General features: G+C 32.7%; 33 protein-coding genes, 1 non-coding gene and 2 pseudogenes across 44 annotated transcripts; 13 read left to right on the top strand and 23 right to left on the bottom strand.

Moving 5' to 3' along the window:
• The first annotated feature begins 2,836 nt into the window (after positions 1–2,836).
• Positions 2,837–4,469, top strand: LOC25501894 (zeatin O-glucosyltransferase). Its single transcript, XM_013591329.3, has one exon. It carries the CDS (start codon positions 2,905–2,907, stop codon positions 4,375–4,377), a length of 1,473 nt encoding a protein of 490 aa, XP_013446783.2. The 5' UTR covers positions 2,837–2,904; the 3' UTR covers positions 4,378–4,469.
• Positions 4,470–17,482: 13,013 nt separating this feature from the next.
• LOC25501895 (probable xyloglucan endotransglucosylase/hydrolase protein 30) lies at positions 17,483–20,100 on the top strand. The gene is made up of 4 exons (XM_024772526.2): positions 17,483–17,740; positions 17,838–17,944; positions 18,838–19,043; positions 19,524–20,100. Exons 1-4 carry the CDS (start codon positions 17,548–17,550, stop codon positions 20,023–20,025), a joined length of 1,008 nt encoding a protein of 335 aa, XP_024628294.1. The 5' UTR covers positions 17,483–17,547; the 3' UTR covers positions 20,026–20,100.
• Positions 20,101–20,739: 639 nt separating this feature from the next.
• Positions 20,740–23,672, bottom strand: LOC25501896 (uncharacterized). Of its 5 annotated transcripts, none has more exons than XM_039829362.1 (5): positions 23,484–23,672; positions 23,257–23,403; positions 22,432–22,503; positions 21,703–22,104; positions 20,740–21,055 (listed from the first exon to the last, which is right to left on the bottom strand). In XM_039829362.1, the coding sequence occupies exons 2-5, from the start codon at positions 23,391–23,393 to the stop codon at positions 20,917–20,919; spliced, it is 750 nt and encodes a 249-aa protein (XP_039685296.1). In that variant the 5' UTR covers positions 23,394–23,403; positions 23,484–23,672; the 3' UTR covers positions 20,740–20,916. The 5 variants fall into 5 exon arrangements, with proteins under 5 accessions (XP_039685296.1, XP_024627653.1, XP_013446785.1 ...); XM_024771885.2 differs by having other exon boundaries at positions 21,734–22,104; positions 22,372–22,503; XM_013591331.3 differs by having other exon boundaries at positions 22,372–22,503.
• A 9,548-nt stretch (positions 23,673–33,220) lies between these two features.
• LOC25501899 (putative calcium-transporting ATPase 11, plasma membrane-type) lies at positions 33,221–42,699 on the top strand. The gene is made up of 7 exons (XM_024771797.2): positions 33,221–33,635; positions 38,317–38,371; positions 38,475–40,420; positions 40,507–40,665; positions 40,979–41,150; positions 41,241–41,539; positions 42,122–42,699. The coding sequence occupies exons 1-7, from the start codon at positions 33,462–33,464 to the stop codon at positions 42,428–42,430; spliced, it is 3,114 nt and encodes a 1,037-aa protein (XP_024627565.1). The 5' UTR covers positions 33,221–33,461; the 3' UTR covers positions 42,431–42,699.
• Positions 42,700–42,835: 136 nt separating this feature from the next.
• Positions 42,836–46,097, bottom strand: LOC25501900 (UDP-URONIC ACID TRANSPORTER 1). The gene is made up of 5 exons (XM_013591335.3): positions 45,967–46,097; positions 45,067–45,543; positions 44,417–44,520; positions 43,481–43,709; positions 42,836–43,164 (listed from the first exon to the last, which is right to left on the bottom strand). Exons 1-5 carry the CDS (start codon positions 46,045–46,047, stop codon positions 43,018–43,020), a joined length of 1,038 nt encoding a protein of 345 aa, XP_013446789.2. The 5' UTR covers positions 46,048–46,097; the 3' UTR covers positions 42,836–43,017.
• A 5,941-nt stretch (positions 46,098–52,038) lies between these two features.
• Positions 52,039–60,064, top strand: LOC25501902 (probable LRR receptor-like serine/threonine-protein kinase At5g10290). 2 transcript variants are annotated; one of them, XM_013591337.3, is made up of 12 exons: positions 52,039–52,253; positions 52,913–53,050; positions 53,259–53,391; positions 53,559–53,630; positions 55,529–55,672; positions 55,781–55,852; positions 55,944–56,009; positions 56,284–56,357; positions 56,468–56,608; positions 57,552–57,893; positions 58,483–58,877; positions 59,375–60,064. In XM_013591337.3, exons 2-12 carry the CDS (start codon positions 52,984–52,986, stop codon positions 59,687–59,689), a joined length of 1,821 nt encoding a protein of 606 aa, XP_013446791.1. In that variant the 5' UTR covers positions 52,039–52,253; positions 52,913–52,983; the 3' UTR covers positions 59,690–60,064. The 2 variants fall into 2 exon arrangements, with proteins under 2 accessions (XP_013446791.1, XP_024627566.1); XM_024771798.2 differs by lacking the exon at positions 52,039–52,253 and adding an exon at positions 52,301–52,410.
• Positions 60,065–60,193: 129 nt separating this feature from the next.
• LOC25501903 (uncharacterized) lies at positions 60,194–62,013 on the bottom strand. Of its 2 annotated transcripts, XM_039828572.1 has the most exons (4): positions 61,588–62,013; positions 61,370–61,486; positions 61,089–61,175; positions 60,194–60,898 (listed from the first exon to the last, which is right to left on the bottom strand). In XM_039828572.1, exons 2-4 carry the CDS (start codon positions 61,469–61,471, stop codon positions 60,710–60,712), a joined length of 378 nt encoding a protein of 125 aa, XP_039684506.1. In that variant the 5' UTR covers positions 61,472–61,486; positions 61,588–62,013; the 3' UTR covers positions 60,194–60,709. The 2 variants fall into 2 exon arrangements, with proteins under 2 accessions (XP_039684506.1, XP_039684507.1); XM_039828573.1 differs by lacking the exon at positions 61,588–62,013 and having other exon boundaries at positions 61,370–61,579.
• A 3,173-nt stretch (positions 62,014–65,186) lies between these two features.
• Positions 65,187–74,447, top strand: LOC112417142 (protein SENSITIVE TO PROTON RHIZOTOXICITY 1). The gene is made up of 2 exons (XM_024772202.2): positions 65,187–66,171; positions 74,140–74,447. The coding sequence occupies exons 1-2, from the start codon at positions 65,265–65,267 to the stop codon at positions 74,181–74,183; spliced, it is 951 nt and encodes a 316-aa protein (XP_024627970.2). The 5' UTR covers positions 65,187–65,264; the 3' UTR covers positions 74,184–74,447.
• Positions 74,448–76,293: 1,846 nt separating this feature from the next.
• On the bottom strand, positions 76,294–82,749 carry LOC25501905 (uncharacterized). Its single transcript, XM_013591340.3, has 4 exons — positions 82,509–82,749; positions 81,582–81,792; positions 77,707–81,334; positions 76,294–77,598 (listed from the first exon to the last, which is right to left on the bottom strand). Exons 1-4 carry the CDS (start codon positions 82,665–82,667, stop codon positions 76,488–76,490), a joined length of 5,109 nt encoding a protein of 1,702 aa, XP_013446794.1. The 5' UTR covers positions 82,668–82,749; the 3' UTR covers positions 76,294–76,487.
• Positions 82,750–91,245: 8,496 nt separating this feature from the next.
• LOC25501906 (tubulin-folding cofactor C) lies at positions 91,246–92,629 on the bottom strand. Its single transcript, XM_013591341.3, has one exon. It carries the CDS (start codon positions 92,517–92,519, stop codon positions 91,467–91,469), a length of 1,053 nt encoding a protein of 350 aa, XP_013446795.1. The 5' UTR covers positions 92,520–92,629; the 3' UTR covers positions 91,246–91,466.
• A 2,829-nt stretch (positions 92,630–95,458) lies between these two features.
• On the bottom strand, positions 95,459–98,845 carry LOC25501907 (50S ribosomal protein L29, chloroplastic). The gene is made up of 2 exons (XM_013591342.3): positions 98,425–98,845; positions 95,459–95,875 (listed from the first exon to the last, which is right to left on the bottom strand). The coding sequence occupies exons 1-2, from the start codon at positions 98,746–98,748 to the stop codon at positions 95,693–95,695; spliced, it is 507 nt and encodes a 168-aa protein (XP_013446796.1). The 5' UTR covers positions 98,749–98,845; the 3' UTR covers positions 95,459–95,692.
• A 5,972-nt stretch (positions 98,846–104,817) lies between these two features.
• On the top strand, positions 104,818–110,987 carry LOC25501908 (ubiquitin carboxyl-terminal hydrolase 4). The gene is made up of 6 exons (XM_013591343.2): positions 104,818–105,186; positions 105,967–106,083; positions 106,776–106,874; positions 108,638–108,826; positions 109,506–109,687; positions 110,195–110,987. The coding sequence occupies exons 1-6, from the start codon at positions 105,070–105,072 to the stop codon at positions 110,598–110,600; spliced, it is 1,110 nt and encodes a 369-aa protein (XP_013446797.1). The 5' UTR covers positions 104,818–105,069; the 3' UTR covers positions 110,601–110,987.
• A 4,115-nt stretch (positions 110,988–115,102) lies between these two features.
• LOC120577584 (calmodulin-binding transcription activator 3-like) lies at positions 115,103–117,081 on the bottom strand. The gene is made up of 4 exons (XM_039829187.1): positions 117,063–117,081; positions 116,903–116,961; positions 116,531–116,815; positions 115,103–116,190 (listed from the first exon to the last, which is right to left on the bottom strand). Exons 1-4 carry the CDS (start codon positions 117,079–117,081, stop codon positions 115,942–115,944), a joined length of 612 nt encoding a protein of 203 aa, XP_039685121.1. The 3' UTR covers positions 115,103–115,941.
• On the bottom strand, positions 117,008–119,276 carry LOC25501910 (calmodulin-binding transcription activator 3). Of its 2 annotated transcripts, XM_024772534.2 has the most exons (7): positions 118,943–119,276; positions 118,708–118,823; positions 118,494–118,582; positions 118,321–118,363; positions 117,996–118,185; positions 117,724–117,837; positions 117,008–117,436 (listed from the first exon to the last, which is right to left on the bottom strand). In XM_024772534.2, exons 1-7 carry the CDS (start codon positions 118,950–118,952, stop codon positions 117,099–117,101), a joined length of 900 nt encoding a protein of 299 aa, XP_024628302.2. In that variant the 5' UTR covers positions 118,953–119,276; the 3' UTR covers positions 117,008–117,098. The 2 variants fall into 2 exon arrangements, with proteins under 2 accessions (XP_024628302.2, XP_039685581.1); XM_039829647.1 differs by lacking the exon at positions 118,943–119,276 and having other exon boundaries at positions 118,708–118,851.
• A 2,452-nt stretch (positions 119,277–121,728) lies between these two features.
• On the bottom strand, positions 121,729–128,849 carry LOC25501911 (calmodulin-binding transcription activator 1). 2 transcript variants are annotated; one of them, XM_013591347.3, is made up of 13 exons: positions 128,691–128,849; positions 128,411–128,530; positions 128,209–128,324; positions 127,931–128,019; positions 127,232–127,274; positions 126,898–127,054; positions 126,629–126,742; positions 125,971–126,296; positions 124,960–125,526; positions 124,009–124,709; positions 122,910–123,465; positions 122,469–122,795; positions 121,729–122,167 (listed from the first exon to the last, which is right to left on the bottom strand). In XM_013591347.3, exons 1-13 carry the CDS (start codon positions 128,716–128,718, stop codon positions 122,057–122,059), a joined length of 3,255 nt encoding a protein of 1,084 aa, XP_013446801.1. In that variant the 5' UTR covers positions 128,719–128,849; the 3' UTR covers positions 121,729–122,056. The 2 variants fall into 2 exon arrangements, with proteins under 2 accessions (XP_013446801.1, XP_013446800.1); XM_013591346.3 differs by lacking the exon at positions 128,691–128,849 and having other exon boundaries at positions 128,411–128,683.
• A 1,013-nt stretch (positions 128,850–129,862) lies between these two features.
• Positions 129,863–133,701, bottom strand: LOC25501912 (probable mitochondrial adenine nucleotide transporter BTL3). The gene is made up of 4 exons (XM_013591353.3): positions 133,082–133,701; positions 132,152–132,455; positions 131,071–131,538; positions 129,863–130,402 (listed from the first exon to the last, which is right to left on the bottom strand). The coding sequence occupies exons 1-4, from the start codon at positions 133,696–133,698 to the stop codon at positions 130,328–130,330; spliced, it is 1,464 nt and encodes a 487-aa protein (XP_013446807.2). The 5' UTR covers positions 133,699–133,701; the 3' UTR covers positions 129,863–130,327.
• Positions 133,702–134,587: 886 nt separating this feature from the next.
• On the bottom strand, positions 134,588–137,275 carry LOC25501913 (ras-related protein RABH1e). The gene is made up of 6 exons (XM_013591354.3): positions 136,977–137,275; positions 136,229–136,299; positions 136,007–136,095; positions 135,702–135,813; positions 135,290–135,380; positions 134,588–135,020 (listed from the first exon to the last, which is right to left on the bottom strand). The coding sequence occupies exons 1-6, from the start codon at positions 137,091–137,093 to the stop codon at positions 134,877–134,879; spliced, it is 624 nt and encodes a 207-aa protein (XP_013446808.1). The 5' UTR covers positions 137,094–137,275; the 3' UTR covers positions 134,588–134,876.
• A 3,747-nt stretch (positions 137,276–141,022) lies between these two features.
• LOC25501914 (BTB/POZ domain-containing protein DOT3) lies at positions 141,023–145,490 on the top strand. Of its 2 annotated transcripts, none has more exons than XM_039829671.1 (6): positions 141,023–141,390; positions 141,548–141,617; positions 142,215–143,113; positions 143,293–143,566; positions 143,671–143,799; positions 144,051–144,687. In XM_039829671.1, exons 1-6 carry the CDS (start codon positions 141,254–141,256, stop codon positions 144,081–144,083), a joined length of 1,542 nt encoding a protein of 513 aa, XP_039685605.1. In that variant the 5' UTR covers positions 141,023–141,253; the 3' UTR covers positions 144,084–144,687. The 2 variants fall into 2 exon arrangements, with proteins under 2 accessions (XP_039685605.1, XP_013446810.2); XM_013591356.3 differs by lacking the exon at positions 144,051–144,687 and adding an exon at positions 145,014–145,490 and having other exon boundaries at positions 141,036–141,390.
• A 2,760-nt stretch (positions 145,491–148,250) lies between these two features.
• Positions 148,251–153,905, bottom strand: LOC25501916 (UDP-N-acetylglucosamine transporter ROCK1). The gene is made up of 7 exons (XM_013591358.3): positions 153,640–153,905; positions 152,552–152,600; positions 152,214–152,440; positions 149,980–150,178; positions 149,745–149,888; positions 149,140–149,214; positions 148,251–148,742 (listed from the first exon to the last, which is right to left on the bottom strand). The coding sequence occupies exons 1-7, from the start codon at positions 153,765–153,767 to the stop codon at positions 148,581–148,583; spliced, it is 984 nt and encodes a 327-aa protein (XP_013446812.1). The 5' UTR covers positions 153,768–153,905; the 3' UTR covers positions 148,251–148,580.
• Positions 153,906–156,779: 2,874 nt separating this feature from the next.
• On the bottom strand, positions 156,780–160,631 carry LOC25501917 (uncharacterized). Its single transcript, XM_013591360.3, has 8 exons — positions 160,155–160,631; positions 159,569–160,050; positions 159,388–159,460; positions 158,488–158,568; positions 158,328–158,391; positions 157,580–157,667; positions 157,359–157,443; positions 156,780–157,205 (listed from the first exon to the last, which is right to left on the bottom strand). Exons 1-8 carry the CDS (start codon positions 160,266–160,268, stop codon positions 157,122–157,124), a joined length of 1,071 nt encoding a protein of 356 aa, XP_013446814.1. The 5' UTR covers positions 160,269–160,631; the 3' UTR covers positions 156,780–157,121.
• Positions 160,632–160,708: 77 nt separating this feature from the next.
• TRNAR-ACG (transfer RNA arginine (anticodon ACG)) lies at positions 160,709–160,781 on the top strand. The gene has a single exon. It is a non-coding gene; the product is annotated as a tRNA-Arg (tRNA).
• A 10,558-nt stretch (positions 160,782–171,339) lies between these two features.
• Positions 171,340–173,895, top strand: LOC25480792 (annexin D2). The gene is made up of 5 exons (XM_013586735.2): positions 171,340–171,526; positions 171,957–172,102; positions 172,303–172,521; positions 172,850–173,062; positions 173,351–173,895. The coding sequence occupies exons 1-5, from the start codon at positions 171,451–171,453 to the stop codon at positions 173,642–173,644; spliced, it is 948 nt and encodes a 315-aa protein (XP_013442189.1). The 5' UTR covers positions 171,340–171,450; the 3' UTR covers positions 173,645–173,895.
• A 506-nt stretch (positions 173,896–174,401) lies between these two features.
• LOC25480791 (uncharacterized) lies at positions 174,402–177,274 on the bottom strand. The gene is made up of 5 exons (XM_013586734.3): positions 176,922–177,274; positions 176,764–176,837; positions 175,811–175,988; positions 175,416–175,679; positions 174,402–175,088 (listed from the first exon to the last, which is right to left on the bottom strand). The coding sequence occupies exons 1-5, from the start codon at positions 177,024–177,026 to the stop codon at positions 174,663–174,665; spliced, it is 1,047 nt and encodes a 348-aa protein (XP_013442188.1). The 5' UTR covers positions 177,027–177,274; the 3' UTR covers positions 174,402–174,662.
• Positions 177,275–182,049: 4,775 nt separating this feature from the next.
• Positions 182,050–186,684, bottom strand: LOC25480789 (uncharacterized). Its single transcript, XM_013586732.3, has 4 exons — positions 186,363–186,684; positions 184,549–185,586; positions 183,023–183,881; positions 182,050–182,480 (listed from the first exon to the last, which is right to left on the bottom strand). The coding sequence occupies exons 2-3, from the start codon at positions 185,515–185,517 to the stop codon at positions 183,042–183,044; spliced, it is 1,809 nt and encodes a 602-aa protein (XP_013442186.1). The 5' UTR covers positions 185,518–185,586; positions 186,363–186,684; the 3' UTR covers positions 182,050–182,480; positions 183,023–183,041.
• A 14,522-nt stretch (positions 186,685–201,206) lies between these two features.
• LOC25501919 (uncharacterized) lies at positions 201,207–203,039 on the bottom strand. The gene has a single exon (XM_013591362.3). It carries the CDS (start codon positions 202,762–202,764, stop codon positions 201,334–201,336), a length of 1,431 nt encoding a protein of 476 aa, XP_013446816.1. The 5' UTR covers positions 202,765–203,039; the 3' UTR covers positions 201,207–201,333.
• A 1,232-nt stretch (positions 203,040–204,271) lies between these two features.
• On the bottom strand, positions 204,272–206,839 carry LOC25501920 (high affinity nitrate transporter 2.5). The gene is made up of 2 exons (XM_013591363.3): positions 206,347–206,839; positions 204,272–205,588 (listed from the first exon to the last, which is right to left on the bottom strand). Exons 1-2 carry the CDS (start codon positions 206,635–206,637, stop codon positions 204,425–204,427), a joined length of 1,455 nt encoding a protein of 484 aa, XP_013446817.1. The 5' UTR covers positions 206,638–206,839; the 3' UTR covers positions 204,272–204,424.
• Positions 206,840–207,683: 844 nt separating this feature from the next.
• LOC25501921 (uncharacterized) lies at positions 207,684–210,548 on the bottom strand. Of its 2 annotated transcripts, none has more exons than XM_013591364.3 (3): positions 209,930–210,521; positions 208,677–209,422; positions 207,684–208,444 (listed from the first exon to the last, which is right to left on the bottom strand). In XM_013591364.3, exons 1-3 carry the CDS (start codon positions 210,215–210,217, stop codon positions 207,934–207,936), a joined length of 1,545 nt encoding a protein of 514 aa, XP_013446818.1. In that variant the 5' UTR covers positions 210,218–210,521; the 3' UTR covers positions 207,684–207,933. The 2 variants fall into 2 exon arrangements, with proteins under 2 accessions (XP_013446818.1, XP_024628508.1); XM_024772740.2 differs by having other exon boundaries at positions 208,270–208,430; positions 209,930–210,548.
• Positions 210,549–211,543: 995 nt separating this feature from the next.
• On the top strand, positions 211,544–215,459 carry LOC112416092 (disease resistance protein RPV1-like; annotated as a pseudogene).
• Positions 215,347–217,464, top strand: LOC25501922 (disease resistance protein RPV1). The gene has a single exon (XM_024773220.2). It carries the CDS (start codon positions 215,536–215,538, stop codon positions 216,589–216,591), a length of 1,056 nt encoding a protein of 351 aa, XP_024628988.1. The 5' UTR covers positions 215,347–215,535; the 3' UTR covers positions 216,592–217,464.
• A 528-nt stretch (positions 217,465–217,992) lies between these two features.
• On the bottom strand, positions 217,993–222,078 carry LOC25501923 (protein spinster). Its single transcript, XM_013591366.3, has 3 exons — positions 221,621–222,078; positions 219,838–220,589; positions 217,993–218,544 (listed from the first exon to the last, which is right to left on the bottom strand). The coding sequence occupies exons 1-3, from the start codon at positions 221,909–221,911 to the stop codon at positions 218,043–218,045; spliced, it is 1,545 nt and encodes a 514-aa protein (XP_013446820.1). The 5' UTR covers positions 221,912–222,078; the 3' UTR covers positions 217,993–218,042.
• A 3,199-nt stretch (positions 222,079–225,277) lies between these two features.
• Positions 225,278–226,803, bottom strand: LOC25501924 (uncharacterized). Its single transcript, XM_013591367.3, has one exon. The coding sequence runs from the start codon at positions 226,445–226,447 to the stop codon at positions 225,422–225,424; it is 1,026 nt and encodes a 341-aa protein (XP_013446821.1). The 5' UTR covers positions 226,448–226,803; the 3' UTR covers positions 225,278–225,421.
• Positions 226,804–228,818: 2,015 nt separating this feature from the next.
• Positions 228,819–232,041, top strand: LOC25501925 (protein SCO1 homolog 2, mitochondrial). The gene is made up of 7 exons (XM_013591368.3): positions 228,819–229,101; positions 229,225–229,345; positions 229,429–229,504; positions 230,894–231,097; positions 231,181–231,270; positions 231,438–231,570; positions 231,660–232,041. Exons 1-7 carry the CDS (start codon positions 229,019–229,021, stop codon positions 231,766–231,768), a joined length of 816 nt encoding a protein of 271 aa, XP_013446822.1. The 5' UTR covers positions 228,819–229,018; the 3' UTR covers positions 231,769–232,041.
• Positions 232,042–233,500: 1,459 nt separating this feature from the next.
• LOC25501927 (disease resistance protein RUN1-like) lies at positions 233,501–243,820 on the bottom strand (annotated as a pseudogene).
• Positions 243,821–246,211: 2,391 nt separating this feature from the next.
• LOC25501928 (PLAT domain-containing protein 3) lies at positions 246,212–247,168 on the bottom strand. Its single transcript, XM_013591372.2, has 2 exons — positions 247,008–247,168; positions 246,212–246,904 (listed from the first exon to the last, which is right to left on the bottom strand). The coding sequence occupies exons 1-2, from the start codon at positions 247,080–247,082 to the stop codon at positions 246,392–246,394; spliced, it is 588 nt and encodes a 195-aa protein (XP_013446826.1). The 5' UTR covers positions 247,083–247,168; the 3' UTR covers positions 246,212–246,391.
• A 5,890-nt stretch (positions 247,169–253,058) lies between these two features.
• Positions 253,059–253,838, top strand: LOC25501929 (NDR1/HIN1-like protein 13). The gene has a single exon (XM_013591373.1). The coding sequence runs from the start codon at positions 253,059–253,061 to the stop codon at positions 253,836–253,838; it is 780 nt and encodes a 259-aa protein (XP_013446827.1).
• Positions 253,839–261,818: 7,980 nt separating this feature from the next.
• Positions 261,819–264,928, bottom strand: LOC25501931 (probable trehalose-phosphate phosphatase J). Its single transcript, XM_013591375.3, has 12 exons — positions 264,755–264,928; positions 264,404–264,657; positions 264,115–264,255; positions 263,961–264,032; positions 263,769–263,861; positions 263,593–263,655; positions 263,399–263,500; positions 263,229–263,306; positions 262,995–263,064; positions 262,604–262,674; positions 262,344–262,436; positions 261,819–262,226 (listed from the first exon to the last, which is right to left on the bottom strand). Exons 2-12 carry the CDS (start codon positions 264,650–264,652, stop codon positions 262,158–262,160), a joined length of 1,101 nt encoding a protein of 366 aa, XP_013446829.1. The 5' UTR covers positions 264,653–264,657; positions 264,755–264,928; the 3' UTR covers positions 261,819–262,157.
• Positions 264,929–287,011: the final 22,083 nt, after the last annotated feature.

Genomic DNA, 287,011 nt, shown 5'->3' on the forward strand with positions numbered 1-287,011 from the left:
AATACCTGATGAAATATTTAAAAAGTTCACGACAGTGCTAAATAAAAAGTTCAATAATATAACTAACTAAATAAAGATAGGATGTGTAAATTACAAAACTGCATGAACCGTCATAATATTTCTAAAGATCTAGAAGTCCTTAGACGCCCTCCAGAAGGGCTATTGAGGTCCAGGCGCGTCCTCCTTAGGACACTGCCTTCCTTAGCTTCCAGAAGCTTCCAGTAACCGCCTAAAATACATAAATACCCCTGTTGCTTGGGAGCCAAGCAACCGAAACCCAAGCTCATAACAGGCTATAAATAGTACTCTTGAGATCATTCTCAAGGCATCTAATAATCAGTCTAAAACCTTAGTATACGATTCTTAACCCTAGAATCCCCTATTGTACTTTTTGCAAGTACATTGCACTTGCAAGATTTTTTTTTTTTACGAAGCAAAAATGGATTATATTAACATTTCAATAGTAGTCTCCACAACACAAGGTGTGCCGAAAAGACCGCTAGAAAAGAAGCAGTTTACAAGTCATACAAAAAGAATCTATCTAATACCTAAACACGACAGAGGACTAGACCACCATATGTGTTCACCAAAAATAAAAATAGTCTTTTTGACTTTCAACCACCATAATGAGTGATATTTTACTTTGTCTAAAAGCTGCACTAAAGAGCATTATTTCTATTTAAATAATCCAGCGTTTCTTTCATTCCATAAAACCCAAACAGTAAGAAGGCAAATAAGTTGCAAAAAGGACCTCCTCGATTTCAAACCACTTGTATAATTAGTAAACTGAATAAAATAGACAAAAATGTCATCATGGTCTACACCATCGAAACCAATCCAGGACCGCACTAAAGGCCACAATGACCCGAAGCACGAGCATAACAAAAACAAATGACGAGCATCCTCCACCTGGCCGTGTCCAGAAACACACTAACACGCCTCTGCATCAATAACTCCCCGCGCCCTCGAATTTGATTTGGTAGGTAAGCGATCACGGAGCAGCCGCCAAGCAAAAATTGACACCTTTAAGGGAACCTGTTTATGCCTAATTAAATCGGCATTCTGCAAAACCTGAAAAGTCTCCTGAGTTGTGAGCATATCATACACTCCATGAACAGAGTAGCCTTCGGAAGGGCCCGGTAACCAGTGCCAAACACCATACGAAAGAGGCTGCAAAGAAACATCATAAAATAATAACCGACACTCCGCTAAAAGATCCTCCTCCCACGTCCACAACCTCCTACGCTATTGCCAACCACCACCCCCTTCCCCCCAACCATGTAGGAAATGTCTTTAACCGTCGTTATTGATTTATTACAATAATTTACTATGAATTTGTATCTAAAAAGTATAAAAAATTTAATAAAATAAAAATAAAGTGTTTTACTAAAATAATATTATAAACTTAAAAAGATCCCATCTTAAAATTTTTCTCGGCATCTACACGTGGAGTTAGGATCCTCTTCATTTATTAGTCTCTCTTTTTCTTTCTAATATTTATTTGTTTTAAACAAATGAAGAGGATCTTAAATCTTACACTTGTTTGGCTGATTCTGCTTTATTTACAATCTAAATTCAACTAACTCGTTCATACAATGTTGACATCATGAGCTGAACTCGTTATTTGTAACATTCACATACCTTACACATCAAACATTAAAGCTTGATAGGAACCAGTGTTCGTCTATGCAAAGAAAATTCACACGTTTTATTTATTTTAAACTTGAGACTGAAATTTTTAAGCTTATATAGTAATCGGTTCATACACTATCTAAATTCAACTAACTCGTTCGTACACTATTGCTAACATAGTATTTGTCAACAAAAAAAACTCTTAATCGGTTTATAATATAAGAAATGTGTCAAACTTAACAAAAAATTATCTCTTCCCCTTTTCTCTTGTGAGCCGTCTCTAAAACCCTAGTTTCTTCTCCTTCATCCACCAAGGACGGGTGATTTAGGGTCAATTTTTGAACTAAAATCACTTTTTTAACTCGTTTTTTATCTTTTCATTTTATTGAAATAAATGATTTTCACATCTATTTCATTTTTCTTTCGTGATTTCGTCGTCTTAGTGCGACGTTGTTTTGTGCGGTGCTCTGTTTGTCTTTCTTGTTTCGTTCGGGTATTTGTTCGGTTTAGAATATCAGACCAACTTCGATCCAGTGCAGATCTAATCAAAGACTTTGGCTTCATCAACGTTGCAGATCCAGAGACATAGGTATTCCGTAGACTTGAATATAGTCATATGTGTAGGCTTTTGTACTTTGTCGTTTTATGCTATTAATATGGATGCTGCGAGTTTGTTCGGAGATTCATCCTTTTTATTTTTAGCGAATTTACATTGATCGATGTACTCTATCAATTTGAATGAATATCATTTATTTATTTTTTAAAATGTGTCAAATTTATAAACATTTTTTTTTTAATTATTCTAAAAAAGTGGATAAAAGTATATCTTTTAGTTTTTAGTTTTTTGAAGAATAAAGTATATCTCTTGGTTGTGTGCACAACTCTTAAACTTGAGATTTTGATTGCAAATTGTCAAAATTATATGAAATCTTGTAGTTTGTATATTTTTTATTATTTTATTAAAATTAGAAGATATAAATTTAAAGTAGATTTTATTTTCTTACTAATCTACAAATAGGAGTTTTAAATTTGAACCGATCGATCTTAATCAAGTAAGTATAAGATTGTACACAATTCAGAACCCAAATATTCATTTTCTAAAAACCTTTTTTTATAGAGAATCATGTCAAAGGTGTAAAACACTCAATTGCTTTCTATATAAATAGCAAACATGGCAACATGCCTAACTACCTAGACACACATAGTCATATAGACACATAGTTTTCTACTTGCCTTGCTTTTGCTTCACAAAATTATATATAAGCAATATCAATGGCTTCTAGCTACCAAAGTACAACAATGGCTTCAAACTACAATACCCACAAAAAAGTCCTTAGCAAGGGCACCAAAGTCATCCACCAAAGCCAAGTGGTGGTGGTGGTTGTGCCTTTCCCAGCACAAGGTCATCTCAACCAACTTCTCCACCTCTCTCGTCTTATTTCATTATACAACATACCAATCCATTTTGTCGGCACAACACAACACAATCGTCAAGCTATAGTTCGTGTCCAAGGTTGGGACCCAAAATCATTTTCAAAAAACTTTAACATTCACAACTTCAAAGTTCCAACTTTTGTTTCACCTCCTCCAAACCCAAATGCAAAATCAAAATTTCCATCTCATCTTTTTCCTTCCTTTCAAGCTTCTTCCAATCTTCGTGAACATGTAGCTACACTTTTGCAATCACTTTCATCCGTAGCTAAAAGGGTTGTTGTCATTTATGACTCCCTTATGGCTTCTTGTATACAAGATGCTATTCATATAAAAAATTGTGAAAGTTACACTTTTCACAGTGTATCTGCTTTTACCATGTTTTTGTTCTTTTGGGGTGTAATGGGAAAACCACTAGTGAAAAATTCCACCAATATTATCCCAGAAGTTCCTTCTCTAGAAGGATGTTTCACTACACAATTCATAAATTTCATAACTTCACAATATGAGTTTCATAAATTCAGCAATGGAACAATCTATAATACATCAAGGGTAATTGAAAAGCCTTATATAGAGCTAATAGAAGGCATGATTAGTCACAAGACTCATTGGGCTTTAGGCCCATTTAACCCTTTATGTGTTGAGAAAAGAAACAATAATAAAGCTAGGCATTTTAGCTTGGAGTGGCTTGATAAGCAAAAGGATAATTCAGTAATTTATATATCTTTTGGGACCACAACAGCCTTAAAAGAGGAACAAATTATAGAGCTTGCAAATGGGTTGGAACAAAGTAAGCAAAAATTTATTTGGGTATTAAGAGATGCTGATAGGAGCGATGTTTTCAATGAGGATGGTGTTAGAAGAATGATTGAGTTACCAAAGGGGTTTGAAGAGAGGGTTGAAATTGAAGGTGTTGGGTTAATTGTGAGAGATTGGGCCCCACAATTGGAAATTTTAAGTCATTCTTCTATAGGTGGTTTTATGAGTCATTGTGGATGGAATTCTTGTATGGAGAGTATTACTATGGGGGTGCCAATAGCAGCATGGCCTATGCACTCTGACCAACCTAGGAACAGAGTTTTAGTTACGGAAGTGCTTAAGATTGGTTTGGTTGTGAAGGATTGGAGTCAAAGGGATGAGTTGGTGATGGCTTCTATTGTGGAGAATGTTGTGAGGAGGTTGATGGCTACAAAAGAAGGTGATGAAATGAGGCAAAATGCAATGAACTTGAAAAATGAAATTCTCAAGTCAATGGATGAAGGTGGTGTTTCACGTATGGAACTGGATTCTTTCATTGCCCATGTGACTAGATAGAAAATTTGACCAAACAGTTTCGCCCAAAAGCTCAATTATGCATGTTGATATAGTGATAAATATAATAAACATGGTTTTAATGAACTGCTTAAGATTGTCTTACATTTGCTTTTTTCTTCCTTTCTCACGTCAAATTTACACATTTTCTCCCTTTTCATATATGTTTTCCCTTTCGAAATTCTTTGCCGCGACAGTGACATCCAAACTGTTTCATCCGAATTCAACCACCTTTGCATAAGCAACGTTGTATTCTTTTGATTAGAGATGACAATTGAATTCATTTATCTATCGTTGATCTCACTACAAATTCATCAAAATTTATCATTTACAAAATAATATTGTTAATAGATCGTATTCTATCCATCCATTTAATAATTTGGATAGTTCAATTCCACCCAACAACTTTTTTAAATCCAAACCATCTCTCTCTCTCAATATAATGGATGTCTTTTATTTATTAATTACTACTTTAAAATAAAAAAATTCACGAAATTGTCGTCCGGCCACCATTGCTTGTCGTCGACCATTGTGCTCCGGTGTTAGAGACAGAGCTAAAAGGGGAACTATGGGAAGCCATGGTTCCACAACACTTTGATTTTTTTTTTCTTTGACAAATCCCCTTGATATTATTCTTGTAGAATAAATATATTATACTCTCTTAAAGATGTAATAAAATAAATGTTCAATTACACTTTTATCCTTCACATATCATCAAACTCGCTAAAATAGTCACCCTTTTTTTCAAATTAAATTTTTCAATTTCATAATTATTATAATTTTTGTCTCAACCTATGTTTTTTGGCCTCGATGTTGAATCACAAGACAAAGTATCATTTTTCAGACCAAAATTCATTTTCTTTGACATCATAAATCATATCATTTTTAGGGGCAAAATGACATGTTAATATCAAAAGCTCAATTTAAAAAAATAGAGAGAGAGAATATTTTCATTAGTTTAATCAAATACGAGGACAAAGAATGTAAAAAATAAAGGATAAAAAGTGTAATTAAATCTAAAATAAAAACTCTATTGAAGACCAAAAGGAAAAAAGAAAGAGAACAAGTGGTATGAAAAAACTTAACTATCTTATTACATTTCTTAAGATCATAATTAAATAAACTTTTCTTGATGTTACATAATTGATTTTATTTGTAGATATAATTGCCCTTGATTTGGTCATAGAACTATGTCTATTTTTAGTAATATCTTCATCTTGTCCTTCCCTCAAAAAATAAAAATAAATCTTCATCTTGTCTTGACTCTTGAGATCCCCCTCCCCCCGCTACCGCTGGTGGTCATCGTGGTCCTCAATGTTGCATGCTTTGTTAAAAACATGTGGTCCTACGTGTTAGTATTAAATTAGAAGTTTAATACTAAACCATATGAACATCACGTGACCCATGACATGTTTCACGAGGCACATTCTTTCTTTGTTTGACAATTCTGGAAGAAGGAATACTAAGGCCACGGTCTACGACAACTCTCTAGTCCAAGTTTTGAAATGAAAGATTTGAAAGCCAAATGAAATGAAAAAAACCAATTTATTGTTACAAATAATATGTATTGTTGTGTTGTATATAAGCCAAATGATTTGGATTTATGTTTGTCGCTATGTAAGAATTATGACTGACACTACCCCGCTGAAACTATATATTGTTTTTTTTTGTTGAAGAATTGCACTTTATAATTATTATTATTACTTGCATCATTTTCAATTTAATATTTTTTCGTCATGTATTTATATTCGGGTGAATACATTAATATTTGATGACGATGTTTTAGTAAAAACAAAATTCCTACTCATATATATATATATATATATATATATAGCAACGATGTTTTTTTTCGCAATTTTTTTATCAAGAACTCCTCGTGAACTGTTGTGGAACCAATCACATCTCATGCTGGCCGGATAAAACGAGATAGTGGTGTAATGGAATTTCAATTGTATAGCGGTAAAATCCTTTCGGGATGTTCTCGCTATATTGTTTCTGCTTAAACATTTTCCATATATAGAATTGTGATTTGTGGGCGTATCGTAATTACAGTAATATGAGAAAATTAATTGAAAATTCAATATAAATACCTTTTTAACTATCTTTCAAAACAAAACAAAAAGGTACCTTTTTAAAACCCTTAACGGATTAGCTAGAGGAGTTTTTTTATGGGACAGAGAAAACAATAGAAGTGATATATATATATATATATATATATATATATATATATATATATATATATATAAAAGTAATTATAGAATTGTGATATTATGGGCGTGTGGTAATTATAATAATTTGAGAGAATTAATTGAAAATTCAATATAAGTTCCTTTTTTAACTTTCTTTAAAAAAAAAAAGTACCTTTTTAATTTATTTGCTAGAGGAGTTTTTTCTTTCAGAATTAAAAAAACTTAAGGAGTTTTTTCTTTCGGAATTAAAAAAACTTAAGGAGTTTTTAATGATTTTATATCATTTAAAATTTATCATAATTGAAAATTATACTATTTATTAAAATTGTCATCTTAATAAAATTTAACATTTTCAAAAAAAAATTACTTATAATAAGGAAAATGATAGTATGTTAACAAATATAAAACTATGTATTGAAAACTGTGTCAATTTTTTTTTAATTTTTTTTTTTTAATAAATATTTATTATTTGTGGATTCATATACCCTAATATGACCCTACTTATAATAGTGATTATTGAATTTTTTTTCCCATAAAATACAAAAATAATAGTAACTGGTATAGTGAAGTTTTTACGATTGTGCTTAATTGTGTCGTTCAATTTTTGATTTGATCTCATAAAATATGGGATATTATCATTTAAATCCACAATTTCTAGGATTGTATGTTATGTGTTGGTCATGAGTTGTTTTTTTCCCCTACTTTCTAGTTAAGATTAACAATTTTTATGGTTTAATGTCGTAAAGGAAAGGACATGACTTGCAATCTTTGGAGTTAATTGAAGGAATTGCATTTGTAACTTCACTCCTCTTTAGAGAATATGTATCATTTAAGTGTAATGATAACGAACTAACCCAATTACAACTGTTCCAAAACTGACGTGGTAGGAGCATGAATTAAAAGACCAGTATTTAATCACTTGATTTCCTTTTATATATCTTAATTTTGTATATAAATATAATAGGCCAAAGTGAGTAGTAGAAGAAAACAAAGAAGAGAGAGTTCTGTGTAGAAGAAACAAGTTACTAAATTATTATCATGGATCGTTTCACACAACCTTATTTTTTATTCTCATTTTTTTCTTCATTTCTTCTCTTTAGTTTTAGCTTTGCTGCTTTCGATTTAGCCACTATACCATTTCATGATGGGTTTACTTATCTATGGGGAAAGGAAAACGTTATTCCATCGCTTGATGGAAACACCGTAAAACTGATTATTCATGAACACTCTGGTAAGTTAAATTAAATTAATTATAAACATGCAAAAACATTATTTCTCTCTTTTTTATGAGGGTTATACTGATGTTTTCTTTTTCTTTCTATGAATAGGTTCTGGATTCAAATCCATTGATATGTACACCAGTGCATTTTTTAGTGCGAAAATAAAACTACCATCTAATTATTTTGCTACTGCTGGTGTTTGTGTCACCTTTTATGTAAGTTGTACACAAATGAATGTTTGTGTCGCCATTTTTTTTACCAACATATAACATACAATCCTAGAAATTGTGGATTTAAATGATAATATCCCATTTTTTAATGAGATCAAATAAAAAATTGAACGACACAATTAAGCACAATCGTAAAAACTTCACTACACCAGTTACTATTATTTTTGTATTTTATGGTAAAAAAATTCAATAATCACTATCATAAGTCGGGTCATATTAGGGTATATGAATCCACAAATAATAAATATTTATTAAAAAAATAATAATTTAAATTTAAAAAATAAATTGACACAGTTTTCAATACATAGTTTTATATTTGTTAACATACTGTCATTTCCCTTATTATAAGTAATTTTTTTTTGAAAATTTTAAATTTTATTAAGATGACACTTTTAATAAATAGTATAATTTTCAATTATGATAAATTTTAAATGATAGAAAATCATTAAAAACTCCAAGTTTTTTTAATTCTGAAAGAAAAAACTCCTCTAGCTAATAAGTTAAAAAGGTACTTTTTTTTAAAGAAAGTTAAAAATGTACTTATATTAAATTTTAAATTAATTCTCTCAAATTACTATAATTACCACACACCCATAATATCACAATTCTATAATTACTTTTATATATATATATATATATATATATATATATATATATATATATATATATGTTGTTTCCTCTGTCCCATAAAAAAACTCCTCTAGCTAATCCGTCAAGGGGTTTAAAAAGGTACCTTTTTGTTTTGTTTTGAAAGATAGTTAAAAAGGTATTTATATTGAATTTTCAATTAATTTTCTCAAATTACTATAATTACCACACGCCTACAAATCACAATTCTATATATGGAAAATGTTTAAGCAGAAACAATATAGTGAGAACATCCTAAAAGCATTTTACCACTATACAATTGAAATTCCATTACACCACTATCTCGTTTTATCCAGCCAGCATGAGATGTGATTGGTTTCACAACAGTTCACGAGGAGTTCTTGATAAAAAATTTGCGAGAAAAAGCATAGTTGCTATATATATATATATATATATATATATATATATATATATATATATATACACACACACGTGTATGAGGATGAATTTTGTTTTTACTCAAACGTCGTCATCAAATATTAATGTATTCACCCGAATATAAATACATGACGAAAAAATATTAAATTGGAAATGATGCAAGTAATAATAATAAGGCTTAAATATGATTTTCGTCCATGTAATTTAGACCAGTTTTGATTTTCGTCCCTGTAAAAAAAAAAAAATTGAAAAACATCCGTGTAAAATTTTTTTGACAAAATTACACTTTTAGTCCCTTAACTTTATTTCAGGTAACAGTTTAGTCCTTTATCTTTATTTAATTTCAATTTTGTCCTTTTGATCCATTTACATACGAATTTTTAAGCTTAAAATTAATGATTTTATTTTCTTATGGTCTTTCAGTCTTCAAATTTATGTTCCTTGTCTATGTTTGCATAAGAATATTTAATTTGAAGCTTGAAAATGGACAAAAAGGACCAAATTGAAATGAAAAAAAAGACAAAGGACCAAATTGTTACCTGAAATTAAATTAAGGGACTAAAATTGTAATTTTGCCAAAAAAATTTGTTTGAAAAAGGTCCCTGGCCCCACTTCCGATCTGATTTGGCATTTTTTTGCCACGTGGCAGTTGCTGACTATGCAACTTTTGCCACATGGCAATGACGTGGAATGCCACATAATTTAAAAAAAAAAATCAAAATTCTGAAAATTCTTTTTTTAAATTAAAAAAATTTAAAAATCATAAAAAAATTCCAAAAAATAAATTTCAGAATTTAAAAAATCTGAAAAAATAAATATATTGGAATTTTTTTTCAGTTTTTTTAATTTTAAAAAATAATTTTTAAATTTTTAATGACATGGACTGCCACGTGGCAAAGGTTGCACAGTCAGCAACTGCCGCGTGGCCAAAACCATACCATGTCAGTTTTAATTTTTTTTACATGAACGAAAATCAAAACTGACCCAAATTACAGGGACGAAAATTATATTTAAACCTAATAATAATTATAAAGTGCAATTCTTCAACAAAAAAAAAACAATATATAGTTTCAGTGGGGTAGTGTCAGTGGTAATTCTTACATAGTGACAAACATAAATCCAAATCATTTGGCATATATACAACACAACAATACATATTATTTGTAATAATAAATAATACCAATAAATTGGTTTTTTCATTTCATTTGAATGTGTGTCTAAACCAATTATAATTGTTGTTGTGACTTACCAAAAAAAATTGTTGTTGTGACCATACAAGCATTGCTTGTTTTAGGGATGGATGTATGTTGATGCGTGTGGGGTGTGCCTATACAAAAAGTTTAGAACTTCTTTTAGTAATATAATATATCAATAGTTGACATTTGGATTAGATGGTTCACACTTACCACAAATCATTTCTCTCTTTTTCCACACCTATCATCATATATTTTAAATCATTTTTTGATGATATGAATATGATCAAGAATTAGATGCAAAATCGAGTGTGAGATGGCTGGTTAAATGATCGTTTAGTTATTTATATAGAGAATGATATTTTTATTGATATTGAAAATTAGAAAATTATTCAAATTTTCCATGGTACGGAAAATCATAGAGAACAATTATTAATGCTACAAATTTTTATATATTGTACCCCACCATAGATCCGTCACTGGATAGTTTATATCTACAAACATTGGTATCTCATAGTCATAACCACCCTCGTTGTGGAGATATCCATAATGATACATTGATACCTATTGATAAGAGAGTCTCATCTCTCATCGTGGGTTTCACATGATTTAATATTAAAATATTAAAAGTGTGATGATATGAAGTTATTGATAGATGATATGAAGTTATCACTGAGTCTCGTTTATAAGAGAATCTCATCTCTCTTTGCTAGGTTGAAATGATTGAATGCCTATTATATACTATTATTATAATAAAAATAAAAATAAAAATGAGTGATGTGTCAGCGTGAGATTCATTTAAAAACCAAAAATTGAAATTCTCCTATTTAGATGCTCGTTGTGTTGGTTCCACAGTGATATTGATCTAAATGCACGATTAGCAAACTCCACAAAGCATAGCTTCTCTTCCACGGTGACTTTTTTACCTTGATTTTCCAGTTTACCAAACAAATGTGCGGGCGTGGGTTGTCAATAGTCTATAACGATAGCCAACAATTAATCTTAAATTACATGAGTTGCATCACTTGCAATGTCGTGGCTTTAACTTCCGATGCTCATGTGAAAGCTTCTTTGATGACAATTATCCTTGTAAACACTTTAGATCCTTGAGAGCTACGTACGTTGACCCTTGAGAACCTTCAGAGCTTAACTCGCCTAAACTTTTTATTAACAAAAAAAAAACCTATAATTTTTTTATAACGAATTTTACCTTATTTTGTTGTGATTACGGTATCAATTAGTGAAGTAAATGCTAAATATTTCCATACAATTGGGAAAATAATATTCTTAGGTAATGCTGACAAATGTTCTTAAATAATTTTTTTTTAGCAAAGACAAAACTAATTCATTTAATTAATAATTAACACGTACAAATAAGAGGGAACATCGTAAAAATATAGGGGTTAGGGTATGACAAGGAAGCTTTAGCTATGCTATGAACTATCTTATTTGTTTGTCGCCTGACTTAACTCATAGTATAGTCATTGTGAGATGACAATAGATCCTTACATCTAGAAATTGTATCTCTAAACACATTTTGAAGGGTAGACCCGGAGAGTTAATGGTTTCATCAACGAGCTCACAATCTAACTAAAAAATAACACATTTCATGCCTTGATTAATAGCAAAATTTATAGCCTTAAGCAAACTTAGGGTTTCGTCTTATGAAGAAGTAGATTTGTAGAAAGAATGCTTCGATAAACAATTCAACATCGTCCTTCAAGAGTCTTTGAAACAGATGCCAAAACTCGTAATGGAATTGTTAGTAAAGAGCGCACAATCCACATTACATTTCACCTTGGAAGGAGGGGGTTTAACCCACGAGTCTTCCAAATGAGTTCCATGACCCGGATGTCCTGCTCTTTGCATATAGTGACATTCATGGAGAGAATTATGAGCGCGTTGGACAATAGATGAGGGAGGAGTGTCGGTGTCATCTTATAACTTTGTATTTTCAACGTTTCCACAAGTCCCTTAAAGTATCTTTAAGGAACTTAAAGAGAAACTTTATATTAGAAATATTATTCTTTTTTTTAGATTTTAAAGAGTTAGTTACACATATTCCAAGACATTCATATTATACTCAATTCTTTACCAAATGTCTTTAAGACACTTGTAAACTATTACCAATTATAAAAAAAATACATTTTTTTTATACAATTGTAAAATAATATTATAAATATTGTTATATAATGAATGAAAGATCTTTTCAATTTTCAGTACAATATTAATTATCTTCTACCAATTGCACTATATATTGTTTTTATTTGTTGAAGAATTGCACTTTATAATTATTATTATTACTTGCATCATTTCCAATTTAATATTTTTTCGTCATGTATTTATATTCGGGTGAATACATTAATATTTGATGACGACGTTTTAGTAAAAACAAAATTCATCCTCATATTCATATATATATATATATATATAGCAACGATGCTTTTTATCGCAAATTTTTTATCAAGAACTCCTCACGAACTGTTGTGGAACCAATCACATCTCATGCTGGCCGGATAAAACGAGATAATGGTGTGATGTGATTTGTGGGCGTGTGGTAATTATAGTAATTTGAGAAAATTAATTGAAAATTCAATATGAATACCTTTTTAACTATCTTTGAAAACAAAACAAAAAGGTACCTTTTTAAACCTTTAACGGATTAGTTAGAGGAGTTTTTTTTATGGGACACAGGAAACAATAGAAGTGATATATATATATATATATATATATATATATATATATATATATATATATATATATATATAATAGACCCATTATATTTTGTGAAGGTCTATTTTAGCAAGATGCACCTTTTCCTTTGGACACAAAATATCCATATTTTTGCTTTTTGTAAAAGAAAAAACTAAGGGACAAAATTGTAATACATTTAAATTATTTTTTTATTTATTTTAAATTTTATACTTTTTGAGGTTTCCCTAGGCTAGCTGTCTTTATCATTTATTTTTGAATTGTTCTCCCCTCTCTCCCTTCAAGTTTCTCACGCCATATTTTTGTTATTTTTCTGGGTTCTTCAATTCATATGTAGTAGTTGTATCATAAAATAAATCTTAATTCTCCATTAGAATGACAATAGCAGGTGGGTTTCAAGTAGGTTGATTGATTCAAAAAGAATGAGTTTGAACGAGGAAAAAGAATTGGAAACTTTTACAACATACTACTAGTATGATACTAGCAATTATTGTTATCGGATGTCTCTCTCTTTTTTCTTTCAGGTCACTTGAGTTTTCTTTTTATTTTCCTCCATTTTTGTCAATTAAATTGCAGAATTTGCGTTAAAACTTCCAAATTTTTAAAATCAAAACTGGTTTAAAAGCTCAGTCAAAAATTCATTGATTTGTTACTGAAATTAGCACACTGGATTGGGAATTTAATTTTTCATTTTTATAGACCAGTTTATACAATTTAAAAAATTTGTTCACTTCATTGGCGGTTTGTGAGAAGCTTGAATACACCAATACTATTAGCAATCGAAAACATGAAAAAGTGAACACAATAGTACAATTAGAGAAGAGAATGTTTGGAACAATTAGGATGAAGGGAACTGGGTTAAGCTTTTTTAAGATAATAAACAACAAAAACATAGCAAAAATAATGGAGAGAAAGATGAAGACGGCAACAATCAACGGAGAGAGAAAATGATACACAATTAATAAGAGTTTGATATTACCTTTCCACCCTCATATTTAAGTTTCACTTTGTTTAAAGCAATGGGTATTTTGTGTCCAAAGGAAAAGGTGTATCTTGCTAAAATACACCTTCACAAAATAGAGGGTCTATTGTAGCAAACCCCATATATATATATATATATATATATATAGGGGATATTTTGACTCCAAGAGTAAGTATAATAACGTACTTTAAATCTTGACCTTTAATTACAATTTTGATTAATGGTTTAGATTAATTGCTATGGTAGGCTTTAATTCCATTTTCTATTATAGTCAACACTTATCACTACAAAATAACAAAACAATAAATGTCATTTAATTCATTGATTTTTTTTCTTGTTCTTCTCCCATTGTTTGTTTTTTGTTTTCACGTTAAAAGAGTTTTTGAGGATCAATTTGTAAAATAAGCATTTTAATTTGTCGTTACAATCCTTCTTTTTCTACATGTATGTTTTTCCTATGTGTACAATTTTTTTACAATCATGAGCTCTTTATCAAATAACATCATCATCTATGTATGTCCTTGACAACAAAAACTAATTAAAATGGAGATGATTATTTTAATTTGTCGTTATTTATATAAGAAAATACACCAATTTATTTATTTTTTATGCAATTATTGTAAATGAATTGGATATAAAAAAAAAATCAGGGTTACTTCCTCTATCATTTTTTTTCGTGACAGATTAATACAAAAACTTGTGTTTACAAAAAATATAAGAAAAGATCAGGATTATATTGAAGAAAGCAAATAAAATATGTCGTATAAAAAATAGTAAAGGGAGAAGAATAAATAAACAATTCTTTAAATTTTACTATTGTTTCCTTAAAAAAAAAAAAAAACGGGAGAAGAAAAAAAAATTTTGGTCAAATAAAAAACTTTGATGTTTATTTTACCATTAACTCTCACAAATTCTTTTAACGTGAAAACAAAAAAAAAATCAATGGGAGAGAGAAAAAAAATCAATCAATTGAATAACATTTATTGTTTTGTTATTTTGTGGTGATAAGTGTCGATTACAATAGAAAATGAAATTAAAACCTACCATATAAATTAATCTAAGCCATTAATCAATATTATAATTAAAGGTCAATATTTGAAGTAAGTTATTACACTTACTCTTTGAGTCAAAATATTCCCCTTCATATATATATATATATATATATATATATATATATATATATATATAGAGTCAGGATCCGTTGACACCTGGTGTCAACGGATTCGTTGACACCAAAACTTAAGCGTTCATTAATCTTAATCCAAAGGCCAAAATGTATTCAATAAAATCATAATATGGACATTCAAATATTTTTCTTTCCTAAAAATCCTCTTGTTTTCTAAAAGAGTAACATGTTCTTCTCAATGGGATGTCCTCAATTACAGGAATATCAATTACTTTAACGCAACAATACTCACTAAGGATAAATCTTGATTTGTCACAGCAACATTCAATTTAGTTTAAAGGGTTTTCCGTTTTCCTAATTCATAAATTAAATTTATATATCCTTTGATTTTGCAATCATATGCAATTATTTTAATGATTTACTAAGCAATTTTGCCAATTAAAAAGTATTTCTCCGTTTGCAATTTGGCTAGGGAGGTGGTGAATTCTTATGATTCTATAATCTTAATAAAATCAATAATCATGACCATAAATTAGAATAAGATGAATCAAGAGACTTTCTGAAAGAAAGAAAAGAATTAAGGGATTTTAAACTAAAACTCGTGATTTTTCATCACTGAAAAGGGAAAGAAAACATGAAAAGATATTAGGTTAATTAAGAAAGAGGTGAATGAATTGTAGAAAGAGATGAAGGAAAAGATGCAGACATTAATAGGAATAATAATGTACAGGTTTCAAATCTCATATAGAGCAAAAACAGTGTGCGGTTGAGAGTAAGGATATACAGGAAATAGAAACATTAAAATTAATATCAGCCTTTGATTAAATATAATGTACCGTTGAGATTTGGTGTCAACGAACCCGTTGACACCAAATCTCATCCATTAAATTGATTTAATCTAAAGGCTATTAATTATTCACTTAAAATGTACGGTGATGTCAAATTTATTTTCCACAGCTTAGTACCTCTTTTTTTTTCCTCATTCTTTCTCTCTTGCCATACACAATTAAAATGGTTTCTTCTCCTGCATCTCAAGTTCTACACGGCCATCTCCTTAATTGGTTACTTCCTCAATTTAAATCAAAGGGGTTTCTATATCCATCATAAATCATGGATTCACTGTATTCTATAATAATCTCATTTTTATCTGCGATCAATTTCTTAAGTTTTAGAAAATGGGTTTTAACAAAAGGGGATATGTTTATATAAAGTTTGTGATTCATATGGTAGAATTAACCAATGAGGAATCAAGGTGAAGAAAGCATACCGATGATTGGATTTGGAGGAGAAAACCAAATTTTGATTTTCTTTCAAACTTTTTTAAATTGGGATTGGATTGAAAAAAAAAAGTATGGAATGGAACCGGATTTCCTGAGAAAGTATGGAATGGAACAGAATTTGCTAAGTAATACTCACATGAGTTAATTTTAAAAACTATTATTAGCAATTGATTAGAAAAGATGGACGGTTGAGATTTGGTGTCAACGGTTTCATTGACACCTGGTGTGAACGAATCCTATCTCATATATATATATATATATAAGTAATTATAGAATTGTGATATTATGGGCGTGTGGTAATTATAGTAATTTGAGAGAATTAATTGAAAATTCAATATAAGTACCTTTTTTAACTTTCTTTAAAAAAAAGTACCTTTTTAACTTATTAGCTAGAGGAGTTTTTTCTTTCAGAATTAAAAAAACTTGAGGAGTTTTTAATGATTTTCTATCATTTAAAATTTATCATAATTGAAAATTATACTATTTACTAAAATTGTCATCTTAATAAAATTTAACATTTAAAAAAAATAAATACTTATAATAAGGGAAATGATAGTATGTTAACAAATATAAAACTATGTATTGAAAACTGTGTCAATTTATTTTTTAAATTTAAATTATTTTTTTTTTAATAAATAATTATTATTTGTGGATTCATATACCCTAATATGACCCTACTTATGATAGTGATTATTGAATTTTTTTACCATAAAATACAAAAATAATAGTAACTAGTATAGTGAAGTTTTTACGATTGAGCTTTATTGTGTCATTCAACTTTTGATTTGATCTCATTAAAATATGGGATATTATCATTTAAATCCACAATTTCTAGGATTGTATGTTATGTGTTGGTCATGAGTTGTTTTTTTCCCCTACTTTCTAGTTAAGATTAACAATTTTTATGGTTTAATGTCGTAAAGGAAAGGACATGACTTGCAATCTTTGGAGTTAATTGAAGGAATTGCATTTGTAACTTCACTCCTCTTTAGAGAATATGTATCATTTAAGTGTAATGATAACGAACTAACCCAATTACAACTGTTCCAAAACTGACGTGGTAGGAGCATGAATTAAAAGACCAGTATTTAATCACTTGATTTCCTTTTATATATCTTAATTTTGTATATAAATATAATAGGCCAAAGTGAGTAGTAGAAGAAAACAAAGAAGAGAGAGTTCTGTGTAGAAGAAACAAGTTACTAAATTATTATCATGGATCGTTTCACACAACCTTATTTTTTATTCTCATTTTTTTCTTCATTTCTTCTCTTTAGTTTTAGCTTTGCTGCTTTCGATTTAGCCACTATACCATTTCATGATGGGTTTACTTATCTATGGGGAAAGGAAAACGTTATTCCATCGCTTGATGGAAACACCGTAAAACTGATTATTCATGAACACTCTGGTAAGTTAAATTAAATTAATTATAAACATGCAAAAACATTATTTCTCTCTTTTTTATGAGGGTTATACTGATGTTTTCTTTTTCTTTCTATGAATAGGTTCTGGATTCAAATCCATTGATATGTACACCAGTGGATTTTTTAGTGCGGAAATAAAACTACCATCCAATTATTTTGCTACTGCTGGTGTTTGTGTCACCTTTTATGTAAGTTGTCACCTTTTGATTTGATCTCATTCAATTTTTGATTTGATCTCATTAAAAAATGGAATATTATCATTTAAATCCACAATTCCTGCCGGTGTTTAAATGGAATATTATCAATCAAATATTTAATTAAAGATTTTTTTTAATCACACCCCAAATATTTTCAATCATTACCTTTTGTCTTTCTCTCATCTCCTATTCCTCTTCCTCTCGTTTTGAATACAAAATACAAATTTTTCTATCCAATTTTTCACATTTCACTTTCTTTCAGTCATCTACTACATAAAGATTTCGATGCATAGAGATAAACGTAAATTCAATTTACCTTGATTTTTATTTATTTTAAAAAGTAAACAATTTAGTTTGCAGATTTATTCATCCAATAATTGAACAACACCGTATTTTTTTTTTCTTTGATAAACCAACACCACAAATTGAAATGATAAGAAATGGAATAATTTAACAACACCGTTTGGGATTGTAAAGGGCATCACCTGGCTGAATTGATTCCAGTCAAATTTTCCCAATTTTTTTTTTTTTAGCGTTGCTCGAAAATGGAATGTAATACACGTACAATTTTGCCAAAATAGATTAACCTACCTTAGTTCATTTCACATGTACATAGGCACGAATTGATCTCACGTGTTTATAAGTGAATTAAGTTCACCTACAACCTTCAAAAATATGAATACACGCATCGATATTTTAGGTGTAACATGATAATTTAAAGGTGTAACTTGAAAAACTCTTAATTAAAATATATTGAAATATTAATTGGCGTGAACTCCAATTTATATATATTAAAATTTTCAAAAAGAAATTGATAGTTCCATTAATACTCTAAACATTAACTTTTTTTGGGGGAGTTTTTGTTTTTGTCATTGTTGTTACAGACCACAAGCATTGATGTCTTCGATAGAAGAAGGCATGACGAACTTGATTTTGAATTCCTGGGTAATAAAGCTGGAAAACCATGGCAGTTCCAAACAAACTTGTTTGGAAATGGAACTAGTGGTCGTGAGGAGCGTTACGATCTCTGGTTCGACCCAACCAAAGAATATCATAGATATAGCATTCTCTGGACAGAAATAAATATTATGTAAGTGTTGTCTCTCTTTATTTTTGTATACACAAGTGTGTCTCTATTACTACATTCATTCATACATTACAATTAAATATATATTTCATTTGTCGACCATAATTAAGTCCAACTGAAAATTATAATCCACACAATTCATGTTAGTTAGGATCATATGTTTGTCCAAGTGAAATTAAAATTGGAGTACTTTTTTACAAAAGGAAAAGATACCTTCTTTTTTTCGAAACAAAAGAAGAGAAATATGAATAGTGGTGACTAGATAATGAAAATAAATCAGTTCATACACCATAAAGAAAATTGTGAAGTGTATATTTGAATATATAAACATATATATAGCTGACAAAAAAATTATATTATTTCTTGTCAAAAAAAAATATATTATTTCATTGGTCAAAAAAAAAAAAGAATTATATTATTTCACAGACTTACCATATATAAATTTGTTTAGTAATAGTGTATTTGTTTGATGAATTATTGTAGATTTTTTGTTGATGAAATTCCAATTAGAGAAGTGTTACGGAATAAGCAAATGGAAAATAATTACCCATCCAAGCCGATGTACTTGTATGCTACTATATGGGATGCATCAAAATGGGCCATACACGAAGGAAATCGCAAAGTGGACTATAGTTACGGTCCTTTTATAGCTACATACAAGAATTTAATTCTCAAGGGTTGCATTTTTGATCCTATTGAAGTTCCGGATGACGAATTTTGCTCAGAAAATCTTAAAGCTCAAGATTACGCCATCATGAACCCCTTGCGCCGCCTCAAAATGCAAAACTTCCGCCAACGTTTCATGTCCTACTCATATTGTTATCATACATATAGGTACCCTGTCCCACCACCAGAGTGTGTTATTGTTTCAAAAGAGAAACAAATGTTTAATGAGAATGGAATGTTAAAAGTGGGTCGGAGTCGTCGCCGACATTCTAAGCGGAGAGGTCGAGCTTCAACTACAATGGGTCACATGATGTTTTGATTAGATAAGTAGATTAATGTCAATTTTTTTTAGCTTTTTGTAAATATAAATTATTTGCTATGAGTTAATAAAAGAAGTGGTTAATGGTTATTAGTTCTTACACAAAATGTGTTTTTGGTGTTATGCTTATGTTTCGTGGTGTGTTGTTTAAATTATGTGGAATTTAAAAGAAAAAACACAATAATGTCTTAGGTTTTAGGTTAATGTGTCTCATTACTTTTAAGCAAAAGTCAATGGTTAAATAATATGTATCCCCCTATATTATAAGTTCACTTGCCCGAAAGAAAAGTCACACGTTTTCAGAAAGAAAAGAAAAAATTAGTGAAAAACGAGAAAGAAAGGAAATGCGCTAATATCATACAAATTGCAAATTAAGATCGCACCTAGGCTCACCTCATTAATCTAAAACTACCAATTTCATAATAAAACGAACAACACCATTAACGTTTAAAGAACTTGAGTGTTTCAAAACAAACAACTACACAAAAAACAAATTCAAGCTGTCATTGAAATGAAAAGAAAAAACTATAATAATGGAATTAACAGCCCAAGCATTACCCTATTAATTGCTCTAAACACAAATCCTCTAGTGATCAGATCATCACCCATCCAACTAAATAATTTTCTTATTTTCTGTCATCTATAACATCATAAACTGAGGCATGTATGTATTGCTAAGCCATTGCCTTCAGTTTCTTGCTATGTTCACTTTGACCAAAATCAAACTCCAGTTTGTGATCACTGATCCCATTTGCAGTGCAATTTATCATGACCACAACTTCTACAGCTTCCTTTCACATTATTGGATCCTACAGACTATTCTATCATTACAATTCTAAGCTTCTTTTCCCTCTCAGCCCGGAGTGGAAATATAGAATTGATATCAACCGTTCAGGGTAGAGCAGGAAGTTCAACCTTGTCAAAGGAAAAGAAACTGACCCTTCCTTCTGTGACCAGGCAGATTTTCAGCGGAATTCCCTCACATTGTTTCTCAAGGGTTTCAATTTCTGCTCTAGAAGGCAGATGACCCCTAAAAGATTATACATGCATAAACCAAATTAATAGATTTTCCAAAACCAGTTAGAGTAGGAAAAAAAATGAAGGAAACTTGGAGTTAAGGACAAATTTGCATGGCTGTTCATTTATAAGAACCAAAGATAATAGTTTGGGGTTTTCAGTACAATCTTTTAAATGAGTAACCATAATGTATGCTTAAATAGTCGTAATAGAAAAATTATACTCCCCACCTTAAATTCTGTCTAAGAAAAGTTATCTTTAGAGATCGAATTGCAATTTCTTAATCTAGAAAGATATTTCGGGCCATAACCTTAAATTCCTATCAGAGAAAATACAACTACAAAAGTCTTCTAAAATATTAATTTACAATGCAAAATAACATAGCCGCATTCCCTCCCAAACGACACAGCTGCAAATTCACAAAGATTTAACCACCTACGCCTTGCAACATCCACACAACACAATAAACAACATGTCCCTACCAGCGTGTATAGGTTACTGTTTGTGGGTGGAGGGCAAGAATGTAAGTCATGGTATCATTGAATTCCTATGAGACATGTTCTCAGTTACTACATAGATTTTTTGTGAATGGTATAAAGATCGCTTTACAGTTGATTTCTGAAGTATTCATACTGATATGATTAGAGGTGTAGTAATTACCTAGACAAGTACAGCAGAAAATTTGGATCACCTGGAGAAGATTTTCTGAACCTGCTGTCTGGAAGATAAATATCAAAATCTGGCTTCAATTCGTTAATCTTCAACTCACCAAATAACTTACTTATGGAATGCTCGACTTTGGAACCCATGTCTACTATTTGTTTGCTTTCTTCTGTGCCTTCAAGAGCCACTTGTTTTTGAGAACTTCTAATACTCTTCAAACTCCAAGCAAAATTATGCCGCCCAATTATGTAGCCGAGAGACTTGAGGTGCCTGTAGGCCTCAAACAGCTCCCAACAACATCCGGTCATCCTGCTAGAAACCTTTTCGTACATTTCTATTATAGATATACTTCTATTTTCACTGTCTACGAGATGTAAGGCTCCTAGTTCCATAAAATACCTGCAAAGTTAAAAATTTCACAAACACAAGCTGTCAAAATCCTACCCAAAAAAATACATCACTGAATCCTATTTGGCTGATTTATCGTCTAACATGTAATTAAATCTCATTACATACTTTTTCTTCTCACAATATTTGTTTTTATCTAACTAAATAATATATTATTTATAGAAAACTATGGCCTTAAGGATTGTGAGACTCTTCCCTCCTTCTAAAATCTAAATGTCAGAAAATAAGATAAATAAAAAACGATGGCATATCACCTACAAAGTCTCCTCGAATGAAGTATAAATCTTGCCACTACGAACTATTCCAGTAGATACCCACATTTTTCCATTCTTCTCAATAACCTCTGCCATTCCCATCTCTTCATTCCATCTGGCTTTGGATTTGATGTTCCTGGAGAATGAAATGTAAAAAACTTCATTTTCAAATCAACACTAAAGCAGGGGAAGCGGGGATATTTTCAGTAGTAAGTAACTATTTACGGTTCATTCATTCACTTCAAAATATTTTCTCACTAGTAAGCCATCATATAGGCTGACTTATTTGAATTTATCTATTGACGTACGTAGTTGTGAGATGGTTAGGGAGAGTTTATGGAAACAACTTATGACATGTCCATAACTATTTTCAGCTTATTTCCATACACATTTCGGAATAGCTTATGAAAATTGCCTGACATTATTTTATCATTTGTTGTGGAAATAGATTATACATATATGAGTCTGTTTGGCAAAACACATTTTTGAGCTTATAGCTTATACGCTCGTATGACCAAAAAAGACCCGTCTGGTAACAATCATTTACTCATGAGCTTATAGCGGTTTTTGATATGCTAATCCAAGTAGCTTATAGCTTATCATTTCCGTCTCAATTTTACTCTTGTAGTCTTAATTGAAAACAATTAAATATTCAATAATTATGTTTTTTGTATGGCATTTTCATATTTAAAAGCTAGTTCAACAGCTAATTGTATCAAACACTACAAATTCAATCAGCTAGCTTATTCGCTATCAAGTATAAGCTAGCTTAGTACTCATCCACCCGAAGTTAGTTTATCAGCTATTTTTTACCAAACAAATATGATACAGTGTAATGTTATAAGCGCTTAATTAATTAAGTTGTTTATCGAGAAAAAAAATGGTTGACCTGAATTGCGATTTGGGCAAAGAATGAGATGTGAAGTGAAGGTCCTCTTCTTCATCACTTGCATTTGGAAGATTGACGTCGTCATCATCATTACTGGTATCTTCATTTGAAGAATATCCCCACTTGTTTCCTTCCATTAATCAAAAGCTGCAACCAAAATTGATAGAGATGTTACCAAATAAGCGGATGGTTTGTTGTTTAATTTTGAAAAGGTGAGAAATGTGAACCTGATATTCAAGAACAGGGTAACTTTGAAAGGGTTCTATCGCCTCGCCGCCGTAGTTTGGACAATTTTTTGTTTACATTTAGGTTAATTAATCCTTTACCCCTGTAATATCACTTTTGGTTTTTTCCCTCTGATTTTTTTTTTTTCTTTCAGATTTCGTGTAATTTTTTTTTTTGTTTTAGAATACCTCTTTGGGTTAGTTAATTGTACATTTCCGCTGATGTCGTATGCTAATGATGTGGCGGGCTGCATGTGTAATTTTTTTATTCAGTACACGTGGCATTTGTGATTTTTTTTTAAAAAATCTTAAAAAAATTTAGAAATATTAATAAAAATGAAAAATAATGAAAATAATTATGAAAAAACAAAATAAAAATACCGCAAAAGTTAAAAAAAAACTGAAAAAAATTAAAAAACGTGAAAAAAATCTGGAAAAGTGAATAAAAATTAAAAAAAGTTTAGAAAAATTCTGAAAAAGATTAATATGTATCGAAAATTTAGAAAAAATTAAAAAAAAATCTGAAAAAGATTTTTTTTATAATTTTTTTCGAGAATTTCGATATATATTCATCTTTTTCAGATTTTTTTTCATTATTTCTAGATTTTTTTTATTTTTGTATTTTTAAGCATTTTTTTATTTAAAAGAAAAACAAATGCCACGTGTACTAAATAAAAATATTTACACAATTAGCACGCACGTCATCAGAAAAAGATGACTCGGCGTGCACATCAGCAAAAATGCATAGTGAGCTCGCCCAGGGGTATCTCTCTTAATAATATAAGAAGAGAAGATGTTGTGGAAATCCTATTAATGCCCCAGCCTGGTTAATTGACAAATCACCAAAGTAAAGGTAAAATCTGTCTTTAACTTACTTTATTCAACTAAATTACCACAATTAACTAAGATGATGTCATGTAACTACAAATAACTAATAGTTTAGTTCATTTGCTCTTCATAAAATCATTTTCATTTGATGCCACCTAAATAAATCCGATTTTGGTTGACACGGAAAACGAAAAAGTTTTGTACAAAAAAGATATAATCTAATGTCAGATCTACAATCAATTGGAGGCAAATTTTCAATTTCAAATTTCAAATACTCTTATATTATCATTCACTACTCTTTCATAATTTAATACTCTCTCATTTTCTCTCTTTCAAAAAAAAAAATCTCTCTCTCATTCTCTCAACTGTCTCTCCTCTCTCATTTTCCTTTTCCTTTTCCTCTTCTCTCTTTGACAACAAGAAGAACACGGCAGGTATAAGAATTCATTTTCCTAATATCATTAATTATTTCATTTGTTGTTGACCTTCATATCATGTATATTTAACAAAAACAGTCCTAACACAATTTTACAATTATATCAACAACAAAAAAGCAAATATACAAAATATATTCATTAGTTATACAAAAAAAGCAAATAAGAGATAGAGGGATGAGCAGCTGATTCTGAGAGTGAGAGAATTGAGAATATGGTTTAGTATCAGTTTGGTTTTATTTTTTATGCATAACAATTTGGGCTTTGTAAATAAAAATAAAAAACTATGTTTTTAGTTAAACCACAACAAGTAAAGTAATAGCATAAAGTGAAATTATTTTTAGAAAGAAATGAATATTATTTGAGTCATATTACAAGAAAATCTAAGTGAAATTTTTGTTAAATCATAACAAGTAATAACAGAAAGTGAATATTGAAAGTGAAAAAAAAAAAAAATCTTTTGATTTGCAAATAAAATTTTTATTCATCTGTAAAAAAAAAAAAAAAAAACTGTTCTATCAAAGATTCATTGATAAAACAGACTTTTTTTTATCAGTAGCATCGGAACTAAAAAAAATTACATCTCTAGAAATTAGAATGAAATCAACACAATTCAAAAGTATATCATCACTTTTATTATTACAATGTGAAAGGGATTCTAAATAGTTGGCCGACAATAAAGTACATATTTTCATTGTCAAACACATTTACAAGATACTAGAACAATTTCATAAAAAATAAATAAATTAAAAGGTTGAGTGAATTTGAGAGGTGCATCATTTGAAGTCTCACGCTTCTCTAGAACTTCATTCTCTTCAATTTCAGATTCAAATTTGGGGTGAAAGTGCTCTATAAAAAGTTGAGTGAATGTGTCCATAGCTAACAATCATTTTTCTTTGCCCTGTCTCCGCATGTGTTCTCTTCTTTAGCAAACTTCCATGAAGGTAATTTCCACTGACTGATTGCATATATTTTTTCTTTTTTTGGTATGCCAAACTTGTCCACAAGTCCCTGAATAATGGTGCAAGAAGATTTGAAACAACATTGCAATATAATTAAGCATTCCCAATCAAAGTTAGAGAAGTCCCTTTGAACCATGGAAAGAGGAATAAGACAGGTTATGTATTTGACTATTCAAGTAGGACAAGAAGTGGAATTCAACAAAAACTAGCAAAAGCATGCATTGACAGCATACTAACCATAAGTATGAGAGAGTTATTGGTTTATTGCAGTTGAATTATATACTTCCAAATAGAATTATAACCAAATGATTGAACATCATCAAATTTAATGAAATCACATGCTAGCATATACTATATGGAACTGTGACTCTGAATGAAAATAAAAAGGGAAAGCAAACTCATAAATATGGACCGCGTAAATAATCTTAAAATGACAAGAAAAAGGAATGGACGAAGTATTTTTAATTTAACTGTTGACCATGATGACCTTCATATTTCATTCAGAGTTGTAAGAAAAAAATCATTTGATTTTCTGCTTTATGCTCTTTAGGAGAACTACACTGAGGTACCTCCTAGTACTGCATCTGTATGCAGCAATGTTCATGAAGACTTTTAGAGGCCAACTGAATATTTAATTCAAATATCAACTCCTGATTTGTCCCGAGATGATACTGTTGTGCCACAAGTTTCCGAGAAATCAACTCTGGTTTAAATGGTAGGATAGAATTTTTAAGTTTCAAGCATTGAGCAATGATACTTTAGTTTTGATTTAAGAAAAGCCTGTTAATGTTGTTAAACATCCTTTGCCCATATATACTACCATATACTATAAGGATGTTTAAGCACTCACAATCCTGTTATGCCGAATAAAAAATTCAATGAATTGACCATATTTAGAAAAGCAAGTTAATCGAATGATAAGGATATGCAAATATAATTTATTTTTTGAACTTGATAAATCCACAAACATGTTTAAATATGAACAACATTGCCAAACAAAAATCTTTGTAGACTGCAAAATGCGTAATTGAGTTTTTCAAAAAATAAAAAACTGCAGAACTAAAGAAACCAAGTAATTGAAGATGTGGTTAATTCACCTGTTTATAATGTCTCAGACCAAAACTTCCATAATCTTCTTCAAAGACGGTTCTCAGGTCGTAACGGCGGTTATTTATTGAGAGTCGCGTTCGCTTCGTTCACACGAACAAAAGAACGTAGGATATTAGAGATATTTGATACCTTCAATTGAAAAAAGAGAAAGAACTGATTGAGTTTTGTTGTATTGAGGGAGAGAAGCAATCTTGTTACAGAGTTGGAAGTTGATGCAACGTGATGAAAATGCTGCACGAATTGTAACAACCGAATTAATTTTGTTCTTTTTTTTTTTAATAATTTAAATAACACATTTTAAAAGGAATTGATGTGGCACAATACCACTGGATGACTGTGTAAAACAGTGCACCACAATTAAACTCTTATAACAAAAGAGACAAGTTTTCGTTAATATAAATTTCAAGATAATTATTAACCATGTGACATGTCATCACTAATATATATTATAAAAGATTTATTATACATGAAACAAGTTGTCACTGTTAACTTTAAAAATTATTATTATACACGGGCGAAGTCGTCACTAATACAAATCTACTAACATCTACTTCTACTAATAATTACTCTTATACACGGGCGAAGTCATCACTAATACAAATCTACTAACATCTACTTCTACTAACAATATATAAAAATCAAAGTCCACCAAAATTTCATAGTCGTCCTTATTAAAACTCATTATCTTCTTAATTTCATGTGTTAACTTTAAAAGATTTATTATACACGAAACAAGTTGTCATTATTAAACTATTATTATACAAAGGCGAAGTCGTCACTGATACAAATCTACCAACATCTAATTCTGCTAACAATATATAAAAATCAAAGTCTAGCAAATTTTCATAATCATCCTTATTAAAACTAATGAATAATAATTTGACATTTTAATTGACGACTTTTCTAAAAAAAATTCATAATCATCTAATTCTGTACCAATACATTAACATTGCATCTCAATTGTCTTTTCTATATTTTTAATTGATTTTAAGTGTCTTCTACTAATTCAAAAAAGTTTAAATTACCTAATCAATGCAATTTTACTTTATTCTACCATCAAACATATAATACACAAATAATTCGACATTTACTTTACATTTACATAAAATTCAATTATATCAAAATTCTTATTAAAATTTAATGATCTTTCACAAATAACAAACATTTATTGTACCCGTGCGTCAGGGGTTTGTTACTAGTTATAAAACAAAAAATATTTACAAGAATGAAATCCGACAAAAAAAATTACAGTGGAAAAACCAAAAATGACATATATTACAGGGTAAAGATCAATTAACCCTTACATTTATTTTGGATTTTGCCCTTGTTTGGTTTCAGCAATTTGTAAAAAATCGATTCTCCTACCCATATCATGGTTGTTGACTGTTTTGCCCTTTGGTAAACTTAAATTTCACGGGAGAAGATTACCCAGCTAAGGGATGAAACTGAACAAGCAACTTCTCCTTCTATCTGGAATCCTCTCTTTTATTTCGAATTTCAATTCCTGTAAATTCCATTTGTACTCATGCAAGTCTACAAGAGTTGAATATTATTCTTTGAATTCAAAAATGCAGTGCTCATCAATTTTTTTCATACAAACTGTTTGATCAATTGCTTGTTACAATTCACTCATTACAAGGTGATGGAGGATAACACTAGATGGAATTGAAGAGTGCGATCTTTAGTTAATATTGTGGTGGCAGCAAGAGTAAGACACGAGGTGATGGGGGCAGCCACTGCCAGTATGGACTGTTCAATAACAAATTTGTAACAGAGTAAAGAGTAATTACTCCCCTGAAATTGTAAGTTTCATCAATTACTCTCTGAAATTAAGAAAACTTCAATTACCCCTCTGAAATTGCACGACGTTAATCAATTTGCCCCCTCCGTCAAAATTTTCTGTTAATCAACATGACGTTTTGCAAATATCTCCATGAAGTTTTGCACTTATGTGCAAAATGTCCCTTGAACTTGAATTTTTTTCTTCTTCTTGTATTTGACTCAAAAGATATTAAAGCCAAACAATTAACATTTAGCTTTATGTTGGGTCAATTCCCATCACATTATTTTGCACCACAATCGAAATTTATTTGTTTAATCTATTTATTTGTTGTTTTCTTTCTTTTTTGATAGCAATTCTTGTTAATTTTTTAACTACTCATTAACCATTTTTGTTGTATGGTAAGATGGGTAGCTGTTTACTATTGATCTCAAATGCTCCAAAAACATAATCTATATCTATTTGCATAAAAGGAACACAAAAACCCTATCAAATCCAAACAATGTTCATGAGCTTCATGAATGGAAATTGTAAACAAACACAAATGGAAATAAACAAATGGACAGAGGAGAATGGCACCATAATCAACTTGTAAAGGAAGGTCAATAAGTCAAAGGTGAAATCACAATGATGATACACATGACATTAATAAAATTCAATAATTCTATTCCAATAACTTAAGAAGAGACATAAAGCTAATCGTTAATTGTTTGTCTTTAATATCATTTGAGTCAAGGATAAGAAAAAAAAAATATAAATTTTAAAGTTCGGGGGGCATTTTGCACATAAGTGCAAAACTTCAGGGGGTATTTGCAAAACGTTATGTTGACTAACAGAAAAACTTGACGGAGGGGGTAAATTTGGTTAACGTTATACAATTTCAAGGGGGTAATTGAAGTTTTGTTAATTTCAAGGGGGTAATTTACGAAACTTACAATTTCAGAGGGGAAATTGACTATTTACTCATTTGTAACACGTTTTATTTTTTTGGTCCAGCATAGTAGTTCTTTTGAAAGCTATATTTTTCTTCGTAATGAAAAATAATAAAATTCTTTGGTCTAAATTTTAAACTACATACATTAGATTTTAACATAGTTTTAAAACTCGGACCGGTTATCGACTCGGCAATGTTACTGGGTCACTGATTTGTTGGTTGAACCACTTGATTATTGGTCGAACCGCATAACTAAATTGGAATCGAAAAACTCGGTTGTATAACTCGGTCATTATAAATTTTTTGTATATGTATTGAAAAAAAAAATTGAAAAGGCAAATTTTATTCACATCGAGATTATGCAAGAAGCACAAAACCCGCGGAAGGAGAAAAAAATACAAATTGGCGCCGCATATATACGGAACACCACACCACCAAAAACACCAAAAGAGACACCCAATTATATGGCCTCGAACAATGAGGCTGGGGTATACTCGCCAAACCGAGCATACCACCGCCTCAAACCCAAAAGAACAGCAGCTGCACAGCCATGACAGCAGCCGCTGCACAGCTAGCAGTCCCACAACAGCAAGCTCAGCCTTCCTAAAAAGGACCCCCGAAGCTACCAAAATGAACACCAACGTGCACAACACCAAACCACAACCCCATAAGCTAATACACCTACCTCATACCTTCCCTATTGAGAGACGAAATTGGATCCCAACTCCACTCATAAAAGAGACAAATCATAAGTTTTGTCCGACTCAAAATCCACCTTCACGACAATACTTTAATCTCCTCCGCCACGTCGTGTGCCAAATAATTTCAGAGACGAAATTGGATCCCAACTCCACTCATAAAAGAGACAAATCGGAAGTTTTGTCCGACTCAAAATCCACCTTCACGACAATACTTTAATCTCCTCCGCCACGTCGTGTGCCAAATAATTTCTCCCGTTAAAAATCTTGTCATTCCGGACTTTCCACAAGACCCATAACGTTGCAAGCCAAACAAACCACCGGGCCTTTTTAACCCTCTTATTTCTTTCCTAACCCCCCAACATTCCCAATGGACGAAAGAGTTAGGAGGGATTAGAAAAATACATTCCAACCACGACATAAGTTTTAACCACACCATGGAAGCTAAATCACAATGAAGAAGGAGATGAAGGGAGGTTTCTTCCATCGTTGTACATAAAACGCACAAGATGGAACCCTCCGTAGGTAGCACATTCTGCAAAGCAAGATTCACCATCGATGGGATCTGATCAAGTAACACCTTCCATGCGAACATGATGAATTATTACATGTATATTATATATCTAAATAAATTATATATCTAGATAAGTATTAAAAATGCTGTAAAATATTTAATTTTTTAAGGGAGTAAAAAACGTCCTAAGATATATAAATGAAATTTTTTTTTAAGGATATTTAAATGACATATTTGTTTAAATGAGATTTTATTTTCTCTAAATATTTTGCCATTTAATGCGATGGTTTAATTTGATGATCTGATTATCATATATAATGTTTAGAAGAAAACATGTATAATAAGTGACGCCTGCTACAGTGGTAAAGGTTGTTAGATTCCAGTGGAAGGTTGCGTGTTCAATCCTTACTGAAGCTGCTGAATCACACCGGGTTAACCGCATAATTGATCCAACACTTAGACCAAACCGGTTAGGGGTCCGGTTCCCGGCCGGTCTGATCCGAATTTTAAAACTATGGATTTTAAATTCATTTTGCTTATACTTCGTTAAATAATTTTTTAGGAATATTTTGTTAAAAGATGGACAAGTATGTGTGAATGAGCAAATGTGTCGTGTTGCACATAAAGGAGTAATAAAAACCGTAGACTTCCAAAGTCTTTATAAAATAAAATGTGCGGAGAGACTACAGTACTCAAAGAAACAATTTTAATTTGGTGGCTTTTAAAATAATGTTAGCAAGTTTGTTGATAAAAAAAACTTCTTTCGTAGTTAAAAAAATAGAATGGTTGATATAAAAAAAAACAATTATTTTATATATTTGACTATATCTTGATGATCTCACAAACGAAGTTTGAGAGAACAATTTAGGCACCTATATACGTAGGGGTGTGCAAAAAAACTGGTTTACATTAACCATGACTTAAAATTCAAATAACCAATTCAAAAAATCTAAATCAATATTTACAAAAGCTGATCAAACCCAATTTCAAAAAAAATAAAAATTTGGTTTATTGTTTCTCAAAAAACCAGTGCTATAACTGTACCTGTTTGTTTCACAACTCCTTTCCACTATTCACGTTATTTCACAGACCCTCATCCTTACGTTTCTTGAAATCTGCAATTTCTTCACAAATCTCAGCTTCTTCCTCGATGAATCACCATCACAGCCACATCCTCCGCCGTCATTATCGTCACTTCCACCGCAACAACATGAAACCCTCTCAATAGTGTTGTTTTCGTCCACATGGCCTTCTATTGCGCTTCTCTTTGCACTGCACTGGTCTAAGTCGCAATCTCTTATCAGAAACGAAGGTGAAGCGATTTGAGCAACCATGAGACGCATATGTTGAGTCTCAACTATGTATTTGCAGATCAGCGTGTTGTAAAATTTGGAATCAAATACACAAAGAACCTGCACTCTGTTTTCGAAGCGTATTCCACTCCTAAACCGTACTCCACTCTATTTTCTACGTTTCCTCGTTGTCTTCCATACAAAAATACGCTTTCTAAAAAATCGGATTTAAACAAGAAAATACGGTTCAAGACAGAAAACTAAGTTCAAATAGAAAACCATTTCAGATCGAAAGAACCAGTTATGAACCAATTATAAACCAGATTGAACCGGATTTAAAAATAAACTGGTTTCAGTAATAATTTTTTTGATGGTGGCCGGGGTTCAAACCCCGGACTTTGCATATATTATGCATTGTTCATATCAACTGAGCTAAACTCACGAGAACTTTTAGTAATAATTTGAAGTAAAATATCAAAATTAAATAATAAATAGAATCCTAAATGATTTGTAATTAGGTCCCTCAATTTAGAAAGCTAGTTAGAATATAAAAATTTAGCTTTCAAAAAAAAGGAATTTAAAAATTTAGAGACATAACTATTAATCTTTTAAAAAATTAGACATCTAGTTAAATGAATTTTTTTTATTTTTGCGAATAAAGGAAATTAATTTATGAATAAAATTTTAAAACATTGATATATTTTGTACCAAAAAAATATTGAATAATTTAATAGCTTAATTAAAATTTCTTAAATTAAAAAATCTCTAAATAATTCAAAGATGTCTGGGATAATTAAACCTAAATTTATATTCATGCCAATAATATTACTTTGATTTCTTAAAAAAAATATTAATTTGATAATTTATTTTTTATGTGAAAAATTTAAGGTGAAGGTATGATTTTCCATTTTAAGGTAGGGAAGACTTTAGAATCTATCAATTCAAGATCAGATTTTTTATCACCAGATAAAACCTTAGAGTTTTTTTTTACATGATAACTTTTTATTAACAAAAATAAAAGACATTTATTTAAATTGAAAAAATTGATAGAATATATCCACGCAATAAAAATTGAAAATCAAAAAACCAAAAAGTTTGATAAATTAACAATACTTTTTGAATGTAAATCAATATAAACAAAAAGTACATAATGGTTCCTTTGACAAAAGAGGATGAGGACGTGACTTCCATTAATTTTTAAAGACTTTGTGTGTATTGGGCAGAATTGTACTCCACGGCCAAATATTTCTCCCTTTGCGTCCTTCTAAGCCCTTGAGCGGGCACAAACATACTTTCTCCCTTTTAGTCCCCACTCCACGAATATACGAAAATCGATGTTCAAAATTTGCGCGGTTTCAGTCTTCGTTTCTCGCATTGACACTCTCTAAATCTAAATCTCTCTCCCATTCGATAGGAAGAGGAATAAGCAATGGAGTGGAATCTGCTCAAGGATTTCGAGCTTGAACCAAAGAATCGTTCTGTTGAAGCTCTCAGGAGGTGGAGATCCGCCGTCACTCTCGTCAAAAACCGCCGCAGACGGTTTCGTATGGTTGCCGATCTTGAAAAACGCTCTGAAGCTGAACAGATTAAGCAGGGAATCAAGGTTTCTTTCTCTTCTCCTTATCTTTTTCATTTCATTTCTTCTATCATTTTATCGCTAGTCTTAAACGCTACAGGAATTAGGAAAACAAGCTCAGATTGAAACTTCTAAACAAACACATACAAAATTAGCTAGAAAAAGGTACTCATAATTTGTCATAATATTATTGGGCGAAAAGTAGAATCATGCTACTGGTACTAACTAATTAATTAGTAACATGAAAGAGACAAATAGAAAGGGGATACAATTCAAAAGAGGGGGGGGGGGGGGTGGGTGGGTGGGTGGATTAGTACTCCATGTTCATTTTTTTTTTTAAGGAAATTAGTAGCATGTTCATTGTTCTTGTTGCTATTAAATATTTATTTATTTAATATATACGAGTATTATTAATTTATTATTATCTGTTAGTTTTCTTCCATGGACAAGTTAGAAATTCACATGCTTCCTGAATTGTCACTGCTACAATATCAGAGTAAAGATTCTTTCAGTTTCTTCTTCAAATTCTTAAATGATGGACATATTATTTATTTTTTTAACGGTAAAATTTATCAATCACCATTTCTCTATTTTTTTTTTCTTCATTTTAACTTGTATAATAATAGTATTATTTTAAAATATACATATGTGAGTCCCTTCAAAAAAAAAAAATCCGAGTGTTGATGCCAATCGAATTTACATCCATACCCCAAAATTGGGGGGAAACCGTGATGGCCTACAAAGATTATGAAGTTTATTTACTTTTGGCTCAATTTTTGCAATATTTTTTCGAATAAACATTTGAAACTTGCACCTTAATAAATTACCTTTAAATACCTACGAAAAAATGTAAATAGTAAAATCTGATTAAACAACTGGATAAAATTATTGGCTTAATTGCACTTTTCCCCCCTATGTTTTGCTAATTGTGCGATTTTGCACCCCATCTTTTTTTTTTGAGCGATTTTGCACCCCATCTTTTTTTTTGAGCGATTTTGCACCCCATCTTTTTGCCCCCTTTCTGATTTTGCACCCCATCTTTGTGTTCAATTGCACTTTTGCCCCTTATCTTTTTGCTAATTGTGCGATTTTGCACCTTCTCTTCTTTTTTTTTGAGCGATTTTGCACCCTATCTTTAGCCCCTTTTCCTCTCTTTTAATGATGATTTTGAACAAAACACAATTGACAAAATATGGGGTGCAAAATCGCTCAAAAAAAAGAGGGGGTGCAAAATCGCACAATTAACAAAAGATAGGGGGGAAAAGTGCAATTAAGCCAAAATTATTTTACACTATATGCAAATAATTTCTTTTCTAATTATTCATCCTTTGAAAAGAATGAGAAATGTTTTAAAGAAAATTAAAATTAGAAATTATTTGAAGAAAAAAATTGAAGCTCTTAATTTTTTTTGTACGGCCAATTATTAGAATCTACTACATACTATATTTTTCAGAGATTAAATTATATGCATATATAATTAATTATATATGCGTTCAATTACATTTCATTAAGTAGATAATTGTATTGTAAAAAAAAAAAAACTAAGGAGATAATTATAGAGGTATTTTAAAAGTTAATATACCAAACAAAAATACTCACCTTCAAGAAGTTGACTCGCCCGCAGGGTTGGGGTTCAACTCCGCTGCCAATGTGATAAACTCTTTAGAGTGTTGGTTGAGAGAGCTTTTCCCCAATCTTGAAGAGCCAACTCTTTTAAACCTTTAATACAGAAAAGAAGAATACTCACATACAACGTGCGAGACACTTTTCAGCCAATTCTTTGGCATGCAATTTTTAGGGAAGCAGATTTCCTGCTGTAATAGCAGGATGTTGTAAGACGTGTGAGCCGTTTGGTCAATGACTAGTGATCGAGATTATGAAAACTAGCTGAACAAATTTGAACCGTTGGATCATTGTTCTATGGCTGAGATCGACCACTACGTGAAACTGTGTGAAGCAGTTACAACAGTGATCCAGGTTCAATTTTTAGTAGTTTCTTAGGCAATGTAGGTAAGTATTTTGCTGCCTCCCACTCTTGGTTGCTTTAACATTTTCAATGATATGGGGACACTGGTTTCGGGGTCCGAATTTGGATGTTGCCATTTAAGTGTGTGCATGTGTTGTTTATTTTTCTTTTCGACTAAGCTGACAAAAAAGGTAAGTATTTTTTAAGTGGTTTTTGAGCTTTGAGGTCTTCTTGACCTTAGTGAATGAGCCTCAAAATCGAACTCATCTAAACTTTTTCTCACAAAAAAATAATATTAAAAGACTATTATTTTTTGTTATATTATTTTTCACGGTCATTTAAAACTGTTACAACTATTTTCAAACAAATTTTCTTTTGTTTTTTTCCCTCAAATTTTCTTTTAATCGTATTTTTTTAAATTACTTGTTAGAAAAAAAATAAAAATTGCCGTCATCACAAACAAAAGGAGGTATGAAAACTTTCGGTTTTTTTTTTTGATGATATAGATGAAATATAAAAGCTATTTTGCAGTATTTATTTGTGTTTAACCTAGTAATAATAGGAGAAAGGCATGGAAATTTCCTCGAAATTTCCCTAGCAAAATATGTGAACATTGTTTGACAAGGACATGATGAATTTGATAGACAATGTGACAACTAGTGGGATGTAAACAAGAGAAAGTGGATAGTATTTAGCATCTATTTTTTTAACAAAAAAAAATATTAGCAAATTTTGAAATTGAGATACGTGTCACTTTTGATTTAAATCATTTATTAGTTTTTCTATTTAAAATTTATTTTAGTTTTTTTTTCCTTTGGTGTATCTTCTTTAATTGAAAAGTAATTCACTTGGAACATTTCCTTCTTTTATGTTATTTATTTATTTTGAATAACTATTTATATATTAAGTGTTGTCAAAAAAGTTAAAAAGCATTTATCATTGAAGTTTCTTTTTTGAATTTAATAAAAAGGAATATTAGAACTTGACCAAAAAAAAAAAGGAATACTAGAAAGGTGGACATGATTTGATTCCATGTTAACTTTCTTGACACGGAAGGTACTCTCTGTCACCTATTATTGAAGTCTCTTACGAAACAATCACGACAAAACATAACAACCATTGACTTCTTTTTGGTCTTGAATTGACCATTAATTCTTTAAACACGGCTTAGACGCGTCTGTTTGAATGGTTGATTTGATCTCAACAATTGAAAATTGCATGTAAAGTGGTTGCCGCCAATAGTTTTAACAATGGTGGATGTTAGTTGGAGCACAGTTAATACTTCCTTGTGGTTGATTTTACTTGGTTTATGCTCACATTTTTCTCCTGAAAATTGACTAGGAACCTGGTTCAACAGCAACACTAGCTCTAGTTAAGATAACTTACAAAAATAAAATAAAAATGCTTAAAATACATAAAAAGAACAAATGATATTTGTACAACTTTCTCTTTCATACCCACCCACATTATGTTTTTACTTTCTCTCTCTATTGTTTTGGTTTCCGTGCCAATACCTATTTTTCTTTGTAAATTTAAAGTTGTTCCAAAAGTTGTCATACAAATGGTTGTTTAAATAACACACCTCTTTTTGAAAGTATGATATAATCAATAAACTTAGGCGAATTTTACAGTGGACCGCCTTAATAGGTAGTCTACGATGGACTTGTACTTAAAAGCTATTTGAAACTTCAACAACTATAAGTTCAAGGTGCTCCTCATCCTTACAACTGGGAAGGTGACCTGATCAGTGCCAATTCGACAAAAACAAGAACAAATATGAGCTGAATTTTGAGGCGCACATTTTTTTTCCATTGTTTTTGTTCAACAGACACAGTCAGGTCATGTCTAGCCATGAGGACAAAGAGGAACTTGAAATTATACTTTTGGAAGACAATGTCAATCATCGTTGATGTTTTGGGAAATTTTCAAATATCGGTCCACGGTGGACCTCATATCAAAGTAGTCTACTATAGAACTTGCCATAAACTTCTACTGAAGTCTATTTTATAACAAGAAAAATGTCTTCTAAAATGATCATGTCCGCCCAAGAAAAAATGGTGTGTTGACCTTTAGACGTTTGGAAGACAATGTCAATCATCGTTGATGTTTTGGGAAATTTTCAAATAACGGTCCACGGTGGACCTCATATCAAAGTAGTCTACTATAGAACTTGCCATAAACTTCTACTGAAGTCTAATTTATAACAGGAAAAATGTCTTCTAAAATGATCATGTCCGCCCAGGAAAAAATGGCGTGTTGACCTTTAGACGTTTGTGGGTTATAATTAGTATTATGAACTTTGAATTGATTCAAAGGTCGTGTCGTGGATTTAGCCTTACTTGCTCAGTTTGCTTAGAAACTTACTTTAGAGGAGCTTTAGTTATTGGAGTAATGTAGTATGGCTCTTTAAATAAGCGGATTTTCACTATAGTAAAATAAGATATATTAATCATTGATTAGAAAATTAACTATTTATATTTTAAGGCACCTATGATTTGATATGCATGTGTGTGTATAGTACATTGTAAGAATTTTGAGCGTGCATATTATTTGCTTGAAAGAATTCTGCTTAACGCTCTCAAAGTTCAATTTTAGCATCGATTTTAGGAAAAAATTTACCGTGACAGTATAAGGGGTAATGTATCGTGACTTACATATAAAATAAGGTTATACTATCATTATGCATATAGTGTCAATTCCTGAGTACCACTTTGGCTATATTAACTTTATTTACTCCATCAGGAAAAGATTCGAATAGCTCTCTATGTTCAGAAGGCAGCATTGCAATTTATTGATGGTATGGTACTCAAATTTCAGTAGTTGAAGTTCATGCCATCGCTTTAGAACTAATCACTTTCTTGTCAACTGTTTTTCTTAGTTCATCTGGTTTTCATATGCAGCTGGTAATCGAGTTGAATACAAGTTATCACGAGAGGCGATAGAGGCTGGTTTTGACATTCATCCAAATGAGATTGCTTCTATTGTTCGTAGTCAGGATTATAAGAACTTGAGTAATAATGGTGGAGTTGAAGCTGTTGCAAGGAAACTGTCGGTTTCTATAGATGAAGGTGTCAATGATACAAGTGTAGATTGCAGACAACAAATCTTTGGGGCCAATCGTTATACAGAGAAACCTTCGAGAACATTCCTGATGTTTGTATGGGATGCATTGCAGGACTTGACTCTAACCATTCTCATGGTTTGTGCTGTAGTTTCCATAGGTATTGGGCTTGCCACTGAAGGGTGGCCAAAGGGAACATATGATGGTGTGGGAATCATACTCAGTATATTCTTGGTAGTCATTGTTACCGCTGTTAGTGACTACAGGCAATCCCTACAGTTCATGGATTTGGACAGAGAGAAAAAAAAGATTTTTGTTCAGGTCAACAGGGATGGGAAAAGAAAGAAGATCTCAATCTATGATGTAGTAGTTGGTGATATTATTCACTTGTCTACTGGAGATCAAGTTCCAGCTGATGGAATTTATATATCTGGATACTCTTTGCTTATCGATGAATCAAGTTTGTCAGGTGAGAGCGAACCTGTATTTATAACCGAAAAACACCCTTTCCTTCTCTCAGGAACTAAAGTGCAGGATGGTCAGGGGAAAATGTTAGTAACAACTGTTGGTATGAGGACTGAATGGGGAAAATTGATGGAAACTCTAAACGAGGGGGGAGAGGATGAGACTCCATTGCAGGTTAAATTGAATGGAGTTGCTACTATAATTGGTAAAATCGGTTTATTTTTTGCCATTGTGACATTTTTGGTATTGACAGTGAGATTTCTTGTTGAAAAAGCACTTCATGGTGAGTTTGGTAATTGGTCTTCAAATGATGCAACGAAGCTACTGGACTTCTTTGCTATTGCTGTAACCATAATAGTTGTTGCGGTTCCTGAAGGGTTACCACTGGCTGTGACACTCAGTCTTGCTTTTGCAATGAAAAAATTAATGAATGACATGGCACTTGTGAGACATCTTTCTGCTTGTGAGACTATGGGTTCAGCTAGTTGCATTTGCACAGATAAGACAGGGACATTAACAACTAACCATATGGTGGTTAACAAAATATGGATATGTGAAAATACCACACAACTGAAAGGCGACGAGAGTGCTGATGAACTGAAAACAAACATATCTGAAGGAGTTTTAAGCATCCTTTTGCAGGCTATATTTCAAAATACTTCTGCTGAAGTAGTTAAGGATAAAAACGGAAAGAACACAATATTGGGAAGCCCAACAGAATCAGCATTATTAGAATTTGGCTTGCTTTTGGGTTCTGAGTTTGATGCTCGCAACCACAGTAAAGCTTATAAGATACTTAAGCTTGAGCCATTTAATTCCGTCCGGAAGAAGATGTCTGTACTTGTCGGCCTCCCTAATGGAAGGGTCCAGGCTTTCTGCAAAGGTGCATCTGAAATAATATTAGAAATGTGTGACAAAATGATTGATTGCAATGGAGAAGTAGTTGATCTTCCTGCAGACCGCGCAAATATCGTCTCAGACGTGATAAATAGCTTTGCCTCTGAAGCTTTAAGAACTCTGTGTTTGGCTGTCAGAGATATAAATGAAACTCAGGGAGAAACTAACATTCCTGATAGTGGTTATACTCTAATAGCTTTAGTTGGAATCAAGGATCCTGTACGCCCTGGGGTAAAGGAAGCTGTTCAAACTTGTATTGCAGCTGGAATAACCGTTCGCATGGTCACTGGTGATAACATAAATACAGCTAAAGCTATAGCTAAAGAATGTGGTATACTTACTGATGATGGTGTAGCCATAGAAGGACCAAGTTTTCGTGAATTATCCGATGAGCAAATGAAGGATATCATACCAAGAATCCAGGTTACAATCTCATTGTATATTCTCTGACTTTCAATTCTCTTAAATTGCTTAACTTTCATGTAATTTGTGCTTAAATTTGGTATCAGGTAATGGCACGATCCTTACCACTTGACAAACATAAGTTAGTGACCAATTTGAGAAATATGTTTGGTGAGGTTGTTGCTGTTACTGGTGATGGAACAAATGACGCCCCCGCATTGCATGAGGCAGACATTGGACTTGCCATGGGCATAGCTGGAACCGAGGTTCATCTCTCTTGTTTACGATATTGATTCTGATTTCTGTCAAATAAGAGTAGTTCTAGTCTTGTATAATTGTCCTGCATTATGTTTATACTTTACAGACATCAGATGGTATATTTTGTTATTATAATTACACTATATATTTAAAAGTTCTTTCCATTTTTCTTGACACAAGAGATTGTACAGTTTGTAGTACTTGTGATATTTGTTTAGATATTTATACTACTTGCTGTGGTATTATTTTTATGCAATCCTTAGATGCTATTGATAAGTGATAACTAATCATTTATTTTTGGGACATTAAAACTGTTTACAGGTTGCCAAAGAAAAGGCTGATGTGATTATAATGGACGATAACTTCGCGACTATTGTCAATGTGGTGAAATGGGGACGCGCAGTATATATAAACATTCAAAAATTTGTGCAGTTTCAGTTAACAGTGAATGTTGTTGCGCTTATTATCAACTTCGTCTCTGCATGCATCACTGGTTTGCTGTTTTTAGAATTTATTATTTTAAGTTCATTTGAAATGTTTCAAAGGAACATAGGTGATATGATATAGTCTTCCTTACTTTCAGGGTCTGCACCACTCACAGCTGTTCAGTTACTTTGGGTAAACTTGATTATGGACACTCTAGGGGCTTTAGCCCTTGCTACTGAACCTCCCAATGATGGACTTTTGAAAAGACCCCCTGTCGGAAGGGGAGCAAGCTTTATCACTAAAACTATGTGGAGGAATATAATTGGTCAAAGTATTTATCAATTAATCGTACTTGCGATTCTAAATTTTGACGGGAAGAGGCTACTCGGAATTAATGGTTCAGATGCAACTGAAGTGCTCAACACTTTGATATTCAACTCCTTTGTATTTTGCCAGGTAATATTGTCTTAGTATGCTCGTTGCTAGCGTAGCTAAATCTCTTTTTCAGGGTATGTTTAGATTTGTAGTACAAGAATAAAATGGAATTGAAATAAAGTAGTCTAATAAAATTTAAAAAATGGATGGCATCCCATTTCGTTTATTTCACCTTATACCGTCAATTTGAACATAACCGAAGTATTTGCAGTTCATTAAATATCAATAACTTAAACACCATTTTTCAAAAAAATAACTTAAACACCATTGTAATTTATTTTAGAATTAATTTGTTAAATATGTCACTCATCCTTGCAAATATAGAATTTTTGGATTTTGGTCTCTATAAAAAATTTATTCGCTGTTTAGCCCTATAAAATTACCAATACAAAAATTGTGCTTTTAGGTCCAACCAAAACAGTGTGACTAAAAGCACATGATTTGTAGCACCTGGATGTTCTCATCATGCAGTACCTATGTTCATCAATTTTGAACAGAAATACCATATCATGACTCATGACATTGATCATGTATATGTATGATATGGTACACAGAGCATTGTTTCCAATTAATTTTTACTGTTTCCCTGTCTATTTTTTGCAGGTGTTTAATGAGATAAACAGCAGAGATATAGAAAAGATAAACATATTCAGAGGCATGTTTGACAGCTGGATATTTTTGTTGATAATTTTCTCCACTGTGGCATTTCAAGTGGTGATAGTTGAATTCCTTGGAGCATTTGCCAGCACTGTGCCTCTAAGCTGGCAATTATGGTTACTCAGTGTTTTAATTGGAGCAATTAGCATGCCTTTAGCTGTTATCGTGAAATGCATCCCAGTTGAAAGAAAAAATAGTATTAAACAAAACCATGATGGTTATGAGGCACTTCCATCTGGTCCCGAGCTAGCATAGAATAAAGTATGGTTCTGAATATTTTTGTTCTTATCTAATTCAATGCTTTTAGATTTGAATTAAATTTGAGCATTCACCAGAATGTCTATCCATGCTACTTTGATTTTTTGGCTTGTAATACAAAGATCTCAACACGTGCTAATTTGATAGCGACGTTTATAATTGCCGAGCAGAAAGTAGGGATCTCTTGAACATTATTACTGATAAGTGCATTTTTGTAATGTACAATAAAATTGTATACATCTTTAATGTTGAAAACTGTATTTATATGGTAGAGCTTGTAATATAAATGTCATTGAACATCAAATTCATCATGATCTCAAATCCGAGTTTTAATTGTGAAACATTTGCCTATAAGGCCTCTTCCTATCCTAATGAGTTCAATTTCCTCTACTTCACAAGTCATCATCCCATCAAATCATGATAAATAAGTAATTATGTGCTAGATTCAACAAAATTAATTTATAAAATCACTTCACTCGCGTATTCTCCACTACTCCTAGTCACGGTACAAATAATGTTAACGGTGTAAATAAACTACAATAAAATTACACGAGTATAACTATCGGTGAATGCGAGATATTTGTTCATCTAAACCTCCTTTTTGTTTCTCCGTATGCAATAACTCCCATTACAGTAACTGAGTAGCCAGCCATGCCAATAAAAGTGACAGGGTTTTGGAACAGGAGTATTGAGATAACAACAGCTACAGCACCTTTCGCATTGCCTAATACCTGATTAACATAATTTGACAGAGAATTCGGAATATCAGTACAAATTAACAAAGCTGAGTTTGCAATAGGAACACATTGACATGAATTGTTTTGATTTTGCGTCGAATTATACAAGTCAAGACACTTTTTGTTAGTTAAACATATAGTGTGCTGATATATGCTATATAAAATGTACATAAAAGTCATTTTCAGTTTGCCATTGAAGGTTGTAATAATAATTTATAAACTTTTGTCTTAATAATTATATTTTTAGCTTTGAGGTAAATAAGTGCTCATAATGTTTAGTTGTGGAAACAAGAGATAAAAAAAGACAAACCTGGAGTGTCAAAGCACTTGTATGTTTGGTGACCAAGAAGTTTGTTAAGTTTGCTCCATATGCTGCGGCTGAGTTAAGAAAAAGAAGCACGCCCATAAATTTATGTTCCTTTCCAAGTGATAGCGTGATATCTAAAACATTTGGCTCCATGAAAACTACTGCAGGCAACAAAAATACGACTGCGATTGGAGACATATACAGGAGCAAATTCATTGAGTTCAACTTCTCCCTGGTAGGTTGAAATGGATGAAACATTATAAGAAACAGTTCTTTGCCATATGTAACAAGGTTTATGCAATTTTGTTGTACTAAGAATCCAAAAAATTATGGGGAGGAAGGCACCTCAAGTTATGGTCAATTTCTATAGCTTGGAAGTAACACAAAAATATCTAATATTTATTGCAAAGTAAAGAAGCAAATGATAAAGCAAAAGCAATATTAAGCTGGTAAATGATATGCACATCTCACTCAAACGACATACATGTAACTAGTAGAAAACATAGAAACAATGAAAAGTTTTCAGCAAGAAACATCAGTGTATTAAAACTTTTGGCTTTTACAATTGTGTGTGAACAATGGGTGGTAAAACAAATAACATGATATATCAATATGCTTAATAAGCTGTGGAAGGGTGTTTTCTCCTTAATGATATTTGGTTGTTCGCGAAAAACGTAGATTTGAACAAATTTTCATTATTCTCACATAAAAAATGGGATTCAAGGAACATATTAGGCAAGAATTATCAGCAACACAAATTTCAATTAGAGAGTTACAAACTGCTAATACCAACAAAAAGCTGAATAATAAACATTGCCTTTTGAACAGTACTATAAGATTTTAATTAAAACACAAACTTTTGAATCCACAATTCACAATAACTATATATTTTCAACCAATATGATTTAGAAATCATAGATATAGTGCAAAATATTTTACCCTTCGGAAGAAAGTAAAATGCCCTGAAGAACAGACTTGAAAGCTCTTGCAGCGGTTGCACTTAGGCACATGATAAATCCAAACAAGTGAAACCCTGGCTCACCCTGCCATCACCAACAAGATATTAAAGTTCTGCAGAATAAAAAATGCACACCATGCTGGTCCAATAACAAATTAAATTATAATATGGTGTGGAAATACATCAAATCATAACTGAAAAGAACCTAATTCATGACAATTTTTATGGTAGGTTTTATATGTTATCCACATGAATAGATGAAATAACAATTAATTAAGTACCTAAATGCTAATTGATTATAAAAATACCAAACAATCTGGCTATCTGCTGTATGATATGATATTATAATAATAAACCAGATGAGTGCAGATCCAGAAAATTAAAACTCCAAATGTCACAGATTTGCAGTTCTTGAAAAACTGAGATCTTATTAACTATATTTCCAGATCTGGAGTGGGATTATGGATGTGATGCCAAAACATCCATAATTTCAAAATCTAAACTAAAACATCTATGTATAATTTCATTCACTCATAAACATGTACCAATCAATACACCTATATTATAAGCAATTATAATAAATCAAATGTATTGAGCGTATAATTCCATCAAATCAAACAAAAAAACATACCCCACTTGCAATGGCAACACCAGCAACAACAGGAACAAGAGCAACATATGTGATCCAAGCCTCTCTCTTAAAAGTAGCTAAATAAGCAAAAACAGCAGTGAAGAAAGGTGTGGTTGCCCCTACAGCTTGGTTGAAAGAAACAGCCAAATATTTGAGAGAGATATTGCCACCAACCACAGACCCACAAAAAACAAAGCTCAAAGTTGCAACCTTTAAGAACTGTGACCTTGATTTAATCATCTGTTGAGGAACAATCTTAAAGAACACAATGGAGATGTAACTAAAAATAGCACAAGCTGTCATGTGACACATTGTGAGGAAGATTGGAAACTTGAAACCATAATTTGAGATAAGGTACTTGTTGAGAAGAATCACACCAATGTTTGATGAGTACCATAGAGCCACAAGAAAACATATGAACATGAATTCTTTGTTGTTTGGTGTCACCATCTTCCCTGATTTGATTCCACCTCCTCCCTGGATTTGCAATGTGTTTATCAAACTGTCATCATTTTGAACTACACAAATAAAATTTTGACAAATAACATCTTTTTCCTTTCTTTTTTACCCTTATTTATGAACTTGATTTATCTTAACATGGTGAGTTTGTCAGAATCACGACGTCTCACATTAATATATAACAAAAGCTGCACTTTATATATGTTTGAAATCAATATAAATTTAATGAAATCATTATGATTTATGATAATGATTTTATTGAAGCTTCAAAATGTAACTTTAACTTTCGCCAATAACACATCATTGTGATTTTGTTAAATTAAATGCAAATTTAAATACACATTATTAATAATGTAGCTTCAACAAAATGAGATTATCAAGTAATTTCTTCAAACACATGGTGTGTCAAAAGATTAAAAGAATCAATTATGTTTTACTTACCCCACTTTCTTTAACCGTGCCCTTGTTTTCATTTTCCATGGATCCTTTGGATCTCATGCTGTAAGAACTATGTGAACTCATTGGAAGTTTTATAGATGAAGGAAAAAAGAACAATTAAAAAGATAGGACCCTACTATTTACAATGATGAATTTTTTAAACTAATTTTGACCCTTAAAATATTTAAATTGTTCTCATTCCATTCATTCAATTTCAACAATAGTGATGAATATGATTTGAAAGCTTGTGGAATAGAATTAACTTAGGGTTTTTTATGATATTACTAATGAAGTATAGCACCAAATTAGTGGAACGGTTATTTATAGAAAAGCTTTTGTTTGACGCTTTCAAGGGACCACTCAAAAAATATTTGCTAGTTTAGCAATTAATAATTACAATATGCTGTAGTGTAGTGAGATCGCTATTAATCTTTTTTTTTAAGGGAGATCGCTATTAAACTATTCATGCACTATGAATTTTGCCCTAATTCATAATGAAACATGTTTAGGATAATAACGATATTATATCATATAGGTTGTCACGTAGGAAGGGATGAGACTACCACAATAAAGAGAACACATGTTGATTTTATTGTAAAAAATAATTGATACAAAATATAGCATATTTATAATAATAAAAGATTGATAAAGAATTATGTACCATAATCTTCGTTGAGAATTGAGAGATGGGAAGGAGGGAACTAAGATTTGTATAGTAAGAGCGATGAAACATCCTCACTGTAATGTAAAATTTTAGAGTTATGATTAACTGTTTAATAAGACACAGTGATTAAATTGTAATTGGACAAACCTTTTATAGAAACTAACAGCCATTAGAGTTTATTAAAGAATAAAGCCCAACAAACAATTTTTTGTACGATGTTAGTAGATATAACTAATAAAAAAAAAGAATATGTGTGTACTGTGAGTGAAATAAAATAATAGATATAAAAAAAACAATAGGCAAAAAAATAGATATAAAAAAAAACAGAAATTAGAGTCAACTTTGTGAAAGGGTGGAGAAGTCCAAGTTGACACGTTGGAAAAACAAAAGGACAAATATTTGGACGCTTGTGGTCAAACCTCATCTTTCTTTGTTTGTTCAATTTGAGTTTGGTGTTTCGAACGCAAACTACAGAACCAATTGTGTACCAAACTCTAATAAATTAAGAGGTTTTTGTCGCACCTCACCACCGACACTTTCCATTCCATGACGTTAGGTTAACAATTTCGAAATTTTGCGAAGCTAGGACTTGCAGACGTGCACAGTTCATTTTTTTTGTAGAGGAATTTGTCTGATCCGAGCGTTCCCGATTAATTCCATATGGACATTTGGTCATTCTGACACCATATCGCTTATTCCAACTATAAACCACTTTGATAATTTTACACATATTAAAAATATAGTTTTTTTTTAATTATTCAATTTATAGGAAAATAGTTTTGGTAATGACATTCACTCGTGAGATAAGTATAAGTATAACAACCCAAGTGGGTTGACATTAATATTTTGGATAAATTACATTGACCTCCCTTAAAATCCTCTTTCGCTTCCAGTTTTCAAACTCTCTGAATTAAAAGAGAAAGACTAAAATGTACTTTTGGCCACCTATGTTTGATTCCGTAATAATTTAGACCCCTATTAAAAAAAACACTTTTCAGCCCCCTAACTTCACCCCTTTTGCAAACTCATAGGTCCCTCTGATTTTGACCAGGTCAAAATTCAAGTGGCCACTTAATAAACGCCACGTGGCTAATTTCTAAATTAAAAATAAATAAAAATGCACATATTTTGGAATGAAATTAAAAAAAAATAAAGGGGTACGTGATGAACAATAACGATACAACAACATCATCATCTTCTTCACAACTCCTTACCCCAGAAAAACAGAAAAACTCATTAACTCATGAATACCCAGAAAACTGCGATACCAATTCACCTCCTCCCTCAACTCAACGCCGCCACCGCATCCGCAATATTCTCAAACCCTTCATTACAAGTTACAACCCTTATGCAATTTCCTTCTTCAACCCTTCTGCAACCTGACGCCGACACCACATCCTTCTTCTCCATCGTCTTCTTCTTCGTCCACCACCACATCGCCGAATCTCGCATGAACATCACTCAACCCCTTTGCAGCGCCATGATTAATTCGTTTTCGGCGTTGATTTCTTCGTCGGCGTTGATGGGGTTTGGAAGGGAATGAAAGAGAGTAAGAGACCCTAACAAACTGGACTTGACTTTTCATGCCATCATCCTCGTTAATTTTTCTTCGGAAAATCTATGCTATAAATTTTGAAATTGTGTTCCATTAATCTGGCAGATCTCAGTTGTTGTATGTGATTGGTCGATAAGTATAAAAACATGGAATGGATTGGTGTTTTGGCTGAACAAAGGGTTATGAATCTAACCTAATTTCAAGATTATGATGCTTGGTAAAGGTTTCATGGAAGGAGGAAGAAGGAATAATATGGATTGTTGGATGTTTTGATTATGAAATGAAAGAAGAAGAAACGTGAAAAGCTGGATTCAAGGAATATTGTTTTATTTTTTTTATTTATTTTTATATATTTTAATTTATTTAAGAATAAAATTATATAATTTTAATCCATTAATATGGTATAATTTTAAAAAAATTCCACGTGGCGTCCAACTCAGTCAAGTGAGTGGCCACATGGGCTTTGACAAAATTAGAGGGGGCCTCTTAGTTGCAAAAGGGGTGAAGTTAGGGGGCTAAAAAGTTTTTTTTAGGGAACTTCTATGGTACATTCACAATTTTGAATGTACTGGTACTCTTGTTTCACAAAATATATAAATTAAAGATCACTTTAATGAAATAAAAAGGTATTTGTTAATATTTAAATATTAGAAAACATCATTTCATAAAAAAAACCATCATTTCATTGTTTATAAGGATCATATTACAAAATTTACATTTTGTCATAAAAAATAATCAATATTCATTGTTATGAGTAATAAAAATTCTTAAAAATTAAATTTTATTTCGTCGAAACTTTTGGTATATAAAATTTAATTATCTTAGTTGTCAATGATAGAAAATAATTATTTTTCTTCAAAAAAACAACTCATTTATTATTAATTTTACGACTTGGTATACCGATACATCCAAATTTATTAGGTGTACCATAGAATTTTTCTTTTTTTTAATAGGGGGCCAAAATTGTTACCATGACATACGTAGGAGGTCAAAAATACGTTTAAGCCAAAGAGAAAAGAAGATCTTCCCTAACGACTATTTATTTGTGTTGGCGGAATCGTAAGAGAATGGAAAGCTCTTCTAGGAAATCTCACAAAAAAAACTCTAATAACCTTATAAAAATGTAAAAAAACATTGAATTAAATTATTTCTTTTAATGGTTTCCCTTCTTCTTATGTTGTTCTTCTTCTAGATTTTTTTCCTCTTTTCTCCTTTATCACATCACAACACTTTGATTAGGTTGATTATTTTTTCAACCCTTTATTTCAAACAATTTTTTTCTAATTTTATTTTTCGGCATTCACTATTGGTAAAATTTCAACCTATAATGTTTGTTTGATGTGTTTTAGGTTTAAAGGGGTTGTGCCATTTTGTTCAAATGTGTAACATTTAAGCTATGTCCGAACTTGCTCTGCAAGACTATAGCGTGGGTTTAGGACTGATTTTGTTTTTTTGGAATATAAACAATTCTCGAGTCAAATGAGTAGTTGTCAAGGATCATACATCAACGGAATAAAATGCTTCTGTGGGTGGTTTGGTTTGGGTCCGACATGAAAATGGGTCGTGGTGGACGAGTCATAAACGAGCCTTCATGAATTGTCTGATGATGGTTGTTTTGGTTTGTAAGGTGTGACTCTCATGACAATGTTAGAGTGCTAGTGAAAGTGAGGAATTAACAGATATTAAGCGGTGTTAATGTGAGAGGAAGGTCTTTGTCAATTTAATAACAAAATAAGGGAGGTTTATGTTTAGTTAAAAACTAGAGGGGATGTTTGTGTTATTTAACAATACCTCAGGGGAGGTTAGTGTAATTTACCGTAATATTTTATTAACATTGTAAAATAACTTATAATTTAGGACCTATGGAGTAAAAAGTAGAGTTTTTTTTGTTGACTAAAAAGGTAAAAAGTGGAGTTAACGTCGATAGACTATGAGCTTATAGCGGATAAGTTAGTTGATAGTGAAAAATCACTAGATCATATTTTCAGAGTTTGATAAGATTAATCGTTAAATTAGATGGTTGTTGATGGAAGTTGAAATTAATCGACGTGGGCTGAGTTACTGCAATTTTGCGCTGAATATAAATCCCTTTTCTTTACTTCTAAATTAAGTTGCTTGATTCTTGTTGAATTGATATGAATATTTTTTAGTGCAACTTCATTGTGGTATTTGCACTATTTTTTTGTTGTTGTTAATAAAGCAATATAAAAATCATTTGTTGTTGCACTATTTTTCACAATTTCTCTTGGTGTTTTCTTACAATGTATCTTGTTCGTTAAATAGCTTTGAGAATATTCAGTAGGATCACATTTTGAGTAGGTTTTGAATATCCTTATAAGGTGTATGCATCATTCCTTTTGGCATTAATTGTGGCGGTAAATCCTTAATGCATGGGATACAAAAACCCAATGTGAGTTGTCACACCAACTTAGAGCACAATCATGTATAGCTTGTGATGTTGATGTGGTAATACTCTGAAGCTCATTCGACTCCTTCATTGTTGAATATATACAATGCACTTGTTGAAATAAGGGGCTTTTAATTTGTCCACTTATTTGATTATTATCCTTTTAATAAAAATTCAAGTGCAAATATCAATAGATCACTATTTGTAAAACTTAACATTTTATTTCATAAGTTTTTTTGTCATTAAAACATCAATTAGGGATTTTTAGACTTTATCTCAACAACTAATGAGTTTTATCCAAATATAATTTATAATAGAATATTATGACGTAATTTGATCTATGTGATTGATCTCACTTTAATAGAATAAGGTTTGATTGTTGCAGTTCAAACAAATGTCCCTGGGTTCTTTTTAAAGAAAACAAGAGGGAATTTTATTATGGAAAAATGTGTAAACACTACATTTTGAATTGTTTAAGTTGCGAAAAAGTTAAATTTTGAGAATAAAGTTTTCTTTTATTAATCTCTAAGTATTGTCTCTTAAAGCACTCATTAACAAGAACCAAAAGATTTAGATATATTAGCTTGCATAAAAGGTGAACTCACCAAAATAATTAACATATGTCTCATATTAACCGTCGCATTTGGAAGAAAAAAAAGTTTTAAAAAGAGTGTTACTTTTGGTTTTAGCATAATTTTGATTTTAATTGATATTTTTCTACCATGTCCTCTGATTAATAATATGTGTATCAATATCAGTCGTTTGCTTTTGTAATTGTTGGCAACATATGTCAATTTGGATTCTGATAATTGATATTATGTGGGGGTAAATGTTAACCACGTATCCAAAAATGGCAAACATTGCCATTTTCTTCCCTTTTCATTTTTTAACAATATTTTATTAATTAAAGTGATGGAAACATAATTTGAAGTATGGATATTTGAAAATATTAATGTAAAATGTAAATTTATTCAACTTATTTTTAAATAAAATAAATCATCGACGTCTCTAAATCAAACATTTATTAAGTAGTTTAAATTAAGGGTCAATATTAGCCGGTGCTCCGGGACGAAAACTAAAATTAGAAAATTTTAAATTAAAAGTAATAGGTTTTAAAGTTTTAATGAGTTGATTGCATAAGTTTCAATATGATATTACTATAACCGGTTAACATTTTTCTTAAATTAATTATAATACTTTGGACTAATTATATATATTAAATAAAATAAAATTAAACACAATGAGATGACAATAAATCTTAATCTTTTTGGGATAAATGAAAGGTTGTGAATAAAAAACAAAAGAAGAAGAATCTTTGAAAATATATTTAGAGATGGACGGCATATATATATTTTGTTTAGTTTAATTTTCCCAAGGAGACAGACATAAAGAGCGACATTGACTGAAGTCCAATCCAATTATCCAAGCACAAGTGAGTGGGCCACCAAAATGAATTACTCCTCCTTTAATTGCTAAATTTCTTCATAGATTAGAAATTTGTATGACTCAATTCTGGTAAAATGCAATAAACAAATTCTTTATATTACAAAAACACCAACCAAAAGGAAGAAGAAAAAGAAAGCAAAGGCATTAGAAGGTTCTGTTCCAGATTCGCTGTCATACACACACACACAAACACCCATTCCGCCAGCTATGCCTTTTCTGTGAGTTTCTTTCTCTCATTCACTTTTTTTTCTTCCCTCTTTTAACCCTTAAATCTATCTTTCAGATTCTTCTTCTTCTTCTTCTTCTTCTTCTGCTCATTCCAATTTTCAGTTTATTATTACTACTATTTTATTACATGTTCTTTCATTCCTCTTTGTATGTCTTGTTCTTCTGCTTTTCCCATGATTTCTTTTTTACTAATGTTTGGGCATGTACCAATTATTACAATTGTTTTTGTTTTTGTCTGTGATTTTGTGCCTGTTTTGATTCCCTGATCCTGATCTTGCCTTTTTTTGATTCAATACTGTTGTTTCTTCTGTTCCTAGTTTTCTGTACCTTATCCAACCAACCAAACAAACATAAAAGGAAGCAAAAACAATTCTTAGATTTTACATTGATGTTTATTAACTTTTCTAGCTTAATTTTCCTTTTTTAGAACTGCTCACTGATGCAATAACACTTTTTTCTAGAAGAACAGAATAGAATATAACAGAAATAAGACTTTCCTTTTTAGAACTACTCCGTCATGCAATATACTTGTTTTCATTGCTCTAGTAGTTTATTTCCTATTGTTATTGTTTATCGTTATATTATACGGCTTTATTTGTTTTTTTAATCAATTTTCAATGCTTAATATATTTATGATTCTACACTGCAGTGATGAAGATTTCTCATATGATAATTGAGGATCATGGTCATTAAATCAGTGGTTAATGCCAGCAAGTAGATATGGACTTCTTATTTGTACTATTGCTGTTGGGTTGCCTGTGTTCATTTGTGTTACCTGATTCACAAGGTACATTCTTATATTTGCTCGTCACTCGCTATGTAAGATAAGATTTAATTGTTAAATATGCAACTGCATTCACATTCTTTTTATTGGGAGGGTGGATAAAAACATTCGTTTATGAGCAGAAATAAACGTGTACGACATCTGTAATACATTGAGAGAGTTTAATGACTCTCATTTTTTTAGTTTTTATTAATGGTTTTGTTCATTTCAGGAGATGCACTGATTGCATTGAAGTTATCACTGAATGCTTCAGGTCAACAGCTTAGTGACTGGAATGAAAATCAAGTCAACCCTTGTACCTGGTCGCGCGTTAACTGTGACTTTAACAACAATGTTAATCAAGTGTAAGATATTCTCTATTGATTATTTTTTAATGTTTGGTCTAGAAAAGGTGATGTTCACAGTCGCTGATTACCTTCATTGTTCATGGGAAATTACATATGGATGCTATATATTTCAAACTCTTAGATCTCTAGTTTGTGCATGCCGTGTAATTATGTGTTCATTGCAGTTCACTAGCGATGATGGGATTCCCAGGACGCTTGACCCCAAGGATAGGAGCTCTAAAATATCTCGAAACTCTGTAAGTATTTATATCACAAAATATCTACACTATTTAGGTCAATTCCAAATTGCTAAGGATATGTTTGGTATTCCACTCACTAAATTTTAGATGATTGGGAAGTTATGAGTTTGTCTTCTTTTGTTAATTATATAAAACCAATTGTTTACATTGTTCTTGCAGCCCTCTTTTCCATTTTTTTTTTCTTTTTTCTGTTTGCTGACTACTCTTATAGTTCTTGACTTGTGCATTCTAGTGTTATGATGGTAAGTTGTATCTGTAACATCTATGTTATTTTATATTACTTATTTTAGGGTCCAAGCTTTTCACAGTTGTGTATGTTGTGCATTTGATGAACTTTAGTTGTTTGGGTTAAATAAGTCTGAACCTAATGTTGTGGTTATGATCTGTTGTAAATTGTTGTTTTTCGGGTTCAGAAGCGTACCTTTTTAATAAAGTCGAAATCACCACCGAAGATATTACCATGTTGAGTCTTCTTGAAGTCCTACTGGGTTGAGTCACGACCAGGTCGCTTTCTTTAAGACAAATCACGGCACTACCCGAAATTGTGAAAGGTAGACTAACAACCGTGTGCCTCCAGGATAAAACAACCCAGTTCACCTGTTCGATTAAATACGGCACTGTATATGATCGTTCGAGAAATAACACCCTCTAATATGGTACCAAGACTACTCTTTAATACTGAAACCAATATGGTATTGTTACCATTCTATTATGGTGTTGAGACCACTCAAATATGATATTACCACCATTCTAATTTTAACTTCTCCAACTATGGTACCATGACCACTCATATATGATATTGCTACCATTCTAACATCCAACTTCTCCAAGAATTGAAGAAGAATATATATTTAAGATCACCTTTATTATACCGAAAAAGGGACCATGATCTTAAAATATTATTTATTCTAAAGAGACATAAATAATTGAAGGGACTATGCTCTTAAGACCATTCTTATTTCCGAAAGGATAATAAACCGACGATGGACTATGGTCTTAAAGAACACTCTTAATTCCAAAGGGACAGAAAGGAGTAGAAAAAGGAGAACGACTTGTCAACACCAAGTCGAAGGAGGGAGAAGAGAGGAAAAACACAGGAAGCATCAACTGTGAATTTCGGTGTATGTAAAGCACTGTGTGAGCTCTCTATTTATAGAGAAAGTTCACAACTAATAAGTGAGAAACTTTGGGAGCAAGTTTTCTCATATTAGATCTAGTACAAAAATATCTCAAATTGAGTCTCAAATTATATTATTCAATACATGAATATATTATTGACTACAGAAATATATTATTGACTATCAAAATATATTTCAGATCATGCATTAAAATATATTAGATTGCTTACCAAAATATTTCAGATTGTATTCCAAAATATTCTAAATTGCGTTCCAAAATATTTTTAGCAGAACTTGGGGACTAGGAAAACACTTTCTAATAATGATTAAATTAATTATTTAATTTATCATTTCCATATAATAAAATATATATCAATATATTTTTTTCTCTCTAGTGCTTACTTCGTTCACATAATTATAGTTATGTACCCCCATTAATTAGAGGTACACCCCCACTATATAAACACTACTAATGTGTGATCCATCGATGTGGGACTTCCATTTTTTTTTTCAATTCACACTACACTAGTTCTACCCATTGTGGGAATTTGTGTTTAGTCAATTACTCAATTTCCACATATGTTCCAACATGATCCTTATTCCGCCAAGTCTTGGTGATTTAGATAACATTAGGTGAATTTTGGGACGTTGGCTCTTTTTTTTTCCCCTTGTTCAATATTTCATTCTTTTGAAGGGAAGTTCTACTAACACACCCTCTCTCATGGAGTGAAATTTATGTGGGTAACCATTGATGCATGTTATGCAATAATAATGCAGTTCTTTGCAAGGAAATGGCATCACTGGTGACATACCAAAAGAGTTCGGAAACCTGACAAGCTTGATCAGGTTGGATTTGGAAAACAACAGATTAACTGGTGAAATACCGTCTTCCTTTGGTAATCTTAAAAAGCTCCAATTCTTGTAAGTTTGGCATTCCGTTTGGTAGGTTTGACAGATATATAATGCGTCTTGGCATGTGTTTTTATCGTGTTATAATGTTTGAAAGTGTCATATTTTGTTTGCTACCAGGACATTGAGTCAAAACAATCTCAGTGGAATTATTCCTGAATCACTTGCCAATATATCAAGCTTGAGCGAAATGTATGCAAAATAATGGTTTCTGTAAGTTTATCTGTTACTTTTATATCCATCAATTTAGTATCTGACTGATTGTCAAACTTCTCTTTTGCAGTCAGCTAGATTCAAATAATCTTAGCGGCCGGATTCCACAACATTTATTTCAAGTTCCTAAATACAAGTATGGATGGTAGATTAGTATTTAAACGATCATTTATAGCACCGTTTAAACATATCTTTCTATCGCTTACCGCCTCATTTATTCCATGAAACACTGGAAAAGTGGTCACATGCATCCAAAAAGCCCAGATACAGAAAACAATTAATGTTACTCACAGATATGTCTACGGAGTCCTTGGATCGATTAATTTAAGTGGCCGTATACAAAATGTTTTTTTTTGTCTGTAGCAACCCCCAATTACATCCCACCTTTTTAACTGTGCTCCTTATTGCAGTTTCAGTGGAAATACTTTGGATTGTGGTGTGAGTTATGGTCAACCTTGTGCATATAATAACAATGCAGATCAAGGTAATTTGATGGGAATATTTTGTTGGTCCTGTTCTATGATGTGTTGTTATCGACAACTTTCTCCCTTCCCTTTGCTACAATCTGAAGACTAATTATCCTTCATATGGCAGGTTCATCACATAAACCAACTGGCCTCATAATTGGGATTAGCATAGCATTTATAGCTATCCTTGTTATTGGTGGTCTGCTGCTATTTTGGTGCAAGGGTAGGCACAAGGGCTACAAGCGTGAAGTTTTTGTTGATGTTGCAGGTTTGAGTTCTTGTTCAATCTCCAATGTTCTTGTATTTTTGTATTATGCTTCTCTTTAGTGAAATATTAAAGCATATGTTAATCACTGCTATTTTCATTTATTTAGTTTTGATTGTGTTTTTTCCCCCTCTTTCTGGTGTCCTCACATCCAGTGATCCATTGGATCCAGTGACTAGGCATTAGGCTGTTTAATAGTTTAATCTTTGGGTATAATTGGTCCTTACAACTACTCATTGGAATTTTGAATATACCAATTTCCATTCCTTTAAACATTTCATGTTCAATGAATGTGGGATATGATCAAATCCTGTGCCCAACTGGATATGGTGCTAGTTAGGAATTTAAAACTATTAAGAGTAAACTACTCCCAAGCTCACCCAGTCTCTCATGTGTTCAGCTGTACGATCTAATTTCCATGTAACCAACTAACTGCGAGTTAGTTAGGACTGGACTGAACTGATTCAGGTCAGCCACAGTAGGAAGTTTATAAATAGCTCTCAGCTATATCATGAATATTTAACATTTCATTTCAATCCAAGTGAACAAAATGAATTCATATTACTTTCTGTCTGTTATGAATTTCTAAATGAAACTAATACTGAGCTCCCATTAAATAGGATAAGTTTTTGGGATTTATTCGAACTTAAAACTTCACATTGGAATATACCCATTTCCATTCCGTCGAACCTTATTTGAGATTGACATGAACTATCTCCTTTTTAATATTTTCCTGTGCTATAAATATTGAGATTCCCCACTCACTAGAGATATGATTAAAGCCGTATAATGAAAGGTTTGAGCAATTCTCATCACTTGAACTAACTTTTGAGGTGGAGTTAGGCTCTGTCTGTTGTCAATTCTAATACTCTTATTTTATCATTATACTTTTTTCCTGTTTCATCAGGTGAAATTTGAGTTAGTTTTTTTTTTATTGTTTCATCAGGTGAAGTTGATCGACGAATTGCGTTTGGTCAACTAAGAAGGTTTGCATGGAGAGAACTACAAATAGCTACCGACAATTTCAGTGAGAAAAATGTTTTAGGACAGGGAGGCTTTGGAAAGGTTTATAAAGGCGTCCTTGCTGATAACACAAAAGTTGCTGTCAAAAGGTTAACTGATTATGAAAGCCCCGGTGGAGATGCAGCTTTCACGCGTGAAGTTGAGATGATAAGTGTAGCTGTTCACAGGAACTTGTTACGGCTGATTGGGTTTTGTACTACTCCAACTGAGCGCCTCTTGGTTTATCCCTTCATGCAGAACTTAAGTGTCGCCTATCGTCTACGAGGTATTAAGTTACAATGCAGACTGACATCGCTAGTGTGCTAAATATTCAATTTGATTTTCTATAAAAAAGAAAGCGTTGATTATTTTATTACTTGAACTGGAGGGTCATTCATATTATTGAATTCTGCCACAGTTCTGATTTTCTTTCAGTCATATCACTATGTCAATTATTTCAGAAATTAATCGGGCAAAGAAAGTATTTAAAAGATTTAACTGTGCATTTAATGATATATACTAACATTTTTTAGATTTATCCAACACCTTAGAACAATGGTTAACTTTATTGTCCATATCTATGCCCAATATGTACCTATAACTGTGATGTGAACCTATCACCTTAAATGATAAACTACGTACACAAAAATTAAGGACGTTGGTTATGTTCTTGTTAAAAAAAAAGGATGTTGGTTATGTTAATTTAATTTTCTTTAACTCAGAAAGTGAAATACATTTTTAAACTACACTTGATGGTATTTATCGTAGAGGCCCTTCATATTTCACTTTTCTTGAATTATATGTAAGGGTAGATAGGATCTCTGTTGTCCAATATTTTTTACCGTTAAAATTTTACTGTGTGAATACTGATGCAGAACTCAAAGCTGGGGAAGCTGTTTTGGATTGGCCTACGAGAAAACGAGTGGCTCTGGGAACTGCACGAGGCCTAGAATATCTTCATGAGCATTGCAATCCTAAGATTATCCATCGTGATGTGAAGGCAGCTAATGTATTACTAGACGAAGATTTTGAGGCAGTTGTCGGCGACTTTGGTTTGGCAAAGTTAGTTGACATTCGAAAGACTAATGTGACAACTCAAGTTCGCGGGACAATGGGTCACATAGCTCCTGAATATCTGTCGACCGGAAAATCTTCAGAAAGGACTGATGTTTTTGGTTACGGGATTATGCTTCTGGAGCTTGTTACAGGTCAACGTGCAATTGACTTTTCACGTTTGGAAGAGGAAGATGATGTGCTGTTGCTTGACCATGTAAGACCTCTTTTTCCTCCTTGTTTTCTGCTTTGAATCTTGGTGTTTGTTTCTTGTTTGTGTAGCATGCTTGGAACTTTTGTATGCCTCTTTTGTAAGTAATAGTGAACTGCTGCTGTGCTTTTTTTGGAGTTGTGTTTGAGTTTATGTTGTTTGTGTTTGTGGCTGTTTAGATCGGCTTATTTGAACTTATCCTATCACCATAAGCACTTGTGAGAATGTTTGGGAGAAATTACGAAAATATATGTTATAAGTTGTTATCAGCTTATTTCCATAAACTCTTCAAGATTGCTGATGTAAACAACTTATAGTTTATATAAACACAATTTGACTTTATTATTTTATGTTATTATAGAAATAGCTAATTTTATATACTATAAGCTCTTAATTAAGTTGTTTATCTAAACAATGTCATATATTAAAGAAAAAAATATGTATCATCGTTTATCAGTTTATACATGCCAGTAACTGTTTTTACTCTGTTTTGTGTTGTATAGGTTAAGAAATTAGAACGAGAGAAAAGACTCGAAGCTATTGTTGATCGCAACCTAAATAAAAATTACAACATGCATGAGGTAGAAATGATGATAAAAGTTGCATTACTGTGCACTCAAGCAACGTCGGAGGACCGTCCCCTGATGTCTGAGGTTGTAAGAATGCTAGAAGGAGAAGGGTTGGCCGAAAGGTGGGAGGAATGGCAGCATGTGGAGGTGAATCGAAGGCAAGAATACGATAGATTACAAAGAAGATTTGATTGGGGAGAAGATTCAGTTTATAATCAAGACGCCATTGAGTTATCTGGTGGGAGGTGAGAAGACACATAGATTTGAACCAATTATCCTTTTTTGATAGGTTAGCTTGTATGAATAGAGATGGAAGTTTTATTGTATCTCAACTGTAAGAAAGAGGAAGAAAAATTATAATTTTTGTGTCAAGATGTTGCTTGTGGTACTATTGAGGTTTACTCAAGTGCAGAAACTCATTAAAGATAAGATGTTTGGTGAGTTTTTAGCAACATTCCTGTTATAGGGGAACATATGTGGTGCTATGCCATGCAAGTTCCCATACAATCAATGATTGTTGTACATAAGGTTTTTACAAAGAAGCCTTGTTCCTGGTTTCATATTCAGTGACTGTACAATGAACAATCTCCTTTTAGAGTGGTACCATGAAAAAATATTTGATTATGCTTTTACTAAATCTATCATGAAAGTACATGCAATTAACGAGTGTTAATTTCTCTAAAAGTGTGGATGTGTGAGAGGCAAACGTTCTCCGATCATATTTTGCTGAAGAAGAAAAAGGATGATCTCAATAATAAAAGATTGAGCACATTTAACCTGTTGAACTAAACTCAGATGAATTAATTGACATAAGTATGACTGATTCTATGTCAAGTGCCCCTCAAAGCTCGGGCCACACTCCATGAGGTTTATGAAAATTTCTTCCAAGCATATATCTATGCTTATGTGCCTGACAGTGGAAAACGGCAGTCAGCACAGTAGAGATAATTCATAGTAGCTGCTTCCAAAGTCTAAACAATTCACCATGCATGCAAGAACGACAAAATTTATAAGAATGCAAAATTTTCGTTTAAAAAGAATATAATTATTCTCACTACAAGAAGAAAAACAACTAAAAACCGAATGAAGACAGTTTTCGTACCTCCGAGTCCGAAGTACGGTCTATACATATGTTTGAATTTTAAACAGATAATTTAGTCCTAATAGATGGCATGCGGTTGAACCTATATATTCAGTAATTTCTAGTTCACTTCAACATATTCGAATGACATGAGGTCAATCACATAGGTTTTGTCTTCCCATATAATCTCACCAGCTGCTCATTTGCATTTGAGCCTTAGAATTGTGAGATGACCTACCACCCTTGTCTTTGTGAGAATTCCAGGATGCAAGTTTCTTCCGTCCCTTACGAGCTGATGCTATAGCACTTTTCCTTTGCTTACTCAAGCTGTTTGTGAGTTCAGCTTCAATTCCCACTGCATTATCATTGTTTTCCTCCTGCAAATCAAATTAACACTTTCAATAAAAATTCATTTATTCGATCTTGAGAGAAAATTAAATCAAATCAATTCCCATCGTATTTTCATTTGAACTTCTAGGATATTTACAGCATTCCTTGTTAATAAGGAAGAGGAAGAGCAATATACTGAGATAATCGCCTAATAAAAATGATTGAATTTTAGCTTACCGTGTTGTTTGCCTCTTCCTTTTCAGATCCGCTGTTTTCACCTGCTTCAAAGCTCTCCTCTTTTCTATGACTTTCGTGTCCCTCATCCTAAACATGGTTTTCATTAACAATTCTTCAATCAGAATTGTAAAATACTTAATTGCATAACTAGCGAAATAAGCTGAAAGTTTTTTCATTTCATTGGTATCCTTATTAGAGAAAAAGGTCTTCTCAATTGGTCATACACCATTTCCCATAGCCTGTATATCTTTTATGACAACAAAACCTGATGAATATATTACCTTGTCCGACAAATGTAAAGAATCAACATTTAAATCGTTTGCTTCGTTCAGGTTTCTCACGAAGTCACCATCTTCACTATCAGAATTTATATCACTCTCCATCACACCTTCAATAAGCTGCAGATAGATTTAAAGAGCATTGAGGCAAAATAAAAAATAAGATAAATGTTTCACAATCAATGGATTATAACTAAGAGAAGGCAGAAAAAACACCATACTCTCTGAATATCTTCCTCATCTTTTTTACTAAAGCCACTAGCAGCAAGTTCCGTATCGAAGAAAAACAGAGTTTTCCAGCTTCGTCTCTTCCTTGATCAGAATCGTCGTTATCATCTAATTATGAGGACAACTGGTTGAGCAGCCACAGACAAGATCCAAAATTCATTCATTCTATTACTATTGAGTAGGTTAGGAGAGAACATCTCTCTGGTTAGGAGTTTCTGACTCTTGAAATGTGATCCCTTCATTGTAGAGCTTCTATGCTCATTATTTCCATTCAATAATATACATATTTCATCAATCTGTTTGTGATTTCTATTAATGACCTTAGAGGAAGCTCTTTACTTGAAGGATAAGGGAATCAAATCAACAAGAACAAAACCTGAAGTCCATGGCCTTAATATCGTGCACCAAATTCACTTTCTAAAAAGTTACCAAGCAGTGAAATTCACAAACACCAACACATAAGAGAATTGCTATCGACACATTTCATATAAATACGATTTTGCCCCCTCGGCATATTCAAAAATGGGCTGCAGTTAACTGTCGAGGATATTCTGCTACAAATCTGACAGAAGCTCTCATCCATTATTCATCTTATCTTCCAATTTTTTTTACCAAATCTCTCTCACAAATCTCTCTAAAAAACTCAACAAAATCACAAGTAAGTAATTATAATGCTATTAAATTACATTTTAGTTGTTATAAATGTTTTTATTTGTTAGTTTTTGAGTAGATTTATTATTTTTTTGGTTTTTAAGTAGATTTACATGTTATAATTAATTTTTAGAGTAGATGTTAGTTAATTAATGTTGTTAAAATATTTGCATGATGTTTATGTTATAACTTAGAATTTTAGGGTTATTTATTATTTTGGTGTTTTATATTTATTTTTTTATTTTAGTTTTTAATTAGATTTACATGTTATAAATCATTTTTAGATTGGATGTTAGTTGATTAATTTAGTTAAAATGTTTGCATGATGATTATGTTATAGTTTAAAAATTTAGTGTTATATTTTAATTTGGTGTTTTATATTTTTTATTTTATTTTAGTAAGAGTATATGATTTATTTTAAGAGTAAATATAAGTTGAATAATTTTGTTATATTTTACGTTATAACAAAAAAAATTATGTTAAACATAAGTTGAATGATTTATGTTATAGTATATGATTAATATTTTTTATTTTAGTAAGAGTATATGATTTATAATTTTAGGGTTATTTTTATGATTTTTAGAGTCTATGTATAATTTGCACATCAAGTGTTTGATGAAATGTTTGAATGAGTTTTTCATTGATTGTTTTTAATTTCTTATTGTTTTTCATTGATGAAGGTATTAAAGTGTCAACGAATGGACCTCATTCTTTTGACATTTGAATACCATCATTTAATCCCAGCCTAACAAGAATTTATTCTTTTGAATGGAACATTGAGAATGCCGGTCGAATATTGGAGTCCTGCTGCTTGGCAAATTTGAATTTACCCCATTCAAATGTAACACAATTTTTGTAGTTAGGAAGTAGAAACGTTCAACTGCAACAATTGTCTTCCTCTGAATTGGGCAATTCAAACTTGATAACTCCTTATATTTGCGAGTCAATGAATCCCTCTTCTATTTGGTAAACTTGGTTAAATTTGGAGTTCATACTCTTTAACATAAAGAGAGGTAGGGGTGTTCGTGGGTGGGTTTGGGCAAACCCAAGACCCGAACCATATAGGATACTCCGATTTGGGTGAGGTAAAACGCTCACCCGTTATATTAATGGGTGGGTTTGGACAAACCCATTAGTTTTCGGTTTGATTTGGGTTGAGTTTGTGGGTTATCCAATATATTTTTTTTAATATTAAGTACTAAATGACACGTCCTCGTATTTTTTCTAATAAAAATTACTTAACTTTTTTAGCGTTATTAAATAATAAGTTATAATATTAAATAACAAATTTCATCATAAAATACTTGCAACAAACTAAAGTTGGATGACTTAAAATTGCTTTAACATCAAAATAACTAGAAAGTGCAACATCATAATTTGTAATTATAACATGTTTTGATTTTCAATATAGATGATGTGTTGTGTCAATTTTAGAAATTAGACTTTGATTTTCAATATAGAGGATTTGTTGTATCAATTTTTGAAATTAGACTTGATTTATAACCAATTTATATTTTTTTTAAAGAAAGATTATAATCAAAACCTTTGTCATTCTCCTTCCTCCCTATGAAAATGAAAATGAAAATAAAAATACGAACATTATTGGGTAAGTGAGTTTTGTTGGGTTTAGGTCTGGTTTTATCCAAAACCCGTTATTTTTTATGGGTTTATCATTTTTTAAAATCATATCCACCCAATCACCCAACACAACCCATTTTTTTGGCTTTTTTTGACGAATTTTTTGGGTTGACCCATCCCATGAACACCCCTAAAGAGAGGTTTGTGTTCAATCTGAATGGTTAGTTATAGGTAAGGTTATAAATGAGCTTATAGCGGATCAGTTAATATGACAAAAGAAAAAAAGCTTTGTTTGATAAATATTATTTTATCATAAACTTATATCTTATTTTATGAATGTATGATTTATTTTTTAGACACTATTTTAAATAGAGCTTACCGCTAACTTATTATATTTTGTTTCATTTCTACTTTATCATTTTAGCTGAAACCCATTTCTAGTCTTATCATTCTACGTTTTTTTTTTTTTTGGCAAGTCATTCAAAGTTTTTTTATTCGCAAGTATACGCCTATGCATTATGACCCCACTCACGACATTTTTTAGGAAATGTGAACCTAACATAGTAATTAACCAAGATTTTTTTTTTCTTTTCATCTTGTTTAATTAGTTACGTACACCAATACATATACATTATTTATGAACATATATGTTATTCTTTTGATTTATTTAACAAAAGTTATTAAGATTTTTTTAAAATATTATCACAATATGTATTATTAATACTATTAAAAATTCAACTTATTTAATATAATAGATTAAAAAATTGATTTACACCGTAAAAGTTTGCATTTTAAATATTTCACTAATGTGTTATAATATGTAATAATATTAGTCTTGTAAAAAATGTGATGAGATTAGTACTTTTAAAAGAATATTAAACAAAAAATATTTTTATGTCATTTTACATTTATCAGCTACTTGAACTGTTAATTTTACTATACATTTCAATTAATTTATTAGTTATTAGTTATAGTTAAGTCATCAATCATTCGTTATAAGCTATCAATTATCTGCTATTTTTACCAATCAGAATCCATATATATGTATGCACTTTGATTATTTGACCTACTAATTATTGATTTGCATTACTTTCATTATTGATTTGCCATTTTGCATTACTTTCATTATTGATTTGCCATTTTGAACACTGTTGTAATGAGGAAATTGTCTTATGAAGACAAATTTAACTAGTGCTACAGCAATTCTGAATTTTGTGGTGAACGATATGGAATTGGCCTTTTAGACTAAACAACACGTGCTCTCTATGTACAGACAAAAGCAACGTGCCATCCCTATCTCTATCACCTCACTAGTGTATTCAATTTTGTACAAACCATTACCATATTTAAAGGGTATTTATTCATTGCATCATGTCACTTACCAAACCCACTCTCCCACCACGATTCAATTCAATATTTACATTCAAGATAATCTATCAATATGCAAAATCTTACAGAAATCAATCATCAACAAAATACAAATATTCCCCTTCAAAACCTCTCTCAACTAAGCACCGAAATGGATTCTATTCAAAGCTTCATATCCCAATCCATTCAAACAAACACACTCCTCCCCAAACAACACTTAGACTCACTCTCCAACCAAATCTCTTCCACAATTCGTCAAGTCATCATCAACGCAACTGCCCTTCTCGCCACTTGTCCAGAAGCAATAACACTCCCACCAACCGACAGTTACTGGACAAGTGGTGAGAAGATCAATTACATTGATGATGACATGGCGAATCTCACTCATAACGAACATTCCAAAATCGTGGAACTGGACGCAATGGAACTGCTTGCGAAGCACTTCCACTTCTGCGAGATTTGCGGGAAAGGTTTCACGCGCGATGCGAACCTACGTATGCACATGCGTGCGCATGGAGAACAGTTCAAGACACATGAAGCGTTACGTAGCGTGAGGGAAAAGCAAGCGCGCTTAACAACGACGAGATTTTCTTGTCCTTATGAAGGTTGTAAACGTAACAGGTTACACAAGAAGTTCAACCCGTTGAAATCGGTGTTCTGTTTGAGGAACCATTTCAAGAGAAGTCACTGTCCGAAAACTCACACGTGCGATCGGTGTCGGAGGAAGAGTTTTGCGGTGGTGTCGGATTTGAAGAGTCATGTGAAACAGTGTAGGGGAGAGTCCACGTGGAAGTGTTCGTGTGGGACCACGTTTTCTAGGAAGGAGAAATTGTTTGGACACGTGGAGCGGTTTGAAGGACACTCGCCGGCAATTGTTGTTGAAAAGAAAGGAAAATCAATGACGGCGGCGCCGGCAGAAGAGGAAGGTGTGGGTGGATTTTTAACGAAGGAAAATAATTGCATGGATGCTTTGCCGGAAGGTTTCTTTGATGATTTGGATAAATTTTGGGTTTGACTTGCATACAAACAACTTTGAGATACACTTTTATATTAAATTCATTTTTAGTTATAACATTTTTTTAGGAGTGTTATTTGATCAACCAATTTGGTGACAACTTATTTGACAACCATATTTTACAAAGAAAAAGGTGGTATTGACACGGAAATCCTAGCAATAGAGAGATAAAGTAAAAAGTAATCTGAGTATGAGAGAGAAAGTTGTTGCAAAAGTTGTCACTAAATGGATGTTCAAATATATATATATATATTTTAACAAAACCAACTTTAATACACATTCCTAATTCTTACTACTACACTTACTTTAAAGGAATGTGTATTAAAGTTGGTTTTTTTAAAAAAAAATATTGAGGGACGGAGATATTATTATCAGTCTTTTCCCCCTCTCTTTTTTCTTATTCTCATTTTCTCATAACAATTAAGCATAAGCCACTGTTATTACATATTATTATTGATCTTAAAATGACGAGTAATGATATTTGAACAATTTTTTATTACAACTTTTAGGATAACCTTGATGTTTTTCCTTCTTATTGGTCAAACACAATGAAGAGAGAAAACGTAAGAGAGAGAATAAAAACATAATATGAGTATGAGAGAGAAAATTGTACAAAAGTTATACCAAAATGGTTGTACAAATATCATTTCTCTAAAATAACTAACCAAACTATGTTGGGAAAGTCACGTGTGATTGTAAATGGAGTTAACAATCTCATTAAACCTTTGGAAGATGATAATGATCACAAAGGAGCAACTAAAGTTAATGCGTTGATCGATTCCATGAGAGCTTTGTCTCCTAGTAGAACCAGACACGAATCAGAAAATCGTGACCAAACTCATTGGACTGTAAGCCTTGTTACATACACAAAAAAAAAAAAAAAAAAAAAACTATGTGTATGCACTTTCATTATTTGAGCTACTAATTATTGGTTTGCAATACTTTTATTATTGATTTGTTATTTTGTTAATTAAAAAAAAAAGTTTCAAAAATATCCCTAGTCTTCTCTATTCTTTTGAACACTATTTTCATGAGGAAATAGCTCTTTTTAAATATGGAGTCATTGTTAAAAAGTGGGAGAACCGATAAGTAAAACAATGATGGCTCAGGCTACGGTACATGATCTTAATGAGTCTCCTACCATAGGTGACTTGATTTTATTTTTTTTTTACAAAATTGATGTCAACCATTGGATGTGCTTGAAAACTTTTGAAGACCATAGTATTATCATACTCTTTAAACATTAGATTATTTTTACACTATGTTCCATCATCTTTCTCTTTCCCTCTCCATATCTCTTACTCGCCCAACAACAACAACAACGCGATGCACCGCCGCCGGAAAATCACAACAACAACGACGAATTTTGGAAATCTTAATCCAATCCATTCAACCCAAAGTTGCAGAAAACAACATTCATTAAGCTCAAATTTCACTTAATCTAATTCACCTGAAAACAAAACTGCAGAAAATATTGATTTCTCAATTATTCAATTCATTCAACCCAAAGGTCACATATTCATCACTAAACTCAGATGCAGATTCAAGTGATTGCAGCAATTACATACACCTAATGGATGGTTGGACTGTTTTTTTTTTTAAAAAAAATTAAAAGTGGGTTCAATATACATATACGTTCTCCTTCCTTAATCATCCTAATTTGTTGTTGTTGATGATGATCGGGTGGCGGATGTGAGGCGAAGCAGAAGGTGAGGCAAAAGTTAGTGTTGGATGGAGGGGGAAAATCGTAAAAGATGCTGCTTTTAATCTAAAACTCAACAAAAAGTATAACAATTATTAGGTAATTAATCTTGACCATTCAAATAAACAACTATTATATCAATGGTTAAAAGTGCAACTTTCCTATCACGGGAAAAAAACTATCCATTCCCATACTAAACCCCACCCCTCTTTTATTCAATGTATTGCCTCACTTTACCAATCAATGTTTTTTTTTTTTTTTGATAAAGGATTATTTGATGTTTCGTCATGTTTTTATTTGTATTAGGATTATTTATAAGTAGTAGAAAAAACTCTCATTAAAATAAATCACACACCCACAATGTTTTTTTTCAAAGTGATTTTACGTGAAAATATTTTTACAGGAAAAACCATATATTTATCATAGAAATTGCATAATTATTTTTGTCTCATAGAAACATATTTTCTAGCATATTTTTACTTGAGATTATTACTGAAGGCAATATTATTTTCATGACCCTTGCTAAAAAAAAAATACTACTATTTTCATGACCGATTAATTTTGTATACAGGTAATTTTTTTGCTTGATCGGTTTTTTATTGACATTGGTCAACTACATTCATTTGGTAAAGTGGCTTTAATTGATCCTCATGTCAATGTTTTTCTCAAAATTGGAAAATCGATATTATCATCAATTTCAACCATGTCACTGTTGACATGTTTTAATGAAATGAGTATTGAATTTGTTTTGAAGCAGCGTATGGTCAAATCATTCCATCCTGTAGGGTCACCTGCTGCTGGTATTCGTTCAGCTCTAATGACAACAGCTCTAATGACAACAGTTAATATAAATTAATTGTGTCACACCTCATTCAGATGTTCATGCATCAAGAAAATAATCTTAACACATTCTTAGTTTTAATTAATATTTTAAACAAGGTGTGGTTTTTATAGTTGAATCTATTAGAACAATCGTTATGTTCTATGCGCAGCGGAAAGTGCTTATAAAAATAAGTTGTTTAAGAGTAAGATGAAAATAACAGAGAAATTATGATAAACTGAAAAATTGATTAATGATTGTTATTATTTACAACACATGAGTGAATATATATACAACTGGACGTTGTAACAAAGTCCTCTAACAAACTAACTACCCTGGTTAACACGCTAACCAAGGTTGGTTACTAGACTCTGCTTATGAAGACATCAAAAGCTGCACATCAGAAGCTGCACTTCAGAAGCTGTACTTCAGAAGCATCACTTCAGAAGCTCATGTTCAGAAGCTGCACTTCAGATTCTAAACAACAGTTATTGATTAATATTCCAATACTCCCCCTTAATCATAACTGCTGAATATTAAAAACACCTAATTTATTCCTCAAGAATTCAAATCTGTCAAGCTTCACTGCTTTTGTAAAACCATCAGCAAGTTGTAGTTCTGTGGGGCAGTAGTGCAGCTCAATCATTCCATTAGTCACTTGCTCTCTAATGAAATGGAATATGGTCTCAATGTGTTTACTTCTGCCATGTGAGATTGGATTCTTTGCAAGACTTATGGCTGATTTGTTGTCAATTTTCAGTGTTAGAGGCTTCATCACTTCACACTTAAGTTCCTTCATCACTGAATTCAGCCATAATGCTTGACAAGTAGCAAATGTTCCTGCAATGTACTCTGCTTCATAAGATGAGAGTCCTGTGATTGGTTGCTTCTTGGTGCACTAGGAGATTGCAGCATCATTGAATTTGAACACATAACCTGAAGTGTTTCTCCTATCAATTAGATCTCCACTGTTTAAATAATCTATGAGCTCATTCACTTCACGCTTAGCTCCATAAGGAAATAACAGACCATACTTCCTAGTTCCTCTTAAATATCTAAGGATCCTCTTAGCAGCTATCAGATGAGGTTTCCTAAGATCATGCATGAATTTCCTAATCACACTTACTGAGTAGCAAATATCTGGTCTACTATTACATAGGTATCTCAATGATCCAACAATTTTTCTAAACATGGTTGAATCTACCTTTTTCTTTGTTGCACTCAGCTAGCTTTGAGTTAGTTTATGATGGATTTGAAACTGAATTGCAATTCTTCATTTCAAATTTATTCAACAACTCACCAATGTATTTTTGCTGATACATCACCATCCCAACTTTTAATTTCACAAATTTCATACCTAAGAAAAATGAAAGCTCACCAAGATCAGTCATCTCAAACTCCAACTTCAGTTTCTCTTTAACCTTCACAATCTCTGATATTGAGCTACCAGTGATGAGTAAATCATCAACATACAGACAAATTATAACAATTCCTCCATCACTAAGCTTCTGAACATATACTCCAAACTCAACTGAACACTTTCTAAAGCCTATTTGAATTAAAACTTGATCAATTTTCTTGTTCCATGCTCTGGGAGTCTGTTTTAATCCATATAGTGTTTTATGAAGTTTATACACCATATTTTCTTTCCCAGCAATTTCAAAACCTGGTGGTTGTGACACAAACACTACCTCTTCTAGTGGACCATTTAGAAATGCTGACTTTACATCTAAATGATAGAGTGACCATTCATACTTGTAAGCAATAGCAGTTACTAACCTCAAGGTTTCAATTCTAGCAACTAGAGCAAACGCTTCATTATAGTCTATGCCTTGCTTCTGAAGAAATCCTCTAGCCACCAATCTTACTTTGTGCTTAGAAACTTGACAGAGTTCAATTTCACTTTGAATACCCATTTGACATCAATCTTCTTTTTCTTGTCTGGCAAGTTAACTAGCTCCCAGGTTTGATTTCTATCAATTGACTGTAGTTCTTCAACCATAGCACTTTTCCAAACATCAGTCTTCAATGCTTCTTTGTAATTAATTGGTTCAGCATATGCTAATAATGCAAAATGAATGAGATCACCTTCTTCATTCACTGCATCATTAGAAGTTACTTCACAATCAGTCAATCTTGCAGGTGCCTGTCTGTTTCTAATAGGTCTTGCTGGTACTATGATTTCTTCTTGGTCATCTGTAGTCACTTCATGATCCTCTTCTCCTTCTGATTCATCACTTGAATCAGGGTATATGTAGCTTTGCTTGATCTCACTGATATACTCAGGTTCACTTTTCCACTTCCACTTCTCAGTTTCATTCACTATCACATCTCTACTGATATGAACTTTCTGAGTCACAGGGTAATACAGTTTGTATGCGCTAGTAGGATGATACCCTATGAGTATCATAATTTCACTTTTATCTTCTAGCTTGCTTCTTCTAGCATCTGGTACATGCTTATAGCACAAGGAACCAAACACTTTGAAGTGTTTAACACTGGGCTTCCTTCCACACCAAGCTTCTTCTGGCACCTTCAACTTTAGCTTCTTAGTGGGACATTTGTTTAGGATGTAAGCAGCAGTAGTAACTGCTTCACCCCAAAACTTGTGTGGCAAATTCTTCTGCTTAAGCATGCTCCTTGTCATGTTTAGCAGGGTCTTGTTTCTTCTTTTTGCAAGTCCATTATGTTGAGGTGTATATGGAGCAGTTACTTCATGAACAACTCCTTGACTTGTACAGAAAGCTTCAAATTCCTTTGATGTATACTCACCTCCACCATCTGTCCTCAAAATCTTAATAGATTTATCACTTTCCTTTTCAACTGAGATTTTGAATCTTTTGAATATTTCTAAAGCTTCACTTTTAAGCTTAATAGTATACAACCAAATCATTCTTGTGAATTCATCAATAAAGCTAATGAAATACTTACTGCCACCAAGAGAAGGTACTTCAAAAGGCCCATAAATATCTGAATGAACAACTTGCAGTGCTTCACTTGCTCTTTTAGGTGCATCAGATACAAATGGTAATCTACTTTGCTTACTCTTCACACATATTTCACATATGGATTTCTTCATATTCAACTCTAGTAAGCCATGCACTAAATCTTTAGAGTTCAATTCACTAAGACTTCTAAAATTTAGGTGACCATACCTCAAATGTCACAATGCTTCAACATCTTCAGTGATAGTTGCAGACATACACAACATCTTATCACTTGATATGTTGCATCTATAGGTTATATTTTTTGACAAAGTAGATTTCAACACCAGATTCTTCTTTGGATCAAACAGTTTCAATGAATCACCTTCCATTGAAACTGAGAATTCTTTCTCCACTAATTGACCTATGCTCATCAGATTACACTTCATATCTGGAACATGAAACACATATTCAATTATTACTTTACCACCAAAATTGCTCCTCATCACTATATTACCACTGCCTTCTGATGCAAGTTTCATGTTGTCAGCTAACTTGATACTTGTTTTCTTACTAGCATCAAAATTTGTTAACCACTCTCTATGAGCCATATGATTAGAACACCCAGAATAAAGATGTCATTCTTCACCTTTCATCCTATCTTCACATGTAGCAGCCATTAACAACACTGCATCAGGGTCACCTTCATGAGCAATATTTGCTTCTTCAGTCTTCTGATCTTTCTTGAACCAGCATTCATCAGCAAAATGGCTAAATTTTTCACAATTATAGCACTGAACTTTACTCTTGTCAAAATCCCTCTTTTTGTTCTAATTTTTTCCAAAACTTCCTCTTTTAGGAGATTCAGCTTTGTTCTCAAGTTTGGATTTTGCATTATTGGACTAGTTTGTTTTACCTCTTCCCTTCTTGAAATTCTTAAAATTTCCCTCTTTCTTGGTTGTTTGAACCTGAAGAGCTTGCTGAACTGATCTTTCTGAACTTCTATCAATCACTAACAGTTCATGTGCTTCAAGAGAACTCTGCAATTCTTCAACCTGCATAGTCTTCACATCCTTTGCTTCTTGGATTGCTACCACTATGAAGTCAAACTTTTGACTTAGAGATCTCAAGACTTTCTCAACTATCATCTGATTAGAGATGTTTTCAGAACAATTCTTCATCAAATTCACAATTTCAATCATCTTTGAGAAGTAATCACTCACCGTAATCACTCACCTTCTGATCTTCTTCCATATGCATCATTTCATACTTCCTTCTATATAATTGCAGCTTGACTTGTTTCACCTTTTCTCCCCCATTATGATAATTCTCCAGAATATCCCATGCTTCTTTAGATCTAGTTGCTTTTGAAATCTTCTCAAAATGATTATCAATATTTTGTTGAATGTAGAACAGAGCTTTACAATCTTTCTTCTTGTTTTCTTTGTAAGCTGCTCTCTGCACTTCAGTGGAATTTGCAGGAGGTTCTTCAAACCCATTCTGCACAAGATCACTCACATCTTGCGCGCCAAACAATGATCACATCAAAGCACTCCATCGTTCCCAATTCTTGCCATCAAGAATCAAGATATTTGATCCAAAACCGTTTGTGTTCATCTTGCTAAATTCTCAAGAAAACAGAGAAATCAATACACACACCTCACTATGTGATTCCCAATGATGATTCCCATCACTTTTCACTCGTGTTTTCCTAAGATTCAAACCTAGGCTCTGATACCAATTGTTAGAACAATCGCTATGTTCTATGCGCAGCGGAAAGTGCTTATAAAAATAAGCTGTTTAAGAGCAAGATGAAAATAACAGAGAAATTGTGATAAACTGAAAAATTGATTAATAATTGTTATTATGTACAACACATCAGTGAATATATATATATATATATATATATATATATATATAGACACACACACACACACACACAACTGAACGTTGTAACAAACTCCTCTAACAAACTAACTACCTTGGTTAACATGCTAATCAAGGTTGGTTACTAACTCTGCTTCTGAAGACATCAGAAGCTGCACATCAGAAGCTATACTTCAGAAACAGCACTTCAGAAGCTCATGTTCAGAAGTTGCACTTCATATTCTGAACAACAGTTATTGATTAATATTCCAATAGAATCTTTATCATAAACCAATGAGAAAGTTACCATATAGAAATTTAGATTAAAATTATGTTTTCCTCTATATTAAAGTATGAACTATGAACTCTCTCGAAGAGTAATCATGTATTATATTTCACTACATTTAAAGATTTTTGTATGTTTTACCATGGTTTTTATTGTTTATGTATAGTATCATGAACTCATCGTGTCAACTATGAAATTATACTCTTAAAGAAAAAAACTATGAAATTATAAATCATAAAAGAAATAAGATAATAGATAAAGCTTTAAAAATATTTTATTTTCTAAAATTATGAAATTAATAACAAACCATTCATAGTTTTTTTTTTTTTTGGAAGGAGAAGCATTCATAGTTATTTGCTCTAAAAGCCCCAAGACCTAAGCATCATTTAAGTGGAAGCTTCTATCGGACGGTCACCAATGTTGAGTTACCTGTGTCTACATATAGAGCAACTCTGACAGGTCCTAAAGGAATCAATATCTCAGTGAAGCCGAATGTGTTGTCATTCACTCCACTTGGAGAAGACAGACATATGTCCTCACCATAGATATAAAAATGAAGAAGTCTATTGGGTCGGCTTCTATAATTTGGGATGATGGTACATATCAAGTGAGAAGCCCTATTGTTGTATTTGATGAGCGAGCTAGATTTTGTTTTTAGAGAAATGATATTTTCACAACTAATTTTAAATAATTTTTAGGGACAACTTTTTTCTTCCTTCTTATTAGACAATAATAATAGAGAGAGAAAAAGGAAGAGAAAAAATAAAAATATAATGAGTGTATAGAGAGAGAGAATTGTCACAAAAATTATCTAAAAGTGGTTGTTCAAATATCATTTCTCCTCAAAAAATAAGCCGTTCATTTGAGAATAGAGATTGCCATATTGGTGTTGGATTGTTTCAGAATAGGGGTAGTAAAACCTTATGCTACGGATTTAGTGATAGTTAATCACAACAATAAACTAATATTAAAATTAATAGCCAAGATTTAGAGTAACTCTTATACTTACTCGGGTCGATGGATTCCCTCCTCCTCCATCAAATGATACAATTTTTTACTGAGTTACCTTTTGCCATCAAAGGCTTATTTAGTACATTAAAACATTGAGGCTCAAAACAAACTACATGACTAACAATGAAACCAATTAACTAAAATATTACACACAAATCATACCAAGCTCTTTTACCATATATGATTCGATTCGAGGTATATGAAATTGTTGACGATTTTCTTCAAGTGCTTAGCTGATAGAAGGCTTCTTAAGTTATCTCTAATCCATCTCTCTAATGTTTGGTTACTATTGTTGAGGTAATGATCTGCCTATGATGATGATAGAAAATGTTTTATGGTATGAACAGAATTTGATTTGAACTTGTTCAATTTTTTGGGGCTAAATGTCTCATCTGAAGGAACATAGATATCAAAATTCACAGCTTGTGGCTTACTCCAAGTTGCTGGACCTAAAGTTATTCATATAGAGATCCATTAAACACGGATGAAAATCAACTCAAAAGTAGTCTCGTAAAGTCAGTAGACTATTTTGTAGAAATGATGTAATTGTAATGCTTGCTTAGGTTGATTGTACATTGCATCAAATCACTAGGCAAGAAATGAAGGGGCAAATAAATCAAATTACCTTCAACACTATGTTTCTGACATTTTCTTGCTCTATGTGAACGGCACCGACACTTCGAATTGAAGGTGTGTCTCATGCCTGACACCGACACAATCACTCCACTTTCTTAAATTGTCGAAGATTTTTAGGTGTCAATGTTGTGTCAGGCGTACGTGTATAAGTGTTTCAGAGAATATTATAACCCCTTCTTATATTTAGGCTAGAACTCTAGGTAGCACCGTCTTGGCTACACAGTTTTGTGATTTCCAGCAATGTAATGTAACAGCACAAAACTAGGTAATAAATTAAGTACATAGATTTTGTGAGGGAGACTTGTCCTATTTGGGAAAATATTATATAAGATTTGGCCTTCTTGATTGTATAAATCCAAGAACTATAATCAAAGTGAATGATGCCATTAATACAATTCTCAATAGATGCAGAATAACTAAAGAGTTACTTCTTGTATTTGTTTTGAATCACAAAACCATGGTAAGATGTTCAGCTTGTTAAAACGAATCACATAAGTACTCTTTCATAAAGTTTTAAAAAATTAATTGTTAGTTCCACTAGAGCTTAGATATGAGATTCTAAGCTCTACCTAGTGACCCAGGTTATTATGACAGTATTGCCCCTTTGTCAAAAAGAAAATTGCTATAAGACATCACGGTCCACTAGAGACTCAACCAAATCAGTGTAAAATTTGATGTTGCATAATTTTGCTAAGTTCTGGAAGTATAATGTCAAGACTTCTATGCAAATTATGTGCATATGTTAATGTCTTGACTTGCAAATTGCAAACGTATAAAAGTCAAATATTGAAGTTTCCATAAAATGCATGATTATAAAGTAAAAGAGAACAAAGGCCATCAAATATAGTTGAAGGAAGCAAAATATTGTTGACAGGTACTCATAAGTAATTCAGTGATACAATAATAATAACAAAGGTGCTTTAACATAGTCTCACAAACATTGGAAAAGAGAACAAAGTTAAATGAACAAGAAAACTTAAAACATTGTAAAGAGACAGACATAGTAACAAGTAAACTTAAAACCTATGCAGAATACTCAGTCAGAAGGGAAGGCAGAACTGAGGAGCTTCTCATCTTCCCAGAAAATCTGCATGTTTTTGGATTCCATCAGAAATTCAATATCTTCATTCTTGAATTTCAGCACAAAACCCAATGTGATCAATTCAGATAGGGCAGGAACAAAATCATGATTCTCAGACAAAACACCTTCTGATATTGTTTCAGAGAAATATGTCGCATATTTCAGTGCATTTCCCCGAGGCTCATCCAACTTCTGGATGAAAAACTTGGAACTTTGCCTTTCCCAGCGTACCATTTTGTCATCTTTCTTTGTAATGATGTCCCCTGATGACAGTGATAGATTATAGCTTACCGTGACCGGGACCTTTGTCTCAAGGAAACTCAGGTTGAGAAGACCTTGAACAGCTTCATGCCTCTTGTCTGGTTCCATCTTCAGGCTAGAACAAGCAAGGAAACCAAGAATGAGCTTAATCAAACCTTTTAAGTTGAAAAGAATACCATTATGATCAACTTGCACCATTTCAACACCATCGTTCAGCAAGGAAGATTCTTCTTTGCATAGTGATTCAGATATATTTCGAGCACCGATTTTTCTGTAGATGTCATATAACTTAGAAATGGACGAAGGCCCAAAGTCCTGCTGAGGATACCACACAAAAATCTTCTCCTGCTCAAAAAGCTTCTTCAGATGAAGGTTATCAGGTATAAAAACATCTTTCTTGTCCAGCAGAAATATCTCTTTGCTTCCTGTTGTTACAGGTAGTTTGCTCAACCTCTCAGAAAGTTTCTTCTCAGTATTTGTGCCCAAATGTTTCAGGATAAACATCCAGAATTTCCAGCACTTGTCATACGACAATTCTTCCAATGAACTCTCCCATTCATTCCAAAGATCAACATAATCATCAAGTGAGGGTTTAGCCCTGACTTTCATGGCAAAGGTAAAAAAGGGAAAAAGCTTCCCATCATAGATATCTTCAAGAACATAGAATTTTAAACCAAAAAGCTTATCAGGGTCATGTATGATGCATTCTTCAGATCGGACCCACTGTCCACCTTCAGTTCCATTGGGAATCCAAATTTTCTTGGCAGCTTTATCCTCATGTTTCCAGTTGTATTCAGACAAGTACCTATATATATATATTCACAATATTATCAAAGTCAGAAAGAGGGTTAATGTGACTGGCAAGCAAGAAGCAAAAAGAGAGACACAACATGTAGGTGATTAAACGACGTACCTGTATATTTTGGCAATAGTCTCACTGTCAGAGAGAATCTCAAGGTGACCGGCAAGCAAGGAGCATCCTTTCTCTAGGTCAGTGGTGACACCGATTGCATTGAATTCTTTCTGGAAAGATGCTATTTTAGGTCCATAAAAATTTGCATCAATAAAAGGCCCATCAGTTGGATTAAAGAAAGAACTCCACTTGGAATTAAACAGCAAACACATCCCTGGAGGCCTATAACCAGCATGTGTCTTCAACCAATTTCTGGACAATCTCTTTCTGAACTCATCATCAATGGAAAGCTTATGCTCTTCATATAAACTTTGGATGCATTCCAGCAAAGAAAACACACTTTCAGGAGTAATGGTGGAGGGATCTGAAGGAAAATTCAGACATTTAGGCACAAACCTCACACCATGTTTCAATTCAGTAACAACACCAAGGTTCTTCAGTTCTTCCTTGTATTCATGTATAGCCGTACCATAAAATTTGTCACTGTCGTCAATGAAAGGGAGACAAGTAATCGAAGATATAGATTTCCACTCCGGACCATATAAAATGCATTGTTTTGGGCATGCATAACAACCAACCTTAGTATACAGCCACTTCTGATTATGTATAATGGTAGAAAAATCAGAAGGAAATCTATAAACAGTCCCCTTCAGCAGTCTACAACATGAAAGAAATGACATGACATTTTCTTGATTAAATGAAGCTTGGGATGCCTTCTGTTTGAAGAGAGAAGCAAATATGTTGATAGCATCTCCAAAATCAACAACTACACCGATTTTTTTCAGTTCATTTTTGTAAGAGAAAATATTATCTCCATAGAATTTATGATCAATCACAGGAAGGGCATTGAATACATCCAAAATGCAGCCCCACGTCTGGTCATACAAGAAACATTCACTTGGTATTTTGAAGCCCATGTTTGTCTTCAAGCATCTTGTTCCTTTCAATGAACTTAAGATTTTACTAGGGTCATCCAAGAATTTGATGCATTGCATTATCAAAAGAACAGCCTCAGCTGTCAAAGAGGCCAAATTTGAGGGTGATAAGTGCTTGATAACAATTTGGTAATTTCTATTAAAGCCAACTACCACTCCCAACAACTTCAGCTCCTCTTTGTAGCTATATATTTCCTCACCAAAGTAAGCTTGATCAATAAAAGGGATATTACTAATTTGTGATGCTACTTTCCATCCGGAATCATTCAAAACAGATCCAACAGGAGACCTAAGACCTTCAGATGTCTTTAGCCAAGGTTCATCTCTGATGCTGTTCACAAATTTGTCCAATGGGAGAAGACTTCTCCTGAGATATTGGATGAATTTAAGCATCAAAAGGACATGATTCTTACTTAAAGTGAAGGAAGATGCGCGAGACATCAGTTCTCTTCCAATGAATTTACATGCTTCCTCACAACTGGACATCACTCCAATTGTTTTCAACTCCTCTTCATACTTGTTTATTCTATCCCCATAGAAGCTCTCATCAATGAGGGGGATATCAACAAGCACCGAACCACTTTGCAAAATTTTCCCCAATGGCGAGCGAATTAAGAACGACTTTGAAGGAGGACTGTATCCATTAACGATAACTTTAAGCCAGCTGCCATCTTTTATACATTCCAAAAACCTCTCTGGAAGGTGCACTCCCCTGTGCTTCAGATTCCGAATCCAATCCAAAAGCAAAAAGGCATTGTTTTTGGTAAGTGGTGTGTCAACAGCTGAAAACCCAGCATTTGGTGGAGATATATGAGGAATGTCAGAAGCTTCAACATGAGTTGTGAGGAAATCAATAAGCTTTCCGGAACCTGTAAATTGGCCTGCATAAGATGAGGTATTTAGGTACTCCTTTCCGAGCTCAACATAATTTTCCTTCCTCCAAGGATTAGAAACAATTAAGTCTGCCCATTTGCTAACATTTGCAGGCACAAGAACCCCCTTTCTTGTTTCTATGACACACCCATAGTTGTCAACAAGTGGCATAGAGCTACATAGACTATCAACCTCCCGCTTTGACAAATACTTCATTGATAAAGAGTGGTACAAAAAATGAGCATATGTAATGGCATGTTTGCTGTTATTTTTAAGAGAACTGCAGAGGACATTGGCAAAACTGTACACGTTCAAATTAGTAACAGAAACGTCATTTGCAAGCCATTCCATCAAAGTCTGCTTCTGGGCCAATCTCAAGATAGCCTTTTGCGTGCTTTCTGGCATAAAAAACCGGTTTCCTGCACATGAAAATTCCTTGTTCCAATTGATCAGCCAAGAACAAGCATTAGACTGACTTGAATCTGTCATTACTACTCGCTTCGCGTGCATTGTGCATTCATAAACACTGAAAGAGGATGGAGTTCCATCAGAAGCCACATATTTTATCAATGGAATGCTATTAATGTTTGTTCCCTTAAATCTTGAAGACCAGTTTTTAGCAAGAAACAGTAAAAGTTGAAGATAGAGATCTTCTGATACACCATCCACAAGATTAGAACTCTGGATGCACTTTGCATACCAATCAACGGTCACTGGTTTAACCCCTAAAAAGTTGAGTACATTATCATACTCACTTTTATCAAACGAAGAACTCAAGATCTTCCTCCCATCATGAGAAGATAGGTTAAGCAAGTACACTCCTTCGTCTCGAGCTTTACTCAAAATATTCCAGAATTCAGACAGCAGCCTACTAACTTCACCAGGCTTATAGAAGTGCTTCTGCTTCGTATATGTCTCAATAGGAACAATATTTTCATTAACCAACTTTGCTTTGATTTTGTCCCTCACATGATTAAACTTCTCAAATGGCGAACTTTCAATGGGAAGGAACTTGAACATACGAGCCAAACTTGATACCGGAGCTTGATCGGATCCTACAACAAGTGTTTTGAATGTATCCATAAAGGCCGATGGAACACATTCAAGTATCCCTTGGTTCCATTTATTATCCAAGAGAATTGTCTCCCTAGATGAGGCAAGGACAAAATCTGCTTGAATAATGAAAGGGAAATTAGTGACCATCTCTGTAGGAAGAAATGCATAGACCCCTGGTGAGCTTTTACCCCTATGAAGCCTCTCCTGATTTGGGAAGGCCAGTGTCACAACCCATTCTTCAACATCTGTTCTCCTTTCAACCACATTTTCTGACCTGACCGGAAATTTTTGCTTCCACATGTAGTAGCTGCACTCTTTCTCAGCATTACTATTTTCCTCTGCAGAGAGATGCAGTGTGTAAGACTCAGCATTCATGTTTTTCCTCGTCACGAAGTTTATTTCGCTTGAAATAGATACAGCAGTTATAGTGTTCTGTGTGGGATTTTCAGCAACTTCTCTGACTGAAAGGTGTCTTATTTTTGTAAGAAACAACAGGACTTCTGGATGAACGCTTGAAAGCTGCTGTTTAACAGGGTCGACCTTATCCGGCTTTAGGGGTAAGACAATGGTTGTATTTGGAAGGTCTTTACCAACACCATATATCTGCTTTATCTCGACAATGGTTGGCTTCTCCTCAACCCATTCAGGAACTGTATACCCAAGACTGCAATGTGGACAAGGCTTCTCATTGAACCTTATCTGATATCCATTGCTAAAAATATACGGCTGCATGGTAACCAGAAACACACTCTTGAAACCAATTCCTGAAATTCAACCATATAAGAGAGATTTTGTCAATGATTTGCACAATCATCTTCAATTTGACTACTTTAATGGATATCCCTACTTCACAGTCAAGCGTAATTTTATATCACTTGATTAACAAGGATTGCCAAATAAGTAAAACATTCAACTAATTGTCATCGAAAGTAACCATATTAGCACAAGTTCATCTTGCGTCCAAAGTACACAACATTTTAAGAAATAAATAAATATAAGAATTTGATTTACCTTTCTCTCCTATGTAACCACTGCTCCTATTGCCTTTCTTTGTGGATCTTCCAACACTGCATATGGACTCAATGTTTTTTGGAGAGAAACCCTTTTCATTATTGAAAATAAGTAATGTGGCTGGAGCACCAGTAGCAGTAATATCATCAGAAGTTATGACAAACTCAAGTGCTGGCTTCCCTCCCTCATTATAGTGGTTATCTTCAGCATTCTGTTCAAGTTGACAAACAAAAATTGTGCAAATGAATTTCAATTAGTATAATTTGAAAAGAGAAATGTTATTGAGTTTGAGAACAAAATTGGTGTCCAATATTAGTTCTCTTTCTCAAACATGTTAGCAATTTTAGAGGTGTGTAACTGATTTTGACATATTTGAATGTTTTTCCATTAAAATTGATTTGAACCTCTATAATTGATTATAGCTTGAAGCTAGAATTTTTTACTTTTGACTCCAAATGTAATTTTTAACACAAATTTATCGTTAACTCACTTTCACTTATTTTACATTCAACTCACTTTTAGCTAAAATGAATTCATTCAAACTATATTTTGTCATGAAAAACCAAACAAACACTAAATAGTATATTTTCTTTATACGGAAGTTAGGTTTTTATGCTGAAATAAAACCCCTGATAAAATCATGATCGCGTGATTCTGGATATAGGAAAAATGATAGTGATATAAAGAAAGAAAAATCTCTATGAATCATGCACTGTTTACAAAAAAAAATATATATATATATAAAGTAATGAAAAGTATTCAAATGTAAAAGAAGAACGAGCATGATCATAGTATGCGTAACTGAAGCTACTCAAAAAGAATAAAATAAAATTTTCAAAACGTATATATCATTCATACTTATGCATGCATGCATGCAAGATTACAAAAAGATAGAAAAGAAGATGAAATTAAAGATAATGAGTGTACTTGTATGAGCTCCATTAGGAAATGGACATCCTTTGCATAAAGCTCAGCAGAGAGATTCTTAACAGCGTGATGTAGATCCTCAGTCAAAGGATTAGGATTCCCACCAATAGAGAATTTTGTCCTTCTTATCACTTCAACATGCTCTTTTGGTGTAGCCATTGATCTTCTCTAACTGAAATGAAGTACGAGCAGTGAAGAAGAAAATGATTACTACACTTCTTGAAACGACACAAAGAGCACAGTGAAGACTCCTTCTTGGAGAAGTAATTTAATAAAGAGGAGTTATAAAGTTATTTCTTTGGAAAGGAAAAGGTATAAAGTTGGTTATTGCTTATTGGTTATTAATGTGTACGTTAAAGAAAGACTGTCTAGTGTGAGGTGTGACTGTGATTGTCCTTCCAATTCCAAATTTCCTTTCGATTTTCCAACCGGTCAAGTCAACTAAACAAACAACATCCATTCGGCTTTCCATTGCCATATACGCTTATATATTATACATTTATCTTAATAAATGCGGGAAAAAATTTGTTCTAAAAAATAATCTGTAGAAATGTCATTTCTTATTTATCTTTGGTGTGTCTAGCATCCAAAAACAATTAATATTTAAGATATTTAATCATTTAAATTTATTACTATAATCAATATATATTTCTCGATAAAAACTTGTTGTAAGTTTTTTTTTTCATTCAGTTATTATACTTTATGAATAACTAAATATAAATTTTTATTTTATAAACAAAGTAAAAAATAATAGATAAGATAAAAAAGGATTAAAAACAGAAGTGTTAAAAATATAACAAGACAAAAACAAAAGTATATAACTAAAAAATTTGATTTTTTTTCATAAGTCAGGAAATATGAATTTATTTCATAACTGTAACTAAATATGTAGTTAAAATAATAAATTTAAAAATAAAAATTGAAAAATTCAATTTCCTAACTTATGAAAAGTGAACCATAAGAAAAACAAAAGTATATAACTAAACATGAATTTTAGTTAAAATAATAAGGGTAGAAATGGAATAAAAGATGATAAGTTATAAGTTCAAACACTGCTTGTAATAGCGTATGAAAAATAAGCAATAAGTTTGTGGTGAAAAGAACGTTATCAAATATGACTTTTTTTGTTATACGAGTTTATAAGTTATCCGCTATAAACTAACTACTTGACTTTTTGCCAAATAGAGTCTTGCTTTTGTTATCTTAATTGAAAAAAAAAATTAATATTAGTTAAAAATATATGTCTATGTCATTTCATATTTATCGATAAGGTTAACTATTAATTTTATCAAATTCATCAAATTTAATTCACTAGTTTATCCGCTCTTAACTACAAACTAGTTTCTCAATTATCATCTAACTTTTTTGGAGTGAATATCCAAATTCGTCCCTGGATTTGCACGAATCGGCCAAAAACGTCCCCCAATTAGTCGAAATGCACGCTTAGTCCCTGAATTTAACAAACGTCAATCAAATTGGTCCTTCCGTCCAAATGGTTCGTTAGTGGTGCTGAGTTGTCTTCCTGCATGGCTTGTTGTCTTGTACACGTGTACAAGGACGAATTTGATTGAAACGCACAAAATTTCAATTGTACCTTTGAATTCAATTTTTCATGCTTTTCCAAATTTACCCTTGTAATATCTATACATTTTCATGATCACATTTCAGCCATTCCATCAAAAACATCCCTGGTCGTTCTTCTTTCCGCCTAACCCTTCATCATCTTCATCAACATCATCTCCGGCGAGGAACGTTGCAAAAGAATTAGTTTTGATAGAAGATTTCGTCATTTCAAAAGGTAACGTCGTTCCTGTTCGTTTTCCATTCAATCATGTTTGTTCTCGTTCGTTTTCTCCCTTTTTGTGTCCGTTTTTGTGATTTTCGTTTTGAGCATTTAGGCATTCATTTTCAATTTTAAAGTTCATTAGATGCTTGCTTTGATGTTCATTTTTGTTTACTTTGACTGCGTATTTTAGATTACTGATATTAGGGTTTTGAGTTGAAGACGTAAAACATAAAAATTGCATGTTTTTATGTTTGGTTACTAAAAATTATGAACATTAGAGTAGTTATGAACAAGATTAGTGGTTGATTAAAATAGTTACTAAAAAGGGTTACTCTGTACTGATGATTTACATTTTTATGTTCTTTTGATTGTGAATATGACTGATGCATTGCAAAATCTGTAGGATGGATATCACGTTAATCCTGCATCATGGTGGTTGTTTAGAGCGAGATGAGTATCGAAGGCTAAATTATGTTCGTGGTGAAATTTGTGTGTGGGAAAAAATGGCGGTTGATGTGCTTTCTTTGTGGGACATTGAGAAAATGGTGAAGCATTGTAGAGGCTACTTCAAAGTATCTAAGTTGTGGTACTTCAAGCCGTTCAAAGGTGCTGAAAAAGATCTTAATATATGCTTGAATCCATTGACAACAGATAAGGAGTTTTTGGATATGGTGAAAGTTGGAAATGTTGGAAATGTACCAGGAGGGACTGTTGGAGAGAATGCAGGAAATGCATAAAATCATGTTGCTGAAAATGGTGGAGGTGTTGCAGAAAATGTTGGAAATGTTAATCCTGGACATGTTGTAGTTGGAAATGATGGACAAGCTGCACAAAATGTCAGTGTTGGAAATGTTGCAATTCATGGACAAAATGATGTCAATGGTGTTGTAAGTGAAGCAGTGCTTATACAAGTATGAATGTTAGATTCTAAGGATCGATTTTCTAGTAAGTGTAGAAATTCAGGGACTAATTTGATTGATTTTTTTTTATTAAATAGGGACTGATATGGTTGAAACTGTTGTTGCAGTGTGTTCCTGCAAAGAGGTATGACATTAGAGGTCCAATTATTTCAAATGAGAGGCCTAAGCAAACACCAGTGAGGGGTCCTGCATCATCACATCCAATTGCTCCTGACGTTGTTCGAGTGCCATATCCAAATTATGGTCCATCCGGTTCAAGTCAACCTAAGTTCATGGAGTTTATCTCAACCCCCAACTTTCCAAATAACTGAAGCTTGATGCATGCTTAGATTGTGCTTATTGGAATATTTTGCTTTGTTTACATTATGCCCTCTAGTTGGGTTCTTTTTGGCTATGTAATATTTAAGAACATCCTCTATGACTTATGACTTATGACTTGTTAATGCCCCAATAGTTGGGTTGCTTTTGCCTATGTAATATTTCAAACTTAAGACATATGATTTATTTAATGATATTTTCAAGGATGAAGTTGTGTGTTTTGTCATTTTTAATTCGTTTGCTGCAAATATATGCATCAAGGATCAACTTGGAAATGTTTATATAATTCAAGGACTTATTTGACGTTTTTTTGAAATAATTTAGGGATCAATTTGATAGCAAGTAAAAATTAATAGGGACTGTATTAGAAAATATTTTCTGAAATCAATCAATTTCGTCCTTGAATTTTTTGTCATTATATATCAATTTAGTCCCTGCTTATGTGGCATCTGACATGGCAACCCATATGAGATGTTAACAGCCACGTCATCACCGTTAACGCCACAAATGGACGTAGGGACTAATTTGATTGACGTTTGTTAAATTTAGGGACTAAGCGTGCATTTCGACTAATTGGAGGACATTTTTAGCCGATTCGTGCAAATCCAGGAACGAATTTGGGTATTCACTCAATTTTTTTGATATTCTCTATTAGTTAACTTATGAGTTAACCGCTACTTTTACTTTTCACCAAACAAGAGATATCAAGTTTCATTGTGGCGATTTTTCCTTATAATTTCACCGTTTATTTAAACTACTACTAAACTTATAATTGTCATTTTTTTATCCAATCAAATAACTAACTTTTTAAAAAGCTCACAAAATTTCATATATGTCATGATTATTTTGTTGACAAATAAATATTTACCGATTAAAATTTAGGACATATCATCAATAATAAACCGTTGGTGATCATAACCATAATCTATAGCTAGAAGAAAAAGAGAAGAAAGAATAAAATAACATAGAAAGGATAAAAAGAGATATTTTTTCTTTAGGCTCTGTTTGGATTAGAGGTTTGAGATGGAATGGAATGGAATGGGATGAAATGATATTTCATTATTTGGATTTTAAAAAAATGGATGGAATGGAATGGAACATGATGGGATCTATACCATTCCATTCCATCCTCTCCTCTTATTTTTCTTCCCCTCCAATTTGGGAGGTATTGGATGGAATCACTCATTTTAATTTTAATTAGTTTATTACTAATATATCCTTTCAATTATCCACTGATCATGCATATTTCTATTTTCTAGTTCGTTGTTCTCCATTGTCATGCATATATGTATATGAGTATATCCTTTCATTATTGTTTTTAACTAACATACTCTTTAACAACAAAGCATTTTTCAACTGCTATACCTTTTTGTTTCATCAAAATCCGTGCAGGAGAATTGGTAGATAAAAGCATAGAAGGTTATATCTGTTGCTTTTATAATTAAGCAAGTTAACTTATTTTTTTATTGATAAACAATAACTTATATAATATTAATGTTTTTGATGTCGTATTTATCTATTTAATATAAGGGTAAAATAAAAAATAAACAAGTTATAATTCACTTTATTCTCTCAATTTCAATTTTAATAACTAAAAGGAGAAGAAATTTAATACAAGGTAAAAATTAATTATTTTGATAAAAGATAATATGATTTAATTCTACATAATATTGTTTTTTAAAACGGGATAAAAATGGAATAAAAAAGTTATAACACATTCTATTCCGTTCATTTTTCAAACAATGGAACAAGTAATTTGTTCCGCTCCGTTGTATAATACCCAAACAATGGAATAGAATATTTATTTCATTCCATTCCGCTCCATTCCACTCTATTCCATTCCGCTCCGTTCCGTTCTATTCCGACAATCCAAACAGAGCCTTTGGAATAAAAAGAGAGATGTGTATCGTAAAAACAACCACCAATTTGGCTTAGTGGTAAAGTATAAATTCATTAATAATTGTAAAAAAGAATTTATAAACTAAAATAAGAAACCCACATTATCTTTAAAATGATTCCACTAATTAAAAAAAAATCTATAAAGTGATTCCATAAAGTAAAAACATAAACAGACGATATAATAAAAGGCAAATCCGCTTGGTGATTTTATGTTTTCCAATTCCACATGAAACAAATCATCATAAATTGGTATAAAAACCACAAACTCACAACAAATAATATAGCAAGATTATTTTGTCCTAAGCCTACATTGAGGATTTTTTTTTCTCCCACTAAATGGGAGTAGTTAGAGAAAAGATTCCATTATTTAACCCTAATGAGTCTCTTATTATTTAATCCAAATGAGCCACTTACTAATAATCTACTCAAACCTTATTAACCACACACTAATTATTTTAAACACCCTCTCATATTGGATCCTAACAATATACTGAAGGGAAATTAGCAAAATTGTAATGCCATGAACCAACACATAATCTGTAAGCATGATAAGACTTGTATTAAACACTTAAGCTTTGTTTGCGAGTTTTGAGGGGAAGGAAAGGAAAGGCTAAGGAGGGGAAGGAAAGGAAAGGGAGGGAAGGGAGAAAGGAGGGAAAACCTTCCCCTTGTTTAGGAGTTAAAAAGCAAATAAAGTACGGAGATTGAGGGCTTATGTTATAATTTTACTATTTTACCCTTTTTTCTCTTAAAATCAATACATTGTTATACTTCGTAATTTAACTTCTAATTTATTCAAAACAACTTATCTCATGAAAAACAAATTATTACGATCTATTGTCAAAGTTTATTTTTAAAAAACAACTTATTTATAAAAATAAAATAAAAAAGCTTATTACAATCACTTTTTAAAAACAACTTATTTATACGAAACAACTTATTACGGCCTCTTTTTAAAAAACAGTTTATCTTATGAAAAAAAAATTATTACAATCTTTTTTTAAAAAACAACTTATTCAAAACAGCTTATTTATACAAAACAGCTTATTATTACCTCTTTAAAAAAAACAGCTTATTCAAAATAGCTTAATACGATATCTTTTTCAAAAACTGCTTATTCAAAACAGCTTATTTATACAAAACAGCTTATTACGACCTCTTTTTCAAAAACAACTTATTCTAAACAGCTTATTTATGCAAACCAGCTTAATACGATCTTTTTTTTCAAAAACAGCTTATTCAAAACAGCTTATTTATACAAAACAGCTTGATACGACCTCATTTTCTAAAACCGCTTATTCAAAACAGCTTATTACGACATCTTTTAAAAAAATAGCTTATTCAAAACAACTTATTTATGCAAAACAGCTTAATACGATCTCTTTTTCAAAAACAACATATTAAAAACAGCTTAATACGACCTCATTTTCAAAAACCGCTTATTCAAAACAACTTATTTATGCAAAACAGCTTAATACGATCTCTTTTTCAAAAACAGCTTATTCAAAACAACTTATTTATCCAAAACAACTTAATACGACCTCATTTTCTAAATAAGCTATTTTGCGTAAATAAACTATTTTGAATAAGTTGTTTTTGAAAAAGAGGTCGTAATAAGCTGTTTTGTATAAATAAGTTGTTTTGAATAAGCGGTTTTTGAAAAAGAGGTCGTATTAAGCTGTTTTTAATAAATAAGTTGTTTTGAATATGCTGTTTTTGAAAAAGAGGTCGTAATAAGCTGTTTTGTATAAATAAGCTGTTTTGAATAAGCGGTTTTAGAAAATGAGGTCGTAATAAGCTGTTTTGTATAAATAAGTTGTTTTGAATAAGCGATTTTTGAAAAAGAGGTCGTATTAAGCTGTTTTTAATAAATAAGTTGTTTTGAATATGCTGTTTTTGAAAAAGAGGTCGTAATAAGCTGTTTTGTATAAATAAGCTGTTTTGAATAAGCGGTTTTTGAAAATGAGGTCGTAATAAGCTGTTTTATATAAATAAGTTGTTTTGAATAAGCAGTTTTTGAAAATGAGGTCGTAATAAGCTGTTTTGTATAAATAAGTTGTTTTGAATAAACGGTTTTTGAAAATGAGGTCGTAATAAGCTGTTTTATATAAATAAGTTGTTTTGAATAAGCAGTTTTTGAAAATGAGGTCGTAATAAGTTGTTTTGAATAGGCGGTTTTTGAAAATGAGGTCGTAATAAGCTGTTTTGTATAAATAAGTTGTTTTGAATAAGTTGTTTTTAAAAAAGATTGTAATAATTTTAGTAATGTCTAAAATTGGAATTTTGAATTATTAAGAGGGCAAAATTATCAATTTGTATGTTTAACCCCCCAAAACCCCCCAATTTGGAGGAACTTTAAAATTGGACAAATGAAGCCCTTCAAAACCCCCCAAAACCTTTCCCTTGTTTTTTTAAAACTCACAAACAAAGGTTTACCACTCTATAAGCCTTTCCTTCCCTTCCCCTCCCCTCCAAAACCCAACTCGCAAACAAAGCCTTAGTGATGCCCAAAAGAGAGGAGAATGCTATAACACGAACAGGGTGACTGTTTTTAAGGCATGGTTTATGAGACAAAGTCTTGTCTGATGGGATTGAACCTTCATACTTGCTTCCAAATTATTATAAGTGAGGAAAGAGCTTACTACTCCAAAGAAAATATCATCTTATACTTCACGACCAAATATATCAACAACTAGTTTCATGGAACAATACTGTAGAAGCAGCAAGTGACAGATATGGGTGAAACAAACGAACAAGAATTTAATTGATCACAAGTGCGCTATAATTTGTCAAAAGATGACAATGTTTCACAAATACAGAACACAACATATGCAAATTATATGCAGAGCATAATCAAATCAAATTAGATAGAGTGAAAATGACTTTAACAAACCAGTAGCATGCAACAATTACTCTATATAGAAGACTACCCATTTGAAATACGTATAAGCTCATAGATGATGACATAAAGAAACAGTCAGACAACAATAATACAATATATATAAGGGAAGGGATCGGAATACTCCCTTATTGTTCACCCCGCGCCAGGAGTAACTGTCGGTCTACTTTTCGTCTTGGAGACAAAGCCAAAGTCGCAGTTTTGTCGTGTTGAGCAGAGGCGAAAACAATCGGGATTGAGGTTCAACAAACTTTCAACGTAATTTGTGCTTTCCATGCTTCCTCATGTGTATAATTCTCAGATAAATTAATATGTGTGTGTACGTGTACACACACACCATTTCTGATCTTGACTTTGACATCACACGCGCTGGCACTTTCCTTAGCATTTTACTCAATGGAGTTTTAGAAACATTAACATCTCACTAGTTTAATTCCAAACTTATTCCTCTATTCAAAACTTCAATGTCTAGCTCGTATATCAATTTGCCGGATATGGTTCAGTTACCGCTGATATCTCAAATCAAGCAATACGAGAGTGATTGAGCTACAAAGAGGTATTTTAGTTAATAAGCAAAGATCAAGAAAAACCCACTTAGAAAACGAGCTACCTATAAGCTCAAATTAACTCAATATGACAAACAGATTAATAAGTTAGCACACTTGCTGTGTATCTTGAGAAAAGACAACGACAACGGCCAAGTTCTATCCCACTAAATGGGGTCGGCTACATGAATCAAACTACACCATAATGCTCTATAGATACCATATTATGAAAAGACAGTACAAAATATGGTTTATAAACACTTAATTTCATGATCTAAAGATTCATTTGCCAACACTTAAATGAAATACACTTATCAGCAAGAAGTTCTTCACAAAAGCATGCAGACTAACACACTCACTTCATGGAAACTACATACGAAAATACTCATTTCCATTGGAAAAATAAACAACAATGAAACAGAGGCATATCCAAAACCAGTTGTATTTCAAAAATCACATTAATCTCAACATCAAATTCAGACAAAAAGAGCACTCATAGACTGAAGAAGAATCAAATGGCTCTCAGCAATTATAATATTAATGAAATTAAAATGAAAAATCTTGAAAAACACTAAGTTCTACAAATTCAAATCAAATTTCCTCCTTTCTACATTCCGAATTAGATATATCAACAATCTCAGCCCTCTCATTCTCTGGCAAAATCGACCAATTTGGAGACTGCACAGCACGCAACCACCGGAAATCATCCACATTGGCCCAATTTCCCGTCTCCACATCAAGACCAGCACCATGAAGATCTCCTTCAATCCCTCGGTAACTCAAACAATAGGGCGCAAATCTCACACCAATACAATCCTCAACAATAGGCCTGCTCCTAACCCTAAGATAGAAATCACTTCTCTTAGCACCATGAATCCGAATCTGATGCGATGCAATAACAAAAACACAACCCTCAACTTCCTCAATCAAAATTGATCCCGTCACCGGACCAACATAAACCCTACAATTCTTCAATCTATGAACAAAAAGTGCCCTAACACAACCAATTATCCTGACTTCACACGAATCAAGATCCGAAACTGTGAACTCCCCAAACTCAGATTCTTTAAACTCCCCAATCAATACCTCGCCAGTTTTGTTCCTAAACCCTGGAGAATCACGCACAGTAAAACTGGATTGAACCGAATCCAGAACCGGAGTAATACTCTGTTTCGATTCTGCAACAACCTTAGTGGCTTTATTTTTGAAGGAGAATTTCTTTTTAGGGATAAGTTCGGAGCTGAGATTATCGAGGGTGCGTTTGAAATCGGAAACAGTTTTGAGGGAAGAACGAACATCGTAAGAGGGAAGGAAATAGGAGCTTTGAGCGACGAGTTTTTCTAAATCGGAGATTGATTGGGAGATTTTGTCGAAGTGTGATTTGAGATGAGATGGATCAGAGGAGGAAATGAATTGGGATTCGGAGAGATGAGATTCGATGGAGGATTTAAGTTGGGAGAAGCGGGAGAGGAATGAGGAAGTTGATTCGGTGGGTGGTTCGGTGGAGGTGGTAGTTGATTTGGTTGGGTGGCGTTTGGAGAGACGGTCTAGCATTGATAAGTGCTTTTTTTGTAAAGCTGCTTCTGCTTCTGCTTCTTCATTATTCGAACTCGAACTCGTTACTTTCTCCATTTCGTCCTCCATTTTTCTGAGCGCTGGGGTTTTTAAATCGCAACAAGATGCTTTGCTTTTCGTTCACCCGGTTCAAACTTGACAGAGAGAGAACGATCGGGATAAATCCCTTTTATTTTTTCCTTTTTTGTTTAAGTAAAGTATGATATTTTTTTTTTAGGGACCCAAAAAAATTATTTTATCTATTATCCCAAAAAAAAACAAGTATGACACCGTCTTTGAGTCCTCCTTTTTCCGTTAATTTAAAAAAAAAAAAAATCTTCGCCTTGTTATTTTTTTTTTGAAATCTCCCTTTGTTAAAATACGAAAGGGAATATCATTCTTAAATTTGAAGGAACATGTGGTTTTTTTAGTGTAAAAATGAAATCAGGAATGCTGCTTGGGGTTGGGAGTGAACAGTTTAAGGCTTTGTTTGGTTGAAGTGTGAAAGTGAAAGGAAAGAAAGAGAAAAGAAAGATTGTATGAGGAAAGGAGAGTGGAAAGTGAGAGGATTGTTTTGGTTGTTTGGTTTAAGAGAAAGTCGATTAGAAAGTTTGAGGAAAGAATGATTTATTTTTAGTAATTGACATAAACACCCTTTTATTTACACTCCATTAGAAAGAAAGAAAGAAAGAAATATATATATATATATATGGGGCATATCACATGAGAATGATATTTATAGGTGAGAATGATATGAATGAATTACAGCCATTAGATTAAAAGTGAAGGGCTGAGATTAAAAGATAGGTTAAGTGAGTTGTTGTACACAATCTCCAAATTATTGTTCCCACGGGTTCTCCTCTCCCCCCTAAATTTCTTTTCCAGAATCAATCGTTCATCTTCTTCATCTAATTACGACACATATTCATTCATTCCTCTAACACATATTCATTCTATAACCTCCCATCTCTCTAATTATTAAGTTATTTTTTGGAAAAAGATAAGATTAATTAATCTGAAAATTTATTGTTGAATTTGGGGCTCATCTTGTGTCATTCCATTATCATTATCATAGTAATAAATCTGTAATTTTTATTTTAATTGCAATCAATTTTATTGATATGCAATTGAAATTGAAAACAATTTCAATTCAACAGGGGACACAGAGAAATAAGAGAAAAAGAAGAGATGGGAGAAAAAGTAGAAAGGAAAAAGAAAAGTAAAAATGGTGAGCAGTATGCGAAACGACGGCGAAATTGGTGGGGAAAGGGGACGACGGCAACCCCTTGTATGGTGGAAGAAGAATCACCATTGAAGTATGGGTCAAGAAGAGAGATGAAAAGCTTAACCTGGAAAATTACACGTGGATGATGGAAGTGGGGAGAGAAGGATCCCATGTCACATGATCATTTAATTAGTTTTAATCTCAGCCCTTCACTTTTAATCTAATGGATGCAATTCATTTATATCATTCTCACCTATAAATATCATTCTCATGCGATATGCCCCCTATATATATATATATATATATAGAGAGAGAGAGAGAGAGAGAGAGAGAGGGGACATTTCAAATGAGATGACTTTTTAAATGAGAGGATGAGAGGATAAAATAATGGCCAATGGATTAATTAGATGTCTATGATTAAAAGAGAAGTTTAATGAGTCATATGACTCTCTTCTTACCCAAATTCACTTGCTACTCTTTTCTTCTAATGCGCCTTCTCACTCTCCTGACGTGCCTACCTATGCCATCAAACTCACAGAGGAAAAAGGAAACGTAGCTGGTTGGTTTTCCGCCATAGCCATCTTTCCAAAAGCTCCGGACGATGGAACAAGAAAGGAAAAATAAACAATGGAAAACAATTTACAAAAAAAAATCATTGGTTATTAAATTGGAAGCATATATCTTCCCTAAAATATACCCATTTTTATGCAGTTGTTCTTTCCTGTATTGCCGTAAAATTGTTGAAGTTGAAATAGGCATTGGTAAGAGCAAATAAAATCATTTACGCATCTGATCTTTTCTTCATTCTTTTCTTTGTTTTACAAAATGATTTTTTTTAGCTTCCAAACAAATCAAGCTGAAAAGTTAACCTTGAAAAAAAAAAGAATTTAGAATGAGGTTATGAGCTTAACTTGGTAATAAAGGTGAAAAGCCTTTGCAGTTTGAACTCGATTAAAAAATCCATGGTTTTCTAGATGATAATTGATGAGTTTTTTACAATCTGATGGACTTGAAAGAAGAAAAAAAAAGGGGGTCTTTAATTTCAATATCTGGCAAACCTTATGATTTTAATTTCAATTTAAATTTGAAAGATATTAGTGTTTTGTTGATTATACCAAATTGTTGGAAGGAAGTACTGGGAGAGAATTAGGGAGCAGGGAAAAGTTAGGAGAGAGATAGAATACGAACGAGAATGGGTGGGGAAGAAGAAAAAATCAGATACATATAACTCATTAAACTTCTCTTTTAATCACAGCCATCTAACTAATCCATTGGTAGGGGTGTTTTGAACTTTTCAAATACAATGTTGAGTTTCCTTAACCTTTTTGCCCATATTGGTGTGGAAAGATTTTTCCCTCAACTTTCTTTCCTACCCACTATCTTTTGTTAGAAACAAACACACCCTAAGTGTTTGGTGGCTTGACTTGTAAGAAATGTGTTATTCTGAGTCAAACTATCAGTCTACATTCTTCATTATCAAAACTATTGGATGTAGAAATGCAGATTTGTTGATTACCGCAATGGGAACAGTAACTGTTAGAAAAGGCATCAACTTTACTCTATTTCTACTATCCAGTTGGGGGGGTGTTCATACTCCAGGACTTGCATGTAAGCAAGCTGTTTCGACTTTTAATTAGTTCTGGGAATGTGATTCCTTTAGCCTTTCAAACACAAACAGATACATAATAGTAGTACTTGTAAATAACCTGATTCACAAACATCTATGTTTTGTACACCAAAAAATATTAATATGAAATATTTTAAAACAAATTTTTAATGAATTTAAAATTCTTATAAAACAAAATAAAAAATGAATACCTAATTTGAAGGCAGTGAATTGCAATTTTGATAACCATGTCTCTATTCTTACGGTTACAGAATACACGACATAAAAAACCTTATGACAGGAAGAACCATAGGTTACTACAAATAATATATTAATACAACGAGATGACGACATCCACCAAAATATTAAAAACAATGACTAACAACAATTTTAACAATGTAACTCTATAACTTGCATATTTAATACATCAGCTCATGCAGCCTTTTCAGCTTCAGCGGCTTCTGCAGCTGCTTCCTCCTCGCGTAGCTTCACTAAAGATGGAGGTGGTTTTACAACAATGCTTTTCTTCCATTTTTTATCAAGCTTTCTGGACAACCTCTTACCAATACCCTCCTCAATCTCTCTTTCCCGCTTTACAGTAAGCAAGCGAGCAATCTACATCAATAATAACAGTAATTATTCATCCAAAAGAAGGATACCGCTTGTTGGCAAAGCTTTTATAGGATCATCTGAAGTTATTATTATTAGGGTAATATTAAAAGGCTTAATAGCAGTTTTCGCCCCCTAACTTTCACAAATTTACGATTTTGGCCCCCTAAGAAAAAAAACTACAAAACCGCCCCCTAACTTAGGGTGCCACGTCAGCGTAGACCGAGTCAAAATTGGCCTTGGGGGCCAAAACTGCCACAGATGCAAAACTTAGGGGGCGGTTTTGTAGTTTTTTTTCTTAGGGGGCTGAAACTGCTATTAAGCCAATATTAAAACCAAAAAATAAAGGAAAATGTTAAGTTTAAATAGTAAGTTTATGAAAAGTTGTGTATTCAATGCATTGGAAATTGTAATGGTTGACTTTTTTAAAAGAATAATTACTAAATTTGGGATCCTTAAAGAGTGCCCCGGGGAATATTGTTCTCTCCCCTTTTTCTATGGTGTGCATATCTTGCCTTTACCATGGAATCTAAACATTCTAAATCCTAGCTAATGCACTGCTTCTTTGCCTACTGAATCCTTAGTGCCCATTCTCCTCGATTCAATTTTTCTTGGTGGGACATGAACTCTGATAAAATGATGATGGGCCCGTCATGAGCCTCCCACGTTGCCGAAAGTGGAAAAGGAGCGCGGATAGTAAAGCAAACTGAAATAGGACTGTGAACTTCGTCTGTCACTACTGAAGGAGATTAATCTATTATGCTGGATCCTAACAAACAGAGCATGTGGCAATAGGAGAGGGCAATGGGAGATGCAGGAACCAATGGAGACGAACATTAATGTGGGAAGGATAGATGTGTGGAGGAATAGCAAATAACTTGAGCATTTGAGGGGTGATTAATAACAAAGGGCAGAGATGCTTTTCTAAGATATTTTTTTCAGTTTCGGTATATCCTTACACTTGTCTCCTGATATCTGGGTTAGAGTTTTCTTTTGGATTTTTCGATGATCTCGAAAGTCAAATCTACTTCTACCAATTTAAATTTCAGTTCTGATACAGAATATAAGTTGCATGAGTGGAAAAGGTTAATAACGTATATGAAAATAAAAAGGGCCACAGCAATTGAATTTTATTGTGGAGTGAAAATAGACATGATAAAATAAGGTTTTTTTGAGTAAATCGTGATTTTGATTGTTAAAAAAGCAATGTAATGAAGAGGACTGAAACAAAGAATAAAGGCAGAGATATTAATCTGCTGCAGCTTAATTGAATCAAAATTATAATACAACTGAGTGTAAGAATAGGCTGCAACTTGCAAAGACATTCGTTATGTGAGCATAGTCACGTTACATCATGTCCAAACAACTAAAGTAAAAGATATTGTAGGCTAGTTTATGAAGAAAGGTTAAGTATGCTAGACTGCAGTGCATCATGTCCAAAACTTGACCTTTACACTTTTCTTTCTTCTTTGGCAGTTTTATTGTCCTCTGTTTAGGGGTTCTTTGGTTTCCGGTTTTCAGTTCAGTTATTTCCGTTTACATCGGATTAGATTATACTAGATATGAATACCCCAAGCTATGTTAGCTATTAGCACTTGTTAACAAATGGTACTAAGTGGGCTCTCTCTCCTCAAAGATCTAAACTCTATCCGGCGATGGATTTAATCTGTGTGAATCTAAGAAACAAGAGTCCACAAGCCATCATATTGGTTGATTGAAATTGAACAGAAACAAGGAGAATGACTTCTCCTCCAAGCCATCTTACAACGGCCACCACACCACTCCACTTTTTCAGGTATGGTATTTTCGGGACTCTCCATATTTCAGGTACGGTGTTTTCGGGACCAATTGCTCTGTGCCGCAATACATGAGTGACAACTATGATAATTACACGAGCTACGTTGCTCGAACTACAACGAAGTTAACGAAGTTGAAGCCCTTGGCCTTTCCTTTCAATGTTTGTTTCATTGTTGCACGAGATAAAAATCCTGATGCCTTCAAATTTTACCCTAAGTTTGGTATAATGGGCACCAAAAATAATGCAAATGGGATGTAGACATAGGCTTCTTTCCTTTCCTTTCACTCCATTTCCATTCTAACGGAGCAATATTTCATTGTCCCCTTAACAATTTTGATTATTGTGTGTAATATGTAAGTCATAGGCTTGATAATTTCACTATTCCCCACCTTAGTGACTAGTGAGTCTTTGGCTTTGTGTATTTGGTTATTGACGCCCTAAACATAAATCTCTTGCACTGATCCAGGCAATAAGAAGCTAGTTGTTTCTCTAACATAACCATAAAACAATGACAATTCCAACACATTGATAATATTCAATTGAAGTTAAAATGACAAATTTCAATAGATTTTTCCTACTGGCACCCCGTTTATTCCTAATTTCAAAAACTCCCATTTACCTAACACTATTAATGTATTTAGATTGGCTTATAATCAAAAGCAACTCTATCCTAAAAATTTAATTAAGCAAATGTGAACAAAGTATATTAAAATTTCTATAAAATTGAATAAATAATCTAAAGAGTAAGAAAATATACCGTCTTACGCATGCTACGAAAATCACTGGACTTAAACTCATTACGAGCAGATTTCTGAAGACGAAGCATGAACAACTCTCCCTTAAGTTCAACAACCTCTTCATTGATTTGTTCGGTGGTTTTAGTTCTAATTTGCTTCAATTCTTCTTCTCTCTTTGCCATCATCACAACTGAGACCGAAGCGGTGCGTTTCGTCGCTGGGATTGTGCACGTGTTTGGTTGACGTAGACGAATGCCATTGAAGGAGGATTTGAAATGTAATGGTTTTGGAAGAAAAGAAAGTGTTGAAGAAGAAGATGGTGAAGCAACGGAGAGGTTCAACATTGTGTTTCCGCGCTCGTATGTTTTATCTGATGAACAGCAACTGTGTGCAGTATGTGTTGTAGTTGCAGATAAGATCCACACCCTATCTTACTTCATCCTTTATGAGCACAACTCCTCTTTTATTTTATTTTATTTTTTATTCATTTTTTCTTTCTTTATAAATTAGATTCAGAGAATTGGTTTGTATAAAAAAAAAGTTTTTTTAGATACTGGATTGAAAACATTTTTTTTTTTTAATGTTTGGTTAACAGAAATATTGGATTGAAAACATTTACGAATTCAAAGTATTTATGTATAACCAAAGTTACTTAAATAATAATATGTTATAGACGTTTTTTTAGATATAACAACGCTTTTTATAGATATCCAACATTCACTTTCTTTTTTAGAGGAATATACGTAGATTTAATCTTATGGAATGAGTTATATGAATTGTTGGAATCCACATGTATTTCACTAAAAAAAATATAGCGAGTATTAGAAATTTAAGTCAGGTTGATGGTGTTTAATGACCTTTGAGTATGGTACTTCCTCAATTGTTGGTTTCTTCTCCGTCACTCTCGGCCTTCTTTTTCGGGGAACGAAAGCAGTGTATATTTTTTTTTAAAGAAGTTAAACTAGCCCACTCAAATTGACAATGAAGAGAATCAAACATGAGACATTGCGGAGAAACACACTCCAAGAACCCAAACCAACACCACCAGAGCAACTTAAGTGGACTTCGTTGATGTTTCACATACCTGCACTTCATTGATGTTTCACTATTAGAATTTGATTACATCAAATGAGAGTCTTACAAATCATCCTAAGTGAAACAAATGAACATCAGAAAGTTCATTTCCAGCACATACTTTCAATCTGACGGACAAGTACAATTGGTAAAAAGTAAAAGCAAAAACAAAAAGCAAACTCAAGTGCGACTCAATGAGAATTAGACATGCATGGGGTTTGGTACTGCACAAGGATCAGAAAATCCCCTAAAGCATGGGCATGAAGTGACAATTCCACTTTCCTCTCTCCTGCACAAGTTCTAAGGCAGATTTGCAAAGGCTTTTGTTCAACATTATTTTGAATTATGTATGAAGAACGATACTCATGGAAAATCCCTTAAATTCATCTGACATTCATAGGATGAACCCAAAAACACATATGACATTCATCCTTATGAACTTAGGAACAATATCCTGATGAACACAACAATATTCCGAAGAACACAACAACGTTTTTAAGTATTATGATGAACCCAAAAATATTTTGAAGTTCATAATGTTGATCAAGACTTCAAGCAATAGTTGCTAAGTCCGAGGATATGTGGCACAAGACCATTGCACACGCCCTAACAACTACAAGAGGTCAAGAAACTCTGTAAAAAGATAAGAAGACTCTGCATTGAAGCACACAACTTTCAAACATACTTAAACAACTTAATCAAAGTGTTTAAAGTTATCCATAAGTCCTAGCTCAACTGGCAAAATGACGAAATTGTTAGGTCGGATGCCATGACCGGGGTTCGAACCCCGATACCTCCACTTGTGTGTGTGAGTTTATAATGGCTTTGTCATTTCGTCTATCTACAAAAAAAAAAAGTGTTTAAAGCTTCATAGCAAAATTGATTTCACAAATCAACTATAAAGATTCCTAAAATCTCAGAGAGTATGAATCAATCTTATCTTATCTTCTTAAAGATGATATTATTCCTCTCTTCTTCTTCCTATTGTTCAACTCCATTCAAACTTCCAAATCATTTGTAAGAGAAAAATCTCATCTAGCTCTAAGAGTATTAAAGTGTAGGCTGAGTATAAAGTTGTAAAGTCTTGCATGACTTAGCAAAGAAAGTCGTAAGCATGATGAGGCTTAGAGAATACATGTTGTAATTGTTCCAAGGGAACAAGGTTGTACGATGCAGGAGTTAAAAAGTTATCTCAAGCATCATAGTGAAAATCTCAGAAGATTGTGAGGAGTGAATTAGCCCCCATTAGATGAACCAATGTAAATTATGCGTGTCTTTCTTCTCTTTCCTATACCATTTACTTACGGTAAACACAACACACACACACACACAATCATTTACATTTAATATATTGTTTTTACAGTAACACTTTAGAACTTTCTGAAGTCTCTTTTTAACTTAACATTTTCAAGTTTCAACTTAAGAATTACTTTTTAAGTACATGATTTAATTTAAAAAAAAAAGGTCTTACTTCAAGGTGTATTTTGTGAATAGCGAACATACGATCACAAGTTTAAAATCCAATATTTATAATAGAAGATTAATGTTTAAGCCTTTGTACCTCTGCCTGGTCAGCTGTTTTGGAAGGACGACCATGATCCTTTTAGGGACAATTGTTGTCATTTGAGGGCACTCTTTAGAAGTTAGGTCTAACATAAAGTTCTAGGTTTAAGGTTTTGGTTTGTGAAGGATTCGTTATTATGATGAACCAATAATCCCAAGACTTTTTTTTATTTTTATTCTTTCCTTTTAATTAAAAATTCAAACTTTAATCTCAAACTCTCATCTAATCATTATTTAAAGTTAATTGAATTCATAACTCTATGTCGGAACGATACTTTATTTTTACTACTTCGATAGAACTGTGCACTTGCGGTTTTATCCCATTAGTTGTTTGCCTCGGTACCCGTTCTTATGTGCCACTGACCCATCTGGTTGTTTTCCTGCTTCTCATTCTTCCTTGTTATGGGCTGCTTTGGCTATCATTCTCGTGGGTCATTTGCTCTCATGCCACGACCATGCGGTCTCGTTTTGGGAGGATCACTTTGGGACTTAACAATGAATGAGTTTCAATCAATGCTGAAACAGCTCCCCAAACTATTATGTGAGGAACTCAAGTTATGGCTTGTACATGAAGCTGAATGGAAAATCCCTTTGTAGTTGGAATTCGTTCGCGTGTTTTTTTTTTGTTTCTCCGGACATCTGGTTCGTTAAATGTTTTTAAAACAATATCCATTTTAAGTTATTTCTAAGACAATGTTTTTTTTTGTTTCATTTAATTTTATTTTCAAGGTCTTCCTAACCACTGTCTCATGAATATTTATAAAGAAATTCATTAATAGAATTTTTTTTTCAAATATAAGTTGTCCTATTTGTTCAAGTAATAGTTATGTCATTTTTTTTAATAAAAATTTATCTTTATTTAAATTGCTTAACTAATATCCTTGAGAAACACTCTCGACATCCTCTTTATTTTTGAGCTATGTTATTTGTACATTTAAAATTGGACAACCATTAACTTTGCAAGGAGTAGAGCTGTCAAAACGGGCGAGCCCGTTTAGCCCGAATAAATATAGGGCTTCGGCCTAAAATATTGAGCCCGAATTTTAATAGGGCTTTTTAGCCCGGCCCTTAAAAGCCCGGTACCCGTTAGGGCTAGCCCGAATGGGCCGGGGGTAGCCCGTTAGCCCGCATAACAAAAAAAAATTCTATAAATTATATATATATTTCAAATAATTATTTACTTAGTTGATTATCAAAGTATAAAACAAAAGTGAAAATTCAATGAATTAACACAAATATAAATGTAATATAAAATTATATTTATTCATTTCGTTATTTATAGTTTTAAAGATCGAATATATAAATATCTATAACCATAACATATCTAATTTATTTAAAATCATTTTTCTCGTCGTTTTAGTTTACGATGTTTGTACGAAAATGTTTACAATTTACTTTTGTGCTAGACATTATTTAAACATATTAAAAATATTATTTATAAAAAAATTATAGTAGTGTTTTATAATATTTTTTAAAATAAAAAAAATATAATTTTTAATACGGGCCGGCCCGTGTAGGGCCGGGCTCGGGTAGTATATTTCAAGCCCGTTTTATCAATCGGGCTTTTTGGCCCGGTCCGCTAAAGCCCGAAGCCCGCTAGGGTTGGCCCGTTTAGGGCCGGGCCGCCCGTTTTGACAGCTCTAGCAAGGAGTATAGAAATCGAAATCAGATAAAATATTATTAAACATAGCAAATAAATTGTTGGTTGTACAATTTAGTTGTTCAAATATCATTTCTATTTATTTTTAAATCTCTTTTAATTTAATTTTAAAGTATCTTCGTTAGTTTGTGACCCAACATATGTTGAATCATACACAGAGACATCATAGAGGTGTTTAAGTGCTGTAATAAATTATGTTAATGAAAGTTGGTAGTTAGTTGAATTTTTTTTTTAAGGAATTAGTTAGTTGAAATTTTGACGTTAATGTATTAGTCTAGCGTTGGTCTATGTGGACTTTTGTGCTAGTCGAGGTTAGGCATGTTAGGAATTAACAAGAATTTTAATGGAAAATTGAAGATGTGAGTTATTTTTAAACAATTTTTATTTGAAAAAAAATCAATTATTTTGAGACAGTGTGTGAGTGTCAATTTTACAATTTAAGTGCATGTTTCCAACTGTTTTGAATGAAAATATCCATTAATTATGATGGCAAAGCCACAGCCCACAAGGGAGTAACAAATGTCATTTTTTCACAATCTTCTTTGATTTAGACCGATTGCTACGAACCTCTCTCGTTTTCTATCTAAAGCTTCCATTAATTTTTTGGCCTCATCAATTGTTTGGTTTAATCGGAGAACTCAACTTGAGCCACTCCTTTTCACATCCACTCAAAATACGTTTCAAAAGTCTCATGTCGCACTTGCTACCACTAAATAAATGGGGCAGAATATCGAACTATAATTTTGTCCCATTAATTTTGTTTTTGACAAATTGTCCCTTTTAAAATTTAAAAACGTACATCAAAATTATTTTCAAACCACTCTTATCTTTTACAAGGTGTAATTAAGACCATAACATGAATAGTGAAATTACTAAAGTGGAGAGTGTCAGAGGTCCGGAGGAAGAGATTCGTCATCACTCGAGGCTTTGTGGATGCATGATACGATGTTTTCACTGCAATAAGTTAGCGTTAGAAGACTCATTCACAATTATCTCTAACTTTTTTTTTGGCAGATAGAAGAGATGACAAAACCATCATAAACTCACACACACAAAGTGGAGGTATGAGACATTTTTAGTAAGTTCAAACCCCGATCATGACGTCCAACCTAACAATTTTGACATTTTTACGAATTGAGTTAGGACTTATGAGACAAATTATCTCTAACTTCTATTGAAGTAACATGTAACATATACATCGACACTTCTTAAAAAAACCACATATATTGACCAATCAATATTTTTATGCCAATAGTAACTTGTAATATTTTTCATATAAAAAAAAGTCTATAAACAAAATGGTGTTGTTATCGCAAAAGAAATGGAAGAAGACATTGATAATTTAGATTTCGATTAGAATATAAATAGAGTCCATAAAATGATTCAAAATGATATATTCATTAACTTATGCTATTTTTATTTTAGGAATGAACTTATACTGGTATTAAAGTTTTTTTTTTAAGGGATCATACCATTAGAGGATATGACGTGTCATGTTAACCTGACATAATACATTATGCTTTGATCTCACATCAACGCCAACCGATTAGAAAATAATTTGTGCATGAAATTAAAGTCATCTCACAAACTAAATTGTCAAAAATTAAAGATCATCTAAATTTTGAACTCATGATAATATCTAGTATGACGGTTTTGATGTGAGAATAACGTGTAGAAGCTCATATTTGATTAACAGATAAGGTAGTATACTAGTAGTCTCTTATGATAGAAGGTAACAATGTTGATTATGAACTTATTTTCAGACATGTGGGAGTGAAAATCATTTCTGTGCATTATTTTTTTTTTCCAACAACCAACAGAAGTAATTAATTCCCTTAAAAAAAACATATTATTGGATTATTTTAGATCTCCAACTCCTTTAACTCTTTGTTTTATAGTTAATCAACTATCACTTTGCACTCCTAACCATTTTATTGCATTTGTTAGGTATTTTTAAAAAGAAATCATTAAATTATTTAAAAAAAACATTAATAAAAAATTGTTAAATCTTTGGAAAAAAATTAATATAAAATTGTTAGCGAATTGATTTTTTTTTTAAGGGTAACCTAAGTATTATTGTCAAATTTTGATTGCTTCAGAAAAATCGATATTTTTTGTGAGAAAAAAAAAATTATATAGACTCCAATTTCCTTCAACATTTCCTTCTGCAATTACAACTTGCACTCATCTCTCTCTCTCTCTCTCTCTCTCTCTAGCAAAACCCTCGTTTCATTCTTCCGCGATAATATCCACAGAAAAACCCAGAAACCTTCGACGACTCATTCTGTAACAAATTTCATGGTTCGAATCGCTGAGTTGAATCGGAGAGGAATCTGAGTTCATCGTTAATCGATTGACGCACGTGCTGATGGGTGCTGCTGGTTCCAAGCTTGAGAAGGCACTCGGTGACCAATTCCCTGAAGGAGAACGTTACTTTGGTCTTGAGAATTTCGGCAATACTTGTTATTGCAACAGCGTTTTGCAGGTTTTAATCGATTCTTTTTAATCTTCTATTTTCCAATCCGATTCATTCTAAATCGTAGTGAATTTGCTTTCTTTGATTGTTTATTCATGATTCATAGCCATCGTTAATTGTAACCATTGTTTTTTCTTTTTTGAATTTATGTTGACTTGTTCAAACAAATTTTTAAGAGTTTATTTGTTGAATAATCTACAAGGATTTTTGTTATCGACCTATTTGGAATTGATTATTTGAGTTTATCTAATGACATAATTATTTGTGAGACTGTTTGAGAAAATTTATTAAAACAATTTATGATATGTTTGTAAGTTGTTTTCACTTATTTTCATAAGCTCTTCAAGATAACTTCTATAAACAGCTTATATCTTATATGTAAACAGTTTGAATTTAATTTATTTTTTGTTATATAAATAGTTTTAGATAAAAGGGTTGCCAAATAGTGGCCATAGCGGCACTGTAACACTATAGAATAGCCGAATTGAGTCTAATCGCTATGCTCAACCATTCACTATTTAGTACGAAGTGTTGTAAAAATTAAAATAGCGGCTATTGCAGATGTGTTGTAACATAGTAGAATTTGAACAGACCGTATTTTTTATGATTTGCAATTGACAACACTGCACATAACCACTTATATGATAATCACTTAATTAAGTTGTTCTTCCAAACAGGCCTAATTATTATTCTAAGTATTAAATTTGAAAATGGGTTTGTTTGTTATTCTTTTTGTGGAGATTTCTGGGTTGTTCACCATCATGTTACTCATTCTGCTTCCTTCTGCAGGCACTATACTTTTGTGTTCCATTTCGGGAACAACTGCTGGAGTATTATGGAAATAACAAAACCTTAGGGGATGCAGAAGAAAATCTTCTGACTTGCTTAGCTGACTTGTTTTCACAGGTAATTAATTTGTAGTTTGGAAATTTTGTGCATTACATGGGTGACGCCTCTATGCTTTTTCATATTTGATTGACTGAAGCATGATTCAGAGTTTGATAGTTCGTAATTCGTATTGTCTTCACTAATTTCGGATTATGATTCATGCTTTGGACCCTTGTCAAAGATGCTGCTGACTTCTCAGCCTTGCATTCTTCTTCCTCTTCTTTCATTTGGTCTTCAAACAAGTGTTTTTTTTATCTGAATGCCTCGCAGTGGTTTTTGCTATCCTTAGTTTTGGTTTTAAAACCATATTTTCTTTAATAACATATCCTACCAGATTTTCTTATTTTTTATTTCCTTTTTCTGTTATTGTTTGTGTTGAAGGAGAATTTGTCAGGCATGAGATAAACAAGTTGAGAATAAAAGATATGGTTACTGAATAAAAACGTAAATAAGTCTTTTCTAACTGACCATAGAAGCTGCACCATGATTATCTAGCATCTGGAAAGTTTGAAAATTAGTCGTTGCAAATTTTAAAATCAGCGAGATACATAAGACATCCAACAGTAGAGTTTACTTTGTGAGGTTTGTGAACCTGAAACAAATCATTTGTATAAATCCTATCAAGTATCAACTATATCTTGATGTCATTTACATGCTTAGTTATGTCTTTCTTGATCCTGAATTCAACATATTTATTTCTGTTGGTATAGATAAGTTCGCAGAAGAAGAAAACCGGTGTCATTGCTCCCAAACGATTTGTACAGAGGTTGAAAAAACAGAATGAACTCTTTCGTAGCTATATGCATCAGGTATGTACTTTACCTTAAGTGTTAAGAACAAGCTCCTGTACATCGAATTGTTATTCATGAATTCTGTAAAAACTGTTGACAGTGGCATTTAGATTATAAAGTATAAATATAAATAAGACATTAGTTCGGATATGGGTTTGTATGCAGTGTTTGGCTATGTTACTTGTCGCTCCATGATGCAAAGATGCAGTAGGTGTCTCCATGTTTATTTGCATTTCCTTGTTTCGAATTTTCAGCTTTTCTGCACATGAGTCCTAGTTAGAGATGCTATTATCTATATTGGATGTTTCCAGATGGTAATGTTAAGAGCTTGACAACAAGTATTTTAGTTGGTGGATCGTTAGGCAGACCAGGGTTACTTTTTTATTCTGCCAGGTTGGACCAAATTCAAGGCATGCGGTTTTCACCCTCAGAAATATTACAAGCTTTTTTTAATTCACAAAAACATACAAGGTTGTTAGCATGTTATCATTTACTTTATGTTGACAGTCCCACATTTGATGTGATATGGCCCCTGAAAAATTATTTATAAGTGGGAGGCATCTCTCACCTTACAAGCTAGTTTTGTAGGGTGAATTAACACCAATCCAAAAGTTGATATGGTGTCAGAGCCTGTCTAAGATCCGTTGAGCCACCTGTTTTGAATCCACTCAGGTCAATTGGATCAGCCCAAAACATGTTGAAGCTGAAAGCAAATTCTAAGATGAGGCCTTTAAATGCATAAATTAAAAATGCAATAATTTGCAACAAAAAAATTATAAAATATACGTCACTATGTATAAAATTAAAAAAGTCAATCAGATATTTATTTGTGATCCAGTGGTTTAGCTTGCTTGTTTTTCCCAATTGCAAGGGGGTTCCAATCATGAGGGTAGCAATTTTTGGGCATTATTTTTTGTAAAGAAATACGATAATGCAGAAAAGGCTTATCCAAGAATTAAATGTAAGTTCTACCTGCAAAACAAATGCTAACCACTGCGCCATTATAAACATTTGCAATATCATTGGACAGCACAATATATGGAAATCCACCACTTGAACTAAGTATGCCACGGTGGCTTGGGCTGATCCTGCAAGTTACGGTCTAGATGTTCATTCATGGGCGTAAGGAGTGTCTGTTGGCTATGGTAAGAGTCCCACAAGAGTCAGCACAAATTTATAACCTGAAGGGTATTTATAAGTGGGTCCCACCAGAGTCAACGCAAATTTATAACCTGAAAAAGTAGTTATAAGTGGGAGACATTCTTCACCTTACAAGTTGGTTTTGTACGGTTGAGTTAGGTTCGACCAAATTAAGACTTTAGATATGATCTTTATTAACTATTATTATATATCCGGTGGAATCATAATCTTTTCCATGTCACAACTCACAACTCACAACCATCCCTTATCACTTTACATTATTAAGCTTGCTAATAGATTTGGCTGCATATCACTGTTATACAGATGGCGATACCAATTAGTTTTTTTTTTCTTTCCTTTTCATTCTATGATGAAATAATTCTGTAACTGATGTTCACTGTCTGTTTAGCAAAAATGACAACAATTTGTTACTTGCAGATGAGATTGTAGTTTACCATGAATGTTCACTGTAGCATACAAGTTTATTCATCATCATCATCATCATCATCATCATTATTATTATTATCATTATCATTGATTGTCTGTTAATTTTAATGTATCATTGGTTGCACAGTACCTCATATTTTGTCTAGTTTTTAACTAATACAACAATGTTACTGTCGGTCTTCTCTTTTCGGTAGGATGCCCACGAATTCTTGAACTTTTTACTGAATGAACTTGTCGACATTCTGGAGAAAGAGGCTCAGGCTGCAAAGACTGATCCAGAGATACCAACACCTTCTGAAAAGGTTGCAAATGGGTTCAAGAATGGTCATGCTAATGGACCTAAGAAAGAGCCTTTAATTACTTGGGTACACAAAAACTTTCAGGTGACCTGCTTTGCCAAAATTTTTGTCATTTTTTTTTTTGTTGCGACAAATTTGGAGGAAGTATAAATTGTGAACTTTGTAATGGATACAGTTAATTAGAGTTCTCCTTTTAAGTGTGCACGCCGTGATACTGATCAGTTGTGAATATCCATTCATATTTGCTTCTAGTTGTAATATGGAGGAGCGCATTATGCGAGATACTAAAGTACTTGTTTCATTCTTATTGATTTATCTATCATAAGCTAACTTTATTATCACACTTACGAAAATGATAATAATAATCAAAATAATTTGCTTCTGTCAATTTTTATTTATTATTTTTTCTTTTGAGGGTGGACATGTTGAGAGAAGATATATAGATTTTGAAGTAAGGAAAGTAGATCAGATGAAGAGTAGTCAAATCACTAGAGGCAGAGGGAGACCTAGATAAACTATAAGAGAAACTATTAAGATCTAGAGATTAGCGAGTTGGATAGAAATATGGTATATGATAGAGTATTATGGCATCATTTGATCCATGTATTAGAATTTAGACCCCACTTAGAGGGATAAGGCTTGGTTGTTGTATTTTTTTTTCTTTTGCGGGGTGGTGGTTGATGTTATTCTCATTGTGTCGATCACAAAATTTAGATTTATATCTATATTGTGGAATTTCATTGTTGCAAGTTGTTGTGACCAGGGAATACTCACCAATGAGACAAGGTGCTTGCAATGTGAAACTGTGACAGCTAGGGACGAAACATTTTTTGACTTGAGCCTTGATATTGAGCAAAACAGTTCAATTACAAGCTGTTTGAAAAATTTCAGTTCCACTGAGACGTTGAATGCTGAGGACAAATTTTTCTGTGACAAGTGCTGCAGGTATATGCTTTTATATTGTGGCATCAGCTGTTACTTGGTTTCTTGATTGGTTGGGAAAATGTAAACTGTCTGTTGTCAACCATTTTGAATCACGTGCTTGGCTAAATGAGTAAACGATGCTACTGCTTGTTTAACATGGATTTCAATTGATGCATTAGACTTTATCAAAAACCAAATTTTTAGATATCTGTTCAGATCTAGATCATTTAGTAGTTTCCTGTAAAGGTTTTTTACGCCATTGTTTTCTACTTTTAACTGGAGAGGGAAATAAATGTGGTGAATCATATATGTCAAATTGTTTGAATATCATGTATATTTTTGGACATTTTTATCTCCTTTTTGAATATCATGTTCGTTTTTCCATTGATTGGCATTTCATTTGTTTTCTGAACGGGATTTCTTGGTCATGTTAGTTTAGTGTACAAATATATATGCACTCTCTTCCTCTGTTTTTCATTCCCATTTACCAATCTAGTGACCAAGGTGCAAACTTTCTTTTGGTATTAGTTTGCAAGAAGCTCAGAAGAGAATGAAGATAAAGAAACCTCCTCACATTCTGGTTATTCATCTCAAGCGGTTTAAATACATGGAACAGCTGGGCCGCTACAAGAAGTTGTCTTACCGAGTTGTTTTTCCCCTTGAGCTGAAGCTGAGCAATACTGTTGAAGATGCAGATATTGAGTATTCTCTATTTGCGGTAGTTGTTCATGTTGGTAGTGGTCCCAACCATGGGCATTATGTTAGCCTTGTGAAAAGTCATAACCACTGGTTATTTTTTGATGACGAAAATGTTGAGATGATTGATGAGTCTGCCGTGCAGACGTTCTTTGGATCACCACAGGAATATTCAACTAACACCGACCATGGGTATATTTTGTTCTATGAGAGCATTGGGCCCGGTAACAGTAACTAGATGGAGGTGTGCTGCCCGACTTTTAGGTACTCAAATCATTTGGACCTGTTTTTTTTCCATCTAGTTCCTCTATTTATTTTCATGTTATACCATTATTCAACCTGTTGGGAGGGATTGTGAGGGAGCTGTTGCTTCCTTTATAGCAATACAGGTTGTGTTGTGAAATGTATACTTAGGTGGTTGGCATGTACAGTGGATGGTGGTAGCACTGTCCTTTTTCTTCTCTCCTTTCTCACAATAAGAGCAGTATATATATGGTGGAAATTTTGCCGACAATATGTATTCATGGTTGCAATTGTTTTCAACCAACATTAGAAACACAATGAAATGTAAAATGCTCGTTAATTATGCTAACATTAATTTAGTTTCATCAGAGCTCTATAGTTATGTTTTTGTTTGGGGATCAACTGACTTGTATTAAGGACAAAGTATTAAGTACAAACAGACTTTGATTTTGTATACATATCAAAACGCTACCAGAGTCATCTATAAGACATTTTTAAGTTAAGCAATGTGACAACTGCATAATCTGTAAAAAGAGTGGTGCAGAAGTTTATCTCATTGTGAACCCAACCTCAGATCATCACGGCAAATGACCCATGCATTGAAAAAAGGGTTAAATATATATTTTTTAATGAAATTATGTAGAATATTGTAAAACTCTCCTAAAAGTTAGATTTTTTCAACAAATATGAATTTTTAACTGCCAAATATATAAAAATTTCATTCAAAAATTCTGATTTCTTTTTTTGGGAAATTCTTACAATTTTATAAACTTTTTGGCAAAATTTTATTAAAAAATATGAATTCTACATGAGTTTTTTGAAAAAGAGGGACAAAAAATGAAGATGGAAAACTTTGGAGGACGAAAAATTGAAATTTTTTAGAATGATTAAAATGAAAAGTTGGTATATTTATAGGAACCAAAAACATATTTAACCTTTAAAAAATTGTCATCACAATTTGCTCAAAGCATTTTGTACTTGACACATGTTTTTGTGTGAAATGTTAGCAGATGACCTCACTATTTCCTTTAAATTACAAGTGAACGTGAATCAAGGTTGCTGCAAGGATTAAAATAAGACAACCGCATTCAGTTATAAAATGCTAACCCATACATATAATTAACGAAAGTGGGATTCAAGGACGAGAAGCTAACCCATACACATGATGTGAATAATGAGTTACTACGTTTAATTGTTTATGATGTGAATAATGAGTTAATACGTTTAATTGTTTATGATGTGAATAATTTTAAAATACTATTATAAGATTATAAGATAAAAATGTTAATCAATATCAAAATTCTTCCCCTCCTTTATGAACCAAACATATATGTAATAAAAAAAAAATCTATCTGTTGAAACAAATTGACTGTAAAATGTTGAACACTGAATTCAATACATCACAAACACACATCGATATCACTATTATGCTACTAATATGGTGGAGATCATCAAAGATTACATGAAGAATGATTGAAATTTTGTTTTGAAACATACTCTTTGTGAAGGAAATGCTTATACGAATATTCTTGCGATGAAAGCTAACTCCGTAGAATCTTTGATTATGGTTAAAGAATCTTTTCCCAATATGCTAATCTATTAGAACATTTTACATAAAAACAAACCTTGCCAGCCTTGTGTGGATGAGTATGAGAACAGAGAACATCACCCCCTATCATCTCGGCTGGCACTTCTACTTCACCGAACATGCATGATCATTTACAAACTTCCACTTCTTGTCGACTCAATAATTAAGAATCGTCCTGTAAAAGTTTGAAGAAAAAGCAATAGTTCATATATGAACTAATGTCATTCAGGATAACTTTCACATCCCATCCCTTCTATATATATATATATAGAGAGAGAGAGAGAGTAGCAATATTTACGTCATGTAATTAATGTGGAAGATCACTGTTATCTTGTTTTTCTATTTATTTTCAGGTTTTCCTTTCACCACTTTAATTGATTTTCTATATAATAATAGGGAGTTCGGAAAGAGAGGATTCAAATAAATCTCATGTGCAAATATAGCAATCTGTCCTTTTGCTTTGCACTTTGCTCATTCGGCTTTGCTGTCCGGCTTTTCCTTTAAGGATGAATGCTGCAACAACAAATAAAAAGGTTAGTAGTGCTCACATACACGATGACATTGCAATCTTTATTCTCTCCAAATTGCCTCTTAAATCCCTCACACGTTTTACTTGCGTTCAAAAACCATTGTCTCTTTTATTCCAAAACCCTTTTTTCATGAATATGTAACACAATAATTTCTTATCCAAACATGACGAGGTCGACGATAGTGACACGCATCTCCTTCTAAAGCAAACGGCACAGGGTTTCCCTTTCATTACTGGTTGTGCATTTTTTCGGTGAAGGGTTGGAGGATAGGGTTAGATTAGATTGACCTCCTCCTTTTCAATAGGATGTCATTCATATTGAAATTATGGGCTTGACTAGTGTTAATGGCACTCTTTGTCTCTACCAAGACATTAACGATGACATAACAAATGTACTGTAGAACCCTTCTGCCATAGAATTTAAGGACATTCCTCCTAGCATACAACCTTACGACAATATTGAGTTTAATTTTCATCCTCAAGGATTTGGTTACGACTGTGTTAGTCGGAAGTCTCGATATCCTTTAGACTTTGAAGGTAATTGGGTATGTGTGCCCGAAAAGGATATCCCTTATGGGAGATGGATTATCTTGCCTCTTTCCGGGAGGGAAATGTAGTAGAGATGTATGACCCTTTTTGGGAGATATACAACCTTAGAAGTAAATCTAGGAGGAAAGTTGAGAGTGTTGATATGCCTGTTCCTTAGAAAGATAGTTCTCGAGTGAACTTGAATGAATGGTGCCATTGGTTGGACCAAAAATATGATATGGTGTCATTTGACTTTAACAATGAGATGTTCTTTTGTAACAAATTTACCCTCTTACTCATCAAACATAATGGAAGAATTGTTGACCAGACACTTGGGGGTGTTCAATTAGTGTGTTTTCTTTAGTCTGTACTATTGCTAAGACCGTTTCTTTTCACGTATAGATTTTGAATGAACTCGATGCCAAGGAATCATGGACAAAACTCTTTGTTGTTAGACCTTCAACTCACATTATGCGTGCTATTGGGATTGGAATAAAGAGTGCTATATTCTACATAAAAGAAAATATGGAGCTAGCCCTGATTGATTTAAGTACCCAAACTAGTGAAGAACATTGGAGTTGAGGTAGAGTCGGTTTGCATGAAGATTGTAATTTCTAAGAAAAACCTTCTTCCTTTTCCTTTTGGAGGAATGAATAATTAATTTGTTTTTGCAGTCTTATCTGAAAGCACTCAGCCATGAGGTTTATGAACGATGCCATCAAGTTATTTATATCTTGTCAGTTGCCCATAATTTATGGTATCTTGCATGCAAATTTACACATACAACTCATTGATACCGGAAGTGACCTATTATTGAAATCTACATCACCAAATCAGGCATGTAAAATTAGAGAATTGTCAAGTCATATATATTATGGAATAATAATCTGTATAGCTAGCCTGAGTCCTATATATTAAAATATTTTCAGTAGGCCATATGCCTTTTCTACTTGTAGATCAATAACGTAAGATGCATGTATGAACATAAATTTAACCATTATAATGCACAAATAGAGTAGAGTAAACAAGGAAATCTAGATCAAAAAATTATGACTCACATGCAACCGATTAGTATTAAATCAAAACAATAATTTATCCATGGAGTCTTTTAGACATTTCATGTCTCAAACACTCATATAACCCTCATTTTTCCTTTTTTTAAGTTCTTATTTTGAATAAGATGATCAATTTGAGAAAATTAAGATGGATAGCCCTCAAATCTAAAACTTGAGCTTGTTGTAGTATATTAAGCTCAGAGCAATGCTTAGGACTGTTGAAAACTATGTAAGCACACTTGAATTCACTTCAAATTTTATATATAGACGCAATTGTGAAGTTAAGATCATTTTTATAGACATAGCATTGGGAAGCATGATTAAAGGGGTTTGAAGTGTGATGATTCAATTGTTTCTCTATGTCCTTCAGGCAAACCTAAGTTAGAAAAAATTGAATCAAGCTAACCATATGACAGCAGTTACTTCACACATTAACCGACAAGCAGATTGTTAATGCTACAACAAGAGTAACTCTAACTAGCAGGAAATTATTCACATGACCATATTACAAACAATGGAAACAGAACTAAAACACTTAACAATACACACACAAAGCAGAACAATATACTAATTAGAAGAGATTGAAGCATCAGAATAAATACTAAAGTTTCTTTCTACTATAGTTTATAAATCATGGGCAACTGACAAGATATAAATAACTTGATAGCATCGTTCATAAACGTCATGGCTGAATGCTTTGAGTAAGACTGCAAAAACAAATTAATCATTGATTCCTCCAAAAGGAAAAGGAAGAAGGTTTTGTTATAAATTACAATCTTCTTGCAAACCGACTCTGCCTCAACTCCAATGTCTTCACTGGTTTGGGTACTAAAATCAACCAGGGCTAGCTCCATATTTCTTTTATGTAAAATATATCACCCTTTATTCCAATCCCAATAGCACGCATAATGCGAGTTGAAGGTCTCCTCCGTATGTTGAGCCAAATTAACCCTAAAGTGTTTGAACATTCAATTCAATACATCGCAACAGATAGCAGATTACAACGACTATCACTAACAAAATTAGCTGCACTGACACCGTATGCTAAGAAAAGAACCCAAAATTTGCTACGTACAAAATTCTGCAGGTCCACATCATTTAGATGAAAACTACAAGACCTACACAGAGCCTGTCAAGCTACCAAAAAGCTAGATCAGCGCTAATACACACATCCTACCATAAGACTCACAAATTTTCCACCTGAACCCAAACAATACAGGCACAATTCCAAAGGACTCCAATCTAAAATAAAATGCACACCAAAACTCAATGAAACTTAATTGGAGTTTTCCTTTGAATAAAGCCACTCTCAAAAACTCAAATTCTGCTAACAACAATCTTAAAGCATACTTATAAAAATAAACAAGCAAAAATCTTATGCTAGGACTAGGGTGAATTATTAAGCATAAGAACTAGCTCAATGTCTTAAACGAAACTAACAACAAAATAAATCTCTAGAGTAAATTTCAGTAGTTTGTCCCATTTGTCATCGTCCCTCATGAGCAAACAACTGCTTTTACTTCTTATTTGAGATTTCTCATTACCACTAATTGAATCTAAACTATGTGGGAAGTCATACTCCAGGGATAACAATTCTTTAAATTATTTATTAAAAGTATTGAAAGTGACTTCTGTTCTATCCCGCAGTGTTGATTTCTTGAGAAGTATTGACTCGGAAATCGAATTCATGCACTTCACTACATGCTAACCTATTAGAACATGTTACATAGAAATGAACCCTGCCAACCTTGTGTGGAGGAGTACGACAACAAAAAACACCATCCCCTATTATCTCTGCTGGCACTTCTACTTCACCGAACATGCATGACCATTTACAAACTTCCGCTTCTTGTTGACTCTTTAAGAATTGTCCAAAAATAAAAACCTGTAAAAGTGTTATTAGAAATGTGATTAGTAGTTAGAAATTAGTACCTAGCTACTAGTTTGTGAATGCCTATAAATAAACTTGATGTAATCACTTGTATTCAACTTTTTCATTAGAATCCTTTTACCATCATCAGTACAATACAATTTTAGACTTTTCTCTCCTTTTCCATTGATACTGTGTTTTCTAAAAAATGTTTTTTATATGTGTGAATAAAGAAGTAGATAATCAGAATATAGCTAACAGACGAACAAACCAATGTAACATGTATTACAACAGTTCGCTTCAATGAGCATACGATCAACACTTATGGCAAGCGAAGAATATCAAAATAGAATACCTTAATTTCTGAGTCTTCAAATGTCCAGCTAGGAGAAATATTAATGATGCTGAAAAGATGATCACAGAAAATAGATGGGCACAGTACACAGTCGTCAAAGTGATCTTGGGAGGGAATAATTGTACTGTCGAATCCATTTTCGCTTTCAATTGTATCCCAATAAGCATTAGAAGTAGATGGCTTGCTCAGTTCTTCCTGTTCGTTGTTATTATAACTAATCTCACATGTTGAGACTGAATGATCACCATCTAGGAGCCAACTGGTTAAGGAATTAAAACCAGTTGCCTGTTCATATGGAAAGTTGAGCTTTTAGCAATTAAATGAGTTTGATGGAGAGAATTAAAAAGATAAATGTTAAAGAGTTACTCATACATAAAGCAAAAGCTTATATGAAACAGACAATAGATCCTGATTTAGAACTAAACAATATACTATATAAACATGAAATAATGCAAACAAATGAGTATTAATTGCAGATGAAGTATCAATTTTACTTGCAGAAATAGTCGTTGCCTAAAGTACTTATACAGACCAGTATCAGAATGACACATATTTCTTTGCCGTATAACTAATCCAATACCTGCCAATTTCCTACACTTTGTATAAGACTTCCATTCTGATGCTGTTTAGTAATGGTGCTGCTAAAAGGTTGCCCCATTACCTCATATTGTTGAGAAGTACTATTTATTTCCATGTTATTGGATTGTATCTCAGGAAAAGAAGGCTGAAAAAGCTCGTCATAACTTGCAGCAGTATTGTCCAAGATATGTTGCCATGATGAATAATAGCCAAGGAGTTTTGACGGTTCACATGCCGATCCAACATTATTAATGTGTCTGGTTTCATTAGCTTGACTGAGTGGGATATAATCTACCTGACGAAAGACAGGCAACCTTTCTTGATCATCTATCACAATTCCAATTTTACAATTAGTATGACATGTTAGGTAAGATCTTGCCTGAATTAAATATAAAATGACGTTTTAACTTTGCTGCATTATTAGCGCATAATTTCGTTACAGTATCATCCAATCATGCATTGCTATGTCACTAAGTTTGATTCTTACAACAATCATCTAAAAAAGTCATCCTCTTTTAGTGACATGGAAATGCATGATTGAGTGATAGAAGGGAAACCTGTAACCAATTTATTTTACATCGACAGTACATTAAAATAAAATAGAAGAAATTTACCTTTGAGTGGTAGAGAACAGTTAGAACCTACGAGTTGAGTTTTAATCTTCTGAGAAACAGGGCATTGCAGCTCAAGAAAAGAGTGGAGATCAGAATTTGCTTCGCTATTGAATGCTATAAACATTACAATGAGTGACAATGTTAAAATAGATACACAGAAAAAGTGAACGAAGAATAAAAGCATAAAAAGGTTATTCAAAATGTTCTCTTAGCGCAAAAGTAAAACATTTCAAATCTTTAAATAGAATGAGGGAAGCCCAAGAAAAATATACCTAATTCAGCTTCTTCACATTCTGATGCTTGAGCACCGTTAGTTTGCAAATGAATATGGTAACTATGTGGATGAAGATTAGACGATCGAGAAGTTTCCATTTCTGTGTTGGCCATAACTTTGTATGTTTGTTGAGCACAAGGATTAGATTCTTCGTATTCTTTGGAACATATTACACTTGCCTTCTTTCCCTGGTTATTTGGAGCAAAAGAGAGAAGAAAAAGCTATGAAGTTTAATTTTGGGGAATACAATATTTATACTTTCTTATTTCATATTTGATTGTTACAATAAAAGTATGTCATTAGTTCATTCCTCCTTAAATTACCTCCTCTTCCAGATAATGGACTAAAACAATGTGTGAGAGTTTCCTATAACAATGTCAAATACAAAGAGTTAAAAACAAATTAAAAATTTCATGAAGCAACAATAATTGATAAGTTATTCTATTAATCTAGAATATTAAATACTGCATAGAAAATGTTAAAGATGAAAACTTACTCTTCAATCAACCAATAAATTCGTCTACAAAAATTATTATTTTGCGCTCCACGGGCATAGTAGCACTGTAATACTTCCACACCTTCATCCTGAAAACATTACACCTCATTCGACGCAAAAGTATATATAATGTAAAAATAAAAAAGATCTCCCATTACAGTTTAATTTCCAAAACAGAATTTGTCAATAAAATTAAGTTTGTAACAATACATACCATGAGCTTTCCATGGCTTTCCTGGAGAGTTTTTCCATCTTTATTCTTCCTCCAGTTATGACCATCATTTCTAAAGTGTTTCACCACCTTTCGATTATATAGGAAAAGTGAACCACCTAATGTAAACCAAAACATGATAAGACATTAAGCTCATGAATAAACCATTTTTTGTCCTAATGAATGAAGGAAAATGAAAGTATTTATTCAAAACTAGAATAATCAGAATCTACCATACTTGTAGGCATACATGGAGGTTCTGAAGCAATACGATAGTTGTTATAATTACTGAGAATTCGACGAATTTCAGCTTTACGCAACCATCGATACTGTGCTTGTAATACAATTTTCTCAATATCTGCTTCTTCCCATCATAGTATAACAATTAGACATTTAACAAAAGGTTTACTACGTGTTAGCAATAAGATACAAAATAGGGGGGAAAAGGACAATGAGACTAAAATTTCAATATTATGGAAAAGTACATATATAGGTGCTAGGTTTTCAATACTAGAATAACACAAGAGATATTTTATTTGGTTCAAAAGAGATAAAGTAGAAGTGAAATTTGAAGTAAATATATGTTTGGTTCATGTGACGAGGGAAAGAGTTTTTAATGCAATTTACTTTTTTATTCCTCTAATCTTACAACAATCTCATGACTTTGAAATTATTTACTTCATAAAAAATTAAACATGAAAATTCAATAACCAAAAATTCCATAAATAATAACACACAAAAATTCTAAAATAATAGAGCGCTTACAAAATAGTTATTACAATATAAAAATATCAATAAAACAATTTATTGATGGCAAATTTTTTATCTTGATAATATAACTTTTTTTTAGAAATGATCTTGAAAATCTATCTGACACACTAAATATTTACCAAAATAAATTCTACATAAATATGTAAAAGAATTTATTAACATATGTTTTAATACAGATTAAAAAGAAAAACAATAAACACGATTATATTAAAACACATAAAAAAATGAGTATCAGTTTAGTAAAACAATAATTCTTTTTTGAGTAAATTACACTCCCCTCCCTCAAAGATGCTTGAATTACACTCCCCTTCTCTATTATGTTAAAATATACATTCCCCTCCCTTGAAAAGTAAAATTTATACTTCTCTCCCCAATAAGATGCTTGAATTACAACCCCCTTCCTTAATAATTAAATATGGACTACACTTTAATTTATTTTAATATAAATAAATATTTTTATAATATATATTAATTTTGAATCACCATTTAAAAAATATAAATTCGTTTCTTTATAACCTAAATGTCAATGACAATTAAATATAAATATTTTGTTATTAATGTTATAATTTAGAAATTGACTTTTAAATAACCATACTTAACCGAATTTAGTAATTTTTCACATATTTATTTTGGAATGTTTCATAATTTTTAATAGGGTTTAAAACTATATGTTAATGAAATTGTGAATAAAAAATAGAGAAATATATGTATTCAAAATTTGATTATATTAAAATGAACCCGCAATATTATTTTTCTTTGAAGTGTGTTAGATTATTTGTTTGCTAGTTTATTAGAAACAAAAAAAAAATATTGAGAGACTAAAGCGTAGATTTTAACATAAGAGGGGAGGGGAATGTAATTCAAGTTTCTCTCAAGAGAGGAGAGTGAAATAATTTTCTAATATGTTTTGAATAGGAGAGGAGGGAAGTGTATATTTTAAGATAAGAGGGGAGGAGAATGTAATTCAAGCATCTTTGAGAGGAGAGGAGTATAATATATATATTTTTTTATAGAGAACTATAAAAGAAAGAAGAAAAGAATACGCACAAAGCAAAATGGAAAGAAAAAAAAAAAAATAGCACGTTGGAACATAAAAAGTGCAGGCAAGGAAAAAAACTTAAAACATGATTCATGAACACATAAAAGTCTAAATTTCCAATAAGAATAATTATGTTCGGTTATAAGGATTGAACATCAACGATTTTTATGGTGGTCGGTTTGTTGTAGTATCACTCACACTATGACATCTTCCTCTAAAAAAAAAATTATACGACATGTTAACGTCATAAAAAAAAATATAAGACATATTATCAAGGTTAAATCGTACCTGTCATACCCGTATGCTCCTTTAGGGTTTGGAGAAGAAAAACTGTTAGAGACTCAAAAGCGTGACAGTTGGTTTATTTTTCCGTGATGTTTTTACCTATGACCTATCGGAATAATCGAATATATATTATTTTTCAATGGGTTAATCTTATGAATTACCCAACTCATCATGAGCCACTCTCAAATATAACTCGTCTAAAATACTTAGAATATTGCTCTTTTCATTTTAAAAATTGCTCCCTAACACCCAAAAATATCAAAATTAGTGTATTAGAATATTAAATAATTGATTTTATATTTTAATTAATTAATTTGAGAAAATCCACAAATTTAGCTATTCTTTCACTTTTATGACCTTAATTAATTATTAAAATATAAGAATTTTCAATAATTTATAAAATCACTTATCAACAAAATAGTGTAAGAAGTACAATTTTTTTTTTTGAGCAAAAGAAGTACAAGTTTTAACAATGAAAAAAGTGAATCTGATGAGAAAAACAAAATCTTACATGTTAAATACTAACATTTCACATAGAATACGGACTAACATAATATAATTAATAAATATATCATCTAAAAATGGTTCAAGCAATCGCCGTAAGCTTAGCTCAAATGGTAGGGATATTGCATATTATATGCAGGGGCCAGAGTTCGAACCCCGGACATCATATGTGATTAGACTTACCAGTTGATGACAAATAATATGTGATTTTTTTCTTTGATATTAGTTTGCAAGAAGCTCAAAAGAGAATGAAGAAAAGAAACCACCTCACACTCCGGTCATTCATCTCAAGCAGTTTAAATACCTGGAACAGCTTGGCCGTCAAGAAGTTCTCTTACCCTGTTGTTTTTTAACTCATTGCACATTGTTAGGTTAACCAATGACATGTACTGCATAATCTGACAATGGTGCCAAGGCTAATCTCATTGTAAACAAAACCTCAGTTCCCTCCTGGTAATGAACCATGCATTGAAAAATTGGCTTCACAATTTGCTTAAAGCATTTTATTCTGGCTAAGATAAATCTGCACTCGACAGGGAGAAGTGCATATTATTTGATGTTATATGATTTGAGTTTTTGCATTTTTGTGTGAGGTGTTAGCAAGCGACACTACAATTTCCTTTTAACTACGCAAGTGAACAAGATTCAAGATTTTGCTAGAAGGATCAAAATAAGACAATCGCCTGATTATGTTACAAATCTAACCCATACATACAATGAATAACCAAACATATTATGGATGGATGCGATTTTCTAAGTGGCTGTAGGCATGAAAGTATCTTCATCCAACAATGCTTCAAGATCAACGAGGCTATTGAATTGTCTTGATTCTTCTGAATTGATAAAATTTCGATCTTGCTTTACCTGCAAAAGGCATATACAAAAGACTGGCTAAGCTTTGCTGACAATCACAATAACAAATTAAATGATGTTAACCGCTGGCATTTTGAAAGTCCTGATGATTTTGCATTATGGTTCAGCAGATGATTCAGGTGGGAATAATAGAAACCTCTAAGTTTTGCATTCTTGATGCCCGTAATTCTGATAAACTAGTAAAAATCTCATGCAAGATTGATTGCACAGTTGTGAAAAAAATGGCTGAAAACATTGTGTGAAATTGGCCAACATATCATTAGAAAAATACTTTTCTTAAACAGACACATACCTGATTTTCTTGTATCTCAGTTACAACATTCAACAGCCTGTGGTATTGGTCTCTTGCATCTGGATATTGAGCCATTGACTTCACTCTAGCAAGGGCTTTCTCCAACCTTTTCTCAGTTTGCTTCCTGCCTTCTTTCAGAAAATCATAGTCATCCTCAGTGGCAGATGATACACCTTGTACCATAGTTCCCTCAGAAATGGCCTCTGATTTGAATCCACGCAAACCACTACCTTTTCGACGCCAACGTAATATAATCTTTTCCACAATCCCAACTGACCAAATTATCTTCCTATAGTTTTTCCTAACCTGGTGACCTCTCACGTGAGCCTATAATAACAAGTTACAGGATTGAAGGAAAGCATGATTGGCAAACATTAAACACAAACAAAAATAGTAACATCATTTGCTCATAATTCATGCAAAAGTTGGAACTATATGTACCTGAATTTTTACAATTCGCTGTCGAATAATCAAAAAATCTTTTCTGCCCTTCCAACTGCGAAACTTGTTCTGAATACGTGTTGCAGCAACATGAACAGGCTCAATGCGTAGTCCAGACTTGTGTGACTTTGCATTCACTGTTATTAGTGAAAGAGCACGTTCATCAGATATTCCAAATTTGTCACCATCGTATTCCTTTTGTTGTTTTCTCTGGAATGATTGCACTCTAAAAACTTGATGAATACGAGCAGCAGCTTGAGTTGCATTGCACACTGCAGCCAGTGAATCTTTCATTGAAGGTTCATGTGAGAAGCACTCATTGTTTTGTTCTTGGACTCTTTGTTTCGTTCCAACGGTTTCTCTCATGTTTCTTTTCAAATCAAGAGACTTGAGTTGTGAGCTTAAGAAAGATTCTGCAAGATAACCAGCAATTCCTTTGTGTCCATTTGCAGAAGCTAGGTCGGCTGGTGTTCTACCAGAAGGATGTTGTGGGCATGGATCAGTAAGTGCTCCTGGTGCTCCCCCAAGAGATATGAGGGAAGCAACTGTCCTCTCCCTGATAATTAAAGTAAAATGCAATTCCTCAATGAAAATTGAAAAATCACGAGTCTCACGTTGCACTCTTTTCACGGGAAATGGCTCTCTCGCCTTTCCCGAGGTATGCTTAAATAGCCCACACACACCTTCGATTATTTAAATGAGCACTCACCACCTTTATTTGTTAGGGATGTCGTGTCTTTTAAATACACAGGAGTATATGTATTATTTTAGCATACCTCAAGGAAGATGAGTGCAATTTTGCAATTTGCAATGTTTCTAGTATGATTTTTTTTTCCATAACAAAAATGCAGGTGCTTCCAGCCTTTTCATTCTTCAACCTTATGATCAAATGAAGCATATTGAGCAAAAAAAAAAAGTAAGCATTTTAACTTCTGCTAGGCCTGTTTCACGTATTTTATATAGTACTATCACTCTTGCAAAGATGCAATTCAGATCAGTAGTTCATCTTATTAGTTTCATGTATTGTCAAAGTGTATCGCGTTGGAGTAATACGCTGAACTATAAATTGAGTTTAGATGAAAAGAATTGAGATTCTGACCTGCCACAAAACGCCGCCCAATGAAGAGCAGTCCATCCATTTACATCACGAAAGTTCACATTCACACCAGCAACAATTGTTGGTTCAAAGGCCCAATCGTAGCCAAAAAAGGCTGCAAAATGAAGAACACCTTGGCCACCTTCATCTAATACATTTGGGCCTTTCCCATCTTCAGTTGTTTTCTGAAGGAGCCATGCATGTAGTTTATCTTTTAGAAGATTTTGAAGCAGTTGATCATGTACAAGTTCTGGAGAAAAATCTTTGTCTAGAGTAAATTTCAGTAGTTCATCCCATTCATCGTCCTTCCTACCAAGCAAAGAACCAATTTTACTTCTCAGTTGAGATTTCTCATTCACACTAATTGAATCTAAAACTCGAGGGAAGTCATGCTCTTGGGACAAAAATTCTCCAAATCTCTTATTAAAAGTATCATAAGTATTCCTGCTTCTGGTCTCACCGGCAGTGTTGTCTTCTTGAGTATAATTGACTCGGAAATCGAATTCGCGCACTTCACTACATGCTAACCTATTAGAACATGTTACATAGAAAGGAACCCTTCCAGCCTTGTGTTGTGGTGTATGACAACAGAGAACACCATTCCTGGTTATCTCTGCCGGCACTTCTATCTCGCCGAACATGCACGACCATTTACAATCTTCTGCTTCATGTTGACTCTTTAAGAATCGTCCTGAAATGAGAACCTGTAAAATTGTTATTAGCAGTTAGAAATTAGTATCAATTTACCATCATCGATACAATGCACTTTTATACTTTTCTCTCTTTTCCTTCCATGGATACCATGTTTTTAATAACATTTTTTATATGTAAATGAATAAGTAGATAATCAGAATATAGCCAACAGATGAACGGAAAAAAGTAACAGATATTACAACAGTTCAGTGAACATATGATCAAAACTTATGGCAGGTACAGAATATCAAAATAGAATACCTCAATTTCCGAGTCTTCAAATGTCCAACTTGGGGAATAATCAATGATGCTGAAAAGCTGATCATAGCAAATAGATGGATCCAGTACATAGTTCTCCAGGTGCACCTGGGAAGGAATAGTTGTACTGTCAACACCATTTTCGCTTTCAACTGTATCCCAATAAGCACCAGAAGGGGAATGCTTGCTCGATTCTTCGACATCGCATAGTTCTTTACTCATCCATTGGTTGAAACTGTCGAGCTTCTTCAGGCCATCTTCTGCCACAGATACACTTAATATAGTCTTCTTTGAAGTGAACTGAGTGTCTTCTATTCCATCTGGGCTTTTATCAACCCCTAGATCTGATTTTAACCGGTCTTCTGCTTTTAAAGGTATTTCATGAGAGCTATTTCGCATGCAAACCTTGTGTTGTTGGTGTGCATGAAGAAGGAACTGTTCCAGGGATTGTTGAAAATCAACTTCGTTAACTTCCTGCTCATTGTCACTATAAGTAACCTCACAGGATGAGCCTGAATAGGCACTATCTTTGGGACATGTGGATGCGCTTAATGAATTAAAGCCAGAGGCCTGTTGACAAGGAAAATCAAGCTTTAACTTTGAGCGATTAAATGAGTTCGATGCAGCGTTAAAGAGTTACATGTTTAAGAATTACTCATGCATAAATCAAAACCTCATTAGTGTTTTAATTTTTGAAAAAATACGAAACAAGTAATTAGGCAGTCAGAAACATGCAAGTGTTTACAAATTACAACATCAAACCAACATATCTTTGTAGTGAGGCATTAGTTTATTTTGACTTTTTATATGGAGACAAATACCATATTAAATCTTATACAGAACAGACTATAGATCCTGATTTAAAACTAAATAATATTACTATGTAACATGAAATAATGCAACAAATAAAGTATCAATTTTACTTGCAGACATAGTTGTTTCCTAAGTACTTAAACAGACCAATATCAGAATGACACAAATTTCTTTACCATAAAAGTATAACTAGTCACATACCTGCCAATTTCCTTCAGCTTCAGCTTGTATAAAACTTCTATTCTCATGCTGTTTAGTAATGCTGATGGTTAAATGTTGCCCCATTGTCTCATATCCTTGAGAAGTACTATTGATTTCCATGTTATTGGGTTCTTTTTCAGGAAAAGACTGAAAAGGCACATTATGACTTCCAGCCTTATTTTCTAAGATATCTTGCCATGATGAAAAGCCAAGAACTTTTGAGAGTTCACATGTCAATCCAACATTGTTAATGTATTTGGTTTCATTAGTTTGACTGAGTGAGATATCATCAACCTGAGGAATGACAGGCAACCTTTCCTGATCATCTATCACAATTTCAATTTCACAATTAGTATGGCATGTATGGTAAGATCTTGCCTAATCAAAAGGCCAACATTTTCGGAATATATAAAATAATGATTTAATTTTGAAGTTTGATGCTCTACTAGCATAGAATTTCACCGCGGTGAAATTCATTATGCTTCATTCAATCATCCATTGCTACGTCACTAAGTTTGATTACCTCAAAAGTCACCCGCTTTTAATGAGACGGAAATACATGATTGATTGGTAGAAGGGAAACATGTATCGAATTTATTTTACGCTGACCGTGCATCAAAATAAATGGATGAAAGCAATTCAAATTGAAGAAATTTACCTTTGAGAGGTAGAGGACAGTTAGAATAAGGGAGTTGAGCTTTAATCTTTTGAACAGCAGGCTGTTGCAGCTCAAGAAAAGAGTAGAAATCCGAATTTGCATGGCTATTGAATGCTACAAACATTACATCGAGTTACAATATTAAAATAGACACGAGAAGGTGAATTGAAGAATAAAAAAATAAAAAAGGTTATTCAAAAAGTTTTCTATGTGCGATAGTAAAACATTTCAAATCGTTAGTGGAATAAGGCTATGCTAAAAAGACATACCTGATTCAGCTTCTTCATATTCTGATGCTTGACCACTGTTCATGCTAGACGGTAAAGAAGTCTCTGCCTCTGTGTTCGGCATAACTTTGTATGATTGTTGATCACAAGGATTAGATTCTTCATTTTCTTTGGCATGTATTAAAGTTGCTTTGGTTCTCTGGAGGAAAACACTTGATCAGAATACCTATATTACTTTTAAGGACCAGATTTACCAAGCACTGAAAAATTATATGTATTTGTTCATTGCTCCTTAAATTGTTACTAAGAATGTATTTTTCCATCACATAACAAGGAAAAAGATGATGAAAACAACTGTATGATTGTATCATTATACCTTCACTTCCCGATAATGGACTAGAACGATGTGTGAGAGTTCCCTGTAACAATGTCGAATACAAAGAGTGAAAAGAGAAATCCTAAAAGAAGTACTTCCAGAGATAGGAACCACCAAAAACAAATTAGCAATTTCTTGAAGCAAGTAGAATTACACTATGATATGCTTTAACTAGGTACTAATGAGATAGATCTAGTATTGCTGATCACATGTATTGGTTTAAAGCATATCATCCTCAAGCAAGAACATAAGCATCAAAACATGAAGATGAAAAAAAGGATAAGTTTTCTTCATTTGCTCTGCATGGAAAATACCAATATGTGTGAGATGGAGACAAAGCGAGGCAAGGCAGAAACTTTGAAGGAGGGAAGAAGACAAATAGAGTGTTTAGATAAACAACGTAATTAAGTGCCAAGGCTTTAACATATTGGAGCTGATGTATAAGTTGTTTATACAATTGAAGAGGAGATGAAACAAACTTGTTTTACATAAAACATGAAGATAAACTTTGCGTAACTATATGTATAACTTATTTTTATAAGAGATTGATTTAACCTTAACGGAATTTTATTAATCACTCGAGTCCAACGACTTAGTTATAAACTATGCATTATAAATTATTTTGTGATCTGTAGAATATTAAATAAAAAGAAAGAATTTTTAGTGTGAGATTTGAAAATGGTACACATGAAAACTTACTCCTCAAGCATCCAGTAAGTTCGTCTTTGAAAATTATCATTTTGTTCTCCATGGGCGTAGTAGCAGTGCAATACTTCCACACTTCCAGCCTGAAAATTAAACATCATACTTTATTCAATACAATGGTTGGTGCGGTAAAAGAAGAAAGAAGTTCTGAATACAGTTTACTTCCTATAGAAGAATTGATTTTAGTGACAGTAAATTTTACTTGCAGCATCGTCTTTTTATCTTATCATTTTATTGCCAATTTAGATTGTTGAATAAATATGTATACATACCTTGAGTCTTTCATGAGCTTCCCTGACAGTTTTTCCATCTTTTTTCTTCCTCCAGTTATGTCCATCCTTTCTAAAGTATCTTGTCGCCTTTCGATCAAACAAGAAAAGTGAACCACCTATCGTCAACCAATCCAAAACATCACAATTAATTAAGGAAAAAAGAAGCTAGCTATTTAGAAATTATAATCATAATTAATCATACTTGGAGGCATATATGAAGGTTGTGAAGAAATCTGAAAGCTGTTATAGTTAGTGAGAATTTGACAAATTTCAGCTGGACGTAGCCATCGATATTGTGCTTGTAATAAAATTTCTTCAATATCTGTTGTGGCCATCATAGTATAAGAATTAGACATTTAAACATAAGATTCAAAACATAAAATAAAATTGTGTGTGCAGTAGCAGATAGATAGTACTAGTAAACAATTAGAAAGAAATGTTAAAAAAACAATAGTAAATTGAATGAAGAAAAGAAAGGTGACCAAATTGGTTAGGGTGAAGATGAGCCATATATGAAAGTGAGAAACTGATGAAAGAAAAGAAGAGAAAGAAACAGTTAAGTAGAGAATATATAATATAGTTTATGAGTATGTATGAGTATGGTGTAATGCAGTGTAAAGAAAGAAAGTTGAAAAATGTTAACGCGGAGAGAGAGTGTAAATGTTACTTAGTGAGAGTGTTCTATGCTATGCTGTGATTTGCTATCATCCATCGAAAAAGATAAAAAAACTTTTTTGACGCGGGAACTAACTTTTTTGTCAAAGTCAAATCCATAGTTTGACTCATTGTTCTTTCCTCGTAGCTTCTCAAATAGTACTGGTACTGTCTTTTAGTTAAGTCATACTATGTTACTAGAATATATGATGTCATGTCTTTCAACTTCTTGTTAAATTCTAGTACTAGAAGTATATCGTGATCTTCCAACCGTCCACGCATAGGTTGGGAAAATGAAATGGAGGATTGCTACTTATTGGAGTTACATAATAGTTTTGCTAAATTTAGGACAACTATGATCGTTGGATTGAGATTCGAAGATCTAATTTTTAATACATATTTTGATTTTTTTTTTTTAAATGAAAAATACCTAGTTTTTATACAGATTTATTTTTTGAATTTTATAATTTAAAATATAAACTTAAATTTGAACCATCCAATCCAATGAAGATTGGCGGTCCGTAACTTTGTGATTATTATTTTTTTTCCCTCAAAGCTGGGGAGTTATCTGGTTTTAGTTTGAATTTGAAGCAATGTTCTTATTATGCTGTCATTTGATAATGTAAAGTATTAAGATATTATAACGGATAAAATCATCTTTTTTTGAATTAAAAAAAGATAATTAGACATTTTGGGTATAAAGTTCAACTCAGTTGGACCCAAAACCGTTATCTGTCAGTGTCTAAGGAGAAAAAAGGGGTTGAGCTTTGAACTTTGGTGCCATTTTTCCACATTTACGGGACAGTTAAATTCTACAAATCAAACCATAAAATGTTCATGGAGTTGGACTTCGATTTTAGTTTGCACGCTTAGAACTGCATCTTAAATCATGAAAAAAAATTACAAATAATATACTTGGTAAAATAATGGTATAATTTCATCTGTGTGTGTTTTTAATCATAATTTAGGTGAAAATGTAAAGAAAAGGAAAGCATTGGAGTCAAAGGGGTCAATGACAAACCATGTTGTAATTTGTAAACTATCATCAGCCAAATATCCAAAGCTACAAACATGAAAAGGAACATAATTTAACAAAGCTTCAAGATGTCACTGAAGATGTCGTCCAATGATATGGTTAGGTCACTAGTATGCAGGATGTCCAAGGGTTCGATTCCTACTGCTAACAAATTCTCTATCCTATAATTAATTAACCGCTAATAGTTGTCTATAAAAAGAAGAAAAAAAAACTTCAAGATCTTTTCATTGAGCCTCCTCTCCTATTCATCAAAGCTTTGCCAGCAGTAGAATCCAATGAGACCTAGACAGTGTATGTTGTCAAACAGTTATAAAATGTGTGAGTAATCGGCCACCTCTTAGGTCCATGGTGTGGACACAAGTGGAGAATATTCTCATCTTCAATGGCCAAACTATATCTGTTGTTTCAATTGCTTGTATAATAATCTATCTATGTTGATTCTACTTTGAGAACTATCTTCATGAACTCGTATACAAAGTAACTAATAGCAGCAGATGGTAACACCTGAAAAACAGAAGTGGTTACGATTACAAGCAATCGTTTTTAATGATCAGACAATTATAATTTATTGACGGCGTAATTTTTTTTTAACGGTGTATATATAAATTAAATCCTTAAATGATATGAATTCTAGAAGGAGCTGCCAGGGCCCCAGTATTTGTCCTATATGGTCTAAGATGAAGAAAACTAAGTGTCAAAACTTGGTGAAACAAGAATAGAAAAATTTGTATAAAATCCACCTATGGACTTTGGGATTCTTTGGAGCAAATAATCCAAACCACGCCTGGTCGACATATAACATAAATTCCTCCCTCCTCTCTTATCTTGCAAGAAAAGGACATCGTTTGATTGCATAGATAGTCAACACTTGGAATATTATAGGTATTGCTATCCTCCATACACAATTTTACACTGCTTTTATTTGCATGGATCCCAATTCACCATGGTAAGGGAATCACAACACATTTGATGAAGTTAACACGATATTCACCTTCAGATCAAAATTGTACGATCCATGTTCCAACTTTGATAAATTAGGTCCAAAATACAAAGTTGGGACAGAAATCGTCTAATCTGGATGATGGCTCAGGTAGGCGACATATTGAAAATTTATGAAATTTAATGTACAATTAGCACAGATTAAAGTATATGTTGAAAATAAGAGGTTATACCTGCAATAAGCTGGGAGTTAATCCTGCATAGAGAGCAGGAACACCTCCTTGCTCAACAATCTTGACACAAGTTGCTAGCGCGTTCAATCTTGTTGCCCTAACCTGCAATTGAAGCTGTCTCCTTACAACTTCAAAGGGATATGTAGCAGCTTCAGAACAACAACCAGCAATAGCACCATATAATAAAGTTCTAATGGTACCCAATTCCAGTTGTTCCAAAGCATTCAGCTCTTGACCCTCTTCTTTCATATATCGGAGTCTTTTCATTCCCTCGGGTGAATGCAGATATGCTGACTTTAAAATATCATAAACGCCGTAGTAGACAGCACCTGAAGGTGCCATGCTGATAATGGAGGGTACTAAACCTTTGTAAAGAGAAAAGAAGCCCTCAGTTTTGATCATATGGCGGAAGACACCGATTACACCTCCCAATGCTTCACCGCCAGGTGCTACCATTACTGTCCTAATCTGAAAGAAATTCCTCTTAGAATGCAATGCAACAACAACTTCAAAATTTGAAAGACTAGTATATTTCAGTAGGAAACATAAAACTAACATATCCACTAAATGGTAGGAGGTGCATTATTCAAACCATTGGTTAAACTAAGGAACACTAAAGGAGTTTTAAATAGGAGGTCAAGGATTCAAACCCTGGAAACTAACGTAGCCACTAAATTATTAACATTTGCATATGAAAAAAAAAAAGTTGGTTAAAACATAAAGACTAAAGAGTACCCAGTAAACTTATTATATAGTTTTGTGATAGGAAATAAGAAAACCGGCAAGTAATCATCTTTGGTTTCATCGACCAGAGTTAACATAAAGTACCCAAATTAGAAAGAAAACAAAATGGGAGTGAAACTGAAATGTGACAACAACATTTTGAAAATTGAAAGTCATTGGGTAGGATCTATGTGACGTTTGCCCAAATCAGTCTACAAACAACAGGTCAATGCATAAGGTAACCTTGACTCATATATCATATCATACTTGTCAAAGCATCACAATCCAAACAACACTTAAACACATATCAAGAGAAAAAATAATATTACAGCTAAGAGGATCCTGAGTCTGCACTTACAGTGTCCATAGGCAAGCAGAGCAAGGTTGCTGTAACCCCTGCAGCAGCCCCAGCAACAAATCTCTCAAAATTTGTGGATTCTTCATTCCCCGACAATCTGACCAGTTTATTTTTATATGTATCATAGGCATAAAAATTTATAGCCTTAAAGGGCGCCGTCCGAAGAATATTCACAAAATTTCCTTTCCAAAATCCTTTCAAACCTTGAGATGTTGCAATTGTCTGAATGAGCTCAAAAAGATTCTTCTGTTCACCACGAACTATGTATTCCAGCTTAAGTCTCTCAAGTGGTGCAACAAAAGTTCTGAAAAACCAACATCGTTAATACAATACACCGTCACCATCTTTATCATAATAGTGCATATGAATGGAAAAACATGTTGCATTTCATTTATTTCACGTGACTTGGAATTGAAAACATTTTTTAAAAAGAAAAAACAGGACACTAAAACTGTACATAAAAGCTTCAAACTTCAAAGCCAAAACAAAAACAACATATATGGCCTTAAAGTAAACTGGCTGAGTATTATAAACAAAATAATGAGTAATCTAGGACATAAATGTTCTGAATCAAAGTAAATGAAAATAATAAGTGTTACCCAACTTTCCTCATTCTCATTCACCAAATGGTTGGACTCAAAATTGTTATATCAGAATCTTAATACTTCATTTAAGATTAAATATCAACCGGGAATCACGTGTAGTATAGTAGCCAATTCGATCCCATTCTCCTAAAAAATTGTAGTGCTAAAAATATAACTTGTCCCATTAGTATATGGTATTGGTCACTCAGTCCTATAAATAAAATGAATGAATGCAGTATGATATTTATATGAGAATCAATGGTGTGACAAAATATAGAAGGGTGTGGAAAAGAGAAAAGTAATAAAATGTGTGTGTGTTGTTGTTATTGTATAGAGAAGTAAAGACCTTGAGACCATAGCGGCAAAAGCACCAGACCAGAGGTGTTTGGTCATGTTGACAGCACCCGATCCATGAACATGAATATTCTCCTTCTCTTCTTTTTGATTGGATTTGTATCTATGATCTACATCATCGCTTCTTCCGTTTATAGACAAACTCAAGGAAGAGAAAACAGCACCACCTTGCACCCTCAGAATCTGAAAACCGACCCTTTTCCTGATATTACAAGAAAAACAGGAAACAGTGGTAGAATTCGATGAAGAAGATGGGATGCAGGTAATGAAGGAGGTAGGAACCGTGTCAGCGTGAAGAAAAAGACCACCTGGGAAGAAGAAGGAATCGTCGTTATGTTGGATCAAGTGGGACATTGTTATAGGTGGGTTTGGTACGAAAAGTTGATCTGGTGTTTCAGTTATTAAGAAGAAGAAGAAGAAGAAGAAGAAGAAGAAGGAAGAGCCGAAAGGAATGAATGAAATGCGATTTGGGTGAAAAAGAGAGAGAGAGATGTTGGAGTGTTTATTTAATTGGTGAATCGTTGCTTCCACCGTCGCCTCTTCATTGTGCTGTAAGGTCTGCTGACGGAGCTTTCTTGGTTGGTCGTCGTATCGTCCTTCTTCATTCATTATTCATTTATTTATATTTTAATTTAAAACACTATTAATCAAAATTATCATTTCATTTGCTTTTTACTTTCGACTTTTCCACCTTTATAAATTCTGATGCTGCGTGGGCGGTCCATCTCACATGTCAAGCGTCTCGCCAAAATACTTTCTCTTTTGTTGTATGTACTTCAGGAGGAAATGCTACAAAAGTTCGGTTGATTCGTAAAATGACGAGTAACGAATACAACGCTACAAGACATATCTTTATAGTTCCTCTCAACAAAGACAAATCTTTATTAACACTAAAAATAAAATGAAATAATTTCTTCACCCCAGCCTATACTTAACACAGCCGAACTTCGGCCCTTGGTTAATATTTTCTTTTATAAATTACCGAGATAAAGTTATTATATACTAGAATTCCTCTAATAATGTACTTACATAATATAAAAGAATGGTTTTGTCAAATATAAAAAAATGACGGTGATAGGATAAATTTGGATTTTTTTTTTTTACATAAAATTTGGATTTTTATTTATTTTTTGGTAGAATGGTAAATTTGGATTTAATCAGGCTAAAAAATAAAATCTAATATCCAAAAAACTTAGGTCAGGCTGCAAATCACGTTTTTTAGAATCACGACAAAAAAAACCACTTTAACGCGTAAGCTCCAATTCTTAGTTTCTTAAAATCACGGTAGATTTACATCAAAAAAGTGTGCAGATATATTTTTGTTTCATCAAACGTCACTTCAAAGAGTCACTTAGTTAATTAGCTTTGCAAGTGGATTCAATCAGGGGCAACTCTGATTTTCATAGGACCATGAATGTCCTAAGCAAAAGGGGTTCTATTGGAGGGTTGCATGTTTCTGTCATTGCATATATATTCATTTCATCAAAGTAATAAAATATTTGACAAATAAAAAATAATAACATACATCTAAGACAGACAATTTATAGGGCTTGTTTATTATTGTAATCTTACATCCAGGGACTAATTGTATAACAAATGAAAAAATAACGGTTAATCTTTTTGTCATACAGCAAAACCATTACCGCAATTTGTCCCACACACCAATTAACTGCAGGATAATTGATGTGAAAGCACGTTTCCTCCAGCTTTACTTTACATTTAAGAAGTCATTCCCAGTATTATACTCAGTGAAAATGTATATAAAGTGATTTCTTGGAGAATCTCCTCTAACATGAGCAACCTCCTCCCTGCTGCTCTGTATTGGATGAATGCACTGTGGGTTTTAAATTTACGTCAACCATGTCTTCCTTATTTGTAGAAGAAAGGGTTTCCATCCCTGGCAAGGCGGAAGCAATCTTACGAAACAAAGGCTGCGATTTTGCATCGACAGATAACAATGAGGACACAAGAACCAACATAGGAAAGAAGATAAACTTGAAAAATTAAGATCCATGCATATTGATATTCGATGTAAAACAAAATAGGTATATTATGTTCGATGTGAAAGTTAGTTAAAGGTAATCATATCAGAATTTTGCATATTGATTTTATAGATCACATGCATCATAGTTGAGGAGCATGCTCTAGTAAAACAAAATACCAAAGCAACTATGCAAATCCAAAATCCATTAATTCTGACCTTGATATTGAAGCCTGCTTTTGCACTGGTTTCGATAAACATGATTCCAAACTCTTTTGACTTGGCATCTCCTTCTTCTATAGAAACTTGCCTGTAAACAAAGCGGCCATGTAATAAATAATTAGACAGTAACATCGCAATACTTGAAACTTGAAAGACCTTTGTTAATGAAATTAACTGAATTGGCTATTAGGTATGCCACTGCAAGACACTTGACCTATCATAGCAAAACTATAAAGAACATAGTAAATTATTAACTATTTCTATGCCAAAAATTCGAGCAACTAAACAAGATGCATTGAAACATAATATGAAAACTCCAATATGATATTAAACAAAAACTAAACCATACCCAGTCAGAAAACCGATTGTGAATGAATATATAGATCAAACGCGGTAATTCAGTACTCACCTTTTCTCGACAAGATCAGTTTTGTTTCCAACCAAGACAATTATAACATCACTACCACGTTCTTGACGCACCTCCTCAACCCACTTGTTAGTGTTCAGAAATGATTGCCTGTCTACATTAGAATTAGAATAGCTTACTAAGGTTAATAACTATAAATTGAGGTTAAATATATTGTTATTTATATGAAAAATGAACATTAAACTCACTAAAGAACTTTCGCATTCAAATGCAAACACATATCAGATGAAAATTAACATAATATTAATTAGATGATGAAATTGTTATTAAAAAAACATAAAACTTACTGGCTACATCATATACAATAACAGCAACAGAAGAATCTCTTATGTAGCTTGGAATGAGACTTCTAAATCTTTCTTGGCCTGCAGTATCCCTGAAAGTCAAAATACACAAAGATCAGAAATAGTAAAAAGAAAAGACAAAACAAAACCACCTAAAGGGATACAACACCCGTAATGTGTCGAAAAGAAATAAACATATATGATTTGAAGAGGAACTTATCCTACCAAAGCTGCAAACGAACAGTTCTATCTTCAAGGTACATTGTTTTCGACAAAAAATCAATACCGATGGTAGCCTGAAATTATATGATCAAATTTTCTGTTAGCTATCTAGCAACATAGAGGGGGAAATGTGAATGTTGAAATGAAAATTAACAAAAAAAAATAAGCCTCCATTTATTTTATGATGTTGTAAATTTAATATTATAAACAACAAACAACCAAGCTTTAGCCCAGGGGACAGCTACATGAATCAAATTGCCCGATAATATTATATCATAAAAGCCTATTAAAAAATCATCAGAATTATAATAATTAAGACCTTGAAAGTGACTTATGAATGAATAATACAACAAAACGAACTCTTCTTTCCAATCAAGGGTTTCAACGACTCAAATTATGGATCCTAATTCTTGAATAGTCAATGTAACAAATGAATTTAAGAAGAAAAAAACTGGTTTAATCCGTAGCTTATGTTATATTTATCCCTTAAAAATGTGATTTATTAAGGGATCATTTAATCAGAAATATCACCTAATCCTCCAAAGTCCTAATTCGTCAACTTTTGATCATTGATCAAAATATCTAAAGAAATTCCAATCACATAAAAAATCATAGGGATGATATATATGTATCATAATTATGAATTCACGTGAAGATGAAATACACATGTATTAACGCATATCGTAAATGTTTTCATCTGAATAATCCATGCAAAATTGAAATCAGAGAATGAATGGATGAAGAATTGAACCTGATAGGTGGTGTCAAATTTGTCGTACATGAAGCGGGTGATGATACTGGTTTTGCCAACGGATTGATCGCCTAAGAAAACGAGCTTGTATTTGGCGAGAGGTGAAACCGTCGCCATTTATGAGAGAAATGGATCGGTTTCTTTTCTTTCTCTCTGTTTCAATGAAATTTTTCAGATCTGAATGAATGAATGAATATCTGAAAAATCTGTTATGAAAAAGAAGAAAACAGAGAGAAAGAGACGAAAGAAATGAACGACCAAATACACGCCATTTTCGACTTCGTCGTTTTTATATATACGACTAAAAACCGCCAAGTGCCAACCACGTTGAGAAATGAGAAGTACCGCATCATCATCTCAACTTTCATATTTCCTTTTTTATCCTCATCTTTCTTTAATTCTTCTTTCACTCCCCTCCCCTCAAAATTAACTCTCTCTAAATTTATTATTTTGTCATGTAAAATTATAATTTTTTCATAGACGAAATGAGAAATAGCTATTGAAACTCAAACACATAAATAAAGGGGTTGGGGTTCAAACCTCACACACATTTGTTTAAAGTTTTTTTTTTGTCTTGTAGTGGATGTTCTGCCAGTCACGGTGGAGTCTGTAAAAATAGTGGGACATCCACTACACGACAAAAAAACTTTGACAAAGTGGGTCATTTTGGACTTGTAATTTTTTCCCGTTTAGGGTGAAAAAAATCAACTATATTCTTGATATTGGAGCAACTTTCACCAACTTATGTTAACCATGGTTGTTACTTTATGGAGTCTATGGAAGGTCGTAATATGAAGGTTTGAGAAGATGTGAACGAGTTAAGTGCACAAGTGGTGGATAGAGTCTTACGACTTTTGCAAGACTAGTCATTAGCTATGAATCATGGATACTGATACGTACACCTGACACGGACACGCCAACATCGATAATGTAAAAAATATAGGACACCGACACCGCTACATATATGTTCATTTATTTAAAGACGGTCTAAAATAAAAATTATAATACATATATAAACATCTAATTTGAGAAATTTATTTCATGAGAAAAAGTTATGCAACAAGATATAATAGTATTTAACCTTTATTTATTCATCTACTATCAAAAAGGTTAAAAATTATATAGGTGTCGGTCACCAATCGTAGGAGTGTTGAAGTAAAGAAAAAACAATTATTTAGGACAACGGTTTGACACGTGTCGCACGAATGTCATAGGAGTGTCGAACACCGACACGTGTCGAACACCGCAATGCACCTAGTCTTAAAGGTGTCCGTATTTCATAGGTCATATTAGCCTCTATCCACGTGCATCAATGTCATTTGTTGTAGCAGCAGATCGTGAGAACACAATAGTAGACAACATAGATCATGTTTGGTGGCAAATGCCTCATCAAGGATGGTTCAAATGCAATATAGATGCTTCATTTCGTTAGAACAAAATCAGACAGGTATTGGCACGGGCCGGTGAATGTGTTTTTGTGCTTGCAAAAATCATGTAGTATCACTGTGTATAATTTTGATTCCGGTGAAGCTCTCGATCTTCTTCATGCTATTAATTGGATTAATGATCTACACTTTGATAATATTGATTTCTTTCATGATTCAAAAACAAAAACAAGGGTGAAAACATTCAACAAAGACAGAAAGGATGTTACAAAATTTGGTTATGTTTTATTAAACTGTAAATGTAGTTTTGCTTCTCAATTTATATATTGTTGTGTTGAGTTTAGTCGAAAACAAACAAATAAAGTTGTTCATACACTATCAAGAATAGCCACATTTTTAGCCAACTTATATCATTGATTCACCACATGTACGACTCATTTGCTTATTAATGAAAATTATATAAGCATTCTTCCTTAATAAATAAAAAATTGTGGTATGCTAGGATACTTTTTCGTCGCTATATATTTTTAGAGGACTTTATCGTCATTATGATTTAAAATCGTTGTTATTCTTTTTGTTGATTTAAACCATGGTTATTTAACAATAGAAAACAGATAAAATTTAGTAAAAAAAAAATGGAAACAAATAAAAATGTAACTAATATTTCTTAAAAAAATTGTAACTAATATATTTATGTTTATATGACTTAAATATGTAAATGCTTTATGTAAATATATCAAGCATTTTGATTTCAGTGTTTATAAATATAGAATTTTTTTTGTCCTCAGTGTCTTGTTTATGTCCCGGTAAAATCTATTCATATTGAAATTAGTCTCTGCAATACTCAATTTAGTCCTTATTTTGAGGGATTAAAATCAAATACTCTATATATTACAAGAGATAAATCCAATAAGAATCAATTTTACAAGGACTATAACAAAACAACAAGGTTCCAAAGCAAAATATTATATATTTGGAAGGACTAATTTCAAAAAAAAAAATTTGTCCAGTAACTAAAACCAAAACGCTAGATATTTACAAGGATAATTTGTATATATTTAAGCCTATGTATATTTGATACTGCATTTTCAATGTTTTGGGATACAAATAAAAATACTATTCAAATAATTGAATGTAAACAATGACGTACAGTGCTGTGAGCCACAATTCGCCAATTGGTTTGCACTTTGTATGACTTAAGGGGGACAAATCATGGCCCAGATCCTTCAATAACAATCAAGGATTGATGTTACTATATTGATAAGGATTAAAAAGAGAAATTTTATCTTATAAAAGTCATACTACTTTTTATTTTATTTTTGACAATACTTCTTTTTAATTTTTTCATTGTAAAAACGACTTTAGGGTGAAGTTAAATGCAAGGTGAGAATAAACGTATCCTAGAAAAATGTTACTTTAAACAACTCTGCAATTTCTAAGCTACTTACATTGCAAATTTTGTTTCACAAGCTTAGCGGAATGATAGTAGAAAATCACATGTGCTATGATATGCACTACTCATTGCTGACAATGATAGCTAAGCCTATTGGGATATATTGGATTAGAATTTTACGGGATTTTAAAAGATTTTTTAATTATGAAAAAGTTTTGAGGTATTCAATTAAGATTTTTCATCACTTAAAAAAAGTCTTGTGGTATTCAAATTCATTCAAATTTTAAAGGATTGTTTAATAAATTGGATTTTGATGGATTTTGTAGTGTAATTTGAACAAGAAAAAATCTTTCATGAAAAGATGAGATTTCTTGAGATTGTTTTTCTTTTAAAAGTTACTCTCTCTCTCTCTCTCTCTCTCTCTCTCTCTCTCTCTCTCTCTCTCTCTCTCTCTCTCTCTCTCTTAGAGACTATGTCGTAATCAATGTTCCGCAAATTGAGTGTAATTCTTAACGAGTTTGACTGAGTTAACACTCGGTAAACTCGTGTAACTCGACCGATTTGTAATGACTGACACGATATGTTTTTTTTTGAAAGATTTGTAAGTGTTGGCATAATTTTAAATACGTACAATTGAATTATGTGAGAATAACATTTTTAACAAATAAAAAATGTGTATTGAGAATAATGTGTTAGAGTGTGTTTTAGTCCCTTAAAATCTTATAAAATCCATAAAATTTGAAAATCAATAGTAAAAGAATTTTTTATTGGCTTTATTTTCCTTTATTCAAACGCTAGAATTTATTTGTTCATTATTTTTATCATTCACGCTTGTAAGTTTGTTCTTTTTCCCCTAAAATTCATTGAATCCTTTGAAATTTTAAAATCACATAAAATCCTTTGAAATCCTTAAAAGTCAGTGTGATAAATCCTTTGAAATCTTGAGTGTATAAAGTCTTTTACATAAAAAGTCTTTTAAAATCTCACAGAATCAATACAATCTCATAGTCTTTTAAAATCTTAAAGTCTTTTTTTTATTAAAATAGTCTTTTAAAATCCTAATCCAATACACCCCTAAGTTTTTTTTTTATGTAAAATGCTTCAATCTTCACCAGTTGAATATAAATATAAATGATAATACAATTACATTAACATACATATATCCTATCTGTACAGGTAATTTCATTCAAGAGAAAATCAAGTAAAATAGAGCTACTTAATTTATAGAGAAAGCAACGTAACATGTGTATACATGACCTAACAGAACTTAAACATCTGCATAATTATAGTATTCCATATGATGGTAGAATTTTATTGAAGGTGATAGCCTACAAGGAAAGAAACAACTCACCCACCATCTTAACTACAATTCTACAATGACCACAGAACAGTTCTCAGCATTAATTTAGACAGCGTGTCTGGTTTCATATATCATTTAGGCTAGTCATAAAAAATGAAATGTCTATCCCAAGCTTGCAGCAATTAGCTTAAGAATAAACATGAAATCACTTCAAGTGGCCCAAGCACAAGACCCTGAAAGTCAGTCTGACAGAACTGAACAAGTTTCAGATAAAAGCATAGTTATTCCCAACAAACATGTCACAATAGCTGATAGCATAAAAAATGAACATTCAAGGTACTCCCAGAAATAAAGTCCTTTATATTTTATGCAGCTAAAAAGCTAGTAGATATATACATGAGTTTAACTATGCGTGTCTAAGGTAATTACCACTAGTTCTTTTTGTATGAGTGATTTATTTTCTCTGTTTATTTTTTTATTTCGGCTTATGCAGGTTCGTTGCCCCTCGAATTCCAACAGACTTTTCAATTCAAGTCCAGGAAACCACTTATAATGTGCACAAGGTATCAATAAACATCATCATAAATCCTTATAAATGCAGAAAATCATTAACCGTCTTGTTTAGCTCAGTCAAATTCTTCCAAACAGTATCATCAGCAGGGTATATGAGGGACAAGATAATGATATCATAATAACACTGTCTATATTAGTAATCTCTCATATCAATGATTGATACTGACTGGTGAAGAGCACAATCCTGTTAATAGGGAGCATAAATCATTTATTCCTTTCTTCCTAGTGTTTGTGTGTGTGTTGTGTATCTTCCCCACCCCACCACCCCTTTTAGATAGAGAAAGAGGGGAAAAATTCCCTCAAGAGAGGTAGACAAAGAACATCAGACATGGATAGGGAATCCCCCTTAAAAGCATGCAAAACAGCAGAAACACAGAGTCAATGTTTTAATGTTTTCAAGATTTTGTAAGAAAACTAGAAGATAAATAAATGTTTTTCTTTTCCTTAGAATTTTTTTGAAAACCAGAATTAGAATAAAAACATGGTCACACTGTCGTAATTAAAATGCATCAACTGAAATTAAAGATAAAAAATAAAATAAAAACCAGCTTAATCTTTTTATAAGTTGGCTACTTTTTGTGTAACAGTACCCATTGATATCAAAATGCGGCTACATAGGACGGTTGGAAGTACAGCCTCTAATCTCAAATTCTGGGAATGTGCTCAAGCTTGAAAACTTTCCAGGTGGATGTGAAACATTTGAAACAATTCTAAAATTCTGTTATGGCCTCCCTATAGACTTCAACTCAGATAATGTAGCTGCACTAAGATGTGCGTCAGAATTTCTAGAGATGACTGAAGAACTAGAAGATGGCAATCTCATTTCCAAGACAGAAGCTTTCCTCACATTTGTCGTGCTTTCTTCATGGAAAGATACTGTTACTGTTCTGAAATCTTGTGAAAATCTATCTCCATGGGCTGAAAATATCCAAATTGTTAGAAGATGCTGTGATTCTATAGCTTGGAAGGCTACTAAAAATGAGCCCGCAAGTGAGGATGCAGCATCTAATCAAGAAAGCTGGTGGTTCGATGATTTGGCCACCCTCCGCATTGATCATTTTATGCGGATAATTTCAGCAATTAGGGCAAAGGGAACCAAACAAGAGATCATTGGTAAATGTATCATGCAATATGCCAAGAGATGGCTACCAGGAATGTATGAGGAGTTAGAAGGGCTAAGAGGATATGGGCATGGAAAAAGTAATCTACAGTTCACTATATTTAGCATGAAGAAAGAAGAGAGCACTAGACATAGCAAGGAGCAAACGACTATTATTGAAAGCCTAATAAGCATAATTCCTCCTCAACAAGATGCTGTCCCATGTAAGTTCTTGTTGCAGATGCTAAAGATGGCAATGATGTATTCTGTATCATCAGCTCTCATTTCAGACCTTGAAAAGAGAGTTGGTATGGTGTTAGAAGATGCTGAGGTGGATGATCTCTTAATTCCTAGATATCAAAATGGAGGTCAAGGAAAAATGGTCAAGTGAGTATGCTACAATTCATTTTTTTTCTGTCATATTGGAATTGGCATTAATGCTGAAGGTCAAATCCAACTCTGTGACCAACCCAAAAAATAAAAAATAACCCAAGGCTTATGAAAATGACCAAAGACACTAATTTCTATCTTTTTCTTTGTTCTATTCTTTTGTTTTTCATTTGTAGCATGCCTAATTCACCCGAAAACTGCACTATGCAAGACATAGATGTAGTACAACGGATTGTTGAATACTTCTTGATGCATGAAAAACAGCAAACGCAACTGCAACAAAAGTCCGGAAAATTCAATATTAGTAGGCTTTTGGACAATTACCTAGCTGAAGTTGCAACAGATCCAAATCTTTCAATTACAACGTTCCAAGTCTTAGCTGAATTACTGCCAGAACATACTCGATCATTTCACGATGGTCTATATAGAGCCATTGACACCTACCTAAAGGTCAGCCTTTTAATTCCTATTTTCTCGTGTTCAATTCAGGTTTGAAGTGTTGTAAAAGTGATTTCAAAACAAAGTTTTGACGTTTGATATTGATGTTTCTCTAGACCCATCCTTCCCTAACTGACCAAGACCGTAGAAGACTCTGCAAAATAATGAACTGTGAAAAACTCTCACTTGATGCATGCATACATGCTGCACAAAATGATAGATTGCCTCTAAGAACGGTTGTCCAGGTAAAGTTCCTTGGATCTTTGGAACTTAGTCTTCGTTTACTTTAGCTTCATACATGATAAATTAAGAAATGATCACCAAATAGAGTTTTAAGAATTCCATGAAAAAAAGATGATGACATTATAATAAAGTACAATTTAGAACCACTAGCATCTGCTTAAATACCTTTGAAAAACACATCAACTCAATTGAAGATCAGAACCAATTTGGGTAAATTGTTTTCTATGATATATTATTAACTGTTTCTTCACAGACCTTTTTGAAAAAGGAATCCCTTCCATGCTGATGGAATACAAGTGAATTGTGATAATCCCTTCCATGCTGATGGAATACAAGTGAATTGTGATATTTAAATAAAAGAAGAAACTTCTTTAGAAGGAAAGAGGGATCACATAGAAGCAACATGGTACAAATGCTCCTTACAAATGGAAAAATATAAACCAAACAGCAAGACTAATTGGAAAGAGCTCTTAAATCCATCCCCAAAATCATGTGTCTATAGAGAATGATACTATGAGTGAAAGGGGAAATAGTTGATAGTAAACTCCGCAAAGTATTTCCTCTATACACAAAAGTTTGTGTCTTTAGTTACCTACTGTGATTTAGAAATAAAATTGTCTAGACATTGCAGCAAGACAAGATTTGTTTGGAACATCAGTATATAATCTAGAAATGTTGAGATATGACAGAAAGAAGAAAATACTTCCAAATCCATTTTTAATAAGATAGTTGGATTCCACAAAACAACACTGTGGATCTGGTTCACATTATAGACATAGCATCTAAGATAGTGTGGCAGCATAACACATGATAATTAAAATCACATAGGGTGTGTTTGATTTGCAAAACAGTAAGTACTGGACAGAACAGTACAACACAAGGCAGAACAGCACATGACAAATTTTTTATGGCATTGAGTAATTTTTACAAAATGCTATTTTGGTATTTTAGACAACTTGTACGTAGGACAAATAGTTATGATGTGGTTTGGTGAGGGATAAAAATATGAGTTTTTGTCCTGTCACTTGCCTCCAGTTTGTCCTGTACCTGAAACAGTTTTACTAATCAAACATTGAACAACTAGAGTTGTATGTTCTGTCCTTCATTTTTTAGCAAATCAAACGCACCCATAAGGTTTTAACCTTTTTAGAGCTAATATGACCATAATGGTGATTCAACGTAGAAATTGTCACCTGAACCAAAGTATACAACGCAGGTTCTATTTGTAGAGCAAGTAAAGATGAGAGCAGCAATGCAAGAGAAGGAACCGGCACAAAGTGGAATCAACTCTCAACAGGATGTAAACCAGACATCTGAAACTATAGACATAAAAACACTCAAAGCAGAACTCGAGAATGTAAAGTCCAACATGGTAGAACTGCAGAACGACTACTTTGAGTTGCAAGAAGAGTATAAAAAGTTAACTAGCAACGACAAACCAAAAAATCTATCAGGCTGGAGTTTAAATTGGCGAAAGATCAAGAAATCCTTCCATGTAAAACCAACAGGAGGTGAAACTAGAGATGGACAAGATATGCCCACATCACCGAACCACACTCGTCGTAGATCAGCCCCGAGAAGAAGGCTCTCCGTGTCTTAAAGTTATTTCAACATAAGAAATTATGTTGTAAAAGACATCTAAATACCCATTTTTATATGAAGCATATAGCCTAAATTTTATATTATATCTAAAGATGTTGTTTGCTTCAAAGAAAGAAAAGTTCCTTATACATAGAGGCTTCGAAATGCTAACAATACATAAAATAAATACCTACAACGAAAATGGATGACTAAATCACTCTCAAAGAACAAACAGTTCATTAGCAATGAACTGTAGAGGGTGCATGTAAAAGGAAAGCAAAACACTCTAGCATAAAGAAAAATGAAACTTGATTGGACATTTGCTGCTAGATTAATGAATTCCTGGTATGATATTTACTTAGGATGATTGCTTCCACTGAACTAGTAATCAATCAACAAACTCCGTATTATCGGCTAAGCACTCAGCCATTTCATATAGGTTTTTGGAACCATGGTCACAACATTCTTTACTTCAACAACTAAACATTTGTTTGGGTTAGTATTTACCAGCTGTGAACAAACTTAATATTGTGAAATTTCTTTGGTTAAAACTAAAGTTCAAAGTGAAGTGACTTATGCTTAGACACATATACAAACAAACAACTCTTCATCATTTCTACTCAAACAAGGATTTAGAGACAAAATATATTTTAGTTCGAAACAATAAAATAATTCCGTTCCAACCAACCAAACCAAACCTGATTTAAAAGGTTGCAATTGCAAATTGCTTCCAAACATAAAACAACAACAACTCTAGTAATTTATTTTCGAGATAATCATAATGATTATTTTCTAGTAATCCAATGTTTTTCATGCGAACCTGAATTGAAAAAACAAAAAATAGTGAACATTTAAATGACACAAGAATATTGAATTGAAACCAATGGCATGTACCAAAAGAGGAGTAGTACCTAGCATTAATTTGCCACCATTTTCTTCTCATCCTTGTTATTGTCGTCGACGGCATTAGCTGTGGAATGAAAGGCGAAAATGTTGTTGGAGAAGGAAGCCGGATTTTTTAGGGTGACATAGGCTTTCTTATAATCTGGTTTTGCGACTAAGCTGCGATTCTTGGACGGTTTTCCTTTAACGTTCAACGTTCGAACTTTTTTAACTTCCAACTGATAGAAGGATTCGACGACATGTTTGATTTCGACCTTGGAAACTGAAGGGATTGTTTTGAACGTGATTTGTTTGAAATCGCCTGAGAAAGAAGTTGGCATGAGTGGGATCATGAATACGGTGTTTACAATTTCTGCCATCGTTGCTCTGTTTTCATTCCACTCAACTCAACGCGCCTCTTTTAAACCTTGCCTACCAAGCGCATAAACCGCTTGTTTTTGTTTTTTTGCACTTTTTAATTCTTATTTTATTTAAACTGAAATTTTAGGGAGGCCCTAATATGGACCTCTTTTTTTTAAGGGTTCACCCATGATCCTCACTTCATGACCGTCAATAATAGGTGCAAACCCCTCTTCTATTTCTATTTACTGTACACCCTCTTCTTTCACGTGAATGTATCTTATGCTAAGCTTTTCAATCGACACCAATAAATCATTTAATTCAATTCTCAACAAATCTCTAACTAAGTATTTATTTCCACATCTTGATCAATTGCATCATTTATACAACAATTTAATTTCAAATTAAAAAATTCAATTACCTTATTCAAAACGGTGTATCACAATCATCTTGAATTAAGATTCCATGAAACAGGTGTTTGAACAAGGCCTTAAACATGAATCAACGTGCTTCAACTATATTCGCGAGGTTGAAGAAAGGAAATAAAAATATTTGGTATCATTAAATGACAGCGTGAATAAAAATATTTGTGAGGTTGTGATGATTAAACAATATTGAAATTAAATATATAAGTGATAAAAAGATAATAAAAATCTTTTGAAAAAAAGATAATAAAATTAAATGGAACTGTTCAAAAAAATAAAATAAAATAAAGTTAAATGAAAAGAAAATATATTGAAATAAAATATTAAAAAAAAAAAAAAAGATTCACAGCGTGAGTTGAAAAGAGGTGCTTGTGAAATATATTGTCGAGAAGTAGTTTTTTAGCATTCAACAACTTTTGGCCAAAACTCATTTCATTCAATTATATGCATTAAAAAATGTTCCCTTTCTAGTAAGTACTTAATTGATATTGTGTTTGACCTAACTTCTTTTTAAAAATGTAGAGAAGTAAAAAAAAACCCGGGTCAAACGGTATCTTAATCTCCCACAATGGCAGTGTAGAAGCAACTGAATTTGGGAGAAAAAATTGGAAAATAGTTAAAAGTATTTAAAAATATAAAAATTGGAAAATAGTTAAAAAAAATCGGTGAGGTAGCACTCAACCAAGCAACACTAAAAAATTATATGCATCAGCGTAACAAAAACACAGACAGACAGACATAAAATATTACTCTAAACGTTAATGTGTAAATATTTGCGAGGTTGAAGAAAGGAAATAATAGTATTTGGTATCATTAAAAGACAATGTGAATAAAAATATTTGTGAGGTTGCGATGATTAAACAATATTGAAATTAAAATAATTGATAGTGTGTTTGACCTAACTTCTCCTTAAAAATGTAGAGAAGTTGGAAAAAAAACCGAATCAAGCGATACCTTACTCTCCCACAAATATAAGTTAAAAAATTAAAAAAAATGGTGAAGGGCAAAATGGGAAATGTACCCTAAAATGATGAGGTGGCATTAACCACACCCCATCAATAGGAAACTACTAAAATGCCCCTCCAAGGGGCAAAATGGTAAAATCCTAGGGACTTACAAGTAGATCAATCGTGTCTCTTTTTAATAAAGACCATATTCTTCTAATCAAGAACAAAGAATATTCAAATCCATCGCGTTCAAGTTCATTGAAGAAAAAAGATTAAAATCATACTAGTATATTTGTTTTTAAGTACATTTCATCCTCAACAACGGTATGTAGTCATTGTTTTCTGCAAAATAAATTTCAAACTGAACCACTTCGACTCATTTTAAAGTTCCAGAATAGTAAAAAAGAGAAAAAAGAACAAAAAGTCTATGTAACACCATATTTCTATTGAGATCGAGCAGACATAAGAAAATAATGCTAGTCTTCTACCATTTACAAGATACTTATATATTGTGGATAAAATACAAAGGAGCTTCAGTGGGGAATTAATTAAGTAACTTCCCCATACATACACTATTGCTGGCAGATTTTACGATTCCTTCTTTTTAATCTGGTAGGGGTATTTCTGGTATATTGAAATGCTACTGGCCACTAGCGGAAGAGCCACAAGGCAGTAAAGAGAAGGTGGTTTTCCTTCAAAAATGAACTGCAACAATGCAGTAACAAGTAAAGCCGAGACAATGACAAATCCCTGCAACCACATTGAAGGAAAGCCACTTCAGTAAATTTGCACAAATCAGAAAATATGAAGGGTGTTTTTCCACAAATTCCTAATTAAATAATTTGGAAGTCATAGAATTGCCATCATGTTCAGTAAGTAGTAATTGCAAAGTTTCCCAATAATTTCATGTCCTCCAGTAGCAAATTACTCAATTACGTACCAAAAGTTTCCCCTAAAAGCTAAGACAAACTAAACTATATAATCAAATGCATAGATCTGTATCCTAAAATCAACCACTTGATATATGATGTGAAAACACTATAAACTAACAACGACCGACTAACATCTGATGAACGTTGTCCTCCATCATCCGTGGAATAGATAGTACATACCAAAACCAATTTAGTTCAAAAAGTAAAAACCTTACCTTTCGAACACCGCCAGCATAGCTTGTAACTAAACCAACGAGAATTCCGCCAAGGGCGTTGGAAATTACTGGGATCTGAAATGAATGAAAAACAATATGCAACTTTTTAAGTTGACGTACATCAATATGTATTGAAGACACAATCACTGCATATGGATAATAACGCCCAGGATAAGGCACAAAAAAGTTCACATTATGGATTTTAAACATGTTTTTTACTCACTAATCAATACAATTAATAAGTTGACAAACACTTTCCATCTACTAGAATCACAAATGTATGTGATTTAATGAAGTGCAGTGAACTCAATAGAAAATATAAAATTCCTGAACCACAGATGCAAGGCATTTTGGCTATGTTAATGAAATCAATATGCAGTTAGGGTATGAAATCAGCAGAAACTATTACCCCCTCCCCCAAAACAAAAATTGACATCGATTGGATCCTGAAAACATGTACATGCAAGTGTATGGCACAGGTTTTGATTTGCATTTTCAAGACAGCTGTGATGGTGTATTGGCTTCTTACATGCATGAGCACGACAGCAATACAAGGGGCTCCAAAGAATTATATCACGAAAGAAAGATATCGGTAGGAACATTACCCAAGTTAGAGGAGTCCAACCATGAAAAAATCCATGTCGTCTCATAGCTTCCCCATCGGGAGATTTCAAAGTACTGGCAATTAAGCATATACTTCCAACAATAGACATTTCTACAGTCATTAGGTATGATGAGTGTTTCTTAACCTGTGATAAAAAAAAAAATCAATTGGACAAATAAAAACAGTGATCTGTTCAGAAAACTTGGGTTTGAATGGAAAACTGAAAGTTTGGTAACCTGAGAAGCCCATTGACACAGAGAAGAAGCTAGTCCAGAGAGCACTGAAGCAATTAATACAGGAATAATTCCATAGAATAAAACTTGATCAGCATTAGCACCAGTAGAACCTTTGTTAGAGCCTTCACCAACACTTAGTAAAACTGCTGCAGCTATTAGCAAGAATAAGGCTCCCATTTGTTGAATTGATTGTTTTTGCCTGTATTAAATATGATCAGATACCTTGTAGTGGACAGTATTAAAATTCAGGTTTAGTGCTAGAGAAGAGGGAAATAAGAGAAAGGTACAATATAAACAGGTTTAGTTTTTTTTTGGTAGTGTGTTTGATTCCAATTTAGTTTAATAATCAGGTAAAGTACTAGTACTACAAGTATAAACCCAAGCCTTTCAACAATAAGACTAATAACATTAACCCTAATTTCTTTACACTCCCCCTCCAATTAATAACCTTATAACACTAAGCTTTAACTTGTTACAAGCAGCAGAGTTGCAGACCCAGCATAAAACAACACATCCTACTTTAATAGGAAGCCACCAACAAGAAGAGAAAAGAAACTGAACCATCCAAATGCAACCAAGAGAAGAGAAGCAATGTTGAACAACCCAGCAACACAAAAAGGAAAAAGAAATACAAAAACCCATCAAGAGAAAAAGATAATAGAAACCACTTCGAGGAGTCTCCAACATCACCCAATACATTGTTATTCAGCTCATTAGCACCAAATACATAGTTATTAAGCTCATTAGCCTGTTGGTCTTAGAAATCGGGCCACAAAACCGGCTTGTGAGGTGAGAATTGCCCCCACTAATAAACACGTGTTCAGGTCATCATTTGTCCGATGTTAGACTCTTTAACACACACCCTCACGACCAACACTATTGGCCTTGGTTCGTGGACATAAATGGTGGGTGGCCCAATAGCGGAAAAAGATAATAGAAACCACTTCGAGGAGTCTCCAACATCACCCAATACATTGTTATTATTAGCCTGTTGGTCTTAGAAATCGGGCCACAAAACCGGCTTGTGTGGTGAGGATTGCCCCCACTAATAAACACGTGTTCAGGCCATCATTTGTCTGATGTTAGACTCTTTAACACACACCCTCACGACCAACACTATTGGGCTTGGCTCGTGGACATAAATGGTGGGTGACCCAATAGCAGAAAAAGATAATAGAAACCACTTCGAGGAGTCTCCAACATCACCCAATACATTGTTATTCAGCTCATTAGCACCAAATACATTGTTATTCAACTCATTATCCTGTTGGTCTTAGAAATCGGGCCACAAAACCGGCTTGTGAGGTGAGGATTGCCCCCACTAATAAACACGTGTTCAGGCCATCATTTATCCGATGTTCGACTCTTTAACACCCCCCTCACGACCAGCAATATTGGGCTTGGTTCGTGTACATAAATGGTGGGTGGCCCAATAGCGGAAACTTGATAGCGGGTGGCCCAATGGATCTTGGAGAGGCTATGATACCATCTTAAAAATCGTGGTTAGGCCTAACACAATTCCACAAAACCAGCTTGTGAGGTGAGGATTGCCCCCATTAATAAACACATGTTCAGGCCATCATTTGTCCGATGTGGGACTCTTTAACAGTTGGAAATAGTCAGGTTATGTTTAGATAGGGGATTAGGCAGTAGTGTACACAAATAAGAGGAAGGGTTAGGACAGGGATTTGTTATCATATGAAAAGAAATAGGGATCTTGGCGCTAGGGAGGTTGCAGACCTCAAAGATCTGCACTATTGTAATTAAGATTTTTCTTGATAAGGATCATAATTTACCAAGTTCCTAACATCGTCCTAAGAAAGTGCTACGGATCCACGCGAACTATTGAACAATAAATCAACATATTCTAAAACGCTGAAAAACAGCAAGTGAAATACACCAAACCCAACAAAACACAGTTGAAGGTGCTGGAAAACACCAACTGCATCTCTCTGAACTTAATTCAACTCACATAGTGCAGGAAAGGCACTAGCCTCAGAAAACAGCCTACACAAAACTTACACAATGGCTGGCCAAAGTCACAAGAAACAGGGACAACTCCAGCTCTACAGAACAAATTACCTTCAATTTTTTATGCTGAAACAGCAGCTAATGAATATAACCATTTACTGGACACAAGGATAATAGTTTAGAATCTCCATTTAGACATATTTGAACAAATGGGCCTTGACAGAAATAGCAGAAATATTAACAACTGTTACTGCGGAGCATACCTCAACATGAAATATGTAAATAATGCAGTGAAAAATATTTTTGTCTGATTCAGAATTGAGAATGTGAGTGAATCAAGATTCTTGTAAGAAATTTGCAACAAACTATTTTGCAGTGCATATATAGCTGCAGGAAGTCCTGATGCAGTCAATGCACCAACCAAAGTCCATTCTTTATACATTCTTCCCATACTACCTTCTTTTGCCATGAAGTACAGGGCAAATACAACCTGAAGAGCAGAATAAAAATATCCATGAATTTTCCCAATAATAATAACAATGTATAGTACATGTTTTCTAACAAAAATATACAAAACTATACAGTACATTTCAATAGTTACCTTTGCAGCCTCGCATGACAAAACGGATGAAGTCACGATAACTTCACGGCTGTGGATGAGGGAAAAGTAAGTTATTAAGGCATGCTTCACATGGTCATTTACAACGACAATGAACAAGGAAATGAATGACTAAAGATATTAATTCAATGACCAATGCAAAAGGAAATGAATGACTAAAGACATCAAGTCCATCAATCACATTGACAAATGTATTTTTAACCTGATTTAAAAGTGTTAACACAGACACGTTATAATGATTAGTTGATTAATATACTAGTGTCAAATTCATAGCCATGTTGAACACAGCCTGTAATGTCAGCAAGCATCGTGTCATTTAAAAAAAAAAAAAATTATTGCCGATACAGGAAGGATAAAATGTGAATAGAATACAAGATAAGACATCTACAACGACTATTGGTGATTTTTGAATCATCGTGTCTCTTATCATTTTGGTGTTTGGGGTTTATCTAAGAAAAACTAGGCATTGCTGATTGAATTTTAAGAGCAAAGTGCTTCATCTTATGATTTATGCTTTTGTCAATTCTGCACATTTTGTAAAAATAACATGTCATTGTCTTTCACTTCTTCTGAAATTTTGCGTACTAGCACTTATGCATTGGAAAAATGAAGTACACTTGCTATAACCACAATCCTAGATAACAACAAAGAAATGATCTAAATCTAAACAAGAGTTGATAGCAAAATAAGCCAAATATAAGGTCATTAAAATCAAATTTTGGAATGGTTCAAGTTTCAACTGCAAAAGATATGTAACTGAAACAGAAGCAGCCGGAGGAGGATGCGAGTGAGCATTTTAAGGTTTCCTTTTCTCAGATTTGAAAAGATGAATGCTTCTAACTTGTAAGTACATAAAATGTGTCACTGCAGGATGAGCCGCCTAGATGCACACTTATCTTTTCAATTCCGGGAAAAGGAAAACCCTTAAAAAGTCTCAATTGCAACCTCCTCTAATTGGTTCTGTCTCATTTATGTTAGAAAATGGAATGAATCTAGCACTGAATTGAAGATATTAAATGAAATCAGGTGATAGTAAATTGAAATTGAGAAAGTAAGAAAGAAAAGGTAACCTGATGAAGCGTTTAGAAATCAAAGGTTGAGCGCCATATTGAAGAGCAAGGAGAACGGAAAAGAAGAGAATCCTTGCACTGTTGCCTTGAGCCTGAGTGGCCCCTCCTCTAGTCTTGGGAGGAGCCATTCAAAGGCTTTTTGGATGATCTCGATGATTCTCCGCTTCGGCGATCGACAGTAAAACAACGAATGTTATGCCGCCATGCCCGCCAGTAAACGAGATTGTTGCGTATGGCGCTACTTTTTGTGTGCTCCGGTCCCTCCGTCCTAGGGTTTTATATTTAGAATCACCAAATTTATTATTTTTTTTTTAGAAAATAATGACCAAATTTAAAGGTTACTAGGAAATTATTAATTCAATCGTAAATAAAAAATTATTATAATTTAAGATTCTTTCGTTTTAGACCATGTGGTCATCTGATTGGACAAAATGCTGATGCAGCATGCTAACTATGCATATCTGATTATCTAACATGCTGACTGTATAATTAATTTTACATAAATGAAATTATATTAATTTTAAAAAAATCTGAAAATTAATTTTTGAAATTAAAAAAATCGTAAAAAAAACATATTTACGAAAAGAAGAAAAAAATTCAAAAAAAAAATCTGGAATTTAATTTTTAAATTAAAAAAAGTTCAGATCTTTTTCGAAATAAAAAAAATAACATTTTTTCTACCAAAAATAAATATTATGGAATTTTTTTTTTTTAAATCTCAATATAATTTTTTTATAATTCAGAATAAAATATGAAATAAAATTTTGAAAATTATATAATCTGAAAAAAAAATCGATTTTATTTTAATTTTCAAAATCTTAATTTCAGATTTTTTCGAATTTTTTAAATTTAAAAAAAAAATCTTATTTTTTCAATTTTGAAAAAAAGTAATCTGATTTTTTTTTCTATTTTTAAAATCAATTTTCAGTTTTTTTTTTATTTTTAAATTAATATAAATGAAAATAAAAAAAACTAAAAACAAAATTAATTATACAGTCAGCGTGTCACATCATCCAAAAATGATGAATCGGCGTGCCACATCATCATGTTTGCATAGTCAGATGACATCAGGGTCTAAAACGAAAGAATCTTCAAATTACAAGGTTGAAATTTAAACTATTTTTTTTACAAAGGATAAACCGGAACTCACCCAAATTACAGGGCTAAAGACATACTAACCCTTTTATTTTTAATAAAATCCAATAGATTATTCAAGAAAAATATACTTATGTAACAAAAAAACAAAAATATACTTTTCGCAGTTGTAGCCATTTCTTTTTTCTTTTCAATGCAGCCATTTAATATACTATTGTTTCAAACTTCATATATTTCTTTTAAACAAATTATTGGTTAAAGTGGAACTATTTTACTATTTTGGTGAGGTTACAAAACTAACAACTTACCCTAAAGTAACGTATCAAGTCCTTGTGAGCTTAGCTCAATTGCTATAGACAATACATAAAATATGCAAGGTTTGGGGTTCGAACTCCGACCACCACCAAAAAAAGAAGAGTAAATTACACTCATCTCATTTCAAAGATGTTTAAATTACACTCCCCTCCTCTCTTATGTTAAAATATACATTTTCCTCCCCTCTTATGTTAAAATCTACACTTTACTCCCTCAATATTTTTTTAATTTCTAATAATCTAGCAAAATAATAATAATCTAACACACTTCGAAAAAAATAGTATTGCGAGTCTATTTTAATATAATAAAAAATTGAATACATATTTTTCGCTATTTTTTATCCACAATTTCATCAACATGTAGTTTTAATCCCTATTATAAAACATGTAACAACCCAAAATAAAATTAAAATATGTGAAAAATTACTAAAGACAATAAAGCATGGTTATTTAAAAGTTAATTTTATACTCTAAATTATAAAATCAATATCAAAATATTTAAATTTAATCATCGTTAACATTTAAATTATAAATAAATGAATTAATTTTTTTTAAATGGTGGTTTAAAATTAATATATATCATAAAAATATTTCTTTATGTTAAAATAGATTAAATTGTAGTGCATATTTAATTATCAATGGAGGGGGTTGTAATTCAAGTATTTTATAAGGTAGGGGAGTATAACTTTTACTTTTCAAGGAAGGGGAATGTATATTTTAACATAAGAGGGGAGGGAGGGTAATTCAAGCATCTTTGAGGGGAGGGGAATGTAATTTACTCAAAAAAGAAACTAACATATCAAGTGTCATCGTGAGCTTAGCTCAGTTGGTATGGTCAATGCATAAAATATGCAAGGTACGTGGTTCGAACCCCGGCCACCATAAAAAAAACTAACATATCAAGTGGAGGTGTCAAATTTTAACAATCTCGAAAATAAAAACAACATATGAGTATGACAGAGAAAGTTGTCAAAAAGTTATCATAAAATGGTTTTACAAATATCATTTCTCTACTGTCATATTAAAGCTATAAATTTAGTCCAAAAAAAAGTTACACATGGAAGAAACACACCATTTCTCTATCCTATAATATCATTAATTGTTTTTTTTTTTTGGCAAATAATACCATTAATGGTTATGAAGTGATTCATTTTTTATGTTGGTCTTTTTTGTCCATTTTTCAGCAAATACCGTCTTCTTTTGATAAAAACAAAATCAAGTTTTCTCCCAGAAAAATTGTTTAACCATGTTTTAAACATTTGTCTTTTAAACTCTTTCACTTGAGATCTCTTATCCGGAATTTCTTTCTATATTATGTTCAAGAGGATATTTATCTTCTTTTGTTAACTCTCAAGTTATGAGAGTAAAATGGTCGTGTAATCTAGAGTTTGGTCGAAAGATAAATAAAATCTGATAAAATTTTGTTCATTCTAAAAATCAAACTTAATTTCATTTGAACAATTCACCTTTGGTGAGCTCACAAACCACATGAGCTCAATTGTTTCAAGAGATCATCTGCCTTTAAAAGTGCATAAATATATTTTTCTTTCTCGATTACTTTCACATACAAATGGCGAGGAAATTACGTGCTTGTAGGTATATAGTAATCTTTTATAGTTTTATTCGAATACTAGAAAATAATAGTTATTTTGTTCTTTTAAATATTTATACAAGAGAAGTGCGCTAACAACAAATTATCTTTACTGAAATATATATAAAACGAGTCACAAATTTACTGAAATATATATAAACGAGTCACAAAATGACGTGGTTATCCTTCATTTTCCTTTGAGTAAGCAAACGCATAAATTTACTCCAATTTTTATTCTAAACAAAATAGACCATTTTGTAATGGGTATGAACTCTGTTCTGTATATACAGCACAGCCCTGCAAATATTTACAAGCATGTACATGGTGATAACATGGGTGGATTCATGCAATTTCTGCATCATATTGTCAATCAACTTTGCATCCCTTGCTAGCAGAAATTGCCATGCTTATGACTCAGCATGATCATTCAGTGAAATGTGAACTGCAAGGCTTTGACTAACATCTGATACATAGTCAGATATTTACCAGCGAGAGATCCCAGGTGCCTCTGTTCTGCTCAATTTTAGTATCTCCTCATGTTTTGAAGGAAATACAAAGCCCCACAACTGCATGGAGGAAAGAGCAGTTGCTAATTAGTTTTTTTTAAGTAAATGTTTCGTACATCAATAAGGAGGTAAACAAATGAGCCGGAACAGATTGATAGGGGGGGAAGGTTGGGGAGGTTCATGTGTCTGGAGTGAGGGGAGCTTTATGCGCACCTCTACTTCCTTCACTTGAAATTCTGGAGAATGTGCTAAGCAAGGATTGCCATAAGTTTCGGAAACGGAACTTGACCCATTCAATCTTGAGTTGATATGTCCAAAAATTGCAACAAAAGAAAAAATAATAATCAGGCTGATGATATTATAATTATAGAGGGCAGGATAATGAGTTGTTTGATGAAATAGGGTGAAAAAAGGTATAAGTACAAAGTTCTTACAGATCACCCTCCAAATAAAGCGCAAAATGACCTCCGCCACCAATCGCTAGAAAGTCAGTGGTGCAAAGTGTGAAGTAACGGTTTACTCCTGCGATATTGTGGTTAATTCATTATAGCTAATCAACAGAAGAGAAACAGCATTGGAATTCCAAACCAAACCAGATATTTTCTTTCTACAATCATGTGGGTCAAGAGCTAAGATATAACATGAGAGCGACATGAATGTAATTTTAACTTTATCACATTTTAAAACTTAAGTAACGCCTCATGCTGAATCTCAGAGATAATTACTCTGCTAAATGTCAAACAAAATATTGCATCAACTTTTTGTGGGCAACTTCAATAGGAGAATATCATCGCTTGAAAACTGAAACCGTTAAGATGCCAGGAAACTCATCCTTTCTAACAGTACATTAAGATGAATTAGCCCTGAGGTAAAATTAAATCTAGCTGACAAAAAAAATCAATGCATGGATACCATGTCATTGAAACTGATAGTTTTTCATCACAACAAATCAACTTCGAAGAATTCTCTCCTCATCCACATAGTTTTGTAAAAGAAAAATTAAAATATTCATTTAGTGATCTAGTCATTCAACTAAATTACCTGTTATTGATTTAGTAATACATGTAATTGACTTAAATAACAAACTAATCAATTATTATATAAACAAAACACAGTATAACTATGAAAACAAAAGAAAGATAAAGATTAGAATGTTCAAACTCGAATAAAAAAGAGATATACCTGTTGGGCGATATACAACGGGATGACCAGAGATGTTTGTGAAAACAAATGTACTGTTTGTTCCCTGTACAAAATTTATGTCAACAAGATAAAATAAACATTAACATTGTTGCAAAGGGAAAAAGGACGATAGCATCAAAGTACAAAAATAGAACCTGACCTGGTATTTTCTCTTGTTGGATGGTCGAAGGGGTGCTTCAACCAAGCCACCAAACACTGCTCCTTTTCGGTCTCCAACAACCTGGAGAAAAATAGCTAACAATACATTAAGGACCAACCACTGAATTTAGAGTGTAGAACTCAGTCTTGCTGATTAAAGGACAGGACTATGTAGTTTATCTTTGCAGATTAAAATCGGACAACAGCATGAGCTTATTAACCAATAAGCTTGCAAACATGGGACTTCAACACGCAGGTCCGTTAAACTCCGTGTGCTACTATTTATTACAATGTCGTGGCTTAGAATCTGATATACAAAATACAATATGCCATCAACAAGAGGAGTATTTCAAAAGTTGGGATCAATGATAAACTCGTCCATTCATCCATACGAAGTCATCAATGTTATGAATATGAAATGGGCGAGAGAAGTGATCAAATCACCGTAAACCAACATGGTCTATTATTAAATGGTCTAATAGAAATACTCCTTGCATAACAATAACATATGGAACTTTTTTCATCTATAGCTCAATTCTAAATGTAACATAAATCTGTTTAGGTACCCAGAAAGAAATCATACGTCAGTATCCATACATATTCAATAAATTACAGTTTGCACCCACCACCAAACCCAATAGTTGTTTCTTAGCTTCTGGCAAATTCGAATCAACAAAAGCTTCTTCATGTATGAAATATGCACCTCATGTCATTTGGTATTTAAATAAGCATTGAAATAACAATGTTGCAAAACCTATCTCTAATCCACTGTGCAGCTCAATTTATCAATCAAATAAAATCCTAGAGATTATCAAATTGTCTACTAAAGTAGGAAAGAACAAAGATGGATAAATCATAAACAACTTAAGCTTATTTGTGCTGAAGGACAATGAAATTTTACCAGCAAACTAGGTCCAGGCCAAAGCATGCTTCTTCGGTAAAGAGTTGAAAGTGATATTCCATGTTTCCATGTGCTGCAAAGAAACCACATAAGATTATATCAATAAACTCAACAAGATTTTGAAACTTCAAAACACAACAGCATAATCTTGTGTCCTTCAAAAACCTTAATCCAAAACTACCTGTACATCATTAACCATTTCTTCCCATGAATTAAAGCCGGAAGTGCATCATAAACCACATTCCTCAAACTATTCGAAATCAACATTGAAGGTTCCGATAATTCCGGCAAATGATCAACAACCAAAGGCACACTAGGAACCTCTTTCAAAGACGGTTGAATACATTTCATCTCCAGACCACACCCATCAGACTCAAATTTATCCCTTTCATGATCTTGTGTTGGAAATCCACCCGTTCTAGCAGATAGATAAATAGCTTTAAGTGATTGTTTACCCCTAGATAACAATCCCTTCTTAACCAATTGCTCATTCATATGGTCAGCTCCGGCAGCAGTCACAATCATACCATCATTTGCATTATTATATCCAGAATCCGACGAGGACGACAAAAATGAATATAGGAATGCAGTAAACGACGACGTATCAGGTCCTTCAATCTCTGATTCACTTTCCTTTAATTCATCATGATCCACTTTTTCTTCCTAAACAATAATTTAATATAAACAAAACAACTTTTAGAAATTAGAAACTACAGAATAAAAAATAATGCAATTAAAACTATAATCTAGGTTAATTGAGAACTTACTATGGAAGGAGGAAGAGAGGGTTTGTTATGGTCAGAAATAGGGTTGAGAAGAACAGTGGTGAGATCCGAAACAAGGTGAACTGCTTTGCTCCGTAAAGATTGCTTTTTACCCATTTCTTTTTTCTATTACTATTTTTAGGAATCAATATTCAATTTCCACCGTTTAATTTTTTTTGTTTAATAATTAAGATTCCTATATTCCCTCACCGTCGTTACCATCCCTTTATTTATCAGAATTCATAACCTAACTTAGTTAAAGGCAAGAGATGTTGTAATAATAAAAAGAGGTTTTGGTGTTGATGATTATGCTGCCGGTGTAGAAGCGTTTTCCGGTTGTTGAGACACGACACGAAACTTGTTTTACGCGCTAACACTTTTTTCATAATCGCTTTTCTGAGTCATCATCGGTCACTCGGCGGCAAAAGTAACAGCTCAACTAATGATATAACTTTGTTTGTTTTCACGTTCAGTGTCAAACTGGTCTTCGTTGCAAACATACGCTAAATACAGAGTCAACTATATAATAATCTTTTTATTTATTTTACTAACAAAACGACTTCATGGCCCAATGGATAAGGCGCTGGTCTACGGAACCAGAGATTCTGGGTTCGATCCCCAGTGAAGTCGTCTTTTTGATATCCTCTCTTTTCTTTTTTTGTCAGAATAATTGCATTGGTTCGGTTTTTTTTTATTCCTTCGTCAATCAATACTAGAACTCTTTTTGTTTTCTTTAGGGAATACAAAGAACCTCAGTCCCTGCCAACTTGTCAACTGAGTTATGCCCACGGAGATCGAAAACTCATTTTCTATCTAGGTTTAAAATTCTCCAAACTCTATTAGCAAAAATAAAAAAATTCTCCAAACTCATTCATAATGAAAAAACTTTTAATATTTTTTAAATTAATTTATTATATACAATAGAACTTTATTTTTTTATCGTCAAAATTGATTTTTTTTTTACATGTACATCCAATTAAATTACTCTATAGTATAATTTTTTATATGTAATTCCGAAAATATTGCTACAAATATTTATTTAGTATAATTTGATTGAATGCGGGTTTAAAAAAAAATTACACTATTGTTGCATAAAATAATAATTTTGGGTTTCTTTACTTGATTAGTCTGGTTTAAATTGAAAATTACTAAACTTGTTTTCGATAGATGCTAATAAAAAATATCAACATTATGTTGGTGCGAAGGAAATGAACTTGGATCATTTAAATAAAATATTGACTTTGAGTTTTGTGAATAAAAAATAATAAAATAGAATAGATAAACTATATTTTTTTTTACAAAGAATAGATAAACTATATTAAAAGCACATAGATAACATCAAATAAATAGAAAAGAATGACTGTCTTGCCTTGCTTTCTCTAACATTTCTCTATGAACTCTCACTACTTCGTCCAACCTTAAACGTCGTCGATGTATCCCCCCAAATATAGATTGTTCTTCCCCATGTAGCCTTGATATGTGGTGGTGCGATGACGAGATATGTACTTTGCACGACCGTTCTATCCCCTCACGGATCGAACTCACCCTTCTCCTTTTCGTCGGTCAAACCTCAACTTACGTTCCCAATCTATTGACATCATCATCCACAAGGTTGTTGTCTTTCTTTAAGGTTTGACAAGGGTCGAGTTGTTGTGTTGCTCCATATCTTTCTAGATGGTAGTGGTGATTATGGTTTGAATCGTTTGGTGTGTTGTGTCTAACAATCAGTTTCCAATCTTCCTCCTCATCCCTAAAACGAGATGTGGGTTAGTCCTAAAAAAAACTTATGGGTTTGTTCTTCGAAAGCCTTGTGTGGTTGTGTTACCGTTGACGCACTAGTGTCATCGTATATTCTTCATCCATCGCTCGATATGTGTAACACCCCGTTACCCAAAAGAAATAAAATAGCATATAAACATCAGAGTATTACACCAAACGGGCATGCTACATCGCAACATCGAAATTCTTAAATAGAAAATAAACCTATTTAATTCAACAACAGTCATAACTTCAAATTAATGCAGCGGAAAGTTTTGCATTTTCAATAGCAACAACAATATTTTAATCTCCAACAACATCTTGGCATTAAGCCTAAACAACAAAAGTTAGCCAATGAAAGGGCACATCAACAAGTTCCAAAATTTCATACATGGAAGGGAAAACAACAATGAAATAATAAAATGACTCCCAACCCACGTATCAGAGCCCTAGACACGACTCTTGAGCCACCACCGACTACTCAGGATCACCTGCAAGTTACCCATAGGAAGGGCAACATTTTCAAGCAGAAGGGGTGAGATTCACAACAATAAATATAGATATTAAAATCATCAAATGAATCTAACACCCTATAACTTCAACATGTTCACTTGCAAATATTATAATTATTCACAAACACAACAACATCATCATAATCATCCACTTAACAAGTAGTATACAATGTATATAATATCATCAACATCAACAATACACCAAGACCACAATGAATACACATATGTAAGAATGTATATCAAACATCAACATCATCATTACATCAAGACTCATGCAAATGACATGACCACTGCTAAGACACCATCTTAGACTTCTTAATGAGATGCAATTATGCATGTGGTACCAATCAGGACCGAGGCCCTCACCGCTTGTGAATGGTTAAAGCATTCATCAGGACCGAAGCCCTCACCGCTGTTGAGCAACTAGTACTCCAGGACCGAAGCCCTCACCGCTGTTTTTATGCATATGCAATGGACCTACCTGTGTATATCTACATACAACTGACCATGCAATGCAACTCCATATGACACCACTTAAATGACATGTATGACTCAATAAATAGCATACAATCAACCATCATCAGTATTCGGTAATGCAGCACTCCAATCAACCAAAACAATGCATGATTATATATACCCATGCTCAAAACAACAACATCAACCATTATTATTCAAGCAAGCAATTTCAACAATCAGGAACTGAGCAGCTCGCCTCGCGAGCACATCTGCTCGCCATGGCGAGTTCACGGAAAACACTAGCTCGCCGTGGCGAGTTCAAGGCGAACTCGAGGCGAGTGAAAATTAGGTGCTCTCGGGACAAAGTGACATTTTCTCACCCAAACTCCATTTCTAAGTTCCCTATTCATCTTTTTAACCTAAAACTTCCACCATTCCTCTTTATTATCATCTAGGTACCTTAAACCATCCCCAAAACACCTTATAACAACTTTTCAAAAATCAAGTTTTATCTGGGCTTACTCGCCATGGCGAGTTGGACTGCTCGCGAGGCGAGCTATGAAGTTGCTCACTCGCCATGGCGAGCACAGCTACTCGCGAGGCGAGCGATGAACTTCTGTACGGACAGAAAACTGGTTTTACCCAAAAATCTCATTTTTCTCCCAATCACTCCCCAAATCAGTTTACAGATACATAGTTAAGTGTTCTACGCAACCAGAACCTAATTCTAACCCCAAAATCAAGCTTACAACGTCAAAATCATCATTTTATCATAAAAACCCATTTTCCCCAAATTCTCACCAACACTCTGTTAAACACAAAATCAGAATTCAATAACTATAATCTTGAAGTAAATCCCACCCTTACCTTAGAAATTGAAGAAGAAATGCACAGCAATGCTCAGCCCTTGGTTCTCTCTTGCTCTTGGCTTTCTCTTGTTTTCTCCCAAAAACTGCTTCTACGTAAAACTACTCTAACTTCTCTGTATTAACCTCCCACCAAAATGTAACTCCCTTTAATTATACTTAACTCCCCATAACTTCTAATAACTCCTATTATTTCCCAAACTCCAAAATAATTACCATTTCATACTTATTTTAATTATTATTAAATAAACCATATACTAAAATAATACACCACATAAAACATTCAAAAATCACATATACACGAATATATGCATATACTCCACATAAATCACCAACCAACATATATAAATATATATATATACTCCACGTAGTATAAAATTAATTAAATAAATAACTAGGGCGTTACAACTCTCCCCAAATTACAGAATTTCGTCCTCGAAATCTTACCTCAAGCAAACAACTCCGGATACGACTCCCGCATCTTACTCTCCAGCTCCCAAGTCAAACTTTCACCAGTCGCTCCACCCCAAACGACTCTCACAAGAGGTATCTCTTTACCTCTCAAAGACTTCACCTTTCTGTCATCAATCCTCAACGGCATAGTCTCAACTGTCAGGTTGTCCCTAACCTGCACATCATCATCCCTCGGTATCACATGAGAAGGATCCGCAACATACTTCCGAAGCTGAGAAACATGAAACACATCGTGCAAGTTCGAAAGATGTGGTGGCAAACCAACTCTGTATGCCACTGTACCAATTCTCTCTGAAATCTGATACGGACCAATAAACTTAGGAGTCAACTTCCTCGATTTCAAAGCACGCCCAACACCCGTCAAAGGAGTGACCCTCAGAAAAACATGATCACCCTCCTGAAACTCAAGATCCTTCCTTCGCTTGTCATGGTAACTCTTCTGTCGACTCTGCGAAGCTTTCATCTTTTCTCTTATCAATCTGACTTTCTCAGTAGTCTCATGTACCAAATCCGGTCCCAACACAACACTCTCATCCGACTCAAACCAGCATAAAGGAGTCCTACACCTCCGACCATACAAGGCTTCGAACGGTGCCATACCAATACTCGAGTGATAGCTGTTGTTATAAGTGAATTCAATCAAAGGCAAGTGACTATCCCAAGCTCCACCTTGCTCAAGCACACACGCTCTCAACAAATCTTCCAATGATTGAATTGTCCTTTCCGACTGACCATCTGTTTGAGGATGATAAGCCGAACTCAACTTCAGTTTCGACCCCAAGGCGTCCTGTAAACTCTTCCAGAACCTAGAAGTGAACCTCGGATCCCTATCCGACACAATGCTAGACGGAACACCATGAAGCTTCACCACACTGTGAATGTAAATCTCTGCTAACTGTGCTACCGGATAACTGATATTAATAGGAATGAAATGTGCCGACTTCGTCAACCGGTCGACAACTACCCAAATCGCATCATGTCCTTTCGAAGTGTTCGGTAAACTCGTTACAAAATCCATGGAGATACTGTCCCACTTCCACTCCGGTACATCTAACGGTGTCAACAACCCTGCAGGCTTCTGATGCTCAACCTTGGACTTCTGACAAATCAAACAGGCATAAACAAACTGAGCAACATCCCTTTTCAAACCGGACCACCAAAACAGTTTCTTCAAATCATGATACATTTTTGTAGCCCCCGGGTGAATACTCAACCTACTCTTGTGACTCTCCTCAAGAATCAACTTCTTCAACTCTTCATTGTCAGGAATGCAAACTCTACCTCTGAACCTCAAAACACCTTGATCATCAACTTTGAAATCACTATCCTCAGTGCCATTACCAGAAGTCATCAAATCAACAAATTTCAAATCTTCTTTCTGAGCTTCTCGGATACTGTTCAAGAAGTTACTATCAATTTTCAACATTCCCAACTGTATACTCTGGGGTGACAATTCACAAACAAGACTCATGTCTCTGAACTGTTCTAACAACTCAAACTCTTTCACCATCAAAGCAGACATATGCAAAGTCTTCCTACTCAAAGCATCAGCTACTACATTGGCCTTACCAGGATGGTAATTCAAGCCAAAATCAAAATCCTTCAGTAACTCTAACCACCTCCTCTGCCTCATGTTCAGTTCCTTCTGGTCAAATAAATACTTCAAACTTTTATGATCACTGAACACCTCAAATCTGGATCCGTACAAATAATGCCTCCAAATTTTCAAAACAAACACCACCGCAGCTAACTCCAGGTCATGTGTAGGATAATTCTTCTCATGAACACGTAACTGCCTCGAAGCATAAGCTACCACCTTACCATCTTGCATCAGAACACCACCTAAGCCCAGCTTAGATGCATCACAATACACAACAAACGGTTCTTCTGATTTAGGCAAAATCAAAACAGGAGCAGTTGTCAATCTTCGCTTCAACTCATTGAAACTACTCTCACACTGAGCATCCCACACAAAAGACTTACCCTTACAGGTCAACTGTGTCAACGGAAGAGCCAACTTTGAAAACCCTTCTATGAACCTGCGGTAATAACCAGCCAAACCCAGAAAACTTCTAATCTCAGTTACCGACTTCGGAGTCTCCCATTGTGATACCGCATCAACCTTCGAAGGATCCACTGCAATACCACTACCAGAAATAATGTGACCCAGAAAACTTACTTCATTTAACCAGAACTCACATTTTGATAACTTAGCATACAACCTCTTTTCCTTCAACACTTGCAATACAATTCTCAGATGCTCTGCATGCTCCTCCTCATTCTTGGAATAGATTAAAATATCATCAATAAACACCACAACAAACTTATCCAGAAAAGCATGGAAAATTCGGTTCATGTACTCCATAAAAACACCAGGCGCATTAGTAACACCGAAAGGCATCACTTTGTACTCGTAATGACCATAACGTGTCCTAAAGGCCGTCTTCTGCATATCCTCATCCTTCACTTTTATCTGATGATAACCAGACCTCAAATCAATCTTACTAAATATCTTAGCACCAACCAACTGATCCATCAAGTCGTCAATTCTAGGAAGCGGATATCTGTTCTTGATCGTAACTTTGTTCAACTGACGGTAATCTATACACAGTCTCATACTACCATCCTTCTTCTTTACCAACAACACCGGTGCTCCCCAAGGTGAAACACTGGGTCTTACAAACTTTTTATCCAACAGGTCCTCCAACTGTTTCTTCAACTCAGCTAACTCAGAAGCTGACATACGGTACGGTGCCATCGACACCGGCTTAGTTCCTGGAACAAGATCAATTGAGAACTCAACCTCCCTCTCTGGTGGCACATCAGGAATCTCATCAGGGAATACTTCTGGAAATTCATTCACTACAGGTAAACCATCAACCACAGCTTGATTTTCTAACGACAAATGTGCCATTAGAGAATACATCAGGATACCATCACGTTCAAACTGTTTCATCTGTTTCGTAGACAGAAGCTCAACCTCACCTTCTTCTTCAGCAGAAGAGAAATGTACCGTCTTACTAAAGCAGTTGATATGAACTCGATTATATTCTAACCAATTCATACCAAAAATAACATCCATACCCGTCAACGGCAGACAAACTAAATCAATCACAAAATCTCTACCAAACATAGATATAGGACACCGCAGACAAACAAGAGAAGTGGTTACTGAACCCTTAGCTGGAGTTTCAACAACCATTTCCCCTTTCATATCAGATATATCCAAACCCAACTTATAAGCACATTCAATAGCAATAAAACAATGAGTAGCACCAGTATCAATAATAGCAATTAAAGGAGTACTATTAAAGAAACAAGTACCTCTGATAAGTCGGTCCTCATTAGGAGTCTGCGTACCAGTCAAGGCAAACACCTTTCCACCAATTCTAGTCTTCTTCGGCTCAGGACACTGTGAATTGATATGACCTTCCCCATTGCAATTGTAACAGACAATGTCCCCACGCTTGCATTCAGCTAAACTGTGACCCTTCTGACCACACCTGAAGCACTTCCTATCATCTCTTCCACAAACATTACTCTTGTGGCCTTTCTCACCACACTTGTAGCAAACAATCTCAACAGGAGCATCTCTCCTCTTGGGCCTCCTATCATCACCCATCCTCTGCTTTCCTTTGTCAGCAGGAGCACTGTAAGGCTTAGGACGACTCTGTTGTCCCTTACCCCTCCTCTCACTCATAATCTTATAATGAGTTTTGGTGTCTTCTTCATAGATTCTGCACCTATTAACCAACTCAGAGAAGACTCTGATCTGCTGATACCCAATAGCTCTTTTGATGTCAGCCCTCAACCCATTCTCAAACTTGATACACTTGGAGAACTCAGCGGTCTCCGCACTATAATGAGGGTAGAATGTGGCAAGCTCCACAAACTTTGCAGCATACTCTGTGACAGACATGTCACCCTGTTTCAATTCCAGAAATTCAATCTCTTTCTTACCTCTGACATCCTCTGGAAAATATCTGCCCAGAAACTCCTTCCTGAACATGGCCCAGGTAACCAGCTAATCCACCAATCATCGGCCTCTTCAGCTAGCATGTGCGTCCCAAACCGCACCTTCTGAACCTCGGAACACTGCATGACCCTGAATATCCTTTCAACCTCCTTCAGCCACTTCTGAGCACCGTCAGGATCATACCTACCCTTGAAAGTTGGTGGATGATTCCTCAGGAAAGTCTCAAGCATCCTGGTTCCATCACCACCAGTCTCAACCTTAGGTTGCTGTTGGACAGCTTGAGCTACAGCCTCAAGCGCAGCAACTAAAGCAGCATCACTACTCCCAGTCATCTCAAGATTCTACACGACAAACAACAACTCAGAACAACAACAAAAAGCAACATTAAAGTTGACACTCTATCCTAGGTGGCTCAACACGACTCTACTACTTGGCCGGACGGACCAACCTGCTCTGATACCAAATTGTAACACCCCGTTACCCAAAAGAAATAAAATAGCATATAAACATCAGAGTATTACACCAAACGGGCATGCTACATCGCAACATCGAAATTCTTAAATAGAAAATAAACCTATTTAATTCAACAACAGTCATAACTTCAAATTAATGCAGCGGAAAGTTTTGCATTTTCAATAGCAACAACAATATTTTAATCTCCAACAACATCTTGGCATTAAGCCTAAACAACAAAAGTTAGCCAATGAAAGGGCACATCAACAAGTTCCAAAATTTCATACATGGAAGGGAAAACAACAATGAAATAATAAAATGACTCCCAACCCACGTATCAGAGCCCTAGACACGACTCTTGAGCCACCACCGACTACTCAGGATCACCTGCAAGTTACCCATAGGAAGGGCAACATTTTCAAGCAGAAGGGGTGAGATTCACAACAATAAATATAGATATTAAAATCATCAAATGAATCTAACACCCTATAACTTCAACATGTTCACTTGCAAATATTATAATTATTCACAAACACAACAACATCATCATAATCATCCACTTAACAAGTAGTATACAATGTATATAATATCATCAACATCAACAATACACCAAGACCACAATGAATACACATATGTAAGAATGTATATCAAACATCAACATCATCATTACATCAAGACTCATGCAAATGACATGACCACTGCTAAGACACCATCTTAGACTTCTTAATGAGATGCAATTATGCATGTGGTACCAATCAGGACCGAGGCCCTCACCGCTTGTGAATGGTTAAAGCATTCATCAGGACCGAAGCCCTCACCGCTGTTGAGCAACTAGTACTCCAGGACCGAAGCCCTCACCGCTGTTTTTATGCATATGCAATGGACCTACCTGTGTATATCTACATACAACTGACCATGCAATGCAACTCCATATGACACCACTTAAATGACATGTATGACTCAATAAATAGCATACAATCAACCATCATCAGTATTCGGTAATGCAGCACTCCAATCAACCAAAACAATGCATGATTATATATACCCATGCTCAAAACAACAACATCAACCATTATTATTCAAGCAAGCAATTTCAACAATCAGGAACTGAGCAGCTCGCCTCGCGAGCACATCTGCTCGCCATGGCGAGTTCACGGAAAACACTAGCTCGCCGTGGCGAGTTCAAGGCGAACTCGAGGCGAGTGAAAATTAGGTGCTCTCGGGACAAAGTGACATTTTCTCACCCAAACTCCATTTCTAAGTTCCCTATTCATCTTTTTAACCTAAAACTTCCACCATTCCTCTTTATTATCATCTAGGTACCTTAAACCATCCCCAAAACACCTTATAACAACTTTTCAAAAATCAAGTTTTATCTGGGCTTACTCGCCATGGCGAGTTGGACTGCTCGCGAGGCGAGCTATGAAGTTGCTCACTCGCCATGGCGAGCACAGCTACTCGCGAGGCGAGCGATGAACTTCTGTACGGACAGAAAACTGGTTTTACCCAAAAATCCCATTTTTCTCCCAATCACTCCCCAAATCAGTTTACAGATACATAGTTAAGTGTTCTACGCAACCAGAACCTAATTCTAACCCCAAAATCAAGCTTACAACGTCAAAATCATCATTTTATCATAAAAACCCATTTTCCCCAAATTCTCACCAACACTCTGTTAAACACAAAATCAGAATTCAATAACTATAATCTTGAAGTAAATCCCACCCTTACCTTAGAAATTGAAGAAGAAATGCACAGCAATGCTCAGCCCTTGGTTCTCTCTTGCTCTTGGCTTTCTCTTGTTTTCTCCCAAAAACTGCTTCTACGTAAAACTACTCTAACTTCTCTGTATTAACCTCCCACCAAAATGTAACTCCCTTTAATTATACTTAACTCCCCATAACTTCTAATAACTCCTATTATTTCCCAAACTCCAAAATAATTACCATTTCATACTTATTTTAATTATTATTAAATAAACCATATACTAAAATAATACACCACATAAAACATTCAAAAATCACATATACACGAATATATGCATATACTCCACATAAATCACCAACCAACATATATAAATATATATATATACTCCACGTAGTATAAAATTAATTAAATAAATAACTAGGGCGTTACAATATGGATTCACAATTGGTTACAGGTTCGGTTCAAAAGAGTCTTTGATGTTTGTTGTGATAAAGTAGAATGATCAACAATCATGAAATTATCATAAATGCCGCCTAAAAACTTCAATTGAAATATAATATATCCATGACTATAATTAAGTCTATTATTATGTTGAATGCTATTTAGTTTGTATTTTTTTTTTTTGACAAATTTTATCAGTAAAATCGTAATTAGCATAATATAAACATATAATATACATCTATTAACATCAAACAAATACAATCCAAATTCCTTAAAAAAATCCATTAGTATTTAAATATATGTGGTAATTTGATCCATTTAATCGACCTCACTCGATGGTATAATACTTGATTATTGATTATTGGTGTACTACTAAAAAAATATTAAAAATTACACATGAAATGATTCATTCACATTTTTTTAATAGTGGCTCAAACCAATTATTCTTTTAAGCAAGTAGCTCAAACCAAAATTAACAGCATGTTATTTACTAATTATTTTAATCTGAAATAATTTTTAAATTTTTGTGGCTTACACATGAAACATGAAGGGCCCTAATGATCGGCATGTGTCCTTGTATAAATGATTGAACCTGCTCCCTCCCAAGCACTGCCTTTCAGTATTCAACGCCACATTCTACACACAGATCGATCACAATGGCGACATTGAAGATCCCCTCTAACGTTCCATCTCCATCCGAAGACAGTGAACAATTGCGCGGTGCTTTTCAAGGTCAACAACTACCCATCCATTTCATTGACTTTTATTTCACCATCATTCTCTTTCGTTTTTCTCGATCTATCTAGTTTGATCATTTTTTTTTTTATTATTACTTTTGGATTGGTGATAACTCTGATCTCTTAATTAGATCATAGATTAATCAGATGCATAATGCATTACACTATGTGTTTGGTGTATCAATACTGTTAGATATATATTTCTAGTCGATGAATGTGGATGATCACTTAGATTTGATCTTGATTTTAGTTATTTATTTATGTATGTCCGATCTCTATTTCATGTAGTCCAGATCATGATCACAATGAATAAGCAGTGCTCAAATAGGATCATACTTTTTCCTTTGTTTTTCTCATGGCATGAGTTTTTTTTTTCTTCTATTCTTGTCCATTCATATCGTTGTTTCGTTGATATATTTTTACAGGATGGGGAACGAATGAAGGCTTGATAATATCGATCCTGGCTCATAGAAATGCAGCTCAGCGTAAGGTGATCCGCGAAACTTATACTCAGACCCATGGAGAAGATCTTCTTAAAGATCTTGACAAAGAACTTTCAAGTGATTTTGAGGTCAGTTTAAAACTTTTGATATCTGGCTTTTTTATGTGAATCTCAATAAGATGCCTTTTTCATTTGTATTCCATTTTCACTATCAGTTATTGACTTTAAACTTCATAGTATTTAATTTCAGTGTTTTATATGGATAACCTTGATTAGAAATCGTATTAAGTTATTTTCTTGTAATAATGTTTGATTTTTGAATGTAACAGAAAGTTGTGCTGTTGTGGACATTGGATCCAGCTGAGCGTGATGCCTTTTTAGCTAATCAAGCAACTAAAATGTTGACTTCAAACAATTCGATCATTGTGGAAATTGCTTCCACAAGATCTCCACTTGAACTCCTTAAGGCAAAGCAAGCATATCAAGCCCGTTTCAAAAAGTCCCTTGAAGAAGATGTTGCCTATCATACTTCTGCTGACATCCGCAAGGTAAACCCTTAAACTAGTTAATTTCTTGAATCTTTATAGAGAAGAGCTGCATGTTCTAACACAATATTTAGATTCAGATGCATCTCTTTTATTTCTTTGTGAATCAAAATCTTTCAAAATTTACGAGGTGTAAATCTTTTCAACTTTAAGGTGAACCTTTATTTAGTAGAAGAATGCCACAGATTTATGTCAAAAAAATGAGCATGTTCCAAAAATGCCACCAGTTATTCGTATTTAACCTTTTCATTTTTATGCTTATGCCATGTCTGGATCTAACGTTATCCCCTCTATTATCTGATGAAATTTTGTTTCTGATTCTTCTCAAAAGCTTTTGGTTCCTCTTGTGGGCATACACCGTTACGAGGGAGATGAGGTGAACATGACATTGGCAAAATCTGAAGCTAAATTGCTTCATGAGAAGATTGCGGATAAGGCTTACAATCATGATGACCTGATCAGGATTGTAACAACAAGGAGTAAACCGCAGTTAAATGCAACTTTGAATCACTATAACAATGAGTTTGGGAATGTAATAGACAAGGTATGAATGTTTTGGCCATTTATGACTCTTATTTCTGTGTTGCAACACTCCCAGCAAACGGGCAGATCTAATATAATGACATAAACTTGTATTGTGTATAATGTCATTTTTCACTAAGAAACATAATTCCCAGCGATAATCATATTATTGATGAAACAATTAACTTCCTTTTAATTAAAGGGATTATAGTCTGGTTTGTTAATTCAATTTCTTCTGTAGAAAAAGGATAACCTTTTTTTTAATCTAGGGTTTGTAGTCGAACTCACGATAAGCTTCTTCTGGCTGCAGGATCTGGACACCGATTCGGATGATGAATATCTGAAATTATTGAGGGCAGCAATTAAGGGCTTGACCTACCCTGAGAAATATTTTGAGGAACTCCTTAGGCTGGCTATAAACAAGATGGGAACCGATGAAAATGCTCTAACTAGAGTGGTGACAACTAGAGCTGAGGTTGATTTGCAACGAATTGCGGAGGAATACCAGAGAAGAAACAGTGTTCCTCTGGACCGTGCAATTGACAAAGACACTTCTGGAGACTATCAGAAAATTCTCCTTGCACTGATGGGACGTGATGAGTAGAGTTCTTACTCTGTCCAGTAGTCATGGAGTAGCTGTTTGGGCTATCTGTTTTCCCTTCATCATCAGCGTGATTTTGCTGCGGATCTCTTGTGATAGTATACAGAATTTGGTGAATTGCTGTGGTAACTATGCTTGTGAGATGTATGAGCTATTCTTGTGGTTTTAAATAATATGTTTTGAATATGGACTGAAATTCAAAACAGAACTTTGCCTTCTTAAATAAAGAAACAGCTATCATATTTCTCTCCTTATTACGGATCGATTATTTATATTTCCTACGCACACTCCATAATTTATGGAAAAAGGCCAAGGGTGTGTTTGTTTCAAGTTTATCAAGAGGAGAGTTTCATTCCTTAAAAATAGATGCTTTAAACCCACTTCCTTGAAGGGTGTTCATTCTAAGGTCTCAGGTTTGATACTCTTCCATGCCAATTTTGGTGGGTTAGTTTGACTGATTCATAAAAAATAATTATATATTAACGATGATAACCTGTATAGTTACACATGATCATCGAAACTTTTCTCTCACCCTTTTCTTTGGAATGTTATATTTCCCATAAATCTTTTTATACTTAGAATAAAAGCTGATAAACTTGTAACAAACATACTAATATACAAAGATAACTTATATATATATATAACTTTTAAACAAACACACCGTACAACATAAACCAAATAGGCAACTATGGAAACGAACTTCTCAACAATATTTTTCTTATTAGATTATTAATTAATCTCATATGAAGCATAGCGCAGATTTAGTAAATTCTTATCACAAGAAATAAAATCTTAACGCAGATGTGTACATCAAAATAAATAACCATTTGTCATCACAAGAATAAATAAAACATAAATAAATAAATAACCAATTGCACCCATTATGGTAACACAAACCAGTTACACTGCATCACTATACAATGTCAACAATCCAACAACCCGATCCTTCCAATCAAAACATGGGAGTTCAGAGGAATTCGTAATACCTATACAGTGATTTGGAGGAAATTTAAAATAAAGTTTAATCCAGGACAATGCTGCTTGCTCCACCAGGGGGTCTGCGGGAACCTAGTATTCGGTCTCTGTTTTCGGCCTTTCCGTCTTCAAATATGTTGCTTCCTCCACCAGCATGTCTGCGAGCACCTAGTAAACGGTCTCTGTTTTCTGCCTTTCCATCAGAAAATATGTTGCTTCCTCCACCAGCATGTTTGCGGTTGCCTAGTAAACGGTCTCTGTTTTCTGCCTTTCCATCAGCAAATATGTTACTACCAGCCATTTCTCTAAGTTTAGCCACCATGCTCGTAGGCTTTTCCACTGATCCTGGAGTAACATCTCCCTTGAAAATATCATTGCCTGTAAGGTCTGCAAACTTCTGGTCATGTATTTTCCTTGAGGTCTTCTGAGCTGATTCTTCACCAGACACAACTTTACTTCGGACACCAGCAGCCTAAAAAAAGAGATGAAACTAAGGTCAAAAATGTTAAGGTGAGGGAACAAACATTATGATATAAAACATCTTAATAATCATGGCCCAAGTAAGTGGTATTCGTCCAGATCTGCAAACTGTCTTTCTATTACAACCCTTGGATTATATATCTTCACATAATTATAGGCACATTAATCTGCAGCTGAATTTTGCCCTTCAGGAAAGCATAAGGTGACATTGTGGACCATCATACGTCCAAATTCATAAACTATGAAGAACTACATATATGTATGGTATAAAGGACAGATAAGATGACACGACTGATTATAAAGCGTTGAAGACGCTTACTTTATAAACTTTTGAATCCGGAGTGTGCACAGCAGCCAATGAACGGGGCACAATTTCAGGAGGAATGCCAAATATATCATTTCCACCGATCTCCTTGGTCTTGGAACTTGACATCAGTTTCTTACTATTTGTGCCTGGTTCATTTTGCAATGTTCCACCAAGTTCACGCTGCTTTGCTGCCTCAGGTAAAGAGGTTGGCTTCTTAGGAGAAATGATTTCTTCACCGTTGTTGAATGATATCTGACTAATTCCATTCATTGCTTGCTGAGATGCAGGGAATAAAACAAGAAGACTGTTATCAAAAATTCACAATGTAGTTGATATTTGTGAAACACTCACATTCATACGGTCAATCTCAAATTTTCTTCCAAAAACAAGGCAATCATTTAGTATACCTGGTATACGCGTATGCCTGTATTGGCTTCTGACGTGGCATCCTCAGCATTTGTCGAAAATATACCACTGTGTTTAGAATTTGCAGCATTGGCTTTTGATGCAGTATCCTCAGCATTTGCCGAAACTATACCACTTCCGGTCGCCTCTTTCATTCTAGAATACCCCGAGCTTGGTTTCCTGAGTAACACACATGGAAGGATATGCTTTACAACAACAAAAATTTACACAGCAAAATCATATTAAAAATGAAAGAAAAATAAGAAATAGAAACATGGGGGAAACATCAAAATCCACATAGAATGGCAACAGAAAACTTAAAAGAAGCTAAAATTAGAGAGAGTCTGTAACAATCAAAATCTTCGCTAAAGAAAATGGGAAATAAATATCATCAAGTGAAGCCAAGGTGGGCAATACCAAAAGGAATACAAGCTTTACAACAAAATTTGATAACTCTAACCTTTGAGGTTAAGTAATCAACACAATCGAGTTTTAATTCAATCATGATTTCCATTCTAAAAATAGAAATTGACAATAATTTTCAGTGTCTGATATTCATGCTGCATACATGCACACCAAATATAAGGTAAATTGTAATTTCATTTTCAGTATACAATAGATTTCATGGCAATTGTTCAGCATAACATAATTCCCTGAAATTCAACAAGTAAATACAGGAGACCAATGATTGAACTTCTTCATTACAACTTCACATTAAAAATATGGGAACAAATTCAAATAAATAGCCAAATTAATAAAAAAGAAAGCATGTGTGTTTCCAAGATTGCAAAACAGATCAGAATTGTATAACAGCCAAACAAACACAATCGGATTACAATTCCAAGCAATAATGAAGAAAATCCATTAAAAATAAACAAAGTAGCAATAGGAATAAGCAGATCTGGATTCACATTTCAACATTCAAATAATTTGGAAAAAAAATCAATTAAATTACCATTTGGCTAAATTTTGTGCTTCATTTTCGGAGACCTTTTTGCCACGGAGAACGTCACCGATATCATCTGAAGGCTGTGTATACAAAACGAACTCAATAAACAAATTACAAACAGAAACCAAAGAATTTCCAGAGAAATTGAGTAGAATTGTGGTAACCTGATGAGAGCGGTGGCCGGTGACGGCGGCGACCGGAGAAGAGTTTTCTGGCCATGTTAGAATACCGTTGGTACATGTTTGAGAGTTTCTGGTAGGTTTCTGCATTCTCTGTGAGCAAGGAAATGATGCGCGTGTAAAATCGTGAATGTGTATGTGTGTATGAGTGTGGTGAGAGGGTAACGTTAAACACCAGATTTGAAATTGCGTTTTAACGATAACCAACTACAAACAATGAATTAATTAATTTATTTTTATTAATTTTCCAATTTGAAACTGGAAGAGAGTCACTGTCGAAAAATAAAATTATTTTGATGCTAAGCAATAAATACTGCAAGAGTTTCTAAAGAATAGAAAGAAAATATCTGGAAATGAAGAATTTCTAGTTTTGCCAGCTGGAAATGAGTATTGGCTGTCACCTATAAATAGGGTCTAAAAGTGTCAATTCAATCCTTATCATCACAATGCGTTACAAATTAAGCGCGGTACAGACAAGGCAGTAAAAGTAAAACTGTGGTTTACCATTAAGCTGTGTTATTTTCGCAAACAAATTTGAATTTTTTTATGATAATAATTTGAAGAGTTTTTCTACTTGCACCCTAGTTAATCATGGTTGCACCCCAAAATAATAAGATTATCCTTTCATAAAATTTGATTTTCAAAAAGCCTATTCCTTCTTTTTTGGTTACACCCCAAAACCCTTTTTCCAAAACGATAATTCTTCAATCCATCGATTGTGTTCTGCGAAGATTTTCAAAAGCATACTTTCTCACGTCCATTCATGATTTCAAAGAAAATTCGAAGCAAATCAGGTTAGCAAGTGTTGTTCTTCAATCGATTGTGTTTTCTTGTTATGGATTCTCAGTTCTGATTTTGTGTTTTCCTTGTTCTGCGATTCACAGTTCTGCGATTTTATAAAATCAGTTTAAGTAGGTTCATATAAACTCAGTTTAAGTAGGTTCATGTAAACTCAGATTAAGTAGGTTCATGTAAACTCAGTTTAAGTAGGTTCATGTTAACTCAATTTAAGTAGGTTCATGTAAACTCAGTTTAAGTAGGTTCATGTAAGTTTACATGAACCTACTTAAACTGAATTTAAGTTAACCTTGCCAATGTAAATTAAAACCGTAATCGTACAGTGCATCATTGCAGTTGAAGGAAAAAAATTGAAACTAGCAAATAGAAGAAGAAATTCACCTACTTATATCCAATTGAGTATGAATGAAAAATATTTTGATTCACTCTTTAATTTTCATGGAGATTGATATTAAACATCAAATTGTTTAATCGATCGCTTTGTGGGGTGAAAGAGGGTGAAACTCACTAACAATGAATAAAATTAGGGTTTTAAGAAAATTTATATAAAAGGGCAATTTTGGTATTATAAAAAAAATTAAGAAAATTTGGGTGTAATCAGAAAAATATGGGGTGTAAATAGAAAAACTCTTTATCTATTTGAGATGTTTTGATTAAATACATGTGCAAAAATATTATTATTTTTTAAGTGGTTATCATAATCACTCAATTGTACTTGTAAACTTAAGCAGAAACGTTTGATTTTTATCATAATAACTTCTAAAATCAGACAATTTCACCCCACAAAGCGATCGATCAAACAATTTGATGTTTAATATCAATCTCCATGAAAATTAAAGAGTGAATCAAAATATTTTTCATCCATACTCAATTGGATATAAGTAAGTGAATTTCTTCTTCTATTTGCTAGTTTCAATTTTTTTCCTTCAACTGCAATGATGCACTGTACGATTACGGTTTTAATTTACATTGACAATGTTAACTTAAATTCAGTTTAAGTAGGTTCATGTAAACTTACATGAACCTACTTAAATTGAGTTTACATGAACCTACTTAAATTGAGTTAACATGAACCTACTTAAACTGAGTTTACATGAACCTACTTAAACTGAGTTTATATGAACCTACTTAAACTGATTTTACAAAATCGCAGAACTGTGAATCGCAGAACAAGGAAAACACAAAATCAGAACTGAGAATCCATAACAAGAAAACACAATCGATTGAAGAACAACACTTGCTAACCTGATTTGCTTCGAATTTTCTTTGAAATCATGAATGGACGTGAGAAAGTATGCTTTTGAAAATCTTCGCAGAACACAATCGATGGATTGAAGAATTATGGTTTTGGAAGAAGGGTTTTGGGGTGTAACCAAAAAAGAAGGAATAGGCTTTTTGAAAATCAAATTTTATGAAAGGGTAATCTTGTCATTTTGGGGTGCAACCATGATTAACTAGGGTGCAAGTAGAAAAACTCATAGATAAAATATGTAAAAATATTTTAAAAACAAACCTAAAAAGTGAGACAATGAAATGATTTGATTGGATGCATGTGTAAAAGAATTACTTTGTCGGTGTATGTAAATTAAATCCATAAATAAAATCAAATGCTAAAGAGTCATGAGCAGTGGTATGAACCCTCTCCTAAGGTTTGCCTCGGAAATTCATGAAATACAAAAAAAAGAGCAAGATAATCTAGAGTGAATTGCTAAGAAGGTTCAAGTGGGCAAACATCAATTCAATAATTATCCATAACAACTATTGAGTTATGAGGGTTTGAAGAAGGAACTCACGAAGATGGTACAAGGCATAGGAGAGTCAACTAAAACAGATGTAGGTGAGAATGTGAGATCAGGAGTTATATACATTGTAGATTTAGAGAATGATCCTCAAATATTGTATGGTTAAGTAAGAGAAATGTTAACGAGTGCTTCATTAGGGTACTCTACCCCACAAGATCCCAAAACATAATGTTGACCGACTTGAGCTTGTTATGTAATTGACTTATTTACTTAGAAATAGCCCTGCTAATTGACAATTAACTTGCAGAAGTTTCCATGCATTAGAAGTAGTAGTTAATTGTCTCTGAAGTAGTTACTAGAAGCAAAATCAACAAAGTGACAGGTATTTCGTCAATTAGTACCTCCGGTAAATACCTTGGATTTCCTACGATCAAAGGAAGAGCAGAGAAGGAGGATTTCATGTTTGTGTTGGAAAAGCTTAACTCTAGATTGCCTCATGGAAGAATAAGCTTCTCAACAAGCCTGGTAGAGTTTCTCTCCTGCCTCCCTGGCTTCCTTAGAGTGTTTGTCATCAATTTGATATAGTCACTATAAACATTATTTGGAAAGGAGAAATTAATAAAGGTATTTATTTGGTTAGTTGGAAAACATCACTAAACCAAAAAAAACATGGAGGTCTTGGCATTAGGGTAACTAGAGAGGCCAACATTTCATTGCTTGAGAAATTGGTGTGGGATATCAATTGTGGTGCTGACAAGCTTTGGGTCAACATTCTCTCATCAAAATAATTAAATGGAAACTCTAACATCAACTCAGGTCACAGATAGATACGAGAGATGGAAATTCTTACTTTTCGAATTCTCCTTCGTTGCTCAAAGACCCCTGTGAAATTATACGAATTTTGTTTCTATTCATGACATTCAAACCATGATCAAAGATGTGTATACTGACAATGAATGACACCTTAAAGCTATTGCCACCATTATTCATCCTAATACGGTGAAAAACATCAAGAATGTTCAGCTCAAGTTGCATTGCGATGTCCAAGACTGTTTTGTTTGGTTGGGTAACTTAGATGGCAATTACCCAGCGAGTTCAGGTTATACGTGGTCGATGCAATATTAATCGGTCGGATAATGGTAGGCAGTGGTGTTGAATTTGGAAGCTAAAGGCACAAGAGAATATCAAAAATTTCATCTGGTGTATTACACTAGCCATCAATCTATTCTTGCTCTTCCCTGCTTAACCATAGAAGAATGACCGAATTGAACATTTGTTATCATTGTTTTAATCATGAAGAAACCATCATTCATTGCAATGTATCGGCTTCGACGGTGTTATGACACAGTAGAGTGGACCAAAACAATGAAGATTCTCGGTTTCTAGCTGGTTTGTGGTGGAACTGAAAATCAAGAAATTCTTTGTGTTGGAAAGGAGCCTACTACGGATATTGTTGTGGTGGCCAAGATTAGAAAGCTTTGTTCTTCTAATCAATGCTTGTTCGTCTGTTCAAGATTGCATCATATCTGCTCCCAAAAGTGTAGTAACTTGGCACCCTTCATCCATTGACCGCACAGTGGTGATTGTTGATGGTAATTTCATTCTGGAGTCAGGCAAAAGCGGTTATGGCATTTGGATCAGCGGATTTAGTGGCAACCTGTCTAATTCCAATAATATTCACGCTGGAATTATTGTTGCTATTTTGCTAGGCCTTTGTATTATTGCTAGAAGGATGAATATTAATCATGTAGTATGTTATTCATGAATCAAATGAAGTTGATCCATATTTTAAGAGAAATAATCATTGTGCATATTTTCTCACAAAAATTAAAGACCATTGCTTTTAGGCATCTAATGATTGCTCTCAAGCATCCACCAAACGGCACTAAGACTATATCTTAACTACCGATCAACACTTTTGACTTTTGAGATTAGTTGAGACACTTTTTAAATTGGTTCACCCCAACTTTGTGGAAGCAGATGCTCATCGGGAAGGCTTTTTGCAATTGTAGGCTTGTAGCTTTTTTCTCTCTCTCATTTTTCTTATTAGTGAGCCTACGCGAAGAATAGTAAACTGTTGATAATATTTGACCTCTTCATCAACAATTTTTTTATTAGACATTCTCCATCAACAATTAATAATTTGGTTGGCAGTCAACGTTGTCTTTCTCAATTGCCGAAAGCTTTGTTTATATAAACGAGCCAACAAGTAATTATTTCGTGCTCTGGATTTAGCTCATTCTAGCAATTTTTATAATCTTTTTCGGTGATAAAAGCTAAAAAGAAGGAATAATATACTACCCTTTTCCTCACGGCGCCATAAAGCCAATACATAACCTCTCCCATGATGGGCCATGGCATTTTACTTCCATTCTTAATAGCCTTCCAAGAGGTTTAAAAGCAGTCTTTCTATTAAAATCGTACAAGTTGTTTTCACATACCTAATCGTTGTCGGTTGATTAATTCATAAAGTTCAAACATGTGCTAAACTAGTAATGGTTAGAAAAGCAAACAATAACTACTTCTGAATGCAAATGTAAAGAAAACTTAAGAAATATCCTACTCATACTCCATGGCCAAAATTGATGACAAATCAAAATAACGAACTCAAGATAATTTAGGTTTACAACTTTATATACACAAAATGCAAAAAAAAAAAAAAAAAAAAAAAACGAAACTTCACATTCACCAAATGTCATGTAGTTCTCCAAAACTTGCAATTTTTTACACTTGACACAAAATATGGGGAGAACAACAAACATGGAAAGCTTCAAATAAATCTCAACATCAAACATTAGGACCAAAAACTGTAGTCACTTTTAACTCACCTCTTACAATAAACGACTGATTTTTTTCTTTCAATCCTACAGAATGTAGAGTTGGAACAATAACAGGAGCCAACTCTGCTTCATTCATGCAGGAGAACATTTGCACCAAGCAAGGATCACCATGTCAAGTCAAGGTTCTTCTTCCACAAGTTGCACATTGTATTCACGCTCTATGCCTGGAGGAAATCAAAGTGTCAAACCAAGGCATTAAACCATTTTCACAATAAAATAATAACAAAATATTGCAATAGGAGTCTAAAGTGTTTTTAGAACAATAATATATGCAGAAAGCAACTTGTTTTCGGGACTGCGATTACATTTTCAGTGTTCTTTTTGGTTGGAACAATATTATCCACAACAATTTGGCTACACACACTCAGACTTCAAGTTCATAGGAATTGTTTAAAGTTTGGAAAAATAAAATCATCACTTCAAAAAGGAAATGAACGGTTGAGGTTGATTTCATACAATAATCCTGTAAGATTCATGTTGATCTACAATGTTGCAAGTAGAGAACATAATACAGTGATGACACCTTATACTCTAGTCGTCAAATATCTTATTGTCTTCGCTTTCTATTTCAAAGATGCAAACCCATTGGCATGCTAGCCAATCCCCACCCGCTAAATATAATCACAATTCACAAGCAAGGAGTACGACCGTATAAAGCAAATTATTGATAAAAGCATTTCTGCAGGAAATTATTAATTGAAACTACCTTTTATTAAAGTTTTGTCCTATTCTTTCCTGTCATCGTCGTTATTCCAATCACCGTCGTCATCATCGCCAATTCCATCATTTCCCATATCACTTTCACTAGCTGTCTCCCATTCAGAGTCATCAGTCTCTGGACCATATATATCACCACCATCACCCTGATTATGGACGCCACCATGCTTAACAGCTGCCTCTCGAAATAACCAAGCAGCACGCATCTGCTTCTTAACTAATCGCTCAGCGTAATCCGGAACTTTATTTTGCCTCAGTGAGAGATCAGGATCATTTGACTGGGAGCACTCGTTTATAAATAGAATAGCATCCAATAAACTTTCTTTTGCTAACCCTAGCATGTCATAAGCTTGTGCTCGCCTCCAGAGACTTTTGGCATGACGATTGACAGGTCTGTGGAGACATAGTGCGCGGGTAGCATCACTTATGGCAGCCAAAGGTTGTTGCAGCAAAAGATAACATTGAGCCCGATTGCTATAGAGAACAACTCTCTCCTTCTTGGATCTCATAGGACACAATGCCAATGCTTCTGAGTATTTTGATGCAGCACCAGAAATATTTCCAGATGAGAACAGGGAATTTCCTTCAAGCTTGACAACCAGTGCTGCAGCCTGCTTAATATGTAGATCTTCCTTGGGCATATTCTTTTCCCATTTTAATCTCTCCTTCGAACTTAATAGATCCTCTATTTGTTCTTTAGTGCGACTACTAATTGAGCTTCTTCCCGACCCTTGTGTCTCGATGCAATCTTGAAGAACACTGACAATGGAATCACCAAGTTTTTTATGATCACCTAGAGTTGTAATCTCCGCAAGGTCAACTAATGCAGGCACCACTTTATCAATTACCTACATAATATAAGCCATGGCATTGAACTAAACAGATATTCACAATACCCAGTTGAAGTGAACTCAAAAGTCTACAGCAATTGGCACTCGAATAAATTAAAGCAATGATCAAATAAGGAGGAATTGAAAATTCATGAGCCCAAACATTAAACCAAAAACCAAACATGCGAGTCCAAATGTGGTTAGCAATTGCCGCAGTGATAACTAAGTTTAAGCAGCCTACACATGAGCTGAATAATGAAAGTTCATTTCCATGCATCAATGTCTTTAGATGTTCAATTGAAATTGAAATAATATTTAAAACAAAAAATACTCAGCTAAAACCTTTCTTTGTTTTCTCCTTTTCACACTAAGAAACAGAAATATGTCACACCAAGCGGTATATATGCACACACACACACATATATATATATATACCTCATAGGGAAGGTCCGTGCCTAATTCAAGACCTACAGACTGAGACAACAGTTCCTACTTTTATTTCCTAAATGAATTAAAGTTAGTTTTAAAGCATAAGAATTAACTTCCATACACATGTTAATCCAATCATTCATGCCTAAGACAGTCAGTAGAGTTCCTTAATGTTCAGGAGTGCAAATGAATGCATTGGATAAGACCAGTTGAAGTAGCAGAACCAGGAACAAATGCAAAGTTACAAAGGTTTTACCTTGTGACATGTATTCGGATCTTGCAGCAACCATAGAAGACAATCAATAGCCATATACTGCCAATCATCTGAAGACCGAGCAATATTACACAATGCTTCAATAATTCCAGGGCAACTAGCAACAGGTCCCCTACCAAGCTTTTGATGACAAATTGTTCTTAATAAGCCAATACCAGCTGGTGAATTTTCATTAACAAGTCCACCCCACATGCCAGGTAGTTTTGTTAGAAATTCTTGCTTGCATATGGTAGGAAGAAATTCCGGTTTAAAAGCAAAACAATTAATGAGCTGAAGTGACCAACATTGCAGCTGGCTAGCCCATTCCTCGGCCTTCCTAGACTCCATTTCAACACCACCCATGCCGCGCGTAAGAAGATCACAGTGATAACTTAGCCTTCTATCAACATATTGGTAAAAGTGTGAATAAACTATTTCCAAGGAACTCATCGCTAATTGGATTGAAAGCTCGAGAATTTCACCGTGACTGGCTAAAGTGGGAAAAGTACTGGCATATGTAGCTAAATGTCCCAAAGCTCTAACTGCTACCCTCTGCTCAACCCAAGTCAACCTACCTCTTAGAAGCTCAACTAAAGGAGGAATGACACCAGCATGCACAGAACTTTCTGCAAATTCTTCCATATTCATTGTGTAGGAACCAATGATATGAGCAGCATAATAAGGAATGTATATATTTTGATCGTGAGAAAGCCAGCGTCGATTCTTCAGTCCTTTCCATATGAGAGCAGACATGCATTCAAAAATTCCCAGCTCTATGAATTCAGGGTCATTCGGATGTGCCATTGCTGTGTTCCAAAGACCACTGATAGGGAGAACCTGACCATCATCATCTTGACACGGAAGTTCTCTAAAGAACTTCAATACACTTGCTCTGCGTTTGCTTGGATTCGCTTCCTTCATGACACAAAAGAAGCATCCTGGGTATGGACAGTCTGATGAAACTTTATCCATGCTCGGTAAATTATAACAATAGTCTAACAGATCAACAAGTCAACCTCAAGCAAGAAAACCACTTCAAAACTGCACATATGCAACATATTGGATTAGTATTCAGCACAACATCATCATATATACACACCGACCCATCACTAGACTCTATATGTCCAAAAGTACAACAACAAAAATGACCATTATTTACATTGTATAAAAATAAAATAAAAACCAACAGTAAAAATAAGCAAATCTTTTCACAATCAATTTCAATGCTATATGCCCAGATTATGTTCAAATTACATCAACAGACAACTATTTATCACAAACTATGTTCAAAATACGTCAATAGACAACTATAACACAAAAAACAAAAACAAAAAACTTCCATAGAAGCAAAAATGATATATCCTGCACCAGCATTGAAACCGGAAGTAGACAAACACCCAAATCATCAAATGTTTCAATATCAACTTAATTAATTGAAAACCTATGATTTTACATATTTAATATTCCAGCTAAAACAGTGAGTGTAAGAAACAGGTGCTGAAAGAAATAAAAATAAAAATAAATGAAAATTTATCGAATATTCTGGCACAAAAAGTCAAACGGAGAAACAGAAAATCAATATTCTAGATTCCTAGCTATAAATAAGTCACTACATAAAATTCTCCACGTTTAGTCAAAATTCAAGTTTAAACAGATTGAAAAATAAAAATTATTTTTGTCTTTGCATAATCAATTATGCAGAAAGAAACTACTAACCTACTTATATCATCCAATGGCAAAAAAAAAAAAAAAAAAGTGAGTGCTAGATTGGCTTCATTGACGGAAAAAAAAAAACAGAAGAAAAGTAGAACCATTACCTTTGAAGAAGTGAGAGAGATTCAATTGAATTCAACGGTAACAAGAAAAAGTAGCAACGGTAACACTGAAGCGAAATTATTGGCGGAGATCGGGGGTGAAGACAGATCCAAGTTTGTGATATTTTTGTCAATTTCGGATTGTTTATCTCAATCTGTCTCTCTCACGCTTTTCTCGTATCATCGTCGATTTTTATTAGGTTAAGATTTCAGACAGTGAAAGAGAGAGAGAGAGAAGAGATGAAGACAACGGAAAGTGGAAACATGAGATGGGTGTGTTTACTACCCGACAGGACACTTCACTGTTCCGGTAAAAAATTTCCATCATTTATTCTGTTTTGAGGGAAAAAACTTTCTTCAAATAGAAATTACTCGCATTTTTTCCTAATTATATCCACTTGAGTAAACTACTAAATTTTGTTTTTTAACTAAAAAAATAAATGATATTTTTGTTGGGTACAAAAATAATTGATATTTGTCATTCAAATTGATACAATACAAATTTGTAAAAAAATTAAAAAGATTTGACGACATCAAAATCATTAATTGATCTACAATGAATCGAAAATGACCTGACATTCAAACAAACACCGTAACAAAATAGTAAAGCAAAACAACACCCCATATAAACAATTAACAAAATAACGTCACAGTAAAACGACAAAATTATGAAGAAGAAATTGAATATATGTAAAAATCATTTGTTTAAATTAAAGGGAGAGAAAAACAATTTAGATGGATAATTTCAGATAAAAAAACGATCTTAAAATCACCTATTTAATGGACGAAGAAGAAACTAATATTATAAAATGTGAAAACGACCGTATAGAGAGAGAGTAAATTGTACTAAATTAAGACTCAATTAAATCACGTTAGTCAAAATACTTCATCTAATAAGCAGTTATGTTAACAGTTTGGTCCAAAGACTTCATTTTGCCATTAAGTCTTGAATTTTAGTGAGCATATTATATGCCTATGGATTTGTAAATATGCACGGAATATATGGTGAAATTGATTCATAAGTACCAAGTTTTTAATATAAAAATTACTTCGTCTATCACAAATTATAAAATTATTTATATTGTATTTTTTTACATAAACAAAATGATAATAATTACTAAAAGCTCATCAACATGAGTAGAAGAGCCAATGATCGAACCCCGAAAAATAGAAGAGTTGATGATCGAACTTCAATTATGATGTTTGGTCTAATCATTTTAATATTTTTATCAATTAAATTAAAATATTTTTTTTTAAAGCTCGTTATCCAGCTCGAGAGCCAACTAATTTGAGGGGTTCAATCTCATCGTCCACTTACACGAGTCTCATTTAAAGCATGGACTTAGCCTACTAAAATTAACGTTAGAGAAAATCAAACTTAAACCTTGAGACAAGTACACTTTAAAGTTTCAACCAACTACTCGATCAACCTTAAATGAAATACTTGTAGATATTTATACCTTTTTTTTTTAAAGAAGATATTTATACCTTATTATTTGTTTCCCAATTTCTTTTGTAAATAATATTCAAATAATCTAAAGTGACACAATATACGACCAGTGAATATCATGCGTGTCGGGGTTCACCAATGCTTTATTTTGGCGTGACCTAATTAAGGTGGCTCAACCGCCATTTGCAAATTGCATATAACTTTATGAATCCTACTCTTCACCTTTCACTTTTCGCTCGCGCCCTGCAGCCATGACTAAAATACTCCTGCGTTAGTTAACCAACGCAAGTGTAAAAAAATAAGAAATTTAATTTTTACACGGACTTAAGTCACGCCGCGTGAGTTAACTTCCGCCAGTTCAATTCACTAAGAGTTCAGTTCAGTTCATTCATATTGGCGAAGACAATTCATTCACGTTCCATTCAATTCATTCATGTAACAAGACAATTCATTCACGTTTCATTGGACCTATCAAACATAACAAATTTGCAAAAGTCATTAAAGGGTTGTAATCGGTGCAACAATAGGACCAAAGTCATCTCAGAAAAGCTTCTTCTTGTGTTCACACCTTACCTTGCAATCGTATATATACAAACCCCAATTTTTATTTTTATTTTTATTTTTGAGAGCATTATACAAACTCCAAAAAGATATTAAGGGGAAAACTTTCCCCTATACAAACGATATGCTTTGCAACTTTCTGAATTTGCAATTTGAAAACGAGTCATCATAAAAACTGTTATAATGGGAAATCAATCAAACCGTAAAACGATATTGCGGCTGTGAGCAATTTTTGAGTTCAAATTGTATACAGAAGGAAAGGTTATGCGGCTGTGCAGTGGATATGGATGGAAGAAATAATGGTGGAGAAGGAGAACAGAGCGTGACTTAAGTCACGTAGAACAGTGTTTTGTGCTCGGGGGAGAGCAGAAATCTAACTGAATTGAATGAGATATGAGCCAATGCAATTCAAGCCCACGCATAGTGATAACGGGAGTGAGATCATAAAGTGAAGATGCTGCTTTTAAGTTGTTGTGTACTCAAAACTAGGAGTTAAGTTCAGCTAGGTTAAATTAGATTTTGCAAGATTTAACCATGTTTTGGTAAAAAAATTAAGACCGAGTATATGTTGATTTTGGGGTGATAATAATTAATGTTGAATGAATTGATTTTGTTTAAAAATAAATTTAAGATAAAGTGATTTATGTTATATTCATATAAAATGAATTTAAATTTGTATGTAAAAATCAATTTTAGAATCAAAAGATACAAGTTATAACTTTAAATAAAATCAATTATAGAAGCACGATCAATATTATATTCGAGAACAACCAAACATGTCAACATGAATCAATTATAACATCTCTAAAAATGGAACCAAATACACTAAGTATGTGTTTGAAGAGAAGTTAAGATTTTTAAAACTCCGACAGAAAATCACGTTTGCAATGAAGCCATAAATACTAACTTCATAATACAACATTGAATCCTCCCTCAGGACATGAAAATCTTGCCTCCACCGCTAATCCAAAGAGAGGCTAAGCTTGACATATTGCTCACATAGACTTGTGAATATGGTATATCATAGTCATATATGACTCCTTATCATATTTGAAAGTCTATTTCACATGCACATGTTTAAATAAATAATTCTATCTATTTTTAAAAAGCTAACGAATTAATAAAATAAAGAGATTAAACTCACTTTTGATATTTAACATGATATTTTAAAAAAATTGATTATATATAATTTCATATTTCATTTATGGTTTATAACGGTACTATTAGAATATAAAATATTCATTGTATAAATTATTAATATATTGTATATTAGTTAGGGATACTTATGTTTTATATTCTAATAGGTACATTTAAATATACAATTTAATTTAGACTAATAAACTTATATCACTCAAAAAGTTAACAAATTTACAATATAATTTAAAGCACAAAATTTAATAAAATAATATTAATAGACTGACTAAGTAGACCAAAAAGACTTTTTTATTTTTTTATTTTTACGATCTATAATCTCACATCTTTAACTAAATAGACTTTACATTCTTTCTTTATAAAACAGTTTGATCTAACGAGCAATGTTATGTGAACAACCATTTCTTGCGACAACCTTTTGGACAACTAAATTATACAAAGAAATTTAGATAGTGGCACAAAAATCAAAGCAATAAAGAGAGAAAGTAAAATGATAATGAGAGTATGAGAGAGAAAATTGTCACAAAAGTTGTTCAAATATCATTTCTCTTGATCTAACCTAGACTTAACATAGACTATGTCATAGACCCATGTAAATCGATCTGACCTATTCATACTCCTTCTCAAAACAAACAAAATACACTATCGAAACTATCCTCCATTAAGCAAAAAAGTATAAAAAAAAAAAACCACCATCAAAATATATATTTTGAGAAATCTGAGGGGCCTCACTGCAACTCAGGGGACTTAAAATGCACAACCCAAAAGCGAAGGATTCAAAATGACCCGCCGCAATACACATAAATTTCCTTTCTTTTTTTTGGTCAAATAGCCTAGTGGCTAGAGCTCACATAATTAAATTGTGGAGAAGTGGAGTGTCCGAGGTTTGAACCCCGGCCCCTACATATAAAATGCAATATTCCTACCAGCTGAGCTAAGCTCACAGGATAAATTTCCTTTCTTTTCTTATGATAAAAATGGACGTAATATTCTTAACCAAAAATAAATAAAATGGACGTAATATTTCCTTTATTATCTTTTTAAAAACACACTTTGATTATTAATCTTTGCAACATTACACAAAGTTGCCATTCATGTAAAACGCGAGCTCAGTTGAATCACCATTTGGTGTTTATTATGGCATGTAAAAAATTGCTTATGGGAATGTGTTCTCTCCAAAATTCTATAGTAATTTGAATCAGGATTTATCGAACTCAAAATATATCTCCACTGTCTTTTAAACTTTTTATTCCTTCCCCTCTTGAAATAATTTCATCTAACTTAAATTAGGGAGGATGAGTGTGATGATGAACCCCAACTATATCTTCCCCGATGGTAAATTATTTTGTCTAAGAAATTTTGGGGATGTATTGGATCATGAATCTAAGAGATTTTAAAAGGAAAAAGTCTTGTGGTATTCAATCAAGACTCTTTACAATTTAAAAAAAGTCTTGTGTTATTCAATCAAGATTCTTTGTCATTTAAAAAAAGTATTGTGGTATTCAATCAAAACTCTTAATCACTTAAATTTTTTTTAGTGGTATTCAAAATCATTCAAATTTGGAAGGATTGTTTAATAAATCATATTTTGATGGATTTTGTGGAATTTTCTAGTGAAATTTTGGTATGAAAAAGTCTTTGACGAAAACATGAGATTTCTTAGGATTTTTTTTTTTTTTTTTTAAGATTTTAGTATCTCTCCCTCTCTCTATTCCCTTATCTCTTACTCTCTCTTTTCCTCTCCTCTCTCTCTCTCTCTCTCTCTCTCTCTCTCTCTCCTTCCTTCTCTCTCTAGCTCTCCCGTAAAAAATAATGTAAAATAAATAAAAAAATCTTTATTGAGATTTTGTGAAAGAGAATGTGTTATGATATTTTTTTCAATTGTTTCTTAAAATTCATAAAATCTCTTGAAATCTTTAAAATCATTTCAAATCTTTTAAAATCTTATAAATTAAATCCATTGAAATCCTTAATAGTCTTTTAAAATCATCAAATCTATATAATATAAATTTGGGACCTATTTCATGTCCCTATATAGAAATGTTTTTCTCTTCTTATGGTATTGACATGTGGCACAATAATATAATGGAAGTTTTTTACAAATACTCTCACCACATTCATCCTCACAAAATACTCTCACCACATTCATCCTCACAAATTTTTATTTAGTGTTTATATATAAAAGGAAGTTTTACAATTTCAATTTCTAAATTTGAGATTAAATTTTAGAAATCAATCATTTCGAATTTCGAATCCAAAAAATACAAATTTTAATCAAATAATTTAATTTTTTTAATAAACAAATAATTTAAATTAAAATATTTGAATGCAGAGATTAAAATAAATAAAATAAGTAATGGAATAATTATTTAAATGAAAAAGAGAATAAATAATTGATATATGTCAAATAATAAAAATATGATTTGATAAGGGTGTAACTTTTTAAAATAATTTTATTTAGATTTGGTAATAACCATTAATTTTTTATATAATTTGAATTAATATGTTCTTTTTTAAGGTAATATACTTTTGTTTCTATTTTCAAATGTATATTGTATAGTAATAATACTGTATAATAGTGTTTATTCAAAACAAAAACAAAAATAATGTTATACATTTCTTAATTTTTATTTTCATAATAATAATAATCATGATGTTGGACAATTTTTTTTTTTTTTTTTTTATAAATGATGTGAAACAATTGATTTGATTGTAATTATATCAAAGATATTTTATTCAAAGTGGCATTAAAACAATTAAACACAATATGATTCGATTTTCCTTAATAATAAGGAAAAACCTTCCTCTCAAAGAAAAAAGAAAAACGAATTTGGATCCATTTAGTTTTATGTAACCGAAAAAAAAGGGCAGAAAAAATAACAATCATGCAAATAAATATCATAGATGATTTATAATGGTTGATTGCTTAAATTATGGTCAAATAATATCATGACTGATTGGAAAAGATATTATTCACTTATGATGTGTGACTTTTTTATTTGACCGGAAAAAAAAAGTTTTTGGAACCAAAATTGACATTTAGATGGTAACTGAAATTTTAAAAAAAAAATATATATATATAGTACCGAAATACATATTTGGCTTATTTACATCATGAAATTATTCTAATGGACAATAAGGTTGTTTGACTCCAATTTTTTTGTTTACCTCTTTTTTTTTATGTCTTTTTTTTATATTATTTTCTCCGCGATTATATTAGATCATTTATTTTTGTATCTATAAAAATGAAACCGATTGAATTCGTTTTCGATATCTCCCATTCACATCATAAAATTTGGAGTATCAATTGTCGAGTCAAAGGTTGATTTATTTACATATTTTTTCGTGTGTAAATACATATTTAAAAAAATGTGTTTAAATACATTTTATATAAAAAGAATTATACATTTGGTTTTTGAACACATTTACAATTTTTTTTACACATTTAAATAAAAAAAATTAAATAGAAATGTACATCATGAGTATTTGTTTCCCCTAAAAAAAATCATGACTACTTTTTTTTTTATAATTTTAATCATACTAATTGTTGATAATTAATGTACCAATTTATTTTCAATTACTACATGGGAAATTTTTTGTGATTGCTTTATACATATTGGTTATAAATATTGTGTTTGAGGCTCACATTTTTCACATCATTTTGAGTTATAACTCATAATATCATTGTTATAAGTTGTGCTTTTTGGTTTTAAATTTTCACTCAATTTTGAGCTTGATGCTGAAATTTTGATAATTTTCTCGAGATCATTCTTTTAATTTATTCATTTTTACTTCTTATTCTCATTTTTTTTCTTAGATCTAATTCTTAAGACCGGTTCTATTTCTAATATTTTCTTTGTCAATTCATCTTGATCTTTATTCACCTTTTATTTAGTTGTAGAAGTACATCTCAAACGACGAAGATGATGAAAGAATCAGCAGATGGTGTGAACTTTGAAGAAATTGGATTATGCACTTTGATTAGAATGAATGTATTTTATGAGTTTTTTAAGCAATGATTATTCTTTTGTACAATTATTCATCTAATTAGCTTTAGAGTTACAATTTGTGTTGTAAATGATATTTTACATTCCAAATAGTAGTATTTCTATAGATTATTGAATATGTTGTACTTTCAATTTGATGTGCATCTATGAAAAAATATTGTAAAAACTGTCATATATTTATTATGATTTTTTTAAAAATATTCTAAAATTGATAAAATCTTATTGAATATTATAGAAATTTGTTATTTGCTTCTTTGTAATTTGTTATTCAATGAAATTAATGAGCACCAAAATACAATTATAGATCTTCTTAAGAGACAATGAACATTGTGGTTCAAATCCTTCACCCTATGACTTTGTGTGGGATATGAACATAGACCAATTTTCTTAATCTTTAGAAATGGTTTTAATGAATCAAAAGATTGTCTTGCAATTTTGATTTTTAATTTTTGAATTTTTTAGTAACGTTAAAATTGAAAATTGTTCCATCTATAATCAAAATTACCAAGATTAGTTTTTTTTTTTTGAATTCATATGACTTTGTCCGATCCATTTGTAATGATCTTCATTGATAGGAGTAAAATACAAGCATTAAAATAAAACAATCTAAAATACTTTCATTCGAGAAAAAAAAAGTTATTGAACCGTATCTTTTTTTTTTTTCTAAAAAAGAAGTTATTGAACCGTTTATGTTGAATTAAAATGTGCTATCTATTTATGTCGAACCGTTTTATTCACAATGATATTGATAGTTCATTTCGAATATATGGTACACATTAAATGCTCATTTTTCTCTCATGGTAGTGCTATCCATTTAGCAATAAAAATATAGCCATTTAACTTTGCATCTTAAGTTAAAGCACAATTCCTTCAAAAATAAAGCACAATTATTGCATTATTGTTAACCACAACTTTTAAAGGTAATAATTTTCCAAGGAAATGATTAATGAGTAAATATTCACCATTCAATAGACATTATCAATGACCATTTATCAAAAAAATAAAAAAAACAGACATTATCATTGACCAAAACTTTTAATGCGCTTGAAGTGATACATATACTTTCAGACACTGTTAATATTTTAATTTTAATATATAAAATACAAGATGATATTTTTTTAAAACGAACTTTTAGATGATTATGACCAACAACAAAAAGACATAGACCTCTATTGTCTATATTATATATGAAAACAAAGTTCTTCAAAGCCTACTCTTGACACACGACACCATGGACCAAACCAAGCATTCTCATGTATTTGACATTTGTACGGTTATTTTTTTATGATACTTTTTGTATTTGGTCATGATGTATGCATTAAAATAATTTTACTATTCTAAGGTTTTTTATTTGCTTATTATGTATGCATTAATTGGACCAAACACAAAAATTTAATAATTATAATTAAAAATGAAAATTTAATTTTTTTTATAGATATAATTGTTTTAATCTTATTTTTTATAAATAATTTTTTTTTATAAGGCCAAGAGAAAGGTTGGGCATTCGGGAGAGTCTGAAGCATCCCAACTAGGTTGGCACCCAATAGACACCCCCATCCTCTACCGCCTTTCCAATACGTATATTTTATTAAAAAAAGGAAAAAGAATTACAATGAGGGGGGACTAAGCCAATACCCTCTAAAGAAAAATAAATATTTACAGAAAACTAGAAACATAAGTAGATAAAAAGATCTATAGTTCGGCATCTCATTTCTGTCCCTAGAAAAATCCGCCCCTAAAGAGGGAGGCAACAGAGTGAACCACAAAGTGTCTTGCATATCATGCCCCAAGGCTGCTAGGCCATCTGCACACTAATTCCCTTCCCGAAAGATATGAGAACAAACCGCACTAGAGGAGTCCCCCTGATATTCCAATAAATAATATTCATTTAAACGGTGGGCGGAGACCCTGAGAGCGGGTTTTGTATGCAACCTTTTGCACATTCTTTTTTTTTTTCTATGACTTTGAAATTACCGCATTAAATAGTACCTCATTATTAACAGCAGCCTTCGCTAACCAATCTTGCATAAAATTTAAATCCTTCTCTAGAACCGGATGTATTGGAGCACCCTCCGAAGCCACAATGCTATTGACATCTAAGGCTTTCTCACGGACGGGAGATAAAATATGTTCATGGTTTTCTTCTACATCATATCTAACAATTTCATCAGATACATTCTCAAGTTCCGTGAATGTATTATTAATAATAACAGGAGTATGAGAAGTATCAATTACCACTGATGTCGGAATTGATGATGATATATCCTCTGAATGATTAATGGAAACATCCCCCTGGACGGGAGATGTTGTTGCACCGAGCCTTGCTGCTCCCTCTGCGGCCTCAAGGGTAATCTGCAGTGGAGTATCTGTATTCATAGATTCTTGCTGCATTGTTTCTGTTTCCATTTCCAATGTTACAGTTTCTGTTTCCTTCTTCAGTTTTTATTCATGGATTTTTTATAAATAAATTGAAATAACATTCATCTACTTTAATATTTTTTATCTGTTGAACAAGTATAAATGGAAATACTTTGATTTTTTTTTAAATTTAAATCATTTTAAATCTACTGCATGGTTAAAATAATTTTGTTAAGATTTTAAATATTATAATTATATTCCTAAAGAAAATACTATAATTATATAATATTTATTTCATAAAAGAAACTTGCAAAGGAAGACAAATATTTAAGAGAATGAGAAGCAATTTAAATGATATTATTGTAATACAAACTTTCTAAATAAGTTATCAAATTGAAATTTTTTCAATAAAATATTAGTTTTAATGCGTACTCTCCTTAATGAGTAATGAAGTTTTCAAAATAAGTCATCTCATTATAATATATAACAAAAAATTTAATTTTAATGAGGACATTCTCTTTACCGTCAAAGATTAATAATTATAGTAATAAATAAAAAATTCAATTTTTTTATAACTATAATTAGACATTAATAGATTAAAATAATAAGTACTATTAAAATAAAAAGGGAAAACCAGTCCATTTTATTTTATCACAGGTTGATATAATTTATTGATTTGTCTTTAATGTCCAAGATCTATCTTTTTACCACTAGCCCAAACATTTGCAAATGTATTACATTAATATAAATATATTATTTGTAACTAAGCATGCTCTACTTTGGGATTAATATATAAAAACAGTTAATGGACATACCTATGACACGTTCCAGGAAGCATGCTCTGCTTTGGGATTACTTGATGATGACAGAGAGTTTATAGATGGTATCACGGAAAATGGTGAGTTAGGTTCGGGCAATCAATTACGTTGGTTGTTTGTGCATCTCTTAACCACTAGCACAATGACGAGCCCTGATATAGTATGGGATGCGACATGGCAGTTACTGGCCGATGGTATCTTATTGAACGTAGGAAGCGTCTGAATATTCCGAGTAATGTTTATTGTACTTATTACGAAATCTATGCACCATTTTCGTTTTGTTTACGATCTAATTTTTGCATTTTTTTATTCTTTGGCTAAAAAGGCACAGTTTAGAAAAATGGTTAACATAGTCGTGCTCAAAGTATTGTATGTCTATCTCAATAAATATATTTATCTATTTAAGTAATGATAATAAACAAATACAATATTCTTTCAAAAAAAAATAAAAAAATACACTATTGAATATTTTTTATTTTGTGAGAACATGTTTATACAACAATATATAGAATAGAAAGAAAGAATTTAAATACGAGTGGATGCACATAAGAAAACAATAGCTTAAGTAAAACAGATATAAATTCAAGGCTACCTAACAAAGTAGACACACCAGAGAGCTTTTCACTATTTTTTTTTAGACGGTAAATATTATTCTTCATCGAGAGGGCGTAGGAAACGCCAAGCACTTGCGGAAATGAACAGAGGATGAATACAAGAACCAACAAAGGCAACATGCCTTCACCCAAAAAATCATGAGGCCGAGGTGTACACGAGGTTGCCTTAATCAAAGACCAAACCCAACAAAGTACCACGACAAACCGTGGTGCTGCCTACACGAGAGTACCCCTGTCTCACAACCTAATGCCCACAAAGATCCTATAAAAAATCACAGTTGCACTACAATAGGCCGAAATACCTGCAACTAAAAAATAGAAAAGCCAAGCGTACGCATCAGCAATTATGCACACACAAAAGCCTCCTAGCCAGCGGCTACATCACGTAATAGCAGCGCAAAACTGACACCAACACACCCACAGATAAAACAAACAGCATAAGGTTAATCTAAAACCTACTGTCGACGCCATAAAAATGTCATATATAGCTTTCCACTATGTATATCTTGATTAATTTGTTCACATTATCTGTTCTTTAATTGATTAATTTGTCACGTTATCTATATTAGTGAGCATTCATGACATCATTTTGTAGCAGTTCCTATATCTATTTATTTTCGCGTTAAATAAATAATGTCTTGGGAAATCCTTTAGAAATAAGCTTATTTTTTTTAGTTTGAGTTAAGCTGAAAGAAACTTTTTTCGATTAAGAATTGAGTCGTAACTTTAATATCATTTTTTCTGTTGCATTGCATATATTCTCTTACTATCATTTTTAGTTTTTATGACAATGACAGAAGTGAAAATAGGCATATTTCAAGACATAATGATATGTTTTTTTTTAAGGCCATAACATGTTGTAATTGTCATCGATGAGAATCAGAACAAATGATGTGTCATTATGCAACTTTAAAAGGAAAAGCTGCACTTAAAATGCATTAAGAGGTAACATAAAACTTCAAAGTAAAAACATGTCTCCACTGAGATATGTTTTGTTAGTGTTGTATCCACTGCACTTCTCTTTGCGTACTCCACTTAAAATGCATTAACAGAATTTTTTAATGGTATTAAGAGCTCTAGAATTCCAAATCACCGGTTGAAACTAAGGGTGAGATGTCCAGTTATGCTGATGAGAAACATCGATCAGGCTAATGGACTATGTAATGGTACGAGGCTGATAGTTACACATCTAGGGAAGAGCACGATAGTTGATACTGTAATTACAGGAAAAGGGGAAGGTACCAGTGTATTCATTCCCAGGATGAATCTTATTCCGAGTGATCCAGGACTATCCTTCAAATTCAGGCGCAGGCAATTTCCATTGACGTGTTGTTTTGCAATGACAATACATAAAAGTGAGGGTCAATCTTTATCTCAAGTGGGGGTTTATCTTCTTAAGCCTGTGTTCACGCATGGACAACTTTATGTCGCTGTCTCTCGAGTAACTTCAAGAAAAGGTCTGAAGTTGGTCATCCTGGATGAAGATAATAATGTTTGTAAGGAGACCACAAATGTTGTGTATCGTGAAATTTTTCAAAAAAGTATGATCATTGGTTATGTTTTAGAATTGTTATTGCTATAATTTCGAAAACTAAAGTTGTCTATTGTTTGGAAGTCGTTTTATTTTTAATTTCTTTGTAAGGCGTACTGGTCATTATAGACATGCAATTTCTATATAAGCAGATCCCCCTGCCATTGACTATTAATTCATGCACTTTTCAGGTTTAACAATCTGCGGAACCTTTTTTTTTTTTTTTACATCGTTGTTACCCTAAAATACAATATTTACATTAAACCATTTGTTTTGTAAAAATTAAAAACAAATAACAATCGACATTTTTGTAGCCCAAACTATATTTATACACACCCGTAAAAAATTAAACGTTTGCATTTACCGACTACGTGTATGCATGTGGCACTGACTATTATATAAAAAAAAAAAAACATATTTTTTTAGTTTTTATGATTAATAAAATACATTTTGTCAACATATTATTATACATTAAGTCAGCGTATTTTTTGCAAAAATATTACACATGCTAAGTTTAACAATGAGTGCATCTTATACAACAAATAATTAGTACAAGTATAATAATCCAAATACTTTTATCGTTATATACAATGTTTAGATATTTCAAAATATATACAAAATTAAGATGATATTTTTTTCATATCGAATTTAAATTATAACCACAATTATAACTTTTAAGATAACATAATATAAAATCTATACATATGATAAAAAAAAATAAAATTATTTCCCGTGCTGGCACGGGTCACTATACTAGTTCATCCAAATTCTCCAAAGTCTTTTAAAATCCTCTAGAATTTTTTAAACAAAAATTGTCATTTAAAATCCTAATCCAATATACCCTCCTAAGATTTTAATTGCTAATAGAATAACTTTGAACCAAGGGAAGCAGCAACCCAACCTATAACCACTTTGAATACCATATATCTAAATGTTTTTGCAACGGAAGTAGTAAAAAAATGTCAAGGATGTATATATTTTGAGAAATAAAGGACTTATTTGAAGAAAAATATAAACATAAAACATTAGTTTAATACAATAAAATAATATTACTAGATTCAAGCTTGGAAGAGGGTTTCTTTTGAGTTTAAATTGTAGCAATGGTACTGAACTGGGGCAAGGAGAACAAAAGGAAGCTGGGTTCAGGTGGAGCTGTTGCTGCGATAATCCCAAACAAAAAGGTCGAAGACACATTTTGAACTGCTTTTCCCCAGTCCACATGGTACTGTAGTGTGGTTGGTGGGAAACTGTCGGTGGACAACAGTCACTATAATAAACGTGTTGATACTTAGCCACATTCCAAATTCGAATTAAGATGAAAATGTATAATCTATAACAATTTCAGCATTACTAGTTGACTAGGTTTTAGGAACATTTAGTGTTTTTAAGTGAAAATTTGTTTGTGATTAATCAACTCAATCATACTTGCATGATCACAATTATTTGGATTGACGGAAGCACCAGTAATGTACTGGATGCTCAAACACCTACAAGAAGACGTGTATTTTTTAGTGTTCTTATAACATTGTTTAAAGAATCCATAAAAGGATTATTTAAAAAAATAATTTAAAATATATGTAAAAGTTATAACTACACAATTTTCAACCCAATTTTTTTTTAATTTTTAAATGCTTAAATAATACCCAACTATTAAGTCGACTAACTTATATTTGATCAGTCATCACAAACTTAACATTTTTGTTTCCTACTTTTCACTACCCCCATTTCTTTTTCTTAATTTTTCTCAGCCATGAATTTTGTGAAGAATCAATTGCACAATCATATGTGAGATGAGTGGCTTAATGATTGTTTGATTAGATATATTTGATAATGTTAGCAAAATTATTGAACATTTTTAGAATATGAAAACTCAAATGACAATCGTAATTTGTATAAAATTTATGTATTTTGAGTTTTTTAGGTCATTTTATTTATGTATTTGGTAAACTTGGTATTCGTTGATTAGTCAATATATATTTAAAGGAGGGGTTAAATTACATCAAAGTAATGTTACACTGCTCAATATCATTTTACTAGATTCATATATATATATTTTTTTAAATTTAACTGTTAAATATTGTAAGTTTATATCATTTAGATCACCCATGTAAATTTTACATAAATCTAAAATCATTAGATATGTTATTGAGACCCATAAAGATTAACGGTTTATTCCTTTTTATATAGCACCGTTAATCTCGATGATTCTCAAACATAAAACAACATAGTATTTGACAATAATAACATGACATATCATTAAAAATGGAACAATATGTCTATTTCTTTTAATGGATATAAGTAGTTATTTGAATCCTTGCCATTCTCAACTCAAAACAAAAGTAAAAAATGCAAAACATTTGAGCCAAATCAGGAGGCATTGAAGTACTAATGTTTATAGACATGCTTAGTCTGGTGCTTTTAAGATTGAATAAAATAGTATGAAATTATAACAGAGAAAAACAAAATTAAAAATTACATTTACTTCAATTCTTCTTGCCCTCTTCTCCATCATTTTCCACGTAAGCCTTTTTCCTTCTATCAGCCCCCGCAAACAAACAAATCAACAGAAAACATGTGGCATAAATCCCGTGAATTTTCCAATTACTCTTCGGCGGTTGCCGCAACACCACCTTATGAAACACCGTTACGTAGTAATGAAGGCCAATTGAAAAACCCACGAAAATCTGACCCAGGCTCAAAAACTTCGACCCAAGCCCACATTCAGTGGAAAAGACAAGAACAAGGTACATGACAAGTAACAGTAGATAAAAAACGTAACCAAGAGTTTGAAGTACTTGAAAGCATATATACGTGGATTGTGAAGTAGTGAATAGAAACTTCAATGGTTCAACTCCAGTAATTAACGTTGAAATGCAGAGAGTGGTGAAGTAGAGTGAGAGGTAAATTTGGATGAAGATTAAGATTTTTTGAAGTGAGAAATATGTTTTGATTTTGTTGCATAGGAGAGAGACTAACAGTAGAGGGATTAATACGAAAATAGAAGAAACTAAGGTGGCTATGGTTGGTGCATATTTTTTGCCTACGTAGGGTTTGAATCCTTTTGTCATTTGGTAGTTGGCTTCTGTGATGTAAGCTTTTGAGGTTGTTGAGATTCTTTCTAGGTCTGGAAGTAGTGTGCGGTGAAATCTGTTTGGTAGATCTTTGAACTCTGAAAGTGAAACAAAATCATCATCTTCATCTTCTTCTTGTTCTTCCAATGTATGACTAGGCGGTGCTTGTTTCTTTGGTTTTTTGTTTGTCTCGTGAGTTTGTGTTTTTATTTGGTTTTTGTCGGTGGTGGCTTTTGTAGTTTTGTTACTTGCTTTCACGAGATCTAATGTGTTTTTGGTTGATGTTGAGTTTAGCTTCTTGAACTTTGTGGTGGTGGTGGTGGAATTCAGCTTCTTGAGGGTAGTGTTGGATGGTGTGAGTTTAGATGATGCATTTTTGGAGTGATTAAGGTTACCGGATTTAACGGTTTTAGTGGAATTTTTATTGGTTTTTATGATTTTGGTTTGGTTTTTGGGAGAATTAAGGTTACTACTAGATTTGATGATTTTGGTTTGGTTTTTGGAGGAATTAAGGTTATTAGATTTGATGGTTTTGGTTTGGTTTTTGGAGGAATTAAGGTTACTACTAGATTTGAGGGTTTTGGTTTGGTTTTTGGAGGTGGAAGTGGAACTATTGGGTTTGATTAGTTTGGTGGATTGGGTGTTGGTTTTCTTCTCATTTTGGTGTTCTTTTTGAACCTCTTCTTCTAGCATTCTTCTTCTATGGATAGACAAGTGTGTGTTGCTCTGGAGTTGAGGTTCGGACCACCAAGAACAAGAGCAAAGAGAAGCAAAAAGAAATAAAAATAAAAGAAGAGAGAGTAGGAGTACCTTTCTATAACGCAAGTACATTAGATGAGCCATTTGCTTTGGGTAAGATCTAGGCTCCCGAAGATATGGGAAAGGGAGAGGGTGATTAGTGAAGGATTTTTATACTATGCAATTTTTAACATTTTTGTTTATGGGTTAAGAGAAGAAGTGAAACAAACTTTGAGTGGATCGGAAGTGTGTGCTGCCAACGTAGCAAGGAGCATGTGGTTGCATAAATGGGTAGAAGAATATCAATATAACCATATAGTATTCATTTGAGTAAATACATAAAATTAAAAAATAAAATGTTATGAGGGAGAGCTGGATGGAAGATGATTGGAGTGAGACCTTATCACATGGTTTACGGAGACCCTTGTACCCCAATCAGCTTTTGGGGACCCCAAGTATTACTTACTATTCTTTTCTAATAATATCATATCATGTACTAAAACTTCTTCACTATGTGTGCCTTTTTCACACATGCCGTATGAAGAAATTAAATAAACGGTTAATTAACTTTATGGTGATTTAGTCCCTATAAAATAAAATTATAATTTTTAATTCCTATGAACTTTTTTATCAGTATTTTTAATCCCTGTTAAAAGTTTCCATCAATAGTTTTGGTATCTAAAATACTTAAGAAAAATGTCACAGGGACTAAAAGTATAATTTTATTTTGTAGGGACTAAAACTTAATTAACCCTTAAATAAATCGAGGCGTGCAAACTGATTTTAAATAAGGAGAATATTAACCGGTGCCTCCGGAGCATTGGTTAAGCACCGAATAAAGTAAATTTTTATTAAAAAGTAATGTAATTATTACTTAATAAAAAATGACAGTTTATATTTTCAAAACAAAAAATTTTATTTTATACAAGGGAAAATGCTATTTCTCTAGAAAAATAGTATCAAGAATTTATCAAAACACAGTTGACAAGTTTTAATTGCGTAATTTATTTTTATTAAAAAAAGGATTGCATGATTTATTTGTTCACTTACTATTTTTCACTCACATCTCCTTAAATTGTGACAAATAATGCATTGTGATTGATTGTTATTTATTCTTAAAAAATTCTTGATTTTTTTTTCCTTCCTAGAGATGTATCATTGCTCATTAAAAAGACCCTTTAAATAATGCGGTGAATATTAATGTCTAGATTGATATTTGACGTATTGCAATGGAATCCGATGCGATCTAATGAATGCACCGTGACAAAACTATGGAAAAAATGGTTTCAAGGTGAGAGAGTGAGAGACACTGATACTAGTTGAAATTGCTGACTTGGTTATAAACAAACAAACAAAGGCTGAGTTGGATAAACAAATTGGCCAATTATTGTTTTACTATCTCTATTAAATTTAGAAATAATTTTATGTCTCAAGCAAGAAAACTCTCATAATTATATACAAAATTAATTCAAGTTCTTCTAATTTACATATTTTAAAGATTTTTTTTATCATCACTGAATTATTTACCGTACCCTTACATATTTTCAAAATATAAAAACTTATCAAATACAAAAAAATACACTTGATTAATAAGATGACAATAATATTTAGCTATAATGAAAGTGAAAACATCTTGTATATATTGTAGTGTTTATATTATTCAGTCTATGAATTCAGATTTTACTTTTCATTCATAAACACTAGCTATCATGGTATCAAAGCCAGGAAAATCTTACAGATGATTAAATAAAAGTTTACTAATGTACTATCGGGACAACAAAACTTTCTCATCATTATCATGAGTTTCATAATATTCTTCTCCTTCCACCTTTAGTTGTTCCATTTCTGATTCAACTAATGCAACCATTCTTGCTCGCTCCTTGTCCCTCGGGTATGTGAAATAGAGAAATGAATAAATGAAGACACATACTGCAATTGGAATTGCAATTGTGCTATAAAGTGCCTTAGCAAGTGATGCCGCATTTTCTCTATCAGTTTCAATGATCTTCACAGAATTTGAAGATCCTTTTGGAATTGGTTTATAACCATAAACATGTTGAGCTAAAACGCCAACAATTGGTGGAGCAAAAGAAGCCAATGTACTCTCAAAAGATCGATCCAAAGCATATATAGCCGCTCGCGATTTCTCAGGGACTATTTCTGCAAATATTGGATCATTAGTTGCTGGTGCACACCAGAAAGTAATTAATCCCAAAATGACTAAAACCAAACCATGTACGAAGGGCGTGGATGGATCATTAGGCAATAATAACAACAAAATTGCTGCTAAAGGAATGGTTGAACCCGCACTTATTTGTGCCAACATTATTCTTCCGGTGTTTGGTAACCGTTGAGATAAAAAATCCCCAAACCATCCTCCAAATAGACCACCAAATGAATTAGAAATTATAAATACTGTCCAAATAATTGCTGTTGTACCATGTGAGAAGCCTATTAGTTCTAACCAAAGAGTGAAAAATGATAAACTTGACCCTCGAAACGATCCAAATACTCCCTGAGCTACAATTATCTGAAATGATGGAACTTTTATGACTGTTTTTGCTTCTGTTATTAGATCTTTCATTTCTGAATAAAAGGACTTGTTTGGAGTTTGATATGATGTAGTAATTTTGTTGTCTTTTGGAAAGTGTGGATCATTAGCAAAGATGCGTACTAATATACCAACTATGACACTCACCAATGCAACAATGTGAAAAGCTATTCTCCAACCAGATATACCAAAGATTGATGTTGAGGCTAGTAGTACTGCAAAGAGAGAACCAATGATGCTTCCGAGGTTTCCTGTTAGATGAAGCCACCCAAAAGCTACACCACGGTTGCTATCAATTGTGGAGTCGGCAATTAGGGACTGGATTGCTGGAATAACGATGGCTAGTCCAATCCCATTGAAAGCTCTTGAAATTGCAACCTATTGTACATGTTAGAGTATAGTAACTACAACCTTCTCAACACTTAATGTGTGTAGTTTTACTGCTAGGGTCTTTAGAATCCAAAAAAGTGCAAATCTAACTACCTTTTCAAAATGTTTCACTTTTAGAGCTAGATGGAATCATCAATTTAGTATCTAAAAGCATCACTCTTTATAAATGTAGTAAATAATTTCTCAAGTATATAAAATCCGTTAATTTATCATACTATTAAGATGTTATGGATTAAATTAACTAATTTTCTTTTATATTATCCCGAAGGTTCCTATGGAAAGGCGACCTAATAATCCGAAGTTCGGCTAAGAAATAACTAAAGTCCGACTAATAATTATTCCACATGAATCGAACTCAAGTTCTACCGAATGATTTGTCTAAGAGAGATCATTAAGACTTGAAACCAATAACTAAATCTATCTAAGTGTGTACTGTATCAAAATTGTTTTTTTTTTTTTGGAATATAAATATGAGTTGTTAAGTGACAATGAATTTTCACTATCAAAACAGTTGTAGAAAAGTACTAGAATAAAAAAGTGAAGTTTTAAGAATCAATTTTTCATTATGAAATGAAAAAAGAAAAAGTAAATAATATAAAAAAAGTCTAGTTGTCTTTGTTCTATAGATTATGATAACTTTTTGACAAAAAAGATGATCAGTTATAAAAGCACTGAACCCACTATGTCCATAACCAAAACAATCATAATAAACAAGCCTATGAAAAATTGAAAAGAGAGGTAAGAACCTGCAAGAAGGTGGAGGAGACAGCAACGAGGAATGTAGCGGCAGCCCAAAGAAAAGCACCAAGAGCAATGACATGTGCACGATTGTGTCGTGTGGCAAGGTAAGCAGCAAGAGGGTAACAGAATGCTTGAACCAGGGATCGGAAAAGAGTGAGAGAACCTAACGCAGTTGGGTCAGCGTTGAGTTCATCACCAATCTCTTTGTATACTCCTGGTAACAATGACTCATCAGCTCTCTCCATAATACCTGCTAGATTTACCAGTACCAATGTTACTGTCTCTGGTTTCATCATCTTTGTCTTTGTTTTCTATGGATGATGAATAACTCTGTTTTGTGTTTCAAGGTATTTGTTAGGTCTTTGGAGGAGACTGAGAGATGGGGTTGACTGGAATGTGTATGGGGATGGGCATGAGTAGAAGAAAGTTTTGGAGAGAAGAGAAGATGCATTGATTGTTAAGACACTGTATGTGGCTCAAAAGTCAGGACATTTCCAAGAGTTGTGACTTTTGGCCTACTATAAATCAGATATTTTCGTAGAGAAAGTACTCCCTCCTTCTCAAAATATAAGCAAATTTTACTTTTTAGGTTCATTCAATTAATGATGTATGTGGTCCATAATATGAACCACATACATCATTAATTGAATGAACCTAAAAAGTAAAATTTGCTTATATTTTGAAACGGAGGGAGTAGTGATTAAGATGATTAAAATGGTAAAAGTAATGAATTTAACTTTTTAGAAGTCAAAATATTATTGAATCCAATGCAAACATACTACTTTTTGTTATCTTAACTGATGTCCTTCGAGTATCCTAAATGTGTGTTTGAATGGAGGTTTTACGAGGGGAAATTATGAAAGTTTACTTTTCATTTTTAAATTATGAACACTATGAAATGTTTTTTAAAGAGTTAAAATATTAACATGATAAATGATCATATAATATTTTAATCGCACTTAATTTATTTTAGAAAAACATGTTATATAGTCTGTAATTTAAAAATAAATATTAAACCCTTCCATCCCTTCCCTCTCCTAAACCCTTAATCCAAACACACTCGAGTACTTGGTAGCTTAACCCATTTTCAATTCAACACACAATTTATTTATAATATTTGAATTCAATTAATGCCATGAAAAAACAAAAATGCGAGAGTATACACAAGCAAAACATTTCCTTTCCTTTCACCCCTTTGCTAAGAAATTTTGATTTTACTAATTTTCTGACGAAATATCTCATTCTTTTGGAGTAAACAACTAAATTTCTCATTTACAATGTTGAACACGTTCTACTAGATCCTTGACATCATAAATATTTTAAATTTGTAGTAAACATCAAATTCGTCTTGCAATAACTATCATATTTGATCATTTTGCATAAATTAATAAAAATGAACTCATGATAAAAGGCCGCATAGACATTGGATGTGTCGATACATGATGATTTTGAACACGAATTCTTCACCTCTAAATGGAGCTAAAATAAGGGCATAATACAATCTAAAAAGCCATAACATGATGTATCTTTCTCTATCTAAATGGAGCTATCATTTTTTCAAATAAGGCTCCACAATTCCTTGCATATATGAACTATCGGGACAACAAAACTTTCTCATCATTATCATCAAACTCTATGTTCTCTTCCCTTGGATAATCTAAATCATCATCAACCTTGCTACTTTCTTTACCTTTCAGTTCTTTTGATTCTAAAACATGAATTTCGCAATATTCTTCTTTTTCTCTTGTGCAATCTTCCACCTCTAGTTGCTTCATTTCTGATTCCTCTAATGCAACCATTCTTGCTCGATCTCTGTCTCTCGGGTATGTGCAGTAAAGGAATGAGTAGATGCCGACACAAAGTGTCAAAGGAATTACAAAAACAATACAGATCGCCTTGGCGAGTGATGCTGCATTTTCCCTATCTGTTTCGATTTCAACAGAATCAGAAGATCCTTTTGGAACTGGTCTATAACCAAAAACATTTTGTGCCAATAATCCAACAACAGGAGGAGCAAATGATTGCAATATAGACTCGAAAGATTGATCCAAAGCATATATAGCTGTCCGGGACTTCTCAGGAACTATTTCTGCAAATATTGGACTGTCCACATAGTTAAATTTTGAAAAAAACATTAATGACAGGCCAGCAGTCAATGACTCAATATTCAGTAGTTGTTAGTTTGAATTACTATATATAGTTAGGTTCCCAAGAAGTTACCATTTTAGATTTTTAGGATATATACAAAATTGACACATAAATACGCTACAAAATTTTCTCAATATATATGCGCAAAAATCATTAAAGGTACTAATATAAAAGAGTTAGTACATACTTGTTGGTTGCTGGAGCATTCCAGGATGTAGCAAATCCCATGATGACTAAAACCAGACCATGCATGAAGGCTGTGGATGGATCATCAGGTAACATTAACAACAGAATGGCTGCTAAAGGAACAGCTGAACCAGCACTTATTTGGGACAACATTATTCTCCCAGTGTTTGGTAACCGTAGGGATAAATAATCTCCGAACCATCCTCCAAACAGAGACCCAAATGAAGCAGAAACTATAAAGAAGGTCCAGAGAATTGCTGTTGTACCATGTGAGAAGCCTATTAGTTCTAACCAAAGAGTGGCAAATGACAAACCTGACCATGGGAATGATCCAAAAACTCCCTGAGCTACTATTATCTGAAACGATGGAATTTTTATAACCGATTTTGCTTCTTTTATTAGGTCTTTTATTTCAGAATAAAAGGACTGGTTTGAAGTTTGATATCTGTTGTCATTTTTTGGAAAGTGTGGATCATTAGCATAGATGCGTACCAATATACCAACTATAACACTAATCAATGCAACCAGATGAAAAGCTATTCTCCAACCAGATATGCCAAAGATTGATGTTGAGGCTAGTAGTACTGAGAAAAGACCACCAATAATACTTCCAAGGTTTCCTGTTAGTTGTAGCCACCCAAATGCCACACCACGGTTGCTATCAATGGTGGAGTCAGCAACTAGAGACTGAATTGCTGGAATTACAATGGCTAGTCCAATGCCATTTAATCCTCTTGAAATTGCCACCTAATCATATTTATGCAAAACTATAATCATTTATTGATGAACAATGCCATTCACTATACTTACCAAATATATAGATTAGTAATGTTGTCATTCACCATTAGCTCTCACTGGTTAATAACATTTTTTCAAGAGCTTAAAACACTTTTTGAGATGCTACTTCACTCATTTTTATCCTCATATCTTAATTAAAGATATATTTTCAGCTAATTTCACCACAGTTTACAAACATTTCAAATTCAATCAGCTATTTTTTCAACTATTCGCTAATTATAAAGTAACACATTGCCTTGCCTAAGATAGAGAAGTTTCTAAGGATGCAGCAGCAGTAAAGAGTTTAGATTTAACGTCCCCATAACTTCTACACTAACAACTAACTGTTCCCATGGACAGCTGGGACTAGGGGTCCAAAATTCCATTTAGTAACTACCAAGTCTAGGCAAAATAAAAGTTGACTTGAACCAAAGTTCCATGTGGCCAAACAAGTCAAAAGGAGAGGTAAATAAGAACCTGTAAGAAGGTGGAGGAGATGGCGACGAGGAAAGTGGCAGCAGCCCAAAGAAAAGCACCTAGAGCAATAACATGTGCACGATTGTGTCGCGTGGCCAGGTAAGCAGCCAGAGGGTAACAGAATGATTGAACAAGGGATCGGAAAAGAGTGAGGGAACCTAACGCAGTTGGATCAGCGTTAAGTTCAGCACCAACCTCTTTGTATACTCCTGGAAGCAATGACTCATCAGCTCTCTGCATAATACTTGCTAGATTTACCAGCACCAATGTCAATGTCTCTGCCTTCATCTTTCTTTAAATGATTACAAACTGTTCCGTTTACCACTCTGTATGCATATCGGAGATTGGACCGGAGATGGCTTTCGACGGTCAACGGTATTTGCTTCTTGCCTCAATACAAGCTGCTGATGTGATGCATATAGGTCATGATGGTATGACCATGTTAATGGTTTGGTTTGATCTCTACATCCATACATCACGGTTTTCTTTCTTTAGTGACAATCTTTAATTGAATCGATATCTTGTACGACATACCACACATAAAATTTTAAATTTGCAACTGGTATTTGTTTATTAGCAAAAATCTTGCTAAGTGCTAACCCATGTGCAATTTTGTCGATGTATGTGATGTGAATATAACTAAAATTATATAAAACAAGTTGGTGAATTTTAAAAAATAACAAGTTGATGGTCTAGTATGAAACTCTTGAAATTGAAATTGCCACCTAATATAAAGCAACAAGTAGGAGTTAGAAAACGAATCATCATATTTATAATTATGCAAATAATCTTGGTCTAATTCTTTTAAGGTTTGCTTCTGCAGCGCATTTAACAAATCCTAAATGGAAAAAAAATTGTCCCTAAATATAAGACCTTCTATAATTTTCTATATGCATTTATAACTTTCTTTTTCTTCAAAAATACATTATCTATTGATACTACTAATTTATCTACCAACATCAAAGGTTAACATTGAATATATTTATATATAAATGATAATTTAACAATAGTGATACAAATTTTTTAATCCAACAAATTTTTCAATACATGTGATCGTGTTCTCAAATATACAACGTTAACGACATGATCATTGATTCTGAATCAAACAAGATGGGAAAACAAACAACGTTGCGACTAGACGACGAACAAAACATCGACTTAATGAAATGACAAAATCACATAAAAAACTTATATATGTGAAAATTACTTATTTAAATTAACAAGGTGGACAAATTGATGCCAAGAGGGTAATTTCTTATATATAAAAAATACACAAAACCACCCCTTATCGGTGGATGAAGAAGGAGAGAATTTAAAGAGATTAAGTAAAAAGAAATGCTGAAAAACGTAATCAAGTTTACTTTCATCAAAGAGTCAAGATAAAAATACAATATGTATACAGCCCAAAGCATTGAAAAGTTCTTTAAAAAAAAACATTGAAAAGTTCTTCACATCAATGTTTGAACTTTGAATTTCTCTATAAAAATTGTATTTTTCCCCCACCTCAACTCCATTTACAAGCTTCAAAGTTATATTTATGTATAGAGTTAGTGGCACGCCACTCTAGCTTTGCGTCATTTCTTTTGAATGATGCAACTATGCAAAGTCAACCAGAGAATGAGAACAAGAGCAGCACTCTCTTTTTAACATTCTCTCCAATACTCATTTTTTTATTGGCTTAAATCATAGTGAGTCTCACATTTTGGAAATAGATACTACTTAAAGTGATGAGTCATACATTGGTTTCATCCAACAAGAGAATGAGTGTTGAAGAGAGAGTGTCCTTAACATTTCTCATGAGAACAAACATGGAAGTTTCAGCACTAACCATGTAAGTATATATAAATGTTCATGCCAAAATGCACAAAACAAGCAACAGGCAATAAAGAAATTTGGTCCCTTCCATTGTTGGGTGTAAGAAAATTTCTGCTATTGCTAATATCTCGTCCAACAACTACAAAACATGATGTGTTCCTCAGCTTCAGAGGAGAGGATACTCGTGACAACTTCACAAGTCATCTTTATGCAGAATTGCATGGAAAAAATATTGAAACATTTATAGATTATAGACTTGGCAGAGGCGAAGAAATTTCACCAGCACTAGACAAAGCAATAGAAGAATCAACAATTTATGTGGTCATTTTGTCAGAAAAGTATGCTTCTTCCACATGGTGCTTGGATGAATTCACAAAGATACTGGAATGTAAGGAGAGATATGGAAGGGAAGTGATACCTGTCTTCTATAAGGTGGATCCGTCAACTGTTAGGCATCAGAGAGAGAGCTATGCCGAAGCTTTTGTTAAGCATCAACAACGATATAGCTGCAGAGTGGACGAGTGGAAGGCTGCTCTAAACCAAGTAGCTGGACTCTCAGGCTGGGATTCACAAGTAACCAGGTCAGTCACTATTTTCTTTACATGCACTTGACATTAGTACTCAGGCTGGGATTCAAAGGTGGTTTTGTTATTTACATGAAATATTATCTATGATTTAAGCAAATCCATCATAATTTTAATAAGTTCGTTAACTAAATTTGCTAAACTTGATATAGTTTGACTTGTTTGATTCAAGTTGTTTGTGAACTTTAATCGTGTCAAACTCGAATCAAGTTTTGAGTTGAACCAATTCTTATCGAGTCGAGTTTAAACGAGTTTGACTCAACTCGATTCATTTCCAACCCTAATTGGGACGAAAAATCTTAAATGATACTTGATTTGAAATGAATGAAGTATTATGAGACTGTCTTATGAAAATGGACAAATAGTTTTATAGAAGACCCTGTATATAGAGGATGTACCTAGTAATATAAGTGTGAATCGTGCATATAATTTCCTATCAGTTCATCCTCCACTTGTTTCATCGGTTCCTGTTGACTCGTTGTGGCATAAAGAGTTGTGCTTTTTGCTTGGCGTTTGTTCCGAGACAGGTTGCCTACAAAGGACAATTTGCATCGGCGTGGTGTTCTTGATCGTGACTCAAGGATGTGTGTGGCTGGGTGTGGTTCGATCGAATCTTCCCAGCACTTGTTTTTACATTGTAATATTTTTGGGGCTGTTTGGCATTTCATTTATAGATGGCTTGGCATCTCAGCGGTCATTCCTGCTCAGGAGCAAGATCATTTTAATCAATTTAGTGTCAGTGATGGTATCGCGAAGACGCGCCGCTCTATATCTCAGGTTATTTGGTTTGCGACAGTTTGGGAAACCTGGAAAGAAAGAAATAACAGGCATTTTAACGACTAAATTTGCTTAATAAGTCAGGTGGTCGATAGGATTAAGTCTCTCGCATTTAGGTGGTTGAAGGTGAAATTTCCTACTCTTCCCTTTAACTATCATGGTTGGTGGCTTAGTCCGTTCACCTTGTTAGGCATAGGCTGATAGTTATTTCTTTTTTGCTTCGTTATGTACAGTTTCCTCTTGTAAATATTGTTTTGACATTGTTTGTCTTTCCTATGTACACCTTGTGCTAGGAAAGACTTTTTGAGTTGGTAATATATTCCATTTTAGCCTCTTCAAAAAAATATATAAGTGTGAATCTATAATGGTGCTTTTTCTTATTAACTCCTTGTTTTCCTTTCGGTTATTTTGTATGAGAAGACTAACGTTGTACTGTTTTTTATTATGTGCCAGACCAGAACACACACTTACAGAGATTGTGAAAGATATTTTGAGAAAATTGAATCATCGTGTCTTAAGTGATTATGAAGGAATGATAGGAATTGAAAAGCATATTGAAAAAATCCAATCCTTGTTGCTCCTCGAGTCGGCTACTGTTCGAATCATAGGAATACGGGGCATGGGAGGGATAGGCAAAACAACAATTGCCAATGCAATCTATCATCAATTCTCAACTCAGTTCAGTTCCAAAAGCATCATTCTAAATGCTCAACAAGAAATAGAAAGAGCTGGACTACGCCATGTACAAAGAAAATACTTATCACAACTTCTAGAGGAAGACATTACATCCTCTGGATTCAAGTTTTCATACATTCCAAGGCTTCAACGAGGAAAGGTTCTCCTTGTTCTTGATGACGTGAACGATTCAGATCAACTTGAAGGTTTAATTGGTCGTAGTACCTTTTTGGCCTTGGGAGTAGAATCATTGTGAGTAGTAGAGACAAGCAAGTGCTTGAGAATGCCAATGCCGATGAAATATATGAAGTTAGGGAGATGGATTTTCAAGATTCTCTACAACTCTTCTGTTTAAGTGCTTTTAAACAAAACTATCCAATATAAACTTATGTGAGCTTATCAGAAAAGGTATTAAATTATGCTAAAGGAGTTCCATTAGCTCTCAAAGTTTTGGGATTATTGCTTCTTGGCAGAACAAAGAAAGCATGGGAAAGTGAGTTGCAAAAGCTCGAAAAGCTTCCTGATCTTAAAACTTTCAAAGTGTTGAAGTTAAGTTATGATGAACTTGACGGCGAACAAAAGGATATATTTGTTGACATAGCTTGTTTCTATAGAGGACACTTGGAGAATGTTGTAGCACAAACATTGGATTCTTGTGGTTTCTCTGCTCACATTGGAATGGACATTCTCAAAGAGAGGTGTCTTATATCTATTTTAGAAGGTAGAATTGTGATGCATGATCTAATACAGGAAATGGGACATGAAATTGTTCATCAAGAATGTGTTAATGACCCTGGAAAACGTAGTCGATTATGGAAGCCTGACGATATTTATGAAGTGTTAAGAAAGAACAAGGTATGTTCTTTACTCCCTCAAATCTCATTTGAAAGATAATTAGTCTCAATGAAATTTATTTTACCACATATTGGAAATTGCTTACAAATTATTTTTTCATGCAACCATTTTTTTTTCAATTTTTTTTTCTCTTGTTGTAATTTTGTATGTCGCTTTTAGGGAACAGATGCAATCCAGTGCATATTCCTGGACACGTGCAAAATAAAGAAAATTGAACTACATGTTGAAACTTTCAAGAAGATGCATAATCTTAGAATCATCCAGTTCTATAACCCTTCTTCTCCCTCTCGGATAAACTCAAATGTGATCCTTCCTACATTTCTTAAGATTCTCCCGGATGATTTAAAATTTCTTCGTTGGGATAGCTTTCCTCAAAGATCTTTGCCCCTGGAGTTTTGCCCAGAAAATCTTGTTAAACTTGATATGCCTCATAGCCGTCTTGAACAACTTTGGGAGGGAGATCAGGTAATTCATTTCAAGTTTTATGTTGTGTGCTTTGCCTTTGAGAGATAAGAAGTCTATAAATTCTAATCTTATCAGTGTATGATTTAATCACTCAAGAAAAATGAAGTCATTTTCGTTTTTCTTTCTTTCAAAATTTACCAAATGGAATAGTACGTATTCACCTCATAAATAATATCAAGTTCATTGAATTTTTGTTCATCTTTACTTCTTGTTCTAGGCTTTACCAAATTTGAAAAGGCTTTGTCCCCAAATATTGAAGAAATAATTCTTAGTTATTTTGTAAAGTTGCTGCAAGTTTACTCCTCGGGCTTCCTAAGCAATCTTAGTTGTTTATGTTTAAATGGTTGTGTCGAGCTTAGGAGTGTAAGTCTTCCTAGTAACATTCTATCAACATCTTCTGGATTAGTTGTTCTCTATGGTTGTCGCAACCTTGAAATGCTTTTAATAAGTTGTAGAACTGATGTGGTTCAATCATACAGTTGTTCGCATTTTGATGGATTCTGGGACTGGGAAGCAATAGGTAACTTTAAAGATAAAGATAAAGTAGCAATACTGTCGCGTGGTATGGAGCCGTCAAAAAATGCAGGGGGTTACGAGATTGGAGAATATTACACTTTTGAGTTTAACCCTACTGCTGATGCTGACAGATACGAAAAAGAAGAACCATCAGACAATATATGCTTACTAAACATGAAAGTGATGATAAAGACCACGCCCTCGTTGTATAGAAGTATCAACGAGCTTTGCTGGTTAGATATCTCTAATTGTGAATCACTTACATGCCTACCAGCTGAACTTTTCAATTTGAATTCTCTGAGAAGACTTTATCTCGGTGGTTGTTTAAAGTTGGAGGAGTTACCTGAAATCGAGGAGACTATGGAAAATCTAACAGTGCTCATCTTAGACAAAACAGCAATAAAAGAATTACCTTCATCCTTGCACCATTTGGTCAGGCTTGAAGAGTTGAGCTTGCAAATGTGCACAAGACTTGAGACGATTCCATCTTCCATTGGAAGTCTCAGCAAACTCTTCAAGTTAGACCTTACCTACTGTGAATCACTTGAAACCTTTCCAAGCAGCATTTTCAACTTGAAGCTTACAAAACTTGATTTACATGGTTGCACAATGCTTAGTACCTTCCCAGAGATCTTGGAGCCTTCAGAAAGTTTTGCTCACGTTAACTTAACTAAAACAGCAATTAAAGACCTGCCTTCATCATTGGAGTTTTTGGTTGGGCTTCAAACCTTGCGCCTCAGATTGTGTAGTAATCTGGTGTCACTTCCTAACGGCATTGTTAATCTAAACCGTCTATCCCTGCTTGATTTCTCTGACTGTTGCAGATTAACAGGTATCCCAAATAACATTGGTCACTTGTCATCCTTGACAGAACTTTCACCACAAGAAAGCAGTATTGTGAACCTTCCTGAGAGTATGACTCATCTCTCAAGTTTGAAATCACTTGATTTAAGTGACTGCAAAAGGCTTGAATGATTTCCAAAGCTTCCACCAAATCTAAACCAGGTTTCGGCATTTGATTGCCCATCCATTAAGAGAGTGGTGCCAAATTCAAGGTTAAAACTCCTGTCTGATTCCAAAGAATGTACCTTTAAATTTTATTTCACCAATAGTCAACAACACGATGAATACTTTTGGGGTGGTATTGGAGACGAAGCATGGATTAGGATCAATGAATATAAGTCAGTGTTCTTCTGTTTTTCAGGGAGTGCAGTTCCTGGTTGGTTCCCTTACCGTTGCCAGGGAAATTTTGTAATCATGAATGAAGATTCTCTGTATCCGCGTGGTAAAAACAGTCTCGTTGGATTCGCTTTGTGTGTTGTTTTGGGACGTGTGGATTACACAAGAACAAGAGGTAGTAAATTTACATACAGACTATCATTTGAATCTGAAGGCCAAAGACACTTTCTTCCCAACCATGATCTAAAAAGCTATTTCCACTGGAAGGGTCGAGATAGGTTTTCTGTTCAAGATCACACATTCCTATGGAAATATCAATTGGACTTTGAAAGAATTGGCAGCAAGCTATTTCATGCCCAACACTTCGCTTTTGAGATCCATCAAGACTATCATCATCACTTACGTTTTCAAAATCATTATCTCTCAGGTTTTCAATCAACCGTCAAGGTGAAAGAGTGTGGAATATGTCCTCTGTATACCAAATAAAATGATGATAATGGTATGAGATTCTTAAATAATAGCGTTGAAGAACCGAGTGGGAGCAAAGCTGCATCATTATTATATTTTGTATACAAACAAAAGATGATGATACATCGCTTTTATTTTATTTGACCTTTTCTTTTCGGGATATACCTTCTTAATGAGATATTTTTTCTCTTTTCAATTGCAGCATATTTGTCTCAAATTTTGTAGGAGAACATGCTTTTTTATGTATAATAACTCAATAAGGATTTTGTTAGCGCCAAAAAAAAAACTCATTAAGGATCGTTAAAAAAAAAAGGTCAAATGCGTCTAAAGGTTGTTTTTCGTTTTTTCCAAAGTCGTCCTTTAAGTTTCAAAAGTCCCAAACAAGTCCTTTTAGTTTTTGAATCGTTTCAAACAAGTCCTTTTAGAGGATGATGGTGATGATTTAGATGATAGCAACAAAGAACATTATCCACCATTTGTCATGCCTAAAAAGATGACTAATTTTAAGTGGGTGTTAGGAGCCAGATTTGGTACCAAAGATGAGTTCAAGGAAGCAATTACCAACTATGCTATCTACGATAAGACTTGTTTGAAACGATTCAAAAACTAAAAGGACTTGTTTGAGACTTTTGAAACTTAAAGGACGACTTTGGGAAAAATGAAAAACTTAAAGGACTTTTAGATGCATTTGACCAAAAACAAACTATATAAGTTTTGCCATGCATAGAATTCATCAAATAACTTGATTTTTCAAATGAGCCCTACAACTGTAAGGTTAACTACCGGGACAGCAAAACTTTCTCATCATTGTCATCCAAGTCAATGCTCTCTTGCCTTAGATGATTTATTTGATCAATCTTGTTACTTTCTTTACCATTCAGCTTATTTGATTCTAAAACATGAATTTCACAATATTCTTCGTTCGTGTAGTTTTCATCCTCTAACTGGTGCATTTCAGTTTCGTCTAATGCAGCCATTTGTGCTCGCTCCCTGTCCCTCGGGTAGGTACAATAAAGGAATGAATAGATGAAGCAGCAAATTGCAATAGGAATACCAATTGCAGTATAAAGTGCCTTGGACAGTGATGCAGCATTTTCTCTATCTGTTTGAATCTGAACAGAGCCCGATGATCCTTTTGGAATTGGTTTATAACCATAAACATGTTGTGCTAAAACTCCAACAACAGGCGGAGCAAACGATGCCAATATAGACTCGAAAGATCGATCCAAAGCATATATTGCCGTCCGGGACTTCTCAGGGACTATTTCTGCAAATATTGGACTGTCTACACAGTTAAATTTCAAAGAAAACTGAACGAAATGCATATGACCAATAGCTGTTAGCTACACTTGAATAATTTTATCATGTTACATAATTTTCATCACTTATAGAAACCCTAAGCACACAGGTTAACAGCAAACTAACAGCAAAAAAGCTCTACATGAGAGAAACCATTGGTGTATTTTCTATGAGAAAAACCTGGAACAAGAATGAAGCAGACACAACCCCAATTCAGAGCAAATTTATGCAATAAAGAAAATTGATTAATGCAGGAAATCTTTTCATTTGTAAAAAGTTAACTAGGAAAGAAAATAGTTTCCCCTTGATTGGTTGCTATAAAAAAAATCTACAATGTTATTATTTAATTCCATACCTAGCTGTGATTGATGGAAGTAGAAGTAAACTATGACACATGTATGAAGGGTGTGAATATTGATGTCCTCACTTTAGGAGGACTTTACCTGATAACCACTCCCTAACTCAAAAACTAGTGTCATAACTATACCTAGTCAAAGACGAAAAGCAAAACTTTGTATTTTATGAGCAATTATAGATTGATAATTAATATACTATTCCTGCAATTGCTGTACCTCTTAGAAATAACATAACTAGATCATAATAATGACATGTAATACTCATTATAAAGTCATGGGGATGGAAGATACACCAACCCTCTGGACAAAATTAAGAGCTGAAATGTTCAAAATGTGTTTGATGCATTTCTACTTCTGAAGAAATGGAAAGCCATGAAAAATAATTTAGCAGAATGATGATGTTTGGATACGTTTTCAGATTTTGCGTTCATGTCGGATCTAGGTAGGTACTTGCGAAAACCTATACTGATATTTATCGGTAAATGGGGAGACTTGACAGAGTTAAGATTTGAAGATGCCATAATTCTCAGCTCTATAACTAACCTACTTAACGCAACAGTATGCAAATCGGTAGGCAAAAACACAATATTGACAAAGCTTACTTTAACAGAAGTCTAATCTATAATCAATTTGTTGGATGTAGTTCTAAGTATATTGCAAAGAAATTGCACCTTTTCTAATAAGCTATAGCTACTGATATAAGGTAATCACTTGATCCCACATAATACTTTAACTTCAGCAGTTCAATATTCTTCCAAACACCGTCGCAGTTGCTCTTAATGGTTATTATTTATTTCATTAAAAAATTAGTGGCTATTTAAAGCAAATGCAACGAGTCTACGTTTTTTTGCTAAATCTCAATAAATCATGTGAATTCTAAAACAAAAGAAAATGAACAGGAACATTCATTAATACATACTTGTTAGTTGCTGCGCCATTCCAGGATATGCACAATCCCATGATGAACAGAGCCAGACCGTGCATGAAGGCTGTAGATGGATCATCAGGCAATCCCAACAACAAAATTGCGGCTAGAGGAACGGCTGAACCTGAGCTTATTTGTGACAACATTATTCTTCCGGAATTTGGTAACCTTTGGGATAACATATCCCCCATCCATCCTCCAAACAGACCCCCAAATGAAACAGCAACTATAAATAGGGACCAAAGCAATGCTGTTGTCATGTGGGAGAAGCCTATTAATTCTAGCCAAAGAGTGGCAAATGACAACGCAGACCAGGGAAATGATCCGGAGACTCCTTGAGCCACAAGTATTTGAAATGTTGGAATTCTTATAACTGACTTTGCTTCTTTCAGTAGATCTTTCATTTCAGAATAAAAGGGCTTGTTTGGAGCTTGATATGTAGCTCTTCCGGCTTTCTTTGAAAACTGTGGATCATTAGCAAAGATGCCTACTAATATACCAACTATGATACTCACCAATGCAACAATGTGAAAAGCTATTCTCCAACCAGGTATGCCAAAGATCGATGTTGAGGCTAGCAGTACAGCAAAGAGATTACCAATGATGCTTCCAAGGTTTCCTGTAAGTTGCAGCCACCCAAAAGCCATGCCACGATTGCTATCAACAGTGGAGTCAGCAACCAGGGACAGAATTGCTGGAGCAACAATGGCAAGTCCAATCCCATTTAAACCTCTTGAAATTGCCACCTAAGAATCCGAATAAAGAAAAAAAAGTGGGAATTAGAAAACATGGGCGAGTCATTATTGTATGATGTACTGATCAAGGATATACCACATTCACCAAACAACTTAAATTTTTGAATATTTTGTGAAAAATGCCTTCAAAACTTATGTGCAATGTGTGTAACTTTTGCATTTTCATTTACAAAACTTAACTTACTAACTTTTTTATGCATTGTTACAAACATTTCTGTAGACATTCAGAGTTATAGATTTATCATTTTTTAAATAACGAATGGTGTTACAAATACAAATCCATGAATCAAAGGGAAGAAAATCATAGGCATACAAAAGGCAGAAAGCATATCGATACCCACGATGCTTCATATTAAGAAAAATATTAAATTGATTAAAAATGATTAACTACCTACTAACAACCACTAACTGACTTGTAAGCTATGTATTTTGGTTGTATGTTTGTGTCTGTTAAAAAAATAAGCATAATAAGTTCTGATAATAGCTTTGGGAGATTCTTCTAGACAGACCACGACAATTGATAAAAAAATGATTATTTATAATTGACAGAATACAAAAGCTGATTTTATATAGTGATGCTAACTAAACTAACAAATCATAACTAAATTGTAATTAAAAGCAACCAACTTGCAATTATCTAGAACTAACTTCAACTTATTTTAAGACTTCAACTATATAGAACTAACTTCAACAGTTCAACTAATTCTAGCTAGCACTTCAATTAGAGTAAACATATCAAAATCGCAAATACACCCCCGTTGTCTCTTTTGTGTGTAATTTTATGGACTATATCGACTAACGGAAAAACACATCTAATGACTAAAATGATCAACAGAAGACATATTCGAGAACCAAAATGACCGCCTATGGAGACACCACCGAGTATATGTTAGTAATTTTAATTTGGATACACTAAAAAAACTATAATGACAACACATCACACACGTTGAGAGACCAAAATAGTTGTTCAGAAACCAATTAACGACGGAAAAAAAGAGTAAAACAGAAATAGAAATGAAGACCTGTAAAAAGGTAGATGAGATGGCAACGAGGAACGTAGCGGCAGCCCAAAGAAAAGCACCAAGAGCAATAACATGTGAACGATTGTAACGGGTGGCGAGGTAAGTAGCAAGAGGGTAACAGAATGATTGAACAAGTGATCGGAAAAGAGTGAGAGAACCTAAGGCGGTGGGGTCAGCGTTAAGAGCAGCACCGACTTCTTTGTATACTCCAGGTAACAATGATTCATCGGCTCGTTCCATAATACCTGCTAGATTCACCAGCACCAATGTTACTGTCTCTGGTTTCATCATCTTTGTCTTTGTTTTCTAAGAATGATGAATAACTCAGCTCTCTGTTTTGTGTTTTCGATCAAATAACGTAGAAGAAGGGGTTGACTGGGATCATTGGATTGCGGCTTATGTGCTTCACTTAGACACAAACCGCGCTTTTTACGACACCAAATTTGCTCATTTCTAAAAATAACTCAATACCAAAAACTAACGACAAGGATGTTTGAAGATATTTTTTTATTAAAAAATAAACTTTGAATATGTTTTACAATGTTAAATTTATTCATAATTTTTTCTTTGTCAATTTCAGTAAGTTTTTCAAATATTTTAATTTTACCTTGTATTGTTTCATAATTTATAACAGAGGAAAAAATTAATATGTATTAGAAATTTCAATATATTAAAATAAACTAAAATGTTTGACTAGAGATCAAGGTGTAATTTTTAACATAAGATGAGAGACTAGAGAGGGATATCATTCAACTTCAATCGGCTTTAAGAGAGAAAAATATAAAATTTTCAATATATTTGCATCGAAGAAGAATGAATTGTATATTTTAATTTAAGAGAGGAGATTTGTGAAATTTAAACATCTTTTAAGAAAGTGTAATTTTTTTTTTAATATGTAAATTGGGTATCCTCCGCGTACGTAATTACTAAGATTAATCCATCAATTTTTGTCCTCGTGAGTTTAGCTCAGTTGGTATGGATAATGCATAATATATGCAAAGTCCGAGGTTCAAATCCCGACCAAAAAAAAATAAAAAATCCATCAAATTTTGTAGGACATGAAAGACAAATTCTTCATAAAATTGAGAGAGTGTAATTTACTATTTTTTGGTGGTGCTGAACTCCGGACCTTGCATATATTATGCATTATTCATACTAGCTGAGCTACGCTCACGAGAACAAAGTGTAATTTACTATAACTCCAGACCTTGCATATATTATGCATTATCCATACCAGCTGAGCTAAGCTCATGAGAACAAAGTGTAATTTACTATAACATATGATTGATAAGTACCCAACAAATTATAAGATATAGAATATTCACCAAAATGTTGGAGAAAAAAAAAGGGTTAAATATATTTTTGGTCTCTATAAATATACAAACTTTTCGTTTTAGTCCCTCTAAAATTTTCCTTCAACTTTTAGTCCCTTTAAAATTTTCAATCACTATTTTTGGTCCCTATTTTTAAGTTAATTTTAGTATTTTTTTTTTTAATGAAATTGTACAGAAATGTGTAGGATATTGTAAAAATATTTCCCCAAAAAATTAATTTTTTGTAACAAAACATAAATTTAATATGAATTTTTAACCATCAAAAATATAATAATTCATATTAAATTCATCTTTTGTTAAAAAAATTCTAAATTTTTTTGGGAGAGATTCTTATAATATTATGAATTTTTCTGCAAAATTTTATTCAAAAATATGAATTCTACATGAGTTTACTTTAAAAGAGGGATCAAAAGTGAAGATGAAAAATTTTTAGAGGATTAAAAATTGAAGAAAATTTTTAAAAAGACTAAAACGAAAAGTTGGTATATTTATTGGTACCAAAAATATATTTAAGGGCGTTCACCAAAATAATATTTGTTGTGGATGCTAGGAATATCCCCTAATCTCGTCACCAATAGTCAAAGAACCGTTTTTTTCTTTTCTTTTTTTGAAACACCAATTGTCAAAGAACCTACCAGTACAACTTTATGTTTTTTATGACAAAGCAACTTTATGTTAATCAGTGTTAAATTAAACAACAGTTTTTTTCTTATAGTTCGTTACATGTCAATTTAAATATTTATGAGTACTTGAATAAGATGGTAAGTGATATCCTTTAACTTATTTGAGAAGTTCTACATTTAAGTTATGTTACTACAATGCAATGGTGTTACATCTTTTGAGGGGAGATCTTTGTCATTCTTTGTTATTATATTCAATTTGATATATTAGTCTTTTTAATTACGCGTAACTTATACCTGTTTTACCAAAGAAAAAAAAAACTAATGAAATTTGTACATAATATCAAATGAAATTGAATCCCCTTCATAAAAATTAAATGAAATTGAAGCATATACCGTGCAACATGTTAGTTTAATAATGGTTTAATAGCAGTTTTAGCCTCTTAATTTTTTCAAAGTTGCGATTTTGGCCCCTTAAAAAAAACTACAAAACCACCCCCTAAGTTTTGCATATGTGGCAGTTTTGGCACCAAGACCAATTTTGACTCGGTCTACGCTGACGTGGCACCCAGTGTTATTTTTTTTAATTTTATTTTACAAAAAATTGATCTTGGGGCCAAAACTGTTATAGTTGCAAAATTTAGGGGATAATTTTGTAGTCTTTTCTTAGAAAGCCAAAATCACAACTTCGTGAAAGTTAAGGGGAAAAACTGCTATTAAACATTTAATAATTACTACTTTGCTCTCAAAGAAAACAGCAAGGGAGAAGGATGCATTTGGTTTGTTTCAAGAAGAAGAAAAAATCAACGGACGCAACATGTTATATGCTTGATTAGACATTTGTCAAGACATAATTAGTGTAAAGATTTTTTACACTGTAGTACTACTAAAATCTTACATTTGATGGATTGTAATTTGTGAATGAGAAATGTTAATCCGTGCTCCGGACATTTGTTAAATGTATAAAAGAAAATATTATCTTGGAAATTGTGTATTCTACTTTTTAAATATTAAAAAAGTGTTTTTTTTAATATAAAATTTGATTTTTCTTTCTACTTTTACTTCTTTAACTAGTGTCTCGTAACATTGTTTAACAAGACCCTTTGTTAATTAATAGTATTAATAAATTTACACTGATTGTGTGTATGAAATAAACTTCAAACTCAATATAAAAGTAGGTAGTTTTATGGAACAAACTAAATTCACCCGGGCTCGAAAGAGATTTGGGTTCTAGCTAGATTATAACAGGTAGCACTTGGATAATATTGTGGTTGGTGATATTGATGAAATTGACAAATTATAATGTCATAAGTGCTTTTTTATTTCTCTTTCAGAAAGTTTTTTGTTTTGTTTTTTTACACTTGTGAAATTGTGGTTGACGAATGTCATCAATATCAATATAACTAATTATGCATAGTATAAAATTCTTACATAAAGTATGCATGGTATAAAACTTCTTACATAAAAAGTAGCTAAAGTCAAGCAAGATCCGCATATAATAATCTCAACCGAATTAACGTACCAAAAACACAAATTAAACAACAAACACCGAAAGTAACTAACCTCTGGACGATTAAAAGCACAATATATTTAAAATCCGAAGGAAAAATACTTATATACGTACACATAATTTGAGGGACCCAAGACCAAAAGTACAAGGCAAAGAAGAAATGTTTAATTGATTTGATGGTCATATAGTTAAGTTGAGGAAATACCAAAATTCACTCTTTCATACATTAGAATTATACTACCAGTACCATTTTTCATGAACAAAAACATAATGAGTGAACTTAATTATACTAGCATCAGTTGCTTTACAAATTACACTTATGAAATTAAACAATTAATTAATCCATATGATCACATGAATCATTGTTGTTAATGGTGTCATGATGAGTTCTTCGGGCCCATTCTTTTGAACCATTGTTACTACTCATCAAGTTAACACGATCATCATGCCTCAATATTCCTAATTCCTCCAAGACATTACCCATTTTGAGATGAGAATCAGTACTTGGCGGAATTTCCAAAGATGGTACTTGTGTTTTTGAGACAAGAGCTGAAGAATAACCAAGAGGGTACTTTTGCAGTGGCTTTTGTGGTGTTTGATCATGAATTGTTCGAAAGGTGAAAGCTTGGTTTTGGCTGTGCATGTTGTATATATTATTGAGAGGCTGTTTAAAATGATCAACTGAAGAAGATAGAAATTGGTTGTGAATGGAAGAGGATGGAGGAAGAAGATTGTGTGCAACGGGACGAAGAAGATTATAAGGAGGGAATGTTATTGTTGAAGCAGAAGTAAAGAGATCCAACCTTGTTTTTGGGAAATGATGAGAAGATGTGATGAAAGGTGGTAGTTCTGGGATACCAGTGAATTTTTGAACCATGGCTCTGAAATTTGTAGTGTCTGTTGTTAGAACAGTTGTAGGTGCACGCCTTGATGCTCTTGAACGTTTCTTTGGGTTTTGATTTCCAACCTGCATGTTGATGTTGTTGCGTGTTTGATCATTCATGGTGTGAAAATTTGTTGCAAGCTGAAAAGAAGCATTATTATTATATTGATTCATGATTTGGTTCTGTAGTAGTGAAGACGATGAAGAAATAGGTAACAAGTTGTTAAGATCGGTTTTGTTTGGTTCGGATCTAACTGGTTTGGACCAGATAGTATCAAGGTCTGTGTTGGGAAGTGGCGTAGTTGTTTGTGATGGATGAAAGTAATTTGATAAAGGGTGGAACATAGCACTACTAAAAGGACCAACATGGGTTGAAGGTGGTTGTTGGTTGTTTAAGAAATTAGGAGAGATTGATGATTGAGTGAGTGAATCATCGTACTCTTGCATACTCCCATTCCCACTGCTATTAACCAAATCCATATATGAGAGCTATTCTAGTAGAAAAGGGAAACAAGTGCTGACTAAGAGGTTAATTATTTTGCTTTGCTTACACATACCAATATTTAAGAGGTATGGAAGCAAAGACAAGAGAAGAACAAAATAGCTAGAAGGAAAAGATAGATAGCTTTGTTCAGCAAAGTTCCACCACCACCCACGTTTTTAAGGCTCTGAAATTGTGAAATCTGCAAGTGCTTGCATCACTTTTACTTAACTTGGTTAATTGAGCAAAAGGGTATTGCGTGAACAAGGGAGTAAATAACCCACGGGTGATTTTGTACATATATTTCAGCTAGCTATTTGCAGAAGTACTATTTGCTCCAGAGAGAGAGCCAGAAAATTTCATAGGGTAGCAATGGGAGGAAAGACAAGAGGTTTAGGAACTAGTTATAATAAATGTATTCCATATATGAGTTTTGTTATTTTAACAACCATCTCATTGACAACTTCTGGGACAACCATAATTTTAAAAAAAAAGATATATTGACATAAAAACTAAAACAATAGAGAGAGAAAGTAAAAATATAATGTAAATATGAAAGAAAAAGTTGTCACAAAAATTGTCAAAAAATAATTGTACAAATATCATTTTTTTTCATATATATATATATATATATATATATATATATATATATATATACCATAGACACCCTCATTGTAAAGACTTTTTGCATTGTCAATTAATCCAAATAAGTAGTATCTAACTTTTGTCGTAATAATTTAAAGTTATACATCTTAGTTGTGATCATGTGTTAACATTATAAAAATAAGGGTTAATTAAGTTTTTAGTCCCTATAAATATCCACAGTTTTGTTTTTAGTCATTACAAAATAAAATCACACTTTTTAGCCCCTGTCACATTTTTTTTAAGCATTTTAGGGACCAAAACTGCTGATGAAATTTTTTTACAGGGACAAAAAGTGCTGATGGAAAAATTTACAGGGACTAAAACCAAGGCGAGTTTTATGGTGGGAGCTCTTGATAGATCTCCCACCGTAGGCGAGTGAAAAAGTATTTTTAACGGTTGGATATTGAAGTTCTACCGTTCTTAGCATACACCGATAACACCTTATCAATTTCTACTCTCTTACCTTCCTTCCTTTCACTTGTGCAACCGTTATTTTTTTTTCTTTCACTCGCAAACGGTAGGAAGATCTATCAAACTCTCCCACCCTAAAATGACCAATTGACACTCTAAGGGAGAGAAAGAAATAGAGTGGATGACGTGATATGTTGATGACGAGTAAAGAAAGATAGAGAGAAAATGAAGTGTTGATTAGAGTTTATGAAAATTAAGGGTATTTACATATCATTACTCTTCTCTTTATGTCTTTCTCTATCATACACCATCATTGGTGTATTTTACGGGGTGTAAGAATCAATCCAAATCAATTAATTGGTATGATTTTTTTTTTTTATGATTGCGTTCAATCCGAACCAAACCAATCAAATCCGGCCTCTATCGGTTCGGGCATTGATTTCAAGTCATTTAAAATTGATCACTCGTACACCTAGTAAAAAAAAACTATAATGCTTGATTAAAAATTAATTTTTTAGATTACCAAGTTTCTTAACTTTTTAAAAATATCAACTTTATGGAACCAAACCAACTCTTATGCATCGGTTTGATTTAACAGTCCTCTACTTTGTGTCATACTTGACATCTTAGTTAAAACCAGAGCTCTCTTGTTAGAACTATTTTAGTGCATGTTTAGAATTATAACGAGTCTAACAAATTCAAGGTGCCATGATAATTTTATTAGAGTTCAAACCTTAGATGTTATGAAATATTTTTATCGCACCATACTCTCTTCTCATTCTCAAACATCCTGCTTGCATTTCAGATTTTATTTTCCAAAAGCTTAAAACACGTTCTAACTCACCTAATTTTTTTTCTTCCAGATTTTAGAATTCAAAAGTAAGGCACGCAAAAACGTTGGAGGTGCAGTTAAAAATTAACAAAGGTTGGAGGGTTCAGCCCATGCTATAATGTGGGTTGGGCTAACCAAGTTTGACAAGTCCACTAAAAAAATTTCTAAATACACATACTGTAAAAAAAATTAATTTTTCCCCAATATATTGTCAGAAAAATATTTTTAACCCTTATAAAATATATTTGGGATTAAAAAAAAAATATTTATTTTTAGTTCTCAACAAGAACGATTTCTATTTTCTAAAGAGTAAAAGTTTAAAAAAAAAAATGGCAGCACTAAAATATAATTTTGCAAATATGTTTAAAAAAATTTAACCCAATTTTCCTCAATATAATATCCTGTGAGAAAAATTATGAAACCTTTCCGGACCCAGTCTTGCAGAAATGAAATTACGGATTTAGGTTGGTCATCAGACCGTCTCGTGTCCTAGCAATCTTTGCCATCTTTGGTGAAACACTCAAAACTTGTGTGAGCACAATAATAATAAGCTTGGGAAAGAAGAAAGAAATAGTACATAGTATTTGTTTTTTGCCGCACAAGTCATGCTTTTTATTTACCTTTTTTATTCCACACTTGATAAAACCCTTTCCACCATTTTATTCTTAATTACCAATTAGCCATGTCTGTATCAAGATTTTTACACTTTTCTTCCAAATACCGTTCCACTTCCACCCGTGAAGCTCTCACTCTTCTTCTTACAAGGTCACTCTCTTTCTTAACCCAATTTAGCTGTTTCAATTTGGGGATTTTTCATTTACATTTTATAATTTCACATCATTGAAGATGAAATTAATGTGACTCATAAGCAATTATTTTTATTCATAGGCGCGTTCCTTCTAACAGAACTCAAGCTGTTAGATATTCAAAATCCACAAAACATGATCTTCATCCTGTATCTCCTCCACAATCTGAGTCTTCTCGCTCACGCGGAGGAGTTTATGCTGTTGTATGTTCCTTTCATTATCATTCATCACTATGCAATAACTTTATGATTCTAGTTTAACATTGTCATTCTTGATTTTCTTGTAGCCAGCTGTTCTTCTTGGATTTGCCGGGATTGCAGCTTTTTTTCATTACAACGACGAGAGGAGAGCTGTTCCCAAAGGTATCTTCACCTTTCGGTTTTATTAATTAGTTTGGGAATTTAGGGCCTGTTTGGATAAACATATCACAAGCACTTATCATAATAAATGCTTATCTATAAGCTTGCTTAAGCTATTTTTTATAGGAAAAAAAAAAAGATAAAATAGCTTTAAATTAATTTTGTATATGCTATAGTTGTTTTTATAAGCTATATTGTACAACTTCTGAAAATAAGTTAAAAAATGCTTATGGAAATTGTCATAAGCTGTTTTCAGAAGTTCTCCCAAAACTTATGTCCGTAGATAAGACAGTCCAAACAGGTTCTTATTATTCATATGTTGAATGTTGTTAGATTAGATTGTTGCTAGACATGGTTCACTTCTGAGTCCAGTTGTTACGTACATAAGGGAAATTTTGGTAGACTGTTGATTGTAATATTAAACGCGGTGATGATAAATTTGGTTGGAGAGTTGCATGATTACAAGTGATTTGGCATACTGGTTATATCGCTTTGCAATATGATGCTTGAATTAATTTCAGAAGTATAACCTATTTGTTTTGGATTTAAATCACCCTGTTATGTTAAGTACATTTGTGTAAGCATGCCAATTGCCAAACAGATTCAAACATTATGTTTTGGATCATATCATTGTACCAGACCTATTCAAGTCACTTTCAGTGTCATTTCATGGTTACTCATGTGAGCTTGTAAAACATATACAGGCAGGGTTTCTACCAAAATGCTAGACTAGACAAACGCATTCAATTACATGCTCTATTTTTCTTAGGTTAATCCAGCTTAATTACTACTGTTGAAAACTCAGATTTCTGAGAAACGAATTGTTTCTGTTTGTTCTTCATATGTATCAAACCAGTTCTCAGTGAGCTGCATATGCTTCGGTGCATATCCTAATATGCTAGACTGTACACACGTGAAATTTTGCTGACACAATTAGGTGCTATTTCCTATTGCGGATCCATTTTTTTGTATCCCTAAAATTGTACTATTTCTTTTTATGGGTCTACTGATTTAGAAAGTAGGCATCTGTTGGGACTCAAAATCAGAGCTAGGGATAGATTCGAGTTCAATTGCTTTATGATTTGGGTAGAATTGTATTGTGCTAACTAAAATGATCCATGACTTGCAAAAGTAAAGCATGCTGTTGAAATGGTCAAGCCAATACTTTGCAATAGCCACACATTATCTACTAAGTTCTGTCATTGTTCTAATCCATGCTTATTTACGGAATCACTTGTGACTTCAGGGTGAAATGGAATCTTTTTATTTTGCACTTCTAATTTTGTAGTTTTTTGATATCAAATCATGGTGAGTTACATGATTTGATAAGTGTAATTGCATTATTAGGTAGTTTTATTTTTGTTGTCTTAGTTGCTTTGTTTGTTGGATCAGGTGATCAGGGGGATAGCCGCAATAGAAATATAGTCTGTGGACCCATAATTGGTGGTCCCTTTACACTGGTAAATAAAGAGAAACAAACAGTTACAGAACGTAATTTTCTTGGTAATTGGGTTCTCCTCTACTTTGGCTATACCTCATCCCCTGATATTGGGCCAGAACAAGTTCAACTTATGGCTAAGGCAACTGATATCTTAGGTTTGACATTTCTATCTCAGTTTACTTTATTATAAGTTTCTTTTATGGTAAACCTTAACATTGTGCATTTTATTTGGATCAAGAATCAAAACAGAATCTTAAAATTCTACCAGTATTTGTTACCATTGATCCTCAACGTGATACTCCCTCGCAACTCCGTGCTTACCTTGAAGGTTAGATTGTCTCATTGACAAAAATATTGCGATTTCTAATTATTGAAGCTTTTAAATTTAGTAAATTATGTTTTATTCTATATTCATACACTTCCTTTCAATAAATTTGCCCTTTTAACTTTTAACTTTTCTTGTCTCTCTTTCCCTTTAATGTTCATGCGCTACAGAGTTTAACTCAAGAATCATAGGATTAACTGGACCAGTTGCAGCTATTAGGCAGATGGCACAACAATATCGTGTGTATTTTAAAAAGGTAGAAGAGGATGGTGGTGATTATCTTGTTGACAGTTCCCATAACATGTAAGCCATCGCTTCACCCTCATGCTTATCCTTCTCTTGTTCTGTATGGTTGCACTTAACAAAGATATAAGCGGTGTTAAAACAATCAGGTATCTGTTGAGCCCTGACATGGAGGTTGTGAGATGCTTCGGAGTCGAGTATAATGCTGAGCAGTTGTCAGAGGCGATATGGAAAGAGCTAAACAAAAAACCTTCTTGATGCTTTAGCGCAGAAATTTTGTGCTTAAATTCACTACTATTTCAAGGGCCAGCATTTTTCAGCTGTTGCATAACAAGAGTTTGATTTTCCATTTTTAAAGGTCGTGATTTTTAGTTTAAAGTTATGTATATTCTTTCAAGAAACTACCTGCTTTCCGGAAATCTCAGTTGTCAACTGGATTATTTTACTTGGACTATAATATCCTCTCTTCTAACTTATTTATGTTAATCCATTGTAAGTATGTTCTTATGCTCATTACTAAACTTATCTAAATCTCCTACAATATTAATTTTCAAGTCGGTTGTAGAATGTAAAGTCTTTTTTGCCTCTCAACTAGGCGATACAAAGAATGAAACTTAGGTTCTTTATGAAAGATAATTTTGTTGCCACTCTCCTAACTCCAGGTTAGTTATTTTCTTCTAACTCTAGACATAGGACTTTTTTATGATATATATATAAAAAATTAAATCTATGTAAGCAGTAGCTTTTAAAATGAAGTGTGATATATAGTTTTTTTTTTTGGTACAATGTAATATATAGTATTTAGCATCAAAGGAAGAAAATATAGTATTTTTTGTAGGGTAATTTAGTGTTCCAAAGGTTAGGCAATTGAATCTGAACATCTGAATGACAAATGTGAAAAAAAAAAATAATCATATGAAAATAGAAAAATATTACTCTTCGATCTTCATTATAAGAAAAAAGAATAGACACATTTGACAAAAGTGTTCCAAAAGTTAGGGTTACTTCAACCTTAATTCAACAAGTCTCAAATTAGTTCTGTAACTAACACTAGATGCACTCCAATAACCTGGATGACATATAGAATTAGGGGTGTTCGCGGTCCGGTTTGGATCGGTTTTGAGGTTAAAAATCAACCGATCCAAAATAAAAATCACGTGCGGTTCGGTTCGGTTTGGATGATTATGTTAAAAAAATCCGAACCGATCCGATCCAAATATATGCGGTTTAATTTGGATCGGTTTTTGGATATCCAAAGTGTAACATGTAATTTTTTTTTTAATATTAATATTACTCATACACAATAAAATAATAGGTTTGATACAAAATATGACACAAATTTATTTAAAAAGTTAACATTACACGATAAAAATGATTGATTATATTTGAAATAGATGAAGTAGTAATAATATAGATTAAATTAATGCAATATATAAGATTAAATATCAATAAGCAATATATTAGTGCAATATATAATACTAATAAAATAATAAATAAGTATAAAAATTTACTTTTGCGGTTCGGTTTGGTTTTGAAAACGCAATCCGAAATCCGATCCGATCATAGCGGTTTTTCCAAAACAACATCCAAACACATCCAAAAATATTTGGTTTTTTGCGGTTTTCGGTTTTTTTTGGATCAGTTTGCAGTTTTATTTTGGATCGGTATGGATTTGAACACCCCTATATAGAATGCTTAAACGAATGTGTGATCAGACATTCAACGTGTCTCATCAGTGTCGCTGTTTTTGTTAAGTCACTGAAACGGGGACTTGACTACTTAACTGATCAAGATTTTGTAAAGTTGGGAATGATTGTGGATTATTGTTTTGTTCAAGCAAGAGACTATATTGATAAAATGTCAAATTTCAAAAACAAATTTTCGTATTCACTCAACTATAAAACTTACTGTCAAATTACCGAAACTTCCCAAGTGAGTGAGAATAGTTTATCATATACCATCTATTCAAAAAAGAGAAATGGAACTGAGATTCGCTACAAGTTAAAAAAACCATACCTAAAATAAACACCTTTACCTAACACAAGCAGGAAGAAGGCTTAGGAAGAGTTTTGATACTCGTATCTGTTCCATAACTCAACCAATAAATCCTTAAACTTATTCAAAAAGTTGTACATTGAAAAATCGAAAAGGTCTTGTAATTAACTGTCAAGTCACAATTAACTATTGCAAGCCTGTGACAAATGGTGATTTGTCTTCTGCCCGAAGTACAGAACCTGATGGTTCTGAGTTGCGTCTGTTAAAGCTGTTTAGAGTCCCAGGTTGCTCAGGTTTCTGGGCCGTTAGATGCATAAATATGTTTGGACCCTTATCCATTGAACTAGCTTTTGAGATGAAATTCAAACTCATTTAACAGCATCTACCAAATGTCTGTTATACAAATAAAATTAAAATCAAAGTTAACTAGCTTGACAAGATCAATGATGTGAAATTAGTTGTTCTGGGTTGATGAAGCAAAATGTTTATAGTTTTACAACTCTATATGCATGCATGCACCAACTTAATTCAATGATACGAGGTTCAATTATAATTATAATTGTAACAATAATTATTCAAAAGTCAAAACATTGACATATAAACTTGGAATATTGAGATTCTATTTACTCAAATGATTCTAAAAAAAAATGGGGTCAAAATCGTAACAAATAAAGGAAACTGTAGTAGTGGGAAAAGAAAAAAAAGCAAGTTAACATATGCATGATGATACTTTGTCAAAAAAATATGCATGATGATACAGCAAACTTCAAAATCCATAAAATAGAATGTAAAAAAAGCGCTCACTTCAGTTCAGAGTACTTGTGAATTTTTTAGTGTCTCAACTGATAATTATCTAACAAAATTTCAACATTTAAAGCTTGCAAAGGAAAAGTATTGGTGATAAGGCAGTTTATTCACAAAAGACATACCAATAACTCTATTTTCTTTGGAATACAGAGGATGTATTCCACATTCTTTCACTGTTGATTTAAAATGCTTATCTAGGATGAGCCCTTTTAGATTTTCCATAGCCACCCGGAGTTCAGAAAAAGTTTGAACTTTGAAGTGATTCATAGTTAGTAACGTCTAACTTGCTGAGTGAGCAGAGATTTCCAATGCAAGATGGAATAGTCTTAAGCTTTGAGCAACTTCGCAAGCTCAATTCTTCAAGCCCGATGAAATAGTGAAAGGATGAAGGTAGTTCTTTTATTGCTATTTTGTCTAATATGAGTACTTCTAGATTTTCCATAGTCACCTCGAGTTCAGGAAAAGTTTCAAGTGATTCACATTCACTAAGGTCTAACTTGATGAGTTTGCTAAGATTTCCAATGGAAGATGGAATAGTCTCAAGCTTTGTGCAATTTCGCAAGCTCAATTCTTCAAGCCCGGCCAAATGGTGGAAGGATGAAGGTATTTTTTTTATTGTTGTTTTATCTAAGATGAGCACTTCTAGATTTTCCATAGTCACCTCGAGTTCAGGAAAAGTTTCAAGTGATTCACAGTTAGTAAGGTCTAACTTGATGAGTTTGCTTAGGTTTCCAATGGAAGATGGAATGGTCTTAAGCTTTGTGCAATTTCGCAAACTCAATTCTTCAAGCCCAACCAAATGGTGAAAGGATGAAGTTAGTTCTTTTATTGTTGTTTCGTCTAAGATGAGGACTTCTAGATTTTCCATAGTCACCTCGAGTTCAGGAAAAGTTTCAAGTGATTCACAGTCACTAAGGTCTAACTTGACGAGGTTGCTAAGATTTCCAATGGAAGATGGAATAATCTTAAGCTTTGTGCAACTTCGCAAGTTCAATTCTTCAAGCCCGGCCAAATGGTGGAAGGATGAAGGAAGTTCTTTTATTGCTGTTTTGTCTAAGATGAGCACTTCAAGATTTTCCATAGTCACCTTGAGTTCAGGAAAAGTTTCAAGTGATTCACAGTCAGTAAGGTCTAACTTGATGAGTTTGCTGAGATTTCCAATTGAAGACGGAATATTCTTAAGCTTTGTGCAACTTCGCAAGCTCAATTCTTCAAGGCCGACCAAATGGTGCAAGGATGAAGGTAGTTCTTTTATGGTTGTTTCTTCTAAGATGAGCACTTCTAGATTTTCCATAATTACCTCAAGTTCAGGAAAAGTTTCAAGTGATTCACAGCAAGTAAGGTCTAACTTGATGAGTTTGCTGAGATTTCCAATGGAAGATGGAATAGTCTTAAGCTTTGTGCAACTTCGTAAGCTTAATTCTTCGAGTCCGACCAAATGGTGCAAGGATGAAGGCAATTCTTTTATTGCTGTTTTGTCTAGGATTAGCACTTCTAGATTTTCCATAGTCATCGCGAGTTCAGGAAAAGTTTCAAGTGATTCACAATTAGTAAGGTCTAACTTGATGAGTTTGCTGAGGTTTCCAATGGAAGATGGAATGGTCTTAAGCTTTGTGCAACTTCGCAAGCTCAGTTCTTAAGCCCGGTCAAATGGTGCAAGGATGAAGGTAGGAGTTCTTTTATTGCTGTTTCGTCTAAGATAAGCACTGATAGATTTTCCCTTGTCTATTTGATTTCAGGTAACTCCTCCAATTTTAAACAACCACGGAAACTAAGTCTTCTTAGAAGCTTTAAATTTAAAAGTTCTGCTGGCATGCATCTTAGGGACTCACAATTCGAAATATCTAACCAACAAAGCTCAGTAATACTTTTAGAATAGAGATCATGATCGAGTATCTCGTAGCCCCTCTCATCATTCGACCTTAGTAACTGTTTATCATGAAAAACTCGTACTCCAGACTCATAAAATGGCCAGTTGCATGATTGAACCACGCCAGTTCTACTGCTGATTAAAAGCGTTTCAAGATTGCGACAACCATGGAGTGCAACTAATCCAGATGGTCTCCGTAGAATATTGCAACGAATCATCAAACTCTTGAGTGTGGTACAACCATCTAAACATAACCATTTAAGGTTGTCTAGGAAGCTAGAGGAGTAGATTTCTACCAAACTTACACAATCACTAAGAATGATTTCTTCAATATTTGGAAAGAAAGAGAGGTTCAGTACTCCTATCAGATTCCAAGATTTACGAAGGTCGAGTCTTTTCAAATTTGGTACAACCTAAAAAAGAAGGTAAATGTTCAACAAAAGATTAATGAACTTGATCCCTTTTTCTTCAAGAAAGAAAACTTAATCCCATTTTTTTATGTCAAGTAGTCTAATAACTAAAGCTCACACAATTTAATTGTAGAGAAGTGAAGTATCCCTACCAACAGAGCCAGTGGCGGATCTTCACAGGGACCTGCATGTGCCATGGTACCCCCAACTTTTCTATATATATTAGATTAGGCATAATTGTATCTCAACTATGCAGTTGGCGCAGTGGAAATGATGTTTGCTTTTCTTGAGTAGGTCGCGGGTTCGACCCTTCCATCCTCTTTCTTTTATATTTCTGTTATATTTTTACTATTTTGTTCAAAAAAAAATCTCCTATGTGGATTCAAACCGGCATCTCCCACTCTGGGATCAAGCAAAATGAACCACTGGACCAGTTAACTGTTATGATATTTACTTCACACAGTTTAATATATATTTCATACAATTTTGGCACCCCCCAAAAAATATTCTAAGATCCGCCACTGAACAGAGCTAAGCTCACGGGGATAAATTAACCCATTTATAAAGGTGAATATTTGGTAAATCGTGGAACAAAAAATAATTTCATTTTCAAGCACTCACTCCCTTAAGTCTCGTCTTCATGTAAAACAAAAAAATTTAATGTCTCAAATATAAACAAAAGTCACCTATAACTATTACGAGTCTTGCTATCAAGTGCTTTTAGGACACTTGTTAAGGATTCAAAAATAGAAATAATTGATAAATTTTATAAAAAAATAATTACTTTTTAACATTTCGATGTGTTGAATGCATCATTTTCGTAAGGGCACTTGTAAATATTTCCCTTATTATATTTAGGCTTAATTGCACTTTTGGACCCCTATCTTTTCAAAAGTTGCGGTTATGGACCCCTAACTAATTTAAATACAAAACAACCCCCTATGTTTTGATTTTTTGGCAGTTTTGGACCCCGAGTCCATTGTTGACTCGGTCAACGCTGACGTGGCACCCTAAGTGAGGTGCCACGTGTCAATTTTTATTTTATTTTTTGCCTTGGGGTCCAAAACTGCCAAAGAATCAAAACATAGGGGGCTGTTTTGTATTTAAATTAGTTAGGGGTCCATAACCGCAACTTTTGAAAAGATAGGGGTCCAAAAGTGCAATTAAACCTTATATTTAATATCATTATTCTAAACTTACCCTTTGATTAAATCTACCATTTTTTTTTACTTCAAGTAATTTAGTTGTTAGAATTCACTTTTAAGGATCTAAAGTCCTAGCTCAACTGGAAAAATGTCGAAATTGTTAGGCCGGATGCTATGATTGTGGTTCGAACCCCGATACCTCCACTTATATGTGTGAGTTTATAATGATTTTGCCATTTCGTCTATCTATAAAAAAAAATTCACTTTTAAGGTGAATAATTAAGATGTCTGGGGTTTGAATCTTACCCTGCATATATTATGCAATGTGTACTATAACTGTTCATATATTATGCATGTCTACTATAACTGTTCATACTCAAATGTTTTTAACACTTTCCAAAGCACTTCTAAAGGTCAAATTAAAATAAAATATGATTTTTTAGGACGACTTAAATACATTTAGACCACTTTCATAAAGAGTGTTTTTTTTGTTTGTTTTTGTTTATACTCCCTCCGTCCCAAATTGTATGACGTTTTGACCATTTCACATGTATTAAGAAATGTAATTAATATTATGTGGGGAAGAGAAATTATAAGTTATTTTACAAAATTATCCTTAATAAATGGTATGGAAAAGATAAATGAAATAATTGAAAGAAGCGAGAGTAATTAATAGTTAAGAATATAATAGGAAAAATAACATTAATATTTCATCGGTATTGTAAAGCGACGTATAATTTGAGACAATTTTTTTTCTCCAAAGCGGCATACAATTTGGGACGGAGGGAGTAGTATACAAGACCAAAATGAATATACTTTCTCCGTCCTAAATTGTATGACGTTTTAGGCATTTCACATATATTAAGAAATGTAATTAATATTGTATGAGAAAGAGATATTATGAGTTGTTTTACAAAATTATCCTTAATAAATGATATGGGAAAGATAAATGAAAGAATTGAAAGAAGAAAGAATAATAAATAATTAAGGATATAATAGAAAAGGTAACATTAATATTTCATTTGTAGTGTAAAGTGACATACAATTTGAGACAAATATTTTTTCTAAAGTGACATACAATTTAGGACGGAGCGAATATTACTTTATTTCAAGTCACGATCCCTTGAGATCAACATGATTGACAAAACAAATTTGTGAAGAATGTGAATTTTATCGATCTAATCTGAGTGTTATCTTAAAAAAATTCAGCAAATTGACACTAAAATTATTTAACACTTTATCAAATCACTTTATTATTATTTTTTTATGACCCGAAGGTACAAGACACCTCAAATCACCACTTTATTTTGATTAAAATTTCCGTTTTTTTTTTTTTTTTTTAATGTGCTTAAATGCATTTTCATTCTATCATATTTAGTTATATATAATTTTTTAACTATATTGTTTCTATTATAATGAATTTATATGTTTTTTATTTAAAAATTTAGATAATATTATACAAAAGATATAATTGTAATTGCAAGAGTTTGAAATAAGGGAATAATAGAAATATAAAAGGTCAGTACAAAATATTGTATCCCTTTTAAATATACTAGTGTACAAACGCGTACTTTGTGTCCATATGTCTTTATTTTTTTTTTTTTTTCCACTAATGCATATAAATTTTTGTCTTTTTCAATGACACCAACATTATAACATTATTATAGGAAAAATTATTTAAGGGTATAAATGGAATAATAAAAAGTTCTGCCCAAAATCTCTTATTTTCTTTATATATTTTCAATATAATATTGTTTCTACGTAAATTGTAAAGGGGGTACGGTGCAAATATCCATATCGCGTACGATGCAAATATTTTAATGGGGTTTTCATATAAAATAAACAAATGTTTTAGAAAATAATACATTAATATTGGAATTTTCAAAATACTCATTAGTTTCTAAAATTTTATCATATCAGCTTTATATATCAATTACAAATTAACAAGACATAAAAACTTGTCTATGGAGATATAAGTGTATAAATTTTGCAACAAGAGAGATGCAAATATTTAAACGAATTTTTGTATATAAAATGATTTTTTTTATAAAAATATTACATTAATGTTGATATTTTAAAAAGATTCACGAGTTTTCAAATATAAGTGCATTGAATCTGCAACGGATGTGACACAAGTATTTAACGGATATTTAACAAATAAAATAAATAAATATTTATTTTGAAGGAAAATAAATATTTTTTTTATAAATACTATATTAATATTTATATTTTAAAAAAACCACTAATAAGTTTTCTTTATTTTTCTTTCTTAAGAAAAAGTTCAATTGATATGAATATTACATTTTTTTTTTCAGAGCTAAGGTTTGAATATGAGACATGCCGGTAAATGGATTTATAGTTATTAGACTACTTCATTAAAAGAAGAAAAAAAAATCATCATTTTATATTACCGAGTGACATACTCCCTCCGTCCCTTAATGTAGGTACCATTGTCTTTTTCACATTTCTTAAGAAAAGTTGTCAGTGTAATTAATGTGTCTGTTTTGTGTGTTAATATTACGAATTTGTCCTTTGTTTGTATGTATATTAGATTTGACTTTTCATATTTCAAGACAAGATAATAATATTAATTAGGGTATGTTTACGAAAAAAAATGCATTTAGTAATTTAAAAAGGGGTTTACATTTAGGGACAAAAATAAAATCAAATAGATACTTAGATATAGGGACGAAGCGAGTATTAACTACCAAAAAAACAGATCGTGTAAATGTACTGATACTTCACTAGTTTTTAAATTGGTTTTTTCTAGATTACCTTTGAAGAATGGTGGGTAATTTACCCACCAATCAATGAAAATGAGCAATTTGTTGGTGGGGTCAAGATAGTTCATGGATACCACTTAAAAATGTGCTTATGTGGCTAATGTGTATTGGTTGGGGTAAATTACCCACCATTATTTCATGGATACCCTAGTTGTCACCTTTTAAATTATACCAAAATAAGCACCTAGAATTTTTTTTTTACCGAAATAAGCACACAACATAAAGCTTAAATGAAATACCTGATCCACCAGCCAAAGTCGTTCAAGATCACTAGAAGGCATTTCAAGTGCAACAAGATTTTCTGGGAAAGCTTGCGGCAAATATCTTTGAGGGAAGTTCTCCCAACAAAGAAATTTTAAAGCATCCGGAAGACTCTCAAGAAATGCATGAAAGGTCCCATTTGAGCTCCAAGAGAGATCATAGAATTGGAGCATTCTAAGATTACGCATTTTCTTAAAAGTTTAGGAATATACACCGGATTGCATCTGTTCCCTACAAGCAAGCAAACATTGGGAATTATTACAGATAAAACAAGAAAAAAGTTGTTCCATTACGGTAAGTAATTGAGAGAGATATATATACCTTATTCTTACTTAAAACGTTATTAACATCGTCAGCTTTCCATAATCGACTGCGTTTTCCTGGATCATCTTCGCATTGAAGCCGAACAATTTCATGTCCCATGTCTTGTATTAGATCATGCATCCAAATTCTGCCATTTGAAATAGATATAAGGCACCTGTGTCTTGAAGAATCTCAATTCCAATGCGAGTAGAGAAACCACAATAATCCAATGTTTGAACTACACGGTTCTCAAGTTCTCCTCTATAAAAGCAAGCTATGTCAAGAAATATATCCTTTTGCTCGTTGTCAAGTCCATCATAACTCAACTTGAACGCACTGAAAATTTCATCATGGGAAAGCTTTTCGAGCTTTTGCAAATGACTTTCCCATGCTTCCTCTTTTCTGCCCTGAAGAAATTTGCCCAAAACTTTAAGCGCTACCGGAACCCCGTTAGCATAATCTAATACCTTTTTTGATAAACTCACATAAGGTTCTATTGGATGGTTTTGTTTAAAAGCAAATGAACAGAAGAGTTTTAGAGAATCTTGAGAACCCATCTCATTTACTTTATATATTTCATCAGCATTGCCATTCTTGAGCACTTGCTTGTCTCTGTTAGTCACAATGGTTCTACTCCCTTGGCCAAAGTTACTATGATGTGTTCCAATTAAATCTTCAAGTTGATCAGAATCTTTCACATCATCAAGAACAAGGAGAATCTTTGTCCGTTTGAGCCTTGGATCAAATGAAAAATTGGATTTAGAGGATGTAATGTCTTCATCTAGAAGTTCTGATAAGTATTTTCTTCGTACATGGTCTAGTCCAGCTCTTTCGATTTCTTGTTTCACATTTAGAACGATGCTTCTGGAACTGAACTGAGTTGCGAGTTTATGATAGATTGCACTGGCAATTGTTGTTTTGCCTGTCCCTCCCATGCCCCATATTCCTATGAGACGAACACTCTGCGACTTGAGGAGCAACAAGGGTTGGATTCGTTCAATATGCTCGTCAATTCCAATCATTCCTTCATACTCACTTAAGACAAAGCTATTCATTTTTTTCAAAATATCTTCTGCAATCTTTTCTACAAGGCTGCTTTCTGGTCTGCCAAATAATGAAAAAAAAAAAAAAAACTGAACCATTAGAGACTTTGATTTTGTTTTTAAAAATTGTTTTATAAATCAATTTAAGAAAACTGCTTTTCAGAAGATAATAAAATAAAATCTGTTTTGAAATCATATTTCTAAAAATCATCTCCGAGATGAAGAAAAAAACGTGTTTGGAACAATTGTTTTTTGAATATGGTTTGCAATTTTTTTTCAAAAAATTAATATTCTTTTAGAATCCAAGAAACTAAACATATTTACTCTCTAAAATAAAACACCTCTATCAAACAAAGTTAAAACTCAAATCAAGCAATAACAAAATCAAATGATCATTTCACATTAAAAAAGAGCGAGAATTAAATCAACACAAAAAACTATCTAACCTCACATCAGAATACCTTACCTCGGTTAAACAAGAAGATTAATACTAGGAAAAGAACCTCACACTCAACCAACCCTTGTACAAATCCACCCGTGTTAACACAGAGTAAGTTCATAATCTTATTCATACAAGGAATAGGTGTGACCATAATATTTTTTTTTTCTTTCAAAAACCATTCCAAAAGGTGAATTTAACCATAGAATAGTGCCAACAACACTATCTCCAACACTTTTAAAATGGGTTCAACTTATTATTAGCAACAAAAAGAAGAAGAAGAGAACTTAAATCTAAGTCTAACAGTTCTGGTGGGGATCTAAAACCCAAACACATAAATTTTCAACCCACATTAATGAGGACTTGGATTTGTTACGGTCAATAAATAAACGAGGCTCATATCATATTGATGATGGTTTGATTAAGATCAGACAATCGAGATTTATGCTCAGTATTTTTTAATTAGCTAGAAAGTAAAAATTAAAAAATATATATTTTTTAAGTTGCCTGATCAAGAAATTACTACGTGGCTGTCCGAAAAAATTGGCAAGAGGGGATCCAAGCTGCATTTAGTTGAAGAAAAAGTTGAGGAATAATGGCAAGAACGTGTAAATAAATTAGTGACCTGATATTTTGTGAATGCAAGCCTGAGAGCCCAGCAACCTGGAATAGGGCAGCTTTCCATGCATCTATTTTGTCCTTGGATCGTTGCTGATGCTTCATAAAATCTTCTTGATAACTATTTCTCTGATGCCTAACATCTGACGGATCCACCTCATAGAAGATAGGTATCACTTCCCTTCCATAACTCCTCTTACATTGGAGTATCTTTGTGAGTTCATCCAAGCACCAAGAGGAAGAAGCATAGTGTTTGGACAAAATGACAACATAAATGGATGATTCTTCAATTGCTTTGATCAGGGATTGAGAAATTAAATCTATGAATGTTTTAATCCTTTTCGTATTCAATTCTTTATAAAGATGACTGGTGAAGTAGTGACGAGTGTCCTCTCCTCTAAAGCTGAGGAACACATCATACGTTGTTGGGTGAGACATACAAATAGCACTATAGCAGAATTATTGGTAACCAACCAACGGAAGGAGCTCAATTTGTTTACTGTTTCTCGGTTTTGTATGCCTTTTGCCTTTAGAATGCATGAACATTTATAAAGACTTGTTGGAGCTTAAACCTCCATGTATTTTCGAAGTATCTTGTTCTCTGCTTGACTTAGAATCAAGTCATGCAAAAAAAAGACAGATTAAGGTAGAGACCCACTAACTGGTTTGCACCAATATTTCAATTTTCAACCAATCATTTAAGAAGATAAGATTAAGATTGGAGTGTCTGCTGCAAATTAAAGGAGCCGAGGGTTTTCATGAGATTGGAACAAGAAAGAAGGTGCTAAGCTGTGTCGTTATTATTATATCCACTACTCCAGTCCTTACCTGAATAAATAAAAAAGGGTTAAATATGTTTTTAATCTCGACAAAATTATAAGTTTTTAAATTTAGTTTCTAATATCTTTTTAATCACTTTTAATCTCTATTTTTTTTTTTAAATTCAAAATAAAAAATATTCTTACAAACTTAAATGTATTGGACGACTAAAATTACCATTAATATTTTGTAAGTTCTAAACTTAGAAAATCATAATTTTGTAGGGACTAAAACCATGTTTAACTCTAAAATGAAAATGAAAATTGTTTATTTTTCAGTACTTTTTTTTTCTCCCAATAACTCATCGATTTACTACGCTCTTTTCAAATTTTTTCTTAATACAAGATAAGAAACCAAAAATAAAAATAAAATAAATTGTGTATTCTTAATTTTTAAATTTTTAAATTTCATATTTTTAGAAATAGATACAAAAAAAAAATTAGAAATAGATACAAAAAAAATTGTGAATTTCATCATTGAGTGAGTCCTACTATCATTAATTATTTTTTTACTTTTTATATATTTTCTTTTGTCTATTTAAATGAAACATATGACGAAAGACATGAATGAAGAATATCTTAACTCGACCATATATAAGTTTTATGAAATTAATGAGCCAGCATTACTATATCCTATCCATTTATTAGCTTTTTTTATTGGAAAATGTTAACTTGTGTCCTTAAGATACATGTTCAGAATTTCACTGATAGAAATGTTGTATCGAATGTAGAGGGCAATTTGGGAGAGGATTTCCTTGGTAAAAACTTTATAAATGGTACTTCATATTCCATAGGGATGGGGAAATTTCATCACCTCTCTCAAGCTGTGACGAGTGGCTGAGGAAGTGGAACGCATCATACGTTGCCGTTGGAGATGTTGGATGAGACATTAGCAATAGCACTATAGCAGAAATATTTGTTCAACCAACTATGGATGGATGGAAGTAGGCATGACATCAAAACTCATATCCGTAGTTACCCACCCGAACCGAACCTAATTTGATGGGTTTTTCCCGTTTTGACTAGGTTTGGGTATGAGTTTGGGTTTTCCCCGATTTAAAAACACGGGTATGGGACAGGTAACAGGTATATAGGTACACACCCCGAACTCATACCCAAACCCGTCCCAAATGTTATAAACTATTAGTTAGCTTATCAGTTATCCGCTATTTTTACCAATCAGAGCCTTTTATGGTAGTTGGTTTTGCTCCAAAATGCTTTGTATGGGGATTATAAATGCCTTTTGATTTAGCTCTGTTAGCTCCATGAGTTTGTATTTTTGCTTGCCTTTCATCAGCATGTCTTATGTTTTTTTTAAAATTTGTTGCTAATTAATTTGCTTTAAAAAAAAAAAAAAAAAGTAACAAAGGAAATCGCATAATTAGACGGTAAGTTAAATGATAAATATGAAATTTAAGGCTAGACCAATTCAGTGCAGGAACAAGTTCATTACACTCTTTTCTGCTACAACATCCTTTCATTTGGTTCTGCTATAACTAATTCTAATACAGGAGCAAATCATTAGCCATCTCACATCAACGTATGAGATCTCTTTTTTTTTTTTTTTTTTTTTGAAGGAAACGTATGAGATCTCTATGTAGCTTTCTTCTCCATACTTTCATTCTTTGACTTCCTAGACAAGCTATATATAAATGACAACACTAAAACAATATGGTGAAACGGATATTAGAGACATTCATTATGATAAACATCATCACACATGATCAGAAAACACTACATAACCACTATTGTTCAAATTTTTAACAATTGGTTGAAATTATGCAATGCATAACAACAAAATAAAAGCTTAGATTTCCATATCTTTTAACAATTGGTTGTAATTATGCAATGCATAACTACCACACACCTCTTCTAAAATATACGACATTAATTAGATAATAACTATAGTAATGAACATTTCTATTTATTGTAGAAAATGAAAAAGATCTCAACTCAGATAGATAATTATCATTTTTTCAAAAAAAAAAAAAAAAAGATAAATAATTGTCATTGAAAACACCATTTTAGTAAACAATAAAAAAAAAAAGGTAGTGCAGTATTCAGTACTATTTACTTTGCCAAGGATTTCTTTGAACCTACATATATTATAATCAAACAACATGGTGCAAGACATTAAAAGTAACAAAAATTGTTCATTTGAGAAAACTTTTTTCGAACTTATACTAAAACCATATTGTCATCATAGTCATAAACAACAAACAGAACAAGCTGCAACGTTGCCACCTTCAACCAAAAAGAGTGTCCATCATCATATTATTATTGAAAAAACACAAACGGGTTATCGACCCTAAAACCCGAATCCAATACAAATTCAGGTATCCAAAACAAGAAAGGATAACTAACTAACACACACAACAACAGATTGAAATCATATCTCACGCACAATTGGGGCATCCAAAATAGAAAACTCAGATCCAATTTTGCGATGATGAACGGGTGCGCCGGTTTTGGGTCGGGCCTGATCCAGCTTATAATGACAAAGATTCCTCACAGACCACAATTGATAAGGACTAGTATCAGTCGCAAGCCACTGTTCCACCGTGAACTGCTCCTGAGAACACGACACATGGGGCCCAGTACTAGTCACTTCCACGTAGTTACAGTACCAACCATGATGTGGACCATCACCGTCAGATGTAACATTAACAGCACAAACGGGTCCTTCTAAACAAGGTCCTCTTCCACTGAAAATATCAAGGTTACCACGTTCGAAGTAATTGAAACCTGAACCCATTAACCCGCCCCATGATTCGAGGTTCTTGATGTAGATGTAGTATCCGTATTTGTCGTATAGTTTGACTCCGATCTTTGAATCGGTTCCTCCTTTTAGAATCGAACCGGTTCGAACGTAGACCGTGTAGACGCAATCATTGTCGGAGTCCTGCAATGAATGAGATTAGAAGTTAGATATAATGTTATTATAATTTGAGATTGAAAATGAAGATCGGAAGAGAAAAAAAGAAGAGAGAGATGGTGATACTTACGGATCTGACGGTTGTGGTGAAGGAGAGTGAGAAAAGAAAGATAAGAGCGGTGAATATTGTTGTCGTGGTTGCCATTTGTGTGAAGATGGTGGTGAGGTGATGCAGTGGTAAGAGGTATTTGATAAATAGCGCAAGGGACACATCGTTGCACGATTCGCCTCTAAGAGTTTTTAAAATAATATTCATTTTCAAATCATTATTGGTTTTTTATTATTTTTGTTTTTTTTAGGGAAAATTGGTTTTATTATTTTATTATGGTAAAAAAAAAAGTTTTATCATTTTATTTTGAGTGAAGACGAATTCCATTCAAAAAATAAAAATTGAGTGAAGACTTAAACTCTAAGCTTAAATATGTAAAAGGTCCTTGTAACTTAGCGCGTTTTTTGTTTTCGTCTCTATAAGTTTTTTTGTTATAAAACAACCCTTGTATTTACGTAACCTTTTGATAATCGTCCTTGCCGTCAGGTTCCGTCAACAAAAACGTTTTGTGGGTAACGGAGGCACGCGTGGCAGGTTTTGAGTTGGCAAAAGTTGATGAGGTGGCATGAGAAATGATAAGTAGTGTTAATACAAGGACTAAAATAAAAAACACAAATTTATAGAGAGATGAAATTAAAAAACCTAAACAGCAAATTTTGAATTTTAAAAACCAAATTTTCCATCTTCTTCCTCTAATTGTTCTTTGTTTCTTCTTCCTTTAAAACTTTCCTCAATCTCCCAAAGCTTGCACCCTTGAACCAGAAACTCATTTCCTTCAATAATGTCTTATGATTTCATTTCTCAGTCATCATCAAATGAGTTGCTTATATGTGGATGAAAAAAAATTATGAGGATTGTCATGTGAATTGAAGGATAGGGTTACTTAATAGCATTACATTGGTCCATAGCTATTGATTACTTATCTGATAGGATTCTTCCAACTGGTTAATATGAAAATATAAAACCTTCCATATTTATGTATTTCAACATAAAGTTGTTGTTGTATCTGATCGGTAATGTAACAAGTACAATAGTTAATGCATAAATAGAAAGTAAATAATTTGTGTCTAGTTTATTGCAGTGCATGGAATTTTTTATTCTTGAGTGCAACGGGCAAATTCGTAGCATTCCTTCCACTTGTATATCAATTACTGGACTAGCAACTTGTACACGAAAGGAATTATTTGCATCAACGAGCAACGACAACGCGCCTGTGGTGAACATATGGAAATGAATAATCTGTCTCTAGTTGATGTCTCTATTCTTCGGTGTACATTCTCCCCAGCTTCATTGTAACTAGTCTAGTCTCGTAATTTTTTTCACCCACCTATATGCAACTCATTTGATGATGATTGAGAAATGGAATGATAAGACATTGTTGAAGGAAATGATTTTTTGGTCAAGGGTGCAAGCTATGGTAGATTAGGGAAAGTTTCAAAGGAAAGGAAGAAGAAACAAAGAAATGTTAGAGGAAGAAGATGGAAAGTTTGGTTTTTAAAATTCAAAATTTAATGTCTACGTTTTTATTTTCATCCCTATGTAAATTTTCGTTTTTGGTTTTAGTCCCTGTATTAACACTACTTATGATCTCTCATGCCACCTCAGCAACTTTTGCCAACTCAGAACATGCCACACGTGCCTCTGTTACCCAGAAAAGCGTTTTTGTTGACGGAACCTGACGGCAGGGACGATTTCCAAAAGGTTACAAAAATACAAGGGTTGTTTTAGAACAAAACAGGGACGAAAACAAAAAATGCACTAAATTACAGGGACCTTTTACGTATTTAAGCCTAAACTCTATTTGCTAAAAAAAAATGAACTTACGGTGGATATCTATCACATGATATAATATAAATTAACTTGTCGTAATTAATTGGCAATGAAATGAGGTAATAAATATCTTTGTAAATACTCTTTGAATCTTACTCCTTCTGTCCCAAATTGTATGACGTTTTGGGCATTTCACATATATTAAGAAATGTAATTAATATTGTGTAGGAAAGAGATATCATGAGTTGTTTTACAAAATTATCCTTAATAAATGATATGGGAAAGATAAATGAAAGAATTGAAAGAAGAAAAAGTAATAAATAGTTAAGGATATAATAGAAAAAGTAACATTAATGTTTCATTAGTATTGTAAAGTGATATACAATTTGGAACAATTTTTTTTTCTAAAGTGACATACAATTTAGGACGGAGATAGTAAAATTTTCTTTACCTTGAACGAAGACATCATCCTCTTGCCTCAAATCAAATTTTAATTATCCATGAACAAATTACGATTAAACACTAGTAATTAAATGACAGTGTAAAAAATATTTACACTCGTATTATATAAATTAAATTCTTTTGAAAATATAAAACAAGGTTGACATCTTTAATGACAAATATTCAAATATTTGTTGGAACTTAGGGTTTTTTGGAACATAGAGAAGAAATGAAATAGTTAGAAAAAACTAAAGGTAAGCCAACCCACGTGTAGTATGATGAACCTAACTCGACTTAGAAATTGAGGGACGAATTTGGTTAGTCCTTGCAAATTCAAGGACGAATTTAGATATTTACTAAAAAAGAATTAAATTACAAAAGAAAACCAAAAGATAAAGTTCAAGTGATTAATTAGTTCCTTTAAGTACAAATGGTTTAGGAGGACCCAAATTTAATTTATGGATAAAATATTTATTTGTTAAACTTTAATCATATTTGATCGATCTTCATATTATTGTATCATCTTCCCATATAAACTAGCGGGTTAACACCAACCAGTTTACATAAAAGATTTTGACATATTATATAAGATATATAATTGCCAACACAACTGAAATTAAATATAGTTAAGTAAAATGATGAATTTGTATGACAGCACATTGACCAAAATAAGTTTTAAAAGGAAGAATGATCAAAAACATATGTTAGCCTACTCAAACTTGTCTTGTTAAAAAAAAAAAAACTTCTTAAACTTGTCTATTGTAAATGTACAAGTTGTTGTTAAATACTAAAATAGTCAAGTGTTTTTTTCTCGTACAAAGGAGGGTCAGGGTCACAAACGAAGGGAAAATTAATAAGCTCGCATATTCATAGACACGTAAAAGAGATACTCTTGAACCATGTAGAAGATGTCTCCATAATAACAAGATTCCAGGAGTATGAAGAGAGACTGAAATTTTATTAGTCGGCGGCATATATGTGCCTTCGCGCCTAGAGTTTATGAAAAAGAACTTATGTAATTAAATAAGTTTTTATCTTAATTCATAAGTTCTCATTTAAAATTGTACTTTGATAAATTGTTTTGTTCTTCTTTCCATAAACTACGTTAACAAGCTTATAAATAATACATATATAAATATTTATTTGCATAAGCTATTTTGCATAAACTCTAAAATAAGATAATTCAAACAGGTCAGATGCTGACTTGATCAAAACAATAAATGGATGATTCTATTGATCTTGCAACTTTTAGTAAACATATTAATAAGCAAGTTTGAGGGGTTAAGATCCTCTCCATTTGGCAAAATAAATGGAATTTGCAATTTGAAGAGAGATAAACACAAAAAATAGATTGTAGGTCCTACCACTAATTGAACCCAATACCATTAATTATATTTTACTTTTTTTAAATTTTTATGTATCTTTATCTCTCCAAATAAAAGAAATGGAGAAAGACATAAATTAAGAAGATCTTAACTCATTGAAAAGTGGTCTTTAAAATCCTTATTTGAAAATTGCCTTATTCTCCGGGTGTACATTAGCCCAAAACAAGTAATGAAAGTTTCCACCTAAAACTGAAAACTCGATTTGACCTTTGCTTGAAATTTTGAGATTAATACTTATTTATTTGGTACATAATCTATATCAACGTGGGTATTTATTACTTGTGTGAATCGGGAGAGTTTACCCACTCATGACTAATAGATTTACCATGACACGTAATTTATTCGACCTAGCCACTCATTAAGTAAAAATTAAGTATTAAAAAGAAAATCATACCGATAGATTTTTACATGAGAATCTATTGCGCTTTATTTATTTGTGTGAATCGATACCATATGCGAGAAACTACAAAGATTATATCTTCAGTCAGATAGTAGCGAAGCATAACTAAACTCTCCATATATAAATTTAAAATTGTTGCATTCCTAAAACTAAATTCAACATAGGACTTTTGTTTAGATTAAACTTGACCGCCTAAATTCAAAACTTAGGATCTCATATTAAACTGGAAGAGATTATTAACCATCTCTTGGGTTATTTGTAATCTATTTGATTACTACAACAACAACAACCATACTTTATCCCACTAAATAGGAAATCTATTTGATTACTAGCGTGCAATAAAACTTTTTCTTTAAAATACGAAAAAAATAATAAATTAAAACAACCGCCTACTCTTTTAATAATTTATAAAGTATTTCTTTTAATATAATAAAATTAATGTATTATGATGTCAAAGTAAAATTTTATCCTTATTGAAAATATTAATTACATAGAGGCATTGAAAATAGGGTTAAATATGTTTTTCGTCCCTATAAAATTGAGATCTTTTAAGTTTAGTCTTTACTTAATTTTAATAGTTTTTTTAGTCCTTAATAAAAAATTATGCATTCAGTATTAGTCCCTCCTCAATTCAAATTTGTTTAATTTATGCATAAACTCTTGAGCTTTTAAACAATTTTTCGCAGACGTGTAAAGAACATTACTAAAACTTCCTCCGCAAAAAATTGTCGCAAAATTTGATTTCTACGTCCATATTTTGTTAATTTTATCTTTAACTTTTTTCCATTTTAAAAAATTCATATTTAATTCGTTTCATGTTAAAAATATCTAAATTTTGGTAAATGAACCTTTCATAGTGTTCTAAACTTGTCTTAAAAAAAATCGTTCAAAACTTTAAGAGTTTAAGGATGATTAAACAAACTTTGTTGTAACAGGGACTAAAATTAGAAGTAATATTTTTTGTAAGGACTAAAAAAACTATTAAAATTAAGTAAGGACTAAACTTAGAAGTTCCTAATTTTATAGGGACCAAAAACATATTTAACCCTTAAAAATATTAATATTAATTTAATTTTCAATTATATATATATATATATATATATATATATATATATATATATATATATATATATATATATATATACCAACTTGTTAGGCTTATTTATATGCTAAAATCTAGCCTATTTATTTAAATATTAATACTAAATTTTAGAAAAACCTATTTAAGTAAATATGTTTTTTAAAAAGCCTGACTTTGAATCTTTTACTAAAAATACTATGTCTGACCTTAAATAGACTAGACCATTTTTTACAGGTCATGTTAACATGTACACTTAGAGCATATGTTAAGGTTTTCATAAAAATCAAATATTTATTGTGTAAAATTAAATTTCAATCTTTTGCATCTTTGATACTTTAACATGTGTTAAAAGGGTACATGTTAGCATTTTCTATTTTTATTTTTATTTTGAGGAATTAAATTGACTAGACCATAAAGTTCCCGTTGATGGCCATCTCTAGTTACTTTCCTCCAGGAGCATGTTTTGTCTCCTATGTTTAGATCCCAAACATTAACAATTACGTTAATACTCCCTTCTCCTATCTATATTGCAATTTGCATGATCAGTAAGATAGCAATTCTCCACTGTCGGCTAAGGTAGTTTTGGATTTAAGTTGTATATTGTAGGTGTATATTATTAATTAGTCTCATTAGTTTTTTTATGTTTTTTTGTGATAGTTGTTGTTAGTTATTACAAGCATGGCAATTACATTGAAAAATGTACAATTATTTTTACATACTAATAATAGAGGAACTGATTGACAAAATAAATTCTTTCAAAATTTGTTAACAACCTCAAATTAGCTATTGTTATTAACCCTTCAAGTCAAAACACCAAAATAATAACCAACCTATGATTCGTTGTGTTAATTTCGAAGCTGTGACCACCCCACCCCAATATTGCATTCAACATCTCATTGTTCCCCAACTAACCCCTATTTCCATCCATGCATTCGTTGAAGTTGAAGCCGCGTCGTTCAAACTACACGTGCACGTAGCCAATTCTACTATTGTCCATGGAAGGGCAGCTACAGGAGGCCCCACAAAACAACGGCACCACCACCACCAACGACAACAATCAAATTGTCTCACCACATTCACCATTGCCACCACCACCAGGCCGCGCCCACCATGACAATATGTACATCGTTCAATTTCCAAAGGATCAAGTCTACCGCGTTCCACCAAGTGAAAATGCATTCATCGTTGAAAGTTATCGCAATACTACCAATGATAAGAAAAAGAAAAAACAACGTGGTTGTTGTTGCCCTCGATTCTTGCTCACCATTGTTTTAATCCTTGTTACAATCGTTGCTGTTGTTGGAATAACATTAGCCACATTGTTCTTTGTTTTCAACCCAGAGGGACCCACATTTACTATTACCCGCTTTGAGGTAAAAAACGTTACTAGGCCACCACATTATGAAATTTATTTGAAGGCTAAGAATCCAAATAAAAGGTTGGGAATCGTTTACGTAAATTCTGAGGCTTCTATGCTTTTCGACGATACTGTGGTTGCTAAGGGGAAATTTACAAAGTTGATGGAACAAAGTGTAGATGCTTCGACACAATTTAAGGTTGTTGTAACAAGAACGAGCAAGGCATTGCCCAAAAAAATGGCAAAGATGCCCGTGAACTTTGAATTGGATATGAATCTTGGTGTGAGGATGACGGCTTCGGGACTCAAAACATGGGTTATGACATCTCATGTTGTTTGTAAATTTAAGGTTAACAATCTTGGGAAGGATTCGAAAATCTTGTCACAATCATGGGTTAACAGTTTCAAACAATATTGATGATTTATTTGGATGTATATGGGGAATGGGATCATCTTCAAAGAAAAAAAAAACGGGGAGAACGGGATCATTATGGTGTTATTGGAAAATTTATTTGATGATGAAAACATATGTTCATATGTTCATGTACTTTGTAGCAACATCAATTAAACTATAAATTTATGATCCTTTTGATCTTATTATCTTCTTTTTTTTTTTTTTTTTTTTTTTATTGTTTCTTCTTGGATTTTAATTTTTGCTCTGAATTTCTTCTTCCCTCGTTATCTTTTCTTATTGATATATTTTTCAAGTTCTAGTTGTAGTAATTGCATTTCTTCTATATTAAATGTACAGGATTTGAGACAGTAGAATGTGAGATTTGTGGAGAGTATTCGAGGGGCTATGGCAAGATGCAAAACACAAACAAGAAAACTATAATGAGGTGAAAGGGTGAGTGTGTACACAAAATTTGTGAAGTAGCTAGATTAACTTATTGCTTCTTTGGTTCCACGTTAAAGTCTAGGGAGCTTCTATGGTGCAGTCAGGAAAGTGACTTTTTTGAAAAAGTTAATTTTGATCTTAATGTTTGATTCATTTTTAAATTGTTGATTTCTGATTAATGATCAACAGTAATTCATCTAGTAATGCTTGCAACATCTTGGACTTACAGGTACTATTTTATTGTAAGGATCTTTAACATGCAAACAGAGTTGATGATATTATGTGATAGTCTTAAGTGTTACACTTTGTGGGGTGTTACACTTATAACAAGGTAGGATAAAATTAGATTAAGTGTAGTCTTGTTAATCATATGAATTGATGATACTATGAGGGCTGAACTTTTGATGGCATTGTACAAACAGTGGGGTGTTACTCATTACATTTTTGATGTTATAGTGTTAACTTCACCAAAAAAGTCATTCTCATGACTTCACCATAGAACTTTACAAAGATAAAATCTATCTATCAAACATGAGTTTGTTAGTGTTCATAATTTTTTGGAAGAAAATCGATTCAAAGGTCTTTGAATGTGGGTGGATTGATGGAATTTGCTGTTTACACTCTTAACAAGGCTAAGAAACACCATAAAATGATAAAATTAACCTCATTTAATTATCGGCAGTTAACTTTCGTCGGTTAACCTCCATCAGCAGTTAATTGCCAATAGGTTATTTTGATATTTTCATGGTGTTTCCTAAACTTATTTGATGTGGCAACATCAATTTTCTGGATTGATTGCTTAACAACCACAATTGTGATTTGAATTGCCTTTCAGTTTGTAGTTTTGGTGATAAAGATGAGTAAACCGTTCTAGTTTTCTAATGAGAGAAACTCCAACTTCTCTCTAAATTTTCTTTCTTCTTCATTCATCGAGGAGTGGTTTTAGGTCATTTTTTGACCTAGAATCACCCCTCTACATCTTTTTTCCCCTTTTCTTTCAATCTAAATAAGTGATTTTCACATCTACCAAGTTGTTCCTTTTGTGATTTCGTCGTCTAAGTGCGGCGTTTTGTTGTTCGTCGTCTTGTGCGGCGTTTGATTTCGCATCTTGTCGTGGTGTTTGTTCAGTTCCTATTGAAAGATCTACATCAATCAATTACAAATTCAAGCAATGATTTGGACGTCAACGTTGCAGATCCGGAAACATGAGTATTTCGGTGACTTAGGTTTTATCACATTATTTGTAGGCATTTTGCCGTTGTATGCTATTAACTTGGGTGTTGTGAGTTTGTTCGCAGATTCACCCTTTACATTTTTAATTAGCGATGTTTGTATCTGATGTACTCTATTGATTTGAGTGAATGAATATCGTTTTATTTTTGTCAAAAATAAAATAAAATTCTAGAATTGTTCAAAATTTCGTAAAAATAACCACCAGGTTCTAACACCTAGTCCATTATTAAGCAAAAAAATTTATCCATTGGTCTTATTTTCTTCTTCCTAGTGACAAGTATCGAACGAGGTACCATAAAGTTGAGAAGTGATATTGACCATGGGTAGTTACAACTTGATAGATGAACAACCTTGAAGGACCTATTGAGCAATCTTATGGACTCCTTTTTGTCTCATCCTATTGATTTTGAACGCGCTTTAGAGCGCTTGAGAAACTTGTAGGTGGAAAAAGTTATAACCATCTTCTTTTTATTTTGATGTTGGGCTTGTATGCAAGTATTAGATTAGCCCGTCATGGGTATATCTTACACCCACTTAACATATATATGTACATACACCTCCAATTTTATATATTTCTAAATAATTATCACTACTTTTTTTTAGTAAAATAACTATTGCTTCTTCTTACTTATTTCATATCCCTTACATTCTTGATCGTAAACTGCAGCTTGAAACGAAAAAATTGAAAAACAGAAACATTATTCAACTTAAATTGCAGTGGTTGAGTAGCTAAATTGCTTTGAGCTAAGGGATTATAAGAGTTGAAGAGTTAAAAGTTTAGGATTTAAAGTCTGAGAAAAATAAAACTAAGATAACAATTAACATATTAACATCCTTCACAGTTAATTTATATGTTGTAAACTTAAAATTTACAAAGAACAAATACGAAAAATCGTTCATAATTAATATAATTTTAAATTCGAGGATTGAGTAGATCAATTGATTTGAATTAAAAGTTAAAGAAGTTGAATGATTAAAATGACAATGATTTAACCCCCTATAAAAACGAGAAAAAATATGGCATAATAACTACTCTATACTAACAGACATCTATATGTTATTTTGTCTTCATATTTGTTCTTTGTAAATTGTTGGTTTAAGGTAAATATACGCACACTATTGAAGAAATGTAAAAAATGGAAAAGAGTATGACTTATGAGGTAAGAGTGTTGGATAGTTAACTGGTTTTAATTAAGAGTTAAAAAAGCTGAATTAAATGAATAAAAGGACACTAACGAAAGAGAAAAATATTAACATAATAGCTATCTTATCAACAACATTTGCATGTTCACTTTTGTTTGGTTATGCGTAAATTTGAATTAAATGAATAAAAGGACATTAATCCAAATTCAGACGAAAGAGAAAAATATTAACATAATAGCTATCTTATCAACATTTGCATGTCCACTTTTGTTTGGTTATGCGTAAATTTGAATTAAATGAATAAAAGGACACTAATCCAAATTCAGACGAAAGAGAAAAATATTAACATAATAGCCATCTTATCAACATTTGCATGTCCACTTTTGTATGGTTATGTGTAAATTGTTGATTTGAAATAAAGAAACACGCACGATTGAAGATATATAAAAATTAGAAAAGAGTAATTATGAAAATGTGGAAATATGTATATGAGAAACTGAAAACGTACACTTATCATCTACCATTCAGATTAAATGAATTGTTGTTTAAAGAGTGTCAACGTAGTGATAACACATTGAATTTGTTATTTTATGGACATGACATCATAGTTCAAATCTCGTATGGACAATTGTTAAATAATAATTTGTGACATTGTTAATAATAGTAAAAATAAAATTCCTTCTTCTCAATATTTTTTTTTTTAGTTTAATATCAATTTTTTTCTTAAAAAGTTATTAGGCCAATCGAACTTTGATATTACTAAGTTGGAAAGCCCACCATAAGATTGGGAAAATTGTTGTTTACACTCTTGTAAAGGCTCAGAAATACTATAAAATGATAAATTTAACCTCAATTTTCTTCAGCAGTTGACTACCGTCGGTTAAAATTCATCGACAGTTAACTGCCGATTATTTTGATATTTTAACGGTTTTTCCCAACATCCTTTGATATGGGAACAACATTACCCTAAGATTGAATTTAGTAATCAAAAGCATGGAATGTATCTTTAAAAAGTCCAAACTAATTTCAATCTATATTCCCTTGATGCTTATGAACAACACTTTAGTTTCTGACCAAAAATACACTTACTTTTTCTATTTTATTGAATACAAGATTTAGTATTCTTTAACAGTTAACACTTTTGAAATATTCAGAACATATCAGTCATGTGAAAGTATTGTTAAATATTTAAAGAAAAAAGATTGAAAGTTGATGAACACGTATCCATGTATGATACGAAAATGAATCGGGGAAAAAGTAAAATGTTCTCAAACACATGATACAAGACATTGTTAGTACATTACCCTGTGGCACATTCTCCATCACTCCTCTAACTCTTCCAATATTTCCACTCTCGATTTCAGATCATGAACAAGCATAACTGCTCTGATCAATGAGTAGCTAACCTATAGTGAGTAGTATTGAGTTGTGACCCATCAAACAGAACATCATTATTTCTTTGCTCCCCAATAACAAGGCATCTTTGGGTCACATGGAGACCCATGTGCCCAACAAAGTTCACCGTATCCAACAAATGCAAATACTCAACCTGTAATTTATTCCTAAATATATATATATAATGCTTACTTTTATTTTTATATATGCAGCATATAACGTGCTAGTATATAATAATAATATGGTATTCATTCATAACATAACACAACAAACTACAAAAGCATTGTTCTGTGGGCTCGACCCTCAATGCGGGGACCGATTCTCCAAACTAAGACACGTGTAACAATTTTGTATATCTCATTTTCGTGAGAACCATACAGGTGTACTTAAGGACCATCGCTCACCACTCATAACCAAGCATAGTTTCTAAGTTCTGACACTATGACAATAACAAAGACCAAGACAAGAGGTTCCTATACATCTTTATGAGTTCAATTACTGCGTGTGATCCAGATTCACTTTAATACTATATTCATCATGTTGTTCCAATTATGGTTTTTAAATATTGATTCCCACTTTGCTTATGGGTGAATGTTTGGATTGACGTTTTAAGTGTCTGTTTGATTAAGCGTCCCAAGTTGGCATATGTAGCTTCTGCCTAAAGGTCATTTTTTTACGTGAATTTCTTTTTTACATTGTTGCTCCAATTGCACAAACCAAAATTTATTATCATGTATGAGGTTGATTAAATTAAATACGATCTTGTCCATAATTTAGATCAATGATTCTAATTAGATATGATTGGGTCCTTGATTTTCTCCCTTATTAATTATATGGCTGCTACGTTAATTAATTTTTTTGCAATTTTCAACTCCTAGGTTGGGGTTGGTGGGAGCAAGAGTGCATAATGGGTGACCAAAGGGTAAAACTTTAGTTAAGTACACCTCAAATCAATATACTATATGTTATTCATTGAAATAGAAGTAAAAATATTTTATAGTAATGGTCTATGAATTTATATACTTTATTTTCCTAAGATCACGAGCCAATGCATATTATAGAGGAGGTAGATGGAGATGGGGGAATAATTAAATTACAAAGCCAATAGTGAAAATGAAAGATGACAAATGGTATTCAACTTTTACCTCAATAATTGAAGGTTTGAAAAGCTTAGTTTATAAACATAGACATCAATCATAAATCTGGTGGACTCCATCTTTCCACGTCCGACACACACACAAATTAACATATGAGAGGGGTTGTCAAAGGTTGGATGGAGTCATGTTAATGTCTCTATTCCAAATATCTATGTTATTATTCTTCCCATCAAACATCTACTACTTAATTTTGAGTGGATTCCAACTCTTTATTCAACCAATATAGATTCCCTAAACACAATGTTATGTTTCATTTTCACTAACTAACAAAAACATAGTAACATTTCTTCATCTATCCTACATTACAAAATCAAAAAGACAGAGAGAGAAATAATAAGTTTTCTTCGAACTTAAGCACCAATTATTCCACCAGTCCCTATTCTTCTTTTTTCTTTTCTTTTGTCAACTTTGTAATGTGCCTAATAAATCACAGAATCTAATCTAAGCCATAAACCATACCATCTCGATCATTACATTATAGATTAGCTTTTCCTGCATGTTTCTTGTTGCAATAACACGGGCACAGCTTTTTGCATGTGCATAATATCTGTGGTCATTTCACATGATTTGTTTGCTCATTTATATATATTAATCTCTCTCTGCCATCTCTTATTGTATATTGTGCCACCTCACAAATCTAGCTACTTAAACAAATCAGACATAAGTTTCATATAATAGTTAGTGGACACAGAAGAACTATATAACTACAATGGAAATCTCCCAAACCTTTCTTCCTTTTTCTTTAGAGAAATCTGAAAAATGAAATACCTTTTAAATACAAGGGACAGGTATAACCTTCTTTTTTATTTTATATCACCAAGCTGCATGTGATGAGTGTAAGTGGAACCTAGAATCTCTAAATAAATAATATAAATGCAAAGTTTTGATCTACAATCAGTCAATGGTTTAATTTTATTGGTGTTAATAATACTTAATTAGTACCAAAATCAACCAATTTCAAAATCATATGCTAGAAGTGCTCAATTTTGTGTATAGTAGAGCTATTTTTAGTCCCTTGGCTTATTTGTGTGTTGGATTGATCGATGGTATTAATATACGAATCCATGAAACCATTTCCAACACTTATATAGAATACATAAATGTCAGTATACTACTGCATGACAGAACTAAAGCTATTGGAGTGTCTCTGGCATTATGGCCAAAGGAGCATTGATGTGAACATTGAATAATGACATATAGCACAAAGTGTTGAGTATTTTTTAGCACCAATTATAAAGTCTAGCCCACAACTGCAACTTTTGAGTCAGCTTCAGTTATAGGATAAAAATATTCTAATATAAGCTACTTGATAAGGGACCCTCTTTTACTCTTATTATTACCTGAATCTCCAAGTATCCAATCATTGTAGGTTATGATGATCTTATCTCCATATTAAGGATATCTTACTGAGATATATATAGCAACAACTCCGTTGTTTCCTGCTATTCCATGTATTACAAGTTCTTGTTAGTTATATACACGTGTGAAAAGTGGTCCTAAGTTTAATGCACAAGTGGATCATTGTAACCTTCTTCTAGGGGTAGGTAGGTGAGATTAATTTCTTTTTAACATGGCTATGCACATTACATTGTAGCCTTATTCAATGAATCAAGACAATTATCTATTATAGACCATAATCATCTGTTATCCGTATCAACTATTATATATTTTCCTTTATTGTTTGTGTAAATCTTCACTCAAAATAATTACAATTAAATCAAGAATTGTACAATGGGCATTAGGGACTAAAATAAGTGAATAATCTGATTTATATTATAGACCAGATAAATTAATTATTTAATGAACCTAAAATAATTTTCGCTTATGATGGTGTTTGGAGAGAACAACAGGTGAAATGATAGATGTGAAATATGAAATGAAATTACCACTTTCCCTTATTAGTCTCAAAAGACCCAAAAACTAGTTTGTAATATCACTTCATGAACTTATTGGTCACAATCCCTTTAGTTCTTTCCCCATGTATTGCAGTGTATCGTCAAAACAGAAATGTTTGAGAATGGAAGTACTCTGCTTGGACTGTTAAGCATTGGATTATCAATTATCATCTCCACGTATGATTTTTTTTTTATTTTTTTTTTTGTCTCAATGCATGTATTGTACTATTTGATTATGAAGATCTCATAGTCATAGATAGGGGACCAAAAACAAAATTATAATATCTATTGCATGCTGCCGAAAGAAACAGCAGTTTAACATAGTAGTTTCTTAAATTTTATTCAGAATAAAAAAGACTCAATTCTAATTACCACTCCTTCTTCTTCTGTCCGATTTTCATCTCTCATTAATCTAATTATTAACCAACACTTATTCACATCACTATCATGTTAATTACCTATATATTGAACATGACACTTGTTTGTCCCCCTCTCCCTCCTCCATTACTTATATATTGAGCAATGTGTTTGTTTTATAAATATTTATTTATAGTATTTGATTTGATGTTGTAACAAAAATACAAGCAATTCAGTTTTTTCTTTTCATAAATTCTGGAACAAATGGTACTTAAGGGCGATATTTTCAAAGTTGTCATGACCACAAAACAACAAATAAATTCGTACGAGCATGCAATTAAACTAGATTGTGGGACCATACTAAGTACTTAATAAGCATGTCACTATAAATACATATCTTTTGATACGTAACCTTATAATATTTAATCATCATAATCATAAGGGTACAAATTTTAACCCATTCAGAATCACTTCATCTGATCTGATCTGATATGGTTAGTACATATACTTTCCCCCCGTACTAATTAGTAATTACTACTTGGCTAAGCTAATTACATCAATGTAGACAATCGAGCTTCAAACTCAGAAAGACACTTTTGTCTTTCATTTTTTTTTTCCATACATTTTTGCTCTTTTGTACTAATCTGAACAAAACATAGAAAGAAAAATAAAAAAGGTCATGTATTTTATGGCCAGTCAGGGATGTACAAAGTCTTCATTTACACCCTAGAACGTGATCTTGGAGATGTTTTTTTCCACTCCACCAAACGCTGAAGGAACTCCATAACCTGAATGATATTAAATTAATAAATCAGTAAACACACACACACACACATATATATATATATATATATATATATATATATATATATAATCATGAAATAGATTAAATTATGCTTAATTACCTCATTAGGCTCTTGTAAAGAGTATGCAGCAGCTGTGTCTTTTGGAAACTTAGAGACTAGAATTCCAAAACCTTGATCTATGTCTCTTAATTTCTGTTATGATTAAACAATTCAAAACAACTAGTTAAATTAATTCAATTATCCAAAACAGTCTACAAATACAAACAATTAAACATAATTGACTTAGTACTAATTAATTAAACACTGTTCATTTAGAAATAAAAAATTGGAGGAAAAAAACAATTAAGATCATTGGATACCTTGAATGCATCTTCATCGGTTCTATCATCACCAATATAAACAGGAAATACATCGTTACAGTTGGCAAATCCTGTTGAAAACGATTTATTAGTTAGAAAATTGATGGACAAATTAAAAAATGAATATATATATATATATATATATAGAAACGCATGGATATAAAATACAGTAATCTTATGAGTAAACTAATCCCACGAGGTGTAGGTGTCACCCTCTTAATTCTTTGTAATGGTCAAATACTTGGAATAATTATCCAACAAATCACCATGAGCAGTAGCACATTTATAAGTTTGTGCTATTATTATATGTTCTATGAAATATATGTATTACATATATGTTTGATTGTGACAAATGAAGAACCAAAACATAAAAATAAAATTAAAAACTTACCAAGTGACTCTAGCAAAAATTCGAGGGCCTTGCCCTTGTCCCATTTAATTGCGGGACGAATCTCCAATACCTGTATTAAACAATTGACATTGAAAGTTAGACATCTCTTAAGTATTTCTTATTCTTAATCCCTGTCATAATCACCTTTGAACTAATTAAATCACACCCCACCATAAAAAAAATATACACCCCCTCCAAAAAACTGATTATAAAGAAAATAGAACCATGACCCACCTTTCTTCCTTGTGTTAGACGAAGCTTCGGGTACTCTTTTAACACGGATTTTACTTGCTGTGCCAATTCAACCCATCTCTGTGTATAATAAACAACTTTGAGTTAGATCATAAATATTCTAGCATCTAAAATAAACAACACTGATTAATTGCTTTAAACTTATAATATACCTTTTCATCAACACATCTAAAATGAACAGAGGTGCAGAACTTGTGGTTCTCAACTCTGGCACCAGGAGTTGATTTTGTTTTCTCAACTAGTTGTTCGTACACCTGAAAATTAACAAAGTTAAAATAAATTAATTTTGCTTATTATTTAAAAAAAAAACTAGAATTTCATGAAGAGTTGTGTGAGTGTGACTAACCTCATTTATCATGGGAACAAATTCTCTGGCAGGTTGAAAAAGTACTTCCTCAGCTTTGTTATTCTACAAACCATAATCAATGTTAATTCATTTTTAGAATTTAAAAAATTGAAGACCTTATTCCACGGCACTATATAGGTCAAATTAAAAAAATACACTAGAGCTATTTTACTCACTTTGTTGTATTTGGACTCTTTTGTTGGCCCTTTAATATCCATGCCATGACTTCCAGCATAATATAGTTCATCCAAACGGACAAAATTGTACACCTGAAAATTGTTTGTAGAAAATAATAATAATCAATTTATTTTCATTTCAAAAGATTAAAAAATAATGATAGAAAAGAAATTGAAAGAGTCAAAGTGTACTTTATCTATGCATCTTCCAGTAACAATTGCAGTAGGAAAACACCTTGCAAGTTTCTTAACTGTTTTCCTCATCTGATATATATGTGATAGTACAATTTATTAGAAAAAAGATTTATTTAAAGGATATAAACCTGTTTTATAAACAAAGACTAACCGATTCAGACATGAAAGCACGGTCAGGGTCATCGACAATAGGTGACAAAGTACCATCATAGTCCAAAAACATAACAATCTGTTTTCCTTTTGCAGCATCCATAATTTGTTCAAACATATCTAATGCAGATGGATGGCGAAGCTGTTCGATAAAAATAATACATGTGTGAATGCACGAGTATTTTACTATCATAAAAGAAAAATATTCAGATCCAGTATTTGTTCAAATTTTTGGAGTTTTTATTGAAATATATATAACAGTGAAAACAGAGTGATGTGACGGTGCTCACAATCCAAGAATTGTATTCTTCAGCTAAAGAAGGAGAAGATTTGACATGAGTTGGAGAAGAAGCTCTCATAGAATCAATCCATGTATTGATTCTTTGTCCTCCATTGATTTCAAGATTCTTCAAAATTCTCCTCCTTGGAATGTGAACGTATCCACCGGGTGCTGCCGGTGGCTTCTGTGCCACGGTAATAGTACCGCTACCATTGATTCCGGTTTTGGTCTCAGACACAACCACATTCTTTTGAGTCATCTTCACTGTAAATCAAACAATATATTAATATCTATCACACCTTACTAAAAAAGATTGATTATAATTAAGAGTTTCAATGAAATTAAGGGTAACATATTAAACCTTAGGGTTTGTGAGGAAACAAATAGAAAATAGGTTAAAGAGGTGGGGTGTGAGAAGTGGATAATTGCAATGGAATGCAAAAGAGGAAGAAGGGAAATTGAAGAGGCAAAAGAGAGATAGGGAATATTTAGAACTAGAGAGAGAGCGAGAGAGTGGAAGTGGGGGAAGAGGACATAGGGTGTGGGTTTGATTTATAGTTGGAAAAACAGGAAAATCCAAAAGGACCAAAATTCACTGGTGGGACCCACGTTTGAAAGGGAAGTAGTATTATGACCCCACAAACTTTGCCTTACCCCGATATCCTTGAGGTCCCCGCCACCACCACCGCACTGCACTATCTATCTATATTCCTTTCTTTCTTTCTTTTTTTACACTGCTTCAAACTCAAACTACTACTATTACTTTGTTCCTAACTCAAGTCCTTTAATTCTAGAAGCTTATAATTGGTATTTAATTTTAAATTTATTTAAAACTTTTGTTTTTTTTTGTCTAATAGTGGCTGAAGCTCACACAATTAAATGTGAAGAAGTGGCGTGTCTGAAGTTCGAATCCAATTTCTACATAAATTATGCGATGTCCTTGTCAACTGAGCTGAACTCACGAGGACTATTTAAAACTTAAATGCACAATAATGTACTTCACATTTGATTTTGATTTGGGTTGATGTCCAATGATATGCCTGAGATACCTTTGAATTATAGTTTCTTTTAATTCCATGATGATATGCTCTTAACAAAAGTAGCAGTTTTCTTCTCTTCTCCTTCCAACTGATTTTCTTTCTTTTTCATTTTTTTTTTTATTTTCCGGCTAAAGAGTTAAATGACTACACGTGCCCAATATCCTTTAGCCGACTCATTCATAGGGTTTTCTACAACCTACACGTTGCATAACCGCTGTTAGTGTATTTTATTTATTCTTAATTTTTAAGTATTTCTGTATAATTCCTTAAAAAAAGTATTTCTGTATAATTTTCTTTTTTTAGTAGTATAATACATCTGGCTCTCTATCTATCTGTGTAGGGGTGAGATTTGGTCGGGTCGAGCGGAACTTTGCTTAAATAGGTCATAATTAAATGAAAAATCTACATATTCATTTGTTTTAAGTTATATTCATAGATTTCTGAGAATAAAACGATAGAACATATTTGTCCACGTTTGTTTCAAGTTTACAAAATTTATTCTTGGATATAAAACGTTCTTGGGAATTAAAAAAAAATCAAGGAAAAGGGTGGAAATAAAGTTCCTATGAAAATGAGAATAAATTTATATGTAATTACTTGTTATAATCCCTATTTTTATGGTTCCCATAAATATTATAATGTTAAGCAAACATCTTTTTTTTTTAAATACCTTGGAATAAAAATTCTCATCTTTATGTTCAAGGAATGTTATTCCTAAAAATAAATTTGGTAAACTTGAAACAAACACACCTTAAATTTTGTTTATCTGTCTGTCAAAGACTTTATTTTTAGTCGACTTAACCTTTTTTAAAGTCCAGTCTCAGCTGTTAACATATCTAAAAGCTTAATTTTTAATAAAAAATTTAAATTTCTCGTTTGACTTATTTATAAAAAAGTTAATAAGCATGTATTTCTTAAAAGACCGATAAGTTAATAAAATTTTGGAAAAGCATTTGCATCCATTTTTTCTCACTTCATAAGCATATTGTATGTATATCTAATAAAATTTTGTAGATATTGTACATTTATTTTGTAGAGATTAATAAACGTGCATTGCATAGATTTGATATATTATCTTTTATTTTTGTTGCTAACAAGATTCTTTACTTTATAATTTGAAATAAGATGAGAATAACAATAGTAAGAAATTAAGAGGGTAATATTCAGGTATGTGTACCCGTTGGAATTGAAATAAGATAGTAATACCAAAAGTTTCGTAACTCATTGAAAATTCCAAATTGAAAATAAAAAACTGCATAAAAATATATAAATTCTGGTATTAAAAATTTAAAAGAACAAAAATTTTATTAATATAATATAGTATATATAATGACACATATAAGGGCCAACGTGGTAGAAATCAAGTAACTTATATTGATAGAAATTTATTTTTTAAGACCAACAAGTGGAAAGTTTGATATTTAAACTTCAACTCATGTATACTACAAAGTCAATGCAAAATGAGTTATGCTTTTTGAGACTTATATGACAATATTTTAAGACCCTCTTTATGATTAAGATAAAAAATTTACTATTAATGTTTTTTTATAAGTTTTTATAATGTTGCCACATCAACTTATTTTGTGCGGATCATTAAGATAATTTGAATTAGAGCTTGAAATGTATTCTTAATAGATAATAGATTAAGGGTCGTTCGATTCAACAAAGGGGTGTGAGAAATTTTAATGAAGGAAAGGAGACGGGATGGAAGAGAGGAAGCTAGAAGGGGAAATATTTTAATTTAAAATATTTTTGGTTCAAAAGAAAGAAGATGAAATGGAAGAGATTTTAATTAAACTAGACCATTGACCCATGCTAACGCACGGGTCATTTTAAGAAGTAAATATTCATATAAAAATAAAACAATGTAGTTCGTTTGAATGTAAAAATTATCGTGAATCAAAGCATAATGTCAATTACGATAGACTTTGTTATTGTTCCATAATTCTAAGACGCAGTTTCTGTTACTTTAACATAACATATAATTTTAAAAGGGAAACTGAAGTTCGTTGACATGCAAATAATTTCAATAAGTAAGAAAATGAATAGTACACAAAAAAGTCATACACATTACGGAAAACTTCTTTGTAGACCACATTTGATGCAACATCGGTATAATCGCCGTCCTCGTCATTAATCAATATTTTTAAATCACCCCTCGAACAATACGTGTGAGTAAGATATGATGGTTGAACAATAAAGAGTATTACTTATTAATATTTTTGATGAGGCATTTTTTTTACTTAAGAATTGGCATGTAAATAGGGAGGACGCAGAACAAATGGATGCACTTGAAGTGGAATAAATTTAGGAAATGCCCAACATTTTAGGATAAAGATAAATACAAATAATATGAAATTAATATTCTTGATGGGGTAGTGTGTTTGACTTAAGAATTGACTTGTAAATAGGGTTTAGGGGCGCAGAACAAATGATTAAGATAGTTGACTCGGGTGAAATGTAGTAGTTACTTGAATTAGAGGAATTAGGATTTTTAGTTTGTTTCCACCCAAAACATATTTTAGAGATGTGGGTGAAATCTCTTACTTATTTGAATGAGAGAAATAAGAATTTTAGTTTGTTTCCACCAAAAAGTTATTTTAGAGATGTGGATGAAATCTCTTGGTTACTTGAATGAGAGAAATTAGGATTAGAATTTTAGTTTGTTTCCACCTAAAAAATATTTTAGAGATGTGGATGAAATCTTTAGTAGTTACTTGAATGAGAGGAATTAGGATTTTTAGTTTGTTTCCACCCAAAACATATTTTAGAGATGTGGATGAAATCCCGTAATTATTTGAATGAGATAAATAAAGATTTTAGTTTGTTTCCACCAAAAAGTTACTTTAGAGATGTGGATGAAATTTCTTAGTTACTTGAATGAGAGAAATTAGGATTAGGATTTTAGTTTGATTCCACCCAAAACATATTTTAGAGATTAGGATTAGTAATTGTTAGTAATAATGTTACTAAAAGTGTCACGAAAAAGGTAGTAATTGTTACTAATAATGTTACTAAAAGTTATGCTACTAAAATGCTTCAATAACACAACAATGCTATTAAATATAGTTTGAGGAGCACAAACACAAATATATAAATCAAAAACCAAAGCAAGCAAGGCTAAATTATTTATGAAATTCAAGGGACATTTGCTAAATTCAAAGACAAAAAAATAGATGCTTCCAAAACTCTAAGAAACTAAAACTTAAAATTCAAAGTGGAAAGGTGTTGCACAATTTATCTAAACATGGACTAATTGTAAATAACATCAAGGTAGATGGTATCATGTGACCCAACCATCGGAGCACCCCCTCTGATCTTCACACCTTCACGAAAGTTGCTTGCAAATTCATCTTGTCAAGAAGGAAATGCATAGGGGGATTAAAAACCGGGTAGGGGATACTCTTGTGAAACCTATCAGTCAACTGTATATCAAACTGTCCGTCACCAACAAAAACCAAGGTAATCCAGGCACCAAGATCGATTCCGTAAAATTCAAGAATCGCTTTCCATCCCTTTGTGAGAAAGAAATGCTCCGTTTACTTTGTCGACCAATACTTCAAACTTGTTGGACTTAGGATCAGTCAATATTGCATAGCGCCCAATTTGATCTCCAAAATCACCGCCAAACAAGTTTGGCAAGCATACTGCACCCTAAAAAAATAACAAACAAAAACATCACAAACGTTGATAAAATAGAATGCAAATAATTAAGTTTAGGTATATTTCGCAAAAAACACATACAACATCAATGTCATATTCAACGATATATTATCTGTATTTCAGTCTCAGCTTGTTGATTGCTTTGTCAAGATCGGAAAGATGGGTTTTCACCAACGGACCTACAAAAGATTAAAAGGGATTGAAATAATGATTTATACTTTACAACAGCAAGGAATAAGAGCAAAAGTCTATATATTTAGTATAAACCAGCGTGGAATGAAGATATGGTTACCAGTGAGGCAATGGTATGACAGCAAAGTCTAAATGTTTCTGGAAGCCATGTTGATTAAGAAATTTCGGTTTAAGAGAAATATATGGTTTTAGAAAGAGATTTCGGTTTAGGAGAAAGGATTAAAATATATTGGCGAGGGTTTGGAGGAGGGGAGTTAGGAGATATGGTTTATGGAAATCAATTAGATAGGTTTTAGGAGGAGTGAAGTTAGGAAATCATGGTTAGGGTTTGGAGGAGGGGAATTAGGAAATATGGTTAGGTTTTGAAGGAGGGAAAAGTTGCTAAAATATTAAGTTAAAATTAGGGCAACAAAGCTTTGTTTAGGAATAAGAAGAGTAGGGGAATTAGGAAATATTGTTAGGTTTTGAAGGAGGGAAAAGTTGCTAAAATATTAGGTTAAAATTAGGGCAACAAAGCTTTGTTTAGGAATAAGAAGATATGTTTTAGCTCATACAGGCATGAGAGAGATTTTAAAAGCAATTTACTTTTTTATGCATATAATCTTTCAAATTTCATGAAAATATAATCATCATTATGCATATAATCTTTCAAATTTCATGAAAATATAATCATTAATCAGAATGCAATACAATTTAATACTAGGAAAATGCTAGATATCAAGAATGATTTTATAAGAAAGATTCAAGAATGACATGGCACAATAATCACCTTTAGATTTCAGTCCCATTTATTAATCTTTCATAAAAAAAAATACATAACACCCACCACCCCATGATTTCCGGCCAGACTGAGATTTTATTGGCTAGCATTAATTTCAGGACTATTTCTTGATAAAATCTAAGGGTGATTATTCTGCCATGTCATTCTTAAAATTTTTTTGATAAAATCTTTCTTGATATATAGCATTACTCTTAATACTATGATTCAACTCGATAACACATTTTGTGTCAAAAAAATAAAAACTCGATAACACATTCAATGTTACTTTAATTTTCATTATACTAAACCCCAATTCAACAATTCAAAATCTCTCTGGCACATGTTATTATATAATGTTTGTTCTATTTTCATATTTTAAAAAACAATTCAGCTTTAAATTTCTCAGTTTCTATAATTGCATTTTTTTTTCATTACAAAGAGGGTTAAAAATCCGAGAAAAGAAATACTACACCAAAATTAACTTGGGGAACGTTCCTTTTTGCAGTAGCAACAACTAACAAATGACTAAATTGAGTCCAACATGACTTATAATAACAAATACCATAACTCATAGAACAACAAAAATTGCATTTTTATTTGGCAAATATTATTAAATGTCATCCCCGCAAGACGCAAGGCACGGACGAAACAAGATACAAATGGTGCTGCATATAGACGGTACACCATAACCACCTAAAAACACCCCTAAAGATAAACCCATTAAAACACATCACCACCTAAAACAAACTAAAAAAAAAAAAACAAGCATTGTAAACACGGTATCTACCACCACCCATCGTCATTACTCACCCACAAAGAACACCCTCCAAATAAAACTCCCAGACCGAAACACCCAAGCTGAGCCACATTTCGAAGAGCACCTAACCGAAGGATCAGGCAGCTATCACAAACCTCGCGACCTCCGAACCACCGAAAGAGCACAACACAAAGCACAAAAACCAACTTGAGTCAAAGAACTGACTCCCGATCTCGAATCAAAAATGATTGGCCCACCAGACTATAACACCAAATTAGCAGGGCACCCCTCGCCCCCGGTACACCAGAGAAAAACCAAATCAAGTCAAATAAAGAATGCAACTAGACCCCGACTACCGATCTCGAAGCCAAATGAACCGGCCCACCGAAAACCAGCACACAATATGTAAGACGAAAGACATGGCATGCGAAGTTTGAACAACAAACAAATCAAAAAGAAAAGGCTCAAACACAACGTGACACGCACCCTCCTAACTCCGTAAACACCTAAACCACCCGAAAAACACAAACAAGAGCTAGTGACGACGAACATGTACCCATGTAACAAAAGTTGCTTCTAAAGGAAATCACCCCAACAAACACCCGCCTCTTCACTTAAAAGACCAACCATCACCACGCATCATCTCCCCCACCACACAAACCAACACCACGGTTCAGCAGACACAAGCGAAGACAACAAGGTTGAAAGTCTCCAAGGAAAGCAGCAATCATCCCCAAAGCATTCCAAGAACAACCACAGAGAGTAACCCACAAACCAACAAAAGAGACAAGGATAACGACTCCAAACCACCTCGCCAAGAAACAAGCATCGACTTAAACACATAACAAGAGGAGATGAAACCTAACAACATAACACGGGCAGCGACGCCGGTCTGAAGCGGAAACTCAACCTAGATCGTAAACACGCACCCGCCGGTGACAAGGAGAAGGCTTCCGGCACCGAAGTAAACAACAACCAAACCAACAAGCGACAAGAGCCCACCATCACGACCCAAAAAGGACCTTAAAATATCTGAAGGTACACGAACGACTACTACCGCCAACACGGAGCGTCTACGCACCTAACCCTTTCGGGCACTATCTGGCGACTCGATATCGCACAGATGAAACAGAGCAATTAAGGACCCACACCAAAGTTACCACCAGATTGAACAAAAAAGGAAGAAAAACACCAACAGTACACAAATGGCACAACAACATAACCGACACGACAACACAAACGACACAACACGACCAACAAGAAACCCAACCACACCACCGGCGAGGTATAGGCACCCACGAAAAAACCACCTCAACAGGAAAAAACACAGCAACAAAGATGTCCCCCCGTTGTACAAACTAGATGCACAAACCACACAAAAAATGCCACCAAGTTGTTGCAACAACACAACAGCAACAACGAGCACCAACTGTATAGAACAAAGACAACAGAAACAACACCGACGGCACCAACAGCCCTAACACGAACAACAAAAGACCGGCAGCACCCAACCAATAGGCGGCACAAAACAGCCAACCACTCCTCCAGCGAGCACCCACGAAACCAACGTAAAGAGCGCCAACACCCAGCCACCCAATCAACGGTGGATCTGGATGTCGAAGAAAGATGACCGACGTCAAGACCTGAATAAGGCACCAAAACAGAGACGACCGAAGACACTTGAGAACGGTTACGAAAGAAACGCCTGAGGAGGGAGGGAGCGACGGTGGTGCGGAGAAACAACTCTCGACGCACCACCATGTCATGTGACTACATTGTGATGAATGGGTTTGGATATGGGGAGCGGCGGCTACAGATCTGGGAGGTTCTAGTGAGAGTTCAGAGAAATAGTTTTAGAGAGAGAGAAAATATAGAGTTTCCTTGCTTTTACTAATAATGTGTAATCTGCTCACTTTTATTGCTTTAAAACTGGTGTTTCTAAAATCCTTCATATAAGGGATGTTTGAAGTTTGGATTGATCATGAGGCTAAAGTTCATCCGATCCAAAAAATGTAAATATTCGTGATTCAGTTTGGATGAGTTCTAAAATATCCAATCAAATCCAATTTCATACTGTTTAGTTTGGATCAGTTTTGGATATCATAAAATTAATATTTAAATATACAAAATATGATTGAACTTTTATTTGGGTTACCATGATATCGGTACAAAATTTCCACAGTGGCTTATCAATAATTAATCTCCCTCAAATAATTTGTGGAGCACATAAAATAATTTCTCCCTTCGTAATTGAATCTTTTCAATATGTATCAGTGAGAAATCAAACATGTTACTGCATACTTTAGGGCCCAAGTCCCTTAACTTTCGGACATATTTATATCTTTTTTTTTGTCAAATAGTCTAATTGTTAGAATTTATATTTTTTAAGGTGAATAAGTGGGGTGTTCGGAGTTCAAACTCCAATCTCTGCCTATAACAATGCATGTCCCTGTTAACTGAGTTATGCTCAGTGAGACTTCTATTCTTGGTAAAACTTACAGCTTACCACTTGAACAAAAACTGACAACCTAAATAGAGAGTTTTTAAAACAATAATCAGTTCTTAAATACAACAATAAAACGAACGTTCAATGCGACATTACTAGACTTAACATTTCTTAATACTAGAAACTTGCACTCAAAGAAGAAAACCTAAAATTAAGAAAGTTAACATCTAAGAAAATAAGTACTATAACAATTCCTTAAGTGAATAATTAAATTATGGTAATTATAATGATATTCTATACTGGATACCTTTTTAGTTAGTACAAGAAGATCATAGGACGCCCATTGAAATACTATCAAGCAAAACAACCAGCTAAATGGTAATCGCATTAAGCAATACCAGCAGCCGCATGCAGCTAAATGATAATACGAAGTAATGTAAGGTCACAAATCAAAATATGCAGGGGATTGTATCAAAGACAATGCTGATTTATAAAATTAAATAAAAATAAAAACCTCAAGAGCTAGACGAATATAATTATTAACAATATCATGAAAAATTTAAATAACTTTAACACATATTTAATTAATTACTCTCTTCGGTCACAATTATAAATAATTTTTCATTTTTAGATTCAACGATTAAATAATGAAAATGATATATATTATACATCACATACATCATTTATTCAATGAATCTAAAAGGTGAAAAATTGTTTACAACGGAGATCGGATTGAGTATATTTTGCCATCTTCAATAGTGTAAATACTACTATATTTTATCTATTTATTGACATGAGATATCTGATATTATTTTTTGGTTTTATTTTCTTTTTGTGTTTTTCCCTTTTTAGTGTATAATTTATTCATGGAATCAATTAGTATGACGTACACAAATTTAAAATTGTGGACAAATTCGAACGAATGAGTAAATAGAACAATAAAGTGAATATTAATTTAACAACTAACTACCTACGCATGCGATAAAAGGTTGGCACATGGAGCATCAAAAAATAAATTGTTAACAACCACAAATTCCTACATCCATGGCGTGCACCCACGCATACACAGATACACTCACACTACTATTTTCATAGGTTCGCTAGGGCCATCGTAAGGATGCGTCTAGACCTGCCCGTGCTCATATGTTTATTTGACTTCCGCGTTAAAATAAAAATTACTCGCTCCGGTCAAATTTATAAGAAAAAAAACTTTGTAGGTTTATTTAACTAATGTATTTGACTTATATATAGATAGAATATATTAGATATTTAATGAATTTAAAAAGTTGTTTTTTGTTTACAAATGTGGCAAAGAGAGTATTTTATAATCTTTGTATTGAGCATGTCTTAAATTGATCGATTATAGGGTTAATTCCAACAAATAATACTATATATAGAAGAAACAACGTAGTATTCTAATCCATTACAACCAAAACATACAATCCAACTAAAAAGTAGGAAAGGGAAAGTCTCACAAAAGCAAATTAATTAAAGAAATTAAACGCCCACAGATAAACAAAATAAGATCAGAAATAAAAACAAAGAAACACATGAATGAGGGGTTCCACAGTGTATGCAATTGGTTATTACATTGTTGGGAAGGAAGCACAAGATAGGATAATGAATCAATTGAGTATATCCGTGAATGGAGAAATAACTTGAGCTTGCACTGTGTCCCAAACCAGTATCCAGCAGCCACCTAGCGTTAATTACACACCATTGATATTGAATAAATGTTACAAAATGCATAGAGTTTTGTTTTGTCATGTCAGTTTGTGTCTTCAGTCAAAAATCAAAATGAAGTCTAGATTATTCGTCCTATAGCTTATTGGCTTCATTCTCTTTACCTATAGTCTTGAAACTATTCCCGGAACAGAATACTGCAGCATGTGTGCGTGTGCGTGTGCTTATACGTACACCTATTTTGTCAAAAGCAAAGCAAAATAAACAAGACATGCAGTGCCACTTTTTTTCTTTCTTTCTGATTCTGTGTCCGTGTTTGTTCTGAAAAAAGGAAATTTCAATATGTACGTTATAATTATATATAAGAAACAATATGCAAATTAAGCGCATGCATGCATAAGTAATTAAAGCCACGGAATTTTGTTTACTTGACCATGTTTCCTTGCACGTCAAGTTACTGACCAATTGTGTATTCTTAGCATCTCATAATCTTAAGATTAATGATTCAAATTTTTAATGTCACGTGCTATTTGTTTGTATATATATTACACACGTATAATAAAAGCATGAGATTCCAATCTATTTAATAGTCCTATGGTCGTCTCGTTCATACTATTTCACATGCAAGCATAGCGATTTCTTATTTCTTAATTCTCTTTGGTCTTTGAAAACTCTATACTTTCGTCTATTCTTTTTGGGGTATCTTTGAAAAACATTTAAATAGACATACATTGATTCGGGCAGTAATTATTTCCATGATCCCTTTTCAACCATTAAATAGTTGTCTAGTCAAAACTGGAGGCCACAAAAGTTCTAGAAGAGTATAACAAACTAGATTCCCCAAGAGGAACGACATAAATTTATTGAGATGTTAGTATTTTGTTATTCATTTCTCATGAAAAGTAGAAATAATTATGTGTAAATGTGTATACAACATTTTCTGATAACTTTTGAAATAAGATTTTTTTTCCTCTTTTTATTGGTCAAAAACTATATGCACATAGGAAGAGAAAGTGTAAAAACACGAGAGTATAAGAGAGTTATCTAAAATTTGTTTTAAAATAGTAGTACAAATATCATTTCTTTAAAGTTGTTTATATTTTTTCTTCTTCAAAGAGTCTAGTCTTGAAACTTACACACTAAATTCAAAGAAGAAAGTTATGACAAACTCAAACTTGCACAACGTATCAAATGTCTCAACAAATTTTTACTATTCAAACTACACTTACGAGACAACCACTTAGATTTTTGTTATGTTAATTAAGACACCGTTCTCAAATGACACTACTAAAAAAACAAAAATTAGTGAGGAAAATTTAGTGAGGGAAAACATGAAATCTCTCTCTAATTCCGTCACTAAATTTTGCGACTAAAGAATATGTGAAGGATTTTATGTTTTCCGTCACTAATTTTCCTCCCTAATTTTGCTTTTCCTAGTAGCGTGGGATTCTCTTCGATGACCAATTATGTTCACTCCTACACTAATAGAAAGTGGATAGATAATAAGCTAATTTATAATTCATGAGTAATAGCTTAAGGTGTTTCTCATGGTTTGTGAACCTCGAAAATATTCTTTATTCCTATAGTGATTGTGCATGTGTTGTAGATGACCAAATCCGTTGACAAGAGACTAAATCCGTTGGCACAAAATAACTAAATATATTCGTTGGAACAAATAAGCAACATTGTTGTAACAAAAATATTAACTATTCATCCAAACTTTGTTTATATTCATTTATGAAAGCCATTAAAAAATAGTAACTTTTCAACGAGGGCGGCAAACAAAACAAATTCTAAAGAATATTCTTTTGTTTTTCTTTTTCACAGTAAGAATATTCTTTTTTTTTTTTTTTTACCTCGAACGAAGCATAATTAACATATCCATTTTACCGTCTTGATACAACAAAATTCAGAAATATTACTCTTGTCCATTTACATTTTACTGTATACGATTGTTACTTATAGTAGCATTAGCAACTAGCAAGCAACCTTCTTTCAATAAAATAAAATAAAATAGCCTCCTATTACAAGTAAGTTTTTTTTTTTTAACAAATCAAAATGAAATAAATTGTTCAAAGACAAAGTAATTTACCTCATACAAGATATGCTAAAAGTGATTAATCATTCGATGTCAGTTATAAACCTCAGGCACCTATGAAGGATGCCACCACCAAAGAGAAAGAATAAAAAAAATAAGTAGGGGGGAGAATCCTTTTAGAAAAAGTAGAGTGAGAATGAGTTGGATTGAATTAAACTTTACGAGACTTAAATATGATTTAGTTGATGTAGTTGGTCTATATATACTTCCTACGGTCCTTTATATAAAGTATTAATTCTATATATAAGAAAAAAATCTCAATTTTTAAGATATATTTAATGCATAAAAGATTTTTTTAACCATTATTTAATGTTTATCTTTTTAAAATATATGAGTGGATATATTTAATACTTTACAAATTTCTATGTGGATGTATTTATAAAAACATTTATGTAACCAAAAAAAATTATAAAAACATTCAAAAAATTATAACAAATAATAATATATGATTTTGATTCTTTTAGTTTTTCTTCTTATATAGTTTTTCTTCTTACATTAAGGTTGAGATGGAGTACATATACAACAGATACATCAAATATTTTATGTCTTTAAAAAATAAATTTTTGTTTATAATAATTAAGGATGTAACATGCATTAAACATTTTTTTCTCCTTAAAAAAATGCATTAAATATTTTCCAAAATAAAACATATTTGCATGGATCTCCAAGTCAAAGAGAAGTGAGAACCGACCGACGTGTTGTCAACGTGTCTCGTCGTCAAAGAGCCCTAAGTCGTGACCTATATCTTTACTTTAACTTAGTAGTTAGGGTCAGTACCAATAACACGTTATTGCTCGACATTACACGTGTGAATTGTTATGACTTTTGTTCTCTGCATATTTGAAAAAGAATACAAATGTTGACGGGGCAAATGAATGAATGAATGCATGGTATACAAAGGATGAAGAAAAAGAAGAAGCTCCAAAATCATGTGCCAAGTTTGATGAAATGACTCATCGTTAAAGAACAAAAACTATGTGTTGGTTTGGTCGGCTAATTGTGCTGAAATGATGTTACTTTAATTAATTAGGTCTCAATAATTTGACACCAAATGCTTCTGCCGCTTAGTCAGAAACTGGGCACATATCATATTCAATGTCTCATCTTTTATATGTCTGGTTTGGTACGCAATAGTATAGAAATATAACGTTGCATGCACTTAATTTTAGCCCTAGTTGTGTCCATATATCTATAACAAATTCAGTTAAGATGAAGGTCGCAATTCCAAGAGTTTTGTTGGGTCTAATATGCAACAACTAATTGTTTTGATACCCGATCTTGATTAATAACTCGCTTTAATTTTGAAAAATTAGGAAATGGAAATTTTTTTTATTTATTGAAGTGATTTTTTTTTGATAGCAAACAAATTTTTGATGTAGGATGTAGGGTGTTTATTTTTGTTGGTTGAGTATCCCTTATACTTTTTTTTCAAAATTACAGGTTAAATAATCTTCATACTTTTCTTATCAAATGAGATCTACTATTATGAATACAAGACATATATAGACTAAGGACTAGGAAAAAAACAAAAAAAACCCAAAACTTGACCGATATATGTAAAAGAAAACCAACGTACAAAAACCTAAAGTGATATTAATTAATGATCATTTTACAATTGTTAAATGATCATTGAAGAGGATATGTGGCCCTAATTTAATATGATTTGGCTATCCAAATCTATAATTAATTTATCATATTATATATCTTTATGTAAATTAATTTTTTTGAGTTTCTTTTTAGTCTAAAATGTTAGGACTTCGGACCGTTGGCCATTGAGCCGACGCTGATTTTCTATTAAACTTTTCTCCTTAATATGAGAAATTCTTGTGTAGGAACGAACCTAACCTATCATCCTTACAAACAATAAATTAAAACATGATACGTCGTTGTTTTTCCACCATGAATGGTGTTGGTGGTGAATGGTGATGGAAGATCACCAACTAGTGGTGGTGGAGAGAGAGAAAGGACTAGTTGATTTAATTTTTTATAATTATTTTAAAAGAAAACAACGACGTGTCATGTTTTAATTTATTGTTTGTAAGGATGATAGGTTAGGTTCGTTCCTACACAAGAATTTCTCCTTTAATATATAGTTTCATTATTTTGTTTTCTTGGATGGTTTGTGTCCTTAATTGAATTGATTCTGTTGTTAATTAATTAGCACATGGCTCCAATGGTTGAAGGTGAATGAATTGAAATGTCAACACCAGAAAACAGACACATAAAAAGGTGACATCTTTTTTAAAAGCATCCTATTATATATGTGTCGACATACCAAACTGACTATGCCTTTCATCTTTTTCTATTATTGTTTTCATAATTCAGTGATAAATTAAAGCCCACACCCAATTATAATACTACGTTTCAATTCATTCGTTGACACAGAATCCAGTCATCTATTGTATTTACTTTCTTACACTTATATATGATTTGTTTGATTCAGAAAGTGAAATGAATTTTTAAAGAAGACTATTAATTAGATGATTTTGCAATGTTTATTTTGGAAAGGATAAAATTGAAAGCAAAAGGATAAATTATATTATCATGCATGTTTGTTTGAGTGAAAAGGTGAGACGAAAGAAAACATAATCATATTGTATATATTATTGGAAAAAACGTAACTCTCACGATGGATAAGACTTTTGATAAGAGTTTATAGATAAGATCGATTCTTTATAAGGACGAGTTAAATTCAATTTCAACATAGTATCAGAGTCTATAGATTTGGACCATCCACTCTTTATATCCATATACACAAAGTATAATAGTGTTGAACATGAGATGTGTACCGGGAAAAACACCTAGTCAAGTCCCACATTGGAAATACCATACTCTTGATAAGAGTTGAAGCAAGCACACCCCAACTTACAAATTGGTTTTGTAAGAGTAAGTTAGATCCAATTTCAACATAAATGACATTGATATTTTAGATGGAAAATAAAAGCAAACATTTTTTTTACTATCCTATCATGCATATGATTTCGTTCTATAGTATAACTCATTCTTTTAAAATCGACTTGTAAAGTTAGAAATGCCCTTTATGTTTAAACCCATATTTTATTTTTATTTTTTTTTATCTTCTTTATTCTATTGGGTTAGCTCCTATTTTGTGTCATCCAAATATACAAAGTATTGGTATGAAGCTAGTCTTATATAGTCATAACATCAAGTGCATAGTGCTTAGGCATAAACACAATAATAAAAATACAATCATTTTTTTAATAACTATCAGGAAAGTACTAAGCATTTGATTTTACAATCAAGCAAGACTAGCTCATTGGTATGTACCAAAAAATAAAAAAAGAGGAAAAATAATCGAGACAGAGCAAAGAGAATAAAATATAGATAACTTTCTATAAATTTTCTTTTGATTTCTCTCCCTCTTTTTTTTTTTTTTTTTTTCAAACATGCGTATTGTTGTTATCCCATCTATCTTTTATTTCAAACATAATCAAAATTATATCATAAATCATTAATTGAATACAAATGGTAATCTAACTCATAATAAATAGTACAAAGAATATACCTATATGAAATAAAGCAAGCCCACTCTATCAGGTTTATACACCATTTTAAAAATATGAATATAGCAAGGCTTCTATATTAACTTTAACCAAGAATCATATCTTAGATGGGGATCATAATGATAACCATTAGCATATCCTACAAACACTGTACAGTATTTGTTTATGAGCCAAGTAATTTAATGTTTTGTTATCACATGTTTATAATTATCTGAATCGATTCTGTCTAGCTAGTAGCATTTCCATCTTAGGCAACAAAAGTCTTTAACTTCTTCTCAACTACTTGAGCTTATTAGACTCTAGAAAAACCTTCATTGAGTATCAAGACAGTGAAAGAATACCTCAAATGATATAAAGTTTAATCTTCTAATTAGGAATTTAGAGAGGAAAATGAGGTAATTTTTAAAACAAATATATATCATGCATCTACTTAATCAGTCCTTTTTCTGAATGCATTAAAGTTGGAGTTTCGTATGATATGCTGATGTAGGATATCTTTATGAGCCTCATAAATCTCAGTCATATTAGAAATCAGAGGATCATAGAGATGAAGGTTTATCTCATAGAAAAAAATAAGCTCAAGAACTTGGTAAACACATTAGACTTCATAATAATTGATTGATGAAAGAATTTGGAAGTAATTACACTTTGCTTTTTAAGGAGACATGTTATAGGTTATGGTTAATTTCAAGGGGAATTATATGTTGTAAATATGTTGTTGACTTGGTGCCTAATTTTTATTCAAAAGGTTTCTAATAATATGCATATCATATATATATATATATATATATATATATATATATCACTTTAGTTTTTTCAAAAAAAAATCACATAATATATCTCCATGTCCAGAAAACTTTATTGATCACATTATTTTATATAAAGATTTTAGCTAGTTAATGGGGAACAATCTTCGAATTATAGTTTCCTCAAACAAAAAAAACTTCAAATTATAGTTTTAAAGAACCAAGTTTGAGCTCATAGCTCTATGAGGTTAGCAGACGATGCATCGTTGGTGTAAATTAGTTTACATTGATGTCCAATGAAAACTCATCAAATAGGAACATAAGACTACTTTATGATAAAAAATAAAAAATAAAATTGACAAATAATTTTTTAAAAATGACGACTATATACTTAATTCTTATTGGACCTCATTAACATTGCATATCATTTTTCTCTTTGTACTATTTCACTATATATCCATCTATCTGTTTTTTAGTTTACAAATTTTGACACAAATTATCAGCATATACATGATTGTTGAGAACTTGTTATAAAGGAACGTATGCCATAATTAATTTGGAGTCAAGGACTCTAGGTCGATGGGATCCAATGGTGATTAATTGATAGATATATGAGTAAAAAAAAAACTATATTCTTTTTTGACGTAGATTTTCTTTCTGAAATGCTTGTAGGGGCCAAAAAAATGGGGTCATTTAAGCAAAGGAAAAGAAAGTGTCTAGTCCGTTTGCGCGTGGGAAACGAATGAAATTGGAGTGTCGGTCCACAGTGAGACCTACCTACGAGAATTCACTTGATCGTGACTGGCATGATTAGATTAGAGTTCAAAATATTTACGAGAAAAAGAAAGAAAGAAACAAAGTGTTTTGAATCTAAAGCGGCTTGACCAAAAACTAAAATACCTAACTGGTATAAGTCTTTTTTAATCATGAGTTTGAAGAAAAATAAATGTCCCAAGTATAATAGGACATTAAATATTGATTGACAGCTAATTGACACGACTATGAAAGCTGTTTATTTTTTAAAAAATGATATTTGTATAATCACTTTTTTGACAATATTATTTCATATATTTCTCTCTCTGCAATAAATTACTAAGAATATTATAGGAAGACAACATTTAATATTACATTGAACTTTGAAAGTAACAGTTAATTAAAAACAAAAAAATTTCATAAAAGTAACAGTTATAAAGGAATGGAAGAAATATTATATTTTTACTTTATCTTAATATTATTTTAGTATTTATGTCAATAACTCTTTTTCTTAGTAAAACTATGGTTATCTTAAAAATTATCAATCAAATGATTCGAGAAATAACACAACTTTTTTTTCCGGAATAACTGTTTATGAATATTTCCAGCTATTTTGCTCATATATTATATATATAGATAGTAGTTGGGTATTTGTCTTCTTATGATTTTTTTTTCTCTTTCTCTCGATAGCGTGTGTGATAATTAGTAGGAACGAAGACGGTAGATTAATATAACACAATATTGCTAAATATTATAGTCTTTTAGTCCTTAATTTTTGTCGAAGAAAAAAAAGTCTTTTAGTCCTTAATTAAATAACTTAAAAATTTGGACCTTATGCTATATTTAAGTAGATTATTTAACACTCAAAATATTAACGATATTAATTAACCTTTTTATTAATTTCTGTTAATATATATATATATATATATATATATATATATATATATATATATATATATATATATATATATATATGATTGTAATGTTGAGGATGATATGGATGTTACTTGCCGGGTATTGATTAGATTAAAAAACTCAATGACATAGCACTCATGAATCATCTTCATCACTGCATCCACGACAATTTGAGCAAAATAATCACTCATCCTCCATTGCACAACCAATTAAACTCTTTAATTTGTACCTTCTTCCTCTTCCGGACTTTTGATCTCTCATGACATAACCACAATTTTTCAATGATTGTTTTGAAATTCTAGGGCTTAGGAAGAAGATGACCCATGGGTTGTTAGGAGCTCATATCGAGTAGATGTAAGTAAGTGTGTCAATTCGATGCTTATTTGACTAGGTTCTCACATGTTTGTGTTTTCATTGAGAATTGGATGATGGAAAGGGTTACCTATAGGATGAATTAAGATATTCGATTATATACTAATGGATAAGTGTAGTCGTCAGAGAGGAATGTCCTACCATCATATCAGTGTCAATAGAATGAAAGCCCTCATGGACCTCGACTCTTAAAAGGAGTTGTAACGACATAAGTTTTACATTTTTTTGTGGTGGCCGGGGTTTAGAACCCTATACCTTGCATATATTATGCATTATCCATACCAACTGAGTTAAGCTCACGAGGACTCATAATTTTTACATTGAATAAATAATAAAAATTCTCAATGTAAACCTTAAATCACGAGACTCTTCTACCTAATGGATTAATATTTTGAATTTAACTCTGCTCATGGGCTTAAGTATAAGTCTTAACGTTGAGGCCCTTTACTAATTAGCTCTTTAATATCCACATCATCAATGCAACGACTACATAAACATATTTTTAAAGAAATCTCAAAAATGGCCGAAGTCATTAACATTATGAGAGTTAACGGGCTAACATGAAGAAAAATAAAGTTAAATGTTTGATCGAGTACAATTAAACAATTGAAAGTACTCGAGGAGGACTAGTTTTGCATATTACTTCAAGCTTGTAATAACGAGAATACACTACTTGCGTTGATATGTTATGCTTGTGCAACACCACCTTGACTTCATGGTTTATAAAATGCTTTAGTTGTGTCATGTGTAGATAAATAAACAACATTCAATGGAGTGCTCCTCACTGCCATTAGGCATCAACCAAACACTTTTCCCTAATACTCTAATTATTGCTTGCACATACTCCAAATTTTATTGTAAGACATTCTCTTTAACCCAATGAGCACAATCAGTAGGATCAGTCACTGTTATAATTTTCTTTTTTGACGTTAGAGGAGAGGGGGGAAATTATGGTTTTTGATTTGGGTTTAATGGAAAAAGGAGTGATATAAGTTAGATCAATCGAAAGAAGCGTAACACCAAGTTTACGTTAAACCTAAGTTAGATTGGACCTTTTTTAAAAGGAAAAATAGACAAGGTTCTGAATTTTTAGAAGTCTACTTATCCAAAATGTCGATCTAAACCACCGAAAAAAAATCTTTTAGACCTTCCAAGTGAGCATACTTAATTTAGTATAAATAAAAAAAATTAGTATCATTATAACTATCTTAAATTCTGCATTTTTTGTTAAATCATAAATTTGCTACTTAATTTTGACATATTAAAATACTTTATTGTAAAATAGAACTTAAATAGAATTTAATATTTGATAATACAATTGATCTATCAGTTTCATAATGTATATACGAGAGTCTATTGTCTACACTACTCATCACTTGAGTGGTATACTTTTTTAAGAATTTATAGTAGTGAACTTGGATTTTAAATAAATTTTAGGTCATATAAAATTACCTTCAAAAAAGTCAAATCTAACCTTAAAAGGAAGCATATGAAAAATAATAATTAAAGCTCAAACCTAGTTAAACATAGTTTAAACTAACCTACGATCCGACTCTAAATAGATGCATAGTCGGGTAAAATAATTTTGAATCAACATCAAATAAAAATTCATCATACATTCAAGTAAACCGTAAAAATATCAATTTTTACGCTTATTTTTGAAACTACAATGCATGTTTTTCTCTTGTAACTTTATAGGGATGAATTTAAAAATGAAACTATTAAAACTGAAAAATTCTATCTTTGTTGGGTTTACAAGGAATTTAAAACTAAAAATAATAAGACTCGAGGAAGAAAATGATAAAATAAATAAAAAGTAGTGTTGATTTTGTTTTATTTATTAGAGATGACCAAATAATCTTAGACTTCTTTAAAAAAAAAAGGTAAATCCTACACTTTTTTTTAATTATTATTATACTCGTATATTATTTGATAACTATTTTTTTAAATCAAATAATTTTCCACACTCGAATTCTAATTTTGCCCTGATCAAGTAGCTTTCACTAAAGTACCTTTTTTAGCTAATGAAAAAAAAAAGACTAGCTTTTATTTTGCGGGACGTTGAAATCAAGACATATTCTTTATTTTTTTGATAAATTATGTCAACAAATATTCTTATCCTTTGATTCTTTGAAGTTTGAAGTGGGAATGGAATACGTATGATAGAATTTAAAACTGTAAAATTACCACACAAAAAAAGATTTTGGAACTGTAATAACTACCACAAACCACATCAACCGCCAGTTGCACTTTCGGTTAAAGGTTTAAGATCTTTGGATTCGGACTCATGGGAGCATTTTTGGTGGAGGTATCTTAGAGTTAGCTTAAATTACATATAATTGTAGCTTAATATCTTTTGGTGTTCGATGAGAATTACATGGCAATTAAATACTAACCAATAATTTTTTCACTTTATAAATTATTCATTTTATAGAAGTCAAATCTTGTAAAACCAGTGTCATATCCACCTCCGCATTTTAGAATCATTGTGAAACCATTTTCATAAATGCTTTTGTCTTCTTGATTTTAATTAACCACATTTATTATATAATAATCTTATCTAAATTTATTATATATACATTATGTATATTGAAAGTTATACCTAATATTATATGTAAATTACCCATATAATTAATGTTCTTGCTAAAAGAGTTAAAAAGGTTTTAATATAAATAGTGATGTAGGAATATTGACAATTATTTAAACGAATAAAGAAAGGGGATATTTCCCTCTAAAGGAATAGCCATATATGTCAATGATGTTTGAATAATTGAATTACGAAGATATTACTAAAAAAGAGTGGTTTGGGTATCACCTGGATATGGAATAGGTACTTCTTTAGCCTTGTGACTCATAGATTGGAACTTTTCAGATATAAGTAATGTTGAAAATTTAACAATATTATGAATGGAGATTATGAATCCCACTATCGTTGCATAGTTTGCACTTTTCGCAAATGAGATATCATTTGCACTTGATCATTCCTTTATTTGTAACATGAATATTAGAATTTATCTTCTTTTGCCTTTAATAGCCTAAAGATAAAATCTTATCCCCTAGCTAGCATATACATGGGATAGAAAGTCCTCTCCTACTTGATATCTAACTATTCATTCATCTAACTATTGTTTTAAACATGTGGTTAAGAGTTCAATATAAATATGGATGTATGCACGTTTATCCAGTAAGAGAGTTAATATTTAAATGGATAAATTTATACATAGCGAATAAATTGCACGAGAATTTTCCACGACCCTTATGCATTCTAAAACCTCCTTCATAAATTTCAAATGCCCCTTAAATTCTGCACTATTAAGAATTTTGATTGATCAGTTAACGTTCGTGAATCTTTCAAGATTGTTTTTCTCGCGTGATATAGCAACACCCTATTTAAATATACTCTAAATTTGTATAGAAAAACAAAAATAAATTACTATTCACAACCACTTATACCATAATACTTAACATTAACAATCATATCAATTTGGCTTCTTAAAAAAACAATCATATCAATTTGGCTTATCTAAACCGCCAGTGGTGCCAGGAAAGAGGTCGGTATGCCCCTCCAATTTTGTCGCACATTGTGAGCCATATCACCCCTATTGTTATTGATTGACATTAGTGATGATATGATACTTAATTGGGTTTAAATTATTGTTATTGTTATTT

This window comes from Medicago truncatula, chromosome 8 (assembly GCF_003473485.1).
Source record: "Medicago truncatula cultivar Jemalong A17 chromosome 8, MtrunA17r5.0-ANR, whole genome shotgun sequence".
Taxonomy (NCBI): Eukaryota; Viridiplantae; Streptophyta; class Magnoliopsida; order Fabales; family Fabaceae; genus Medicago; species Medicago truncatula.

Coding starts and splice junctions, on each gene's coding strand:
- LOC25501894 (XM_013591329.3), top strand. CDS start 2,905: ATGGCTTCTAGCTACCAAAGTACAACAATGGCTTCAAACTACAATACC.
- LOC25501895 (XM_024772526.2), top strand. CDS start 17,548: ATGGATCGTTTCACACAACCTTATTTTTTATTCTCATTTTTTTCTTCA. Junction 17,741..17,837: donor GATTATTCATGAACACTCTG/GTAAGTTAAATT, acceptor TTCTATGAATAG/GTTCTGGATTCAAATCCATT. Junction 17,945..18,837: donor GTGTTTGTGTCACCTTTTAT/GTAAGTTGTCAC, acceptor TTGTTGTTACAG/ACCACAAGCATTGATGTCTT.
- LOC25501896 (XM_013591331.3), bottom strand. CDS start 23,393: ATGGAAGGAAACAAGTGGGGATATTCTTCAAATGAAGATACCAGTAAT. Junction 22,504..23,256: donor TTGCCCAAATCGCAATTCAG/GTCAACCATTTT, acceptor TTCATTCTCCAG/GAACATCAAATCCAAAGCCA. Junction 21,056..21,702: donor TTTCTGCTGTACTTGTCTAG/GTAATTACTACA, acceptor ATAATCTTTTAG/GGGTCATCTGCCTTCTAGAG.
- LOC25501899 (XM_024771797.2), top strand. CDS start 33,462: ATGGAGTGGAATCTGCTCAAGGATTTCGAGCTTGAACCAAAGAATCGT. Junction 38,372..38,474: donor AGCATTGCAATTTATTGATG/GTATGGTACTCA, acceptor TTTCATATGCAG/CTGGTAATCGAGTTGAATAC. Junction 41,151..41,240: donor CGTCTCTGCATGCATCACTG/GTTTGCTGTTTT, acceptor CCTTACTTTCAG/GGTCTGCACCACTCACAGCT.
- LOC25501900 (XM_013591335.3), bottom strand. CDS start 46,047: ATGAGTTCACATAGTTCTTACAGCATGAGATCCAAAGGATCCATGGAA. Junction 44,521..45,066: donor GTGTTGCCATTGCAAGTGGG/GTATGTTTTTTT, acceptor TGGTGATGGCAG/GGTGAGCCAGGGTTTCACTT. Junction 43,165..43,480: donor CAAGTGCTTTGACACTCCAG/GTTTGTCTTTTT, acceptor TATGTTAATCAG/GTATTAGGCAATGCGAAAGG.
- LOC25501902 (XM_013591337.3), top strand. CDS start 52,984: ATGGACTTCTTATTTGTACTATTGCTGTTGGGTTGCCTGTGTTCATTT. Junction 53,051..53,258: donor TGTGTTACCTGATTCACAAG/GTACATTCTTAT, acceptor TGTTCATTTCAG/GAGATGCACTGATTGCATTG. Junction 53,631..55,528: donor CTAAAATATCTCGAAACTCT/GTAAGTATTTAT, acceptor ATAATAATGCAG/TTCTTTGCAAGGAAATGGCA.
- LOC25501903 (XM_039828572.1), bottom strand. CDS start 61,471: ATGGAGAGTGATATAAATTCTGATAGTGAAGATGGTGACTTCGTGAGA. Junction 61,176..61,369: donor CTTTACATTTGTCGGACAAG/GTAATATATTCA, acceptor AACCATGTTTAG/GATGAGGGACACGAAAGTCA. Junction 60,899..61,088: donor AGGAAGAGGCAAACAACACG/GTAAGCTAAAAT, acceptor TTTGATTTGCAG/GAGGAAAACAATGATAATGC.
- LOC112417142 (XM_024772202.2), top strand. CDS start 65,265: ATGCAAAATCTTACAGAAATCAATCATCAACAAAATACAAATATTCCC. Junction 66,172..74,139: donor CATGGATGCTTTGCCGGAAG/GTTTCTTTGATG, acceptor TTTTTTTGGAAG/GAGAAGCATTCATAGTTATT.
- LOC25501905 (XM_013591340.3), bottom strand. CDS start 82,667: ATGGCTACACCAAAAGAGCATGTTGAAGTGATAAGAAGGACAAAATTC. Junction 81,793..82,508: donor TCCTAATGGAGCTCATACAA/GTACACTCATTA, acceptor CAACTTGAACAG/AATGCTGAAGATAACCACTA. Junction 81,335..81,581: donor TGGTTACATAGGAGAGAAAG/GTAAATCAAATT, acceptor GTTGAATTTCAG/GAATTGGTTTCAAGAGTGTG.
- LOC25501906 (XM_013591341.3), bottom strand. CDS start 92,519: ATGGAGGACGAAATGGAGAAAGTAACGAGTTCGAGTTCGAATAATGAA.
- LOC25501907 (XM_013591342.3), bottom strand. CDS start 98,748: ATGTTGAACCTCTCCGTTGCTTCACCATCTTCTTCTTCAACACTTTCT. Junction 95,876..98,424: donor TTCGTAGCATGCGTAAGACG/GTATATTTTCTT, acceptor TTATTGATGTAG/ATTGCTCGCTTGCTTACTGT.
- LOC25501908 (XM_013591343.2), top strand. CDS start 105,070: ATGGGTGCTGCTGGTTCCAAGCTTGAGAAGGCACTCGGTGACCAATTC. Junction 106,084..106,775: donor TAGCTGACTTGTTTTCACAG/GTAATTAATTTG, acceptor CTGTTGGTATAG/ATAAGTTCGCAGAAGAAGAA. Junction 108,827..109,505: donor GGGTACACAAAAACTTTCAG/GTGACCTGCTTT, acceptor TGTTGTGACCAG/GGAATACTCACCAATGAGAC.
- LOC120577584 (XM_039829187.1), bottom strand. Junction 116,816..116,902: donor CATATAAGCTTTTGCTTTAT/GTATGAGTAACT, acceptor CCATATGAACAG/GCAACTGGTTTTAATTCCTT. Junction 116,191..116,530: donor TTGAAGACTCAGAAATTAAG/GTATTCTATTTT, acceptor ACACTTTTACAG/GTTTTTATTTTTGGACAATT.
- LOC25501910 (XM_039829647.1), bottom strand. CDS start 118,842: ATGTTTTGGTTTACATTAGGTGGTTCACTTTTCCTATATAATCGAAAG. Junction 118,364..118,493: donor ATTTATTGGTTGATTGAAGA/GTAAGTTTTCAT, acceptor ACATTGTTATAG/GAAACTCTCACACATTGTTT. Junction 117,437..117,723: donor CTGTTCTCTACCACTCAAAG/GTAAATTTCTTC, acceptor GAATTGTGATAG/ATGATCAAGAAAGGTTGCCT.
- LOC25501911 (XM_013591346.3), bottom strand. CDS start 128,564: ATGTCTAATTCTTATACTATGATGGCCACAACAGATATTGAAGAAATT. Junction 126,743..126,897: donor ATATGAAGAAGCTGAATCAG/GTATGTCTTTTT, acceptor TAATGTTTGTAG/CATTCAATAGCCATGCAAAT. Junction 123,466..124,008: donor TGGGCGGCGTTTTGTGGCAG/GTCAGAATCTCA, acceptor TTTAATTATCAG/GGAGAGGACAGTTGCTTCCC.
- LOC25501912 (XM_013591353.3), bottom strand. CDS start 133,698: ATGAATGAAGAAGGACGATACGACGACCAACCAAGAAAGCTCCGTCAG. Junction 132,456..133,081: donor TTTGCCGCTATGGTCTCAAG/GTCTTTACTTCT, acceptor TTGGTTTTTCAG/AACTTTTGTTGCACCACTTG. Junction 131,539..132,151: donor TCTGCTTGCCTATGGACACT/GTAAGTGCAGAC, acceptor AATTTCTTTCAG/ATTAGGACAGTAATGGTAGC.
- LOC25501913 (XM_013591354.3), bottom strand. CDS start 137,093: ATGGCGACGGTTTCACCTCTCGCCAAATACAAGCTCGTTTTCTTAGGC. Junction 136,096..136,228: donor ACTGTTCGTTTGCAGCTTTG/GTAGGATAAGTT, acceptor TTTGACTTTCAG/GGATACTGCAGGCCAAGAAA. Junction 135,814..136,006: donor TATTGTATATGATGTAGCCA/GTAAGTTTTATG, acceptor ATTCTAATGTAG/ACAGGCAATCATTTCTGAAC.
- LOC25501914 (XM_013591356.3), top strand. CDS start 141,254: ATGAAATCACTTCAAGTGGCCCAAGCACAAGACCCTGAAAGTCAGTCT. Junction 141,618..142,214: donor CCACTTATAATGTGCACAAG/GTATCAATAAAC, acceptor TTTGTGTAACAG/TACCCATTGATATCAAAATG. Junction 143,114..143,292: donor GGTCAAGGAAAAATGGTCAA/GTGAGTATGCTA, acceptor TTTCATTTGTAG/CATGCCTAATTCACCCGAAA.
- LOC25501916 (XM_013591358.3), bottom strand. CDS start 153,767: ATGGCTCCTCCCAAGACTAGAGGAGGGGCCACTCAGGCTCAAGGCAAC. Junction 152,441..152,551: donor TGTCATGCGAGGCTGCAAAG/GTAACTATTGAA, acceptor TCTGCTCTTCAG/GTTGTATTTGCCCTGTACTT. Junction 149,215..149,744: donor GTTGGACTCCTCTAACTTGG/GTAATGTTCCTA, acceptor CATTCATTTCAG/ATCCCAGTAATTTCCAACGC.
- LOC25501917 (XM_013591360.3), bottom strand. CDS start 160,268: ATGGGTAAAAAGCAATCTTTACGGAGCAAAGCAGTTCACCTTGTTTCG. Junction 157,444..157,579: donor CTTTATTTGGAGGGTGATCT/GTAAGAACTTTG, acceptor TATCAACTCAAG/ATTGAATGGGTCAAGTTCCG. Junction 157,206..157,358: donor TTCAAGTGAAGGAAGTAGAG/GTGCGCATAAAG, acceptor TCCTCCATGCAG/TTGTGGGGCTTTGTATTTCC.
- LOC25480792 (XM_013586735.2), top strand. CDS start 171,451: ATGGCGACATTGAAGATCCCCTCTAACGTTCCATCTCCATCCGAAGAC. Junction 172,103..172,302: donor AACTTTCAAGTGATTTTGAG/GTCAGTTTAAAA, acceptor TGAATGTAACAG/AAAGTTGTGCTGTTGTGGAC. Junction 173,063..173,350: donor TTGGGAATGTAATAGACAAG/GTATGAATGTTT, acceptor TTCTGGCTGCAG/GATCTGGACACCGATTCGGA.
- LOC25480791 (XM_013586734.3), bottom strand. CDS start 177,026: ATGCAGAAACCTACCAGAAACTCTCAAACATGTACCAACGGTATTCTA. Junction 175,680..175,810: donor CAGGCATACGCGTATACCAG/GTATACTAAATG, acceptor CCTGCATCTCAG/CAAGCAATGAATGGAATTAG. Junction 175,089..175,415: donor CGGATTCAAAAGTTTATAAA/GTAAGCGTCTTC, acceptor CTCTTTTTTTAG/GCTGCTGGTGTCCGAAGTAA.
- LOC25480789 (XM_013586732.3), bottom strand. CDS start 185,517: ATGGATAAAGTTTCATCAGACTGTCCATACCCAGGATGCTTCTTTTGT. Junction 183,882..184,548: donor ATCCGAATACATGTCACAAG/GTAAAACCTTTG, acceptor TATATTATGTAG/GTAATTGATAAAGTGGTGCC.
- LOC25501919 (XM_013591362.3), bottom strand. CDS start 202,764: ATGGCTCATCTAATGTACTTGCGTTATAGAAAGGTACTCCTACTCTCT.
- LOC25501920 (XM_013591363.3), bottom strand. CDS start 206,637: ATGATGAAACCAGAGACAGTAACATTGGTACTGGTAAATCTAGCAGGT. Junction 205,589..206,346: donor TCTCCTCCACCTTCTTGCAG/GTTCTTACCTCT, acceptor CATGTACAATAG/GTTGCAATTTCAAGAGCTTT.
- LOC25501921 (XM_013591364.3), bottom strand. CDS start 210,217: ATGAAGGCAGAGACATTGACATTGGTGCTGGTAAATCTAGCAAGTATT. Junction 209,423..209,929: donor TCTCCTCCACCTTCTTACAG/GTTCTTATTTAC, acceptor AAATATGATTAG/GTGGCAATTTCAAGAGGATT. Junction 208,445..208,676: donor AATGCTCCAGCAACCAACAA/GTATGTACTAAC, acceptor CTATGTGGACAG/TCCAATATTTGCAGAAATAG.
- LOC25501922 (XM_024773220.2), top strand. CDS start 215,536: ATGCTTTTAATAAGTTGTAGAACTGATGTGGTTCAATCATACAGTTGT.
- LOC25501923 (XM_013591366.3), bottom strand. CDS start 221,911: ATGATGAAACCAGAGACAGTAACATTGGTGCTGGTGAATCTAGCAGGT. Junction 220,590..221,620: donor TCTCATCTACCTTTTTACAG/GTCTTCATTTCT, acceptor TCGGATTCTTAG/GTGGCAATTTCAAGAGGTTT. Junction 218,545..219,837: donor AATGGCGCAGCAACTAACAA/GTATGTATTAAT, acceptor CTGTGTAGACAG/TCCAATATTTGCAGAAATAG.
- LOC25501924 (XM_013591367.3), bottom strand. CDS start 226,447: ATGGATTTGGTTAATAGCAGTGGGAATGGGAGTATGCAAGAGTACGAT.
- LOC25501925 (XM_013591368.3), top strand. CDS start 229,019: ATGTCTGTATCAAGATTTTTACACTTTTCTTCCAAATACCGTTCCACT. Junction 229,505..230,893: donor GAGGAGAGCTGTTCCCAAAG/GTATCTTCACCT, acceptor TTGTTGGATCAG/GTGATCAGGGGGATAGCCGC. Junction 231,571..231,659: donor GTTGACAGTTCCCATAACAT/GTAAGCCATCGC, acceptor TAAAACAATCAG/GTATCTGTTGAGCCCTGACA.
- LOC25501928 (XM_013591372.2), bottom strand. CDS start 247,082: ATGGCAACCACGACAACAATATTCACCGCTCTTATCTTTCTTTTCTCA. Junction 246,905..247,007: donor TCACCACAACCGTCAGATCC/GTAAGTATCACC, acceptor CATTCATTGCAG/GACTCCGACAATGATTGCGT.
- LOC25501929 (XM_013591373.1), top strand. CDS start 253,059: ATGGAAGGGCAGCTACAGGAGGCCCCACAAAACAACGGCACCACCACC.
- LOC25501931 (XM_013591375.3), bottom strand. CDS start 264,652: ATGACTCAAAAGAATGTGGTTGTGTCTGAGACCAAAACCGGAATCAAT. Junction 263,065..263,228: donor GTCTAACACAAGGAAGAAAG/GTGGGTCATGGT, acceptor TGTTTAATACAG/GTATTGGAGATTCGTCCCGC. Junction 262,437..262,603: donor CCGATGAAGATGCATTCAAG/GTATCCAATGAT, acceptor TAATCATAACAG/AAATTAAGAGACATAGATCA.